Source organism: Gymnodraco acuticeps, unplaced genomic scaffold, assembly GCF_902827175.1.
Source record: "Gymnodraco acuticeps unplaced genomic scaffold, fGymAcu1.1, whole genome shotgun sequence".
Taxonomy (NCBI): Eukaryota; Metazoa; Chordata; class Actinopteri; order Perciformes; family Bathydraconidae; genus Gymnodraco; species Gymnodraco acuticeps.
The window spans coordinates 1,362,065-1,650,422 of NW_022990016.1; the positions used below are offsets into that span (position 1 = coordinate 1,362,065).

A 288,358-nucleotide genomic window follows, 5' to 3' on the forward strand; every position below is an offset into this window, starting at 1 on the left:
GAAGTTGGCCTGAAGAGGAGTTAGACGTACAGTATGGGGACGTAGAGGTGCTACGTTTGTGCGAAGTGCTGAAAGTGGACAGAAGAGAAACTGTTCAGGGCTTTCGCGAATACAAGGAAACCAGGGCATCCCGTACACCTGCTGCCATGGAGCCTCTACTGAAAGCAGTCCGAACCATCGCTGTCTCCACTAGTGAGTGTGAGCGGGCATTCAGCTGCATGAACGATATCCTTACTGCAAAAAGGAATGCTCTCTCTGTCAGCCGACTGTCCAGCCTGGTTTTCATTACATGTAATGGACCATCACTAGGACAGTTCAATCCGGAACAGTATGTGAGGTCCTGCCTGGCAAAGGGAAGGAGAAGTGCTGATGAAAGAGCCTGTCCAGCTCCAGCCCCTGATACTGATGTCCCCAAGGCCTTCTGGAGCCTTTTCTGACAATGTGAAGTATATTGCAAAGCAGCTCACCCAGTGAGAAGACTTTTGGCATAATGTGCCGATTTGTACAGATCCTGGAGATAGAAGGACTTCAGACCAACCAGGGAGTTATCTGATCAGCTTGGTGTTCAATGTAACTCTTTACCATGGCTCAGACTTTGTTACTTGCAGTTACAGTTTCTCATTTTAGATTGTGCAAATTTTGCATTTGTTTTTACTTTTTACATGTTCTTTGTTCATGCTCTTTATCATTTTTCTGAGTTGGAAAGTTAGATTGCATCATAGTTTACTTTATACATATTTGTATTCTTCAGTGGTGAAGTATATTGCAAAGCAGCTCAGCCATGTGAGAAGACTTTTGGCACTTTTTCGTTTTTCGTTTTCTGAGTTGGAAAGTTAGATTGCATTCAAAATGTACAGAAATACTTAATTTTGTTAAAGCTTTTTATAAAAAATGCTTCTGACCAGAGCTTTGTTTCCTTGTCATTAATGTTGAACACCACCAGAGGGGCTCTCACCTGAAAGGTCTCTGCTTCATGTGTCTTCAGCAGAAGATCTAGACTTTGATTGCTATATTTTCAGTTAATATTGACCTTACTGAGCTTTAGCCATATCCGCTGCCTATCATAAAAAATGTTAAGTACAGTGAACCTTTCTAAAATATACAGTAGTAAAGAGACAAACCCACCAGCATTATAGTAGCCAAATTATTGTTTGTGGGCTGTATATATAAAATTGACTTGAAAAAGTTGCTGATTTTAGAGTACTGGCACCTTTTTCATTCCAATTCAAGCACTGCCAATCCGTGGAGCTCCTCACACACACACACACACACACGCACACACACACTCACACACACACTCTCAGCGGCGAAACTGTGACACGCTGGGGGGGGGGGGGGGGGGGGGTGCCAGTGGAGCACCACTACAGTCTATGGTGGAGCCTCGCAGCGGCGAAACTGTGGCGCGCTTACACTGTAGGTGCGCCACGTTTGTATGCCGTTATATTTGTGCCTCTATCCTGAGCACGCAATGAAACATGTTGAGCATAGAAAATGCTTTTGAGCGCGCACTTGAACAAACAGTTTTGAGCACAGAGAAATATATTTTCTCTCATAAAACTCCTGCTCCATGCGCAAGCAGACCGCTGCACGCGCTCTCTCTCCCTTGCTCGCTCGACCTCTCCAGCCTGTGCGCGCTCAGCTTTGCCTGCACTCGCTCAAGTTGTCACAGCGTTACAAATGTGCCACAAAACCAACCAATCGGAGAACTCGAGAAGGTAAATTCTGATTGGCTGGTCCAGCGCCATGTAGAGAGAAGAGTTGCTACAGCGGAAGTCCAAAATGCAAAATCACGTGGTTCAGAGAGACTCAGAAAGTTCCCGGAAGTTCGTGGCGGGCCATTTGAATCACGATTTGAATGCATGAATAACAGGATAGAAATGCAATTTTTGGTAATTAGTGGTCAATAAAGGTTTTGATTTGCAATATGTATACAACATATCGATATGTGTATGTAGTTACAATGTGTTTTGTTTTTTTAAAGTAAAATGTGCTAATATTTGAGGATTAAGATAAAATAAGAAGTACTTTATTGATACCAATTGGGGAAATGTTTACGCTGCAGCAGCAAAAGACAAGGAGGCATTAGACAGTTAAAAGACTAGAATTAAACAATCGAAAATGTAAACATCTTAAATAGAAATAACATAGCATTACAACGTAGAAAGTAGAAAATATACAGTGTGAACAGCTATCTTACCTGTTAACATACATGTTAGGCTAACCTTCTTGGTTAGTGCCTGTTGTTTATTGCTTTGAATTCTTTAAAACAAATATTATCTTCTTAAACTTGTATGGTAGTCAGGAGCATCACTTCCTAATGTTTATTGATATATTTAGAGGGAGGGAAGGAAGGTTTCAAAATTCTGATTAGATACATTTCTACCATTTCTTTAATTCATGATGGTTTCAGTAATCCTATGGTAATTGAGGACACAAGTAATCTAAAGTACTAATGTAATCTTTATGACTTTCAGAAAGGACAGGAGACCCACAGGTGCCTATATCAATGATTGTCAACTGACAGCACAATGAGTCAAAGGACTAGCAGCAGCATGATGATGATGATGTTAAATGTGTTGTTTTAGGAACATCCATTGTAAATAAATGGAATTCAATAAACATTGAATAGCATATCATGCCGTTTGTCTGTGCCTTTTCCTCCGTGTTGTCCGGCATATAGTCTCCCCCATGGTTTGCTGTGCTGCCTGGGCCAAGCGCTCAGAGAAAGGAGTACACATGCAAAGTTTCCCCACTGACACAGAGAGGAGGAAAGAATGGCTGGCTCAAGTCAGCAGGAGCAATTTAACTATCACAAAAGACAACAACAGCAACAACATATGTGAGGTAATCACATTTTTCACAAAACGAAGACCACACCATTGGAAGCTTAATGTCTGTTTAATCAAAAATAAGGAACAGGGAGAGGCTTGCTAAACTCTGGGAGTTGAGACTCAGGTGCAGGGGGAGGGTCTCATTGCAGGTCTTCAGGCTCCATTGAATCCCCGTGGGGTTCTTGTGCTGAAAGAGGGAGACAGGAGAAAGGGTAAGATACATCTAGCAACCCAGAGGATGGAAAATTGCTGACCATTTGAAACTTACCTTGTGTTTTCACTCTCACTTAAGTCCCTCTCCCTTTGCCATCAATCCAAAATCAGCTGAGCTGCAACATAATACAGACAGGTAATAATCAACAGAATCACAAGGACATTATGGCTCTGCTAAAAACACTCACCCATAAGTTACGTTTTAGTTTACTGTTTAGAAGTCTCAAATATGCACTCTACATCCATATCAATAGCGATGTATCACACAAATAGCTCTCTTCCTTATTATTGTGTAACGTTCGTTAACTCAATCAATCAATCAATCAATGTTTATTTATATAGCCCAATATCACAAATGTTACATTTGTCTCAGTGGACTTTACAGTTTGTACAAAATATCAGTATGACAATACGACACCCTCTGTCCTTAGACCCTCACATCGTACAAGGAAAAACTTCCGAAGAAAACCCACAGTTTAAAGGGAAAAATGGGAGAAACCTCAGGGAGAGCAACAGAGGAGGGATCCCTCTCCCAGGACGGACAGACGTGCAATAGATGCCGTGTGTAAATTGAAAAGGTAATACATTTGCAACATAGGTAGTCCAAATGTTTGGAAATGCATGTGTGTATAATAGGAAGATGAATCCACGAGGATATCCATCCAGGACCTATGATCCAGGACCACAGCCACGACTCAAGATCCAGGACAGAGGAGCGCAGGATCATCCATGACTCCGGATCCCGGCGTATACAGACACCAAAAAGAAAGACATTTGGGGAAGCTGGGTTAATCGGAACATGAGAGTACACAGGTATAGACAGAGAGAAGGAAGAAGTAAGATGTCCCCCGACAAACTAAGCCTATATCAGCAAAACTAGGGGCTGAATCTAATCAGCCCTAACTATAAGCTTTATCAAAAAGGAAGGTCTTAAGCGCACTCTTAAAAACGGATAGGGTGTCTGCCGCCCGAACACAAACTGGAAGCTGATTCCACAAATGTGGAGCTTGATAAGAAAAGGCTCTGGCTCCCATTGTACTTTTAGAGACTCTAGGAACAACCAACAACCCTGCATTCTTGGAACGCAATGCCCTAGTAGGACAGTAGGGTATAATGAGTTCTTTAAGGTAAGATGGCGCCTGCCCATTAAGGGCTTTGTAGGCGAGAAGAAGAATTTTAAATTCTATCCTGTGTTCTATAGGGAGCCAGTGTAAGGCAGCCAGAACAGGAGTAATGTGGTCCCTTTTCCTAACTCTGGTTAGTACACGAGCTGCAGCATTTTGAATCAGCTGAAGCGACTTCACTGACTTCTTGGTACACCCTGATAATAAAGAGTTACAATAATCCAGCCTTGAAGTAACAAATGCATGGACTAGTTTCTCTGCATCGTTTTGAGGCAAGATATGCCTGATTTTTGCAATGTTACGTAGATGGAAGTAGGCGGTCCTTGAAATTGATTTTATGTGGGCGTTAAAGGATAAATCCTGATCAAATATAACACCAAGATTCCTTACAGTCTCACTGGAGGCCAAATGAATGCCATCCATGGTTAATATATCCTTAGATAATTTGTTTCATAGATTCTTCGGGCCAAGTACAATAACTTCAGTTTTGGTCGTGTTTAACATCAAAAAGTTTAAGGTCATCCACGTTTTTAAGTCCTTAAGGCAGTCTTGAATTTTATTTAGATGATTAATTTCATCAGGCTTGATTGATAAATATAGTTGAGTATCATCCGCATAACAATGAAAATGTACAGAATGATTCCTTATAATATTGCCTAACGGAAGCATATATAATGTGAACAAAATAGGTCCGAGCACTGAGCCCTGTGGCACTCCATGGCTAACTTTGGTTTGCGTGGAAGATTCATCATTGACACGTACAAACTGAGAGCGTTCAGATAGATAGGACCTAAACCAGTCTAAAGCAGTTCCCTGTATGCCAACTAAGTGCTCTAGTCTTTGCAATAGGATATCATGGTCGATAGTATCAAATGCAGCACTGAGATCGAGCAAAACAAGAATAGAGACACGTCCCTTGTCAGAGGCTATTAGAATGTCATTTGTGACTTTAACCAGAGCTGTCTCTGTGCTATGTTGTGTTCTAAAGCCAGACTGAAAATCTTCAAATAAATCATTGTTTTTTAAGTAATCACACAGCTGTTTTGCGACCGCTTTCTCAAGAATTTTTGAGAGGAACGGAAGATTGGAAATAGGTCTATAATTGGCTAAAACCTCTGGATCGAGGTTGTGCTTTTTAAGAAGCGGTTTTATCACTGCTACTTTGAATGATTGTGGAACATAGCCTGATAATAAAGACATATTCATAATATTTAATAAATAAGTGCTAATTATTGGAAAAACTTCCTTCAACAGCTTAGTTGGAATTGGGTCTAACATACACGTTGATGGTTAACTATATTATACTAGCTTGAACTCCAAAATGGATATGCTCATTTCACCACCTCCACCCACTACAATCACACGCCCCAATGTTATATTTAACTAATATGTAACTCCCTCCACCCCGGATAAAAGCACGTTAATAAGCCCCTTTTCTCTAATTTCACAACGTTGGAAGAAATAACATTAAGAGAACGGATTAATAGGCTGTTCATGGTTAACGTGTGTTGCTAACTTTATCCGGTATCCTAGCCTCATCTGTCCGGTTGAAAATTAACGCAAGCTCTATGCCCATTGTAGAACAGGAAACAGAAGTTGGTCCAGGTTCTGGTCAACCCAACATTGTGATAGAGAGAGAAACATGTTTTGTCATTCTGCCACCTCTAATGCTTACAGCAAGTAATCAATACCTCAGAAGGGTTCATGTAGCTACATGTAGGCTACGGTTTGTTAGCGGTTTGCTTAAACTACCCCTATAGCTATGTTGCCGGTGTTACCGTTTAACTGGTTACACCGGGGAACTCGTTACGTTACGTTAACGGTAGGAATGGGGCGTGTACTTTGAGGAGCCATTGTCGAATAACCAGGAAATACACATTTCGATCGCTTCTTTTGTTGTTTACATTTATCTTTTGGTATATTTGGCTCCATAGGAACACTTTGATGCACATTCAGTACCAGTGTGTGAGGTTGTGGTTGCGATGCCGATATCCGGACGCGTACAGCGAGGACTACAAAATGACAATGAGGTGACTGGGGATGTCTGTTCAAAACATTGCCAACGTGAATAAATCATTTCAAATATGTATTTGTCTCCGACTTTCATTTGTACATCGTTGTTAATGTGATGTTTAGTAGCTTTGATAGCTGTCCATACCTCCAGACAGCCTAAAAGTAAGACACAAGTTGTTTACTCACAGCCCGAATGCAGCATCGAGATCCGTGGCCAGCTGTGATCCTCTCCGATTAACTTGTGACAGGACTTCTTTAGCTATTCTCCAGCGAGCAAGGTTTTGATTAAATACCTCCATTCCTCTCATCACAACAAGACTCTACACTGTGCAGAAAAAAAACAACATAAATGAAAATAACCTTGCTGGATAGCTTGACATCAAGCATGCTCATTTCTGACGTGGAGCTAATCTGAAGTAAACATTGAATACTGCTTTCTATTCCTCCATCTTGTGACTGTGTAACTCCCTCTCTTGGATATCAGCATGTGAAGGACACTGTTTAGGAACTAGTTGATGCTCTGTATGTGATGACTACTTCCATTCTGGAGAGGATCACAGACACATGGATCCTGAGGTTGAAGCTCAAACTGGTGAAAAGTGATATTTTTCCAACAATTTCCAATAAATGTTATTCTGAAACATAACTATCACTGTTGTCTTTCCTTCTATAACACTGATGTAGGCCAAGAAAAACGTTGCATTGCATAATATCTAAACTTACATTTGGCACTTTAAATGTAGACAAAAATATGTGAAGCTTGCGCTTAGCCCACCAAAAAGTGCATAGTTGCAACTTAGGCAGTTAAGCATTTTATATCAGTGGGTCCTAATGGTGCAAGACGGGGAAGGCAGACATAATTGCTTAAACATATAGGCTTAACCCTTTAATTGGCAGACCAAGAAAAAATCTATGGAAAAAGTATTTGTTTGCATTTTTTTATCAAATGGGACACAAACTACTTTTTTTTTTACTGTCTACACAGTTTTGTTTTTATGAGCCTCAACCAACTGGTCGAAAAGTGCATTTTCAACAATCATCATCTACAGTATTTGTATGCATCAAACTCAAATACATGTTTTTCTTTTATGGAAAATGAGCAATATACCAGATATATTCATACAAGATAATAAAGGATAATTGTCAACAATTTTCTTTTTTTCAAGCCATCAGCATAAATATCGTGGATCATAAAATCCATCAGTTGTTTAACAACTCCTGAATCCATCCCCTCTTGGTTAGCCCTACAGCTATTCTCTCTCTCACACACACACACACACACACACACACACACACACACACACACACACACACACACACACACACACACACACACACACACACACACACACACACACACACACACACACACACACACACACACACCCCCACACACACACACACACACACACACACACACACACACACACACACACACACACACACACAGCCGATCTTTATCTATGTCTATCTCTACAGTATCTCTGTCTATATCTCTATAATCACAAACCAAGAAAGTGTGACACTTCCGCCGGTTTATATAATGTACAATGTAGGATAGATGTACAATGTACAATGTAGGATAGAAATAAATATAAATATATATATAGCATGTATATATATATATATATATATAAAATAACAATTTCATTATATGGATTCAACTTGTGCCCCCCTGCTGGACTTGTCTGTGGTTTAGCCGTTACTGTGACATCAGTATCAGCCATGGAAGATAGTTTGTTTGTTTCATTCTAAGCTATCCAGCAAGGTTATTTTCATTTATGTTGTTTTTTTTCTGCACAGTGTAGAGTCTTGTTGTGATGAGAGGGATGGAGGTATTTAATAAAAACCTTGCTCGCTGGAGAATAGCTAAAGAAGTCCTGTCACAAGTTAATCGGAGAGGATCACAGCTGGCCACGGATCTCGATGCTGCATTCGGGCTGTGAGTAAACAACTTGTGTCTTACTTTTAGGCTGTCTGGAGGTATGGACAGCTATCAAAGCTACTAAACATCACATTAACAACAATGTACAAATGAAAGTCGGAGACAAATACATATTTGAAATGATTTATTCACGTTGGCAATGTTTTGAACAGACATCCCCAGTCATTGTCATTTTGTAGTCCTCGCTGTACGCGTCCGGATATCGGCATCGCAACCACAACCTCACACACTGGTACTGAATGTGCATCAAAGTGTTCCTATGGAGCCAAATATACCAAAAGATAAATGTAAACAACAAAAGAAGCGATCGAAATGTGTATTTCGTGGTTATTCGACAATGGCTCCTCAAAGTGCACGCCCCATTCCTACCGTTAATGTAACGTAACGAGTTCCCCGGTGTAACCAGTTAAACGGTAACACCGGCTAGCAAACTCAGGCATTGCAAACAATAACGTGATATCAGAAAACTAGAAATGTATAACTCACCTGACACTGTGGCGTGCTATTCTCTTCATTCGAGTCTGTCATGTCCTGTAAATGTCAACGATAGATGTGTAATAAGAATGTCAACAGCCTGATGGCAACCGAAAATCCCTCTCTCATCTCAGATAGAAGATATGATTGGAGACTACCAGCCAATCAGAATTGACCTTCTCGAGTTCTCCGATTGGTTGGTTTTGTGGCACATTTGTAACGCTGTGACAACTTGAGCGAGCGCAGGCAAAGCTGAGCGCAGGCAAAGCTGAGCGCAGGCAAAGCTGAGCGCAGGCAAAGCTGAGCGCAGGCAAAGCTGAGCGCGCACAGGCTGGAGAGGTCGAGCGAGCGGGGGAGAGAGAGCGCGTGCAGCGGTCTGCTTGCGCACGGAGCAGGAGTTTTATGAGAGAACATATATTTCTCTGTGCTCAAAAATGTTCAAGTGCGCGCTCAATAGCATTTTCTATGCTCAACATGTTTCATTGCGTGCTCAGGATAGAGGCACAAATATAACGCCATACATTTGGGGGGGGTGCAGGTGCTAGTGTAGCCTCGCAGATGGGGGTGCTGCAGCCCCCTCAGCACTCCCCCCTTCCCGTGTCCATTCGCGATGTCTCGCTGTCTCGCAGATCCCACGCAGTGAGAAGGAAATGAACCCAGCTCACACTGTCGGCTCCTCACAGCAGCGAGCCGCACAACGTCCCGCCAACACGGCACCCAGACCCCACGCAGCATTCTCATCTGTTTGTCATGACTGGTGTCATTTTTCTGGTTGCTAACAAACGCCATTGTAATACATAATCACTGATGTTCCGCTGTAACGGTGGTGGACTCATCAGAACAGAGTGGGCGAGCTGACCAATCAGAGCAGTGGGCTCATAGGGGGGGGGGCAGGAGCTCCAACAAGGCGTTTAGGACAGAGAGTGAATACACATACTATACAGAGATGCTGTATGAGAAACCAATGTCACTTTGGAACATTGAACAATGTAAATCTATTCTAGTATACCTCAACAATGGAATTATGATCAGTAGAAATGGCCATGTCATGGGACCTTTAAGGTTTAAAAAATGAAGGACACCGTTGCATAAACGTCTACATTTGTCCAGAAATCCACATCGACGAGCCATGACATGTTTCCTCCATATGATGAATATGTACTTGTACACATTGTTACTGTAGAGAACCAACATGTACAGACTGTATGCAAATATCCATTACTATGCTGGTGACATGTTTGTTTATTTGACCGTGCCAACACAAACACAAGCCCTCTCTCACAGCATTATTCAGCTTTGAACATCATGGATGAAACCACAGATTTTATTTACATTTATTTATTTATTCTCATACATGTTAAGGATGTGTTGTAGACGACTCATTTATGTGGACATTCAGCAACGTGCCTGTCTCTTCCTCTTAGATAAAACATATATTTATTTCAAACACTTTTATGCCTTTGGCTCTGGGAATACATTTGTTTATGTTATGATGCTGGATCACAAAAAGTAAATCTCTTACGGTTCCCTGCACAATAAGGCTCCCTGGTATCAGAGACTGCTCATATAAGGTGCACACATATCAGAAGAGCAACACCTCCTCTCTAAAGAAGAGCTTCAATCAGGAGAGAATTATTCCTGAGTGAAAGAAAATGTATGCACGAGGAAGAGGAGGAGAAATGTGAACAGACTGTGGTGATTAGTGCCCTTTGTGAGATCATATATTATTAATATGGTGAAGTAGAGTAGAAAACCTCCTATGGGGTCTGGGGGTGAGATGAAGATAACGATGAAGAGTGGATGTGATGAGGACTTCTGATGAGCTCAGATACTGGATGTGATGATTGGAGGTGAACGGGCTGGAGGAAGTCCCATCTGAAGGCAGCAAGAGATTTAAAGTTTCACAGCAGTGACGTGATTGGCTGATGGAGATCATGGCTACATCTAATTGCTTAACTACATGAGTTGAAGCCCTTAATCAGCTGATTAAAGATTAGCTTCCTGGTGAACATTTATGAGCCTCATTGTATTGAAGTGTGTGAAAATCTGTCCTCTCTTCAGGAAATGGAAAGACTTAAGGTGCCATTTTGGTCGTTTTCAGGATAAAAAAAAAATATAGATGTATACAATTCTATTCGGCATATGTTATCAGTCTATCCTGAAATTACCTGTTAATACTTCAGGACACTTAAAACACAACAGATTGAGATTTATTTGATTTCAATAAGCTTTTTCCTGTTTTTATAAAGTCAAAATACAAATAAAATGTACTAATATGTTGCTTAAATAATCTTTGACAAAAGCACCATGTAGGCTTCTCCTGACAAACATTTAGCAAATACTACATTACACAACAACAACAAAAAAATTCATTTTGTATTTTTTAAATAAAACTTTGCATTGTGCTGTGTTCTTTTAGATACTGTATGTATTCAGTAAGAGGGACTAGAATTTAAATAAACTAGAAGTATGGCCTACCTGTATGCATCTTATTGGATATTAGTGAGATTGTCATAAGTAGTGCATTCATTATTGAAATTAGCAAAACAAATGTGTTTAGTTAGGTTGACATTGGTCTTTGAACAGTAACATCGGATCAGAGGCAAATGGAAGTTTTTTTGACAATTTGATTAAATTCCCTGACTTCATTTTCAAGATATTGCATTTCACAACATGTTTTGCCTTCGGTCAAGGCTTCAAGACGTCAGTTTTGTAGTTTAGGAGGTCATTGTGAGGTTGACCTCTGAACACCTAAATCTCATCAGCTTTCTGGCAATTGTGCCAAGATTGAAGACATTTCTAAGATATGAAGAACGTTACGGCCTGACAACACAACACTTCCCCCATCGGTGAAGCTGGCCTTTGTGTGGAGGCTGACAGTAACCGGCTCTGAGAGGTTTGTCCTGAAGCTCTGCAGACAGACTCAGCATGAGATCACCCAGAAGCCCCCTCTCTTCCTGGCAGTGCCTTCAGAGAGAGACAAACATCCACAGAGTAATGGATCGTCAAAAAAAAAAGAAGAAACCTGACAAGTTGAAAAATAACATCGGCCCTTTGGCTGAATGTTGGGACAATCTATCTGGATTGAAGGTGTGAAAACTGTCTGGTACACACTTGTCTTTTCATCCACTTCTGTCCACGTCTTCCCTTCTTTCACCTTGAAAATGTTGCACATTATTCCAGGCAGCTCAAGGCAGTAATCTCACGCTGAGCGCCTGATGGTTGTGACATCAACACTGTTAAATATAAATATATCATAGTAAAAGTCATTATGGAGATGAGGGACTGCGGCCGGTCCAGATGTGTCGTCTCATTGTAAATGACGCATTAGGTCTCTTATACATACTTATATCACTCTATAAAAAACTAACGGGCCTGAGACGTGTGAAGGCGGCTCTCTGACGTCTTTTGGGGGCAGGAAGGTGTACGGAGGCAATATGGGAAAAACAAACATGTCCGCCTTCCTGAGTATTTCTAGTCCAGATGCAGTCCTCATCCACAGCTCAGTCTGAGACAGAAGGACGAGGGACAGGTGGCGTAATCTCCTGCTGATCCGGTAAGACTAAACAGAAGATGATATTTGATGATATTTGACTCATGGATTTTTCTTCCTCATGGAGAAGAGTTTTAAATGCTGCGGTGGCCTGCAGAGAATTACATTCCTGCCCCACATTCTGCTGATGTTCTCTATGCACCTGTATTCACACATATTTCTCCCGCAGCCTGTAGAACAAATTTCTTTTTTACAGGTCCTTTTGTGTTCTTTCTTGAAAGTTCCTGAAAGCATGCGGGCCGTGTTGGTGTTCGTGCTGCTCCATTATCTCCTCCTCTCAGTCCTGCCTGCTTCAGGTATGTGAGCGACTCACACACCATTACACATGAATGGACTTGACTCTGTGATATTCAGGAAATCTGAAATGATGGACCAGGTGTGCTCACGTATGATTTCTGCGTCTGTCCTCTTTGACAGCTGCAGAGGAGGGAGAGTCAGCCAGCAGCCGGGGGGAGAGGGGGAGGAGGAGTCTCCCCTACTGGGGGATGTGGTCCTCAGACTTCATCGGCTGGCTGGAGGAGCTCCGGGCGCAGGGGGATCACCGGGGGGTCCAGGACCGGGCTCACACCTTCTGGGCTCACTTCCCCATCGCAACCCAGCTGGGGTACGACAGTCCAGAGTCTGACCTCGAGGAGTGAGTGAGAGGAGGGAGAGGAGTGAGAGGAGGGAGATTTAAGGGTGTGAGGGCAGGCAGAGGTCATTTCTCACTCTGGGAGAGAGACATTTAAAACTAAGAGAAGTTTGGAGATGTATGATATTTGAACCTTTGGTTTTTATTAAAAATGCTTTTAAAAAATGACAATTTCTCATTTCTTTCACATTTCTTCGATTACAGGCTATTTGCTTTATTTCCCACTAACGTTATGAAATATTAACTTATTTGAAGAAGAATTCCCTTCTGTCACAAACTGTGCTTGGCTTTATTTAAAAAAATGGAAATTACCATAAAAAACACAATTGTTCTCATGCAGTCTGGGTTATGAATGAGCAATCATTTCTTTTGTATCACAGAGAAATACATGAACAGTATGCAACTCTTTGACATGTTAGGTCTATTTTTATGCTTGAACTTATTTAGGATTTGGGGGGAGTGTGACTTTTAAAAACTACCATCAGCAATAATCTATGTTTACAGTTTTTCTCGATTGCTAACACACATTTTTTTTAAATTGCTCAGTTTCTCAGAACACTAAACACAATTCACAAAACCACTCACCCAAAGTACAAAACTCCTCATTTCTCCTGCTAAGTGAAGAACTGCCCTCAAAACTACATAAACACTTACCAAATGCAAACTTTAGCACCAAATATAACACACTTCATTCATAACACTAGATGGTCTGACCACCCAGCTACACACTGCTGAGCATACTCTAAAGCACTTTCATCTGTTATGGGCTGTGCTCTGTACAGAGAGGGTTCTGCAGAGAAAGATTGCTTGAGTTTACAGAAATACAGTAAATGAAGAAATACAAATGAGTTGATGAAATAAATCACATTTTATTCAAAACTAACATTGTGCAACATGCATCTCAGCACATAGCTGCTATGCTTCGGATCTCTCTAAGTGTGATGCATTGTTTGCCAAAACCCAGTTTGTAACTGCTGCTTCCTGTCTCATTGGAAATCCTTAGCCTTCCACCTCTTTGTTTCTCAGTCCTTCAGATAAACAACAAAGGTATAGTGGACTGTCAGTGTGTGTGTTGCATAAAAGTAACTTTACCATAGTAGGCTACATTGTGCAGGATGTTTGTACAGTTATAGTCTGCAACATGCCAACAATTCAATTACAGTAATTAAGTAAATACGTTTCACACAACAGATATAAGCACTGATATATCATGAATTATGCAGAGCTGAAACTAACTATCCTGTTTTCAAGTCTAAGTGTCCGGATTACAGAGGCGACAGTACATCGGCTTAGATTAGGCTGAACCCTCCGTCCAGCCTCTCTCATCGACACACCATGGTTGATAACATTTCATTTCATTAGAGAGTATTCTTCTTTGTCCACGTCCTCTCCCTCCAGCTCTACCTCTACCTCTCATTCTTCCTCCTCTCACTCTCACCCAGCTCTTCCTCTTGCTCCTCTCACTCTCACCCCACCTCTTCCTCTTGCTCTTCCTTCCATGTTGGCTTCCATTGTTGCTGTAAGAAACTTCTCACCTGTGGTCTTTGTATAGTGCTAACATCCTGATTGATGAGCCAACAATGATGCTATCAGGTGTTTGGTCAGGTGGAACGTGTTTCTTGATCATTGGTCCATGTGTGAGGCATTTTGAATATCAGTGTTTTAAACCTGCTAATACGTGACTTTATGTCAGATTCCTGTGTCTTACGTGGAGAAACGTGTGCAGTGGTTTGCAGAAAGTGCCATGTTGATTTGCAAATTGTGTGAAAAGCTGAAAACGTGTTTAGAGTTTTGGAGATTTGAGCCGATGTTTTGCTCTTTGAGTGTCAGTTAAAATAATTGTGTTTTATGTAGAATTGTTGTGTTAGCAATCGAGAAAAACTGTAATCATTTCCCCCCTTTGTATATAACTACATATAAAGGTGATGGACCAGTGTTTTATTGAGCTGTTAAAGTGTCCCAGGGCCTCAGGACATCCATGTTGAATGCACAAATAAATAAAAGTCTGCACATCTTTCAGGTCGGAAGAAGCTTTCATTATAGTCTGAATTTGACTGTGTTTTGAGACAGCAAAATAAATCCGACAACACTCAAGTCAAGTAAGAGGATAAAGATGGAGGGTGCGACAAGAGAAATCACTTTGGAGGGAGGTTGAATATATATATATATTGTATATTATGGTGTTTAAATCCTTAGTCCTGGCAAACCAAACAAACACAAGCACATAGGTTGACTTATTCTACCTATCTGTGTCAACAAACTATAACTCAGGATGTTCTTTTCATAGTTCTGCTTGCAAAAGAAAAAGCGATTAATCTAATGATTAAAAGCAAAAGGTAAATCCTCTCTATGGCTTGTCTGAAAGCGGAGGCCTGCCTTTCTCTGAGCTTTCCAGAACATCGGCCATGAATCAAGGTTGTTCAGTTCGAAGCACTTGAGAATCATCTGACCTCTTTTCCCTTCAATGGCCAATGTGCATGTGTGTGTGAGAAATGCAGGCGTCACAACTTTCAGGCCTGAACGATGCAATGACCAAACAAGATGCAATGAGCAAACAAGTGTTCCGAAAGTCTTCTTCGTCACACTGTGCTGTAGATGTGTCCGTCTGCCTCTCACCTCTCTTTAATGTCCCTCACTTCACCTTCTCTCCAAATCCAATATGAAAGCAATGGAATCGTCAGCCAGGGTTTCCTGCATTCCTGCTGAGCCTGTGAGAGAGGCTGTTTGTGGATCCAAACCAAACACTTTCCCTATCCAACACACACACACACACACACACACACACACACACACACACACACACACACACACACACACACACACACACACACACTGTAATACAATCCGGAGCCCAGATGAGAGAGAATTTCTGAATGAACGCTCTATAAAGTAAAGGTTTGTCCCTCAATATGGAAGGCTGATTAGTGAATGAAGGGCTGCTTTGAAAGGCTGATAAACACAGTGACAGCAGCCATTCAAGTGAGATTATAACTTTTAATTAATAATATTAAAACAAACACCTTGAATTCATAAGAAATAAAACACACTCTGCTCTATGTGATGCAGTTTTGCAGCCATACTTGGTCCATTAGCTTAAGGTGGCTAATGTTAGCATTCTGTGCAATAGGCTAGCTAACTAAACTGCTACAAACTAAAGATGGATACTTTGCATGTTAAGAGAGCTATTTTTGTGGCATAGAAAGCAAGACAAAGAAAAAGGAAGGAATATGAGGAGGAGGAATATGAAGATGATTAAGAAGGATGACAAGAAGACTCGATGAATACTGTCAAATAATCCAAAACGTTTTTGACTTCAGTGTACAACGAACAGTTTTCATTCAATTGAAACACCAACATCTAAGAGTGATCACATACCGAGGTAAGACAAAGTGCACAGTGTAAATAGAAAGGAAACGACGGGAACGTGGATCACTTCCTGACATAAAGTCTCATTGATGACCTGAGGAGGGAAGTTAAACCGGAGCCGCGGACTGAAACAATTACATTCCTGCTGCCTTCGTGTACCTGCACCATCATTGTTAAACTCACTGCAGCAGTTACCTTATAAAAGCCTATAATGAGACCCCCGCTGAGGACACTCTCCTTCCTAAGAACTATAGGCAGAATAATGTATGTTTTACAAAAGAGGAAATAGAATCAGATATTTCCCTGTTGGCCACTAAGTGTTATTTATTGAAATGAATATAAAGAAGCTTGTCTTCAGATGTCTAGGTGATTTTAAGGTGAAATTATAAAATGGCTGTAATAAATACTGCAGAGACAGTTTGTGAAATTGATGAACAGTTGGGTTACGAGAAATTCACCTCAGACAGTGTATTAATTGTTATCCTGAGTGAAAAGAGTATTGTTTTTGAACCCATTATACAGCAGGAGGCTTTTTCAGAAATGACAAATCCTGACTATCTCCTCATAAAGAAACCCTGCTTTATACGCCACATTCAGGAATAGGAATCTGCTCTTTCTTCCTCCTCACAGCTGCTCCTGGACTGTATATTTGGAGATGGGAAAGTACCTGGGATTCACTTGACATTTTCCCTTTTGAAAGCGGAAAATCCTCTGCAGACTTGTTCCTGACCGTAGGCGAGGAGCTAAACGGCATTCCTGCCCCAGATGCCGTTTCCATCGGGAGAGTCTGGGAGTCGGCCAACTCTCCCCTCGGGTTGTGCAGCAGCTCTTCTGCACAGTTGTTGCTTTTAATCTGCAAAGACTGGAGTACAACATGGCATCCCAGCGGCTGTGTGTGAGATTGATGGGGCTGGCTGTCCTGCTGACACTCTTTGCACTCAGAGGTGAGCTCAACCTTCTGCTTTTATTCTGCTTTGCATTTAAAATGTCACTTTTTATTTTATCATACGAGGCCAGATGTTGAAGGCCACCCTCTGGACTTGTGCTGTTGTTGTAGATCTCCAAGCATTAGCAATTAAGAACACCTCAAACTGCATGACGAGTGTGTGGTTTTGTAAGTGGGAGCATGTCAGAGGTTAGAAACATGACAAGGGAAATGCAGCCACACACACTTCAGGCGACAGCATGGACTCATTGATATACAAAAGAGCAGGAATGAAAGGCCTCTCCATTGTATCCAATTGACTTCCCTTCAGTATGATTAACATCCCTGATGCTTGCCTTTCAATGCATCACATGTATTTGAATGCTAATCTTTAATATAGAGAATCCATTTTAATAACTTGTCTATTTTATTCATTCGAATTTGGTCGGACACTAAACCTTCAAACACTTGACAAGACACAGGAAATCCATCACCACGAACATACTTTTATAACTACATATTTATAAGAGCTCAAATACAATCTTCAGTACCAGGAGGGTAAGACAAAGACATCTACAAAATACAAGTATACCATTATTGTTCAAATGCTGTTATGCAAATCACACACAATATAAATGGGAAAAGACATTAAATAACAAAGAAAACCCCTTTACGATGTGTGTCGTTATAAAGGCATTTGAGCTGTCACTCACAAACAGGTTGGGTTATGACAATGAAGAAAAATGTCTTGTTTTATTGTGTTCAACATCAGTTCTAATGTCCCATAATTCATCCGGAGGAGGGACATTAATGTCTTTACAAAAATGCACATCAATCCATCAAATAAATATGTGTCGAGACAAACCACTCAAATAAAAAAAAAAGAGTAAAAGTCACGATCACTGAATCAGTCGGACACGATTCTTTAAATCTGGAACCACCAACATTGGCATCCCTGGAGTCAATGCATGCAACAGTGATAAGCAGATTGATGCTGTCGGGGGATTTATTACTTTATAAGGATGGCTGTTGGAGGAATGTAAAAGCTCATTTGCAACACAACAAACACACCTATATCCTTCCACTCTTTCCAACGCAGTTCAGAAGTTTGTAGCTTAAGCCTCGACAAAGTTCACCTAAAGATAGGGATTGGATTTCTGTGCATATTCTCAGGGTCCTAGTCTATTGTTTAGGCTTAGATACAAACTCAGCTTCATGTTTTACTGCAACCTTTCTGAACAAGAGATTCATGAAACCCTCCAGGACTGAAGTAAACGTGCCCTAGATTTGGCGAGGGATTTGAGCTGCGAGAAAACGGTCAATGGCAGAACAGGGTTATCTGTCAGCTGGGTAGAAGTACAACTCATTACTGCACACTTAAAGAACATGTATAAATATATGTGTGAAAAATCGTTCCTCACAGTATAGCTCCGCTGGGAGAGGAGAGCAGCAGGAAGGAGGTCACTGTAAATATACATCGATGTGTGTTGGTCCGCTGAACTATTCACATTTGCATTTATTATGAAGACAGAGAATGTAATCGTCCATGAAACTGGTTTAGTTACCTGAAACGAGGGAATTGTGAAGTGTGAAAACTACTGAGGCACATTAAACAAGCTGCCGCAGTGCAAGCAGATCAATGTGAAAAAACATGTATATATTTTAGTGTTAAAGATTGTCGTTCAAAATATATTTCACCTATTTTCGCTTGTCCATGTAGCTTCTCTTTTATAAATACCATCGGGTCTGCACGGTTTTATTTGCTTTTGTGTGTAAAGAATATTGTTCGTTGGATAACATGGGACTTAAGATTTAATTGCCAAAATGTTGCTGTAGCCATTGTGCATTTGACAACAGCCTTTGAATCGTTGAATCTTAAACCAAAACAATAGATATCAATAGAAGAATAGATATTGTCTTCTTAGGTTTTGGATATTGTTATATGGCAAGAGTTCTTTCTTCCTGGTATTGAAGGCTGCATTACAGTCATATTATGTAATTTCCTGAACTTAGAAAACATTTTAAAGATTTTTTATTTTTGCACTTTGTCATTATATCCATTATACATATGTTTAAACTGAGATCATCCTATAAAATATAGCTTATAGCATTATTTTTGTTTAAGCACCTATGGTCAACCAACTCTACAATATCGTTGCAATATTGTGACATTTGATTTTCTCCATATCCCCCAGCGCTACATATAAAAAGGAAATAAACTACATTTACCCTCGCAATAAACCTTGAGACTGTATAGAAATAAAAGAAGACAGAAAGTTGTTTCAAGTGTGTTACATATGATTTAAAAGCCTATTTATTACCTGTGAAGAAGTATGGTGTTTCAAACTGCAGCTCTTTGTCCCCTCTCCTCTCAGACGTTTCCAGTGACAGCAGCTTGCACAGGATCTTAAGGAAACGAGAATGTAACAATTGACTTAACATAAAAACTCAAACAAAGATCGGAAATCCCCATTGGTGTGTAACTAAGTACATTTACCATACTGTACTTAAGTAGAATTTCCGCTACAATTCAGATATAAATGGTGTACTTTCACTCCACTACATTTAAATTTGACCTTTAGTTACTAGGCAGATTTGGATGAATGAAATGAAATATAATCAACACTTAAATAAGACTTTATTGATTGACACCTGAAGTAAATTCACAAGCTACTCTGCAGCATACAAAAAGTAAACACATTAAAGCATCAATAATTGTGAAATCGTTCTGTGTTCATAATGAGTAATTTTACTTTTGGTACTATAAGTATATTTTCTTTCTCATACTTTTCAAATGTTACTTGAGAAACACACGTGCAGAGTTATGTCTGTGTTATAAGAGTTATCCTATTCTGTGGTACTTCTACTTTCATTTAAATACAATAGGCTATACGAGTACTTCTTCTATATTGTCATATATTCATTGTCCTTAGTTTTTTAGGTTATTTTGTATATTACAATTTAAATTTGGTGTACTTGTCTTTATTATTTTTAGTAACGCTAAATAGCTTCCTTTAAATACTTTTTTTTTTTTTTTTAATTTACTATCGTTATATTTTTTGACCTACTCTTACAACTTACTTTCTTAGGTTGTTCATGTTTTTCATGAGTGAACATTTTCAGTAAGAATAATGGACGAAAGGAGTGCAAATACAAATACAATTGATTGAAATGTGAACCAAAAGTTAATCAAATGTTTTAAATAAAAAGCACATATGGACAGAAGGTGTAAACCTATTAAATGTATAAGTAAACACATTTAGTCAAATAAAGTAACAGACTAGGCCTGTGCAGTTGGTATCAGCTTTGCCCAGCATGGGCTCCTCCATTAGGCCTGGTCCTCCTCGCAGAGGAAAGACCCTCAGTCCTCTCCAAACCAACAGACTGGACGTCCATCACACGGAGGTTTCTCCCTGAAGTCTCTGCAGCTCTCTGGACACCATGCTGTCTCAATCTGTCCACACTGAATATGAGAGGGGGAAAATGAAAATAATAAATGCTTTAGACAATAAGAAACATAAAGTTGACTGTTGAGTTGCTCAGTTTTTTTATATTGTCAATACTATTACTGTATAACTAATATCTCAGGTTAAGAGGCACATTCAAATAAAGATTGGTCTTTAAATACATTTTGTCTTTTGAATTGTTTGTCTAAAGTCAAGGATCTAGAACTGGTACTTAGTTTTAATGATACAGCCTCACAGGTAAGAGCACTAACTAGCTACCATCACATGTACCTTAGCTTGACTTAAATGTATTAAACGTATAGTTAAGTGATATCAAAATATAAATAACTAATGTCATGCAAACATATTAATATTTGCTTGATTCCAGTGTTGAATTTAGCACAATTGCATACAAACGTTAAAGGGTTTTAAGATTCTGAAGTATTATGCTAAAAACTCAATAACTTAGATTATTATTTATAGTTTTGCTGAATAGTTTCATGTCCGCTTACCTTAGAAACGTAAAATGCGACGGCAGCGTGCAGATGGGGAGCATGTTAGCTTAGCTTGGTAGATTCAGCTAGCTCTGGAACTTCTAGCTCGGTGGCAGCAGGTCCCGCCTCGGCTCCGCCTCGGCTCCGCCTCTTTGCCCTTATTTGGAGCAGGCTGGAGAAGGCGGGAGTTGAACTCTGACGTCACTGTTGAGCCGTTAGTGGCCGACTCCGCCTACTAAGGGCTTCACGGCAACTCTGCATAATTCTATGGGTGACGTCACGGACCCTACGTCCATTTATACAGTCTATCTATGTTCTTGACATGAGAGCCGTTTCCCAGCGGAGTGAAGAAAATAAATGAAACTCACGAGAGTCACTCCTCAGTTTATACGTGTTTTGTTTCAATTCATGTATAATTTAGTTACAAATATGTGATATATCTGAACAACAAAGTGGTCAAAAATCATTTTATTCATTTGTTGGAAACATTTTCATGATCGCTTTTTTCGTTTTACATTTTCATTTATTGTCATTTCCATTCAGTCATTAAGTGCTATTAAAATGTTAATTTGCTACATATCCACACAAACAAACAAAGTGTGCAATCCAATTAATGTTAATCTAACTGGGTTTTGATAGATAACATATCTCTTTTTCTTCTCTCAATTATTTTTTTTTCTATTGTGCACTCTAATCAATATTAATCAAACTATTGTTCGTTTTAAGAATGGCGTTTATCTTTTTTGAGAATGAGTTATTATTTGATTTGATTTATTGGGGTCTACAACAGATGATACAAATGTTTGTATCAGTAAATGTGTGGCGGGGGTGTTTGTGAAAACAACGGGGACAGAGCTGCTGTCAGACGAACAGCTATGCGGCGTCATCACAAACGGACGTCGCTTCACGTGACGCTCCGGAGGAAAGGACGTCCCATTGCTCTTAAAACTAATTTCCCTGCTTCTCGTGGTTTCCTTGCGTCCCTCCATGCTTCCCTGGTGGGAGGGACTAGTCACAGGGAAACGACGCAAGTGAGGGACGCAAGGACTTCATTTAACCGACCTGAGACGGAGCTGCAGCTCCGCCGATTTCTCCTCCGAGACTGTGTGAGTCGGTGTGTGAGCACACACACAAACTCCCAGTCAGGCTGCGGGTGCGTGTGTGGTCGGGCTGGGTTTCGCTGTGTCTCGCTGTCTCGCAGACGGCCACTGGGCTCACAGGGAGGGAGGGGAGGGGAGGGAGGGAGGGGGGGGGGGGACCTCAACAATGGAATTATGATCAGAAGAAATGGCCATTACATGGGACCTTTAAAGGTAGGGTAGGTAAGAATGGAGAAATCAGCTCGAGTAAGCTCGACCTAAGCTCGAGTAAGGCTGACAGGCAGGTAGGCCGTCCAATTATCTGCCAAGGGCCGAGGCAGATAATTGGACTTGCTTTTTACAGCGCCACGGCTTCCACAGATGAAATATTTGTATATGTATTGTCAAAGCATTTCATGTATTCATTGCTATCGGGATGTTAAGAGCATTCCATGGAATATAACAAAAAGTGTTTCTGAAGTGAATTACCTGCCCCACCTTTAAAGCACTGCATGGACGAAACACTGCAAATAAAATAAAAAAACCCGCTGCCAATAGATGAGAGTAACACATGCGTCACTTCCGGGCAAAAAGTACGGCTCCGCCACTTTTTGGGGAAAACAAAGCTGTCATTTGAATGGCAGTCAATGCAAATTCTGAAGTTTTTGCCAATCCGATCAGAAATGTAAGAAAACCGTGGATTTTTAGATCTTCAAAGAGCCCGATTACAATGGCCAGACAGGCAAACAATTACATTAAATCATTGGAAATCGACGATCGGGCTCGATATGGTTAAATATAGCAGTAGGCGATCGATGTCCATAGATGAGAGTAACATCTATGTCACTTTACGGCCCCGCCCACTTTTGGGGAAAACCAACGCTGTCATTTGAATGGCGATCAAGCCTGAAGCCACAGAGCTCTTCTTTTACTGTCCTTTTTTCTTAGAGGAAGTACAGAAAAACGTAACTCTGGATTTGTTTTAGAGGAGACCTATCATGCAAAATGCACTTTTTGATGTCTTTTATACATAAAGATGTGTCCCCGGTGTGTCGGGGAACTCACACAGCGTCAGAAAATAAAACCCTCTCTCTTTTCCTCCGTACCCAAATCTCTAAAAACGGGGCTACAACAGAGCTGATCCAGATTTGCGTCCGATATGACGTAATATCGGAAATGTAGGCTGGGTTTACACCCACGGCCCTATCAGAAACAATGCCTAACTGTTTTGGACGTAATATGGTCGGTGCATGTTTACATTAGCATCGCTAACACTCCGAGCTAACCTGTACTGCACAGAGCATGTGTGTGAAGAAGTTTAACCTGAGAGAGAAAGCCTTTGAGCTCCATACTGTTTCAGAAATAATCCTTGATATGGTGTTTCATCACTGCAGTATTTAGTTTAGACAGTAGCATCTCCCGCATGAGCTCAGCCCTCTCCTTTTTTTTTTTTTTTAAAGCTTTATACCCAAAATCAGCACTTTTGAAACAGGAAGTGAAATGGAAGGATATGAGGCATGGCTAGAATGGGTGATCTGTTTTGGTATTTTGAGCAAAACACTTCATAGACATGTTTTTTAAAAACATCCCGAAATACATTTGTGAATCCTTGTGTGCATTTATTAATATTGAGACTGATCTGACTCCATACATCCTAGGCTATGCTCACTTTCGAACTGTAAATCCACAATGCACCCTCAAATCATTGTAATTTATTTACACACAATGGCAGAGAGTGTAGTCAAGTGCTTTGAAACACAGCCCGGCGTCAACATATGATACACAATCCAAATATTATGTTTTAGAACATAAACTCAAGGTTTAGTATCCAGAATACCGGAAATCTATTTTTGTTTTCGTGGGGGAGGACCCCCACCCGTTAAAAATGTCCCCCCCACATTCAGGATGCTTCCTACGCCCATGCTGAAACCCCTTTGTATCGTTTTATATTGAAATAAAAAGCCCCCAAAATCATTTGTTTTGTCAGCTTCTAATTTTAACCAATGGGGTCCAACAAGAGAAACTAAATCTTTTCTGACACTTCATATTGATTTATGTGCCCTTATTACTAGTTTAAATACGTGGGGTTGTCATGTTGTCTGTGCACAAAAACAGGATTTATCAATCTAGATTTGTTGACACTTTTGGGATTGTTTGCTCAGATGAACATTCAATAAAAACTACAGATTGTTTTTTTCTGTGTGAACTCTCAGGGGAGTTTTAAACCTGGATTAAAAGATGGGCTGTGCAATAAACACAAACACAGAAAGAAAAACAAACAGTTAAAAAGTTCTCCGAAGATTTCTTAGATATGTGGAGGACAGAAAACATGAAGGTGGTGTAAACAGTAGTGTGAAGGATAATCTCTTCAAAAGGCGGTCATCCTCACAACGCTGCTGTATAACTGCATGAATGAATACAAATGTGGAACTGAATACTGAATTCCCTCTCACACACAAACGTGTTCCTCCCTTCAGAGCCGGTTTCCTTTCAGGTCAGTGGCCGTCTTCTAGGAGTCATCAGGGACAGCTAGGAATGGAGAGAGCAGAAGAGGAAAAGACGGAGGAAGAGTGCACAAAATTACCCTTTACAGCCACCGTTTTCTGACAGTTGACAGCATTTCCATTTCAGCCAGCGTAGCAGTAATTCTCTCAACACCCCATTCACTATGCCGTGTACGAGTGTGCCATTTGCCGTTGCTCATTAAAAGGCCAAAGCTGTGAAAGCGGTGGCCTTTTCAAAGTTTGCCTTTCATGCATATCTATTGGCAACAGTTGTGGCTGCTGACAGTCAGCGGATCCCTATCAGCTGCCTGCGTGTCCATTAGCTCCACATTTGTCGAGGCTGAGCATGCTAATGATTTACATCCATGTTGTTTTCCTGCTCCACAGAGGCTGGAGACCGACCTCTCCTACTGGATGGACCAGAGTCGCTCCAGAGACCAGGATCGGCAGCACCATTACGATGAGAACGCTCCCATCGGACCCGGGACCACAGCTCCTACAGACACGGAGCCGATGTCAACTACGACTACTATTAACTGTGGCATGAAGCTGTCGATAACCAAGTTCTCCACAGCTGCTTTTGACAGTATAACCGATTATATTCTACCCACATACTTTTATAGAGCAATGTTCAAAGACAGCAATAACTCAATTTGGGGCGGGGCGAAATGAATAATATCATATAGCCTACCTATATTTTGACCTTGATATCGATAGTGTTTTTGTAGGGCTTTCACAGATAATTTACACGATGATAATTCTGACAAGTAATCATGAGTAATGGTGACATAATGGTAAAGGCGAATACATAAACAGCAATCAGAAACATTGAGAAAAGGACACCACTTTACTTTAATGCCGCCTTAAAAGCCAGGGAAAACATATGATATTATGATGTCCAAAATCTCAGACAAAATCCAATCTCATGTTATCGATTTATCGCCCAGCCCTATTTATGAGGCAGTTGATTTTTATGAAATACTTTTTAAAATCTGATATCTAGCTCTTTTTATCTCTACATTATTGTAAATAAAGACATGACTGTCGCAAAAGTCCTGCTTTTTCACACACACACACACACACACACACACACACACACACACACACACACACACACACACACACACACACACACACACACACACACACACACACACACACACACACACACACACCACACACACACACACACCACACACACACACACACACACACACACACACACACACACACACACACACACACACACACACACACACACACACACACACACAATGATGTGATACACAAAATATTGGAAATATTTTATTAAAATAGCATCTTCATCGGATATTGATAAAGCACACCCTGACATGAGTTTTCACAAAGTACAGCACGATGATGTTCTGACAAACACGTAAAGATGCTGATTCTTCGCCCTGCAGAGCTCTGAACAGCCGACACGCCACTGATGAGAGGTCACAAGCTTCCAGTGGAAAAGCAGTCAGGTAGTTCACCTCTGCAGACAAAACGCCATAAAACAGATAAAATAAATGAAGCATGATTCTCACATCTGCATTTTTAAATAGCAAAAAAGCAAAAAAATTCACAAAAACAAGGGAGGCTGGGTTCAGATTTCTTCAAACTTGTCCTTTCAACACTTGAGCTCCTGTGTGGAGAGCTCTTTCCCCCACAGTGCAGCTCCATCGCAACACTTTGAAAGAGAGAACCGTCTCTACTTCTCAAAAAAAAAAGAGACACAACATGTGTGCTTTTCTCAACAGTGTGTTTCAGAGAGTCGCTCTTCGAGGGTCCTCTGAGGAGTTTTTAACATACTTCTGTGTGTGTGTGTGTGTGTGTGTGGGGGGGGGGGGGAACTCTTCCTCAGTTGTGTCGGGGTCTTCCTTTCTTCATGCGGGCGGCTTTAGGTTTGGGGATGTACTGGTTGTTGGCCTGGTGCTCCAGCTCCCGGCTGAAGTACTGGATGGTTTTGTTCAAGCCTTCCTCCAGAGGTACCTGTTGACACGAGACACACACACAGACAACTTAACCAGTGTGCTTCCCTTTAAAGGTCTCCTATCATGCTATTTTTAGGCATATATTATGGGTCTCAGATATATAAATATTAGGGATGTAACGATATATCGAATGTCGCGGTAAAGAAATGTCTCAATACCGTCGTGAGACTGACAAAATATACCGCGATTTTTTTTTTTCTTTTAATAATTTTTTGTATTCAACCAGATGGTCCCATTGAGATCATCAATCTCTTTTTCAAGGGAGACCTGTCCAGCATGGCAGCAAGTAGGTTACAACATGAACATAAAACAACAGATAACAATAAAGGACATTGTATTTACAGGGCTACATGTACATACCTAGAGACATTGACAAGTACCAACAGTATATTTATTTTATATGTCAATTGTTTTCCACTTTCACTTTGTAAAACCTTTTATCTACTTCAGCCCTGATCATAACTGACATGACATTTTCATCCAATTTCACTTTGTGAGTCATTTTTGTTGAGCAAATTTAAAATGAACAGGTAGATGGAAACATAACTACCATCAAATAATAGGACAGATATTGGTTGTCAAGGTAGTGTGTGTGTGTGTGTGTGTGTGTGTGTGTGTGTGGTGTGTGTGTGTGTGTGTGTGTGTGTGTGTGTGTGTGTGTGTGTCATGCGGCACACTTACCACCGGCTCCCAGCCGAGCATCATGTTGGCTTTTCGGATGTCAGGTCTTCTCCTCTGGGGGTCGTCCTGAGCCTCCGGAAGGAACTGGATCTGACTTCTGCTCACTGTGTGTGTGTGTGTGTGTGTGTGTGTGTGTGTGTGTGTGTGTGTGTGTGTGTGTGTGTGTGTGTGTGTGTGTGTGTGTGTGTGTGTGTGTGTGTGTGTGTGTGTGTGTGTGTGTGTGTGTGTGTGTGTGTGTGTGTGTCAGTATGCAGAGAGAAGGAAATTGTGTTATTATTTTTCTAACTCTTTTAATACTGCTGATGATCACATAACAGTTTTGAAAGAGAGGGATGAGTCAAGGCTTTTTGTTATGCTCCTGTGTGGAGCTCCATGCGTAGGTGCAGTGCTGCAGGGAGACCAGGCTCCTCAAAATCTAACTAATCAATCGGCTATGGAAAGCCCACTTGAGGTCACTACAGCGTGCTTTCCTGTTCCTGATGTCGGCAAGTTTGTTCAAATAGAAAAACATTATCCAGAGCAAAAACTTCAACAATCTTCTCTTTTTTATTGCCTCCAAGTAATCTAAGCTTCTTCCAGTAAAATATTTGTCTTTGCAGGCATTGTTGCTTTTTATCAAAGTGGATAATAGAATATGATTTATTGTTGTATCGAGTGTAACAACTGCAAGAGATGACTTGCTACTGTGCTCACGTATACAGTATGTATTATACTGCCCAGATTCTATTTAGATATGTATGTTTTTCTTATTCCTGGAACTCACTGCTGTACTTTTATTTTCTATTCTGCAAAGTGTATTGTACGATTCATTGCCAACTCCTACGCCGAAGCCATTGTGCATATGACAATAAGGCTTTTGAACCTCAATAGAAAACGCGTGCTATGCTTTAACAATAAGGGGCGTAAATGGAATGAATGAGTAAGACAGACAATAGGAAACATAAAGTTGGGGAAGGAAATTCAGGGATGAGAAAGGTTTGACAGTAAAGGGACTGAGATAGAAAAGGTTAGAAGCTTCCAGAGATACACATACAAGACATATACTTGGATCGATCGGATGCCTTACTGACAAGACTTTTTATGAGACGAGCGAACTCCAATATGGTATGTTCCTCTGGGTTGCCCTGTAAAAAAACATTTCATAAACGTCCATCATTCAGTGTCAACAGAGACGGGCTTTAAATGTCTGCTTATGCTGCGTTTCCTTCTATTTGAGGGACTCCGCAGGGTAAGGTGAACTCACCAGATTGACGGGGCTGCTGATGTTGCTGTTCATCAACAGAACCAGGCCATTCACCAGATCACTGGAGGGAAACACACACATTAAAAAAGGTACCCTAATATGCAAAATCCACTTTTTCATGTCTTTTCTACATCAACATGTGTCCCCTCTGCGTTAAGAGATTCTGAAAGTTTCAGGCAAAAATATTTGCTCACTTTTTGTCCTGATCCATTTCTATAAAAACCTGTCTGAAAATGAGCTGATCAGATTTTGGCCACTTTATGATTTTTTTGGCTTGTGTAACCATTAGCCAATCAACAACCAAGGTAACCCCCCCCCTCCAACTTATCATGTGAATCTCCTCCTAGAACTTTTGAAACCAGGCTGAAACAGAGGGGTTTATGGGATGCCACAATGATCTGTTTGGTATATGAGAAACAGTATGATAGGAGACCTTTAAGATCAACTCCTCCAGGATGTGGCATTAGCATCAGCTCGTCACACAGATATTTGAGTTTGAGAACATGATGTACTTTGTTCGTGTAATATATTACATTCCATATAATTTCTCTGCTGACCTCGACTCATGATTAATTTAATGTTGGGTTGTTATTCAACTGAAGCAAATAATTCCAAGGCCAGGTGAGAAGAGTCAGCCTGAGCTCTCGTCCATCCATCCTTTTATACCTCAGTGCCAATATAAAAAGTGATGGACCTGATGTTCTGCGGCCGATGTTAAGCCATATTCTTTCTTGTTTGCTTCAGCGCATCATGCCCAAAAAGGTTTTATTTGTATTTTGTATCATGTATAGAATGATATTCAGTGAAGCATGACACTGATATATAATATAAACCAGATGTATTATTGAGTTGAAAATTGACTGATGATACATATACCATGTAATTATAACCTCCCCTGACACACTGCAAGATATCCACATCAGTAAGCTCTACTTTGTCCCAAATGTCAAATTTGCATGCATGCATGTTACACTATATACTGAGAAAGGTCGTTGTCCATCTCTTTTACATCAATGAGGGCTAGAATATTCATAACACATGCAGTTAGTTCACAGCCTCTAATATGAACTAACAGTGGATTCAACATAGTTTATTACATTACATGTCACTTGTTAGACACTTTTATCCAAAGCGACTTACACACAGTCAGTACTGTGGGCAATCCCCACAAGAGCAATTTGGGGTGAAGTGTCTTAGGGACACAACGACATGCTGACTGCAGTGGGACTCGAACTTGCTATCCTCTGATTCGAAGATCAGTGCAGTGGTTCTCAAATGGGGGTACGCGGACCCCTAGGGGTACGTGGTAGTACTGCAGGGGGTACGTGAGATTTATTTTATGTTAATGAAAAAAAAAAACATAAATGCATTTAAACGAACTACTAATAGTAGATGAACTACTTTATTCAAAAGTTTACAGTAACTCTGGATAATAAAAGGGGAAAAATAAACGGGGTGCTCTCTTTTCCTCTCCCTCTCCTGACAGCCCGTTAGTCTCGTGCAGCTCGCTGAACCTGTAATAAGTGACCCGACAGTAAAGAATAAATATATAACTAGTTTAGCTAGTTCCAGAGTAGATAAACTAGCTAAGTGTGTTAGGTCCAACTCTTAGTGTATTTAATTTTGCTCCACTCAACAGTCCGCGGCGGAGCTGTGATCATGCAGAGCTGCGTGTTCTCCGTCAGCAGCAGCTGATCTCTGATCTCTCTCTCGCGTCCGGTTAGACTTCACTCGTGTTTCTGTCCAAATCTATCAGATCTAGCTAGTTCTAGCTAATGATATGACTGCCTGCTTATCAAAGGACACCTAAACAATAAGCGTTGCTTAGCAACGGCGTGTGGCCGCAAAGTATAGCGCAGCATTATGCATATGTTTATATGAGGGGTCAAAATCCCATGCTCATAAAATGCTCATATATTTGTTTCTCTTCATTCCCCACGCTCCAAAATAAATAAATAAATGAATAGATATACCAATTTTAGGAAAAGTAACGAAGTTTGAGCAGTGTGGGTTTTATATGAACAGAGTTACACATATTTCTAAACGTGAAGTGTAATAACTGCAGTGGCCTCCCTGTCAGAATGACACAGATCCTCAGTGAAGCTCAAGCCCACATTTCTCACTAAATTGTAAGTACAACTTATTAAAAAGATCAGTTCAATGCAACTAATGTCGTCTCAGTGTTATTGCATGATGTTAAAATTGGTTTGCCATGAATTTAGTGATGGATTGTAAACATTTGAAATGTAGCATTTAAGTGTTTCTCAGTTACTGTTGTTGTTTTAATAAATCAGACACTGATGGTGCAGCGCTGTAATGTACCTCTTTATAGGCTTTTTGTCCCTAACAAATTGTTTCTGCGTTGATCAGGGGGTACTTGCCTGCATTTAAAAAAAAAAAGGAACATGTACATTATTGAAAAAAGTTTGAGAACCACTGCACTAACTGACTGAGCCACAGCCTTTATATATATATATATATATATATATATATATATATATATATATATATATATATTAAAAAAAAACTACTTCAAAAAAGGGATTCATGGCAGGTATTTTGTATTTGGCTGTATATTCATCTCTATAAGCATAACACTACTTAGAATAAACATATTATTTTAACGGTACAAAGGGAATAGGTACAATATATCGATTTTCCTAATTATTGTTCTGATTGTTGTACATAATGAGATTTGTTCAGATGATATTTCATGATCTGAATATCTACGTAGGAGAGAATATTAGGGTTGTTAAAGTTGCCATGAGAAGTTTTCTTGTAAACACAAAATGTTTCGTATACATTCGACGTTCGTCACTACAACGGCGTGTGTGTATCCTTGAGGTTCAATAACATTCATTCCCTCGTAAAGCGTTTGCAAAGTCGATGTTATCCAACATTCTCAGCGATAAATGTTTCCATCTTTATTTGCTCGTTAAATGACCTTTATGCCTTGGCACATTACAGTTTGTCATAACCACAAACAAATGTCCATCAGCATTTGCTTCAGTGTGTTCATGATAATGGGACGTATGGAAAAGAAAATATTCATATGGTGAAAATATCTGAAAAAGCCTGAGAGAAAATGGTGAGGTGTGTAAAACACATCCACGCATCCTTGTAGTAGACAATGTCTGAATGAGCCATTCCTCCCCAACATACTTCTGTTTTCAATCTTTTTGATCAACCATACTGTAGTTCACAATGTTCGCTGTACAGGCGACATGTATTTATTCATTCTAGTCCAGCCAATAACTTTTGAATAACAAGAATCCTGAAGGACAGCTTTCAAAAGTTACTGCTCTCCGAAAAATGAATTGTGGTATTATGGCTCTGTCCTTCTCAGCATTATTCACAGAAGGAAGAATTTATCAGCATAAAGAAGTGTGATCTAAAAAGGAAAAATATGTTACGCAGTCAATAACTAGGTTTTAAGAAGGTTTTATTATGGCCACTACATAGAGTCCATTATTCACACGGTAAAAATCTTTTGAGAAGAGATGCTGTGATGCATTTATAATACACCCACAGACGGTTCTTGTACGCTTTTACAGCTGAGCAACAAAAAAGAATACATAGCGAAAGGATTGTGTGAGAAAATGGCAGTTTTTCCTTTGGTTAATCTGGCCTTCTGAACATTTAGCTTTGCATAACAGAACCGGGAGGCAGTTAATGGTGGCCTTGAAATGTGATCCTTTGACGTTAAGTTGCATATGCAAAGTAACAAAACTCCTCTGCAGTCTGTCTAGAAACCAGCTGCTTTCTGAATTGAACGAACAACATGCAAGTCACAAAGACCATCATTTGTGACACAGGAGATAGTCAGACCCCTGCAGGCTGTAGTATACACGAGAAACTGACCAAAGATAACTGCAGAACTGTGACTGTAGAAAAGCATCCCGGATCAAAACGTGTGTTTCCATCCATCAATAGCCGCTTCATCATAAAAGCAATGACATTGTCGGTCAACTACAGAGAAAGTCAATTATTACCGGCTGTATTATTCTCTTTTAAAGAGGACATATTATGCTGATGTCAGGTTTCAAATTAGCATTTTTTTCCTCTACTCTGTGACATGTTCAAAAAGCTCTTTATTTTATTTTTCTCATACTGCCTGTTTTCACCCTCTGTCTGAAACCACAGCCCAGTCTGCTCCGATTGGTTAGCTGGCCAGCTCTGTTGTGATTGGTCAACCGCTTAAAGATGTCCCGCCCCTTAGCATATCACTTAAGGAACTTTCACACCGGATGCGATGCAATTTTTTTGCACTTCGCAAATACATGTAAAGTCAATGCAAAGAGGTGGATAGAGTCAAATACTTGTAAACAAATGTTTGTTTACAGTATAAATGTATACAATAGAACAGATTATGCATCCAACAAACCCTATGCTGTGTAACAAACACAGCATTAAATCTCCACTCGGTCACTAAACATTAGAGTCTGAATCCCTCATAAATTACAATTTCAACTTTTCTATTTTCTTTTCTTAAACCTGTATCAAGCTGTCCATTAAAATGATACCAATCTGATATTTGCTTCCTTCCATTAATATACAAAGTCGTTAGCTGTCAGACCTCCAAGTAAAAATGTCAACTCCTAATTTAATGAAAGGTTTACAGTAATTTGTGATCACTATCATTTGAATACTGTCTGAGCATTACAGTAAGTGGACATTAGTCACAAGTAAATCATTGTTTTTAATCAACTAGCAAATTAAAAAGGAAGAAGAATTATTTATGTATCTTTCTTCAGCGCTACACCTCTCTCCCTCGTCTCCCTTCCATTATGTGTGGCAGACAGATCAATTACATTTTCTCATGCAAATATGACTTCATCAATGTTTCATACCACCCGCTGCATAATGTCCATGAGCCTGTATTCTGAGGGCTGGTGACTTTAAGACCCTGCGGCATTCATATTTTATTTTGACCAAGTTCACATCATTTATTGTGGATTGTTCTGATTAAATTATTGATGGCTTGGAAAGTTGATCAACTTAATAATTGACTCTTTTTTTTTTAATGATGGTGGTTAATATATGTTATTGTTTGATTGAATTTAAAATGTGTGTCTGCATCTCCAAAGAAATACGTGTATTCGACCTTTGATAGCAACTAACTGATAAAGTGACCACATTCTCATTCGTAGTTTGGGCCCTAAAATGTGACATTAAGGACATTTTAACTGCTGTTCTTGTTGTATTTTTTACATTTATTAAAATGTTTCACCTGAGAGACTCAGATTTAGCATGTAACAATAGTAACCTTATTACCAATCAAATCTGCAAACGACTAGCTGTGTACTAACTTTGAAAATGGGGATGAAACATCTTATTTTTGGCTGTTGATCAGTGAAGATGTAATGTCATTGTTTTATTTAATTACAACCAAAGTCCATGAGTGAGTAAATACTGTTTATTAACTTTGCATGTAGTCTGTTTAACAGCAAAGTGCAACAGGTGGTTCTACAGGTTTAAGTGCATGTAAATGGTCTGCAAAGGCTAACATCCTAAAGAATGTAAACAGTAGAGGCACTAAATACAAATATGAACCTGAAAATGAACATAATACGCGGAGGAATTACGAGAAGAAGTTTGGGTCCAACTTTGTAATGTGATTAATTTGCGTAAAAAGGTTTCCAGATTAATCGTGTTAACATTGAGAGCCCTAGTTTTTCTTTCTTTGATTTTAATTCCTAGTCTGTTTAGGAATTAGTGTTTTATAATGTGTTTAGTTGATACTCTGTGTGAATTAAATGTGTGAAAACACGTTGTAACTGTTTGAAAGGTGCCATATTAAAAAGGTTAATTAATATGGTATTATTAAAATTATTATTATTTAAATTATTAAACCTGAATAGTTGTTGCATTAGTAATTAAGTCTTTTGAGCTCGCTTTACCTGCAGACCTTGGCATTTTGATGTTTACACAAAGTGAAAGTCATACAGAGCGGAGGCTGAATGCTCTAGAGAGATAGGAGAGCTTCAAAGGCTCCATGTCTTTAATCTCGCATCTTCAAAATGGCTAAATTAATGTCACTATCACCTGCACACAAACCCATAGATGCTCCTTGAACCTGCCACCAACACATATTGCTTACGGGCAGAGAGACGTGCACATGTTAGTATTTAATTATAAACTTCAAATTAAAATCACTCTTCCACCTGATTTCACATTCACAAGGCCACATGAGCATCAGCATACACACCTTTGATATGGTGTATTCAGTAGAAGACTTTAATTAATAATACTATAGTAACAACATACACTAAATAGACAGTTGTATGAAGGCATGGTCAATCAACATGATTTGTTATTAATTATATCTTGAATGTGTAATTATATTGTTTCCTAATTGGTGGGTAGATACTGTAACAAGGGATTCTCGTGACTAATAAGACAAATAAAATGGAATATGATCTTACCTTACATACTGAAAGGCTCTTGTTTGGGAACCTGAACCATACACCTAGAACAACAACAACAAAACTGATTACAATTTCTGCATACACAAACACTTGTTTTTCCCATGGTGAAATAAAATGGATATTGAGCAACCAGTCTCGTTCATTTTACTGTAATTTAAGATGTACGTTGAAATGAATCGTAACCTGTTGTGTTTGAGAGACACAAATGTTTATAGTGTTTGTTGATTTTGATGTGTCTCCCTGACTGCAGATGGACATGTATTTGATCCTTGTTCAATAAAGACATATTATTACCACATACTGGAGCATTTGTCACCATGTGGTAAACAATACATTTCTGCCAAACACACTTGAATAATAAACCAAATGCAAGGTTGTTTTTTTTGTCAGAAGCAAGTCTACTTTAGTCATGATCATTTTTTTTATTACAGACAAATAAACTATTGCTATACTGAGTTTTTCTCTAAATAAAAACATGGACATTTATTCTTTACTATTTCCCGTTTTAAAGTCTTAGGTTTGATTTGTTTGCATCAAAATTATATATTTAAAGTGTTTCATATAACTAACTAAAACAGACCTACAGTGTGCGGCTCTTCAGTTGAAATCATGTTTAATTAAAGAAGCTGCCACATGTTTCCATTGGCATGCATATCATTTAGGATGCATACACCCGTAATTGAGCGTCAACCCATTAAGGCTAACTGTGTGCACATCTTCATTAAAAAAAGCCTAGTAGGCTTGCTTCAGGCGTGTATTAAATGAGTAAAACGGAGCGTACAGTGAGCGGCTCTCCCTGCAGAGCCTGCAGGATGAAGTTGCTGACCACTCGTCCATCATTCATGTGCATCCGGGAGCCAAACGTGTTGAAGATCCTCGCCACCCTCACCTCCACGCCCTCCTGTGAGCGGAGAAACAACAAAGAAGCATCACATCAGTAAATTATTCATCTTTTTTACAACAGCTCCAGGGGACGGTGAAGTTAAAAGCATTTATGGAAAAAATATAGATGTAATCATTGCCAAAAGTAGTTTTTATCTACTGAAATATCTCAATCATACCAATCAATCAAATTGTATTGATAAAGCCAAATATCACAAATCACACATTTGTCAAAGGGGGCTTTACAGTTTGTACAGAATATGAATACTATCCTCTTCCCTTAGACCCTCACATCAAACAAGAAAAAACAGCCAAAGAAATCCCAGTTAATGTGGAAACAATTGAAGAAACCTCAGGGAGAGCAACAGAGGAGGGATCCCTCTCCCAGGACGGACAGACGTGCAGTAGGTGTCGTGTGTATACATTCAAAATAACTTACATTTACACATAGGCAGTTCAAATAATAGATAATGTGTCTATATACTGTGTGAAAAGAGCTTATCATTGCATTACGTGGACTTTCTAGCAGTCCCTTAAAGGTCCCATGTCATGCTTTTCCGGTTATCACCCGTCCCCTTGTGTGTTATGTAGCTTTTTATGCATGTAAACGGTCTGCAGAGTCACAAACCCTCAAAGTACACCCTGTAGCGAGTAAAACTCAACACAGAAAATACCTGTCTATGCTGCCCCAGAACGCCTCGTTGGAGATTTCTCTTCTTCCTGGGCCTATTGATGTCACTAAGTCCAAATGGACCAATCCGCACACACACTCACTCACTCAGCCTGAGCTCCGCAGGGCTCAGACCCCACGCAGCAACCAGGAAACAACACCAGTAATCCACTGGCTGACCAATCAGAGCACAGTGGGCTCATAGGGAGGGGTCAGGAGCTCCAACAAGGCGTGTAGGACAGAGACACATACTATACAGAGATGCTGTATGAGAAAACCAATGTGATTTTGGAACATTGAACAATGTAAATCTATTCTAGTAGACCTCAACAATGGAATTATGATCAGTAGAAATGGCCATGACATGGGACCTTTAAACAGCATTATAAATCACATTTAATCAACCACATTTTTCCTTTAGGGTTATGAAATAGAGCTTTGAATATCTAAAAGTGACGTTTGGAACGGCACTAGTCACATGCTCTCTTCCCTATTAGCCAAGTGTTTAATACAGTGCAAGTAGGGCTGCTCGATTATGGCAAAAATCATAATCTCGACTATTTTGGTCAATAATTGATATCACGATTATTAAAAACGATTATCCATTTACTTTGAAAACATCCATTTATTGAAAAAAAATATGTGAACAGTATGTTTTTAACAGTTGATTACTCTGAACTTTAAATATAATAAAAATAAAAATAAATAATCGTTTTATTTCGATTATGTTGTTTTCATAATCGTTGCAAGCCAAAATCGTAATTGCGATTAAAATACGATAAATTGAGCGGCCCTAAGTGCAAGTTTTAAGAATATTTCTTCATGGAAAGCAGATTCTCAGTCCCAGTTTAGTATGACACGACGTTCTCCTTACACACTCTCCAGCAATGAATAAATGAGGCCACTTCTACTTAAAGTGATCCCACAGATTTACAAAGCCCTACTTTATTAAAACAAAAAAAATCTACGGCCTTCATAAGTCCCCCCTCATGCATCAATATGTGCTTCTTCAGATGTGATGTGAATACATTTAAGCTCACATAAGATGAATAAAAACATGGACATTATGTAGATGGGTCTGGGGGAAATGTGGAACATGAAATGTGATTATAAGAACCTGCAAATATATTCAGCCGGTGAAGAACAAGGACACAATGGGGACAACTTGGAGAGGAGGTCTTAGAAAGTGTTTGTAAATGGAAAAGATGGAGTGTTTGCACTCACAGTATACACACACCTACATGCTTTGTTTCTGTCTTAAAATGTCTCCTATCATGCAAAATGCACTTTCTGAAGTCTTGTATACATAAATATGTGTCCCCGGTGTGTCAGGGAACACACCAAGTGTCAGAAAATAAAACCCTCTCTCTTTTCCTCCGTACCCACATCTCTAAAAACGGGGGTACAATGGAGCTGATCCAGATTTGCGTCCGATATGACGTACTATCAGAAATGTGGGCTGGCTTCAAACCCACGGCCCTATCAGAAACAATGCGCAACGTTTTGGACGTAATTTGGTCTTTGTTTACATTAGCAAGCATCGCTAATACTCAGAGCTAACCTGTACTGGAGAGAGTATGTGTAAAAAAAAAATCAGGAAATAAATAAAAAGGAACTCGCCTTGTGGTAATCCCGCAAGAGAAAAAACATTTGAGCTCCATACTGTTTCAGAAATAATCCTTAATGTGGATTTGAACATGATATGGCGTTAATCACGGCAGCATTTAGCTGAGAATCGGTAGAATTCTGAGCAGGCATTAGCTCCATCCCCTTTTTTTTTTTAAAAAGCTAAAGGACCCAAAATCAGCGTTTCTCTAACAGACCTGAAACAGAGGGATATGAGGGATGTCTAAAATGGGTGATCTGTTTGGTTTTTTGAGCAAAACACATCATAGACATGTTTTTTATATTTTTGTATATCTGAGACCCATAATATGTGCCTAAAAATAGCATGACCTTTAAACATTACTGTCTATGCACCTTAAGCACGATATTGATGAATTATAATAATAATAATTAGCTTCAATTGTGTATTATTGGCATTTTCCAGAAACTATAATCCAACAAGTCGTTTTTTCCCCCAGAAATAAAGCCCGTCCATCTGTGCATGCATATAATGATCTGTGATTGATCAAATCAAGTTTTATTTATATAGCACATTTATTAAAAAAATTTGGTCGAGCCAAAGTGCTGTACATATAATAAAAATAGCCTACAGTAGAGACGCTTTACAGCTAATACAACAGCACAGATTGTTCAAAACGACACCCTCTATCCTTACAGGCAACCACTTTGCCTTAGGGTCATTACATTCTCCACCTATGTGCATATACACATAAATTACTGCCAATCAAACAGTTTTCACACTCGAGGGCTGAAATGTAGCAATACGATCAAGTGTTTGTCAGGGTGTGTGTGTGTGTGTGTGTGTGTGTGTGTGTGTGTGTGTGTGTGTGCGTGTGTGTGTGTGTGTGTGCATTTGGTGATGTATTTGTCGCTGCATCAATTGAAAATGGGTTGCTCTTATGTTTGCAATTATATTGGCTTAAAGGTAGTGTAGGTAATTCACTTCAGAAACACTTTTTGTTATATTCCATGGAATGCTCTCAACATCCCGATAGCAATGAATATATTAAATGCTTTGACAATAAATACATTAAAAAATGTCATCTGTGGAAGCCGTAGCACTGTAAAAAGCACAACCAATCATCTGAGCCGGCCCGGCTAAAATAACTGGATGACCTACCTGCCTGTCAGCCTTCCATCTGTGCACAAACTAATCTAGTGCCCTCATTGGTCATGTGCGCGTTCGTGTGTGTTGGAGGAGGGGCTCTGTAAGGAAGTCTGAAGGAGGAGGCAGATTTTTCCGGCTGCGTACTTTCAAATTCTAGCGCACTCGAAATGGTTTCTCCATTCTTACCTACCCTACCTTTAAGAAATAAATAATGTAGACAAAATATGAAATATGATTAAAGTGAAGAAACTCTGAAAACTCACAATAAAAGCAAATTTGGCTCAATATTTTATAAAATGCTCTAAAACAACACCCCTAATGCTTTAGGCTGCCTAAAACGAGATTTAACGAAGCATCATGCATTTGTTTATTCCATTAAAAATAAAAACTGAGGCACAGGAGCTCTTAAAAATAACATGTGAGATTAATTCAATTATTTAACACCTTTGCAGAGCAGGTTGCATAGGCTGTGTTCACCTGCTGCTGACTGTAGTTATGATAGACAGGTGGAAATGCTTCTGGGACTGACTTGGCATCAGCGATCGAACGAGAAAACATGTGCAGGCTGCTCATGTCCCCGAGCCTCAGAGGGCTTGTTGGAGATGCTGAGATTTAATGTTTAATGACATGGAAACATCTGCACCTATCTTTGCCTATCATATATTTAATTAGGAAGAGGATGCCATGATCACTTGGCAAAACATAAATAAAGAAGCATACATTGTGTTTAATGACACATTTTAGTTAAACTGGCTGAAAAGGAGTTGGGATTAAATGTACGCAAACTGCTGCTCTTCGCTACCTGGTGACCGCCAACACTGTATTTAAGGAGACTTTATTAGGGTTTTCCCTCGCTTGTAGTGTTGTATAGGTTTGTGTGCATGTAAATGGTCTGAAAAGCCTCCATTGGACTCCTTTGTTTACTTCCTGAACATAGTGACATCCCTTTGTAACACTTGTGCTCCTATTCGCTAGCGCTCCAACATATTGTACATGATAGGCTAAGGGGCGTGACATCTCTAAGCGGTTGACCAATCACAACAGAGCCGGCCAGCTGACCAATCAGAGCAGACTGGGCTCTGGTTTCAGACAGAGGGTGAAAAGAGGTGCTGCAGCACAGGCAGTATGAGAAAAATAAAGAGCTTGACATGTCAAAGGCACAAAATACAAATAGGAATCTGAAAATGGGCTCTCCTCTTTAAGGTTAGTTTTTTATTATAAATCAGCAACAAAAACGTGTTATTCCTTTCGTTCCTAAAATAAAGTTTGTATTGAGGAGTATCAATAAAAGTGCCAAAAACCTAGAGATGCTCATCTTTTCATATTATGCTATTTTTTATTTACTTTGATTACATTAAGCTGTGCTTCAAATGTCACTGAATAGTTTGCCTATAATCAAATGTTGTTGAATAAATCAAATAAGTTGGAGATTAGAAGTCCACGGATGTCTTCCATCTTCATAATGTTTGCCTTCTGTGTGGGGAGAAGGAAATAAATGCTTTTCCCGCTGGTTAACCGACACTCATCAGTTTTCAAATGTTAATGAATTTCGATGACATGACTGGGCAAAAGATGTACTGAGTGATATCTTCGTCCCCGTGCTCAAACGACAGACACCTGGATATTTAAAGCCGTCTGTTAGCGAGAATTCTCCCAGAAAGTGTAAAAAAAATAATGAGCAGCTGAGGAGCAGGAGACGAGGCAGATAAATAAATATCACCTGCCTGGAGGCAACGAAAGAGAAGCCAATCATATCTGATCATCAAAGGCTGCCGTCAATCAAGTCACGGCGGGGGAAAATGATCATCCAGTCAGGATATTTAAGGAAACATTCATGAAAACACAGACCTCTATAATAACCCAATGATTGATTGTCATGTCTTTACTGAGACTTAACCATGTCAAAAAATCTATTCATATAATAGGCTTCATGATAAACAACTTATTTGTATGTCATTAATTACATTGTACAAAACAAATCACAATTTCCTCAATTGATTTTATGCCAATGGAACAAAGAATACACTCATCGTCGCACTTTACATATTAGATTAGAAGTAATTATACTCCTCACCAGAAAGCTGTGACATTTTCTATTTATATCCATTAAATCTGAGAAAACAACCACAATGGATTTATTATTTTACCGTTTTGAGTATTGCATTCCAGCCATCTTTGAGTGTGCCGTTGAACCAAAGCATTTTACTGATGAAAGTCACAGAGAGACAATTGAGAGTGTCAATCAAAGAAAAATGATAACCTGATTTCCCTTCAAATGAACACCGTGCGGTATTGATACCTGTTTCATGTAGGCGTAACACATGGTCTCTGCCACGCGCTTCCCCTCATCGTAGCACGCACGAGGACCGATTGGATTCACGTGGCCCCAGTACTCCTCGTTCTGTGGATGAACCTCTGGATCTGTGAAATACGGTTTAAAAACATGTTTAGACAAATGTAGAAGCTAAGGGATCTTGAATGAAGTGGCTGTGATGGCATTTTTTTAGCATCAATAGCACAATTTAGCATCAATCTTTTCAGTGAAAATGTGATCTTTGGCAAACAAACATTTATGACACTGACACGTTTTGTTATCCGCATGTTAACACTACTTTTAAAATTGGTTGAAGCGCAAATGCAATCGCCAGATGTAAAACACATTAGGCTATAAAACGGAATCAACGTTGCTGCACTTTACCACCACTAAGCTAACAGCGGGTAATGTTCTATATCAGGGTCACACGTTTTGATCATTCAAAAAAATACAATTTATTTGAAAGTTCAAGTTTTTAATCCTGAACTTTGAAAATACAATAGGCGCTTTCACACCGCAGTACTTTTCCCACAAAGGTTCATGAGAACTTAGTTCATGAGAACTCTTTAGTTCTCATGAACTAAGTACAGATCGCGTTCACACCGGAATAAGTCCCTGGGGGAGGATTAAGCAAATGAAGCCGCTGACCTCACTTCTTCTTCTGCTTTGGGTTTACTGGCAGGCCGCAAACCACTTCACGGCGTATACTGCCACCCGAAGTCCCCGGCCGGAAGTCCCCGGAGTTCGGGACTGGCTTCAGTAGAAGCTGCTGGGACTCCCAGCAGCTTCTACTGAAGCCTTCCGAGTAAATCGCCAGAACGCCGACACCTCCTCATCTCCACCGCTCCCATATTTTCTTTTGTGTTGCCATAAGTGAGTCTCTCTCCGTTGGTGCGCTGGGCTAATGCTAATAATGCTAATGCGGGCAAATAAAATGGCGGCTTCACAACAATTTTTCAGAGTTTTACGGGGCATGGTTTGCAATTTGCCCAGCCAATCAGAAGAAAAAAAAGGGGTGAAAAGGTTCGCAAAAGTTCTAGATCTTTTTGATGAGAACGCAAAATCCCAGGAACTATCGGAACTATTCCTGGGAAAAGTACTCCGGTGCGAAAGCGCCTAAAGTAATTAGAAAGCGGCAGCAGAATATTTAAAGATGAGTGGGGGGGGGGGGGGGGGGGGGCTCTTCCTTACCTCCATAGACCTCCGAAGTAGAAGCCAGCAGAAGTCTGGCCCCCACACGCTTGGCTAAACCTGAAAGGCAAACAACAAAACTCTCAGCTCAACGAGAGATAAAAAGAGACCGATTGATTTCCTGCCTTTTAATTATGTGAAGATATAATTAAAGAGCAGGACATCAATCAGTGTGCTCCGGTCTCTTTCTTCCCCTTAAAACACAGTGGGAACAGTCTTCTAGTATAAAAGCTCTACATTGATATTCATACAGGGCTTTGACAATACTTCACAGGAGAAGTTCTGAAATGTTTCTCAAAAGGTTGTGAGTGAGAGGAGAGGTCATATCCTCATCAATCTAAAAATGTATATAATATTAAAATGGGAACCTGTTTTTGAAATGTTAAATAACAACACACAAGGTTTTGACTCACAGTGTTTTGCTGGATTCAAAAATCATTTGGCATGGATAAAAGTGAAACGTTTAATGAGGGAGGGTAATGTTCGGTTAAGTATTGTGGTAATAATATATATAATATAAACACATTTGTATCTGCCGGATCTGGACTGAGGTTATGTTTAAATTAATGCTGTCAAAATTATCGCGTTAACGGCGGTAATTAATTTTTTGAATTAATTGCGTTAAAATATTTAACGCATTTAACGCATGTGCAGAATGGCCCGCCCCATACGTGCCACCAGTGGCAGCGTCAGGGTATGGCTGGGGTAGGCTACACCCATACCAAGAAATAGCTCAGCCCCACCATGAAAAATGATGTTAAAGTAAGCAAAATAAAGTCCGCCAACTCGCGGAGTAAATTGCACAGACGGCAGTTAGTAAGATTGATTTCAGTAGCCACTTGTCTGGAAATAACGAAGACCAGAAACGGTTTTGAAAACTTTTGTCACGTAGTGATCGTCTTCTCAATAGAACATCTTTGATAATGTCTTCTGGCCAATCAGAATCAAGATAACGGCGTGGTGTTGTTGCAGGAAGTCCCGACGGAGAATACTTTTGCTGTAGTACAGGGGTGCACATAACTGGTACACGGGTTATGTGGGTAATAATCTGAAATGCGTACCGTCACTTGTGTCACAAAGCGCATTTGCGTACCGACGTACTTGTGAAGCTTTTCCAGAAGGCGGTTAGATCACCGGACGACAGAGTCGGTCTCCGTGTGCACAGACAGGGCTGCTGTTAACGTCGGTCTGTACAACGGAATTGTGCCAAAACTACGCCAACCGGCTGCGGAGGGAGACTCCCCCCCCCCTTCACTGGAGAACTGCGCTAACAGCTGATCACAACGTTCACACTGTGGTCACGAAGTACTCCACTAGCAGGGTCGGCGTCATGGGGGGTCATTCGCGGGCCATGCCCCCCCAAATGAGTCACTGTGCCCGCCCCAACGCAAGCCTTGCCACTTTGCCGTTTTTTTTTTTTTTTTAATCATATAAGTGAAAACGTTTCCACTAAAGGTTTTTTGTGAGAAATACATCAGAAATAAATAATACAAAAATAAAACACAGCCTGAGGTGTGCTCACTGCTGCTCTCTGATTGGTGTGTTGCTTGACCAATGGCCCCCGACCTTTGTTTTGTTATCATTACGTGGCTGTGTGTTTTAGATGAAAGCCGGTGGCAATCTGTTCATCTGTTACACTGATTATACAGTAAAGCCATCGAAAATAATATGATACACAGTACAGTACAAGTAGCCTACTTCTGGGTCTCTGTGCTTCATTCAAGCTCGGCTCTGTGTGTGTGTGGCACGAGCGCATTTTGTGAGTGCGCGAGCGGTAACGCGGAATGTTGTTGTTAGCATCTGGTTAGCTAGCTATGCTAACGGATATAAAGAGCTGTTTCTACACCAAGGTGGAAGAGAGTCCTCTCCTGTCAGACTGAGAGGATCGTATAACCTGAGCTCAGTGAGGTAAGGACTCTCTCAGTGTTTAGATAGTTCACTTTAGTGTAAGTTATCTCAGTGGGTCTCAAACGGTTTGGTCACCATTTATGTAAACAAGTATTTGCGAGGAACACCTTTATATGATCATTATAGTTATTAAAGAATAAGAGAATAAATGAAACACGGGTATGTAATACTATAGGACAGTAACACAAGAATACAGTTTAAAAGGGGAGTGATTAGTAAAATATCCATAAAGAAAAAGTAAATCTGTGTACAGTTCTGTTTCATATGGATGCTGAGAGATAGGCTATCCATAGATCTCTTCATTTTGCTCTCAAAGTGCACCAGATTGATGCTTTTAACTTCAATATTTTAAAAATAATCTTCCCGGGGGAGCATGCCCCACCTAAAACATGTTCACATGGATAGGATACTAAATACATTTGCACATATGGTGGCCTATGTCCATATGTTTCTGTTTTGGTGGTCGTGCCACAACCGTGCATGTATGCAGAAGTCATAGGTGCGCTATAAATAGCATACACCCTGCAATGTGTGTGAAAGACAATAGACTTTACAGCATGTTTTTTTAAATTGAAGTTGCGTTGGTGTTTGTGTGTTGGTTGTTGACGGCAGTGTGTGCCCCCCCGTGGTAAATGATTGCCCCCCCCCATTCGATTTGTTCTAGCCCGCCCCCCGTCGACTTTCCTGAAGTACTCCCCCGTTGATAGAAATCAACACGTAATTAATTAAGACCCCACGATTTGATGATTGATAGGTGTGTGGGCTGTCTTTCATTTTGACACACAGAAAAATGTTAAAATAAACATACGTTATGTATGTATGTTAAATGGATATATCTGCCTTCTTTCATTTATCTTTCCATTCCCACAACAATATACATAAAGAAATGGCATATGTTGGACATAGTTCGAATGGTGATTAATCATGATTAATTAATTTTTAAGCTGGGATTAATCTGATTAAAAATTGTAATCGTTTGACAGCCCTAGTTTAAATATTTTGTGGAATATTAACTATACTTTGTTGCAATATATAAAAGATCAACATACCGCATAGCTCTTCGAAAATTCAAACAAGAAACACATGTTTATTAAATGTGGACAGATTCAAATTAGAAAATGTCACCATGAAGCCTTATTTTTGAGTCCATTATATAAAAAGGGACAAAGCGTTAAGTGCTCTTAATGTACTCACCAAGCATGTTCAGAGTGCCAATGGTGTTGGTCTTGAGTGTCTTAATGGGATTGTACATGTAGTTGGGAGGAGAGGCGGGAGACGCCAGGTGATAGATCTGGTCCACTGCAAAGACAAGAGTTAAAACAATAACATATTTTTCAGCAAAAAATAAAAGACAGTAGGGCTGCTCAATTAATCGTATTTTAATCGCGATTACGATTATGGCTTGTAACGATTACGAAAACAACGTAATCGAAATAAAACGATTATTTTTTTATTATTTGGTTTTTCAGTTGAATTATACTTAAAGTTCAAGGTAATCAACTGTTAAAAACATACTGTTCACGTTTTTTTTCTCCAATAAATGGATGTTTTCAAAGTCAATGAATAATCGCATTTAATAATCGCAATTACAATTATTGACCCAAATAATCGAGATTATGATTTTTGCCATAATCGAGCAGCCCTAAAAGACAGTGCCGAAGATTTTTTCCATTCATCAATTCTGCAGCTCATTTGGAACCTTGACCTTGAAACTTCTACTGAAAGCTAGGCATATCAATCAATCAATCAATGTTTATTTATATAGCCCAATATCACAAATGTTACATTTGTCTCAGTGGACTTTACAGTTTGTACAAAATATCAGTATGACAATACGACACCCTCTGTCCTTAGACCCTCACATCGTACAAGGAAAAACTTCCGGAGAAAACCCACAGTTTAAAGGGAAACATGGGAGAAACCTCAGGGAGAGCAACAGAGGAGGGATCCCTCTCCCAGGACGGACAGACGTGCAATAGATGCCGTGTGTAAATTGAAGAGATAATACATTTGCAACATAGGTAGGCATAATAAAGACTGCATTAACAGCTGTTAGTTGCTTTCAATGTCTACAACAGAGAGCCAAATTATATCAGTTATATATTTCTATGTAGCTCAGAGCGCAGTAATTACAGGCTTTTATCTTGCAAAGAAAGAGATGTGACACGTGACCGACTCATTTGCTACATGATACTTAAAGAGGCCCATTTTGTGCTTTTCGGGTTTCGCTTTCTTATAGTGCGTCATCTATAGTGTGTAATACAGGTTTTTGTGCATGTAAACCCAGATCACTATTTAACACTTATTTTGGTTAGCGCTACAACACATTGTACATGATTGGCTAAGGGCCAGGACTTGTCTAAGCGGTTAACTCTTCACAACAGAGCCGGCCAGCTAACCAATCAGAGCAGACTGGGCTCTGGTTTCAGACAGAGGGTGAAAAAAGGTGCTGCAGCACAGGCAGTATGAGAAAAATAAAGAGCTTTTGGAATATTAAAGCCATAAAATATTATTATGAACCTGAAAATGTTACATGCAATTGGCTTAGGCCTAACAATAGCCCGGGCACATTGTGCTCTGCAATAAAGTCTAATTGCAGAGCACAGGTTTATGATGCAGTTGTGTTTACTAGTTTTATTAAATATTGTCTTCTGGTGCCTGCGTAACCTTAAACATAATCTTCAGCGGCTCTGTGGGAGTCATTACACTGAGGTGAAACGAAGTATTTCATAACAACAGTTACTTTGTTTGATGTAAACCAGATACTTCTGTGCTGTATCAATGTATCGTCAGTGTGGGAAATAAACTTTACTCAAGTTAACTCAAACTCTGTACTGTATTGAAGTACAGTTTTGAGGTACTTGTAGGTTATTGAGTTTTATCTTTTTTTACTGATTTGTACTTCTACGTCACTGCAATTCAGAGGTAAATATTGTACTTTTACTTCAGCACATTTATTTGACACTTTATAATCAAACCATATATATTATTCTGAAATGGGTCAATCTGCATAATGAGTATGTTTTCATGCTAAAATGTGTACTTGAGGAACATTCAGATTGCAGGACTTTGACTTGTAACTGAGTATACCTAAACTTTGGTATTTCTACTACTAATTAAGTACAAGATCTGAATACTTCTTCCTTGACTTGATGCAGCACTGGTACTGTTCATGCATTATATTACTCAGATGGATCATTCAGTGTCTTCCTGCCAAGGCCTTGAGCTGAATCAGGCAGAAACATTAAGTATACTGCTGCGTACAAAATTAAATCATCTTATCACGGCAGCAGATATTCATACACCTTAGCAGTTATAGGTATGTTGGGAAATTACTGTACTCTGTTATCATGTGTTACTCTGATATTAGAAAAGGCCCTACGTAGCTGTGTACATGACAGGATGTATGATTACCTAGAAGAGCATCAGGACTGTTTTAGACATACGACAGCTATGTGATTAACATGATGATTGAGCCTCTATGGAGATAGACATATGATTGTCATGTTTATTGCTTATGTGGGTCTTAGCTAATCTTAACAAAGCATAGAATACTGCTTTGAACCGGTATTCACGTATCTTGTGACTGAATAACACCCTCTCTTGTATATCAGCATCTGAAGGACACTGAAGGACACTGTTCTGGGAACTAGTTGTCCCAAATGCTCTGTATGTGATGACTACTTCCATTCTTGCAAGGATAATAAATACATGTATCCTGATATTGAAGCTCAAGCCGTGAGTGATATTTTTCCAACAGTATGTTATGTGATCCATCAACCCTCAGCTTTCTATTTTTCTTTGCCATGCCTGCCTTTGCTAAACAAAAGTGCCGTTATCAATTTCTTTCATTGTTGCTTCAGCATTTCAAAAAGCCCACCCCCCACCATCTCAAATCCACCGTCGTCTCTGAGCCTAGCAGAGCTCAACAGGTTGCATTTGGCACTGGTCCAAGTAAACAAACAGACGAACGAAAACATCACAGGCATCGATTCTGTTGGCTAACAATTGTGAGCCCCCACAGAAAATCGTACTGTGAGGTGACAATCGGGGGAGAAAAAGCTGTTGGAGATAAATTGAGAAAATAAACAGTTTCAAAACTCTCTTCTCTTTATTTCCAACTTTCTTAGTATCCTTACTTCCTTCTATAGGTTTTTTAAAATTTTTAGATTATATACAACAATACAAAGTGGGTGGTTTTGCATCGCATGGGGTATAAGTGCCATCTCATCTAACAAAATGTAGTAGCAGACCTTTAAATTACAGATTAATTTTAAATACAGGATAGAGTAGAGTTCACCGATAAAGCAGAAAAGTATCCACCACTTTCAGTCTCACTTCTGCTAGTGACTGAACCAGGTTATATTTGTAGGATTTGAATGGCGTCGTAAGCATTAATAAAATACTTGAAGAGGACATTATGCCTATTTTCAGGATCATATTTGTATTTTGAGCATTTGCTGTGACATGTCTCCATGCTTTAATGTTCAAAAAGCTATTCAGCACCTCTTTTCACCCTCTGTCTGAAACCAGAGACCAGTCTGCTCTGATTGGTTAGCTGGCTGGCTCTGTTGTGATTGGTCAAATGCTTAGAGATGTCCAGCTCTTTAGCCTATCAAGTACAGTGTTACATAGTGAATTCATTATGTTTCAAAGGAAACAAAGGAGTCTAATGGAGGCTTCTTTTACTTTAGGATTTTAGCAAACCATTTACATGCAGAAAAACCTATATAACACACTACAGGAAAGGGAAAACCTCAGCACGCATAATAGGGCCTCTTTAAAATCAAATGCAGTTTGAACCAACAGCCTCACTGGAAGTCATTATAGCACTCTGTCAACAACACACTGAGATTAATTAATTTTCTCCCCGCAGTGACAGCGGACACCACTGTGCCTAAACGCTACTAACTGCTACCAAATAAGACTTTAGATATAGGATCTCCTGATGACTTTTCCGTCCTGAAACCACTGAGGTGAATTGAACACCTGAACACTGAACCGTAGTAAACATATAACAGACCAACTGTGCCTACATTTTTCATATGCTGCATAAATAATACAAAATTAATTTCTAAGGGAAAACCAAAATCCCAACCCACTCATGTTTCACTGCATTTCAATGACATTTCTGAGGTTTTCTTTATCATTTCTGAAACACTACACTATGGTCATACTCCATATTGAAACATATATGATACCTTGTACCAGTGGCGAGCCGTCAGGGCCCTCTAGGCCCTCTGTGAGGGCCTAAGATATTCTATAAAATAATATTTGAAAACATTAAAAAAAAACATTTTTTTTTTAAATATTATTTTTTATATTTTTTTGTTGTTACATTTTTCATTAGTTTTACCAAAATAACTTGATTTAATTGTATTTAAAATAATATTTCCAAAGAAATAAATCCTTAGAATCTGCCTGTTCAGTTTCTGTTGGAATGTGAAGGGTTAAATGCCGTCTCTGCGAGTTACTGTGAAGACGGGAGGGCTTGTTGGTCCCTCTCTACATTCACAGAGGGCCCGCTATAGTAACTCAACGATGTCAAATGACAGTACAATTGACCAATCATATCTTCCCTCTAAATGGGCGGGCTTTATTTTCGCGGACTTTATGACAAGTTCCGCCCGCTGTGAGGTCTATGCAAGAGGTGCAGTGACACGTCCTAAACCCGGAAGTAAGCTTCGCTCGGATTCCCTCGACAGAAAGCAGTGGGATTTCTCCATAGGATTTTGGAAAATAGCTCGAAATAAGGTCTGTGGAAAACGAACCTGTTAGATAAATGCACGTTGTGTTCATCCGGATAATATCCACATGTCTACCCTACTTTTACTATTTTTGAATCATAAATCTAATCGATAGATTTATGATCGATAGATTTATGATTAGCATAAGTTCGTTCATGATGGCTCACTTCAGTGATAGTGATGACATCGTTGCGAAATTATTAACCGAGTCATTTTCAAGATTGAGTTACAATGATAAACTGGAGTGGCAAAGGATCAGCTGCATGACCCCGCCATCAAGTGCTTCATCCAAAATGACAGGAGGATGGACTTTGTGTTTCAGTGATTTGATCATCAAAGGTAGGCCTAAGTCATTTTCAATGTGGGCCGCCGTGCCGACTTCATTCATTTGTAATTGTTACTTGGCTGTGGGTGCCCTGTCATGATAGGTGTTTATATAAATGGTGTTGTTTTGTGTGGTAGAGGGCCTAGGTATAAAAGTCACGGCTCGCCACTGCCTTGTACTGTGATCAGTAGTAAAGCTTCCCGGCTTCTCATAGTTTTAATATATTTACTTACTTCTGGACAACCAGGTCTTAAAGTATTAATAAACAATGTATCCCCTCCCACAGTTATTCTCCAACTCACCCTCAATATAGAGCGGCTCCACCACGTCGTGATTGATGAGCTCGAAGTTCTCATGGCCGATCCAGTGCTCCACGTTCCTCTTCCTTCCCGTGAAGAAGTTGTCCACCACCGTCACCTCGTGGCCATCCATCATCAGCTTGTCCGTCAGGTGGGAACCCACAAACCCTGCCCCACCTGTGATCTAGAGGAAGAAAACACATGTCAGTAAAGCAAGATACATATTTGTGTTTCATTGATCTTTTGTATGTACTCTATGAATGAAGTCTAAATCAACGGGCATTTTACACAGAAGACTTGTCTTAGAAATTAAAACAATATATTAATTGATAAAATTTACACTATTTGAAATGAAAATTGAGGAAATGTACAGTACACTACTTTTACCAATTAACCACAGTATGAACAGCTTTATACAAGATGTGCATACAAGAACTTAAAACACTGATAGCAGCCATGGTGCTAAATATTGTTTAAAAAGCCAATTCTCATCTAATTTGCACTTCCCCATGTTGTTTTTATCTAGCAGACCAATCAGATGCTGACGATAACTGCCGTAAAAATAAAAATAAAGTGTTGTTGGTTCAGTAATTCTAAACGTTGTGCCTTGGATGCAAGAGGCATTTGGTAACAAAAATAAATACATTTGAAACATCAGTGGAGCATTTTTTTTAAATTTGTTAAGTAATAAAAAACATGTTTGTGTGTTGTGTTAGACAGAAAGTCAGAAATCAACCTGACTAAACATTTTTTCAATGAACCCAAAAATGTCAAGTTCCTGACGGCGCTTCATGAAAAGTCAGGAGGATAGCGAAAGTCAACAGGATACATGGTGCTAAATATTTATTTTATTAAATGTGCCAACTGCTAGGACTGTCTTAGGGAAGATAGATTTTAGATGCGAAGCTCCTCTGTCTTGGAACAGTCTGCAAATTAAATGCAAACTGAGCAATCTGGTGCCACTAAATGTTTTTAAAGCTCGGTTGGATGCTACTCAATCGGATGCTGTTGGTACCGGTTCATGTGGATAGTTATTGTAAATTGTAATCCCTGTAATGATGCTGTATGATGTCCTTTTTGTTGTTCTGTTGTTTTATGTTTCATGTGGAACCTACTTGAGCAGGTCCCCCTTGAAAGAGAGATCAATGATCTCAAGGGATACACCTGGATAAATAAAGGTTTGAAATGAAATGAAATACATTTTCCTGGAACCATAAATATCCACAGGGCCACCGCCACAGAGCTAACAATAAGACCCATTTTGTGTTAAAGCAGAAATTCCCCGTTTAGATTTAATTTTGAGAAAGATAAGGATTAGAACTTCATTCTGTTTAAATCCTAAGCAGCTAGTGGCTCGAATTAGGGTTAAAACTTTGGTATAATAACGATTATTGTATAGGTCGTCTGAAATCGTGTTTATCCCATACCAGAATTCTCTTGCGATCCTTTTCTGACAGGAATTTCACAGGTGGGTATTTCTGAGAAAAACTAGAGGGAGAGAAGAAAAGGAAGAGAAGGTTAATGAGAGGGAAGCAAATCAGATCAATATCTACTGAATAAATGTAAAAAATTGTTCATGAAGAAATCAATAAATGGGTTTTTTATGTATTTTTCTGCCGCTCTGAAAACATGTAAGATACGTGAAATGCTTTTCTGAGAAACTATTCTTCTCTGGTTCCTCTCAATTTGAACTAAGCCTACTACTTGTCCTTTAAATCAATAAAATAGCCTGAGTATACTTATACCTCAACAGCAATGTGTCAAACATGTGTTAAGGAAGCACAATCTGTTCATTATCGGGAGCTGCAGCATAGCAGAATACCTCGAGGCTCGTTATTGAATAATCTTAGATCTACGTACAGTAACCCACCTGCAGCTCTCCACAGTGTCCTCTCAGGAGGATCACATAAAGGGTTTCATAATCCTGTGACATATTGCAGGTTTATAAAAAGCAGCACACCGTAGTGTTGTGAGTTTTCATAGTATGTTTAATACTTAAAAACGAAAGTTAGTTATAATCAAATATAATCAATTATATTCTTGTATAACCCACAATGAAAATGCTTCATATTTTAGGTTTTCTATAGTTACAGTATAAACAAAACAAAGTGGTATGTTTAGGTTGAGTTTTCTTCCTCTCCTCTGGCAGCAGTCCACAGGGAGGGGGGGGCTTCACACTAAGGGGAGAAACATTAGAGGCCAAAGAGAGTTCATGTCCTTTTTACCTCATATGAAAGGGTGTCTTATCCCATAACAGCTGTGGAACATGTCGGGACATGTTCAGCCTTGTACATTATAGGACATGCGCAGTTCTTCACAAATTACGTGTAGAGGAGGAGTTTGTTTTTTGGGTTTAGGATCCAGTTTTTTTTAGCATAAAGAGACTGGTTTTTTGAGAGAGCGCGAGAGAGGGGGGTTGACCCCTGGTAGACTCTCTCCGGGTAGGCTGTGTGCTTCAGAGCTGGGTTAATAGCTCTCGGTAAGGTCCTTCCAGACGGGGTAAATATCTCTCGAATGTATTGGTTGTTGGCTGAGTGGAATGATTTGATGAGAGATGTGTGTATGAACATTATAAATACCGCGACCTGTGGGGAAATCTTGTCCCCCGAATTTTGCGGACAGGTATGGGTTTTTGAGTGTTAATCCGCCATCTGTGTCGGAAAAAGTGTATGAACATTATAAATACCGCGACCTGTGGGGAAATCTTGTCCCCCGAATTTTGCGGACAGGTATGGGTTTTTGAGTGTTAATCCGCCGTCTGTGTCGGAAAAAACGGTATGAAACTGATGTGAATAAATGGGTGAATGGAAAGTTGAATGCGCTTTTTATTGTCACCGGTCTTTTTACGAGGAAATACCTCTAAATTCTATCGGGAGAATTTTAAAATGTCACAACTGAAATGGGCAGTTGAAATTAAAACATTTTGGTAATAAATGTAAGACTGTGAATTAAAGTTTCATTTGAACATGATCACAGCACGGTTTTTTTTGTTAGTATGATTATAATGTTGTGAGAGAGAAGGTAAAAACACTATTAGTTTGGACCTATTTTTCTTCAAATAAACTGAATCCCACCTGTTGGATTGGGATCCTTTAAAAGACACCTGTGCCCTCCTCTCCTGCGTCAAAGGTAAGATTGCACCCTGCCACACACACTTAGGTAGGAGCACACTCCATTTACTGATATCAAAATCCTTCGGGATCGCTTAAACAGATTAAAAAAGAGTTGTCTGAATTGAAACAGCAGTTAATTGAACCTGGTTCTTCGGGGGGTTAGGAAGAGGTGAGATCTTGCTGATGTTGGTGGATCTGAGCCAAGCAGCAAACTTACATAGACTCAATAACTTCGGAAAGGTTAATTAGGAGGTCAGAGTAATTTACCGGAATAAATTATCAGGACCTCTCAAAACTCTAAACAGTAGCAATCAGGGCAATACAAACAAGTGGCTTTGTTTATATTGGTCTCATTAGCATTCAAGGCGTAAACAGATATATGCATAACAAATCTATATTTCTGTAGCATCATTACGCTGTTGTCCCAAACCCATTTCAAGGTAGAATAATCCATAGATCTAACTTCCTGTTAGTGTGGTTTAAATTATACAGAGGAGGTATTCCTTTTTTCTCGAAGTCCACAAAAATGGATGGAAAAATCTGCAGTGGGTAACCTGTTGATAAACAAAACATAACAACATTCATTCTGAAAGAATCCTCTTTCCTTTCTTACTTGCAATTGAAAGCTATTCTCACATAGATAAAAGGGTACCTATATATTTTGCTATGAATATCTGAATAATAGCCTGAAGACACAGAAAAGATAGGAGCGAGTATCTCACTCCACCACTAGAGTATTCAGTACTCAGTATCACTGTTCAAAGGTGTTAGATTGAGGGTAATAGTGTTGAAAATACTGCACACAGCCTTCATCACCACCTCCAGACTTTAAAGACACCCTATTATGCTATTTAGGGGGTTTCCCTTTCCTGAAGTGTGTTTTAAATGTGTATGTGTGTGCATATAAATGGTCTGCAAAGGCTGCAACGCCTCCATTGGACTCCTTAGATTACTTACTGATAAGTTCTTTGTGCACCAGGAAAAGCACTATATAAATGTAATATGTATTATTATTATTATAGTGACATTTCCAGGCAGTTGACCAATCACAACAGAGCCGGCCAGCTAACCAATCAGAGCAGACTGGGCTCTGGTTTCAGACAGAGGGTGAAAAGAGGTGCTGCAGCACAGGCAGTGTGAGGTAAATAAAGAGCTTTTTGAACATTAGAGCATGGAGACATGTCACAGCAGAGACACTACATACTAATATGAACCTGAAAATGAGCAGAATATGTCCTCTTTAAAAGAAGACTTAAAATAAGAAGCAAATGCTGCCATGGGATGTAGTTAAGGGATACACTCTTAAAGATCATGAATATGGGTATGGGTGTAGGCAGAGATGGAGTACTCGAGTGCCGATTTTCGGGACTCGTGACTCGACTCGGACTCGCGCACTGATTGACGCGACTCGGACTTGGACTCGTGAATTCTCCCGCACGATGACTTGGACTCGTGATTTTTTCCCCCCACGATGACTCGGACTCGACTTGTACATTGACGCTCTGACTTGGACTCGAGCAAATTTTCTCTGGAGTCTGATGTCCTCTATACTGGCGTGTGCACCTGCGAGGCGAGTTCACGTACTGGGCCCTGCTATTCCAGTCTAAAGATGTCTAGAGACACACCCCGCATCGTGCTGTATGCTTTCACACATTCTGCTTCCACATTGGAAAAGAGCAGCGCAAAATGCTCATTATGTGGAAACAATATTGAAGAGAAGGCTCCGTAACACATTACTGAGTTCAGACATATAGGCTGTCTTGAACACTATCATCAGGTGATCTAATCAATAAATAAAGATTCAGCTGATAACACGAAAGCACATGGCTACTTAACATGCAGAATGACATCATTTTGCATGCTAAGTAGCCATGTGCTTTCTGGGGCTAAATCTTTATCAGTAAACCGATTTAACTGGTAAAAGTTCCTTCAAAATAAGAGTCCCGATCTTATTACTATCAAAATAAAAGTGCAAAACGAAAACTTTACCATAGGAAAAATATTGGCATACAAATATAATCACTTCTCTAAAAGGTAACTCATTTTAAATATAGTTTATTTATATATAATAATAATAATAATAATATTAGTAATAAGCTTTATATTTGTACACCTATTACAAGAATTGTAGCCAAACTCGCTTTACAATAGACAGATTAGTACAACATGACAGGATAAAAGCAATGTAGAGGAGCAGCTACATTTCAACACATATATCCACAAAGATTCAATATCAATCATCTGTACAATAGCATATAGCGTTAGCATGCCCTGCGACAAAACGTATAATTTCTATGAACCCTAAAGATAGAAAGGCAAAGTACTTTAACTTAGATAAATAGCTTGAAGACTTTCTGAAGCTCATACGAATGGGAGAAGCTGCATCTTTACTGTCACATCTGGGTAGAGGGGTGGGAAACATTAATGGGACCCTAGAAGGTAATTTGTGAATTTACAACAACATGCCTCTTCTCTTTGTAATAAACGAAAATGTCCTAATTGGAGTTGGAGCAAAGCATGTGCTAAGATAAGATGCTATGGTTCCTATAGCCGCTTTCACACCGCAGGACTTGCCGTACTTTAGTGCCACGGCACTGAATCCGCCAGGGGGCTAGTGCCAATCGCATTCACACCGCAGTACTTTCCCTGAGGCAAGATTACGCTGACGTCACTTCGTCTTCTTCTTCTCTGGGTTTACTGGCAGGCCGCAAAACCACTTCACGGCGAGTACAAAAAAAACGAGAGAAGAAGAACTACACGGGGGGGAGGGGGTATAAAGCCCACCCGCTGTATGAGGCGTATGTTTACTGGTCTTTCGATCGTTACCACTCTTATTATTGTGGTCTTTAATTTTTTTATAGTCCTGCCTGAGTTTCTTTATTTTTACCCGGCATCCGTGTGCACTGTGCACGATTCCCAGCTCAAGTAGCTTTTGCAAACATCGCTGGAGTTGGGAACTGCTTTCTGTAGAAGCTGCTGCATCCCGTCCTCAGAGTAAATTGCCAGAAGCGCCGACACTTCCTCATCATTCCACCGCTCCGGTGTTGTAGTACGTTTGGTCATAACTGCTTTAAAGTACAAAAAAACTACTCGCTCAGGTGTGGATGTGGTTTTGTAGCGAGGAAAAAAATGGCTGCCTAACAAAAAAAATCTGAGTCTAACGGGGCGTGGTTTGCAATTCGCCCAGCCAATAGAAATAGAATAGAAATTGGCACTCTTTTATCACCAGGTTCGTACCACCTCTCTAGCAGGGACTGAAAATGGCCAAAAAGAGTTCCCGGCACTAAGTAGTCCCGGCGGTGTGAACGCGACATTATTGGTACTAACGGAACTAAAGAACCAAAGTACCAGGGAAAGTCCTGCGGTGTGAATGCGGCTAATGGTAACACCACGCTGTAACCCTTGGCGTCACTCCTTGTGTGTCTTGTCTGTGCGATAGCTATGTCCATGTATAATAATGCCGTCGGTTTTGTTCCATTGGTTTGTCTTGGAAAATAAATAATAACCATTAGAAGCTGCAATGCAACGGTCCGTACAGTGTCGGTGTTATTCATAGAAAGCCTGCTAGCCTGAAGTCACATATTTCTAATCTTGCTTTCTAATCTATTTTTGTATTGCCTGGTGAGGAAAGCTATGCAAATCAGCACAGCTTGCTTCTCTTTCATGCTCTGTAAACTGCTGTAACTTATTGATAATGGACGTTTAGAGGCTCATTTCATGTCCTTTAGATGGTGCAGTCACACTGGGAGGTCTAGTTTAGCTTTGAATGAATATTAAATGGTTTTGGGGAGAACAATTTAAAGTAATAATTAAAATATGCATATAACATTGGGTCCTAATTCTAGTCATTAGGGCCGACCATTTGAGTTGGTACTACAATATAGAAAACATGCGAGTATTTCAGGCTTCATAAGTCTTATATATTTTTCTCATTACCTTTGAGCAGGTGTTTGTGTTTGCACATGTGTGTATCAAAGAGGGAAACTCACCTTTGTTCCAGATCACGAATCTTCTCTCTGAGAGGAGCCACAGCCTAAAGAGAGTGGAGAAGAGAGAAACATGAGGTCAGGCAGGAGTCGATGCTTCGTTAAGATGTAATTGATCCTACGGTGTGTCTTAAAGGTCAAACTACAACATCAGCATGTAAGCAGTAAGGTTGTGGGAGGCGTGTGGCGCAGTGGAATAGTGCGCTGGTGTTTTCGGATCAGGGGGTCACAGGTTCAAACCCCACTGCAGTCAGTATGTCATTGTGTCCCTGGGCAAGGCACTTCACCCCAAATTGCTCCTGTGGGGATTGTCCACAGTATTGAGTAACAAGTAATGTAATGTTGTGTTCATGACATCTTCATCTATGGGTGGGCGAAAAACAACATCTTAAAATGTGTAATCACAATTATGATCTAAATTGCAATCTTGTCTCAATTTTGAAATGCCCTTTAGACTAAAGCCAGACTTGAAAAAACTTCCTCCATTTGGACCATTCACTAATTTGCATTCAATATACTTGTAGCAGCCCTGAAAGTCCGAAAGCGGTGATGTATGTAGTTCATTTTATAAGGGTTTTGATTGTTCCTACTTTAGTTTTGGTCTTTGTTTATAATATTATTATTTTGTGATCAATTATGGAGTAGGTTAGTGTAGGGTGTGACCCCAACTCTGATGAAAGTTGGATTCTTCAAATCATATGTATGTGCTCGTTATTATACAAGTTGACCATTATCATTTAATTAAGAAAGTGAAAATTTAGATCGCAGCATTCATTTTTGAAAGCATGTCAGAAAAAAGGCAACAAGGTTCAATCCTAAGCCTCTCAGCGACTTTTAGTTTGTTTCCTGAAGTGGTTGCAATACCTAACAAGTTTCATAATAGACATCTCATTGCACAACAAAGATTACAAATACAATTGGCTTGGGAAATATCTGCACAGCCAAACCATGATACACCATGCAGTGTGAATTAATTTTTCCAATTAGAATAGTAGTCTAGTTGCCTACAACACTTTATGTGTATGTTAACATTACATTGATCCACTAGTCAATGAGGTTATGTGAAGTTAAATACAGCGTGATAAGTAGATTAGGAGGGCCTTCAAGATTAATTACAAATACAATAAATGGCACACATGGTGATGATCATAACCTCCACCTAGAGAGTTTTGGGTTGGATTGTTTGTCTGTCAGCAGGATAACGAAAACACTACTGGCCTAATTGTCATAAACGTTGGAAAAGTGGCTCAAGGAAGAACACAATACACAAATTAAACACAGAGTGGATTCGAGTACCACTTGTGTTTTGGTGATTGTTGACCTAGAGACTCATCAACACCTCAGGAAACACTCAGGAACCACCTGAGAAAATCTCATTTGGAGACTAGCAGCAGATCATGCAGCACTTGAATGCTTAAATGTACACAAAAATATATACTTTTATTTGTACCTTTTTTAATCATTTCATGGCCATACCAGTTAGCAATTAAAATGTCACACATCATTTAAATACAATTTATAACTGAGGTGTTTTACTTAAAAAGGTGATACAAAATATGCCCTTTGTTTTGTGTTTTTTAAACATAGGACTAATAATTTAGCCATTGTTTAAAGTTTGTCCATGTATTAAACACATCTGTTATAATGTATTAAAGTTTCTCATTTAAAGGACACCTATCATGCTATATTTGAACAATATATTGTAGGGCCATACCCAAATAAATATAGTTTTTTTTTCAAAATACCAAAAATCCTGCATTTTAGCCATGCCTCATTTCGCTCTATTTGCTCTTTCCAGCGCTGTTTTTACAGGGTGCTGATTCTGTGAGCTGCAGCTGACCACGCCCCCCTGCAGGAGTATGGCGTTATATTTGTGCCTCTATCCTGAGCACGCAATGAAACATGTTGAGCATAGAAAATGCTATTGAGCGCGCACTTGAACAGTTTTGAGCACAGATAAATATATTTTCTCTCATAAAACTCCTGCTCCGTGCGCAAGCAGACCGCTGCACGCGCTCTCTCTCCCCCGCTCGCTCGACCTCTCCAGCCTGTGCGCGCTCAGCTTTGCCTGCGCTCGCTCAAGTTGTCACAGCGTTACAAATGTGCCACAAAACCAACCAATCGGAGAACTCGAGAAGGTCAATTCTGATTGGCTGGTCGTCTCCAATCATATCTTCTATCTGAGATGAGAGAGGGATTTTCGGTTGCCATCAGGCTGTTGACGTTCTTATTACACATCTATCGTTGACATTTACAGGACATGACAGACTCGAATGAAGAGAATAGCACGCCACAGTGTCAGGTGAGTTATACATTTCTAGTTTTCTGATATCACGTTATTGTTTGCAATGCCTGAGTTTGCTAGCCGGCAACATAGCTATAGGGGTAGTTTAAGCAAACCGCTAACAAACCGTAGCCTACATGTAGCTACATGAACCCTTCTGAGGTATTGATTACTTGCTGTAAGCATTAGAGGTGGCAGAATGACAAAACATGTTTCTCTCTCTATCACAGTGTTGGGTTGACCAGAACCTGTACCAACTTCTGTTTCCTGTTCTACAATGGGCATATGCTTGCGTTAATTTTCAACCGGACAGATGAGGCTAGGATACCGGCTAAAGTTAGCAACAACACACGTTAACCATGAACAGCCTATTATTCCGTTCTCTTAATGTTATTTCTTCCAACGTTGTGGAATTAGAGAAAAGGGGCTTATTAACGTGCTTTTATCCGGGGTGGAGGGAGTTACATATTAGTTAAATATAACATTGGGGCGTGTGATTGTAGTGGGTGGAGAAATGAGGATATCCATTTTGGAGTTCCAGCTAGTATAATATAGTTAACGTGACACAATAATAAGGAAGAGAGCTATTTGTGTGATACATCGCTATTGATATGGATGTAGAGTGCATATTTGAGACTTCTAAACAGTAAACAAAAACATAACTTATGGGTGAGTGTTTTTAGCAGAGCCATAATGTCCTTGTGATTCTGTTGATTATTACCTGTCTGTATTATGTTGCAGCTCAGCTGATTTTGGATTGATGGCAAAGGGAGAGGGACTTAAGTGAGAGTGAAAACACATGGTAAGTTTCAAATAGGTCAGCAATTTCCCATCCTATAGGTTGCTAGATGTATCTAACCCTTTCTCCTGTCTCCCTCTCTCAGCACAAGAACCCCAGGGGGATTCAATGGAGCCTGAAGACCTGCACTGAGACCCTCACCCTGCACCTGAGTCTCACCTCCCAGAGTTTTGCAAGCCTCTCCCTGTTCCTTATTTTGATTAAACAGACATTAAGCTTCCCAATGGTGTGGTCTTCGTTTTGTGAAAAATGTGATTACCTCACATATGTTGTTGCTGTTGTTGTCTTTTGTGATAGTTAAATTGCTCCTGCTGACTTGAGCCAGCCATTCTTTCCTCCTCTCTGTGTCAGTGGGGAAACTTTGCATGTGTACTCCTTTCTCTGAGCGCTTGGAGCATCCCTAGGCAGCACAGCAAACCATGGGTGAGACGATATGCCGGACAACACGGAGGAAAAGGCACAGACAAACTGCATGATATGCTATTCAATGTTTATTGAATTCCATTTATTTACAATGGATGTTCCAAAAACAACACATTTAACATCATCATCATGCTGCTGCTGCTAGTCCTTTGACTCATTGTGCTGTCAGTTGACAATCATTGATATAGGCACCTGTGGGTCTCCTGTCCTTTCTGAAAGTCATAAAGATTACATTAGTACTTTAGATTACTTGTGTCCTCAATTACCATAGGATTACTGAAACCACCATGAATTAAGGAAATGGTAGAAATGTATCTAATCAGAATTTTGAAACCTTCCTTCCCACCCTCTAAATATATCAATAAACATTAGGATGTGATGCTCCTGACTACCATACAGGTTTAAGAAGATAATATTTGTTTTAAAGAATTCAAAGCAATAAACAACAGGCTCTTTAACCAAGGCAACGTTAGCCTAACATGTATGTTAACAGGTAAGATAGCTGTTCACACTATGTATATTTTCTACGTTGTAATGCTATGTTATTTCTATTTAAGATGTTCACATTTTCGATTGTTTAATTATAGTCTCTTAACTGTCTAATGTACAATGCCTCCTTGTCTTTTGCTGCTGCAGCGTAAACATTTCCCCAATTGGTATCAATAAAGTAGGCTACTTCTTATTTTATCTTAATCCTCAAATATTAGCACATTTAAAAAAAAAACACACATTGATGTAACTACATACACATATCGATATGTTGTATAAATATTGCAAATCAAAACCTTTATTGACCACTAATTACCAAAAATTGCATTTATAGCCTGTTATTAATGCATTCAAATCGTGATTCAAATGGCCCGCCACGAACTTCCGGGAACTTTCTGAGTCTCTCTGAACCACGTGACGATCAAGCATTTTGGACTTCCGCTGAAGCAACTCTTCTCTCTACATGGCGCTGGACCAGCCAATCAGAATTGACCTTCTCGAGTTCTCCGATTGGTTGGTTTTGTGGCACATTTGTAACGCTGTGACAACTTGAGCGCGCGCAGGCAAAGCTGAGCGCGCGCAGGCAAAGCTGAGCGAGCCCAGGCAAAGCTGAGCGCGCGCAGGCAAAGCTGAGCGCGCGCAGGCAAAGCTGAGCGCGCGCAGGCTGGAGAGGTCGAGCGAGCGGGGGAGAGAGAGCGTGTGCAGCGGTCTGCTTGCGCACGGAGCATGAGTTTTACGAGAGAAAATATATTTCTCTGTGCTCAAAAATGTTCAAGTGCGCGCTCAATCGCATTTTCTATGCTCAACATGTTTCATTGCGTGCTCAGGATAGAGGCACAAATATAACGCCATACAGGAGAGGGGAGCGTGCTCTGAGATCAGCTGCTAGACTGCAGAGGGGAGAAGAGGGGGAGAAAAAGAGATCTCCGTCCACCGTGTTTTATTCTTATAGAAGTAAGAAGAGAAGTAATGGGGCAGAAACCCTCCTTTTTACGCAGCGGTCCAGACATAGACATCAAACGGCGACACATATTCAGTTGGCAGTTACTTTGGCATTAGGGCAGGGATATCTAGATACTTTCCAAGGTTTGACATCATGAAGTGTGCTACTTTTAAAGCAAGCAAAGATGTTTTCAAATCTGTAATCAAAAAGCTCCTCAAAAACACTATCGAAGCAGTTCCTGCCGTTGCTACGTTAGTTCAAACAGTAACAACGGACTATTTTTCTTAGCGGATGCATGTCAATTTAAATCAATACATAAAACTATTTTTTAAATCAATAAAATCATTTTCTAAATCCATAAAAGCATTTCAATTAATATTGGGAGTCATGTCGTTACTTTGTCGAGAATGTGGCCGTGTAATAAGCGGGATAATGTGCACATTGCATAATGTGCCTTCATGCCGATCTAGATCCCTCCGCTTCGTGTCGGGCTCCTGATCAGCCTGTCGGTGTTCTTTTCCCCATAATGACCGCGTCGCTGCACATTATCCCTTACATACGATTATATAGAGTCATTATTCATTTGTTTTAAAGCAGGAGGCGCAAACGCTTGCCTCGGGGAGGGAGAAAAAGAGCCACAGCGGCGAATAAACAGAAGAGCAACCATGGCAACCATGGCAACGATGCAAGGGAAGTCTTCTTCGCTGCTTTTGTGGCAGACTACAGCGCCACTTACAGGCCTGGCATATGTACTACAGCGTCTCCAGAGCTTTCGAGCAGCAATGGCCGGCCGTGGCCCAACCTCTCATTCCCCTGATAGGTTGAGAATTTACCAATAGCCGTAGCACCACCGTCCTGACGTCAGGACAGTGTTCAAATCTAGATCAGTTTTTATCAGATCCGTTGCAGCCCCTTTTTTAGAGATTTGGGTATGGAGGAAAAGAGAGAGGGTTGTGTTTTCTGACACTTGGTGAGTTCCCTGACACACCGGGGACCAGCGACGTGCAGTCAGGGGAGGCAGGGGAGGCAGGGGAGGCAGAGCCTCACCTGTCATACTCTAATGTAACGGAAAAACAACTAAAGAAAAACTAAATAGTAATAATAATAAAATGTCTCCACTGATCTGTGTTGTAACTTGTAAATGTGATTTATGTATGATTCCAATCGCTTTTTATAGTCAAAATCAGCAAATTTGCAGAGCTCCTCCGCTACAACTACGGGTAGCGATGAGAAGTGAGGCAGGGACGAGCTCTGCCTCACGTAAGCCCACAGTAACTGGCTGGAGCGCGGGCACTAATTTAACGCGGGCACTTATTTTGTGAGCGCGCTCAAGCCAGTTACTGTGTGGTGAGGTGAGGCACAGATGAGATCTGCCTCACCTCAGAATGCGTCACCCCACAGAAACTGGCTGGAAAGCGGGCCCTAAGCGCATGCCTGCACCATCTCACTGTATGTCACCAATGTAATGTTTGTAGATCCCTTTATTACATTTATCCTCGCCATCCATAGTCTCTAAATAACTTATTTCACGTATATATGATATTTAGGCTCGCTGGTCTCATCATACAACGGCAATGAAAAAAGCACCAGGAGAGGCAGCCATAACCTCTGCCGCACTGAAGGGGGCGCAAGTGAGCCCACAGGTTCTTGTTGCTACTGTTATTCTACGCAGGGACGGGGTAGACCATGGCGGTAGACGCGACGCAAACAACAAACTAGACTTTTGAAACTAGAGGAAGATAAGGAGGACTTTTACAAAAAAGTAATAGAGATTGTTGTCCAGAAGGAAAGCATGGACTTCATCTTCAAGTCAAGGTAAGACCCCAATTGTAATGAAAATGGGATCATACTAAGAAAGAACAATCCAATATTTAGATTTTGGGTATCCTTTTGTTGAACGGTCTGTTTAAAATGAATCGAAGCATCAGACTAAAAAAGCTTTTGAAAATAACCGAATATGTCGATTATGGTCAAAATATGATATTTGTAAATCTGACTCTGAAAGAGTCAGTGCCTCACCAGCCATGAACCTCACCGCACGTCACTGCCGGGGACACATATTCATGTATAAAAGACGTACAAAAGTGCATTTTGCATGATAGGTCCCCTTTAAAGTGGACCTATCATGCTATATTTGAACAATATATTGTAGGGCCATACCTATATAAAACATGTTTTTTTTCAAAATACCAAACAAATCATTTAGCTCCATTTGCTCTTTCCAGCCCTGTTTTTGCAGGGGCTGATTCTGTGACGTAGCTTTAGTGCAATTGAGCTGCAGCTGACCACGCCCCCCTGCAGGAGAGGGGAGCATGCTCTGATCAGCTGCTGGGCTCTCAGAAGAGGGGGAGAAAAATAGATCTCTGTCCTCCGTGTTTTATTCGTATATGATTATATAGAGTCGTTATTCATTTGTTTTAAAGACCTTTGACCGGCACTTTTCTAATTTTGTCCGGAAGATTTAAACTTTAACGGACATGTTGACCAGCGAAAATAAATCTAACTGAAACTCTGTACTCATATTCATGTATAAAAGACGTACAAAAGTGCATTTTGCATGATAGTGTTAACATGTAATCTCTTTGCGCCTATACTACTGGCCTTACGGTAGTCTAGGTTGCCATCTTGAGACTGTGAAACGCATGCGCAGTTAGTCTGTGTCGACCTGGAGCATGAGGTCCTCTGTTCGCTAATGGCTCTGTATTGGTGTTATGCACGTTGATTGAATAAACCAAGTTAACAGAAGATAAACGTTGTGTTTATTTGTAGTAGACTAACATTGGTAGCAGAGGATGGTTAGCAGAAGATGGCTACTGCTAACTACAAAGTTCCACCGAAGTTCGACGAATCCCGACCATACGAGTGTTGGAAAAATGAAAATCGCCATTTGGAAGCTGGTTACTGAACTTGATAAGAAGAAACAAGCCCTCGCCGTTGTCCTGGGGCTGGAAGGAAGGGCAAGGGACATCGCCATGGAAATACCCGCTGTGGATTTGAACAACAACAATGGTATGGACACACTGCTAGCAAAACTAGATGGCATGTTTCTCAAAGAAGAGAGAGACCGCGCATACGATGCTTACTCTTTTTTTGACTGTATCAAAAAGGAGAGCTCCGTGTCCATGGCGGACTATGTGATTGACTTTGAACAGCGATACAACCGAATGAAAAAGTACGACATGACTCTTCCTGACGCCGTGCTAATTTTTAAACTTTTGGACACGGCTTGTCTAGACGAGAAAAATAGACAAATGGCGCTGACTGCGTGTACAGATGTAACGTTTGCTGCAATGAAGTCCGCGCTGAAGAGGATCTTTGGGGGGAGAGTGCAAGGCGGCACATCAAACGGAATACAAGTTAACGATGAAGCGTTATTCACAGAGCAACGCTCACAAGGAAGATTCAGACGTCCAACAACGCAGCAGTTTGGACAAGTTGGACAACAAAGGCAACCGTCACAAGGTACCACTATGAGTGCTAGAGTAGGAGAGCACATTTCAGCCTTGCATGCCTCTAGAAAAGCATTTACTGAAGCAGAGTGCTCAGAAAGGATAAGACGAGCACTACGTAAGCAGCTCAGACCCACAAATGAGAAATATGAGATGGGTGACAAGGTGTATTACAAACGAGCTGAATGCACTGAGTGGAAAGGACCAGGGATAGTTATTGGTCAGGATGGGGCTGTTGTTTTTGTGAGGCATGGTGGTTGCCTAGTGAGAGTGCATCACTCTAGGCTTTCCAAGGTGAACACAAAGGTTAATGAAGAGCAAATGGTACAAAATGATGCTGACACAGAAGCAGGAAGTGAGCAAGGTATAAACAATGCAACTGGTAGTTTAGACAGTGAGCAAAATACAGAGAATGAACAACAGTTCGGTGACAGGGAAGCCAATACAAGTGAAGCGATCGATCCTCCAAACACTTTGAGTAGCGTAACACAAACTGAAATGGCGCATAGGCCTAATGCCCATAATAATCCTGCCCCTTCTGCAGGTGTGAGTTTAAAAACAGGACAGACTGTAACATATATGAACAGAGGTGACAATACTCTACTTAAAGCAAGAGTCTTAGGGAGATCAGGCAAGGCTACGGGGAAATATAAAACCTGGTATAACATGCAAAATCTAGAGAATGATGGTAGTGATGGGCAAAAGGAATCAATTGATATCTCACAGGTTGATAATCTCAACATTGAAACAGAAGACAGAGAAGCTGATGTACTTGTAACCAAAGACATCTCATTTGATGCAGCTAAGCAGGAAGAAATAAAGAACTGGCACAATAATAATGTATTTGAGGAAGTTGAAGATGCAGGGCAGAAATGCATTTCCACCAGATGGGTTTGTAGTCTTAAGGACACTCCCAAGGGTATAGTGCCTAAAGCCCGACAGGTTGCCAGAGGTTTTGAAGAGCTGAATATTCAAGAGTTACCGAAATATTCCCCCACATGTGCCACAGATTCACTTAGACTTATGTTATCAGTGATATGTCAAAACCAGTGGGAAGTCCATTCTATGGACATCAAATCTGCATTCTTGCAGGGTATGGAGCTATCTAGGGATATTTATATCCGCCCCCCTCTAGAGGCAGGATGTCAACATGTTGTATGGAAACTAAAGAAATGTGTATATGGTCTTGCAGATGCATCACTATATTGGTACAACAAAGTGAAGGAAATCATGCTGAGTACTGGTGGTAGAGTGTCACAGGTGGATCCGGCAGTCTTTTACTGGTTGGATGAGCAATGTAAGGTCACTGGGGTGCTTGCGTGTCATGTAGATGATTTTCTTTGGGCAGGCTCATCAAACTTTTCATCCAATGTGATCCCTCAACTGCAGTCTGCATTCAAGGTTGGGCGTGAGGAGCATGAAAAGTTCTCCTATGTAGGAATGGATTTGGTAACTGTTAACGGTGAAGTTCAGGTACATCAACAACGTTATATCGAGAACCTGGAGCCTATTTCCATACAAGCAAGTCGGGCCACACAGAGAAATGAACCCCTCAACGAAACTGAGAGAGAGCAGTTACGATCAAAAATAGGACAGATCCTATGGGTTGCTAAACAGACAAGACCTGATGTAATGTTTGATTCATGTTGTTTGGCTTCTAATATAAAAGGGGCAACAGTACAGTCTGTTCATGATGCTAATAAGATAATCCGTAAGCTAAAGTCTGAAAAGGTGACACTCGGATTTCAACATCTGGGAAACAGTGATGCTTTGAACTTGATAGTTTTCAGTGATGCTTCATTTGGAAACCTCCCAGACGGAGGTACACAGGGAGGTACTTTTATAACACTTATGGGAGAAAGAGGGAAGTTTTCCCCCCTCTGTTGGCATTCAAAGAAAATCAGACGAGTGGTTCGCAGTACCCTTGCAGGGGAAACTCTTGCCATGTCAGATGGGGTAGACAATGCAATTTTTCTAGCCACACTATTTTCTGAGCTCATTACTGGAAATGCTGGACTGAATGCACCCCCTGTACTCTGTGTGACTGATAACCACTCTCTGGTCGATGCGCTCAAGTCCACAAAACAAGTCACAGAGAAGAGACTCAGGTTGAAAATCAGTAGCATTAAGGAGCTCATACAGAGCAAGAGGATCAAGCAGGTGCGTTGGTCAGACACAAAATCTCAGTTCGCTGACTGTCTCACAAAAAAAGGAGCTTCGGCTCTTGTGCTCTTAAAAGCACTCAGTGAAGGACAATGGGATCTGGGTTAAAGTGTCTGTTGAAATGGAACATTGAAAACACCTTTGTTTATGTATTTGTTTCTTAAATGTTTCCCTAATTTATGTTGACTACTCAGGGAATTTAAACATTTTTGTTTTAAGTCACTGTATGATTGTTTTATGATTCATGCAATGTAAAGTTGTTTTTGTTTTGTTTATTTCTTTAAAAAGATAGAATGAGATTGTTAACATGTAATCTCTTTGCGCCTATACTACTGGCCTTACGGTAGTCTAGGTTGCCATCTTGAGACTGTGAAACGCATGCGCAGTTAGTCTGTGTCGACCTGGAGCATGAGGTCCTCTGTTCGCTAATGGCTCTGTATTGGTGTTATGCACGTTGATTGAATAAACCAAGTTAACAGAAGATAAACGTTGTGTTTATTTGTAGTAGACTAACAGATAGGTCCCCTTTAATAAATTGGGACACTTTGATGTTCAGCCCTAAGGGAAAAGTGTGTAAAACAACACATTTTGCTATCAGTCACGTGATAAGTGTATAATTGGATTCGTGTTAGCAATGCAAAAAAGAAATCGAACATCCCAGGCTTACAGTAAATGACTAAGCTAAGGCTGCACTGTATTGGTCAGGGTCAAACTAATAAATCAATGTTAGGCTAAAGCATGTAGCGGTTGCAAATGAACACATATCAAAATAATGCCTTCAATGTTTTATACACGTACATGTGGAATAATACATACATGAGTTAGTATGTGCGATAATGTTCAATAGATATTATTGAACCTGTAAAAGACGTGTCAGACTCACTTCATCAATCCTCTGCTCAATCTTCATTTCTCCGTGTTCTTGTATTGATCTAGGATCAGAGAGAGTTAAAGACAAGGAAAGGATAAGAGAAGGCAACTTCACAAAGCCAGGGAAAACAGGGATATTGACTTATTGAGCACACATAACACACAAACCCACACATTAACAGTGGATATATACACGACTAAAATCCCACATTAATCACAATATCTCTACGTGTATCTTCAGAATCAGAATTCCTTTATTCGTCCCACAGAGGGGAAATGTACATTTGTTCCAGCAGAAAAAGAGCCAAAGACAGCTTAATGTTTAACAAGAAGTATGCATACAAAACTGAAAACATATTAAAGATCAAAAATGTTTTTAGAAAAATAAAAACACATTTTGCAAATTATATTTAAAAAATCGAATTAAATCAAATGGACATTATTCATTCAAATAAAAAATAAATAAAAAAACACTGAAGATAGAGCAAATATCTTTAGAATAATAACTTTTGACGCTATACATTCATTTCAAAATACAACAGATGAATTACTTTAATTATTTGGTTTTAACGTGCCCCTCCTTTTGAGAGGGAAATAACATTTGTCTTGTGAATATTTTTGAATAAATCAATACCTCTTTAATCCACCAATCCTGCTAATATATTTAGCATCGCAACTACATCGCTATAACTGAAAGGGATCCGTTTTGTACCAAGTAATACATATTCAAATAATAAATATGTATGCAGCAGTATGATTTAGCTCTGTACGGTCCACAGTAAGTATCAGGTCTAAAAAATATGATGCATTTGATAACTGAGTGTAAAACTACATTTTAATAGTTCATATTTGATGACGTTAACCCTTCGGAGACAGTCAATAAAACAGTTCAAACTGCACCCAGCAGCACAATGGCTCATGCTGATAATCATCACACTCATCATGACTAGTGATTAACCTCATTCAACTTCCTGCTCCTCCCAAAAAATATCTCTTCATACGAGTGAACGGCATAAGATGATTGCGGCAATCATCACGAAGCCAGAGAAAATAGCTATTGACTTGAAGCACGTCGTTAGTGAGCAACACATGACGCAAGACCTCCAATCCAACCATTGACATACAGTACGATTTACATACGAGTAAAATCCTCCATTAAAAGTCAGTTGTTGTCATAATATCAAAAAGTATATATTGATATTGTCAATGTTCTATTCGTGGATAACTGACCAGGAAATAGATCAGAAAATTCAACCCCAGTTAAATCGCGATAATGATTAATTGTATACAAATATAATACTGCCATAAAGCAATGCAGCGCTTTGGTTTGCAACACTCCCAATAATGGTCTAATATAACCAGATTGATATCTGAAGTGATAGCTGTCCAGTTAAATAACTTGTACTGTGGTGGCTATCCCAGTACATTCAGTTGTAATAGGTTTTTTTTGCAGTTTAACAAAAACTATGAGCTTCACTGCTTTATGGCACCAGATATGTCAGCACTATTAGCATTACTCAGATGTATTACCACAATTAATTTGAGCCAGTCTTGCAAACAGTAATTTGACTGTGATTTAAGTATTCAGACAGTTGCCATGAATTGTAATTATGTGTACTGATAAATGTGCTGGCATTTATATTTTATAGATCAGTATTAAAATGGTTAGTGTGATAGATGTAAGTAATGTGTTTAGAGTTTGTTGATGGTTAAATGTGTACAGTACATGTCGAGATCCTATAAGTGGACATAAGCTATTAGCTAAATTAGCATATGTTCTCCATCTAACTGAATATATGAAGATATACACATAGAAATATAAAGCTAGAAGTAATACAGGATATTACATATATGTCATCCCATTGTAAATGGATGTGTTGGAATTGTGCGTCATGTGTTGCTAAAAGAGTGCTTCAAGGAAATCGTATTTCTATGGATTAGAAAAGATTGCTGCCATTATCTTATCACACCTTTCTTTTTCTTCAAGAGGTAAAATGACTCCTGCTGATCAAATGTGTTTTAAAACCAAGACTTCAGCTACCCTGCAGTAGGTACATATTTCACATTGAAGTAGTTAGACATTCATTACTGTACCTCATGTTGGTATATGTTCCCCAGACAGCTGAAAGAGAGAAAAAGAAAACCAAATGAATCATGAATAAAGTACATGTAAAGTGCCGTGTCACATTAGTCTGTAGATAAGAGAAAAGGTGCCAAAGAGACACAAGCGAGCAGGAAAAGCTCCCATGGTTATCTTCTTTTTCTCAGCATGTGTATTGTCTGATGGGAGGATGTCCATTATTGATCTGTAAATAATCAAAACTGATCCGTGAAAAAATCGGACTATTAGTGAATGCATTAGTATTGAATTCCAACCGGGAAATATCTTGTCTTTCAGATCTTGGTATTTATTATTATTTTATTTAATCTTCACACTTAATATAGGCGCTGACCCCCTAAGAAGGCTGTGTCAGGCCATAATAGGCCGATTTTGAGTAGACTATATTACAACAATGTGTATTTCTATTTCAGATGTGCGGTGTGTTTATAACATGAAGGTATTTAAAGGAGTGTAATCATCTGATAGCAGCAGTGAGCTCTGCTAAATCAGGAACAACACAGTGATCTACGTTACCAAACTTCACACTCTGCCCAAAATAGAGTGAGTGAAGACGCTGTAAACGTTCAAATATTCTTAATGTTATCCTGTTTATACTTTGTTATTGTCATGTATTTGCATAAAAACCGACAATTCAAAAAGAACGGGTATTTAAATCTTTTTTTTTTTGGAATATTTGATTTAATAGTGATTATAATATTTTAAACTGTGCTTAAAAGGTCATAGTTCCCTACTTAATATCTATTTTATATTGCCTCAAACATCTCCTTAGCAGAAACATAAAACACAATAGTGTCATGTGATTATACACTAATTAAAACATAGTTCTGAATATTTTATTACCTGTCAGCCAATAAATTCCCCTAAATTGTACATATAAATTACAATAACGTTTTAAAAATGGTGTGTCTCCTACTTTGTCATAGTCTTACAAGCTAGTTGGTTGTGATAAGGTTTAATTAGAGATAACTGTTAACAACAGGGAAATGGCACAATAATACAGGATTAACAGAGATGCCCATTACATCTTAGTTTGAATATTGGTCTTAAAAGTCCCCTATTATACTGTTTTTCCTCAATATATTATAGGTCTCAGATATATACAAAACATGTCTCTGAAGTGTTTGGCTCCAAACACTTCAGCCCTGTTTCAAAAGTGCTGATTCTCTGTCTGTTACTTTAGATGAAAATAAGGAGCCCCTCCCCACGCCTATTTGGTTAAAAAGAACACAATGGTGCTCTAGGAGGAGATTCAGGTGATAAGGGGGGGGTTACCTTGGTTGGTGATTGGCTAATGGCGACACAAGCCAAAAAATCTTTATGACATCATAAAGTGATCAAAATCTGATCAACTCATTGTAAAACAGGATTTTATATAAATTAGGGATGCTCCGATCGATCGGCCCCAAAATTGGCGATCGGAGCATCCCTAATATAAATGGATCAGGACAAAAAGTGAGCAAATCTTTTTTCCTGAAACTTTCAGAATCTCTTTACACAGAGGGAACACATGTTTGTATAAAAGACGTAAAAAAGTGGATTTTGCACAATAGGTGACCTTTAAGCTTTATATATATATATATATATATATATATATATGGTCTTAACAAGTTAGACATAGAGATTGAGAGGTGATAAAGACAGTAATTCCTGTATTACTGTTCACACAGCGGTGCATGGCAAGTGATCTGATTTAGGAGCACAGACGAATCAAGCCAAAATCTGATTTCTGTGTCAAATGAGCAGAAAATCTAATTTCCTTTTGTATGAACTTTTGTAATTTGAACATAGCCTTATGATAGGATCAGTTTTGACAGTATTGGATCTGTCTCAAGTCTATTTTCATTTGCTTCTAAGTGCCTGGACTTGGACTTGTCGAGATCTTGGCAAAGACGTTGTTGACTGCAGCGACGCTCAAACAACTTATCTTGATTTCTTGTTGTCAGCCACATTGTGACCCTTCAATGTCAGTTCATCCGTACAACGTGTTACAAGATAAAATAATCAGCAAATATGAAAACCAAATGAAACAGATGAGCTCAGATTCTTTATAAATATCTGCCATTACAGTGGCTATATTTAATAAAACAAGTTGTTTCATAAATATAAATCAACATGTATGGAAAAAACATTGCCATTACGCCTTTTGAAAAAAGAGAATACCATTGAGGTTCAATAGACACATTGTTCAAAATACATCACCAAATTATAGGGCGTTTTCAAGTCAATCAAAAATAGAAAAGGTTGACTGGGAAGTACTGAAATGATGTTGCATCACAAGAATTGCAACAACAATTTACTTCTTGTAAATACCAATGAAACTGCAATGAACAACTTTTTTCATATCGATTAATCTGTAAATTATTTTTAAACTAATCGTCTGGGACATTTTTAGATGGATTTAACTCGGTGCGAATTGTGCAACAAAACTTCCAAGAGCCAACATTGACCTCATATTAAAGAAGCTGAAACCACTGAATACTAGAACAGTAGTTACTTCCCATAGATGTACATTTAGTTGAAAAGCTTAATTCCCCTTCCATTTCTAACATAACACTGTCCTTCTCTCCGTATACAATTGGATCTGAGATGTTACATTTAAGGGGAAACACTCATAAACAAACATTTGTGTAACATTTGTGTAATGTGTGATAGTCTGGAGACTTGGCCCCGACATAATATATTCTCAAAGTGTTCAGGAGATGAATTCCCAGTTATGATGACAGACAGACATCCCTGTATTCCAGCTGCTTTTTCCTGTATGAGGTCACTGAGTCTGGAGGCTTAGCCAACTAACAATGTGTTGTGTCAGTTGAAATTCCTTAAAGTTTTCAGGTGACATAAAGACACAGGAATGATGACAGTTTAACAGGTGAGAGACATTCCTGTCAAACAGCTGTTGTGTTCTGTATGTTGAGCTTGAACCCTTTAACATTTCTCCAGGAGGCTGGCTCACCAAACAATGTGTTGTTTTGTGTCAGCTTAAATTCCTCAAAGTTTTCAGGTGACATAAAATCACAGGAACTATGACAGTTTAACAATTTAGAGACATTCAGAGTACTTACAGGCAATGTAGGCGATCAAAGCGAGGGCAAAAAGCAGCTTCATCATTCGTCTGTTTAATCCTGATATCAGCCAGATGATCCGCTTCATCATCCGCTCAATGCAACAAGCACCAGGAACACAATCAAGTCCAGCTAAAGCATTTTGACTCACACTTCTTCATGTCATTAGTGCTGTTCGGGGTGTGTTTGGTTTGCTAAGGAGATTGTCAACGAGTTGGAGATCCTAATTAATATAAAAAGAATTGGGCAATGTGAGATTGGCAGCAGGACAGGAAAGCTAGCTGCTGCTGCTACGTCAACACCAGGCAGGAGCAGTTTACGTGGCTAGCTGTTGAACACAGGTAGCAAACAGAACCAGGTGGCAAAGCTACACTGTCAACACTCACAACTACTAGTACACTTGTTTATCAGCGACATGTCCCCCCCGATTAACCACACACAACACATCATATCTTACGTAAACTATACCTTAAAGACACGTCTACCTCAATAACAATAACACAGTAAAGATAAACGGTTAGCCGTTAGCACCCCTTTAGCAATTAACTACGGATAGCTAGCAGGCTACTTAACTGACAGCGTTTTTTACTCCCGTTCATAGCTGCCGCTTGGAAAAACAAAAGACGCGAATCCTGCCTCACATTTGTTTTCAGGTGAGTGCCTTGAAAATAAAATAGGTTCTCATTTTAAGTGCGCAGACATTTCCTCATGAAGGAGTTTTGCTCCTCTCTGTTGGGCCGAGGAGGGATAGCAGATGAGCGATTACTCACTGCTCGATTTAGCAGCCTGCCTTTTCCTGCAGAGACTGCGTGACGCTCCTTTGACTTGCCTCCAATAATAAAAGGCATTTAGTTGTGTTTTATGAGCGATCTAACAACTTTTTATTTTACAGATAACATAAATAGTATGCTATGGACCAAATCTTCATCATCCTTTATGGGATCATGACTTTCGAGTTGCCAAAACATTTAATTTAGCAATGATACAATGGCTCATTCATTCAATCACACGAAACTTTCCACAGGGCAGTAAAGTCACCTTGTTGAACACCTTGTTGATTTTCCCACTTGAACCACTGCAGCCTGTTTGGTGCTGTAAGCTCTCAGTGTTGTTGGCTCATAGGGTAATATGTATTTTAATTTGCTCATGTGAACTGTATGGCATTACACAGCAGGTATTATTTTTTAAAAAGACTTCACCTCAACAACACAAGTTTTTCTGTTCATGTTTCCCCCCTACAGGTTACAAAATTGTTCATGAACAGCAAGTCCTGCATATCATATTTGTGTTGTATGTGTTATGTCAAGTTTTGGATCAAGTTTATGAAATATATATTTCCAACTGGAATATCCTCCCAACTCAGATATGGGATTGTCCCAATCTCAATAGCTTTAAAACCAGTTAAGCCCCAAAGACCCCTTCAGCGGGTCTTTTTTTAAAGGAAGCAAACACAGACATCACAACACGTAGCATTACGGAGGAAAAACGGGACATCGTCTCACTTTAGCTGTTATTCTGATCAAAAGTCGTGTTCAATGGCATTAAAACGAGAAAAAACGCGGCTGAAGGTTAATCCATAGGTTAATTGAATGTGTCTGTCACTTTGAAAAAAAATATTTATAATCCATAATTCCATTTTTATGTAAAAATCGGAGTGTAAAAGTTAGCTGCTAATGGTAGGCACAGGGGCGCCGTAAGGGGGTGAAAAGTTAGGACGATTCTAAGGGCCCGTGACTGACAGGGGTCCCACATATTTTTAGAACATTAAGAAAAAAAATGTAAGTAACCTTTCATCAATCATCAATAATTAACATTAAAATAACGTCATATTGATGATGTACTCACTAAACTTACGATTCATTTAACTTATTTTCTTCCAAAAGTTAATTATCCAAAGCATCGAACACCCCCCTCTATTTACATGTAATGGTTTGGTCCTGCCTCCAAACGCTGTGCAGGGCCCTTTCTAGCAGAGTGAGAGCATGTGAGCAGGGATGCTAGTACTTACGTGTGTACGATGTCTCAACGACTAACAAAGTCAGGCTTTCAAGAAAGAAAAGAAAGGAGAGAAAGACAAGAGAGAGGGACTAAAGGGCGACAGTATGTCACCCAGTCTTTCAAAAGAAAAGGTGGGTGTGGTCCATGAGTGGTGGAAATTAGTCTGTTAGCTAAGCTTAGCTTAGTCCATTGTAAATAATAATTGTAATGTTTTGCTGACATTAAGTACTGTTAATATCTTCCCAGAAAATTCAGAGGTTTTTCATTTCACTCCTCTTTTAGCTGACATTTAATAAATGTAGGTACATTTTTAGCAGCTATTCATATAAATCAGTTGTCCCTCCCCCTGGTGCCAGGACCAACAGATCCATCTTTAGGCTCCTCAGCCCTGACCCCCCATAAGGCTTTGCAGTCTTGCCATGCTGTCCATTGAAAGCCAGTTGGCTAGAAAGCTGGACTTCAAGGACTTGAGCAGTGACTTTGCCTGTAAGAAGGCTAGGCGCTGGGCTCTTGGTGAGTAAGGCTGAGCAAGGGCTCGTAATAACTGTTAAAGGGCAAGGCTATGGTAACGATATTGGATCACTACACACAAGATGCATGATGAGAAAAAAACTGAGAACAGGCTCTGATTTAGCGCCACCATCAGGCCTTTTCATTTCCATTTCCGTTTTGTTGTCCGTTTACACTTTAATACCCGCTTATTTTGTAGTTGGTATATTTAATTAAAAAATCTGCTGCTTATGTTATTTTTTTTGTTATAGCATTTTATAAATTATAATATTGGTGTTAATGTTCACTTTATTTTAATTTAAGAGGTCATGTATATTTAAGTTATAGTTATTTTGATTTTTTAATGTTCCATTCAAAAATGTTATTAAAAAGGCATGTACAGCATAAAAGATTACTATTGAGGTATATTGTCAGGAATGTTAGTGTTATATCAAATAGTGAATTCTACTGCAGCAGAATGTTGCACGTCTGCACAGTGTTATATGTTCACCGCTCAGTGTCAGTAAATATTGTGTAGTTATTGGACTACAAGATAGATGCAAGCCTGTACAGGTAGAGTTATTTAAAGCATAAATGAGTGGGTTGGGTTCTGTAGGTGTGGTTACAGCATTGTGCTTGGTTGGCGTGGCCTGTGCCTGGTGGTGGGGCCCAATGTGATATATTTTCATGGGGCCCAAAATCCCTGGCGGCGCCCCTGGGTAGGCACCAGAGTTATCGCAGCTTCCAGTTTTGGCTATGCGTCACTCTCACTCCTTATTTGATAATAGAGAGGCGAAGTCCCGCATCTACTTCCGACCTTATTTCGGAAAAAGTATGTATTGAAGTCAATGGGGAGAGAACACTTATCTTTCGATCCCATTTGAATTGTGCCACAAATTACACATAATGTTTGTCAATCTTAAAAAATAATTTCCATGTAAAAAAAGTCACAGTTTGTTGTAAAACTGTTGAAATATAAGACTATGAAAAATACGCAACTAGAAAGACTACAAATCCCAGAATCCCGGTCCCGCATGCTGGCTCTTACGGAACCGACTAACTCCCCTTTTGTGTATGTACAGCTCTCAACATGCTCAGACTTGTAGTGATTTTCACCTTGTTTAATATGTTTTGCCTCATTCTGAAAGAAAGAAGTGAAATGTGCTAACATGACGGCCGTCTTGGTGCGGGACGGGACATGTAGTTCATTGAGCGGTTTCACACAAAAAAAAGTGTTACTTCACAGTTTTACGACACTTTTTTTTTTTTTTTTGACTTGCAAAATTATCTTTTAAATTGACAAACATCATATGTGTAATTCATGGCACAATTCAAACAGGATCGAAAGATAATCTTTCTCTCTCCATTGACTTCAATACATACTTTTTCCGAAATAAGGTCCCATGGAGGTCCCCCGGAAAGGGAGGGACTTCGCCTCTCTATGTGTGTGTGTATGTGGGAGTTCCCCTCGATTCCATTGGCTATGACGGTTAGAAAGAGTTGTCAATCATCAAAATCGACCAAGGGTCTTTCTCACTTCGGTTAAATTGAATCCTTGCGTCCCTCACTTGCGTCGTTTCCCTGTGACTAGTCCCTCCCACCAGGGAAGCATGGAGAGATGCAAGGAAACCACGAGAAGCAGGGAAATTAGTTTTAAGAGCAATGGGATGTCCTTTCCTCACGTGAAGCGACGTCCGTTTGTGATGACGCTGCACAGCTGTTCGTCTGACAGCAGCTCTGTCCCTGTTATTTCCACACACACCCCCGCCTCTGTTAGTACACATTTACTGACACAAACATTTGTATCATCTGTTGTAGACCCAAATAAATAAAATAAAATAAGAACTCATTTTCAAAAAAGATAAACGCCATTCTTAAAATGTATAAACGAACAATAGTTTAATTAATATTTATTCGAGTGCACAATAGAAATAAAATAATTGAGAGAAGAAAAAGAGATATGTTATCTATATGTTATCTATCAAAACCCAGTTAGATTAACATTCATTGGATTACACACTTTGTTTGTTTGTTTTGATATGTAGCACATTAACATTGTAATAGCACTTAATGACTGACTGAATGGAAATGACAATAAATGAACATTTAAAACGAAAAAAGCGATCATGAAAATGTTTCCAAAAAATGAATAAAATGATTTGTGACCACTCTGTTGTTCAGATATATCACATATTTGTAACTAAATGATACATGAATTGAAACAAAACACGGTATAAACTGAGGAGTGACTCCCGTGAGGTTCATGTGTTTTCTTCACTCCGCTGGGAAACTGCTCTCATGTCAAGAAGCATCAGATCAGTGCATGCACTGCATCGTCCAATCAGTGAGCGATACACAGTAAGGGGGCAGGGCGAGTGTCTGAGGATTTCATCGAAGGATGGTCTGGTGGTTCCTCGATTATAGAGAGGCGAAGTCCCTCCCCTTCCGGGAGCCTCCATGGGACCCCGGAAGCAGAAAATTATACATTGAAGTCAATGGAGAGAGAAAGGTTATCTTTTGATCCCGTTTGAATTGTGCCACGAATGACACATATGATGTTTGTCAATTTAAAAGAACATTTTGCAAGTCAAAAAAATTAAAATGTGTCGTAAAACTGTGAAGTTACACATTTTTTTTTGTGAAACCGCTCAGTGAACTACAGGTCTCTGGTCTCGCACAATACGTGTCACCATCACAAAGACGGCCGTCACGTTAGCAAATTTCACCTGTTTCTTTCAGAATGAGGCAAAAAGTATAAAACGAGGTGAACATCACTACAAGTCTGGGCATGTTGAGAGCTGTACATACACAAAAGGGGAGTTAGTCGGTTCTGTAAGAGCCAGCATGCGGGACCGGCTTTACAAGGTTTCGGTGAGTAATATGAGTGCAATGTGTAACGTTAATGTCAGCTAACATTAGCTAACAAGGTACACTAACGTGTTTTGTTTTAGTAACTAGTTTTCTCCTTATGAACTTCGTGGTCTCTGTGTATGCTGTGGATAACATTAGTGTTCACAAGAACAAGGTACACTCCCGTATTTTGTTTTAGTTGCTCTTCAGATTGAAGCGGCCAGTTTTATATTGACTATACTGTATGTGTGATCTCCTTTTTCTCGTTGTGTCATTTGACTTTATTTGCTGTGTGTAGATTCCAGGATTTTGGTTATCTAGGCACAGCTGTGTGTGACTCCCTCTGGTACACTGGTATGTGTTTTCCTAATGTAGAGAGCATTGATTAATTAATAAACTACACACTGAGTCTAGATCCTGACCAAATCCTTTTTTATTGTTGATCAAATGTTTTTCAAAAATGTATTCATACACAAAAATACAATGTACAATCACAACCAATACAACACAAATGACAACAAATACAGAAAAAACAAACAATAACAACAATCAGACAAGAGGACAAAACTATGGAAAAATAAACCCTCCCACCCCCAGATCCGGACCATCCTTGTATTATTGCTCATTCAATCTATTATAGCATGCTAACAAATGGTACTTACTTTATTTGTACAGATCTGCATGGGAGACGATGGCGCGATGCAGAGCGCTGTCTGTGATTGTGCACAGGGGATGTACAAATGCAGCCACACTGCAGCATTGGCAATATTTGCCATGTGGCAGATCAGCTCCACAGATGTTGAGTGCCAGTGGAGGAAGCCTGGCACTTAAAAAGTAGTCCAGCCGGTGTCTCAACTTTACCAACAGCGAGAGGAGACATACAACCCACTGGCCAGAGACATCGCCAACTGTCAACTGGGGGGTTGTAAACGAGGCCGAAGGGGTGAAGGCTTTTGTGCAGGCCTATCGGGTGACAGTGTTCGAGTCTGGTCTCTTTGTGAGTGAGTCGGGTGTTTTGGGAGCATCACCCGATGGACTTGTGCAGCCATCTGCCCTGCTGGAGGTGAAGTGTCCACACAGCCAGAGGAACATGACCATCGCGGAGGCAGTCCAGTTACCATCCTTCTGTCTTCGTGAGGAGGGTGGGTCATATATTCTCAAGGAGAATCACCCATACTGGCACCCGTCCAAGGGCAGCTGCATATCACAGACCGGAGTCTCTGCTACTTTGTTGTGTAGACCACGAAGGAGGCGATCATCATCCCCATCCCCAAAGACCCTGCATGGCATGGAAATCTCCTCCTCCTGGAAAAATTCTACACCCAGCATATGCTCCCTGTGTTGGCCAGTAGAGAGGAGGACATTTAAATAAACATACTCTTAACACCCTCGGACTCTGCGTTGTGTTTCGTATGTGTGATGGGGTGTTATGCAGGGGGGAGGAAAACAGGACACAGCAGATTGGGATTGTGGTGGAGATGCTGAGCAGTTATTTAATTGTTGCATGTAATTATTATTATACTGCGTGCTTCTTAGTTATTCCATCTTTTGCTGTAACATGGATCTGTATGTAACTCTATATTTACTTGTTATCTACCACACTTCCTTCTACATCATACACCATCATTATACATGATGGCGTATATAGGATATATATATTTGTATACATATCTGTAAATTGTATAATTTTATTTAAACGTCTTTTTGATCTCTCTGTCTATAAACACAAACTGAGTAAGATTGACAATAAAGTTGACTTTGAAAAATATATATATTCTTTATGAAAATAGTTGACTGTTGTCAAATGAATCCAAATTAAACGTTGGACTGAACTACAGCGCCTTAAAATCTCTACGGACTGTTTTTCAGTGGGATGGCAAGTTCCTATCTTTAAACATTTATTAGTTTTTTCTCAGAACAGATTTGATTTTCTGAAGTTAATTTAACTTTGCCAACTGTGAAGGAAACTTCTGTGTTGCAATGTTGAGGTGGAATGAAGGAGTCTGGATCGTCTTTAGCCACAGCACTGAGAGTTTATTTAAGAGTACATTTAATACAGCCGGGGAGATTACTTCGTTTCACACATCTCTGTGCAGCCACCAAGCCATCTCTGACCACAAAGAAGACACAGCACGCAGCAACATGAGAAGAGGCGGAGCTATCAGAAACCCGCGTTTTACCTAATCAATAGCAGATGTGAGACAATAATCTGTTTGTCTCGCAAAATGCATGGAGGCAGGGACCCTTCCCCCACAGGAAAGAGGGAGAAGCTTTTGACCTGTGACCTCAACTTACAGAGAGGAGCTTTGACTTTAATACAAAGATGTTTGCAATATCACAGATTCTAAGAAAAGATAAGAAACTCTATAATCAAGATCAGATTAAAATATTCTCTTACAGTTTCACTCTTTTTATCAATCTATTGATAACCAATTAACATTAGTCTAAGAATATTTCAGTCAATACTTAAATCAATAAACGTCTTCAGAGTTGGGTGCGCTCAGATCAATTACATCAAAAGTAAACAAGATTGAAAACACTTCAATCACCATGATTGAACACAGTCAATCATAATAAAAATCATCTCTCTTCAGTGCTTGGCATCTTTTGTCAAAAAGCACAATAATAAACACATGGAATACAACAATATTATAGCAAAAATATATGTTTAAAAAATAAGATCTTTTATCATTTATCACTCAGTTAATCTCATTCATCAAACACAAATTCTAAATCAGCTTACATCTCAAATATTTACTTCAAGGCAATTACTTATTAAAACACAATTAGAATTTAGGATTATAAGAAATCCAATTGAGGTATTAAATCAGAATCATGAGAGATCCAGCTAAGGTTCCTAGTTAAGGTATAAATTCACAGTGATGAATCGATCAATCTGTAATCTGTAAAGTTACAGTGTCCTCAATCTTTAACATTACTTTACGTTTACTTCATTACGCTTTATTCAAGAGTAAGGCATGATAACATAATTACATTACTTCAACTATCAATCATTATGTCATTTCAAAATCTGAAGGGAAAACTAAACAATTCTCAAAATGTTTAACAATCTGAAAAGGAAGAATCAGACATTTTATTGAATAACAACCTGAAAAGGAAAAAATCAAAACATCCGTTCTTTATTCAGAGCATCAACTGTAATCAATTTCAATCGCTGAATTGGGAGCCTTGTAATCTGGTTTCCTCGTTGTACATTTTACCTGGTAATGATTAAGGATAGTAACATTGTCTGTTATAATATTAGAAATATCTTATTGTTCAATACCTTATAAATCTGAAAATATCAATTAATTAATTTGTTTAGTGTGAAAGTGTAATCTGATCTGACAAAATATATTTATCACCACTATTTAACACATATCTGTTCATTGGGAATACAAAAACAATCATTAATTGTACATCTGTAAACATCTGGTCATTCAATTCAAATGTTATCTTTGTACCAGAGCTAGAAGAACATGTCCTCCTGACTCGTTCTCCTCCTCTCTTTATGACACAGAATGTCTGGTGTGTAAAGGCATCCTGATACTGTAGATTAGCACTGAGGTGCTGATTGGCTCAAAACTCTTCTTCATCAGAGCGCCATAACTCACCTCCCCAATTGCTCTGCTTTTGTGGCTCAATTCAGTGAGCACTTTATGATCTCCCAGTGAAACAGAGGCTCATCTGCCTGTATTCCTTCTGCTATCTGCTTGAGAGCAGAGCCTATTCCAAGTGGCACATCCAGATGCCTCTGAAACCATCGCTCGTCCTGTAGAGTTGTCTGCCTGAGCCCACCGAGCAGAAAGATGAAGAAGCATCCCATCTCATCAGAAAGTTGAAGATTAGAATCCTCTCATCTCGAACGACCTCGTGCCTCCTTGCCTGTGGATAGGTTGCTCTCTGCAGCCGCAGAGTGTGATTCTCTCTCTGACCCTTGGCCTTCAGAGCTGTTTAACACTTGATAGGGATGTTTTCCTGAGTGCAGACAACTCAAAGTAATGGATTAGCACATTATCATTCAATTACAAAAATAGGATAGGCCCCTCAGAATGATTTGGGAGCCTTCCTGACACATGCACATTATAAATGTAAGGTTTGTGTTAGTCATTTAACATGCAAGAATCATATACTCATCAGTCCAAAGCAGAGAAATGTTATTTTAAGTTAAATGTGAGCTAGTCCCTGTGGATATAACCCTTTCTCAATGATTCTAAATGTTATATTAATTCACCATTTACCGTTTGATAAAAGATTAGTTTATCAGAAGTACATTTCCTCTTCCATAAAACATAGGTTTGAGAAATGAATGTTCCAATATGAAATCAATTACTCAATATAATTTGACTCTTCCCTCCCTTTTCTTACATATTGTCACATATGAAATAATAACTTAGGAGTCTATTTAAGCATGGTATTGTCTATATAAGCTATTAATCGAGAAAACTCAGAGTCAGTATGCAACTCGCAAATATCTCTCCTCCTTCCTATCCCTCTCTTCCACATCTCCCTCTCATCTCCCTCTTTACTCACTTCCCCATCTCTTTCTCTCTTACTTCTGTTAGATATGAAGTAAAACATACAAGTCCATGTAAGCATCTGAGTTACCACTGAAGGCATAGCATAAATGATAGTGGGTGTCTGAGGGTGTCATTACTGAGAAATGTCAAAGAAATTCAAAACCTTACATTTGAAAACAGGTTTGCAGTCCTCCACTTAAGGTGACGTTATCATTGGAAACAATAAAAACGAACTATTTTGATGTAGAATCTATAAATTGAATATTTAGAGCAGAACAGAATGGTTGTATTGTAGCCTGAGTTCCGTGCAGCCTCTAGTTTCACCAGGTGGAAACATGGTCCATATAATGTGAATACATGCAGAAGTAGACAGTAAGAGGCCCCTGACATTAGGCCTATTTTTTTTAAATAGTAGGGGCTTTTAACAGCTTGCCAACTTACAGGCATCCTCTGCATAGCAGTATGAATAGCCTTAAAAAAACAACCCACTCTGCGGTAGGGTTGGGAACCGAAACTCGGTTCCAGATGAGAACCGATAAGAAAATGCCGGGTACCGGGTACCCATACAAAATACACAATTTCGGTTCTGCTTAACGGTTCCTAAACGCGGTAGACCCTGTATTCCAGCGGGTCCGTCTGCACCGCGGTGCTGCGGTGACCCGGTGGAATACAGGGCGGACCTGGAGAATCACAGAACGGCCGGTCGTCAGCGGGCCGTTGACGGCCGGCTCCGTACGCTGACGTCCGGCACCGCCCTTCATTTTTTTAAACGGCATCATATAAATTGCGCTGACAGGCGACAGAGGTCCACAGTTGCCCCGCAGCGATGCTCCCCCGCCCTCCCGTAGACATTTCACGAGCTCAGTCACTTCATAACACCAAAGATAGGTCGCGGTAAACACTCTGAAGTGAGGCTCCACTACACTAAAAAAGAAAAAGAAAAGGCAAAGTGTAATGCCTGTTAATAGCTTGCCACAGGCATAGCTCAGTTAAAATAAAGCACAGCTATTGTGCAATACATTTGTATTGCATGTATATTTTTCAGTAACAATTTCAGTTAAAGCTTTTAAGAATAAATATATTTTTGTTATCTAAACGTTTGACCTCTTTATTTTACAATTTTGGAATCGAAACGGGGAATCGATAAGAACCGGAATCGATAAGCAGAACCGGAATCGAAATCGGAATCGATAAATTTCAAACGATACCCATCCCTACTCTGCGGTAACGAGAGTCATATTTCTGAACCAAATGCCCTAAGCTAAGCCGTTAGTCCCATCTGACTGACCCAAGGGTTGGTGCTGGTGTGACCGGGAGGCTTCCAGGTGTTCAAAGCAGATGTCAAGCTTTCAGTTCATGGCTTGGTGGGGGGAGTGGCCCACGTGAGACAGTATTGTTCAGTTTGAGGAGCGTCATTGTCTCTGGGAGCAGGGAATGGTGTCCATTCTCGGACCAGACCATTAATGTCATTTCATGTAGAGCAGCCATAGCATCTCTGTGACTGCACTCAGCCGGACTGTAGCAGGGCAGAACTGGGTGACTCTTAGTGAAGCTGTCCAAAGCCATTAGACAAAATGGAACCACGTGCTAGCTAAAGGGACACAGGGTCATCAATGTCTCTCTTTACCATTTGCCTAATCATAAACAAATTAGTGGGAAAAATGTGGAACACTAATCCATCATGTGGAATGTTGAGGTAATTTAAATAAGTACTTATGGGTCGAAATCAAATTAACATTAACTTTGGAACTAAAGTCAGTTCAAATTGGACATGCACGGATCAGGATCTAATCAATACACCATTTTCCCAGCTCTGTGATGAAAATGATAACAAGCAGGGATGCAAACGTGTCCCCTGTCGGTGAAATTCGCCGTTTTGAATCCAAAATAGGTCGTCTTTATGATTCATGTAGATCTGCAATAAAAATATTATTGGGGTATGGGCAGGGTTGCTAACTTTGGGTACCTGGAGTGAGATTTTGATATCATGGGTTTAATTACACACATGCGCACGAAATGCCTGCTATCGTGTCAGTAGCGGGACCTTAGCATATATTTAGGATATATATATATAATATATATACAAATACACAATATTGGACACAGACTATAAAAGGGCACACAGTTTCATTCACTAATGAAAGTCAAACACATGTTTGTTTCCACTGTTTTATTGTGTGCCTGTCGCGATAAGCAATTAATTGACCTATCGGCTCTCAAGTATTTGTGTTGGGTAATCTATGGTAGGGCTAACCCATACAGTGGTGGGGCTCAAATCAGTATTTGAAATGTAATTACATACACACTATATCGCCCCCTTGACAGTGAAACGCCACGCGTGAGGTTTAGATTATTTTCCTGTCTCAATCAAAATTGAACTGTATGAAATAAAAAGGCACATTTTTCTTGTAGTAAATAAAAAGGGCGACCTGGAGCCAATCCCGCTATTTCCCCACAAGTGAAAAAGTTTACATGCTGAAAACCCAACCCCTGCAGGCAGGGCCGGCCCTAGACATTTTGCTGCCCTAGGCGAGATTATGATTTGGTGCCCCCCCTCTCCAAGCAATACAAAATAGAATATATAAAGAATAAATGAAAAATCTCTACAAAAGACCAATACACTACAAAAACAGAAACGTATTGACATAGGTAATATACATAAAGGTTTCAAATGTATTCATTGTATTAACATGTTTTAATTGGGGGGTGGATGTCACATCCTCTAGGGGTATGCCCCCCCGGAAAGATTTTTTTTTTTTTAACATTTTAAAGTAAAATGCTTCAATCTGGTGCACTTTGAGCACACAATTACTAGAGACCTGATAGGAGGTACAATTCTAAAACACCCATATGAAAAAGATCGGTTTACATTTTAATAACCAAATAAGTATGTGAACATAACCAATAACCCACAGACAATAACAAATAAATGTAACATATTTATTTATTTTATCCTTATTATTAATATTGTAGTTATTAAATGAAAATCACTCATCAAACAAAAGTAGCTTCTCTTAAAACTTTAAGAAAAGAAAGTGCAAACGTGGACACAAATATAGCCAACGGAGCTCTTACAACTGAGGTTATTGCAAATAAATTAAGATAATGAACAACATTACACACGCTATAAATCAAATGAAACAGGCAATCAGAACAACAAGTCTCTGCTATGTTATTGTGTCCTTTAATTAGTCCACATCCTTAAAGTCGGACACGTCTGGACTTCCTTGCTGCAAATTCATTTATTGTATCGTCAAATGATATTTGCCCCGAAACCTCGCGATTGATGCTTATTAAAGCTAATCCATTGAGGCGTTCTTGAGCCATTGACGACCTCAGGTATGTTTTAATGAGCTTCAATTTGGAGAAGCTCCTCTCCCCAGCAGCAACTGTCACTGGAATAGTGACAGCGATCCTCAGGGCCACCCACATATTTGGATACACTTCGTTCATTTTCTTCTCCTGTAGGAAAGTCAGAAGTTCCAGGGTGTAGGAATACTAAGTTACAGTAAAAGTACTGAAGTAAAAGTATAAAAGTATTGTCATCAAAATATAGTGAAAATAGCGACAGTAAAAGTAGTCACTGTGCAGATTGGTTTATTTCAGAATACCATATATGATATGTTTTATAATGATTGATCATTAAAGTGTTCTCAAAGCTGGTAAAGGTGCAGCTAGTTTGAATGACTTTGTATACTGCAGGGTAGCTGGTGGATTTACTCCAGGTGGAACTAAAGTCTGATTCAACACTTGATTATATTTCACATCATTCATCCAGATCTGAAAGTAACTAAAAGGTATTAAATACATGTAGTGGAGTAGAAATACACCATGTACCACTGAACTGTAGTGGAGTAGAAGAATAAAGTAGCAAAACATTTAAATACTCAAATAAAGTACCAGTGTCTCAAAATTGTGCCCAAGTATAGTACTTGTTGAGTTTATGAACTTAGTTACACCAGTGGCTATGCGGATAGAAAGACTAAGCCATGCACAGAGGCATGAAAATACATTTTGAAAATGCTCGACAGTACTGGCAAAATTATAAACTGACTGCTGCAATTAGATCTTCCTTTGTGCTGAGGCCATAAAACCCCCAATGGGTCGCGCCGTGCCGTGGTCTGCTTCAGATTATCTTTTCCTTCCAGAGGTCACGCCTGTCTCTGACCCCGTGTCTTGCGTTTTTTTCTTCTGCAGCACCAAGCAGAGCAGAGAAAGGGGGAGATTTTGACTAGAAATAATTTGAAACAATTTAATAAAGAATGTTAAACTATATTTAAAAACTGTAATTGAACTTCAACTTATATCAATTATCTTATTCCAGTGGCCAGTTGGAACAGACAATCAAAAAAAGTTGTCATTTTGCAGCAACAGTGCAAAAGGTTCCAATCACAATAATGTCTGAGTCTATTCTGCTTATCTGCTTTGTTTCGGAATGTGTTCAATACATTACGTTTTTTTTTTCTTTTTATTCATCATTACCATACAATACATAGATTTAAGAATAAATGAAACAAATAATACAACATTGACCTAGTTGAGCAGACAGATTTTTTTCTTCTCAACCCTGATTTCCTCAGGCCGGTAGTTATGAGCAGTGATGCCTCTGAGGGTCTCGGTTGTAAGACAGATGCAGGATATAAAAAACACTCTTTTGCTATTTATTTTCCTTTTTCAGCACCTTTATATTACAATGTATAATTTTGCTTTACATTATTTATTTATTTTTCCTCAAGTCATTTACTTTTGGTGAGATAACTAAAGTTTAGTTCATTTTACCCTGGCTATGGACTGATTCGTTGTTAGTTGTTACAAAACATACACAAGACGGCGGGTAGACAAACCAATATAGAAACAATTAGACAAACAAACATGTACTCGCAACAAACACCAGCGCCCTGGCCAAAATTCATCCAGTTTAATTTAATCCGAATTACGGAAACCTCAACGGGAGCACTGAAATATCTGTTTAATATGGGCTCTTCTCAGCCATATTTACTAGTAATCTGTTGAAGAGCAATAAACTACTTTATTCTCAATCAAAACCACTATGCAAATGTAGTGGTAAAACCGCTCTACCGACCGAGAGCAGAGATTTTTAATTAATTCAGTACTATTTTTTTTTTCAAACAACAGCCAAATTCAATAATCCATTGGTTTATTAAACACAGTGTGATGTAATATTCTGGTATCACCCTTCCCATCAATACATTTTATTTAGTTCTAAAACTTATATTGGTGTGATTAGCAAAATACCACCCTGTGCTCTATTTCCCTCGTGTGCCGTTCACCACAGGGGGGAGGGGAATTCGCCCTCCCTCGTGCAGCTTGAGCAGAAACCCGAGGCGGATTGATCTGACTAGTTAAACTAGTTAAAGTTGAAATCTCCAGAATTCGGCGATTCGTTTAAATTACAAATCCTCACATTGCTTTTGAACAGAAGTTCCACCTTACTGATGCTCTCCTTAAGGTCTCTCCGAATATTTGCCGTGTGTAATCTGTAAAAGTTGATATTCCGAGGTTATTTATTAGCCCCAACTATTCTTATTGTTCTTTACATGAGCTGTGCTTGCTCCTGTAGGCACTTGCCCCAGTAGCAATCACAGGGAAAATCGGCCAGGACAGAATCCCCATTCGACACCGATTTCCCAGGTTATCATAAAAAAATTCCACAGATGTAAAAAGAGAGACCCAAAAAAAAATTGTATCTGCTGTGTTTCACAGGTAATTTATGATACCGTCAATCACAGAGTCTGGTAAGGCAATGTCCAAATATAGATTTGAAATTACACTTACCAGCTCTGAAAATCTGTTGGTATCCTGTCGTGATGCCAATGTGTGAAGGAAACTTCTGTGTTGCAATGTTGAGGTGGAATGAAGGAGTCTGGATCGTCTTTAGCCACAGCACTGAGAGTTTATTTAAGAGTACATTTAATACAGCCGGGGAGATTACTTCGTTTCACACATCTCTGTGCAGCCACCAAGCCATCTCTGACCACAAAGAAGACACAGCACGCAGCAACATGAGAAGAGGCGGAGCTATCAGAAACCCGCGTTTTACCTAATCAATAGCAGATGTGAGACAATAATCTGTTTGTCTCGCAAAATGCATGGAGGCAGGGACCCTTCCCCCACAGGAAAGAGGGAGAAGCTTTTGACCTGTGACCTCAACTTACAGAGAGGAGCTTTGACTTTAATACAAAGATGTTTGCAATATCACAGATTCTAAGAAAAGATAAGAAACTCTATAATCAAGATCAGATTAAAATATTCTCTTACACCAACCATGTAAGGTCATTATTAAAAGGTACAATCAATTTGTTTAGGGTTGACTAAAATAATGAAAAACATTCATTTGGATAATTTACTGACAGAATAAGAAACTCAATGATGCTCTACTCACCTGTTCCCTTTTTATAAAGTGAAACAGTTGAAACGATAGATTTTAGTAAACTTAAAAACAACCTTCTCCAAAAGCTATCAAGGAATATACTGAATACTTGTTTTAGAACTTTATTACATATTTTTATATAAATAGTTTGAATGATCCATAATTGACAGAAGCTTGTGTTTACACTGACCTGTTACTCATATAATGTCTTTGTAACTTCAGTAAACCACTACCTCACTAATTTATTTCATTCATCACGGTTCAGTAAACTAAGTGATACATGAACCAGTTTAATCATTATAATAACGTAGGATTGCAACTCTTTGAAACTGTAGGTGGCTCTTAAAAGAGCCGTTGTGTTTGGGTGTGCTGGTCTCAGGTCAGTCTAAGCCCTCTCTCCGCGGATGCGGCGGGCCAGCTGGATGTCCTTGGGCATGATGGTGACCCTCTTTGCTTGGTTCATCTTACTGGGGGGCAGCTACATGGATGTCAGTGCAGTCCACAATCATTGTGCAGTTGAAGGCAGAATGAATGTATTATTGACTCCGAATTAAGCACAACTTCATGTCATACAATACATCGACTTTATTTGTAATTGTGTAAAAAAATTTGAGCATTGATTAGCAAGCAGGACCTGCAGGAACAGAGAATGGTGATGGATGGAGCTGGGAAGAGGAGATGGGTCTGGCTGCAGACCGCAGCAAGGAGGCGGATCGTATAGGGGCGGATCGCATAGGGGCGGATCGTATAGGGGCGTTTCCTAACTTTTTTTATCCAATAGAATAATGACACTCAGCAGAAATACATACTGTAGGTGGCAGTAATGCAATTTAAGGGATTCCAGCTGCTTTTATAAATCCTCGCAGAATAAGTCATTCGTTCTTTCACGATGGCCGAACAACAAGTTGAAACAGCGGTAATAGTATTTTCCAGAGATGCATGTTTATATTTATTGTAATGTCATTTTTCTTAACACACAATTGTCTCGTTATCAAATTACAACATCGACTGTCCAACCTCGTTAAGCGTTAATAAAGTAAATAATAGTTGTATGTGGTAAAAATGTTTGTGGTATTAAATGCTAACTTAGCATGATGGTATAAACACGTTGGCCTATAGTCCCGTTTGCAACCAGGCCTACTCTACTGTTGTAATAACGTTAAATTTAGATAGGTCAATAGATTATCAGGCTCGGTAACAATACTGATTTGTGTTACCAAAGCTGATCATCTAATTGACCTAAGGTTAGCGTATATGCTGTGATGCTAACCAGCACTTAGCATGATGCTAGTGTACTGTTGTGTACTGTTGTATTATCTTGAAAATATAAGTAGGCCTGCCCTACATACTGTAACTTAATCAAATAATATGGTATGGATTCGGATAGACAACATGGCTAGCTTGGTTGGTTGAATTGAGTAATAAGATGTGCGGTACTGATTAAGGTTGTAACTGTAACAGTTTGTAACTACTAGTTGTAATGAACCAGACGAGAGACGGACGCATCCTTTCAGTAAATGTCGGCTGCTAATCAATATGTAAAAATAACACTTCGGATGTGTCTTCTATAATTATGTAACATTAGTTATGGCATCATCAAAAATGTGGTAAAGTAATATGATTAGAGAAGAGTCACTGGTCATCTAACACATGCTTAATAGCTCACCTAACACTATTAAAGACAGGTTAAAGAATGTAACATAATAAAAACTTCCTAATATCGATAAGCAAAAACACTAGTTATATTATACAAATTATGTGACCCCTTGAGCTGCATAAACTAATAAGCAATCCAATTAAAATATAAATATCAAAGCTCATTCAAAAACTCGGAAGGCTACAGGGGACATGGGCGCAGAGGACAACTCTCTGGGATGTACTCGGAAGATGAGCTGGCAGGATTCTGCAGCATTGACTGTTTCTATGATGCTGGAGGCACCTTCCAAGAATAAAATGTTTGTTTAATAAAGACTTTCCTCTTTGTATGTACTATATATTGTAATGGAAACTTCTGTGTCGCTATGCAGTGGGAGTCACCGACTCAGGAAGGAGACACGGGAAGAGCAGTAGCTTTGATGTCAAACACATGATGGTTTATTTGGAGTTAACGGCCGGAGGATTCACATCACAAGTCCAAGAGTCAGAGGTTCTGACTTCACGGTAGAGTTGCCACGTCAATTCTGGAGAGCCTCTCTCTTGCCAGCCCATCTAACTGGTTTCGCAGAGAGTAAACAACATATTTTGAGGAGATAGCCTAAACAGTGTGGGAACACAGAGCTACTTGCCTCGGACACCTATGACCTCGAAGATTTTACCTTGGAGTCCACAAATACAGAGAAGGAAGTGTCCCAGTGTACCCACAACACAGACCATCTGTATCCCAGTATTGACCGGTCACAGAATGGGAACAATAACATTATTGGCTAAGCCGCCTGTGTCCTTAAAGAAGGTAAACAGACATCAAGGTTTGTCCTGTATGTTACTAATTGGCGTCTTATGATAATTATTTCCACAACAGTCCTCTCTTTTTATCATTTATGATAACCTAAAAACATTAGTCTAATAATAATTTGGTCAATAATTAACTCAATAGGCGTCTCCAGATTCGAGTGTGGTCTCACCTTACATTAATTACATCACAAAGTAGAATAAGATTGAAACATTCAATCACAATGATTGATACAGCCAATCATAATAGAAAAAATCATCTCTCATCAGTGTTTGATCATCTTTTGTCAAAAGCATAATAATGAACACACATAAAACACAGGTGCACAATGGCTAAATATTTGTTTTTAAACTAATATATTTGATCATTTACCATTAGTTAATTTCATTCATCAAACTATCAAATCAAAACCAGCTTGCCGCTTTAAAGATTTACTTCAAGGCAATCACTAGTCACAAGCATGTTAAAACTCAGGATCGTAAGAGATCCAGCTACAAATGTACAGTTAGAGTATAGAATTCACACTGGTGATTTGATCAATCTGTAATCTGCAAAAGTGCAGTGTCCTCAATTTTAGGATTACTTTTACGTTTACTTAAATACGCTTTAGTCAAGAGTAAGGCACTTAGTGAAATCAATACATTCATTTTAGTCAAGTACATTGTTCAAAATCTGAAAAGGAAAAGTTAGGCAAATATTCAAAGACTTTTGTAAAAACCTGGAAAGGAAGGATTAAACATTTTTAAACCTTGAATTATTACATTTGTAAATGCTACCACTGATCTGTACCAAATTAAGTCTATCAAGTATTCCTATTAGCCATACTTACCTGAGCTACTTATGGTACTTGGAAAGGATTCTTCTGTGTTTATCTAATGTTGAGAATATCAATTTCTTTAAATTATACTTCTCTAATTTGAGGATCAAATATGCTACATAATTGTTATATGAAATATTATAAATATTTGTTTTGGGCCAAAACTGAAATTAATCCAGTACTTGAAACATCATTGTAGGTCTTTCTATGCATGGATAATACATTAAAGAGTAGTGTTGTTAAGCCTGATTGCTGGATTCAAATCCACTAGAGTGCATGTACCTATCCAGAGGGGAGCCAGAACTTGATAGAGCTTGTCGCCGCACAACCAAACGTAATCTTGTGGCGAGCTAAACCCCACATCACTGGGCCAGGCCAGTTGTATTGCTCACGGTTGCGTTGTCCCAGGCGAGCCGTCATCACGAGGTGGGAATGCTCCATGGGGTGTGTGTGTGTATTCCTTCGGTCGATTTTGTGACACGGACAGTCAGACTCCGCACACCGGTAACACAAACGAGGAACCAGAGGGCATATGGAACCGCTCAGCTGGCACTCGCTCGTGATACCTTGTGTGTAGTGTGTTTTGGTGTATGTAGTGCAAGTGTGGTGCAAGTTGGTGATTAGGACACATCACTTGTTGTCATCTACTTTTGTTGGTGATTAGGACACATCACTTGTTGTCATCTACTTCTGTTGGTGACTAGGACCTTGCAGTGGCTGGCGTGGACCCACGTAGCTCTCTCTCTCTGACCCTTGGCCTTCAGAGCTGTCCTACTGTAGTTATTGGGTTAACACTTGATAGGGATGTTTTCCTGAGTGCAGACAACTCAAGGTAATGGATTAGCACATTATCATTTAAATACAAAAATAGGATAGGCCCCTCAGAATTATTTGGGAGCCTTCCTGAGACATGCACATGCATAAATGTAAGGTTTGTGTTAGTCATTTAACATGCAAGAATCATAAACTCATCAGTCCAAAGTCGAGAAATGTTATTGTAATTTAAAAGTGAGCTAGTCCCTGTGGATATAACCCCTTCTCAATGATTCTAAATGTTATATTAATTCACCATTTACCGTTTGATAAAAGATTAGTTTATCAGAAATATTTTCCTCTTCCATAAAACATAGGTTTGAGAAATAAATGTTCCAATATAAAATCAATTACTCAATATAATTGACTCTTCCCTCCCTTTTCTTACATATGTCACATATGAAATAATAACTTAGGAGTCTATTTAAGCATGGTGTAATCTATTACTCGAGAAGACTCAGTATCACCTGTGTGCAGCTTACAAAAAAACAAACAATTGTGAGAAACATATATTATGCAGAAAATGCATACCTTTGTTGAAAAACAAAGCATATCTGATTTGGGAGGAAAAGCTTCTTCCCCCTAACATCTGAGTCACTACTGAAGGCATAGCATAAATGATAGTGAGTGTCTGAGGGTGTTTTTACTGAGAAATGTCAAACACATTCAAAGCCTTACATTTGAAAACTGGTTTGCATTCCTTCTCTTAAAATGACGTTATCATTGGAAACAATAAAAGCTAATTGTTTTGATGTAGAATCTATCAATTGAATCGTTAGAGCAGAACAGAATGGTCGTATTGTAGCCTGAGTACCGTGCAGCCTTTAGTTTCACCAGGTGGAAACATTGTCCATATAATGTGAATACATGTAGAACTAGACATTCAGAGGCCCCTGACATTTAGGCCTATTTTTAAAAATAGTAGGGGCTTTTAACAGCTTGCCAACCTACAGGCATCCTCTGCATAGCAGTATGAATAGCCTTAAAAAAACAACCCACTCTGCGGTAACGAGAGTCATATTTCTGAACCAAATGCCCTAAGTTAAGCCGTTAGTCCCATCTGACTGACCCAAGGGTTGGTGCTGGTGTGACCGGGAGGCTTCCAGGTGTTCTTTCAGTTCATGGCTTGGTGGGGGGAGTGGCCCACGTGAGACAGTATTGTTCAGTTTGAGGAGCGGCATTGTCTCTGGAAGCAGGTAATGGTGTCCATTCTCAGACCAGACCATTAATGTCATTTCATGTAGAGCAGCCATAGCATCTCTGTGACTGCACTCAGAACTGTGTCAGAACTGGGTGATTCTTAGTGAAGCCGTCCAAGGCCATAGACAGAATGGAACCACGTACCAACAAAAGGGACACAAGGTCATCAATGTCTCTCTTTACTATTGGCCTAATTGCACAACAAATTAGTGGGAAAAATGTGGAGCACTAATCCATCATCATGTGAAATGTTGAGTTAATCTAAATAATTACTTATGGGTTGAAATCAAATTAACATTATAACTAAAGTCATAATTGGACTTTGCACGGATCCGAATCTAAGCAATACACCATTTCCCCAGCTCTGTAATGAAAAGGATAACAAGATTAGGTACATTACAGGAGTGTTCCACACCCAAACATGCACACTTATCTTATTCTAGTAGAGATTAGAGGACAAGGTCTAATGTTGTGAACAAAATGATCAAGTCAAAGTTATTTTGTTTATTGTTATGTACCTAATTTAATTTAATAATTAATCTTGAATTACTAATAACTTTAAAGAAGGCAACAATTTACAATTTGGATGAAGTGATTACTCATCCAAAGTGTGTGTGTGTGTGTGCTTGTCTGCCCAAGGTTTCAAACATTTGGGACAGCACAGCAGTGAGAATGTTATGAGAACCAATCTGTTGTTTATATTAAACTCGAAGGAAGCTAGACTGGAACATTTTAAATAAATCAAAACACTTGCACATTAATTAAATACATTTCACATTTAGCTCGAGCTGGGTTCAATACTTTTCTTTATGGTATTTAAAATTGGGCTCGAGTAGAACCCCTGGATTTGGCTTGCAACACAAAGTGATACTGATCTCTGTAGGACTTGGAAGTGTTATGATTCAAAGTGCCTGTGAAAGAGAGGCCCTTGGAAAACAACACCTATTTTGTAACTGTAATTACTTATTTTAAAGAAATTGCAACATTATACTTTTAAAGAATTGCTCAATTAATTTAACACATTTATTATGCACACAATAAAAACTTCAACAAATATATTGATCCTGGCTTAACCAGCGACCTTTACTCTGTTGTTCATAAGCTCGGTTTCAGAAAACTTGTCAGTAGTTTAACAACTATTTTAATGTTAGTAATGTCTATAGAGACCAATTGGTTGATACTAGAAATATTTTCAAGCAGTTTAATAAATAATGTTAAACTATTTTTAAAACTGTAATTGAACTTCAACTTATATTAATTACCTGATTCCAGTGGCCAGTTGGAACAGAGTAATTAACACAGTTTCCATTTTGCAGCAACAGCGCAAAAGGTTTCAACAACAATTAGTATTATGTCTGAGTCTTGTTCTGCTTATCTGCTTTGTTTCGGAATGTGTTCAATACATTACGTTTTTATTCATTATTACTATACAATACATAGATTAAGAATAAATGAAACAAATAATACAACATTGACCTAAAACCAGATTTTGCAACTCTGATCTCCTCAGGCAAGTCTCTGAGGGTCTCGGGGCGCAGGATGGGCATAGGGTTTATACAAGGTCACAAAGATATCTTAACATACCAGCAATACCATTTAAGAATGGATTCTTAAAGCAATATAATCTTATTTTCTTCTTACACCTACAGCGCTCACCCTGAACAGTGTGCTTCTTGTTTACATGTTCCCCTGCACTCAGAGGCAGGACATAAAAACACTTTTTATTTTTCTCAGGTCATTTACTTTTGGTGAGATAACTACAGTTTAGTTCATTTTACCCTGTCTATGGACTGATTCATTATTGTTACAAAACATACACAAGACGGCGGGACAAACCAATATAGACCCCCATACAAACAATCAGACAAACAAAACATGAACTCCTAATAAACACCAGCGCGACAGCAAAGCTCATCCAGCTCAATTTAGTCCGGATTTTAGAGATCTTAGAGGGGGGGGGAATTCTCTCCAGTGCGGCGTCTTCTCACGCCTCACCCTTGTATACAAGTTATTTATCGGTGCCTGAAAGCCGTCCAAGAGTGATAACTAGCTTATCCTCTTGCGACAACCACTAGGCTATTTGTTTCTAGTGGCGCTGTGCCCCCCCGATCGGAGCCCACAGACTTTTCCCTGCCCTTTCTCTCCAAACAACAGCTCAGTTGACTGTAGTCCGTACGACCAGCCTATATCTACTCGCCATCGAGTTCACCTCAAGGTGAAACACAGTTTGCCTATGCTTGCTTGCCACTACACACCTCTGATCAATTAGCCTATAATTTTATGTATGCACTCCTGACCGCCACCTGCTCCAGAGAGCCGTGGCGCATCGGGTGATGCACGCACCTCGTGCTGGCCCGTCTAACCATGAGAAAAGCGGTCCTAAACAACGAGTGCTTTTAGACCGTCCCGTTTGAAGGACGGTGGTGCCGTGAGTTAAAACCTATAGGCAATAAGCTGTGACTTTCTCCCTCTCAGCCTGCACTGCTCCAGCCCCACACACACACGGTGAGGTTTCTTTTACACACACACACACAAGCCTGCAGCTGGAGCCGTGTTGTTACAGAGAGGTGATAGCAGCAAATATCTTTGGCTGCTTATTTTCAACTGCTGTGCTTAGCCACTAAGACCCTCAAAATCCGGCGATTTGTCCAATACAAATCTTTTACATTGCTTTCAATTCACACAGAAGCTCCACCTCACTGATGCTCTTTCCTTAAGGTATCTCTAAACATGAGCTGTGTATGCCTGTATGGCACTTCCGTCCCGAGCAGCATACACAGAGGAAATAAGCCAGGACTGAGTCCCCAGACACTGATTCCCTGGGTTTATCATCCCCAAATGTTCATTAACCAAAAGGAAACGCAGCCGATCAGTTTCACAGGTAATTTTAGGATACCGTCAATCACAGATTCTGATAAGGCAATGTCCAAAGTAGATTTGAAAATCACACTTACCACAATCTGTAGATTTATTGGCACCCTGCCGACAACGCCAATTTGTAATGGAAACTTCTGTGTCGCTATGCAGTGGGAGTCACCGACTCAGGAAGGAGACACGGGAAGAGCAGTAGCTTTGATGTCAAACACATGATGGTTTATTTGGAGTTAACGGCCGGAGGATTCACATCACAAGTCCAAGAGTCAGAGGTTCTGACTTCACGGTAGAGTTGCCACGTCAATTCTGGAGAGCCTCTCTCTTGCCAGCCCATCTAACTGGTTTCGCAGAGAGTAAACAACATATTTTGAGGAGATAGCCTAAACAGTGTGGGAACACAGAGCTACTTGCCTCGGACACCTATGACCTCGAAGATTTTACCTTGGAGTCCACAAATACAGAGAAGGAAGTGTCCCAGTGTACCCACAACACAGACCATCTGTATCCCAGTATTGACCGGTCACAGAATGGGAACAATAACATTATTGGCTAAGCCGCCTGTGTCCTTAAAGAAGGTAAACAGACATCAAGGTTTGTCCTGTATGTTACTAATTGGCGTCTTATGATAATTATTTCCACAACATATATAATTTTTATTAATCTTACCACCAGACACAACATGAACAAATGAATGATACACATCAGGACAGTAACTTAAACTTCAGTATTTTAGGTGTACAGAAACCTCTACTCATGTTGTTAAATGATATACAGCAATATCTTCCATAAAACGTAGTTGATTGATTTGAATAATAATTACTACCACTGCACAAACAGTGAAAAATGATATGCCTACAATTTATGAATTTGTCTTCTCTGTGGGTTGTATACTCTTCATTCTTTATGCAAATTAATTATAATTATTATTTTTCAAAGTTCGTTTATGATTCATTCAAAGCATTAAAATAAATGAGAAACAGAGAGCGTCATATACCTTTAAGAAATACGTGGGGGCGGGGTTCATAACCCTTTAGGAAACGCCCCTATAAGATCCGCCCCTATACGATCCGCCTCCTTGCTGCGGTCTGCAGCCAGACTCTATTGGGGAAGAGAGAAGAATAAAGAAAACAGATCAACTTTATTATCGGATATTAAAAATTCAATTTCAAAACAAGTTGCCGCTCCTACAGTTTTCTAGTATGTAAAGATGATTTCACATGACCTATGCAAAATATCACACTCAATACATGTGTGTCTCTGGGGGGTGCATTGTGCCTTTGATGTATATAAATAATATACCATAACCAAATACTATTACGTACAGTGGAAATCAGGTTGCCAGAGCAGGTCAGTGTGCATGTTCCTCAACGTCTCAGCAGTTACAGGTGAGGTAAAGACAATAAAAGAGAAAAAGGTCAGTAACAACACTTAGTTTAAAGTAACAACACTTTGAAACACTTTGAATAATTATCTCTTCTAACTATTTTCTCTCAGTAAGCACACAACGACTGTCTTTCCAACAAACAGATTGACTCACCCTCACTGTCATCACAATGAAACACGTCCAGAAGAATGTCATGCAAAGCTCCCTGCCTGCCTTCGACTCTCCCTGAACTGCTTCCTTAGCACCCGGTGGAGGGCGCAGTAGGCTACTCTTCAAATGTTTCACGAAATACTTACCATCATGACTACTCTTACTGTTTAACATTTTGGTTTACTTCATGTAATAAAATAATAACTTCATGGTAAGGCTACTAAAAATGACAAGGCTAAGTAATGTAATGCTAACTAACGTGTTCGCTACTCGTCGCTACTAGCTAGGTAGCTAACTTGACTATGTTCCATGCACAACATGTATATTACCTATGATATTACCTGATATGTCTAATCTAGCGACTCCTGGTCCTTTCATCAGACGGGAAGCGATAGAACGAGCAAGTGGTATGATCACTTTTGTGATTACAACCTGGTACAAACCACACAGGCATCTTGTAAAAGTGAACCAACCACTTGGAGCATTATCGCCGGTGACATCACTTACGCGACCCAGAATGGGATTTGGGATTTGTAGTCTTTGTAGTCGCGTATTTTTCATAGTCTTATATTTCAACAGTTTTACGACAAAATGTGACTTTTTTGACATGGAAATGATTGTTTAAGATTGACAAACATCATATGTGTAGTTCGTGGCACAATTCAAACGGGATCAAAAGATACGTTTTCTCTCTCCATTGAATTCAATGTATAATTTTTCGCTTCCGGGGTCCCATGGACCGGAAGTAGATGGGCGTGACTTCGCCTCTCTATAGCTCCTCCATTATCGCTCCTCGCTCCTCGATCCTCGGTCCTCTGGCAAAAATAAGGCCACTGGGACGCTACTCAAGATGGCGTAGACAAATCAACTTCCGGTGAGACCGAGACCGAGGAGCGAGGAAATGAAAAATAAGAGAAGTGAGAAGGGCCGCAAGGGGGGCCAGAGATATGGAAAATCCACCCAAATGACCCCAGAAGTGTTTTGTTTTTTGCTAAACCTCTCTAAAAAGGTCAAATTTCACTTGTTTTGCATCAATCTTGATACAGGGTATTTATTATATGTTGTAGTTTGGATTCCTAAAGCTTTTAGTCTACCATCCCATCATTCAAGGGTGGTTTTCACTATAAGTAATTTATTTTTTTGGACGGACACAATAATTTACATTTGTTTTACTGTGTTCAATCTGAATTTACTTTAAAATAAAAACATCTATATTGATTCTGACACTTCTACACTCACGTAACCTTGCTTCGAGAAAAAAGATTATTAATGTAACCCTTTTAGAAGGGAAGATTATGGTCATTTGTTCTGGGAATGTCATTTTCTAGCCTGAGACCTGAAAAACAGGCTCGGGGCTTAAGGTCAACTCAAAGAATGGTTGAGAAACAAACAGACGTGCAATGACTGCTAAATGCAGTTTATTACAGGGGTATCTCCTCTCGCACTTTATGTAGCTCTTGTATCTTCTCTTGCACTTTAATAATAATAATAATAATTCATTTATTTTATATAGGCGCCTTTCAAGGCTCTTAAGGTCGCCGTACAAACACATAAAAAACAAGATACACAATACATAACACCAGCATAAGAGACATAAACAAGACAATGCAGTATATAAATCAATCAAATAACCAAATAAATAAAAACAGAGGATGTGTGATGGATAATGATCAGGGTGGATATGCGAGTGTGAAGAGATATGTTTTGAGGCGTGATTTGAAAATGGGGAGAGAGTCAGTGTTGCGGATGTCAGGTGGGAGGGAGTTCCAGAGGCGGGGTGCAGAGCGGCTGAAGGCTCTAGACCCCATGGTGGTTAAACGGAAGGGGGGTGCAGTGAGGCTGAGGGAAGCAGAAGACCTGAGAGTGCGGATGGGTGTGTTGATGTGCAGGAGGTCGGAGAGGTACAGAGGAGTGAGGTTATGGATGGCCTTAAAGGCGAGGAGCAGAATCTTAAAAACGATACGGGATTTGACGGGGAGCCAGTGAAGCTGCTGAAGAACAGGAGAGATGTGGTTAATGGAGGGGGTTCTGGTGATGATGCGGGCGGCAGAGTTCTGGACCAGTTGAAGTCTGTGGATGGACTTTATATGTCGTAGCTGCTATACTGCCATGGTAAATACTTGTGTATGCTGCTCTTGCTCTTTTTGCACATGTATTTATTTGTTGCTATGTTTATAAATGTCATGTTCTTATATGTTGTATGTGAGGGACTATGGATGGAAATTAGCTCAAAGCTCAAATCCGGCATATTTACACTTGAAGCATTATTTGTCTTAAGTGTTCATTAATGTGCATTGTCCCTATTCAAATAAACAATTCAATGAAATTAATTATCTCAGGTGCTGCATTAATGCTTCTCCACGGTTTAATTATGGACTGGTCTATATAATCTCTTAAATATGAAATACATATGCAAAGACAGACAACAGACTGTGTAAATGTTCTACCAGTGATATTCCCAATTGACTATTGATGCATTAGTGGTGACTTGAGCAACACAAACAAATGCATATCCCTGCGATTTCCTGTGTGTGAGATTGACATGACGTACAAACATTGCTCACGTTGTGCCTCTTCACCCATACATCTTAGTTCTTACTCTTTTCCTTCACTGATGGTATCGATGTAATTTGGTTGTGTGTGTAGACGGTGGAAGCAGGAAGAGGCATGTGCCTTGATCCCTGCCGAGTCGATGCACAACTGTTGATTGGTGTCAGTGCCAGAAACACTTTTTAGGAGCAATGCGCTCATGGTATCGATGTAATTTGGTTGTGTGTGTAGACGGTGGAAGCAGGGAGAGGCATACATGTGCCTTGATCCCTGCCGAGTCGACGCACAACTGTTGATTGGTGTCAGTGCCAGAAACACTTTTTAGGAGCAATGCGCTCATGGTATAGATGTGGCGCATACATCTTAGTTCCTACTCTTTTCCCTCACCCTATCCTAAGGGAGTGCATTTACGTAGACGTTGTGCCTCTCCACCTCTGTTCCTTACTTCTTACTTGCTACCCCTTTCCCTCAACCTATCCTAAGGGAGTCCATGTACGTAGACACGTTAGTTTAGCTGCTATCGGCTTAGACTGTCGGGCGACACCTTACTTCTTCCTTCCGTCTATCTGTACCTCTCATGTTCCGAATAACCCAGCTTCCCCCAAATGTATTTTTGGTGTCTATATCTACGCCGGGTTCCTGAGTCGTGGCTGATCCTGTTGCTGCGGTCCTGTGTCCTGGATCCTGCATCCTGAGTCCTGGATCCTGAGTCCTGGATCCTGAGTCCTGGATCTGAGTCCTGGATCCTGAGTCCTGGATCCTGAGTCCTGGATCCTGAGTCCTGGATCTGAGTCCTGGATCCTGAGTCCTGGATCTGAGTCCTGGATCCTGAATCCTGGATCTGAGTCCTGGACTTCGAATCGTGGCTGAACCTGTCACTGTGGTCCTGCCTGACTCTCATACTTCCCTGATGGCTCCCACAGGATTGTTGACATCCTCGTGGATTCATCTTCTTATTATAGACACATGCATTTCCAAAAATGTGGTCTACCTATGCTGTAAATTATCTCTTCGATTTACACACGGCATCTATTGCACGTCTGCCCGTCCTGGGAGAGGGATCCCTCCTCTGTTGCTCTCCCTGAGGTTTCTCCCATTTTCCCTTTAAACTGTGGGTTTTCTCTGGAAGTTTTTCCTTGTACGATGTAAGGGTCTAAGGGCAGAGGGTGTCGTATTGTCATACTGATATTCTGTACACACTGTGAAGTCCACTGAGACAAATGTAACATTTGTGATATTGGGCTATATAAATAAACATTGATTGATTGATTGCTTTAATCTACAAAACTGAACATCCCTGTATATGTTTGCACATTCCTGTTCCTTTTGAAATTAAAATATTTTCAATGTATTTTCCTCTCTTGGATATTATTGTTGAATGTATATGCACCATTACACCAAAGCATATTCCTGTATGTGAAAACCTACTTTTCAATAAACCAGACTCTCCTCATTTTATCTTTACAGCCAATAAATCAAGAGAGAGAGGCATCGATTCACATCTTCCTGCAAGCTGAGTCAAGTTAACAGTATATTAATAATCTGCAGGCAGTGCACAGAGGCGTCACGCATCAGCAGGACATTTAAAAAAGTATGGTCTGAAGAAAGTAAAAGCAGAACAACACATTTCCCCGCTGTCTTTGTACTCTGAAACTTGGCAGAATGCGCTGATAGGAGCACTCAGCTGGGGATAATTATGTTGTTCAGATCTTGAATGGCGCAGCTCATTTTCTCCTGACATGCAGTTGCCAATTTGAAATCACTCGGACGGTAGAAACGAGCTGACTGTGTTGACATATGACACGTTCACAAATTGAAATTCTGAGTAGGAATGAATTGAATCACAGCAAGATTTTTTTTTAAGCATTTTTAAGTAGAACCTTTACAGCATGTCTAGAAAGACTATTTATTTCACATCAGGAGGTTGTAGTCCCTGGAGCTTACTGAAATACACAGAATTATTTTATAATTCAGTCAGGTAATGGTAATTCCCTATGTATTGCTCATATCAAAAGCAGGCCTTTATCAGTAAAAACTGCTATTTGATATTAGAGGAAGAGAAACACATTTTCAGTTTAATTTACAAAGACATAACGACGAAGAGTTTCTATGCTCTGTGTTTGTTTTTTTCACGTTTTGATGTGATTTGGCTTATACTATCCCTCAGAGATAACTTATAGAACAACCCATCTGTCAGGGGAGGAGTTTGGTAATTGACCATCTGACAGCTGTTAATAGTGGGGATAGGCAAGAAAACATCCACCATATGTACTCTGCAGCATCATCAAAAGCAAAAACGTTGGGAACTGACACTGGCAACTGAGCACCATCGCTGCAGGGGATAATGCAGAGGGAAAGCAGAGTTATAATCACATGAACATCTACCACTTATTAAGAGTCGTATCTCAGAGGTTTTTACTACTTATGTTCGACAATGACTTTTCAGTCTGTGGGTCAGTCCACCGCTTTGTTCCAGATGGAAATATCTAAAGATCTGCTAAGTATATATTATCTTAAAGGGGCCCTATTCTTTTTTGGGTGTAGTTTGTTCTAGAGGTTATTGTGCATGTAAATGATCTGCAATGCTAATATTCTCCATAGGACTCCTTTGTTTACTTCTGGAACATAATGACATCACTCAGTAACACTCGCAATTCTATTGTCTGGCGCTCCAACAAATTGTACGTGAAAGGCTTAGTGGCGGGACATCTCTAAGCGGTTGACCAATCACAACAGAGCCGGCCAGCTAACCAATCAGAGCAGACTGGGCTCTGGTTTCAGACAGAGGGTGAAAAGAGGTGCTGCAGCACAGGCAGTATGAGAAAAATAAAGACCTTTTTGAACATTAAAGCTTGGAGACATGTCACAGTAGAGGCACAACATACAAATATGAACCTGAAAATGAGCATAATATGTCCTCTTAAAACTAGATAATATAAGCAAATTGCATGTTTGAGGTATGTAGAATTAAAACGACTCAACAGATAGTTAAAAACAGCAGCAGGCATACTGTACAGGCAGCAGTTGTTTTGTGAGGCATTCACAGATGGCTTACAGGACAACAGAAATTACCGGCTTGAGGTGGAATGTCGTAGCACTTGCCAACATCCCATTTTGTTCCATTTACAAATAACCATTACATGCCAAATAGATATCCAAAAATATTACTTTCCCCCACTGTGAAAAGTCCAAATACTCAGACCCTTATTACATTACATGTTACTTGTTAGATGCTTTTATACAAAAGGCATTCTTACATTAAAGGTAGACTACTCTGTCCTTTCACTTCCTTCTTTCTTTTTTGTTCCTCCTAAATACTGCATGTGTATTAGGAGGATCAGGGGATGATGGATGTGATGTGGTACACCTGCTCTTATCCACTTCTCCTCCGGTACTCAACATCTCCGGATAAACTCAATAACTCAAGATGGGAAAAAGTAAGAAAAGGGCATCAACATTACAGGAGCAGACATTACATTACATGTCACTTGTTAGATGCTTTTATCCAAAGCGACATACATACTCAATACTGTGGGCAATCCCCACAGGAGCAATTTGGGATGAAGTGTCTTGCCCAGGGACACAACGACAAGCTGACTGCAGTGGGGTTTGAACCTGTGCTCCCCTGATCCGAAGACCAAGGCATTAGTCCACTGTGCCACACACCTCCACTTATCTACTGCTCACCTATGCTTCATCACATAGACATGGGAAATTAAAAGGTACTTCACGAAATTGGGTTAGAATGTTTGTATTTCAACTAGTGCTGTCAAAATTATCGCGTTAACGGCGGTAATTAATTTTTTGAATTAATTGCGTTAAAATATTTAACGCATGTGCAGAATGGCCCGCCCCATACGTGCCACCAGTGGCAGCGCCAGGGTATGGCTGGGGTAGGCTACACCCATACCAAGAAATGGCTTAGCCCCACCATGAAAAATGATGTTAAAGTAAACCAAATAAAGTCTGCCAACTCGCGCGGAGTAAATTGCACAGACAGCAGTTAGTAAGATTGATTTCAGTAGCCACGGTTTTGAAAACTTTTGTCACGTAGTGATCGTCTTCTCAATAGAACATCTTTGATAACGGCGTGGTGTTGTTGCAGGAAGTCCCGACGGAGAATACTTTTGCTGTAGTACAGGGGTGCACATAACTGGTACGCAGGTTATGTGCGTAATCTGAAATGCGTACCGTCACTTGTGTCACAAAGCGCATTTGCGTACCGACGTACTTGTGAAGCTTTTCCAGAAGGCGGTTAGATCACCGGACGACAGAGTCGGTCTCCGTGTGCACAGACAGGGCTGCTGTTAACGTCGGTCTGTACAACGGAATTGTGCCAAAACTACGCCAACCGGCTGCGGAGGGAGACTCCCCCCCCCCCTTCACTGGAGAACTGCGCTAAAACAGCTGATCACAACGTTCACACTCTGTGGTCACGAAGTACTCCACTAGCCCCCCCCCGTCGACTTTCCTGAAGTACTCCCCCGTTGATAGAAATCAACACGTAATGAATTAAGACCCCACGGTTTGATGATTGATAGGTGCAGTGGCGGCGGGTCATTAGGGGCAGGTGGGGCACAGCCCCACCTAGTGTCAGAAGAAAGTATTACAAATAATGATTACAAAAAAATACTAAAAAATAAATAAAAAAACATATAAAATATATTTTAAGGTCATGTTTAATAATCTGATTCGTCTGTACATTTCTGTTTTAGTCTGTGTTCTTCTAATTAGTGTCTAGAGTGCCGTTTTGAGCTGTTTAGAGCCATGTGGGACAAAACCCGATCCTGCCCCTCCCTCTCACAGTCTAAGTGAACGGTGATTGTAAAAACTACACTGCGCATGCTCAGAGTATTTTTCTATTTAATGTGTGTGGCAAAAAAATAATGACCGTAGGGGCATAGTGCTCCCATCCCCACCATACATCATCTCACATAATTCAGAATTGATTGGCTGTAAGTACTCACCTGTGCAGTGCTGCGAAACGTCACGTGTAGTTTGAAGAGGAGACGAGAGAGCAGCATATAGCTAACATCACCAGCGATTAAAAGAAGTAAAAAACTGAAAGAAAATGAATGAAGTTGACCATTTACTGGAGCACACATTTGAGACACTTAGTCTCGGAGAGAAACTGGAGGTAAAGCGCCTCGGTGCCCACCATCCACCGGATTTCCAAATGGTCCAGACTACGGGCAAAGTTAAACGTGGGTTTAACGCTGAGTGGTTTGCTAAAAAGAAATGGCTAACGGCGAGCATCCAGAAGAATTCCCTCTTTTGCTTTCCTTGCCTGCTTTTTGGTGAAGATCAAGGTACTTGGTCGAGGACAGGTTACAAGGACTTAAAGCATCTTTCGGAGAGGACAATGAAGCATTAGAGCAGCAACAGTCATTTGGAAAATGCCGTAAAATTGGGATTACTTGGAAGGGTGAATGTTGCAGCTCAGATTGACAGCGCCTACAGACGCGGCATTGATTCTCATAATAGGAAGGTGGAAGAAAACAGGTACGTGCTTGGTCGGATCATCACCTGTATTAAACTGTGTGGGAAATGTGAGACAGCACTGCGGGGCCACAACGAGTCGGCGGACTCTCTGAATTCAGGGATATTCAGGTCAATTTTCGAGACAATGTGTGAGGGCGATTCCAGGCTTCAACGGCACTACGAAGCTCAGCTTGTTTTCAAAGGGACATCAAGCACCATACAGAATGAACTCTTGGACTGCATGTATGATGTGTACAGGGAGGAAATAGCCAAGCAAGTGGACAACACATCATTTGTTGCCGTTCAGGCCGACGAGACAACCGATGTCTCCTGTAAATCGCAAATGGTGATTGTGCTGCGATACATTATGCCTGACCTCACAGTTACAGAGCGTTTTTTGGAGTTTGTGGAAGTAAAGGACAAAACTGGTGTAGGTCTCTCTAACAGCATCAAGGCTGTTCTGGAACCCCTGAAGCTGAAAGAATAGCTAATCGCTCAGACCTATGACGGGGCGGCCGTCATGAGCGGTAACGTGCGCGGGGTACAGACGGTGATGAAGGAGACGTACCCAAACGCTCAGTTTGTTCACTGCTACGCCCACCAACTGAACCTGACCCTGCAGCAACTGTGTTCAGCAAGGATGAGCATCCTGAAGGTGTTTTTTGCAGATCTAACTGCTTTTTCCACTTTTTTCTCCGGTGCTCCAAAACGTGTTGCAGCTCTTGCAGAGGCAACACAGAGACGCATCCCACGGCCACCGGCTGTGAGATGGAACTGTAAAAGCAGAACTGTGAACGCGGTTTGGGAGACCCGAGATGCACTACTTCAGTGTATGAAGCATATACGCGCACAACCAGGATGGGATGCGGTCACCATAAGTGAGGCATACGGCCTGTCAAAGAAACGGCGGGACCGAAGCATTTATGCAGCTCCTGGAGTTTTTTTTCGTTGCTTATGCCAGAAGTGGATGTTCTATACAACACTCTGCAAAAACGAAGCATCGATGCACCTGGGATCAACAGCGCGCTCTGCCGTTTCAAGGAAAATGTTCAGAAAATGAGGCAGAAAACTGATGCATTGGCCGCCACTGCTCATATATGCATTGGCCGCTCAGCACAGCGCCGGTGATGAAGGAGGCTTGTGACACAGTCATCTCACAGGTGGAACAGAGGTTCTCACAGTGACCATTTGATCGCTGCAAAGCTTGTTGACAGCTCATTCTTCCCACAGCATGTCCTGTCATTTCCTACACCTGAGCTTGACTGCGCCGTGAAACTGTGGCCTGCGTTGGGAAACAAGGAGAAGTTGAAGTCTGAGCTGACCACGCTCTACCGCAGGGGTGCCCAACCTTTTATGAACCAAGAGCTACTTTTAAAGTTGCCAGTCTGCCGAGATCTACCAGACCAAATAGAGAGGCGTAGCCATTACTGACAGCCTACTATCAGGTAAATACACACTTCTACTTGTATAAAACTGACCTTCGTACGATTAATACTTCATAAAATAATGCCTTTATCTTACCTCTTTCTAATCTACACACATACAAGTATTTAACTGAAGTTACACAACAGTGTTGTTGATACAGAGTTGGTGTTTATTCACACGTCACGTGGGTAATGTTTTCAAGAAACATTGAACAGTGCTGCCACATGCTGCCACATGCCACAGGAAAAAAAGAAAATACTCTGAACCCTTTATTAGGCATTATATAAAAATAGTGTTGCTACAAAAGTATAAATTAGGCTTACTAATAAGACAACTCAGATCTGAAGCTACACAGGAATCTGCTGCCAAAGTGCAATAAAAACAATTTTTTTGTTGCATTTTAGTAGATTACATTACATTACATTACATTGCATTTAGCTGACGCTTTTGTCCAAAGCGACTTACAATAAGTACATTCGACCAGGAAGACACAACCTTGAAGAAAACAGAATCATATAAGTATATCAGGTTTCATAGAGCCAAACATTTCAAGTGCTACTCAACTGGCTTTAGGTAATCCAGTCCTTTATTAGTATAAAAGTGCTTCGTTAATCGTTCTAACGCTCGAAGTGGAGTCGAAAGAGATGAGTTTTCAGTTTGCGCCGGAAGATGTGCAAGCTATCTGCCGTCCTGATGTCAATGGGGAGCTCATTCCACCATCTTGGAGCCAGGATAGCAAACCCACGTGTTTTCGCCGATGGGAACTTGGGGTCCCCCTCGCAGCGAGGGCGCAACGAGTCGTTTGGCTGATGCAGAGCGTAGTGCACGCGCTGGGGTGTACGGTTTAACCATGTCCTGGATGTAGGAAGGGCCAGATCCATTCGCAGCACGGTAAGCAAGTACCAGTGTCTTGAAGTGGATTCTAGCAGTTACCGGAAGCCAGTGAAGGGAGCGGAGGAGCGGAGTGGTGTGGGAGAATTTAGGAAGGTTGAAAACCAGACGAGCCGCTGCATTCTGGATGAGCTGCAGAGGTCGGATGGCACATGCAGGTAGACCAGCCAGGAGGGAGTTGCAGTAGTCTAGGCGTGAGATGACGAGAGCCTGGACCAGAACCTGAGTCGCTTTCTGAGTCAGCTGGGGACGTATCTTCCTGATGTTGTAAAGCATGTATCTGCAGCAGCGGGTTGTAGCAGCGATGTTTGCAGTGAAGGACAGGTTGTTATCTAGGGTCACACCCAGATTCCTTGCAGTCTGAGTCGGGGAAACAACTGAGGTGCCGATGTTGATTGTCAGGTCAAGAGTTGGACAATCTTTTCCCGGGAGGAAGAGCAGCTCAGTCTTGTCAAGGTTGAGCTTGAGGTGGTGAGCAGACATCCACTGAGAGATGTCAGCTAGACAAGCAGAGATGCGTGCGACGACCTGGGTCTCTGAGCGGGGAAAGGACAGAATTAATTGGGTGTCGTCAGCGTAGCAGTGGTAAGAAAAACCATGCGGGCTAATGACTGATCCGAGCGAGTTTGTGTACAAGGAGAAGAGGAGGGGACCAAGAACAGAGCCCTGAGGGACCCCCGTAGTTAATTGACAAGGGTCGGACTCAGACCCTCTCCAAGTCACCCTGTAGGTACGGTCTTTCAGGTATGAGGTGAGGAGGGAAAGTGCAGAGCCTGAAACTCCAAGTTTTTGGAGAGTGCGAAGATTATAAAAATAAATGCCTTTAAAATAGGATGCAAGCAACACTAGTTTCTTAACCTGAATTGATAATAGACTATAATCAATTTAAGTTTGCATTCTTATACCATTTTGTACAATAATTATAATGAAGAGTTCAAACAAACTAAAACTTACAGCTGATTAATAACGGTATCTAACTTGAGTTTTTATTATATCAAAAACCTGTTGAAATGTTACTGTTATTTTTACTGTCCCCCAAAAAGCGCATCGGCAGCCTCCAGGAATGCTTCTTTCACAACTTCGCAGTCTTTGAAAGATAAGATGCTCTGGTAGCAGCCTTGCTCTTGTTGTTGGGCCTGGTGAAAATGGACTGCTGTGCATTTAGCTGTGCTCTCAGGCCCCTCCCCTTTTGGGAGCGTAGGGCAGAATTAGGAGGGAATTCCGTCTCGTAGCGTTTGTGCACTGTTTTGAAATGCCGCTCCTAAATTACCCTTCTTCGATAAAGCTACGCTCGCATTGCAGATGAGACAGATGGACTTTGAATTGGAATAGATACAAAAATAATCATCCTCCCACTCGGAGTGAAAATTATATATGTTTTGCTTCTGCCATAATTGCGGTCTTGTTTGTGTGCGGACTGTCACTCCTGTTGATACGGACAACGTTAGCGAATTAGTGCACTGCCCACTAGCCACGCCCCGACACATGTGGTCAGGGCGGCCAATCACAAAGCTTTGATGCGTTCAAGTGCATTATTCTGGCACAGGAAGATTATGTTATAGGACATTAACGATAAAACAGAATATTGTTGTTCTATTTTTAGACACATCTCGCGATCGACTGGGAATCTCCCCGCGATCGACCGGTCGATCGCGATCGACTGGTTGGGCACCCCTGCTCTACCGCCACAGTGAGCTTCACACTGGAAACACTGCCCTGTCTCTGTTGAAATCCATTCACGAGAACAACTTGGAGGAAACGTTTGCTGAGACTGTTATTTTGGTCAAAATAATAGTGACAACTCCGATGACGACATCCGAGTCAGAAAGGAACTTTTCCACCCTCAAAAGGATAAAGACTTTCACTCGCAACACCATGGGACAGCCGCGACTTAACGCATTGGCCATGCATTCAATTGAAAGCCAGTTGATCCAGCAACTACAGGACTTCATCCCCAAAGTGATAGACACATTCTGTCAGAGGAAGGACCGCCGTGCCGCTTTTCTTTTCAAGTGAGCCTTCAGCTTTGGTAAGTTCATTTATGTCATATATTTTGTTGATCTTCTGTATTTTGCCTCTGCTGGATCGATTGATATTGTGACCTCGATGATGAGTGTCTGTGTTTTCCTTATATTTAAAGTCTATGGTGTTTTAATGCTAAAGCATTACGGTTGTTGTTATTGTTAAGAATTACTTTGTGATGGTGACCTTTACTCCATGTATGAAGGTGCATTACTATGACATCCCCACGCTGTGTACGTAAATGTATGCGCTCACAGTGTTGCTCCTGTGGTCTTCAGTATGTCATTTGACACTCCCCCTCTCTCTCTCCTCCCCCCCCTCTCTCTGTCCCCCCTCTCTCTCTCTCCTCCCTCTCTCTGTCCCCCCCCCCTCTCTCTCTCTCTCTCTCTCCCCCGACCTCTTTCTGCCCCCCCAGTTTTGTACACCTAGAAACGCCACTGGATAGGTGTGTGGGTTGTCTTTCATTTTGACACGCAGAAAAATGTTATAATAAACATAGATACTGTAGGCTATGTTAAATGGATATATCCGCCTTCTTTCATTTATCTTTCCATTCCCACAACAATATACATAAATAAATGGCATATTTTGGACATAGTTCGAATGGTGATTAATCATGATGAATTAATTTTTAAGCTGTGATTAATCTGATTAAAAAATGTAATCGTTTGACAGCCCTAATTTCAACACAAAAAGTGAAAACTCTTAATCACATTAACAGTAAAAATCTTGAAATTGTAGCTCTGACAACTACAGTAAGTGTGCCTTTACTGTTGTATGAAGACAAGCTTGTCATCCTGTAAATGTTTCTAAAAGCCCCGGGCTCAGTCGATGTTCTAATACTAACATTATTATTTTGTGCGAAGCTTGCAGTTCATGCAACATTATTAAAATCGTCATTAAACTGGGGAAAAAAATGTAAAATAAATGAGAATCGTATCTGTGTTGTTAATCTGTAATATTAGAGTGTTACGTTGATTTGTTTGTCCTTCTCGGACCATGCACTACGCATTTCAGTGGTTTTGTGTTAGAAAAGAAAACAACCAATCAGATCTTGTTCTGGGTCTCTGGGTAGAATATCCTTCAATCAAGGTAGTAGGCTTGTTTGAGACACATTGCAGGCTCGCCTCGAAAGTAGACGAGAGTAGCCGATCGCAGCCGGGGGAGGTGTCAAAAAGCTCGTCTTAAGTCGGACAGCTCGGAGTCGGAGTCGGCTTGACTGGCTGGGTTTGCAATGGTGGAAATTGCGTTGGTGTTTTTCGTTGCAGATGAAGTGGATGCAATAGAAATCCCACATGTATTGTATGGAGAATGGTATGATGAACACCGTCTGCGGAGGTAATTACGTATCTTTTTATTTTTTTATTTGATAGGGACAGAGCATGTTAATGAACATCAGTATAAAATACAAGAATTATAAATGTGTTTGAGCAAACGTGCTAATTTACATCCGTAGTAGGCTACCTAGGCAGGTAACAAAAACAGATACACAATACAATACACAAGTAAAAAGACAAAATATATTGTTGCATCAGTCTAGATTAAAAAGTATGATCGATTATCCGGACTGATTACTTTACTCTACAGATCACAAATTGTGCAAAATTATGACACTATTAGTCTTTTTTAGTCCAATGGGATAAGATAACAGCTACTTTACTAAAGATATAGAAAGCAAGCAAGATAGTAGTACAAAGATACAATAAATAAACAAGAATACAACTGAAATCAAGTGAAGATAATATAGGCCTACAGCAGCAGCAGCAGTTATATATATATAAAGAATGTTGAATAGGTCTAATGATTTATGGTCATCATTTGCTCCTGTGTCTGCCTTCCTTAGATCCGTTCCAAAGGTCCAACAATTTGTGAAAGAAGTGGTCCCACAGTACAGTCCTTCAGACTTCAAAAGTCATTTCCGATTGTCCAGGGGACATGTGGAAGTATGTGTGTGTATATATATATATATATATATATATATATATATATATATAAATAACATCAAATATGTATTATCTGGACTGGTGATATTAAAAGCCATTTATTCCTTTCTACCAAACAGGATGTGATGACGACTATTGGCCCGTTCTACTGGAACAGACAGCACAGTAAAGTGCCGCTTCAAAACAGTGTTCTTGCCTGTCTGTGGACTCTATCAAACCAGGAGTCCTATAGGGGGGTTGCTGATCGTTTCAATATCACCAAATCCACTGTCTGCCTGCATCTCCATGAATTCTGTAGTCTTGTCACCACATATTTGTCTCACCACATTTCCTGGCCCACAGGGCAAGCCCTACATAATTCTGAGTTAGGATTTCGTGCAGCAGGATTTCCCAACACTGTCTGTGCGGTAGATGGATGCCACATTCCTATTGTGAAACCACACTGTGAGAACCCAGTAGCATACATCAACAGAAAACAGTTTTATTCTGTTGTGCTTACTGGGTTCTGTGACAGTAAACGGAGATTCTGTCATGTTAATGTGGGCCACCCTGGTAGCTGGCATGATGCACGGGCATTCCGGTTGTCTGCTGTTGGAAGGCTGCTTGATGAAGATCCCCAGTCCCTGGTGCCTGAGGGAATGCACATCATTGAGGACTCTGCCTACCCACTATTGCCTCAGCTTATGAGGCCATACAGGGACAATGGCCATTTAACTGCTCGGCAGCGTTGTTTCAATCAAAAATTAAATGTTGCACGCGTGGTCATTGAGCATACCTTTGGCCTACTGAAAACGAAGTTCAGGAGGCTCAAATGTTTGTACATGAAAAACATTGCAAACATTAGCACAGCAGTCACTGCCTGTTGCATACTTCACAACATGTGCTTGGAGGAAGGGGAAGCAATTGAAGTTGATGAGCAGGTTGAAGCAGCAGATAACAGGGCACCGCATCCCCAGAACCAAGATGCAGTGTTGCACAGAAATCAGATTTGTGACCTTTTTTAAAGAGCTCACACACACACACACACCCCCCCCCCCCCCCCCCCCCCCACACACAAATAACCACTGTCATATTCTTTGTGGAAGACATTTATTTTTTATTTCCTTTCCTTTTATGCCCACAGTATTGAGTATGTAAGTCGCTTTGGATTAAAGCGCCTAACAAGTAACATGTAATGTCATCCAAAATGATTGGGCAAGTAAAAAATAAATGTATATATATGAAAACTAGATATGGTCATTTTCTGCACATGTCAATAGCAGTTGACTATCTTCTTTGAAAATGAAATAACTATATATACATATGTACACATGTACTTGGCAAATAAATAATAATTGCATATAAACATTGTGAACACTTAGTGTATACAAATACAAATATTACAAGGCAATTGCCAGGGATGAAATAATAACTCAACTGCATAACGAGGAAAATAAATAACTAATCTAAACAATATTACTTCCATAAACAAACTGAGGTGGTGTTCTTTATAAACAAATTAATTCAGGGAATACCCAGTGTGGGGGAAATTATGGCATATTGGGCTTGTCTTGCAAAAGCTCAATGATGCGCTCTTGTTGGCTCCCAATGGACTTTAACTGGGAAACAACTTCTCCCATCGCAGTCAACATTTTAGCTTCAAACCTCCTCCTATTTCTCTCCTTCAGCCTTCTCCGGCGCTCCTGTTCTGGCCGCACCAGTGTCTCCAGTGCACTGGTCCTCCTCTCCGAGTGGGCCTCATACAGGTCGTAGAAGGAGGGATGGGAGACTCGAGACCGGATTGATCTCGGCTGAGTGGTGGGCAGGGTCATGGAGGGACCAGGCTGGGCCTCAGAGGCACACGGCAGTGTGGTGGATGGTTGTGAGGCAGTGGGTAATAGAGGGGTGGAAACAAGAGTGCCTGGAGGTGCGCTCCCAACACCGCACCTCCCAAACAGGTTGTCCATTATCTGTGGAATTGCAGAATTGTTAAAATGGAAATGTTGCTTTTACCAACTAGATGTGCAAGAACAAACTTCTTACCCCATAATATTCCCACGTTATGTTCCCCTCTCCTGTTGAGGTACAACGGTCCTTGGCCCTTTTGTAGGTGGTCAAAAGGTTGTTGAGTTTTTTCCGGATTTTGTCTGAGGAGAAACTGTATCCCTCCTTGCTGAACTGCCGTTGTAGAATTTTGTAAAAACCGGGTTTGGAGTGATAGTACACCTGTTGGTGTGTTTTTGTCAGGTCCAAAAGCAGCAGTATGGTGTTGTGTGTGAAATCTGTTAAGACACAAGTGTTTGTAACTCAAACAAATAGCATTTGCTGTTTAGATCCTCATTTTAGTTACTGTACCTTGTGTTGCCTCAAGGTGTTCTGACCGGCTGGAGGGGGATGCCAGGTGAGGAGTGCCAGCTTGGGATCTAGCAGGCCTTACAGGAGCAGGCCTTTCATCAGGAGCAGGCCTTTCGTCAGGAGCAGGTCTTTCATCAGGAGCAGGCCTTTCGTCAGGAGCAGGTCTTTCATCAGGAGCAGGCCTTTCGTCAGGAGCAGGTCTTTCATCAGGAGCAGGCCTTTTGTCAGGAGCAGGTCTTTCATCAGGAGCAGGCCTTTCAGGAGCAGGCCTAGCATCTGAAGACAAATCTAAAGGGACTGTGATTGAGAGAAAATATTTGTTTACAATAAACATGAATATGTCATTTGTTTGATTTGCATTAAAAGACAATACCATTTTTGATTTAAATGATAGATTACCTTGTGCATTTGTTGCAGCCCTTGCTTGCTGCATAAGTGCAGCTGCTAAACTGTTATCTGAAAAATAATTTACATCATTTAAAATCATATCCAGATTGTTGGAATGCAATTTAGTTGTTTACTCACCATTTTGTAGTCTTTGGGAAATGTCTTGTGAGACTCTTACAGTGATGTCTCCCTGTTCGTCACACAGTGTAAGCACCACAAATTCCATTTTACCTACTGTAGACAAAGGTGATCTCCATTGCTTTATATAGGTTTGTTAATTCAGTCATGATGATGAACCACACCAGTGACTGGGTTCCATAATTAGAAATGCTCCTCCCTCTTAATGTTTGCAAAACTGATAGGTGGACAGGCTACAAATGATCAGTCCCTTCAGATCCGCACACATGAAGCTTAATGAGCATGAAATGAACAGACCTGCTGCTGTGTTAATTCTTTAGCTGCCACTTTAAGCTTTATGATGTGTACAACATGGATGTAATTTGATTTAATCTTGCCATTTTAAATTATGTATTCAATAAATAAGGTTAAACCAAATCATTACATTACAATATATTTTATTTTAATGATTTGGTTTAAGCAGTATGAACAGTGTGTATGAATATGCTAAGATATATAAAGTATGAAAACGGTAAGCAGTATAGTATAAAATATATAGATATTAATTTCAGGATGATAAACATTGTGGAACAATGATGAAAAATGGGAATGGATGTGGCGACGTAAAACTGACACAAAACAACAACAAACCTTTGCCAGCCAATTGGAGAGTTTCATCAGCAGCACGTGGTAAAAACCACCAATGAGCGCTCAGCTCGAGATACCAGCGAGCCGTTTCCCATCAAGCATTTCGCTTCCGCAGCCCGTGGAGAGCAACTGCGCCAACTCGCCTCGCCTCGCTCTCAAGGCTGCGGGCGTCTTTGTCCCGCGAAATTTCAACATCTCATGTAGGCGAGCCTCCAGAGCAAGTCGGACAAAATGACTAACCATCATGCAACGCACTAGCAAGACGTTGATCGCAACTGCGCAGGTCTGCGCAGGTCTTGCTTGTCTCAAACAAGCCTACTCTATATCCTTGATAGAATGCCCTGGCCGTTGCACTGAATGAGAGCGTACGTTTGGACTGACAGTTTGATCAACCAATCATATATTGATTTGTAGCCAATGGGCGTATTCTTTCAGAGTTTCCCTCGGTTCCAGGGTACTGCTAGTTAACTGGCTCGAGACAGAGGAGGCTTGTTTGAGACAAGCGAGACCTGCGCAGACCTGCGCAATTTCGATCAACGTCTTGCTCGTGCGTTGCATGATGGTTAGTCATTTTGTCCGACTTGCTCTGGAGGCTCGCCTACATGAGACGTTGAAATCTCGCGGAACAAAGACGCCCGCAGCCTTGAGAGCGAGGCGCGGCGAGGCGGCGCAGTTCCTCTCCACGGGCTGCGGAAGCGAAATGCTTGATGGGAAACGACTCGCTGGTATCTCGAGCTGAGCGCTCATTGGTGGTTTTTTTCCACGTGCTGGTGATGAAACTCTCCAATTGGCTGGGCAACATGTTGTTGTTGTTTTGTGTCAGTTTTAAGTCGCCACTTCCATTCACATTTTTCATCATTGTTCCACAATATTTATCATCATTAAATTAATATCCATATATTTTATACTATACTTGCACTGCTTACCGTTTTCATACTTTATATATCTTAGCATATTCATACACACTGTTCATACTGCTCTCAGGCTGCTGTGTATATATAGTGTATTCATACCCCTCACTGTTTATTCATCATTCAATTCATTCTATATTTCATTCTGTAGATTGTGTACATTACTTTTCACTTTACTGCTTGTTGCACCTGGTTAGAAGCTAAACTGCATTTCGTTGTCTCAGTACCTGTAATATGTGCAATAACAATAAAGTTGAATCTAATCTGGAGCAGGAACACATGTATTTACTTAGTATATATCTGACATTAACGATTAAACACATGTGTGCATTCTTTATAAATGCAAACCGAGTCAAGCCGACTCCGGAGGTGGCGGTATGCACCTTAAAGTTGTTTGCAATCCGCCAAAAAACCGAGAGAAGAAGAAGAAGACGAAGCCGACTCCGAGCATGGACTCCGAGCTGTCCGACTTCAGGCGAGCTTTTTGAGACCTCCCCCGGCTGCGATCGGTTATTCTCGTCTACTTACGTCTAGATGCGACGAAGCAATTCATGCCGTTTTATTGTTTTTAACGTTGAAATCAGTGCTTGAATTGGAATGAAAAAGGTGCCAGTACTCTAAAATCAGCAACTTTTTCAAGTCAATTTTATATATACAGCCCACAAACAAGAATTTGGCTACTATAATGCTGGTGGGTTTGTCTCTTTACTACTGTATATTTTAGAAAGGTTCACTGTACTTAACATTTGTTATGATAGGCAGCGGATATGGCTAAAGCTCAGTAAGGTCAATATTAACTGAAAATATAGCAATCAAAGTCTAGATCTTCTGCTGAAGACACATGAAGCAGAGACCTTTCAGGTGAGAGCCCCTCTGGTGGTGTTCAACATTAATGACAAGGAAACAAAGCTCTGGTCAGAAGCATTTTTTATAAAAAGCTTTAACAAAATTAAGTATTTCTGTACATTTTGAATGCAATCTAACTTTCCAACTCAGAAAACGAAAAACGAAAAAGTGCCAAAAGTCTTCTCACATGGCTGAGCTGCTTTGCAATATACTTCACCACTGAAGAATACAAATATGTATAAAGTAAACTATGATGCAATCTAACTTTCCAACTCAGAAAAATGATAAAGAGCATGAACAAAGAACATGTAAAAACAAATGCAGAATTTGCACAATCTAAAATGAGAAACTGCAACTGCAAGTAACAAAGTCTGAGCCATGGTAAAGAGTTACATTGAACACCAAGCTGATCAGATAACTCCCTGGTTGGTCTGAAGTCCTTCTATCTCCAGGATCTGTACAAATCGGCACATTATGCCAAAAGTCTTCTCACTGGGTGAGCTGCTTTGCAATATACTTCACATTGTTAGAAAAGGCTCCAGAAGGCCTTGGGGACATCAGTATCAGGGGCTGGAGCTGGACAGGCTCTTTCATCAGCACTTCTCCTTCCCTTTGCCAGCCAGGACCTCACATACTGTTCCGGATTGAACTGTCCTAGTGATGGTCCATTACATTTAATGAAAACCAGGCTGGACAGTCGGCTGACAGAGAGAGCATTCCTTTTTTCAGTAAGGATATCGTTCATGCAGCTGAATGCCCGCTCACACTCACTAGTGGAGACAGCGATGGTTCGGACTGCTTTCAGTAGAGGCTCCATGGCAGCAGGTGTACGGGATGCCCTGGTTTCCTTGTATTCGCGAAAGCCCTGAACAGTCTCTCTTCTGTCCACTTTCAGCACTTCGCACAAACGTAGCACCTCTACGTCCCCATACTGTACGTCTAACTCCTCTTCAGGCCAACTTTCAGGATGGATAACTTTCATGTCCTGGATTAGCTGATTGTTCCGGGCCTCCCGGCCATGTAATGGGATTTCTCTTGTGCTGACATGAGAGGAGGTTGTGGAAGTCATTCTGTGTCTCAGATTCTCTACCATACTGCGGAAAAACTGACCTGCATGAATCTGTACAAGCCTGCCATTCTCACGCAGGGCAACACCCTTGAAGGACTTCTCAGCTAGAGCTGTATGAACTGTAGTCATGTGTGGGCCAGGCATGGTGACCATGGATTCAAAAACTCGTATTTCTCGAGTTAAGAGCCTATCTGCTGTAGGCAGTGTCATCTCTCTTTTTTGGAGTTGCCGAGAGAGGTCGCTGAGCTCTGTGAGCGCATCGTATATCAGTCCCAGATTGCTGACAAACGTTGCAGATGTGAGCACATCATCCAGGCCCTTGTACTTTGCTCTGTCTCTGGAATCCCTGCTCGTGTCGTTTGCAGCATTTGTGAAGTGATCATGAAGCACTCGGTAGTTTTCCCAGACTGCTCTGACGCTCCTTTCACTTGAAGCCACCCAGCGGATGGACAAAAACACGCCCTATCACCAGGAGACGCTGTCCGACTGCTTGCGCACACTGCGCTAACTGCCTCTGATTTTTGGGGGAGGCATGGAACAAGGAATAGAGTTTGTCAAAAAAGATCTGGAAATGATTGAGCCCTGAGACCTCCTTGACCACATCCCCAACTGCCAGCTCTAGACGATGATTGGAGCAGTGCCACACAAACAGGCTTGGGAATTTACTACACAACTGGGTAGCAACGCCTGTTCTCTTCCCTAGCATGACTGAAGCCCCATCACATGCAAAAGAAACGAAACACTGACCTAAAAAGTCCTCGTTAAAATCTCTTCCAAGACACTCCATTAACGCCTTTGTGATGTCATCAGCCGTTGTTCCATCCAACTCGATCAGCTCCCAAAAAAACGTTTCGAGCTCAGCATCAGCTAATGCTGAGCGTAGACACACAACAAGCACCGTTTTACCACTAATAGTGGTAGATTCATCGACCAAAACACAGAGTTTTCTTTGGTTTTCTGTAATGTCTTTTGCCATTTTTTTCTTCAGCTCATGAGCTATGTGGTCGATGATTTCGCCACAGGTTTTATTGGAGTGCAAAACCCTGCCCACGTTCAGCCCATTCAGTTTCTGTACATTCAAATCAATTGGCATGTCTGTGAATGGCCGGCTATGTTTGCCAATTTTATATGCCGTTCTAAAAACTCTGATAGTGGTGTCTAATTCAGATTTATGCATAGACTGCACTTGATGTTGAATAGTTTCACGTGAAGCAGATGAAGGATGTCAGCAGCTTTTACATGGGCTTGTGATTCTTTATGTTCTTTGATTTTTTTTCTCAGGCTAGCTTGTTGTTTTCCCTTGTCAACACCGAAATGAGACACTGCACACTCACCCCATTCAGTTGACAGTTTCAGTCCTTGTCCAGTGTGTATTCCCAAAGATTTGACATCTCTGCATATCCGACATCCTAGCTTCTTATCTTTAAGAAGGAGCCATGCATTGGTCTTGCAAAAATATTGCACCTGGTCCGTTGTCCAGCAGTCAGGTGCATCGCTTTGCCCGGTGTTGGTGGTGGCAGTTGAGCCAGCAGCAGCTAACGTTAGAGGCTCTGGAGGAGGCGGCGGAGCTAGTGCTAATGCTAATGCACTAGAACTTGGAGCAGGAGGATCAACCAAAGAAAGCTCCCCTTCAGACACAATTTCCAACACAGGCACAGCATTCTCTGTATTTTAAGTTTCTTCCGGCGACAACCGCTGTCTTTTTGCACTTTTATTAATCCACGCTAACATTTTAGAAATGCTAATTTGTGACGTGACTTGCTTTCCTTCTCTCGGGGGCGTGCCTGCTCTGTTCTATCACTCTACATAGCCACCCACTGGGTGGGAGTTGCACTGCATAAACACAACACACGTGCATCTAGGTATGTAAATTGTAAAGCATTAAAACATGGTTTTACTAACAGTTTTCAGTATGTTGTTACTTCAGCATTATTATTATTATTATTATTATTTTGAAACGTGTATTACTATTAAATCACGGTCAAATAGGTTAATTTTGACATAGTCGTTTCCACCACAGTATTTACATGGAGAAGATAAGCCCCGCCCCCTCTCCAGCACGTTCTGTTTGAATGACAGGAGTAAACAGCTGACAGCTGCTGTGAAACTCCAGCGGTTAGAGCGATGAGAATGTCCGTTCGGCACCTCATGACGCATCTACTGAGTACCGGGCGGCTGTATATATATATATGGATGTATAATAAGAACGGCGGGAGAGTGTTGAGTACTGGCACGGACCCGGTGCATGAGTACCGGAGTACCGCCAGCATGCCGGTACTGAGCAAGAAGTGCCGGTACTCCATGGGTCAGAACCAGAAGTGCCGGTACTGCGTACCGGTGAGTACCGGCCCAATTCCAGCACTGGTTGAAATGACAGGCGTGTGTGTGTCTACAGAAGGTCCAGTTGTGACACAGTTCGCCACTGGGTTACATTAGCAAAGTCAAGACTCATATACTATTTATATATAGTAAGATGTGTCGTAGGTCACATTAGGAAGCCTAGTTTTGTAAATAATTCAAAATAACTGAATTTGAGACAGGAAATAAGGAAGTAGGCATGATTGTCAGGTTGTTGTTTTCAGAAAGTCTGACAAGTTATCCTGGAGAAAAAAACATGAAAAAATGATAACAAAAAGTTATATAACAAACATTTTTACAGGCGTCAGATGTGTTTTTACTTATTTACTGTTGAAAGTAGACTCACATTATTACAGCTCATTTGGGCTTTGGTTTTCATGGTGCAGTATACTCTCACCATCACAGGTAAACAAATAAAACAAACAAAGAGTAACTCAGACAGGATTTTTACACCGAGAGGTAAAGGCAGAGGGAATAGTAAATACTGTCGGTATTAAAAGAAAAAAGAGATAGAATGAGAAACGCAATCAATAAACAGCTGGCCAAACAAATATATTCACACTTCTAAAGGTAATTATAATTGTGAGCAGTTGAGAGTCCTTCTTGTGAGGATTGATGGAGATTGACTTTTATTCATAAGGTTTTCTACCCCCTTACACTGCATCCTTCTGGGCCCTTATCCAACACGCTCACATCATTATTTTGGAGGTGCCAGCTGTTTGAACTGAGTGTGTAAAATCACGTTTTTCTGCAATACCATGTTGAACAACTAAAGCTCACTTCACTTTTTACATTTGTGAAATATACAATCTTAATTTTGGAGGGTAGGATTTATTTTATTTTTATTTTGGCTTTAATTAAAGATGGCCTATTGGCTTTTTTGTGTAAACATGTCAGAGTAGAGGCACTTAATATGACGCTGTGAATTAACATAATATAGCCCCTTTGAATTAGGTATCAACCTCAATGTATTTGAGTCAAAATACTAGTGACATTTCAACACAATTTTGACTTGTGAGTTGTTAGTGTAATTAAAAGCATTTTAGTTGCTGTTATAGATATAGGATCTGAAGCATACCTTAATTCCACCTGTGCTTTTCCTGTTGAGACAACTTAAAACTGTCAGTGGAATAAATAAAAATCTGCCTTTTTTGGGCAAAGATTACATTTTTGATATTCTGAGTTGCAGTTTCTTCTTGAAAATAAAAATTCTAAGAGTTAAAACGTGAATCCATCTTGAATAATGCTCTTCTTCAGCTTCCAAAGCTCTGCTCGGATTATGTATAGTTAGAAAAGGTATTCACATTAAAGCCAATCCTCAATAACTGACAGTTATTACAATTTCTGTAAATAGTTTTTTATTGTGGGGGTGAATAAAAAATGCAACCAATGTTCAAACCACATGAGTGAGGAACAGTAATTGCGAGCTGGTTGTTGGATGGCTCCTCCAGCAGCAGATCTGTAAGGTAATAGCAGCACTCATGTCAAATAACGATCCCACTGTCAGAAAAGCTCTGCAGGAAAAATGCAAGTAAATAAATTAAAGGATCTTCTCCTTCTCGCTGTCAGATTCAAGTTCAAGTTGCTTTATGGCACAGTCATACTGGCATATACAGTATTTCCAAAGCATTGTACAAATACTCACAACAAGAACAGACATGTATGCCTTTGAATGTACTGTTGTGTGTGTATACATTTTGAGTATATCGTTGTGAATACTTATATTTTGAACCTTGTACCTTCATTGACAGAAGAAATCTATTTTGTAGGACGCCCTACAGTGTATAAAAAAAGAAAAGAAAAGAGAATTCTATATTATTGTCCAGGATATAGCCAATAGTATACATATTATACATGAACAAATTATGGAAAATAGTTGTGAGGTCTATAGTGTAAATTGACAATATTATGTCAGTCTGATTTCCCACGATGTGTCTGGCAGAGACAAACTGTCATGCTTTGCTTTCTTTTATTTCCCCAGATAAGATTTATTATTTACTGATCTAATAAATTGTGGATGCCTATAAACAAAACAAATGCAGGGGCAGGCTAAAAGTGTTGTGCACTGTGTAAGGATGTGCACTGCTCTGTTTCTAACAGAGGTGACAGAAGTACTCATATTGTGTACTGTGGTGGAAATTCTTGATATTAACTAGTCAAAGAGATCTCTTTCTGGTTCTTTAATCTTTTGCAAAAGAGGCAAACAACATGAAGAGCAATGTCTCCACATTTTTTACAGTGAATACATGCTTAGTCATGAGATATCTGACCCATAACCCTATCAGAGTACAATAGACCCATGACCAGATCACTGATCCCCCACTGTGTGGTCACATGGCACCTTGTGACTGATCAAGTCAAAGTCAAATTCAACTTTATTGTCAATCTGCCCTGGCCTCAAACCACCACAGCCTGACAACGGCACAGCGAACAAAGAAGAGGATTACACCTGTTTCCTTGATATTTGTCTCTGGGGAATGGGCTGGTAGGCTTACATGGACTGGTTGCTATAATATAGCTTTTGATCTTGGCGTCGGGGGTCTTAATAGCACCATAGAGTCCCCTATCGGTTGGGGCCCTTGGGGGAACTGTTGGACCACCGCCGGGCACAGCCAAATCCAGCCTCTCCTCCTGGCTGGAGAAGAAGGTCGCACAGCCACGGATACAGCTTCACTTGTGGAGCTAGATGGCAATGGTGGTGGTGAGGCAGGTGAGCTATCGTTAGCTTTCGGTTCCCGTTGCACTTCAACATTGCTAACGTTAGCATTAGCTGTCTAATTTCGTCAGTTTAGCTGTTACATCTCCTTGTTCTCTCTTGTCATTCTCTTTTGAGCGCCGCTCTTGTGCTTTGGTTTGCTGTACATTATAAATGCAAGCTATTACATTTTTTATAATGCTGCCGAACTTGCTGCTGCTAGCTACAGTACAGTACAGGTTGATTAAACAGTTAGCTCGTCACGCAAGGTATCACATGATACACCGGCTGCACCGGTCGACAGATACGCCACTGGGCCCAAAACAATATTTGCACCGGGGCCAATCACAACCTTCTTACGCCACTGGCTCACTCATACCCCTCTTTTGCAGCCCTGTTGCAAACAGGCTGATTCTGCTGCTAGCCACGCCCCTTTGTAGCATCATGCAGCTTTCCCCTGCTACCGGGAGAGCTCAGCTAAACGCTGCAGTGATTAAATGCCATGTAATGCTCCTAACCACTAACCAAGCTTTATTTCTGAAACAGTATGGAGCTCAATCAATCAATCAATGTTTATTTATATAGCCCAATATCACAAATGTTACATTTGTCTCAGTGGACTTCACAGTTTGTACAGAATATCAGTATGACAATACGACACCCTCTGTCCTTAGACCCTTACATCGTAAGGAAAAACTTCAGGAGAAAACCCACAGTTTAAAGGGGAAAATGGGAGAAACCTCATGGAGAGAAACAGAGGAGGGATCCCTCTCCCAGGACGGACAGACGTGCAATAGATGCCGTGTGTAAATAGCTCAAACCTTTCTGTCTTGCAACCCAGTCTCACGGCATTTCGTGTTATAGTCACGACATTTAATATATTGATTCGTGTTCACCAACATGATTTTCCCCTTTTTTTCGTGTCACACAGAACGATTTTAAAAGCAATGTATTTCTATTGGTAGTAGGCTATGTTTCGTGCCTGCACCACGTCTTTTTGTCCAGTCGGGTCTTGGAAGACCGGAAGCTGTGTGGTTCATAAAAACATGTTCTTAATCAATATGGATTGTTTAGCCGCAATGCACGTTTGGATATGGTGTTTATGCGATATGAAATCCGAAACACATTTAAAAAAAAGAAAATAATACTTTATTCCAAGTGTGCTTGCTTTTCTCTTTGGAAGTCATCACATAATAGCATTGTAATACACGGTTCGGCTGCATTAAACATCTGCCGTAGTTCTTTATTTATAGAGCCCTGATTAGGAGACTTCTAGACAAACTGGAAGAAACTGAATACGTGACGTGGATCATAAATATATCAGCAATTAAACAACATCTTAAATTTCTCTTCACACAATACGTCTCCTTGCCGATCTAGATCCCTCCGCTTCGTGTCGGGCTCCTGATCAGCCTGTCGGTGTTCTTTTCCCCATAATGACCGCGTCGCTGCACATTATCCCTTACATACGATTATATAGAGTCATTATTCATTTGTTTTAAAGCAGGAGGCGCAAACGCTTGCCTCGGGGAGGGAGAAAAAGAGCCACAGCGGAGAATAAACAGAAGAGCAACCATGCAAGGGAAGTCTTCTTCGCTGCTTTTGTGGCAGACTACAGCGCCACTTACAGGCCTGGCATATGTACTACAGCGTCTCCAGCGCTTTCGAGCAGCAATGGCCGGCCGTGGCCCAACCTCTCATTCCCCTGATAGGTGGATAATTGACCAATAGCCGTAGCGCCATCGTCCTGACGTCAGGACAGTGTTCAAATCTGGATCAGTGTCATGGTTTTGGATTTTTGTTTCATTTTCCACCTTTTTGTTTTGACATGTTTTCATCCTTGTGTCTGTCTGATCTATACTTCCTGTATTTGACTTCCTGTCGTTAGTTTCCCTCCTGTGTCTGATTGTGCCTCATTGTGTTCACCTGTTGCCTTTGTGTTTCTGCCTCCCCTGCCAGCGGTGTCTTGTCCTATGATTACCCTTCTGTGTATTTAGTCTTGTCTTCCCCTGTGCTCCAAATCTGTTCGTCGTCATTTCATGTCCCTGTCACCTATGCTTGTCCGTGTCTCCTGCCTGTTCCCGTCGTAAGTTTGTTCCTGTCTGTCGTGCTCCCCGGTTTTGTTTCTGGTAATTAGTTTCTTGTTTTTTCCTGCCTTCGGCTTTTGTTAATAAATGGGTGTGTCTAAGGTCCAGTTGTGATAGCCACGGTTCGCCACTGTTGTATACTGTGCTCCTTCTCTGGATATGGCCGTTTCCAATTTAAAATCAGATTTTATCACGCTGCAGCATGCACTTCTTGATTCCAAACTGCTTTTGAACAGTAAGAAAACCAAAGCAATGCTTTTTGCTCCCAAGTCAGCATCCTCTTGCTTCTCCATTGACACCCTTGATGGCATCTCTGTTGAGTTTGTCGATACCTATATCTGGGCTTTTGGTTGGACAGTAATCTGAACTTCAAACACCATGATTGAAGTTCTATCAAAGAAATTGAAATTCACTCTTGGCTTCCTTTACAGACTTAAATGTTGTTTTTCAACTTCATCCCGTAAAAGGTTGGTCTCTGGCTTATTCCTGTCCCAGCTGGACTACGGTGATACCATTTATAGATTTGCCTGTCCCACTGTTTTGGCCAAACTTGACCCACTCTACCATGCTGCACTGCGTTATATCAAATGCACCCTATAGGACTCATCATTGCAAACTGTATAGCCTAACTGGATGGTCCGCACTTAGTATGCGTAGGATGCAGCATTGGTTTTTATTAATGTATAAAGCCATTTTAGGTAAGCTTCCACTGTACTGTGCCAGATTTGCTCCAGTTTGTGACTCTTACAACCTCAGATCCAGTGCCTGGATACGGTTCCAGGTACCTGCTGTGCGGACTGAGGCTGGGAAAAGGAGTCTTTTTTATTATGGTCCTTGGTCTTGGAATGACCTTCAATCACGCCTCAAACTGACGGCACTTGTCTCAATAGCATGTTTTAAATTGAAGTTGTCTGAAGTCCTTACCACCAGCTGCTCTTGCAGTAATAAGTAGTGCACCTTTCTTACTGTCCTAGTGTGCACAATGTAGTGACTGCTTTTTCGTCTTTTGTTTCTTAGTTATATTCTCTGTATTTTATACGTTTGTGTTATGTGTAACGTTGCTGCCTTCTTGGCCAGGTCAGCATTGCAAATGAGATTTTGTCTCAATGCTTTTATCTGGTTAAATAAAGGTTAAAATAAAATAAATAAATAAAAGACGTACAAAAGTGCATTTTGCATGATAGGTCCCCTTTAAGTTTTGACTATATTTCACAACATGACTCCAGAAGACACACACACACACACACACACACACACACACCGTGTTGGCCCCTGTCATAGCCATGTCCCGTGACCTACAGTATAGGAGCCATGTCCCGTGACGTAGGAGCCTCCTTTATATGATGCTGGGCGACTGAGCAAAGCGCACTTTACGCAACACTCATCCTGCCGGAGTCTTCACTGTGATTACAATGCATCAAATAGTGGTGACTTGGAGGGAACAGACTGCCCCAATTTAGGAAAAAACTGCTAGAATAAGATTGAGTCTTTTCATTTACTTTGAAGAATAGAGATGAATATCTTTGGCAAATGATTAAGGAGTCCGAAAAGGCTGAACGCTGACTGAAATGAGCTGAATACGGAGAAAGGGACGCGCGAAGCTTCACGGTAACAGGTGGACCTTTATTTTTTCATCTCTTTTTAGCCTTTGTGTCAGTTTTTTAACATCATTTTAGCAGCTGCATGCTCTCAGCAGCTGTAGAGGAATGTGAAAACATGAAGTGCTCAGGTGTTCATGTCCCGGAGGAAACACAGCAGAGAGAAAGACTTAAGAAGGAAGCTCTTAAACTTTAAACAAAGTCACCAACCCTCCTCCAAAACTGCCTCAGAGTGAGGACAAGCTCCGATGCATGGACAGCAGGATGTTTTCTGGTCAGGATGCTCTGAATTACAGCTTTAACCAGAGCGGTGACATGGAGCTGGTGGACGAGCACGATGAAGCCAGAGGGAGGCTGTCTCCCGCCGGCTTCGTCGTGCTCTCCGTGGTGCTGGGCTTCATCATGACTTTTGGCATCCTCAACAACTTCGTCGTGCTGCTTTTGTTTTGCAAATTCAAGAAACTGCGGACGCCGGTGAACATGCTGCTGCTGAACATCAGCATCAGTGACATGCTGGTGTGTTTGTTCGGCACCACCCTCAGCTTCGCCTCCAGTATCCGGGGCAGGTGGCTGCTGGGGCGGAGCGGCTGCAGCTGGTACGGCTTCATCAACTCCTGCTTTGGTGAGTGCCATTTATTGATGCTCCCTGCTGATCCTTGAGTAAAAACACAGCTAACTGGTGTGTTTGGTAAACTGATTGTGGTTTGAGTTAAAGTTAACCTTTCGACATATCAATCAGAATCAGAATACCTGTATTAGTCCCACAGAGGGGAGATTTACATTGTTACAGCAGAAAAGAGCCAAAAACAGCTTAATGTTAAGACGCATGCATAAAAACATATCCAAATAGTTTGAGTGTACATGTATGGGAGTCTTACAGTATGCGCAATGCTTACTTAAAAACACGTTTCTATCAGTATGTCATTGACAGTTTTTTTTTTCTATCTTGAATAATACTGAAGATCCTAAAAATATTTTTGTTTTCATATTCTATGATATAGTTTATCATTTTATAAAGAGGACTTTAATATATAACTGCATGCTTATACATGTTTGTTTACATCTGTTAAGTGGCCAAAAACAAGCCAGGTTACTCATACAAAGTCGATCACAATAGCAATGTTTTGTGATGCCTCATTTTTTGTATACTTAAATGACACTAAAAATCACAAATACAACATTGGTTCTTATATCATAGGCTGTGACTGAGGGCTTGAATAAATCTAGACAGGTTTTTATGGTTTAATATGTTACGCATGCCTTCATACAGTAGCAAAAAATTAAACAAATTGTTTCTGTAAAAATTAAAAGAACACTATATATTGTGATATAGTAGTCCACTTTTTAGGAAGACAATTATGAAAAGTAGAAATGACTGCTGCTAGTTTGCTTTTAATGAAACATTAACGGAAACTGGATATATCTTTTGACATTTAAAGGTATAGCTCAGTGTAAATAGGCAAATCCATTCCCTGGATACATCACCATATCACTTGTCCGTTGCTTATAATCCCTCTCACAGTAGTTCAGTGATAGAGGTCTAAAGGGGATTGGATGTGTTGATGTTCTCAGTAGAGCAGATCCTCTCTTTGCTGCACCATCTGTCTAATGACTTCACTGAGGGGACTCAAATGAAGCTGTAAATGCTTATTTGCGGAAATAATTGGCTTTTTTGCTGGAGGGGTAGAAAAGGGAGCGAGGGCAAGTTTGGTGTCAAGGTATACGTGTGTGGACCTTTGTGTGAGAATTAAAAAATGATGCTGAATGTTCATAATGAGCGGTAGTCAGTGCTCTCTAGGGACAAAATATGTGGTGACATTGTTGCTGTTTTGCCATCAAAACCTAGTCTGGCACTGCAATCTCTTGTTCCTAACGCCTATATACACCACTATGCATCTAAGTGTGATCATGAAATACATGTATGACTTCTCACAAGCCTCTTTTTAAAATAAACATTGTTTGCTTTATAGCTGAAAAGATCTTGGCAAAATGTCAACGTTGTGTGAGTTAACCTAATTGTGATGCTTTGTTGGGGTTGGTGATTACCACTCTTATTGTAATTAGAGAGGTGTACCTGAAATACGTTTCCCAAACGTGATGAGAAAGCCAAAGATCTAAAATCTAAATATTTTCTTATTGTCAACAAATTCCGGAGAATGTATTTACTAATTTATTTCCTGATATACACAAATACCATAGACCTCCAATGTTGTCCAAAAACGATTGAAAACAAAGTCCTGTTGTGAAAGATTCAGGTTTTCAGAAGAAACAAATTAGAAAGGAAGTTGGCAATTGTACTGATGCGTGATGCATGTTTGAGGTGGATTAGTGCTGGCCTGGGCTTCAGGATAAAAGCTCTTACTGGCTTTTCAACATTAAGCATTTAAATGCTTTTTTACAACCATAATTCACCGTTACAAATGGACTCCACGTTGTTTAATCTCATGCAGTCAATTGAGCAATTAACTATTCAGGCAAACACTGAATACTCCACTTGACTTGCACGCTTGTTGTTCTGAAGAAACTATTCATTCCCAGGCTTGCTGTAAATACATAAATACATCACTCCAATCATTGAGCCCAATTACAGGGCTGGAAAATCAACTTGACTCCTCTCGTTACACCGAACACTGCAGGTATCTCTCCTGTCGACCTCCTAAAGGGTTACTCCTTGTTTGTCTCTTGGGAACTAATCTCCACTCATCCATTTTGAATACATATTGTGCTTGGCAGAATTCTCATCTCATCAATCTCGCAGCATCGTTCACAATAAGTACTCCTATACTTGAATGAAGCGTAAACATTATGTACACATTGAACAGCATCCAGCACATTAACATAGTCAAGAACATCTCTCAGTGTTGTTGAAAGATCATTCATACACCATCTGTTTCACATGTCTATTGATGCATGGCCACGCTTTAACAAGTCGAGGGCTTTGGTGAGACCACAAACACTCTTCTTACGGAAATGCCGGATTTAAATTATTCATTTAATCTATAGATCTCCCTGCCACAATCTCCACCATCAGATGAGATAGCAGAGGAGCTGCTCCTCGAAGTCACTGCAGGAGCACTAACTCCCACTTTATGTGTAATCGTGTCAGAACACACTTTGTTGCTCTGCTCAAGGCAAGTTAAAAGCAAGTGTTACGTCCCCACTAAGGTCTAGGGGACCTGGAGACAATAACATACAACCAATAATTAATGAGGGAGTCAGCGTAACAGTTTACAAAAGGTTTATTTTCTTAACCCAGAACCGAACAGACATGTAACTGAAACCTTAGTTGGTGAGGAGGAGGAGGAGTCAAAGGATTGCGCCAAACAAAAGAAACAAGCATAACAAAACCAGGCCTATCTCTACATCTATCCTTTGAAACCAAAACTCAAACAAAAACCCTCACTAACTAAACTACAAAGACTTTGACAAAACAATATACAGGGGTGGCAACAATCCGCTAACCTAGTGTGCCTAAACATTAGTTAGCTACGTGGTGAGAAATCTACAGGGTAGCCCAGACTTACCTAACTCCTCCACCTCTCAACACACTTTCAATAAGGTCAGACAATACAAAGAAATTTAGTGGCTAAACACTGCAGGCTCCTTCATCAGCAACAGGCCCAGAGTGAGAGAGCGAGAAGACTTCCTGGGTGCCTCCTTTATGGTCGGCCCTGGCTGCTGATAGGCCAGCTGAGGGTGAGAGGATCCAATCAGCCATCAGACTCAGGTGCACAGGCAGATACCGATCAGCTGCTGATTAGCTGTGCAGAAGACAGGGAGAAGAGAGAAACACAGGAGGGAAGGAAAACCACACCAGTACAGCCTGCCTGGCACGTAACACAAGTTAAAAAATAAACGCTTTTTGAAAGTGACATTCATATTGCAGAGAGCACTGAAGACGTACAGTAAATCCCCCCCGAGTCTTCTAAAGGTATTTTTACCCATGAAACAGGCATGATGCAGGATGACTCATACTACTGTAGATACTCTTATTCCATCAATTTAGAAAAGTTATTTAAAGATGAACAAGACTTTCATGAACTATAAACACACCATGAAAGTCATAATACAAAAACACGCAAACCAGATAATCCTACTGACCTGTCAATCAAAAGATAGGCACGGCCTAAAAGAAACACTGATTTATCGTGGAAAAAAACAACTGTTTTGAAGAAGATTTTAAAGTAGCATTCAGGACTATAACCTTACTAATATGGTTTACTGACTGAGGTAATGAATCATGGGAGAATAAGGAACATTTTCATAGACTTCTATACATCAGTTGCCTCCTGCTGGACATTAGAAGGAATGCAGCTTTAGGGCACTTCAGCAAAAGCTTTTTTTCAGGAACAGAGGTAAACCCCTTGAACTCTCCTCAGTTTTTACTCTCAGTTTTGTTTAAAAAAAAGTAATGTGGCATTGCCCACTAAGGCTTTGTTCAAATACAACCAATGGATGTTCTCAATCAGATCATAGCATTTAAAAAAACACTTCATACATTAGAGACATATTTCTCAACAGATGTTGTTTAGAATCCAGACAGAGGAATCATTTCTAACGACCTATAGCCAGATTGAACATAACAAATAAAAATAGCAGTTGCTCCAAATGGCTGTGTGAATGTTTGCCTTTTTCTCTGTATGAATGTGTGTGAATGGTTGAAGGCTAGCTTGAATATGGAAGACCTTTCAGGGGTTGTAAAGAATGGAACAGCACTATATCAAATGCAGTCCATTTACCATTTAAAATGCATTGGTGTATGGGAGAATGAGTGGGAAATACTGGCAGGTGTTTGTATGGGAGTCAGACCACCTGCACAGCCTGACCCTGGCACCATTATCTTTGAAAAACACGTTATGTGCAGGAACATGTTTCAAAGTATTCTGTGAGCAGAAATAGGATTAGGGAGTGAGCAAATTGATAAACTAGACAGTTATTTAATTGTGCGAGATAGAGCTAGATAATCAAAATGATTTCATGGTATGTCAAATCCTATGATTATTATTTTTAATGAGACAACGTTTTTTTAGTATGGGTGTTAACATTCAGGTAAATGTGTTACCAATTCGTGTTATTTGTTGTGCATGACCGGAACGGAAGCCAATAGCGTAACAGGTTAAAGGTCATGATGGGTATAAATAAAGCCACGCCTCCAATGGGAGAGCCCGTTGAATGAAATGGCACTGTCTCTGATGTTTCGTTATTCCTCCGCTTATTTGGATGCTAAACAGAAATTAAGTTATGCTTACTCTGCTAACAGGTTATGGGCCCAGAGACACCCAAATAAGTATTTCCGGCGTTTGTCCACCGATGGAAAGTCGCAACGTAGCACGTGTGGTGGATTAGCAAGCTAAGCTAACGCCATGAGCAGGTTGGGCACAGGATCCAGTAGCCGCTGGTCTCGGCTAGTGTTTGACGGGGATGAAAAGAACTATGAACTGTGGGAGACGAAATTCTTGGGCCATCTTCGCTTACAGGGACTGAAGAATACTATTTTAAGGAGTCCTACGGACATAATTGAGGAAGATGAAGAGGCGGACGATGAAGGGAAAAATGAAGAGGCTTATGCAGAGCTTATCCCATTTCTTGATGACAAAAGTTTGTCCCTTGTGATGAGGGAGGCGGCGGATAATGGTCGGCAGGCATTGAAGATTTTAAGAGACTATTATGCTGGCACAGGTAAACCACGTATTATCAGCCTATATACTGAATTGACATCACTCCTAAAGTCAAGCAGTGAAAGTGTGACGGAGTATATAATACGTGCAGAGACCGCCATCACCGCAAGTAAGTTTGGGTTCACTGATGATATAGGCGCCCAATCCAGAGCCTCTGGCTAAACCCGCCCAAAGGGAGGCTCGTCCTCTCTAGCCCCATTTCAGTCCCAAAGCCAGGGCTATTATCTGTATTTTAACAGACTTATCTTTTAAATTGAGGTGTATTTATTGTTCTCTTCAAAGTTTATTTTTCTCTGAAATTTTAGGGAGGATGGTTCTTCCTTTCCTCAATGGACGAGCCTCCACTGAGTAAAGTAGAGTTATTAACTAGGTAGCAGTGTTATTTAACATTATTCTGATAAGTATTGTCAAGTTCTCTGGGTTTTTGGCATTTATTTGAGTGTTTGCCCACATTTGAGAGGCTTGAGGGACAACTGGAATCCTTTTTCCTTTTCTTTATTTAAACTTTTCAAGGACATATTAGGATTCTTTCAGGTCGAAAACCTTTAAAAAATACCAAAGGACAAAATAAATCAATTACAGCATTTTGCTTTGCAATTTAATATATTATAACCTAAATTAATCAGTAACCAAGTATTTTACTCAAACTCAATGTATTTAATATATAGTTAAATAAGTACTTTAATTGACCTGGTTCCCCCCAATTTGCCATATGTGACCCGCTCTATCGAAATCAGTCGAAAGTCGCAACGGCTCATTTCAAAATAAACGTGGATTTGCGTAAAAAACTAGTTCTCATTCATAACACTCCGTTCGATGTCTCACTATGGGATGCGCCTCATCGCGGAGCAAACAGAAGCATCAATCTCATTACGCCAATCCTGATTGGCTGGTGATCTTGACGTCAGCGTCAGGGAATTCACCCCCTATAAGTAGCTTGCGCCACGACGCATGCGTCATTCAAACACCTCTTCTCGCTTCAGAGCACATCTCTATAGTAGCCGGACAAGCTTAACGGTCCACAGACTGAACCCAAATATAAACATTTCGGTCGACGGGCGCTCGCCGGCTACTCCTTCTGTTTCGCAAGAAGACGGTAATACTAACGCCAGTTAGTATTAAAATCGACCTCGCCGTTTCTTTCCCCGGAAAGTAAGGTAAGGTTTTGATTTTTTCTCAAGCTAGCTACGCACCTGTTGCTAGCTAGCTTCCCCTTTCTACCGACACCACGGTAGCAAGGACGCTTTTCTTTTTCTCTCTCACGGAGGAGAAAAAGATTAGAAGTATATTGACACACCAGTCAATATTCTTTGAGAACAAAGGACCCACACCGTCCCTTTTTCTCCGGATTAAGGACGGGTTGGTAACACTTTTTCTCTCAACGACGTACCTGTTACGAGCGGGTCCTCTCCACGCCACGAGGCGAACAAGATGGACGCCTCTCCCCCTCACACCAGAGGAGTCAGGGACTCGGAGGCTCGGTCATGCGGCTGCGGGTTGAAGATAGCAGGCACAGACTCACACCAGGTCTGCTCGTCCTGCCTCGGGCTGGAACACGCCCAGGAGGCTATCGACAACCCCGGCTCGTGCGGGCATTGTGCCCGCTTCACCCGAAAGAGCCTCCACCGACGGCTAGCACACCAAGCTAGCTTATTGGAACAGGACTCCCTCATGTCCACTGATTCGCCGTTTGGCAATCAAGACACGGGGGCGTCCGCCGCAGAGACTGAGCCCCTCACTGTGTCGGTCTGGGGCTCACTAACAGCGGCAGCTGCGGAACCGGGATCCCACGCCGTGTCAGGCGGGGACCCGGTGGCGGCAAGAGACGTGGGAACGGAGCCCCACGCCTCACCAGGCGGGAGCTCCCGGCGAGACCTCACCATGGTCTCGCCCGCAGAGGCTCGGCCTAATCCGCATATGGAACTGCTGGTGGCAGCCCACCTCCTACCGAGGATGGGCCCGTCACCAAGCAGGAACCCCACACTGCCAGCGAAGCTGGACCGTTTCCAGTCGACCATGACTGAACGGTCCTACAGAGCCGCAGCGTTGTCCGCCAGGGCTCTGAACGTTTCCTCACTGCTAACCGCATACCAAGCGGAGCTCTGTGAGGATATGTTGAGTAATCCTGGACCGGCCATTCTGGATGAGTTGGCCGCGGTCACAGACATTTGTCTCCGTGTCCAACGCTGCGCCGTCCAGGCCACGGGCAAAACAATGGGGATCATGGTGGTGCAGGAAAGAGCTAGATGGCTCAACCTCACCAACCTCCCAGACCGGGAAAAGGAGGATGTGCTTGACATGCCCATCGTTCCCGAGGGGATTTTCGGCTCCGCTCTTGCCTCCATGCAGAGAAGATGCGAGTCGAAAAAGAAGGAGGACGAGGCCCTCCACCTCTGCCTCCCTCGAAGGGCCCAGCCGCTGCCTTCGCAGCGGCAGCCCTTCGTCCAAGCTGCTCCGAACCCTGCTCGGTTCAAAATACCGAAAACGCAGAGGTCGCAGTCCGCCCCGAGTCCCCAGCCCAGGCAGGGGACGAGGGCGAGCTGGCCTAGAAAATCTCCGGTTCCGGCTGCAGCCCAGGCGCAGCCAACCGAGAATTTCGGCCAGCAGTCGAGGAAGAAGAAGCGAGCGGCGTGACAGCCCCTCCTTCTCCCCTCTGTGACAGAGCTGGAAGTCTACGGTTCCCCAGCTCTAAATGTGTTCCCGCCGCCTCGAGAGATGCCTCAACACCATCCTCAAGTCCGCGTAAACACATGTCACACACTTATTGATTTTTCTGTCATAAAACATTTTCCGCTGACGCATCCAGGCTTCAAACCAAGGGCGCAGCTCGAAAAAATGAAAAGAAAAACAATAAAAACAATAAACAGTCTGTCAACTGTTCCCCTTCTGAGAGCAGCTACGGCCTCTCTCAAAGGGCGGACAATTGACGGGTCTGTGAAGGCACCACCGTCACGCGCATGCGCAGTGCCGGCTGGGGCTGTAAAGGCACCACCGTCACGCGCATGCGCAGTGCCGGCTGGGGTCGTGAAGGCACCACCGTCACATACATGCGCAGTGCCGGCTGGAGCTGTAAAGGCAACACCGTCACGCGCATGCACAGTGCCGGCTGGGGTCGTGAAGGCACCACCGTCACGCGCATGCACAGTGCCGGCTGGAGCTGTAAGGGCACCACCGCCACGTGCATGCGCAGTGCCGGCTGGAGCTGTGAAGGCACCACCGTCACGCGCATGCGCAGTGCCGGCTGGAGCCGTAAGGGCACCACCGCCACGCGCATGCGCTGTGTCGGTGGGGATTGTCGAAATGGGGCACCACAGTGCTCAGACACTGGAGGGCCCCATAACACAACAAATAGAGACTCAGAGGGGAAGAGACGTGACATCTCAGCTGGCTCTAAGGAGCATACAGCGGGAGATGCTCACGACATCTGCTTGGGTTTCTCAAGACAGTTACACGGAGCTACAGACTCCAAGTCACCGTCACCCCCCCTCGCTTCTCGGGCATTCTGCATTTGCAGGCCCGAGGAGAGTCAGCCCATATTCTGGAGAGAGAGATTCTCTCACTCCTAGAAAAGAGGGCTATATCTATTGTACCCACCGAGCAGAGTCAGGGCGGCTTCTATTCCAAGTACTTCCTCGTTCCCAAACGGGGAGGGAACGGAATTCGGCCAATACTTGATTTGAGGGCTCTGAACAAATATCTAAAAAGATATAAGTTCAGAATGCTCACTCACACATCTCTGCTGCGGCTCGTGCGACAAGACGACTGGTTTACATCAGTCGACCTGAAAGATGCGTATTTTCACATCCCAGTATATTACCCACAGAGGAAATATCTGAGATTCGCATTTCAGGGGATCTGTTATGAATACAGAGTACTCCCCTTCGGTCTGTCTCTCAGTCCAAGGGTGTTTGTACGATGTACGGAAGCCGCGATAGCCCCGTTAAGACAACAGGGTATTCGCCTGGCGACCTACCTGGACGACTGGCTGCTTCTCGCACAGTCGGAGCAGGAGGCTGTTACGCAGACAAATGTCCTCGTAAAGCACCTGCTCAACCTGGGTTTCATAATAAACACAGAGAAGAGCATGTTGTGCCCCGCGCAGACTATACTCTTCCTGGGTTTACACCTGAACTCGGTGCCCTTTTCAGCTCGCTTGTCAGCGGAAAGAGTGAAAGCTTTCAGAGCTTGTCTCGCTCTTTTCCAGCTGCGCAAACATGTTCTCTTCAGATCATGCCTGCGATTGCTGGGGCTCATGGCGTCAGCCATCCTGGTCGTACGACTGGGACGCTTACACATGAGGGAGTTTCAGCGCTGGGTGGCCGCCCTAAAACTAAACCCATAACAGTAACCATAACTGCGGAGAGTTATGGTTACTGTGAAATGCGTAATGGCACTGCGCCACTGGCTGCACCCGACTTTTCTAGTACAAGGTGTGCCTATGGGTGCTTTCCTTTCACGGAAAGTGGTCACCACGGACGCATGTCTGACAGGTTGGGGAGGTATTTATGAAGGTCGCCCGGTGAGGGGTCTCTGGAGCAGAGACCTCCAGCGGGCACACACAAATTACCTGGAGCTTTTAGCGGTGTTTCTCACCCTAAAACGCTTTCTGCCTTTCCTCAGGGGACATCACGTCCTCGTGAGGACAGACAATACGACCACAATATCGTATATTAACCGCCAAGGGGGTTTGCGTTCTCTCCAGTTACACACACTGGCGCGCAAACTTATCCTATGGAGCGGGAGACGTCTCCTCTCTCTGAGAGCGACGCACGTACCGGGAGTGATGAACCTCGGGGCAGATCTACTGTCCAGAGGTATACCACTTTATGCAGACTGGACTCTACATCCAAGGATTGTGAGCCAGCTGTGGGTGCGTTACGGCAGAGCCGCGGTGGATCTGTTCGCATCGAAAGACAACGCTCAGTGTCAGCTGTTCTTTTCGATGCGCGATCTAAATGCACCGTTAGGCGTGGATGCACTCGCGCACAATTGGCCCCCGGGCAGTGGCGGCGCCAGAGATTTTCTCTAGGGGGTGCTGTGGGGTAGCTTGACGTTTCATAGAGGGTGCTCAACATTAAGGGTTTCCCATTAATGCACCAGCGCTACAGTTGAATTTTCTACTGCAACACTCCCCACACGCACACACAGTGCACCCGCGACTGTTACAATGAAGGCTCGATAATCAGCTCACGGCATATAGGTGTAATCAGGGGTAAAGTGCTATTTTTACAAGTGGGGAGTGGACCTCCCCTCCTATAGGAGGGTCCTCACCTCCTCTAGTGGGGTCCGGGGGCATGCTCCCCCGGGAAGATTTTTTTTTAAATATTGAAGTTAAAAGCATCAATCTGGTGCACTTGGAGAGCAACATTAAGAGATCTGTGGATACATCTCTCAACACCAATGAAACAGAACTATAAACAGATTTTCTATTTCTTTATAGATATTTTACAAATCACTCCCCTTTTAAAACAAACCGTTTGAGACCCACTGAGATAACTAGACTAAAGTGAACTATCTAAACACTGAGAGAGTCCTTTACTTCACCTGAGCTGAGGCTATCTGAGACTCTCAGTCTGACATATAAATAAATTATCATTACACCTGGGTAAAACAGAGTCCATTCTCTTCGGTTCGGAACATAATCTCAGCAAATCCGACGACTTCTCAGTTGCAGTGGGTGACATTATTGTCACAAGTAAGAAGGAAATTACATACCTAGGATCTATTCTTGAGGCAAACCTCTCCTGTGACAAAATGGCATCCAATGTAATAAAAAAAGTCAATCAAAGAACTAGATTCCTATACCGGATCTCCTCTCTGGTAAACAAAAACACCCTGAAAACTCTGGCAGGAGCACTCATTCAAGGGTACTATGACTATGCTTGCACGTCATGGTACCATAGCACCTCCAAGGCGCTAAAAATAAATCTTCAAACATCGCAAAATAAACTGGTCAGACTACTGCTTGACCTTTCATCTAGAACCCACCTCACCTCTGCCCACTTTGACAACCTAGGATGGCTTAGAGTAGACGACAGAGTACAGCTACTTGCAATGGGCCTGGTCTACAAGATCCACTACACCTCTATGGTACCCATGTACATGTCAAAATTCTTCCCAAAGGTCAAGGAATACCATGATCATAACACCAGAGGGAGCTCCACAAATCATGTGAAACCCAGATTTGGCACAAAAAAGGGGGAATACACGTTTCGCAATTATGCCACATCAAGGTGGAACGCTCTTCCCATAACTGTAAAGGAAAGTAAAACTATACTTACCTTCAAAACCTCTCTTAAAGAGCACCTTCGGGGGAGAGCATTGCAAAACTGGCCCCGGTAATGGTACAAATCTCAACCTGTCGTTCAATGGACAGCTTCCCCCCCATCTATGTATATACTCACATTTTAGACTCTGTTACTAACTGTATATCTGTAGACTTGGTATGTCTTAAATGTCCGGTTAGGATGTATTAGAACGAAATCTAAAATGAAAATTGTAAATAAGCAATCTGTATGTAAAAAACCACCTGTATGTAAATTGTAAATAAGCCATCTGTATGTCAAATATGTCTTATATGTCTTAAATGATATGATGAATTGGAAATGGGGGACCCTGATGTAAACAAGACGAAAGTCTTTCTCTGGTCTGCATCCCCTTAACAATTGTATGTTTTGAGCTGTACTGTACTGTACCCAATATACAAGCTGTTAATAAACTTTTCAATCAATCAATCAAACAGGAGAGAGTTCTCCCTCCACCTTGTTGTTGAAAAAGCTCCTTATATCCGTTAGCTTGGCTAGTTAGCACCAGATGCTAACCACAACGATCTCCGGTAGATAGTAGATACCCACCGGTGCGCGAGCTCTCTCTCTCGCTCGCTCACTCGCGCACGCACACAAAATGGCTTGTGCCACACACACACACACACACACACACACACACACACACACACACACACACACACACACACACACACACACACACACACACACACACACACACACACACACACACACACACACACACACACACACACACACACACACACACACACACACACACACACACGCAGAGCTTGAATGAAACACAGAGACCAAGAAGTAAGCTACTGTACTCACAAAGCATATTATGTGCAGAATCCCTCTTGCTTTCAGGTGGTTTCGATTGAGTGTCCACACGTGGATGTTTAAGGACTAAAAAACGATCAATTTTTCACTTTGCTGTTAGCAAATAATGTGGGGCTCCAGCTAACAGGAAGTCACTCAAGTGTCACAAAGTATTTTAGCCTATGGATAGGTCAAAAATCTAATGGGTGCTGGCCATTGGCCTAATCATATCACCTGTGTTGACTTTATGTTTTTGGTCAAACATTTGTTTGTTTCACATTTGCATTGATGTAATCAATAATCTTTCTAATTTAATTTAATAAAAATAATAATAATAATTTATTTTTTTTAAGAAAAAAATATATATATATTTATTGGGGGTGCTTAGGGGGTGCTTTGGCAATCCTGGGGGGTGCTTCAGCACCCCCTGGCGCCGCCCCTGCCCCCGGGCTTTCTGTACGCGTTCCCACCCCTGGCTCTGATACCCCCAACTCTGGCCAGAGTGAGAGAGCAACGCCACACACTTATCCTGATAGCTCCGCACTGGCTAGCTATGTACTGGCTAGCGGAGATATATCAGCTGCTGTGCGGGCAGCCAAGGCAGCTCCCACTACGCAGGGACATACTGTCCCAAGCGGGGGGGGGGGGGGGCGATCTTTCACCCACACCCAGAGCGCTTGGCTCTATGGGCCTGGCCCGTGAGTGGTACAATCTAAATACAGTGTGACATGACGCTGACCCTGGCAGCTGCCAAGCGAGCCAGTGGCACTCATGCACTATCTGTACAGTTTTCATGCACTCAGTTTGCCCCAAGGCAAACAGAGTGTGGTTGAAGCCTAACCCTGCCTTTATCTTAAGGCGGTCGGTTCGGGTACCACATTTGACATTGAGGCATCCTCCCCGCCACTGTATTCCTCCGGGGAACAGCGGCCGGATTTGCCGTGTCCAGCCCGTGCTTCACGCACGTACAGGGACAGATCAAGGGTGCTTTGTCATAATGACCAACCCCTTGTGTCCTGGGCTAACCCTTACAAGGGCAAGCCTGTTACTAAGCAACGGCTCTCCCACTGGTCTGTGGAAGCAATTGCTTTGGGGCTCATACGAGTCAGAGTTCGCAGGCACCCTCGGTTCCGCGAGCTCTTTCGACTCAGGGTCTGGCTACATTCTGGACTCTGTCCAGGATGTCTCCCATCAAAGACATTGGTGCAGCGGCGAGCTGGTCCTCGCCGCTCACTTTTGTCTGCCTCCTAACAGGCTGGACGTTCTGCTCCCAGTGTGACTCAAGCAGTGCTGGGCACCTGGTTGAGTCAGAGCTCTACCTGTTAAGTTCTGGTTGGTTTGGTGATTTTCGAGATAAGCTCGTCTGGCAATACGGGAGCTACAATTTCCCATAGTGAGACATCGAACGGAGTGTTATGAATAAGAACTATAGGTTACTTACGTAACCCCAGTTCTCAGAGTAACATGAAGTGAGATGTCTCACCAGACGGCCCTCCTTGCTATGGTGAAGCGAGAAGAGGTGCTTATTTTGAATGGCGCGTGCGTCGTGGCGCAAGCTACTTATAGGGGGTGATTTCCCTGACGCTGACGTCAAGATCACCAGCCAATCAGGATTGGCGTAATGAGATTGATGCTTCTGTTTGCTCCGCGATGAGGCGCATCCCATAGTGAGACATCTCACTTCATGTTACTCTGAGAACTGGGGTTACGTAAGTAACCTATAGTTTTGTTTGATTTTAAATAAACAAAGTCTTGGCTTTCAGAATATGACATTTTTATTTCCAAAATCACACGATAAATACATGTTTGAAGCTTGTAAAGGGAAGATGACAGCTATCCCTCGCCTCGTTTATATCGATCAGATCCAGCTCTCCTGATCGGCCTTTATAGAGAGCACCGATCAAACTATTAAGAGTGAATATCGGCCGATAGTGACCGGCGGCCGATCAATCAGCGGCTTTTATGTTGAAAAAAAAAAAAAAAAAAAAAAAATCTCAAAATAATATTTTATTAGTGATTCTCAAAATTACGGGCCAAATATTATTGCTGGCGGGCCAACAATGGCCTGCGGGCCGCCTGTTGCCGACCCATGATTTAAACCATTCGCCATCCACATCACGCAAATTGACCGGACAATACGTTTTGCGGAATTTAAGACTAAGCTCCGCAGCTATGAGGACACTGAGCAAATGCGCACACCGCCACCAGAGGACAACGTCATGAGGGCGCGGGAGCAGTTGAGACCGAGACGACCCTCTGTTCCAAGAGCATGGGATAAAGGAACCAAGTGTGCGGACATTGTTTGTTACAGGTGCGGCCTGAGTGGACACAAGGCCGGAACGTGCCAACGTAAGCTGTGGTGCAGTCATTGTAAAAGCAACACGCATCGGGATGCGGCCTGCAGGCGGAAGCAGCGACGGGAGGACGACGCGCGGAAAGCTTCGGATGAAACGACTGGCGAGGAGTATGCTTTCCGAGTCAACGACGTGGACAACAAGGTCCAGCCAGGGCACAGCATCACCGAGAGAGGACTGATGGTGGACACAGGGGCGACTTCACATATCGTCACGGATGTAACAAAGTTCAAGAGGTTTGATGATGACTTCCAGGCTGAATCCCACTGTGTGGAATTAGCTGATGGTACCAGGTGCAATGGTGTAGCAGAAGGAAGAGGGGACGCTGTTGTTATTAGGTTGGATAGCATGGGGAAAAGACACAAAACAACCCTGAATAAGGCGTTGTACATCCCATCGTACCCCCCAAGACATTTTTTCTGTGAGAGCAGCTACTACCAAAGGAGCAACGGTAACCTTCGAGCAGGGCAAAGACGTCCTGCAACACAAAGACGGTACACATTTTCCCATTTATGAATTGAACAGACTTTATTTCTTGAACACAGTAAATGATGAATGTGATGACCAATGCAACAGGTGTTATGATTTACAGACATGGCATGAGATCCTAGGACACTGTAATTATGATGATATTCAGAAGTTACAGAATGTTGTTAAAGGCATGTCAGTTAAGGGTAAGGTAAACAAACCTCCACATTGTGATGTATGCACTAAAGGGAAGTTTACCCAAACCAGGAACAGGGAGCCTGATGTAAGAGCCAGAGAAGCTCTAGAGTTGGTGCACACAGATATAGCAGGACCAATAGATCCGTAATCCAGAGAAGGCTTTAAGTATGCTTTAACATTCACAGATGATTACTCCAGTGCAGTGTTTGTGTATTTCCTTAAAAACAAAAGTGACACAGTGCAAGCAACAGAGAGATTTCTGGCCGATACTGCCCCATACGGGAAAGTAAAATGTATCCGGTCAGACAATGGCACAGAGTTCACAGGGAAACATTACCAAGCATTGCTATGCAGTAATAAGATTAGACATGAAAAGTCAGCACCGTACTCCCCACATCAAAATGGCACTGCTGAGAGGAATTGGCGCACACTTTTTGACATGGCCAGGTGCATGCTTATAGAAAATGAGATGCCAAAAAGTATGTGGACCTATGCAGTACAGACAGCAGCCGTAGTAAGGAATAGATGCTTTAACAACCGCACAAAACAGACACCTTACTTTATGCTGACAGGTAGACGGCCTAACCTGTCCAGAATGCACAAGTTTGGGTCAGTGTGCTATGCCTATAAGCAAGACAAAAAGAAACTGGTGTGAGGAGGGAATTTTTGTTGGATATGACAAAAATAGTCCAGCCTTCATGGTCTATTTCCCTCACAGTGGAAAAGTGCAAAAATCTAGACTTGTGAAGTTTGTGACCAAGACCAATTCAGAAAGAGAAACACAAACAGAAACTGTCTCTGATGATGACTTTGAGGTACAGAACAAATCTGGCAAAATCAAGTGTGATACTAACGTTAGTCCAGTATCTATACCTGTGGTAACAGAGACAGAAGACGACAAGAGTGAGCTTAGGCGTTATCCTTCAAGAGTGAGGAAGAAGCCAGCTTACTTATGTGCCAGTGTATGTGGTAAGGAAAGTGAGGATCAGCTACTGACAAATATTGACTATTGTTACAGATTAATGTGCAATATCCCTTTAACATTTAGGGAAGCTGTAACTTCATCTGAGTCAAAACAATGGGTTATTGCAATGGATGAGGAAATGCAATCACTAAAAGAAAATGATACATTTATCCTGACCAACTTACCTCAGAGTGAGAGAGCAGTGGGGGGTAAATGGGTGTATGATATCAAAACCAATGTTGATGGGTCCGAAAGATACAAGGCACGATATGTAGCCAAGGGATACAGTCAGAAGAGGGGCGAAAACTATGAGACATTTTCACCTACCGCTAACCTCACCAGTATCAGAGTGTTAATGCAAAAAGCAGCACAGGAAAATCTGATTTTACACCAAATGGATGTTAAAACTGCTTACCTACATGCACCAATAGACTGAGATATACATGGAACAGCCAGAAGGTTTTGAGGTCAAATCCAGTAAAGGTGAAAAGTTGGTGTACAAGCTAGAAAAGTCACTATATGGGCTTAAACAGTCAGGCAGAAATTGGAACAAAATGCTGCATGAGTATCTGAGTGAAAAAGAGTTCCTACAGAACCCGGCTGACCATTGTGTTTACACAAAAGAAACTGAAAACTGGAAAGTGATAATGATAATATGGGTTGATGACATAATCATTGCAGCTAGTGATAACAATGCATTGAAAGTTGTTAAGGAGATGCTCACAGCTAAATTCAGGATGACAGACTTGGGGAAACTAAAACATTTCCTGGGCATTGATTTTGATCAAACTGATTCATGTGTAAAGATGTCACAGAAGAAATATGTGAACAAAATACTTGAAAGGTTTAACATGCAGGATTGTAAACCGAGAGCGACACCTTGTGAGCAAAAACTGAACTACTTAGATGATGCTGTACCGATGAAGGATGTTAGAATGTACAGAGAGGCAGTAGGTAGCCTGACCTGGCTGTGTGCACGAGGCCTGATTTGAGTTTTGTTGTCAGTAAACTGTCCCAGTATTTTTCTGAGCCGACAGAAGAGCAATGGACTACTGTAAAACATGTACTGAGATATTTGAAAGGTACAATCGACAGGGAACTGTGTTATTGTGTTAGCCTTAATGAGAGCGGGCCACTGGTTTCCTGGAAAACAAAAAAGCAGCCAACTGTCGCGTTATCAACTTGTGAAGCTGAGTATATGGCTTTAGCAGCTACTATGCAGGAGTGTATGTACTTAATACAACTACTAGAAGGCATTGACAAATGTGAATATACACTACCTACGATTTACGAAGACAACCAGGGCACAATAGCGTTGGCAAAGAATCCTGTTAACAGACAGAGATGCAAGCATATTGACATTAAGTATCATTTTCTGAGGTCTACTGTGGAAGGGGGGAAAAACAAATCTGATTTATTGTCCAACAGACCAGATGGTGGCAGATGTTATGACAAAACCTGCACCAAAGTTTAAGTTGATTAAGTTTGCAAAGTTTATGTTTGGAGAGTAACAATTTCTGTAAGGTAGAGAACCTTATACTGTTTTTATTTGTTAAAAAAACAAAACACAAATGTGATATCAAGTGGGGGTGTTAACATTCAGGTAAATGTGTTACCAATTTGTGTTATTTGTTGTGCATGACCGGAAGCCAATAGCGTAACAGGTTAAAGGTCATGATGGGTATAAATAAAGCCACGCCTCCAATGGGAGAGCCCGTTGAATGAAATGTCACTGTCTCTGATGTTTCGTTATTCCTCCACTTATTTGGATGCTAAACAGCAATGAAGTTATGCTTACTCTGCTAACAATGGGAATGACAGTCCTATAAGGGTAGCACGATCGTTTTCTCACTATGGTTTTTCAGATTTTCTCCATCCTTCAAATGTTGATATGATTACTACTGCAATGTCTCTTTTGCACCAAGACAAGCACTGTTTTCACCAGAGGAATATAATTAGGAGTTCAAGTAACCAAGGACCCTGATGAACCTTTCTTTAACAAAACAAAAATAATAAATCCAAGGCTGTCATCTCTTCCAGTAGTAACACAACATGTTATGTCATTGACCTCGAACATTCAAAGTGCATTCAGATAGCATTGGCCTTTATACTCAAGGGTTATTTGTTCTGCCGCTCCTACGCTTAAAGGATAAGTCTGGCTTTAATCCTTGGTTTTCATATTGTTAACAAATCCCTTGAAAAGACAGTAAGCAACATGCATTAGTCTGATATTTTATAATACTTCCTGACTCTGTTTGCAGCCCCTTACGGCCAGCTGCGGACGTTAGTCAATACAAATTATTTACACACGGCATCTATTGCACGTCTGTCCGTCCTGGGAGAGGGATCCCTCCTCTGTTGCTCTCCCTGAGGTTTCTCCCATTTTTCCCTTTAAACTGTGGGTTTTCTCCGGAAGTTTTTCCTTGTACGATGTGAGGGTCTAAGGACAGAGGGTGTCGTATTGTCATACTGATATTCTGTACACACTGTGAAGACCACTGAGACAAATGTAACATTTGTGATATTGGGCTATATAAATAAACATTGATTGATTGAAAAACAGATCACAAATACAAGGCTTTTATTTTATGAAAAGATTAGGTCATTTCCTGAAACTGCTGGGCAATGTAAAGACATCAAGAAAAGGATTAATGGAATAAGCCTGACCACATCAGACAAACAATACAGTTTAAAGTGACATTTAAAAAAATCTGTATATATTTTGTGTGCTACTGCTCTTCCCTACTGTACACAGACTGTGTGCATATTGTTCAAGAGGACATTTAATGCTCACTTTTGGATATGTATTTGTATTTAGTGTCTCTACTGTGACATATTTAATGCTTTAATTTTCCAAAAAGTATTTATTTGTCTCATACTGCCTGTGCTGCAGCACCTCTTTCACCCTCTGTCTGAAACCAGCTTGGTTAGCTGGCTTAGAGATGTCCCGCCAATGTGTTCAAGCTCTAGCCAATTCAGTGCTTCTCAAAGTGTGGTCCGCGGACCACTGGTGGTCCGCGGACCACTGGTGGTCCGTGAGTATATTGGTAAAATGTCCCATTTGAAATTAATTAATTAATTTAAGTTTTCCGCACTCTCGCGGGAATATCTCCGCAATGGAGCGAGCTTAAGTTTCACTTTCGATTGCATAATATAGCCCAGCGCAACACCTTCATCACACATGTGGCCACTTGTTTGTACCATTTTCAGGCAATTTGTAAAAAACAATGTGTTTTTGGATATTTGTGGAGTTAGGTGGTCCGCGAGTATTTTTTATTGGTTAAGTTGTCCTTGGTATGAAAAAGTTTGAGAAACACTGATGCATGGGTGTCACATAGTGATGTCACTAGTCCAATGGAGGCGCTTTGGGGGGGGGGAAGCTATATTGTTATATAAACCTATAGAGAGGCGAAGTCATGCCCATCTACTTCCGGTCCATGGGACCTTATTTCGGAAAAATTATGTATTGAAGTCAATGGGGAGAGAAAAGTTATCTTTCGATCCCGTTTGAATTGTGCCACGAATTACACATATGATGTTTGTCAATCTTAAAAAAACATTTCAATGTCAAAAAAGTCACAGTTTGTCGTAAAACTGTTGAAATATAAGACTATGAAAAATATGCAACTAGAAAGACTACAAATCCCAGAATCCCGGTCCTGCATGCTGGCTCTTACGGAACCGACTAACTCCCATTTTGTGTATGTACAGCTCTCAACGTGCCCAAACTTGGAGTGATTTTCACCTCTTTTAATACTTTCCGCCTCATTCTGAAAGAAATAAGTGAAATTTGCTAACATGACGGCCGTCTTGGTGTGTGGTGCGAGACGGGAAATGTAGTTCATTGAGCAGTTTCACACAAAAAAAGTGTTACTTCACAGTTTTACGACATTTCTTTTTTTTTGACTTGCAAAACTATCTTTTAAATTGACAAACATCACATGTGTAATTCATGGCACAATTCAAACGGGATCGAAAGATAATCTTTCTCTCTCCATTGACTTCAATACATACTTTACCGGAAAGGGAGGGACTTCGCCTCTCTATATAACAATCCAGAGGAAAAAAGCTCAATAGGGCCTCTTTAAATTTATGAATTTAGACAGATTAACAAACAATCCAATTCCTTTACCTACATTGGAATATGAGCAGCATGACCACATCAGCGTGATTACACAAAGTGCTGCCCTCTGACTCAAAAAGTATTTTTCACTCAGGCTGATCACACAGGAGACGTCGGTTCAGTGATGAAAGAGATGGAAAGGTTAGCCTGAGATTACAGAGCGACTGAGAGTAGGCCTACAAGACCTCATCCATTACATCTGGGTTTTTCTGATGAAAGACCAAGGAAGATCACAGTTACCAAGTCGTAATTCTGATGTGGAAGAAATTATATTTAAAGATTGAAAACTCTTAATTAGTATGATGCAAAACAGCCGATATTAGGTCATTAAACATCTCTTTCTCCTTGCCGTTTGATGTGTTAATATACTGTAGTTTTATACTGCAAGCTATAAACATTGCAACCACCACCATCCACAAACAAAATAAAATCCATCCCACAATCTAAGCTTTACAGTACTGCGGTGCACTGAGCTATAACATGTCAAACTACTTCCCTCTTTTGATAGAGAATGTAAACAAACAGTTGGTTGTTAAAGCTGCTTGAAGAGAGGGCAGGCTTTTGGGGAAGTGCAGGAATGAAAAAAATATGCATTTCTTTGATTTCATGCACACATACACCGTTATTGTTGAGTAAAATAAATTCCACCAGAGATACACAAGCTGTCGTGTTAGTGTTCTGCATGTATAGTGCAGTATGGTGACATTTATTCTGTATAGAAGTCTCTGCAAAGGTGATTCTTACTCAGGCGTCACATTGCCTCTCCGACACCCTTTGATGTCACATACATGTTCTGGCAGTAACAATGTGAAATGTAGGATGTCTGGCGGCTCACTTCAATAAGGTTTGAACGGCAGGTGGTCTGATGTGTGGAGTTTGCATGCTCGCTGAATGCATTTCCAAGGTATTTCTGTGATTTTCCAGTAATCACATTGGAACGCGTTGGAATGGGCACAAAGGTTTGAATGTATTCATTCAGTCTATCTTGTGCAGTAGTGGAAAAAGTACTCAGATGTTTTACTGAAGAAAAAGTAGCAATACATAATGGAGTTGGAAGAAGTACTCAGTTTCTTTTAAAGAGATACTATGGTCTTAAGAAAACATGCAAAACAATTTTACTTAAGAATAGTTACAGAAATAAATCGGCCAAAATGTGCACAATGGCTCCTTTCACCCATACACACAATACTATATTTTGATCTAATTTTATATGATCCTGTTGTTATCACTAACAAATACATGTCAGGGTATTTTAATGTTGTAGTTGTTCAACGTGAAGCCTATCCTAGATGCTTTTTAAAACACGTGGACTTGTATATTGGTAGCACAGTACTGAATCTACTGAATAGAACAATATTTGCTCGGAAATTAAGTGGAGTAGAAGTATATGGAGCATAAAATGGAAAATACTCAAGTAATACATATGTCAAAAATAGAACTTAAATATGGTACTTGAGTAAATGTACTTTGTTACTTTTCACCACTACTTAATTGTAAAAATACTCGTAAACTTGTAAAAAGCTAAATTCCTAGAGTATTGGCATCAAAATATACCCAAGTACCAAAAGTAAAAGTACATGTTATGGCCCATTTTATATGGGCCATAACATGTACTTTTCTATACTTCTGCTGGTTTTAGGTATAATTATTATTAGTCTAAGTTTTAGGTATTAGTTTATTTAAATGTTGTGTTAGCTAATAATCTATAAAGAAACTAAAGCTTTAAAATAAATGTAGTTAATTAAGAAGTACATAATTGGCTTCTAAAATGTAGTGGAATGAAACTGCAAAATAGCATTAAATGGAAATACAAGTATCTCAACATTGTACAACACTTGATTAGACATACTTCATGATATTCTACTACTGATCTTAAGTTTGTCCTTTAAAGTCTACAGACCTGCCAAGCAATACACTGTAGGGCTCCATATTCTTCTCAAGACATACCAGAGGTCATGCCCTCCAACTCCCCATTCCTTGAATGCCAGATGGTGATACGATGTAATTGAACTGTGAGCTACAGGTGCGTGAGACTCCTCTGGACGTCCAATATAAGAGAGGGGGGGGGGGTTACTAGTCTCTGCTTGTTTTATGATCATGATGCCATGACACAGCAAGATGAAAAGAATGAGAAAGGTCAAGAGCTCCAGAGAGGAGAAACAGATTGGTAACAGCCGTGTCGGGTTAATGTTGAAAAGATCAAGACCTTTCCGGGAGCATAAATCCTCTTTAATTTGAATGTAGCTGCTTTAAATAATATTTGTATTATGTTCTGAGTGGTATATAATGCACAACAAATCCCACAGTATCATAAGGCGACGGCTGCTCCATGACAATGTGTGGAAAGCAGTGACATGAAGTCTGACCCACCAGATGTAGATTGTGAGAGGCAAGAGATTTGCTCTTAAACCACCCGTTCAAGTATTATACAACCGGTGGTGTCATGAATGTATTTATTCACATACCTGCAGATGTATTACATAGTTTTACTGGAGGATTGCACTAAAGGACACAACAGAGAACCCAGACCGCGTAGCACTTGCATATAGAGTGGTGAAGGAAGGAAGGAAGGAAGTGCTAAAACCTGGTTTCCTTGTCTCCATTTTTTTTAATGTGTTTGTGGTTAGAAGCCTGAAATAGGGTCTATGGTTAAAACAAGCTTACAAGATTTGTAGATTTTGTTCCACAACATAAAATACATTAGTAAATACCCCGCTGGCGAATGTCAGAAGCTTCTGACTGTCATAAAAACGGCGACTAAAGTGACTAAATCAGACCACATAATGTCATCATGCCGAACATTAGCCGCCTTTAGCTTAGCGGTGGTGATGCGCAGCCATGTGACTGTGATGTCATTTTTTTATAGCCTAACGTCAGCTTTTTACTTCTGCCGAGTGCATTTACGCTTAAACAATCACAAAGTGATGTTAACATGTGGAGATTATCCTGCTTCAATATAATCAAAATAGGAGTTGGCCACAAAGCTTATTTTCTGCAATATTCCCACATCCAATGATTTTTGTCGAGGGAACCGTTTGAATGCTAACTTCTTGGTTGTCCTACACCACTCTAAAGCATGACAAAGACATGGCAACATCCAAGGACGTCATGGTTACTACTTTGTTGATTAGGAGATCACAGCAGGTTTAAGTAAGTCCCTAAATCTACCACTAAATACTGCTCACTGATGTTCATGTTCAAAGTGCATCATGCGGACACGTAAGGTTTATTTCTGATATCATGCACAACAGAAAACACTGAACGGACACAGGATAAGCAGCCATGTGCAAAAAAAAAGTTAAAAGCAAGTTTATCTCCGGCTTAAGCCATTGCCGGGAACATCAGGTGGCATTATCCTCTCTTTTTTTCTATCTGCATGTGACTGTTTTGCAAACAATTTTTTGCTGAATCTTCCGTTAAGAACCCAAGACAATTGAGATTTTTTGAAAGATATACATGCTGAATAGTTTTTTCTCCCTACCGGAATGATAAGAAGTGAAGTCAGACATTTCTCCAGCCCTGTGGAGAATAAAATAGATCTGGCTTTGACTAAAAAGCCTAAGAAGTGGTAAGCAGCCCCTGATAAAGAAAGCAGAATAAATATGTTAAACAATTCATGTGTTTCAAGGTAGAGGTAGAGACTTTCAAGGACATTCACATATTCAAAACACAGCAACACTGAAGGAAGTGCTGAACCAAATTAGTTACTCAGTGACTCATTATTAAGTGGAGTGGCAGTAAAGGCCTCAGTATCCCTCAAATTAAGTTGGCGTGAGGAGAGTGGATGAGTTCATTATTGAGTCACCCGGTGTGATAATCCTATCATCCAATGCCCTGCTCAGACCTCGCATTATCCTGAGTCTTTGTGATCTGATGGACAGCTCTAGTTGTAAGTGCATGCAAGACATATACAGCAAGATCCTTTTAATCAGACCTCATTTAGTGGAGGTCTGTAAATGGCCCGGGTGTTTTAGCACCGTGTATGCTAATATGGCCACAATTAAGGTAAGCCTACCCAGCTAGCAGGGAACGTTCTCACAACTTTGGCTAACATTACCTACAGGTTCTAATAATGTTTTAAAGAAATGTTTTAATCTGATGTTCAAAGAACATTTTTAGGATGTTTATTATTTCAAATAATGTTCCTATAAGGTTTAAGGTTATCTAAGACATAACGTTTTAACTGCAACATTCAGAGGATGCTTTGAGGATGTTATTAAGGCCTGAGATGACAGAAAGTTTTTTTATAAAATGTTCCTTTTATGTGATCGAATGTTTTGCCTGCAACATTCTAAGGATGTGTTTTGGACGTTGTTGGGTAACACATTAAAGATGTTCTTTATAAAACGTGCCCTCAATGTTACATGATAACAAAAGAAGAACATTTTCAAAGCAACATTCGGATGATGTTTTCAGGATGTTATTCTTTTTTTGTAAAACGTTCCTGTGATGGCAAATATTAACACGGTCATGGTCAACGTCAGATTTATTTCTAGAGCACTTTAAAAAACAAACTGGTTGCATTTGTTTGAAAAGGATGTTTTAAAAAATCTGATGTCACCACATTTTCCTTTTGAAAAAAACAAACATGTAATTCATGATAAGCTGTAAGCAGATATTGCATGTTTGTTTGTTCATTGTTCTAGGAATGTTTTCAGCCGGACGTTTTAGTTTGGTTCCCAGAATGTTCTTCTGAAAGGTAGGATAACGTTCTCTAAAAACATTCTTAACATTTTTGGTGATAACTTTCTTAAGATGTATGAGCGCATTGAGACAATGAGTAGGACGTATACAAACGAATTTGCATGCCAATATTCACTCACATGCACTTATAATCACACTAAGGTATGTAGGCCCACAGTATTCATAATATCATATGTGTAAAATATCAGAAAATAATCACACTTTTGTCTGACTATAAAGCTTGTCTCGTATGTAGGTTCTAACTGTTAGATAAGCTATCTGGCCGTGTGTGGTTTGTGAGGGTTGCGTATAAACAGTGTTCGCTGTTTATGCATATTGGATAAAAATCGTTATTGCACCCTTTAGACTTGAGACCGACAGACATAGAAGAACTAAGGTTACCTATTGTAACCCCAGCTTCTATGAGTAAATGGCGCAGCCCTCTAAGGCTATCGCTATTGGGTAATCCCCCTGCGCCCCTGCGCAGCACTGAAAACTTGTAGTCCACGCCCACCCGCAAGGTGGGCCCCACCCTCGGGCTCCCTTCCGGTATAAATAGGAAGGAGGCCCGACAATCTGCTCCCATACAAAATAACTTTTCTTCAGCTATTCGTAGAGCCAGTGGGGCCCAGCGCTTAGAGGGCTACGCCAATACTCATAGAAGCTGGAGTTACAGTAGGTAACCTCAGTTCTATTTCGTATATGGCTTCACCCTCTAAGGCTATCGCTATTGGGTTAAGGGCGAAGCATGATGTAATCTGCGCCCCACTGGGTCCGCCCGGCACTAGAAGCACAGACACACCTGCTCAATAATGCGTAATGGCGCATCACCGTCCCTGGAACATAGCAAAACATGCCTATCTTCCCGACGGGGTGAAGGCTGGGAACAATACATACCAGCCGCTGTGAGAAAGTAGAGACGAAGGCCCCACCTTGCCCAGCGATCATAGAGGGGGTGACACAGCTCTCTGCGTGTCAGACAGGTAGAGCGCGCAGCTGGATCCCTGACGTCACTCACTCTGACCAGGCACTCCGTACAAAGTGTGTCAGAGGAAAAAGGAACATCCCTCCTATAAGAGGGAAAAAGGGCCGCTCTCCACGTGCCGAGAGGCAGGAGAGAGGCGCACAGCTGGATCCCTGACATCACTCACTCTGACAGGACACTCAGTACAGGGTGTTTCAGAGAGGAATGGGAGACATCCCTCAAATAAAACTGAATAAATGAACAGGGGGAAGACCAAGATGCAGCAGTGCAAATATCTTCCACTGACATTCCTCCGTGCAAAGCCGTGGAGGAGGACATTCCTCTGGTGGAGTGCGCATTGATGTTCTCCGGGGGCTCCACCCCAGAGGAGACATATGCCTGTGACACAGCCTCACACAGCCAGTGTGACAGCCGTTGTGCAGACAGAGGTTGCCCGATCGAGCGCTCTCTAAAATGCACAAACAGGCGCTGAGAACGGCCCCAGGCCGCCGTGCGCACCACATAGCAAGACAGCACGCGCACAGGACAGAGGAAATGAGACGCGGCTTCTTCCTCCGACCTGTAAGGAGGGGGGAATAAGCCAGCCAGGGTGATCACTCTTGACCTAAAAGAGTTGTGATGACCTTAGGCATGAAGCCGGGTTAGGGCGTAAAACAGCTGAACTGCCATCTCCTTGGATCCGGAGGCATGACGGAGCCACAGAGAGAGCAGACAAATCACTAACCCTTTTCTCTGATAGAGCCAAAAGCAGTACTACTTTGGCTGATAACAGTTTAAGGGGAACCTGATCAGGTTCAAATGGGGCTTTGCCTCAAATCCCACTGAGGCGCCAGTGTGCGTGACACAGGTCTGAGTCTCCATACTCCTCGCATACAACGGCTGCTGCGTTCTGCGAGCCCCTCTGTTAATTTCGCCGGGAATATACATTCCTCTGATGGAGAGCAACGTGTGTGCACGCCCAGAACAGCAGCCGCCTGGCTGCGTTCAGAAGCTGCGCAGATCGTACTCCTCCCTGGCGATTGATGTTGCTTCCATAGCCGTGGCCTGTTGTCTGTGCAAATCAACACATGTTTGATTGTACAGCAACGGGGCGACTCCCCCGTTCTTTTCCGAGATTTAGAAAAATAGCGGGGGTAAAAACCGCGCAAGACACTGTTCCTGGGATGACAGGAGTGTTTCTTGTATCCCATGGAACTGCGGGTGGAGAGGCTTCTCTGAGATATGCTGTAATGGTCGTCATGGTGACGAGCCACGCCCTCGCCGCTCGCGCTTCTTGAGGCGAAAGGGCTGCGAGGGAATCTCCACACACTGCATTTCACTCTGGCTCTCATCATGAGGCGTGTACACGCCCAGGGGATGAGTAGTGGTGTGTGCAGTGCTGTCCACACGAGGCGTTATAACGGTGCTCGTGGATTTATTATGACCGTGTGGAGGAGGCATCTGGGATAGAGGAATGCCGCGAGCTCTGCAGTTTATAAACCAATAGGTTAAAACAGCAGGCTTCTGCAGCGAATGAACCACCTCTGGAGACTCCACCTGTGGGGGAGACCCAGGGGGATCCACACGTGACCAGCTGACGCCAACGCCGAGCAGCTGCGTCACGGAGAGGGCTGTGCGGGTTTGTGACACGCCAGAGGAGAGCTGTCAGTTTCTCCACTCACTGCCGCGAGAGCCGCGCTCTCATACTGGCTGAGTTTAATTCCACTATCAGATAAACGATTGTCTGAGAGGGAAGAGGACAGCTTTTCTTCCAATTCATTATGAAACCCAGGCTTTGACAGATGCGATACGAATGTAACGTCTGTAAAGCGACTTCCTCCCTGGAGCGAGCCAGCAAATAGCAGGTCGTCCAGAGGAAAACACACTCTCATCCCTCCTCTGTGTAGTGGCTCCAGCCTTCTATTCACGAAAAATGCGAGGAGCCAGGAAATATCCAAACGCTATTTCCTGTGTTTCGGGATGATGGGTACGTGGAAGTATGCATTCCTGCGCTGCCCGTGAGGCAACCCAAGGTGTGCTTGGACCGAAAGGGCTGCGCGGGGGCCTCCACACGCTGCGTCTCACTCCGGCTCTCATCATGAGGCGCGTACACGCTCAGGGGATGGATGGAGGTGTGTGCAGTGCTGCCCACACTAGGCGTTATAACGGCGCTCATGGGTTTATTATGACCGTGTGTAGGAGGCGTATCTCGGACAGAGGAATGCCGCGAGCTCTGCACGTTATTAACCGCGGTTAAAACCGGCAGGCTTCTGCCACGAGCCCTGCTGTCTACTTAATCAACAGATTAGTGGCAGCCGGCTTAATTAGCGAGCTCTGCAGTTAATTAACAGATAGGTTAAAACCAGCAGGCTTCTGCAGCGAGCGCTGACGCCGTGGCGCTGCGGGCGCTGCCACTGGGGGCACTCAGCCTGTAATGGCCGTCATGGTGACGAGCCACGCCATTGCCCTCGCCGCCGCTGCCCGTGAGGCGAAAGGGCTGCGAGGAAGCCTCCACACGCTGCGTTTCACTCCGGCTGTCATCATGAGGCGTGTACACGCTCAGGGGATGAGTGGAGGTGTGCGCAGTGCTGTCCACATGAGGCGTTATAACGGCGCTCATGGGTTATTATGACCGTGTGTAGGAGGCGTATCTCGGACAGAGGAATGCCGCGAGCTCTGCAGGTTATTAACCGATTGGTTAAAACCAGCAGGCTTCTGCAGGGAGCCCTGCTGTCTACTTAATCAACAGATTAGTGGCAGCTGGCTTAATTACCGGCTCTGCTTCCTCGGAGGCTCTCGCGGAGCAGACCAGGAGCGGGGGAGCCTCACTCCCCTTTGACTCGCTGCCGGGAGACCCTGTCTCTGGGGTGGTGGGGGAGCGGAGACGTGGGACGGAGCCCCTGCAGCCGCCGAAGGGCGAGTCTGATGCCGAGGCGGTTGCTGTGGGCGGCTCTCCGCTTGCGGCCTCCTGTGGCCGGCGTGGACGCAGCGGCTGCTGCGGGCGTTGGTGCCGCTGTGGGCGCTCAGCAGGCTGGAGCCAGCTGTACATGCTGGCGAATGCCGTCCGCCTGTTCCGCGGCCGTCTTCATGGACTCCACCATGGCGTGGAACTGGGGTCCGAATAGCCCGTCCGGGCTGATTGGAGCGTCCAGTAGCACTTTTCTGGCCGTCTCCGTAACAGACGCCTGCTTCCGCCAGAGGTGGCGCTGGATCTCTGTCACCCACGCGGAAATCCTCGCCTGGGAGACAGCAACGGACGCGTACAGAATGAGCGCCGTGCTGGCCGCCTTGCTGATTTCCTCTGCCTCGGTGGTGGACCGCTCTACCAGTGTCACCACCGAGTTGGAGAGCAGCGCGATGTTATTCGCTGCCCACATGAGGTACAATCACGGACGCAGTTGTTGCTCATGATGATTCTCAATTGCTGTGCTTCAGTAACTGTGCTGGTTGCTGAAGAAAACAGGGAGCAGATTGCCGGGCCTCCTTCCTATTTATACCGGAAGGAGACCCGAGGGTGGGGCCCACCTTGCGGATGGGCGTGGATTACAAGTTTTCAGTGCTGCGCGGGGGCGCAGGGGGATTACCCAATAGCGATAGCCTTAGAGGGCGAAGCCATATACGAAATAGAACGGACCGACTGTCACTGCCCGTCCCTGAAACCCCTGTTAGTGTTTGTATGTGTTTGATTCTATTGTGTGTCTCTCTCTCTCCCCCCTGCCTGCTGGTCTGTTCTACACGGCTGGGAGCAATCTCCAATTAACCACACCCGCAACCTGCTCATCAGACACACTATGAAAGCCTGCAGCCGGCACTCATTCCCTGCATGCCGGATTGTTGCCGTGAACGGTTTGTTGCGTGCCGCTCTAGCTTTTTGCCAGCAGATTCTTTGACAACTTTGCCTGATTTTGCCTCACACTAATTTGTATGTCTCTCCCAGGAGGAATCCAAGGCCTTCCACACTCCCAAGACCAGCCAGGCCTCTCTACCCACCCTGGAACACCTGTTTCCCACTGCCGCCATAACCAACCTCCACTCCCAGCTCCCCTTTTCTAATAAACAAATGTTACTTTCACCAGCTGATTCCGAGTCTGATTCTGGGTCCCCTCCAGTACATCTGACACCGACAGTGACTTGTACTAGCTGCTGGTCGCATTAAAAAAAAAGAAAAGAAAATACTTCTGATAAATCGGAATGATAAAGCACGTTATCCTACTCTAAAATAATAACATTCTGGCAACATAAAAAAATCTAACTTGCAGCTGAAAACGTTTTAAGAATAGTAGGGCAAAATGTTCTAACAATGTTATCAACAACATTTAAATAGGTTATTACCAAGCATTTTAAGAATGTTTTTAGAGAAAGTTATCCTACCTTTCAGAAGAACATTCTGGGAACCAAAATAAAACGTCCATCTGAAAACGTTTTAAGAACAGTAGGGCATAATGTTCTAACAATGTTATCAAAAACATCTTAAGGTTATCACCAAACATTTTAAGAATGTTTTTAGAGAACGTTATCCTACCTTTCAGAAGAGCATTCCGAGAACCAAAAGAAAACTTCCCGCTGAAAAAATTCCTAGAACAGTGAATGGTAACATTTTCAGAATGTTTTTAGAACCAAACATTTCTATGGGTCGTCTGCTTTCATCAACTGCAGAGGCGGAAATACGCTCTAATTGAAAGCTTTGTCCCCAAAATGAGTGGCTCTGTTATGCAAGGGTTACCAGACATCCTGATGCATCTGGTCCTCCTAACCCTGTAGTCTGTTACATGGGTTTTTGTGCAGGTTAATGGTCTGCAAAAGCTAAGATCCCATAGTTCCCTCCAAAAGGGAGCTTCAGTTCAGACTTTTATCCAACAACCATTGGATGGATAACAAAACAGTGTTATTTAGACATTCATGGTCGCCATAGGATGAACCCCAATGACGTTGGTGATCCGTGACTTAACCTGTGGTGCCACGAAGGTTTTAATATCCACAGAAAGATCTCAACATCCACATCGTTTTGTACGGCTCTTCATGAATGCTAGTTTTATTTTGGAGATCTTTGGACTTTTCTTCTAGCGCCACAATAAGGTTTTGATGTGGGTTCTTTTGTGAAATATCCCAACAACCATCACAGTATCTGTCACGGTGTGTGTGAAGCAGGTAGGACCCAAATGCAGAATAAAGTGACAATTCCTTTATTTCAAGGCTAGGTGATAACAACGACAAAACAGAACACTCACCGACGAACAAGTCATGACAAAAGACGAACCGACAAAGACAGACAGAAAAACCAGAACTTAAATACACACAAGACTAATCACAGAAACAAGACACAGGTGAGGAGGGAGGAGAAAACACAGGGACACCAGGTGAACACAATCGGGTAATCAGACACACCAGGGAAACTAACGACCGGGAACCACAGACAGATTTAAACAAGACACAACGCAGACAGAAACAGGCAAGACAGGAAGTGAAGACCTTTCAACATAAAACATGAAACAAGACAAGACACCATAAAGACAGATCGTGACAGTACCCCCCCCCCCCCTCAAGGGACGGATCCCAGACGTCCCAAAAAACCCCCACAAAAGTCCAAAACCTCAAGCAGGGTGGGTGGAGGGGGTCCGGAGGAGAGACGTATCACTAGGCCACCAGGGTGGGTGGAGGGGGTCAGGAGGACGGGACTGAGCTGACCGCCTAGAGGCACAGCAGAGGACCAGGAAGGGATCTCGGGCGGACGGCCCGGGGGCAAGGCAGAGTCTAAGGTGGGGGACTCGGGCGGCCGAGCATGAGGGCGAAGGCAGCGGCAGGAAGAGTCAGGGGGCCGGGCTCGAGGACGAGGGCAGCGGCAGGAAGAGTCAAGGGGGCCGGGATCGCGGGCGAAGACCACGGCTCACAGAGGGCCGGGATCGAGGGCGAAGACCGCGGCTCTCAGGGGGCCGGGCTCGAGGTCGAAGACCACGGCTCACAGAGGGCCGGGATCGAGGGCGAAGACCGCGGCTCTCAGGGGGCCGGGCTCGAGGGCGAAGACCAGAGAGCTCCGGAGGCCGGGCAGGAAGGCGCTGACGGGCCAGCGCCGGAGGCCGGGCAGGACCCGGTATCGGCCGGACAGGAACCGGAGCTGGTGGGACAGGCCTCGGCAGGATCCCCCACGGAAGAGGACCAGGACACGGGATTGGCAGGACCCCCGGCGAGACAGAGGATGGCGGAGCCTCCAACGGAACAGGACAAGGGGTTGGTAGGACCCCCGGCAGGAGAGTAGTCGGCGGGGCCTCCAATGGCACAGGACAAAGGGTTGGCAGGACCCCCGGCAGGAGAGTAGTCGGCGGGGCCTCCAACGGCACAGGACAAAGGGTTGGCAGGACCCCCGGCAGGAGAGTAGACGGCGGGACCTCCAACGAGACAGGACAAAGGGTTGGCAGGACCCCCGGCAGGAGAGTAGATGGCGGGACCTCCAACGGGACAGGACAAAGGGTTGGCAGGACCCCCGGCAGGAGAGTAGTCGGCGGGACCTCCAACGAGACAGGACAAGGAGCTGGCAGGACCCCCGGCAGGAGAGTAGACGGCGGGACCTCCAACGGGACAGACATACGATTGGTAGGACCCCCGGCAGAGGAGTAGTCGACGGGGCCTCCAACGGGACAGGACATGGAGTTGGCAGGACCCCCAGCGGAACCTCCAACGGACCAGGACATTGGGTAGGGACTTGAGACGAGACTCGAGAGGGGAACCAAGGGGGAACTCGAGAGGGGACTAGAGGAGAGAGGAGAGACTAGAGGAGGGACTAAAGGAGGAACTAGAGAAGGGAACTCGAGAGGGGACTCGCGAGGGGAACTAGAGAGGGGACTAAAGGAGGGACTAGAGAGGGGACTAAAGGAGGGACTAAAGGAGGGAACTCGAAAGGGAACTGGAGAGGGAACTCGAGAAGGGACTCGAGAGGGGACTCGAGAGGGGACTGGAGAGGGAACTGGAGAGGGGACCGGAGAGGGGACTCGAGAGGGGACCCGAGAGGGAACTCGAGAGGGGACCCGAGAGGAGACTCGAGAGGGAACCAGAGAGGGGACCCGAGAGGGAACCCGAGAGGGGACCCGAGAGGGAACTCGAGAGGGGACCCGAGAGGGAACTCGAGAGGGGACCCGAGAGGGAACTCGAGAGGGGACCCGAGAGGGAACTCGAGAGGGGACCCGAGAGGGAACTCGAGAGGGGACCCGAGAGGGAACTCGAGAGGGGACCCGGGTAGGAACTTGAGAGGGGACCCGGGTAGGAACTTGAGGGGACTCGGGTAGGAACTTGAGAGGGGACTTGAGAGGGGACTTGTGTCAGTCGGTACGCCGACAGGACACAGGGAGCTGGCGTCGTCAGGGGAGCCAGCAGGAGACGAGGTGCTGGAGTCGGCCGGTACGCCGACAAGACTCGGGGAGCTGGTGTTGGCTGGAGAGCCAACAGGAGACGAGGTGCTGGAGTCGGCCGGTACGCCGACAAGACTCGGGGAGCTGGTGTTGTCTGGGGAGCCAGCAGGAGACGAGGTGCTGGAGTCGGCCGGTACGCCGACAAGACTCGGGGAGCTGGCGTCGGCTGGGGAGCCAGCAGGAGACGAGGTGCTGGAGTCGGGACCATGACTGCTGGAGCCGGTACTTGAGCCGGAACCATGGCTGGAACTGGGGCCGGAACCATGGCTGCTGGGCCCGGTACTTGAGCCAGAATCATGGCTGGAACTGGGGCCGGAACCATGGCTGTAAGGTCCGGAGCTGAAGCCTGGATCATGGCTGTGTGGGCCGGTTTTGGAACCGGAAACATGGCTGCTGGGGCCGGCACTGGAGCCGGAACCATGGCTGCTGGGCAAGGAACCGGAACACGGATCCATGGCTGTGTGGGGTGGTACTGGAGCACGGTACCATGGCTATGTGGGATGGTACTGGAGCACGGAACCATGGCTGCTGGGTCCTGTACTGGAGCCGGAACCATGGCTGCTGGGGCTCGGGCTGCTAGCCTGGCCTTGCAACGACTCCTCTTAGCAGCCTCCTGAATACTCCGTGGACCTCCATAAGCCTGACGAGTTCCGGAATACGACTCCTGGACAGGAGCAGTAACTGGGGCAGAAGCACGGGTTGACTTCAGGCGGAACCCACCAAGGCGTATGGTGCCAGGTTGGGAATTGGGAGACAGGGAGCTAGCATGCCTGGAATCACATGCTTGAAGGAAGTCCAAAATCCAGTCAGGTAAAAACTCAACAAAACATGGTTTCTCTGCTGCCAACCGGAGCGCCTCTACCAGAGCGGCCCTCTTCTGCCGAACACTGGACGCTCCCTTCCACCAATCGAAGCAGCAAGCCAGATAGAAGGTTAAATGCTGTAATTCAACCTCCCATGGATCATCTGCTGGGTCCATGTTGTGGTCGGTTCGTTCTGTCACGGTGTGTGAAGCAGGTAGGACCCAAATGCAGATTAAAGTGAAAGTTCCTTTATTTCAAGGCTAGGTGATAACAACGACAAAACAGAACACTCACCGATGAACAAGTCATGACAAAAGACGAACCGACAAAGACAGACAGAAAAACCAGAACTTAAATACACACAAGACTAATCACAGAAACAAGACACAGGTGAGGAGGGAGGAGAAAACACAGGGACACCAGGTGAACACAATCGGGTAAATTAGACACACCAGGGAAACTAACGACCGGGAACCACAGACAGATTTAAACAAGACACAACGCAGACAGAAACAGGCAAGACAGGAAGTGAAGACCTTTCAACATAAAACATGAAACAAGACAAGACAAAACACCATAAAGACAGATCGTGACAGTATCAAATCAAATCAAATCAAAATGTATTATAGCCCCAAATCACAAGAAATGCCTCAAAGGGCTGTACAAAGCAAAAACAAAATACAAACGTCATAGCATAAAAATTATAAAAACATTATACATCAACATAAGTATTGCCATGTGATAAAATCATGTGACTAGAGTGATGATATTGATGAACCGAAACTAGGTGATGACAATTATTTTACAAGGAAGACAGATGCGAAGAGATGGGTTTTGAGTTTGCTTTCAAAGGAGTCAAGGGAAATAGCTTCGCGGATCTGATATGGAAGACGATTCCAACGGAGAGGTGCTCGGAATGAAAATGCTCTGCCACCTACGGATGATTTTTTAATTCTGTGGATGGAAAGGAGACTGGCATTATGTGATCGTGGGAGCCTGGTAGATATGTGCGGGGTAATTAATGATGACAGATACAGACGTACTAGTCCATGTAAGATTTTTAAGGTTAATAGTCAAATCTTGAAGTCAGATCTTATGTGAATCGGGAGCCAATGCAATTAAATGAGAACAGGGGTGATATGATGAAATGTTCCGGTTCTGGTTAATATTCTGGCGGCTGTGTTTTGAAAGTACTGTCCTGCAGAGGCCCACTCTCACTTCACTGCTTCTCTGTTTGTTTCCAGGTATTGTGTCGCTCATCTCTCTGGTGATCCTATCCTACGACCGCTACAGCACTCTGACTGTTTACAACAAGCGTGGGCCAGACTACCGAAAGCCCCTGCTGGCCGTTGCGGGCGCCTGGCTGTACTCCTTGTTCTGGACGGTGCCCCCTCTGCTGGGATGGAGCAGCTACGGCATCGAGGGGGCGGGAACCAGCTGCTCCGTGTCCTGGACGGTCAAAACGACCCAGTCGCACGCTTACATCATCTGCCTGTTCACTTTCTGCCTGGGCCTACCCATCCTGGTGATGCTCTACTGCTACAGCAGGCTGTTATGGGCAGTCAAACAGGTAGGGACTAGGGAGACATACAAGTCTGACTGTTTATGTTATTTTTCTGTCTGATGGCAAAACACATATTGCTCGAACCGATCCTCCGCGAACAAAATATAACTTGCACAAACTCTAGGCTTCAAAGAGGATTAAGAATATGTTTGAGTTTATTTATACACAAGAACAGCAGGTGGTTACAGTTGCCTCACTTCATTTAAAAAATGTATTTAGAACTCCAACAGCGTCCAGAGAGTTTCACAACATCAATAGAAAACCTTTCAAATGTGAGGTGCACAAAATGCGTTCTCAAATAGCAGCCTCATAAAAAAGGGATGCATTTTGGTGCCTAAGGGGGTGGAAGGGAAGTGGAGGAAGAAGAAGCAACCATACTTCTTTTGATCGAATATTAATACACTATCTTCAGTATATTTCATACAGTCTTCACCCTCTAAAAGACTTATAAGACTCTTTGTATGGGATCACGGTGTGCACATTTCAGACATGTTTCTGGTATTTTCTAGCACCAAGAAATATAGAGAAAACGGCCGGGAACACTGCCAAAGGGAGCCGCTCCCCCCTCTTGGGTTGGCATGTGATTCTCTCGTGATGAATCCCAAAATAGAAGCAATACCCCCAGCGTTGATGGGATTTGTTCCTCAATTTTAGTTTGACTGCATAACAATAACACAACTAATAGATTTATATCAGCGTATGTTTTGCTGGAGGTTTGTCAGACTTTTCCCATGCACCTCACACAAAGTAAGTGAAACTGTGCTATAAATGATAAATCCCTACTCTGCTTCTACACCACTTTCTATCTTTCAAGTACATTAAATGAAAGTATTAGCATGCATTGATTTTAAAAAAAGCTGCCCTGAACACAACAACACACAGATTGTATTTTCATTTATCATGGTCAGGCACATTTTGAGTATCTATTGCAGTGACTGGTGCATTGGGTTTTGGGGAAAGACTTTACCTGCGGTTAAGCAAATAATTTGGTCTCCCAGGGATAGAGACGGTTTATTCCTGAGAGCTGAAGGGGTCTGCAGCGCAGGGGATTATCCCAGAATGATGCTGTTAACAGCTGCAGGGACAAAGCTTAATACCACTCACACATCTTCTCACTAACAAAGACAATAACAACCTCTGACTCCTAAGAGGGAGGAGGAGTCGCTGCTGTCGAGCTGCACAGGTCTAATGTTCTCTCTTTTCAAAATTAAATCACACTCTTTGCTCAACCTTCTTTTCAAAGTGCCCTTCACCTGTGATTAACACTGTGGAATTGGTTTCAGCTCAGTGTCATTATCTTTTCTTCAGGCGCTATTCGAACCACTTGTGCTGTCCTAAAAATGGTTCGCCATGGTCATTTAGCATACTTACCTTCCTTATTAGGAATAACATAATTAAAGCTAAAGATTTCACGTCATGCTGACTCACAGTGTAATTGATGTTGTGCAATTAGCAGCGCAGTTTAAAACCTCCAGTAGTCTACGTGTGAACAAATGACTAAACCTAAATGGCAGCCATATTTTAAGACAAGAATCAGCCAAGGGAAACTGGATGTTCTCTCAACAGAAAGGTCACACACTGACAGTGTTTTGGTGCTTGTGAAACAACCTGTTGACTTAGAAAATGTATTATTTTTCTTAAGACTTTAAGAAGCAGCTCTGTCTCTGCAGCATTCAAATTAAACAAACCCACAAAGCATCAACACAGAAAGCAGATTCTTTATAGAATAATGCAAATATGAAATTACATAACCAGGTAATAATTCATGCGCAAAACACCGTATATCTTGACTCATTCCTCACATAGCAGACATATACTGTACATTCCTGTATATATAGGGTGTATTAAAGGGATTGTGTTGTGAGGTCTAGCCTTGGCTGCTAAAGCTGGCCTGTATTGTGTCTTTATTGTTGTGTGTTTATAAGGAAGGCCTACCTGTTCTAGTAAAGAGATTTAGATCTTTGTGAGAGGATAAATGCAAAACATTTTCCATTCATTTTGTTCCTACAAAGAGATCAATTCCTTTGAGCAATATCAATATAAGTGTTGGTTGGCAAAATCCTCAGCCCTTTTTTCTAAGCACCAATCACAGCCTGAAAAAAACAGCCATGTTAAGGATTTGTTATGAAATGGTTGTACAGTTTGATTTGGCTGAAAAGGCTTTGCTCTTTGAGGGAGCGCTCTGGAAATATCAGAGCAGCAACAATTCGGCGGGGAAAACAAACCCGTATGCAAAAAAACAGGCACGGACAATATATCTGAACAACAGCATGAGAAGTTCAGCACATGGAGTAAAGCAAAGGTCATGCTGGTTGAGGGAAATGCAGCATCAGACCGTATTGGTGGTGTGAAAGTGATAAGTGGATATAAGGGAAGCTGAGTGTATGAAAATGATTGGGTGTCATTCGCCAGCTCGTATCCGAGTAGCTGGTCAAAGAGTCGCTGATTGTGAAGTATGAATGAAAGCTAACAGCAATCTGCTTATCCGGGCTCAGCATTTCAAAACTGAACTGATCATAAAAGTATTGTTAACTTCCGGCTTTGGGAGTAACGGATAACATGTAAGAAAACAGGAAAAAGGTAACTGTTTTAGAGTTACTGTCAAGGTAGGGTATGTGCAATTTGACGGACACTATGCATAGGTGCAATAGGGAAAGTGCAATATTTGATTTGTGTATGAATACAAATGGGAAAAGTGCAATATTTGATTTATGTATGTGCAATAGGGAAAGTTCTGTACCTGTATGTTTCTTGTTTGTTTCTTTTCCATGTGATATGTGATCCTGTTCTGTATCTATGACTGATTGTCCTAAATGTTTTATGTTTATTATCTCGATGCCCGAGACAAATTTCTCCTATGGGAGACAATAAAGCTCTATCTAAAATCTAAGGTAAGGTTGGACCCAAACGCAGTAAGAGAGGGAGGCAGGAATAGATAACCAAAATCAAGCTTTTAATTAAGAAAAAGCTGATGACAAAAAAATAAGGGGAACCAGGCAAAACAGCTGAATACAAAAATAATAATTGAATACAGACCGGGTGTGGGAATCAGGGGAATAAGCATGAGCCGGAACAATAGGAATCAGGCAGGTACGAAAAACACTTCACATCAGGAACAAAGCAGACGGACTGACTGTAAACACAAGGGGGGGGAAGGCTTATATGCAAGACTAATCACAAAGAAAAGACACAGCTGGGGAGGGGAGGCAAAACACAGATGAACCAGGTCAACCAATCAGGTCATCAAACACAGACAGGAAGTAAAAACAGACATGACACAAGGGGTAAACCCTTTTAAAATAAAAAAAGACAGAAATCACAAAGACTAAGTCCACGAGTGTTACATAGAAAAGGATATAATGAGATTTGAGGTCAATTCTAAAATTGGGGATTACAACTAATAATGAGCATATTGCGTTTGATTCAGATTCTATTCCTTCTTTGAATGTAATCTACATACATATAACTGAATTTGCTTTATGGTTTTCACTTTCTTTGGTTCATTTCCTTTTTAATTCAGTAGGTGAACCTATATGTTCATAACATAGTGTGAGAGACCTTGACTGTATGGAGCATTCTCTGTCAGCTCAGTTTTTATGTATGCTTTTTTAAACTGAAGTATGTGCTCACGTGTGGGTGTATAGGCTGCCTGAATATGCTTAATGAAAGGCAGGTTTTCTTATTGATAACATCTCTGACTCTTTTCTATGGTAACATTGCTTTGTTATCTTATATAATTCACTTAGGAACAAAGATGGAGTGGTAGATTGAGAGCTTTGCCTTCTGGATCTGCTCTCTCTTCATCGCGAGCCAGAAGGCAAAGCTCTCAATCTACCCGTCTATCCTCTTCCATACTCTCACCAATGGTCCTGAAGGAAGGGTCATGACTGAAAGAATGAGATTAGAAGCAGCCAAAATGGGTTGGAAAATGTATGGATATAATATACTGAAGTAAAAAACATTTAATGCATATTTTATTTCTATTGTATTGGCATTTGATATTGAGGGAATCCAAAAGTAACAGGACATAATCAGGTTACATTACTCCTTATATTTTGATACTCACATTACTGATTACTTTTCTTACAGGTAACTAGAAATTGTAACAGAGTAAAGTTACTCTTCCAACCCCGGTTATGTTAGGATACCGCGCAGCCACTTAGGGTTTAAAACAAATCTATTTTAAAGTGTGTTATGTCATCCAAAAGTGAAGTCTATGAGCTGAGTGACAGCCGGCGGAGGCCAGCGGGAGATGCGCATTGGACCACACAACGCATAACTAAACCCAGAAGCTAGAATTAATCACTTGGGGAGCAATTTTTATTAAAGTGCATATAGACATCCATCTGGAAACCTTGACGGCAAAAAGCCTCTTGGGGCAGGAGATATTATTTTTTGGGTTTAAATGTAGCCAGCGAATATCCAAACCATCTTCCTTTACTGTGTGCTGCTCATTGGTGACAGTGAGTGGGCATGCTTCTGCCAAATCAACAACACAGATACAACATTCAGTATACTTTGTTTTGTCCATTCTCTCATCATAATGACATGTTAATAATAATATAATAACACATATTTGATTGACGTAAGGTGTGTTAAATCATTGTCGGGGATAACGGAGGACCTTCTTAACTTATTATGATTGACCTGGCAATTTTTGTATTTAATTTGTTGACTACACTCTCTGTTGGCTGAGATATCCAACATGTTATCTTTCGCCATTACACGGCTTTGTGGAATACTCGATTTTAATTGGTCAATTTGGACATTACAAAGACTATTAATAATTACTGTCGTTGCTAAGGAGAAGAGACCATTTCAATTCAACGTCAGCTGTGAAACAAACATTAGTTTTCTCCGTCAGAAAACACCAAGAAATGTGTGATGTGAAGTTTATGTGTTTCCTATTGTGTGTGTAATGCTTTTCAATGGGTTTCTGGCAAGGTTATAGTTTTTTGGCCGTTTTTTTATTGAATTAGGCAGGTTTTAAATTGTGATTCGGATGGAAAATATTAATCTGATCCGTCAACACAGTTAGCAGCCCAAGTAGCGATATCAGACGCAACAAATAGAGCTGGGATTGAGAGATTAAATGATGTCCGGATATTTTACAATGAGCCAGTTTACAAGCCTATAACAAGCTTAATTGTCTGTCAGACGATAAGCAATGGGTTGTTAGATTACATTTTGGCCAATGCGTTCCTCCTCTTTTGCTCTCCACACAAACTGCTTACAGCTAACGCCTGCTTAAATGTGATTGGTCGTTATTCCTTGGACTACATTGCCTCCTTATTATCCGCATGAATGCAGAATCTGCTTATAAAGATTAAAAGGGCTAACTTTCGAGTCAACAACCAGTTCATAAGATACGTCCATGGAACTGATACAGTGCCCCATTTATTTGCAAATGCATGCAGCAAAAGGCTCCTTGCACTTCCCTGTGATGATGAATGACAGCACAATTATTGCACTCAACCCAATCGTGCATGTTACAAGGGGGGGGGAACAGTGAATTATATGTTCAACTTCCTTTTTCAAACACAAGTGAACTGGACTTCCCCTGCATGAGTAATTACCTCATGTTATTAAAGTAATCACATACATTAGCAGAGCTGAGCTGAGTTCCAGATGTCCTGCTAAATCCCCTGGTGGTCGTTAAAACTGGGGATCATTTGCATCAAGTGTGTGAGAGTCTCAAATGAGGTTGTAAAAAGGTACTGGGCTCAGCTGACTGAGGGTATCATGAAGTGACGCTGCTTTCCAACTCTTTCATCCAAACAGCAGAAGGGTGAAGAAAGGGAGAATAAAGAGAGCCTTCTGTGTGTGAGGAGATCCACAGAATGGTGTCAAGATAACTTTAATTGGATTAGGGTTAAGATGCAGTTAGATTAATCCTCTTGAAAAATACATTTCAAGAGACAAAAGTAGATTAAATGTGTACACTGATATAAAGGGAGATATAATGCACACTGGGTGTCTAAATTGGCTTTAGTCAGTTGATTAATCGCACAATTGTAATGGAATTTGCACCATTGAAGTACAATATCAACGTAGGCGAGTCCTGCTTTATTACATAATGCTCGACTTCTCTTCCATAGTGCCCCTGTGTCAACATCCTATTTCAAAACCTGTATTGTTTTGAAGCGTGTTTCTACATTAACATCAATCAAGACAAAAATACTTAAGCATATACTGCAACTAATGGGAACTTAAACATACAATTCATAAATATTTTCAGGTTCATATTTGTGTTTTGTTTCTCTACTGTGACATGTTTACATGTTTTATTCTTCTCATACTGCCTATGCTGCAGCACCTCTTTTCACCCTCTGTCTGAAACCAGAGCCCAGAAAACCTAGAAAAAACATGGGCCCCTTCAAAAGTAACACACTCCAACAGTTTTAGTGACTTCCTATAGCATTACACCTGTGAAAAGGGATCCACACTCTGGCTCCATATCGATGTCCCTCTTTACAATGTTCAATCATGATTGGTGATCTTCAAAAAAACCAAGACAAAACACAAGCACTCAGATGAAGTGTGTACTTTTTTTTATTGAGCAGAAACAAAAGTGTTTTCAGCAGGAAGCAATCAGTGCAGTGTCTGCTAAAAATGTATTTTGTTGTCACGACGTGCACTCGAGCCACTTTTCACAAGACCTTGTATTGATCTTGAAGAAGGCTTAAGGGTATAGTGTAATTTGAATTAAAGAGAAACTCACGTGGAGCCAGAGTGTGCAAAGCCTTTTTTTTCTACAATACAAATAATCACTTTCTTACAGTTGCATTCTAGATCAGTGCAACGCAAGGACCAATTAATATTCTCATTAAGAATTCCTTTGCTGAAGCTCAGATGATGAAATTAATTACAAATTGTTCACATCTTTCTTTCTCTGGAGAATTCATAACAGCTTGTGCATTAAGGGAATCTTGGATGTCAGCACACTAATTGAAAGTTTATGAAAGAAAAGTTGTGTAAGCCTCCCACTGCAGTGAAATGAAAGAAAATGACTAGCTACCAAGAAAGTGATACTTAAATTGCAGCTGTCACCCTCTGACAGAAAGTACTTTTAAGTCAAAGGAGCACTTCAGGAATAAAGAAAAGAGCCATTTAAAAGACTAAATCTTCACTTTGTGTCCTGATTCTTTCTCACAGGTGGGTAAGATTAGAAAGACGGCAGCGCGGAGGAGAGAGTACCACATCCTGTTTATGGTTCTGACCACAGCGGCCTGCTACATGCTGTGCTGGATGCCGTACGGCGTGGTGGCCATGATGGCAACATTCGGCCCCCCAAACATCATCAGTCCTGTGGCCAGCGTGGTGCCCTCGCTGCTGGCCAAGAGCAGCACCGTCATCAACCCTCTCATCTACATTCTCATGAACAAACAGGTGAGGCAGCACCGTTCAACATGTCCAACAGCTTTATTTACACAGTAAACAAAGACAAATTACAACAGCTGAAATCATACAAATGGTCTATTTAAATACCAATTCAAGTGTAAGAAGAGAATTCACTCACAAATCAAAGTCAAGAAGAACACCCCAAGGCTGTTTGAGAGTGAGGCATTCACTCTCATTATGTGCAGTCATGGATGCTGCTTTATTGAGCGAGGAGAACTGCAGCAACCTGCAGGAGTTAGATGTACAAATCAATGTGGAACAATCCTTTAGAGGCAGTGTGGTGCACAAATTCCCACAATTCTGAGTAAAAACATCTAATGAAAAATAGGCCTCAAGAGAAAAAAGTGGATAGAAAGAGGCTGCGAGGGCAACGTAATAAACAGCGACTGCAAATAGGTTCTCTCATCCCTCATGTTACAGCATACTGCCCGGTATTTAATTCTGGCAATCAAATTGCTAATCAAATTCCACCTCAATCATCACAGAGAGGAGCATTCGCACCTGCTATTACTCTCATTGCACCCAGCAAAGACATCATTAAAGATGGGATTTGGCACAATATTCAGAAGGGAAGATGAAGTTGCCAAAACGCATTGCACTGAATCTAATGCTCCCTGGGAATTACCAATAGCTGCACCGCAGCTTAATGGGATTTCCCTGTCCACAAGCATGCACTAATATCCGCAAAACACCACTTAAAAAAGAATCTTATAGCATAATCGCCTCTCACAGCATTAATGACAATGGTGCCTGCACGGTACAGCACGGACAGTTTGAGACTCTTAGCCCTGATCCTGATTTGCATGCTCTGTGCATTGAAAAGTAATCCAAGTTACTGGAAATATACATGTACAATATGTTCAGGGTGTTTGCACCTTCAGTGTGTTACAATCACAAGCAATTAAACATTTGATCATTTATCTGGACAAAGGAACATAAGACCCACAGCTCAGCTGGAAACCTGCATGATTCAAAATGAATGATAAATCTCCTTAAGCTTCACAATGATCTGTTAAGACTGTTTTTTTAAATCTCCGTTATAGTCCTCTAATAGTTTCATACTTTACCAGGTTCCTTGTTTCAATACTCTTCCTATGACCTGCCAGACAAACCACCTGAAACTGGGGCTGGGTATCAAACCTTCTCCACCGTTTGCATTTCAAAATGGTCCACAACAACCGAGTATTAAAACTGTCGAGTAGGGCTGGGCGATATAATCAAATACTTATCGTGAGACCGACTGTTTTTACACAATTTGCACTGCTTTCTGGCAATATTAGATTTACAGAATTTTGCATCAATGTGATGAAATATCTTTGTTATGTATGTAATTCACTGAATTAGTCATTCCCATCTGGTTATTTTGTCTACCCCATCTGCTGCTGGCTGTGGTAAACCTAGCTAAATGTAATGCTGTATAATGAAACCTCCTTTATTCATGAAGGTAATAATCTAATATTAGAGGATTTGATCCAATTGCATGGTCATTTTGGAGGCTGTAGTTTAGTTGGTGATGTCTAATTGTAGTACATTAGAGAGACATCTCAGTTTTTCATAATTAGTCCATTTATTTTATTGAATTTCTATTTGTTTTAGCAGTGTTTACCATATGATTTAGCAACCGGGTGTAGTTTCCAATCAGAATTTCCAGAACATTTACTTTATAATGATACGCAGTATATCAAATTTGCAATACAAAATACCATAATAGAGGTTTACTTAAATGGATATTGCCCACCCTGACTGTCAAGTATCAAAATTGGTGCCAAATACTTGTTCAGGTACTTTTTTCCTTTTGATCAGGTGCTTCCCCAGTTATAAAAATGTTTTTGTAGAAAAAATGAGAAATGCATTGTTTTGGTATCAGCAAAGTATTTGTTTTTTGCAAAACGGATACAGTTCAGGTGATACCCAGCCCTACTCTACATCAATGTTAAGCCCCAGTATCATCTACACACTAGTATTACTACTTCTACTGTTATTCTAAAGCCATCTAATTCAACATACATCAGGATATTCAAAAGCAACATTTCCGAGACACGTTTTCACATCTTATATCAATCCACAACCAATGGCACAAGAACATTTTGTAGAATAACAACACAAATCTCAGTTATAGGCAAGATTTTTCTGACTGTCTGCAGCAGAATCACAACCAATCGTCCTCTCCACACTAAACTACAACCTCTAGATCGCAGATGTGGCACTGATTGACTGTAAACGTAAAAAAAGCATCCTAGCGTGAGACAATGCAAACCTGCTCCCATAACCGGTTCAAATTCCTCCTTTATAATGGTCTCCGCTTTGAGCTGCCTACGGTACAACCCAGTATTAAAAGGATTCAGGAAATATGAGACATTAATAGTCGTAGGAAATGAGCTTCTGGCTGTTACATGACAAAGAAATAACCCTGCACATACGCAGACTACATGTACAGCAGTGGTGAGCTCCAGGGAGGGTTTCACGCAAAGGGGAAATTACATTCAATAACGAGTGAACCATCTGACCGTCGAAGAACAGGGGCGGGAGATCGCTGAAGCGTGGTGGAGAAAACCGCTGACTTCAGCAATATCTACTGTGTCACACCTCTCACTGCAATTCAACTCACCGTTCCTGCAGTCCCGGTATGAAGCTAGACTGTGTGTACCTGAACAGACACAAGGCAGCCCGAGGAGAGTGTTCAGGCGACCGCGAGGCACAGGGTTTCCGCTGTTCGGCTCTTTTTGGCCACATTTACTTTAAAAAAAAAAAAAGTTACTATAACTGAACCCACAAAGGACAACCAGGACGTTCCTCCCTGTGGGGTTTTAAAGTGAGAGACAGGCTTCTTGACACTGAATGATTATCCACTCTGAAGTGTGAACAAGGAGGTTGGCATGCACAGGAGAGTAATTAAGCAGTGAGTGTGAAAGAAGCCCCTTCCTGACAGCACTGATGAACTTATTTCACAACGAGATGTCAGGGGAATGTCAAAGAGGTGATGAAATGTACGGCGGTGACACCATGTCTCCATGTTTGCAGACACGTCTTTAACACATATCTCCTGTTGCCGCGTGTGTTTGTGTCTGTTGGATTTATGACATTCAGCGTGGATGACTTCTTTATTTATTCACAACCCTTTGGACCAGTAAAAAAGAAAGGAACAAAAATCACAGATATCCACTGTTTTGAACAGTGGCATTTCCTTTAAGTGGAGACCCACGCATACTATTGAAAAACACAGAGTTTACACCATTGAAACACACCCAGTTATTGAAAATTCACTTCTTCTATCTAAAAACTGATCTGTTGCTACCCTAGTCAGCTCCACCGCTAACATGGCTCAGCTAAAGCAGAGAGAACGTCTTTTCCAGATCCTTCCTGGAGACTCTTTCAGGCAGTCTCTGGTCTAGTAAACCAATTTATTGAAGACAAGTTCCTTCAGAAGCCTCCATGTTGATCCCTCCCTGGAGCGCTATGGCTTATGTTCTTCAAGGGTCTAATTTGAAACTTGTAAGCGCCAGCCTCCGTGTCTCCAGTGGCTTTATTGCACCTCTCCCTTAGTCAGCCAGAAAAGGCCGGAGTGTGTGTTTGTTTGGCTCAGAGGGTCAGGTTTCATTTCTCAGATGTCACAGTTGACGGTGCTGAAGCCCGGCAGAGAGACCCGCCCCTTCCTCCTGAGGTCCCGCTCGGGCCCCGTGTTGATGCGCTGGATCAGGCTCTTCTCGTACAGCAGGGGGTGGTAGGCTCCCAGCGTACAGGCGGCGTCATAGTAACGCTCGTGGTAGTGGCACAGGTCCGTCTGCCTCATGGAGGGAATGTACTCGTACACGTGCACCTGCTCGCACAGCGCCATCATCACGAGGATGCCTGCAATGGAGAGAGAGAGAGAGAGAGAGAGAGAGAGAGAGAGAGAGAAGAGAGAGAGAGAGAGAGAGAGAGAGAGAAAGAGAGAAGGTCAGGTATTCATGTTGAAAATAATAATAAAGCTTAAGATTGGAAAAAAGCTTTAACATAAATAAATCAATACGTTGTTAGATGTTGAAAGCTAAATTATAGGCTGCCATTTTATTCTTTCTTCTCTAAAATTGCATCTATTATCATAAGAGGTTAAGCAGAGAGCAGTATGCTTCTTCATGGGTTTATTTGTTTACATGCACACAGTGTTACATTCACACATGAAAGCCTCCCAGTACAATCCATATGATCTGCAGAGCAGCTAAAGGTTTGACATTCAGGGAAAATAAATTGTGTTTACTTTCTTGCTGAGAGTGAGATAATAGGATTTCCTCCTGCAATATGATGTTAAAGGCAACAGCTGGTTAGCGTAACTTGGCATAAAGACTGAAAGCAGATGGGAACCGTTAGCCTGGCTGTCAAAAGGTACACACATCCACCTGCCAGCACCTCACAAGCTCACACATTTTGTTTTTATCCTGACACAAAAGAAAACCACAGGCAACGTAAGGATAGGGATTGGACTTTTTTCAGAACAGTGACGTTCATTAATAACAAGGATGACAACTCTTCCTCCCCGTTTCCAGACTTTATACTAAAATAAGATAATTGGTTGACGCCTCTATTGTTGTTTTCACTGGACAGATATGAAATTATTGTCAATGTTCTCATTTCACTCGCTCACTTATCTATGAGAAAAGACAAAAACAGGTGATTTTTTTGTGGTGATGAGTGGCTTGTTTTCAAGATATCAACCCAGATCGTACATTTTCTCTTGACACCACTCGGGTTTCTATTGACATGGAGTCCTGCTGTCGCTGTCTTTTTGTCATCACTTCGCCATGAACTCAACACCTCCTGCCTTCAGTTTCAAATGTTGTCCTAACTGGCCTTTCCAATGTACCCATATGTCCAGTTTACAGTTCATGTAGCTGCCCTCCCAGTACAGATATAGCCTAGCATGAAAGTGCATCAATACTAAAATGCACATGTGATTAAAAGGAGTGCAAAAAATGTATTCGCCTCCCTCAGCATCTGCTAGGTGTTTTCCTTTGAGATAAGCCTTCTTCATAAAGTCTCACACGGTGTTTCACCGGGCAGTGCAAATGTGCAAATGTGATTATACTGTAAGTGCAAATGTGGAGTTGGGCTGTGCATGCATGCTCAGCAAAACCTTCCTTAAGATAAAGATACAAATAGAACTGAATGCATAATGAATTAAGCGTTCGCCTGCCTCAGCATGGTAGTTTCATACAATGTGGCACGCTGCCAACACACAGAGCAGTCAGCTCACATATTCTTTTTTGTTATCCTTTGTTGTTTTTCACACCAACTTGCTTTTGACCACTGCTGCTGATCTCTGTTTATCACTTCCCTCTCTGATGATTGGTATTCTGCTCGCAACTCTCCTCCTTCTCCATTATTGCTCTTCAGCATGATCACAATCACAACAAATCACTACGAGTGGGAGCCTCCCTACAGAATCTATAAGCATCTTGTGGACAAATAGCCGTTTCTCTCCAGCCTGTTTGAAAGCAAGATGGCCCTGTGTTGTTTTCCCTCCTATTTTCTCACAATAAATCAACATGCTGATCGATGTCAATAAATTCACAGAAGACGCAGTTTTTCCAGTAAATCTAATAAGCCTTTGAAACGCAGCCCTAAACAGTTTTCAGTAAAATTACACGAGTACATTTCGCTCATAAATGGACCATTTGAATGTCTTTTCACTTTACCTTGATTTACGCAATTGCACCTGCAGCTAAGCCATCAGAATCAGGACAAAAGTGGCAAAGTAACGGCCATCGCATTTCAAAATGCACCCACGATGACTCACCCCCTAGCAGTACTCAGAAAACACAGAACTGACATACCTTTCAAACTGTGTAGAATGAAGGTCAAAGTAACAAGAACACCTCTGACACCAAGTCTGCGTCATCCTCTCAAGTGGCTTTACTTATTGACAGTGGGGACATGAGTGCACTGAGGCATGATTTCTTCCCAATCGAACTCCAGTCTCTCAAAGCATGAAACAAACCAAGGTCAACCTAGGGCTGCTCAATTAATCGTATTTTAATCGCAATTACGATTTTGGCTTGCAACGATTATGAAAACAACATCATCGAAATAAAACGATTATTTATTTATTTATTCTTTGGTTTTTTTTCAGTTGAATTATATTTAAAGTTCAGGGTAATCAACTGTTAAAAACATACTGTTCACATTTTTTCAATAAATGGATGTTTTCAAAGTAAATGGATAATCGTTTTTAACAATCGTGATATCAATTATTGACCCAAATAATCGAGATTATGATTTTTGCCATAATCGAGCAGCCCTAAGTCTACCCGTAGTTAATGATAGCAGAGAACACTGATGTTGTGCTGGTGAGTTGTGTTCACATTCTCCCGTCTTTCCATCTCAGTTCTACAGGTGTTTCCTGTCTCTGTTTCACTGCAATCGCCAGCCTGCGGATCAGGGCAACACGTCGATGCCCTCGAAGACCACGGTGATGCAGCTGAACCGCAGAGTGTACAGCAACACGGTAGCCTGCACCCCCGAGGTCACAAAGGGACCAGACAGCAGACAGACTTGATGAAACAGAAAGGACTAAGCTTGATAAGCCACACTTGAGACGTGAACTGCCAGGGAATGTGAACTGAAGCATGATGCATCGAGAAAGTAAATGTACTTTATGTGTGAGTTTGTGTTTGTCCTTGAGTTTTGTAAAAAACACAAAAAGTATTAAATATACTGAAGACATGTTTGACAAACACTATATGGCCAAAGCTATGTGACCACTTCAACTTCAACACCTTAAAGAGATTGGTGAACATCTCATTCCTACTGTAAACCTTGATGACTATCTTGCATGGTGTTTGCTGACTTTACTCACAGTCTGTGGGCTTAATGTATCCCAACAAGTGTTTGCAAGGTTATAAATCAGGGCACTCTGCAACAAACTCTGAAAAACGAAGTCTTTATTGTTCTTGCTTTGTTGAAACAGGCCCGAATTAAAAAAAAGTATTGTGCATGACTGGATTTGGATTTTCCATACACATTTGTGGGCGTCTACTTCAGGCCATATAGATTATTATTAACGCAAGAGCACATTGAGGATCAAATCATTTTAGAATAATAGTCTCACAATGAAGTCAACCAAAAAACGTAACCATTTCAAATAATAAATAAAAATAACTTCCAAAATATACGTTATGTTTTATTTTCTTCTCCCCTCAGCCAGAACAAAAACCTAGTGCCTATTCTCTGTTACTGTGCAGTCTGTTAGTCATTGTGCTGACTAGAGTTGTGCTTCTTCAATGTCTTAAATGGATTGATGTACTCATTATCAAACATCTTTTCTTCCTCTTCACTCCAGTTTGTCTCTCGCAGAAAGATCTTACATTTAAATGTCAACCTGTATATACTAAAACGTATGATTTTAATCTGCATGGTAGGCATCCATTTTTATTTCTGCTATACTGTAGGGATTCCTCTTTTGCTGTAGTGGTTTTGTGTCGTGGCATGATTTTGTTGCATGTTACTTCCATGTAATTCTAAATTGATAACACATAGTGCAAACTGTTATTTCCACCTGTATTATGACACATGACTGACAGCTTAGGTCACACCTGTAGTCTCACTCACTGAGTAAAAGGTTTGACAGAGGAGGTTTCAATCATTGAGCTTTTGTACTTTAATGTTCAAAAAGCTCTTCATTTTTCTCATTGTGCTGCATCATCTCTTTTCACCCTCTGTCAGAAACCAGAGCCCAGTCTGCTCCGATTGGTTAGCTGGCTGGCTCTGTTCTGATTGGTCAACCGCTTAGTGATTTCCCGCCCCTTAGCCTATCACGTAAAATGGGTTGGAGCCAATAGCCGATAGAAGCGCAAGTGTTACACACCACAGTACTTTTCCCACTTTAGTTCCGATATAGTTCCGAAATGTTGCGTTCACACCAACAAGAATCCGGGACTAAAATTAGTTCACAAGAACCTTTTCACCCCATTTTCAGTCCCTGCTAGAGAGCAGGGACTTTCGTGGGAGAAAAAGGTTCCTATGTCTGATTGGCTGGGCGGATTGCAAACCACGCCCCGTAAAACTCCCAAAAGGTTTTGTGAAGCCGCCATTTTATTATCCTCGCATTAGCATTATTAGCATTAGCATTAGCCCGGCGCACAAACGCAGAGAGACTAACTTATGGCAACACAAAATAAAACATGGGAGCGGTGGAGATGAGGAGGTGTCGGCGTTCTGGCGATTTACTCGGAAGGCTTCAGTAGAAGCTGCTGGGAGTCCCAGCAGCTTCTACTGAAGCCAGTCCCCAACTCCGGGGACTTCCGGTGGCAGTATACACCGTGAAGTTGTTTGCGACCTGCCAGTAAATCCAAAGCAGAAGAAGAAGAATAAGTGACGTCAGCGGCTTCATTTGCCTAATCCTCCCCCAGGGATTTATTCCGGTGTGAATGCGATCTGTACTTAGTTCATGAGAACAAGAGTTCTCATGAACTAAGTTCTGATGAACCTTTGTGGGAAAAGTACTGCGGTGTGAAAGCGCCTTATGTAAGGGAGGTAAATAAAGGAGTCCAATGGAGGCGTGGCGGGGCGGGCCGGGGGGGGGGGGGGCTTTGCTAACCATTTATATGCACTTAAACCTACTGCACACACTATAGGAAAGGGAAAACCCTAAAAAACATAATAGGGCCTCTTTAAAGGAAGGGAAGCAAAAGGATCTGGATATAGTTGCCAAATGGCTCCTATTTCACCTGCTTTTAGTATCCCACATCAGGAGGGGCCAGGCTGAGATACACTGCGATAACTTAGAGTCAAGGTTTCCAAAAGAACGCCATTAGCTGTGATGTAATGCATGTTGACGTTTTTATTGCAGGATCCAACGTCAGGGAAGTAGGATACACAAACTGATGTTAGTGAATGGCCCGAGTGAAACGGATACCAGGCACATTTGATACAGAAAATGTGATTTAAGCCCATCTAGAAGCTAATATAAATTGTTTGGATGGTAACCCTCAGGGAATGTAAGGGACATAAAGTCATTTTATCGTTTAATTATCATAATAAATATTGCTGTCGAAGAAAACCATTGTGCTGCTGTACTTTCAAAAAAATATGCTGGAGTTTCTTGTGAAAATGGTAGGAAAACATAAAAAAAAAAAAAACGTTTAGCGAAATGCAATTTGACATGTGATGCTCTGATGTGCAACAATGCTGTCAATGGACTCTCTGAGTATTAACAGCTTCAACGTGCCACCGCTCTCTGTCTTCTCTGTGATGCTCATAACAAACTGTTTACATGGTTAAAACCCTGACAACAATTCATTCATAACATACCAGTGTTTATAAAATTGTGTACAACTTTGACTTTGTCTGGTTTTCATGGTGAAAAGTCTGCATTATTCACTTATTATAGATTATACGCAAGATTTATTTTTTATAAGAAAAAAGAAGCATATTGACATTGAAAGCAAATCTGTATAAATGTATTAAAAACCTACATTTTAATGTGACACGACAGTCGGGAAAATGTGTTTTGGTAGATTTATGTTGAAAGAAGACAAATGCCATCATGGCTTCTGACAGATTCCAGTGTCTCTCCTTCCTCCATAAAGGTTACCATAATGACTGTATTACTTCGAAAAGACAAAACGATTACAAATCAATCTCCGATTCCCCATTTTCACTATACTTTGCTGTAACGTCTCAGAAAAATAAATCTAGCTTTGAATAATGAATGCACTTAGTTTGAGCCACTTTGTACAATGCTTCTGCCAAATGAGTGTTAAGAGTGTTTGGAATAAAGACTTCATTTGTGACTCAGTGATTGGCGACGTAGAAACCAGAGTAATTACTATTGAGAGGATGTTTCTAGACAAAGACGGACTCAAATAGTAATGAGGGATTTTGTTTGTGTTTTATGTTTGTGATTATACTGTTTAGTAGAAAACAGTATAATCTGTGCATCTTTACATATAAAAAACAAACGAAGAAACTAAAAGATTCTAGCAAGGAACATTTAGCATTTCATTTTCATTAATAAAAGATGCAAGGATTTAAATTTCACCTGGATTTTTCAATTTTAAGACCTGCTGCCTCTCACTCAAACCATCTAATATTGACTTCCTGCAATCTTTTACTTCAATCAGGAAAACAAAACAGCGGCTAACAGAAGCTCTGCCACTCATAAAACGGCACAACTGTGTTTGTTGATTCAGTCTCAACAGATCAAAGTGTGACCCATGTCTCCTCTGTGGTTAAACTGTGTGAAATCAGTTTGTGTTGTCAATTGTTGTTTGATAGTTCTGTGTATTCTGTTTTGAGGCGTTATCACTTATGCAATGCCTGAAAGACTCATGAGCTGTAGATTCTGATAACCTAATGGTGTGTTGTCAATAATAAATACATTTTTGTGAGGAAGTCAATTTTAAACATGTTTTTCCTGTCCAATATCAAATATGAGCCTTAAGCAAGGATAACATTGAAGGTGAGTATCAGAAAAAGTAATGTCATTCATATAAAATCCGGCTTTTTCAAAGATACTGTTATTCATATTTTTAAGGTAACATATCAAAGGACAATGTCAAAGGGAAACCTATAGAGTGCAATCAACTAATCTTGAGCTTACCCCAACTTTACCAAGCTTTTGAGAGCTTTGGCTATAGTTTCTGTGGATAATTAACATATGTAAAATAGGATCATCCATCTTGAAGCTTGAGAATATGGGCCAAGTCACAAAGTAGATATACTAAATCATTGAAATTCGAAAGATTCACAGAAGACCCAAAATACAACCCAAACAAATAACTGATCCCGATTATTCCGTCAGTCTAAACATTAAATAGGTAGGATACAGTAGATAGACACATATAGAACGTTTGAATTACAATTTATATTCATTTCAGGGAAGAGATATATTTAAGATGCTGCCTCAAAGTGGTTTTGAAACAGACACAAACAATTACATTTTGCTACCAGACTCATTCCATAACTGTAGGCCTCTGCAAACCACACTAAAGCAGGACCATTAAAGTGAATGTTTTTTACCCTTGTTTAAGTGCGTTGGAACAAGGTCAGAAAGTCATTGAGAAAAAACAACATATTTCACTTTTAAAAAACTTCCAAAAGAAGCAAGTGTATTTGGTAATCCTCAGCTCTAAAAAAGAACGTCAGTCGGTGCGTTTACTTTGAAGAATGTTATCATACATAAAACTTTCTTCTATCAAAGCTACTTGAAGAAAAAGCTTGAAGTTTGCTTTTTTTTAAAACAGTAAATCTATATTACCCTTAGAAACTTTGAAAAACATGTTCAACATTCTTTTGATTTCTAAAAGGAAGATAAAAGAAGAATTGTATGCATTTTAAAAAATGTATCCACTCCCACTAGTTTCTTATCTAGGTTACTTTGCTGATCCATGTGAGATAAGAACAAAATTATATCAGAAAAATAATACTCTGAAGAATGTGAGAGTAAAACACAAAATCATTGATATGTACTATGAAGAGGAGGGGCCCAAATATGGTTCCCTGGGGTACACCATATCTTTGGTTTTACTTTGAGATACAATGTAATGTTGCTTTTTCCCTAACATAAAGCTTCTGAACCATCTGACTTGGTTTCAGCTCATCGTTCAGCTATCATTCATTCTTTACGCTTTTATAGTGTGTCTTTCGTCTGCAGCAGGCAGCTCTCAACGATGCTCTAAGCAGCAACTGTACACAAAGCAGCAGACACAGGTATTGACGTGCTGGTGAATGATGCGGCGCATTTAGTAGCGAGAGAGCAAGAAACTTCCAAGGTAAAGGAAAGAGAATTGTACACATTCACCACACAGCACCAAATGGATGATAATGTATTTACGATTACTTTACAGGGTATATGCAGGAATCCTGAAGTCAAATGTAAGACCTTTTAAGACCTTTTTTAAGACCCTTTCCATACATTTTAAGACCTCATCGCCACTTGGAGTTTTAACCGGTTACCTTGGCGACACACTTTACCTCACATTGACCATATACAGTATTGATTGTCCTTCCTCCTTGTCTTCCAACCATTTGGACGCAAACGTGCATTTCCCCATAACGATGTTGTTTAACAACCGGCGTAAACGGACCTCGCACCCTCACTGCTTGATAGCGCGCGAGTCGCGATGTCCTGTTCAGATGACGTCAAACCCAACGGGATGCCATAAATAAACTACACAGAATCACACTACACACCTACGCAATGATTACATTCAGGCAGACTGTAGAATACAACCTCTTTGGACAATTTATATACTTATTGAAAACAAGCTACAAAATGTAATACCTTGGAAAATGCAGTTTAATACTTTTTAATAGCCTTAATTTTCGCTAAATTTATTGATCAACTTTTAATACTTTTTAAGACCCCGCGGACCCCCTGCTTTACTACTAGTAAGATAAAAGAAGTAACTGTGTGCAACAATGTCATAATAAAAAAAAGTAATTATGTCAGTGATGTGTTACCAATGTGTTTCTGTTTACCCAAAGAAAAAATAATACTATCTGAGCATATGCAAGCGTGCTGACATGATAAACTACGAAACTGGAAACATGATCATTGTGAGCATCCAGCTATAATGATATGAGTGTTTGCAACAGTGTTTGTTTTATGTCTGAAAGCTATCTAAATCACAGAGGTTCTTCGTCAAAAAACAATCAGATCTAGTGTTCATGTATCTTGCTACTATATCAAATCAATTTGATATATACTTCCAAGGCAATGACAAATCATTCGTGACAAGCTCATTCAACATGTATCTGAAATCGTCACTCGATACTGCAGATCACGCACAAGAATAATGGTGTGTCGCTCTTTGGGTAAACAAATGCCTTGTATATATGCCGTCGTCTATAGACTGTATAGGGCTATGTGAGGGAGAAAGCATATTAAATGTCGGAAATGATAGTTGAAGAGACATGAACTGGAAAATTACATGCTGGAGAGTTTCTAAGATGAGCTCACAGTGGTCGCATCTCTGCAGCCCCCTGCTCGGATGTGCCACTTTGTAGTGCGCTGCATAGCCACGCTGCATACTGAAGATAAAACATGTCATAATTTATTAGCATGTGTGTGCGTGTGTCTGTTTGCATCTATATCTGTTCTTAGCGCAGGCAAAGAAATAGGACATTGGATGATAAGTGTACAGAGGCAACGACAGGAGAAAACATGTACACAACTTGCATACTGCCCGTGTGCATGCTTGGACGTATGTGCACTCACCTATGAAGCCGGACGAGGGAGGGTTGGGCTGGATGTTCTCCTGAGTGTTGCCCTGAACCACATCCCACAGCTGCCACACGTAGCTGGGGTGCAGGATGTAGAAGGGCTGGTCGGGGTGGAGCTTACGGCGCTCTGTGTACGGACCGAACAGGTTGTAGTCCGGACTGGCATACCACTGAAGAAGAAAAATGAGAGAGGGACAGACACCTCAGTTTAGACCATGGGGCAGTTAAATATTTCGATAAAAACATTCTACTGTTTATTGATTTCTGAGTTACATTTCAACCGAGGCAAAATGATAATATAATATATATATACTTTATTAAAGGGGCCCTTTTATGCTTTTAGAGTTTTACCATTTGCTGTAGTGCACTATAGGTTTTTGTGCATGTAAATGGTTTGCAAAGGCTAAAATCACAAAGTTCCCTCCAGAAGGAACATATTGTCCCGAGGCTAAGGGGCGGGGCATCTCTAAGCGGTTGACCAATCACAACAGAACCAGCCTGCTATCAAAGCAGACTGGGCTCTGGTTTCAGACAGAGGGTGAAAAGAGGTGCTGCAGCACAGGCAGTGTGAGAAAACTAAAGAGCTTTTTGAACATTAAAGCATGGAGACATGTTGAGACCTTTTCCACAGAGGGTCTAAAGACAGAAGATGTTTTATGCTGTACAGTCTGTGAAGGCACCGAGACAAACGTGTTATTTGTGGTATTGGGCTATATAAAGAAAATGTGATTGTCAGCACACCCATATCACCACATCACATATCATATCACCTCCAACCAATTGTACCAATTGTACCAATTGGTACAAAGTCCTTGATCAGACATGTCATTAGCTTTGATATATTAATATCTTGATTAAAACTAAATTATGACGAGTGGGTTAACTCACTGCATGCTAAACAACAATTATAGGCAACGTGATCTTCTCTCTCCTTTGCTCTGTGTGTGTCTGCTAACACAGAAAACAAGTTATTTATTATTGTCTGCATTTTTAGCATCACCACTTTAGAAATGTTATAGGAAACACTGAGTAACACACCAAGCTGGCAAGCCAAATTACACTTAAGACATATACAACTGCAACGAAAGTAACAAACACAATGCAATATCCTTTTCAATTTCAAAGAACACAAATTGGGTTATTTACAGGTGTTGTTTTGTGTGGAAGAGGGTCGCTGTCATTGATGCGTTTTGCACCCCGGGCCGTTGTTTTTGATATTCCGCTGAAGTATACGCTGTGACGTAATAACTCTTATTTATTTTTGAAGGAAGGGGTGGGGGTCAGAGGGCCTAGGTATAAAAGTCACGGCTCGCCACTGAACCTGTGTGAATCTGTGCTGTCCTGTTTTTCATCCTTAACCTGTTGCTGTTTGAACTACTGAATTTCCCCATGGGGATTAATAAAGATCCATCTTAATCTTAATCTTAACTCAAAGTGGGCCGGGTTAAAGTCTTGGACTGATATTTTCAAATGTATAACATTTTATATTTTCTAATGAAGGAGCAGCAGTAGGAAAAATAAAGATGTTTTTTTATCTTGAAGAAATCTTATTCCCAGCAGAACTTATTTTTTTAAGACATATTAAGAGGTGGTGTTTAAGATATGTTTTAGTAGGTGGAAATATGTGTTCTAAGGTATATGGAAGATGGCAGAGATGTTAATCAAAGTAAATGATAATTAGTTAGACATCCTTCCTTTGCTTTTCCTTGCAGTGACACAGAAGGTTAAGGCCACTGCACTTACTTTTATCATTTCAATGAGTTAACTTCAAAGAAAAGATAAAATAATCTGAATCTTTATAAATGTTTTTTTGTGCTGTGTTTCTCAAGTGGGCTGATGCTTCTTTTCAGCAGTAAACATGAAGTATGTATTCAGTTCAGTACAATGATTATAACTGTATGATATTTTGATGGAAATAAGGTCTACTGTGATGGATTCAAGGAAAGTGTATGTTAAGCGAATAAAATAAAAAATAGTTCTCAATAAAAATCAATCGTCAGGGCTATAAATATATAAATGTCCATTGCAATTACATAAAAAAAGGGATGGTATGGATTATTTGTAAATCATGGTGAATTCTTTATTATGGGGTTATGGTAAATATCCTCATGATTGATTTAATATAGTGGAAAAGTAGATCATCACATAATCTTGCTGTTCTTATATTTTTTACGTTTCATTTTGCTGGAAGGTCTGGGATTTTGCTGGGAGGTTACTTCAAAAGAAGTATGTCCTGTTTCTGATGCGATCAAAATGTATGCTGGCTAACCAAGTGCTTAATGGATCCAGTATGTTTGAGTGTCCTTTTAAAGTCTAAACCAACATTTGGTTAAAAACCGGGACAATATCGTGAACTGCGTTTTGGCCCCAGAAAATAATAATAATAATAATAATATTGGGAGGGATGAAACCCTCTTTAATGGTCACACATGCAGAGCACACGGCACACACAGTGACATGTGTTCTCTGCTTTTAACCCATCCTAGTACCAGGAGTCTAGTACTAGGAGCAGTGGGCAGCTAATGCACAGCGCCCGGGGAGCAATAAAGCAGTGTGTAAATAATATATTGCGTGAAATTCAAGATACATTTAAATTCATAAATAATATATTGCGTGAAATTCAAGATATATTTAAATTAATTAATTAAATTAATTTGAACATAATTTCATTTTCCTTTCAGTGTAATCACAAATGTTACTCTGTGAAGATAAGCACACTTTACATCCTACAATTTAATTTGAATACAACAAAGAACAAAGCCAATTACTTTACATCATCTAGCCACAAAATCACATACAAACGTGATGCTGAAGAATATTAAGAAGTAGTGTATTTCTAAACTGGAATATGTGAGAGAAACAAGTCCAAGAGATGGAGCGGTCAATAGGCACCACAGCTTTAAATACATTTGTTCACCAAACTAATTAAAAAAAGGTCACACTTGTCACATTGTATCTGTCAACTCCAATCGCCGTCCTTTCAAACATCTCTGCTGCTTTGTCCTTTACCTCCCTGTGACCCTGCTGGCTTTATTCAGCATCCCCATGTCTTTTGTTGAGTAGTGGGACATGTGCTGTATGTACACAATGATGGGAGGAACACGTGTTGCTGCCATTATTTTCACACTAACTGATCTTCCCTTATTGCGGTTTCAGTGATTGGCTTCGCAGCAAAAGCTTCCCCTCTAGCAGCGATGCCTTGTGTGATCTTCCTGCAGAATATTAATGGATGAGATAACACACATTTACCAGTGCTCCTGCAGAGAAGTAAAAGGTTAAAACCTACAAGCTCATCGCGGTTCATTAAGGAGGACAAGTTGTTCTATTATTGGCTTGTAAAAACTGTAAATGGCAAAAGAAACATTAGTAGGAACGGACAAGGACATTCTCTAATATTCCATAGTAATTTGCTTAACAATGGGAATTTAGAGAGAAGGCTACGCTAAAAATGCTAATCAATTTCAATTTACAAAGCATGTTTTTTAAATATAACCTATTGATTGTGGCAGCACACCATTCCCCGAATAATCATTAAAATGTAGCATGAAGAGGGAAAGAAAGGGCGAGGAGGAATAATGTGTCTTTTGAAACCTGTGATAACATGAATGAGGCATCTCAAAAGGCAGGTGAAGGTCAGATGAAGGTTGCAGAGACAGATGAGAGAGAGAGAGGGGGGGAGGGTCAGCTGCAGGTTTTATTAGCACCGCTGTAAGGTTTCAAGAGGATGATATGACTGTTGTGTTCCCTCTGGGGAAGAGAGCAACTATGCATGGTCCTTTCTACACGTACGGCTATTGTTAACATAATTACCTTGGTGTCGCCTTAACATGTCTTCCGTTGTATCTGCCCTACTGTCTTTAATGTTGTCAGGCAGATTAATTCTGCTCATTTTCAGGTCTGAATATGTATTTATTGCCTCTACTCTGAGATGTCTCCATGCTTTAATGTTAAAAAAGCTCTTTATTTTTCTCAGACTACCTCTTTTCACCCTCTGTCTGAAACCAGAGCCCAGTCTGCTCTGATTGGTTAGCTGGCCGGCTCTGTCGTGATTGGTCAACCGCTTGTCTTGGGGGGGAACTTTGGGATTTTAGCCTTTGCTGACCATTAACATTCACAAAAACCTAAATCAAATGCTGTACCCGCTTGTAAAGCCCCCTCAGACAAATGTGTGATATTTCAAATGTATTGAAATTGATTGATTGATTTATCGATTGAAAGAGGCTCCTTTGGGATGAAGAGACATACCTGGTATAAATTGACGGTGTAAGGTGCAGGATCCCAGGCTACCAGAGTCACATTCTTGTAAATGGAGCTCGAGTTGAAACGATGCCTGGGATTGGCCAAAATCTGTAGAGGGAAATATCCATTGTTGTAAAATAAAAAGACGCAGGTAACAAGCAACATTTATTGGAAATATGCTTGTTAACAGCATTTGATTAGCTTAGTTTAACATAATGACCTGGAACAAGTTGAAAGAGCTAGCTTGGCTCTGTCAAAAGATAACACAAGCAGCCTCTAAACCTCCCCGTTAGTTTAATCTGTACACAACTAAACGGTAAAAACATACATTGTCGGCATCTGATGTTTTCTGTCTAGACATCGTCGCCAGGCTTTTTAAATGTCAAGTTTGCCAAGTCGGCTCTTTTCCTGTTTCCAGAGGGAAACAAGGAAGTGTCCAACTATGATAAACATTTCCGTCGACACCTTTCAAACGACAAATAGTCATTTCTCCCATAGTAAATATAAAAGTATGGATTTAAGCAGCTTTAACAGAACTAATTTAACAACATAGTGACAGTTTACCTTTAGGCTGACAGACTGTCGCAGGAGAACATTTACTTTGGAGAGTCGTGACTTAAGGACCTCAAAACAATGTCTCCGAGATGAGCTGAAACTTTATATTTGAAGTATGTTCATTTAATGCTGATTTTATGTCTTGTTTGAATTGTACTTCAAGAACCATGAAGTTTAAAACAAATATAAACTCTCCTCAAATACAAATATCCAAATAAAACTGTAATAATTGTGTAATTAAAAGCAGCATTCAAATCATATTCAGAAATGTTGTTTGAGAAATGCAAAACGACAGAATGGCAAAAAGACATAAATAAATAAAAATATGCTGAAAAACGTCAGCATAAAAATCCATAAAACATTTATCACATCTTTAACATGACTCTTACAGTTGTACATCCATTAATAAATCATCCTTTGCGCCACACAAAGCCAGGCTCTCTCCCCACCTGTGAGTTGATGATGCGGATGGTGGTTTTGTTCCCCACGTCTCGCTCGTATCCCTCTGTCGGCGCAGCATTGAACCGTAACACTGCGTCATGATTATCTGAAACACAGAACAGACCACAGACCATGAAGCAGGTGATGGACTGACCTTGGCGTGTAGCTCGTAAATACGCACATGAACACTTAAGCTGGGTGCTATTTATATGTTATCATGATGCAAAAATTATCCTTTTACCATTCCATTACTGCTCTAATCCTGCCAAATGTGTTTATTGAGGTTTGACACACCTGCAGTAAATCCAAAATGCAAACAAGGACAAATAAAGGTGGGAACAAAAAGATACCTCAACATGAATTGAAAAGTCGTTCTGAATCAGCATGAGTTTGTCAAGGTCTTAATGTAGTCACCGCTGCTGCTTTGTCTTATATTGTAAAGACAACTTGTGAAAGGAAATTATACAGATAGGGATCCTACACCTTTTGCATTTCATTTTTTAGACCAAACTCAACATCTGAGTATTAATAGCTAGACTGTAATATAAATAAATGGTTTTAAGTCAAACTGTCAACATGTAAGTTACATTTGGACCATAAATGATTTAACTTTGACAAATAGTTGGCAGAAGATTAAGGCCAGTTAGATCATACAGTACAAATCAATTAACAATGTAGTCGTTAGTGTGAGAATAGTAATGTTTTTTGTGTTAGTGTGATTTTGACTTGTTATGTTTCTGTATAGTACATGAACCCTGTCCAATTGTAGATGTATTCATAATTTATATTGTAAATACTTTATGTTTAATGTCTCGGTATTCTCAAGTTTGTTATTGCTTATCAGGGTGTCCCATTTCACATGTAACCATCATGTCTCATCAGAATAACCATGTAACCATGTAGGTTTGCACGTACAAGGCATTTGCTCTGGTGTATATGGTGCATAAATAAACACAGTAAAAGATCAAATGTAAGAAAAGGACCAAAATTAGAACTATTACAAAAACTATTTTAAAAATGATTAGTATTACGAGAAATATTTACATCAAATATAAATGTAAAAAATGTATAAGTACAGTGTAATATGACAAAACCTGAGATGTAAAGTCGAGGGCTATGCAGATAATAGGAGAGGTAGCTTTATTCACAAATGTGTATAGTATAGAAGAGTCCTGTGTGGGATTCACAATATTAAAATGAACAGGATTTTGTTCACATGATAAATAATAATATAATGCATGATGTGAAAGGTGTGGGTAAGAGTCAGGCTTTTAACTGAACAGTACTGGTATTGTTAGTTCATCTTGTGAATATATAAATAAATGGTTCAATGGACAACATTTCATGCATATCACAGGACATGTGTGAATGTACAAATCAGAATAGGAGAAATAGTGAAACACCAATATTTTCCATACGCGGTTATCTTTTTTCCATTCACTCCTTATTATTCCCATACTCATTTCCTCCTCTGGATGCTGTGTAGGAAGCCTTGTACAGGAAATGCGTTTTAAGCCACACTGAGGCTCACTGAAACTACATCAACATGAAAAGTAATTTACACATGCTTTCACGTGCACACGAATGCTTTCACGTGCACACATAGATGTTTGTGGTCAGATCAATGCTTTTTGCAATTAGGTTCAAGGTTCAAGGCTTTTATTAGTCATACGAACATAGCTACAATGTAGCTATGACGATGGCAATCTTAGGTCACAGGCTCCTCCAACAGTGCAACAGAATACAACTGAAAAAAATAGTGCAAGTAAATACAAAAAGAGAAATAGTAAAATTGTGAAATAGTGCAATAAGAGTCTATATACAAGTGATTGGAATATGATATATTCGATAAATAATGTGTAAGTTGCAGCCAGATGAATGTTATGGATGTTGTTTCAAAAGTTCAGGTGTTTAGCAGTCTTATGTCCTGAGATTAGATCTCTGAGGTGCGACATGCAGTGAAGTGAATTACAACCACTTTGACTGGATTTATGTCCGGCTCACAGATGTAACCAAAGTGCTCTCTAGTGGTTGGCTCCTGTAACTGATGAGCCACTACTAATATGAAAAAAAACATTAAAGATCACGCCTAATTCTGCCCACATGTGTGTTCATAATGTCCTTCACACTTCAGCATCATGAAAAACACTGTGTGATGGATGGTTGGAGAGATCATTATAAACTTGTGACGTCTGTTGATCGATCCATCAGAGCCACAGTCTTGGACCGACACCAGAATGGATGATCCGCCAGATTTCTATCTAATGCTCCTTCATCACCGTGACTCGACTGGAACAACACTGATTGGCATTCACAACAACAACAACAACAACAACAACAACAATAAGACCTACTTCAAAACGCTGGAACCGTGATCACTAGCTTGACATTGAATTTTCCCTCACACTCCAATACAATCCTGTAAACACGTCAGCTCCCCACAGGGCGTCACACCGATGGATTTTCACGGTTTTCTTTAAGCACGGGTCATTTGTTGTTAAATAATCTGAGATAAGGTTTACTGACTCACATTACAACTGTTTCACACAATCTAAAGATTAAAGCTAACTTTGTGTATAAGAACAAACAAGTGAATTTATTATCTAAAGTTTTATGTATCCGTTTATCATTTCTATTTCTTTTTGCCAAATTTCTTTTTTTGTTGTTGAAATATTTATATTTTTTTTATATTGTAGATTACATTATAGACATTATATATTTATTTGAACAATTATGATTATTTTAATTGTATTATCGTCATTGTTTAAAAGAAAATATTTTAGTTTGTGTTGTCCTGGGCTTTTCTTCTTTTTTAAAAACGTTTTGATGCAGTACTTTGAAGGATCACTATAGAGTGTGTGACTCTGGAGACTAAATGTTCTCTCTGACCGCTTAAAGGGAGTAGGAAGTAATGCTTTTTGAATGACCACTGTTGCAGGTGACAGAGTGCGGTTCAATCAAACGATAATTTGTTTCTTAGTACTTCCAAAAAAATACAAAAAGTATACCCAAAAATCAAGAGGTAAGAAAGTAAAAAATACCAATTATTTAAATATCTAAAGAATTATTGAGTTCAAAATGAGCTTCTACCATTTATTGTTTCAAAGCTTTGAATTCATTCTTGATTTCTCATGATTTTCATTAGAAATATTGTGATATCTGTAGAATAGAACAGTGTGGGCCCCATTTTTGGCTGACCTTTGACCTGTTGAGGAGTCTCAAATCAATGACAAGCAAACTTTTGCTTTCTTCAACTGAGTGCGAGAAACACAAGGCAGGGGATTGGTTAGTCTACTGGTCAGGTTTAAAGAAGACATATTCTGCAAACTTTCAGGTTCATATTTGTATGTAGTGTCTCTCCTGTGACATGTCTCCATGTTTTAATGTTCAAAAGGCTCTTTATTTTTCTCACACTGCCTGTGCTGCAGCACCTCTTTTCACCCTCTGTCTGAAACCAGAGCCCAGTCTGCTCTGATTGGTTAGCTGGCCGGCTCTGTTGTGATTGGTCAACATCTTAGAGATGTCAGGTCCCTTCGCCTATCACGTACAATGTGTTGTAGCGCTAACCCATAGAAGCACGAATGTTGCATAGTGATGTCATTATGTTACAGAAGTAAACAAAGGAGTCCAATGGAGGCATTCATTGAATTGTAGCCTTTGCAGACCATGTAAATGCACACAAATCTATATAACACACTAGAAGGAAGTGAAACCCCCCCCAAAAAAGCATAATAGTACGCCTTTAAAGTACGTTTGGTGCTTTGTTTCATCAGCAACTGCCATAAAGTATACATATTGTGACACATAAAGTGAAGTAGTATTACAACACCATTCCTCATACTCTGTCATGACAAGATTGATTAATTTAAAGCTAAAGAGTTCATTCGTCAGTGTCTACGAGAGTAACGCCCACGGCTCCTCAGGTGACGCTTGTCGCTTGATATGTTATATTCCTCTGTTCTCATGATGAATGAGTTTTACAGTTTAAGATCAACTTTATTCTGGCTCCTTCAGACTTGTTAAATGTGACGTGTGGCTTCGTAAACTCAAAAATAGTTATGTTGATTGTAAAATATTCTGTACAGCTGACACTGCAACTGACCGTGTACATGTGGCTGCTTCAAAGCTAGGTGTCTTTTTATGTTTTAAAGTTTGGATACCAACTTCTAAGCCTGACAAATAAAACCCAGGAGAGGCGGTAACACGTCCTAACAAAACCACAGAAGAGGTCAATACATTCCAAAGCAATATATACTGCATGACCCAATGCTGTGAAATGGTAGGAGTTTTAAGCATGTTGTGAAAATAGGAATAGATGGTAATATTGAGGCAACACAACTACTTTGTTGGGTTAGGGAAAATATCCTGGTTCAGGATTAGATTCAATAAAAAGTATGTTACATGATGTGGTAACATTACTTATGTGACAAAGTCTAGACGTGGTTATGGTTATGAGGTAACAGGATTGCGAACTTAGTAATAAGTAGTAGTGTAGATTAGGGCTGAACGATTAATCGATTTTAAATCGAAATCGCGATTTTAAATGGTGCGATTATGAAATTGCAAAGTCTGCGATTTTTTTTTACTTTTTTTTTTTTAACAATTTTTAAGCAAGTCATCCACACCAATCAGAAGTGCTGTGCTCCACATGAACCAGCCATTGTTAATCAATCAGAAGTGGCCCATGATAGAAGGTGATAGACAGATTGATCCAATCACCTGCCAAGTATTTTTGAAAGTGCATTTCATTGAATAATGCTGTAAACTACGGCCCAGGGGCCAAATGCGGCCCGCAGACCATTTTGAATCGGCCCTCAGCTATTTAAAAAAGTATAATGGGTGGTGCAGTGGGTTGTACGTTGGTGTTGGGGTCAGGGGGCCACAGGTTCAAAGCCCACTGCAGTCAGCATGTCGTTGTGTCCCTGGGCAAGACACTTCACCCCAAATTGCTCCTGTGGGGATTGTCCACAGTATTGAGTATGTAAGTCGCTTTGGATAAAAGCGTCTAACAAGTGACATTTAATATAATGGAATAATGGAATATGGCCGACAAATGAAACTTGTGCTTATCTTATATTGTACTTCTTAACTATAAATGCAAACATATATTACACAGTAGTATTCACGTGTTAAATTCAGTTAATTCAAGTTGGAAACATTTTCCAACATATCCTAGTTGATAAGAAAAAAGCCCAATGACTTATTTACATAACAAGCTTGAAATACACCCTTCCTATTTCTCCTTATTATAATCAATCTGAGGCTTCTGTTTTAAGGGATGAGCTGCCAACACTCACAAGCACAATTTAACTACATTTGATTGATTTTGCTAACTTATAACTGAACTTATGAAGCAATATACCCCTTCGTATATTCTTCTGTATGTGGCCCTCTGTGAAAACAGTTTGGAAACCCCCGCTGTAAATGGTTTGTAATTTCCCTCCCACATTATACAGGGGATGCAGTCTGTTCAGGCCGCCACATGATGGCAGTCACACATCACACACATGACAGTAAACCTGAGAATGAAAGCTCTCACAGGATGAACCCTGTGCTGCAGCCACTGAGAAACCTGAGCATCTAAATGTCAGCCAACCTGCATGTGGGACAGGAAACAGCTATGTGGTCACAGTCCTCTTTCGCTATGTGTCACAATCAAAAGCTGCATCTTGTAAGTCTTGATGCAATGCAGGCTTTTTGGAGAAAGACAGCAAAGTAAGAAGCTAGAGTGGGAACCGATGCGGTTTGATTTTCTGTGATAGCTGAGCCTGAGAATAAATGTAACAAAGTCAAGCTTTTTCCAACACTGTTCAATAATAAATCAGCTCCAACATTTATCTCATTCCTCAAGTCATTAAGTCCCCTTGTCAAGAAAAATCTCTTTTCTTAAGAACTAAGTAGCATGATGATGACACACTGATCCAATACCCTGACACCAAGATGTATGAGTTTCCCCCCTCAGAGACTGAACACTCATAAATTACAATTTGTTGTTTGACGACTTTCCTATATTCTCATAATGACTTTTTGATGGCAAATGTGATGTTTAGAATTGCTTTTTCACAAGGTGTGAACGCTCAAAACGAGGCATGTGTGGTGCTGAAGAGACACATTCACTCGCGTTGGTTATGAGCATGTGCAAACGGGTCACATTATTGGACAGAAGCCAAAAACAAACATGGGGGATGATGATGCATCGACAGAGATCTACAAACACCTGCCGAGTTTAAGTCCGAGGCCTGGTAGCCCAAAACTGAAGCCTGCCTTTCTTTTCTTTGCTTCTAAAAATAAGAAATAGCACTCAGTGAAATGTGTTTCATCCTCCAGCACTAAAACAGAAAACATATCCATCAATAATCCAAAACAACAACAACGCGGTCTGGGAGTTTTACTTAAACGCAAAACTGTATTTCTGTAACTGCGCAGGAAACCTGTTTGCACCAATAAATAATCTGACTTTAGGAAGACTTTTTATTTTCTTGCAGCGAGTTGAGGCGTCACTTTTGAAAGACTGCAGTGCTGATGTTTCCTCTGACACAGCACCACGAGTTAATCCCACTGTGACCACGGGGTCAGAGGCCGATGTAGCTCTGCATCTCATTTTCACTGATAGTTGTTTCCTCTGCTTCCCTTTCTGGGACAACCTTATCTGGGGCAGCTAGCGTCTTCAGAACAGTGTCAGTATGAAGATATTTCTTGTAAATATATAAATAAAATGCATAAAGCTATTAATATTAAAGATTGTTCTTGCTTTAAGCAGCTGAATCCTCAAGGAAATGCACGGAAGCTATATGTGATGTGAAGCAGCCTGATTGGTTACCAGAGGGGGTTCTGTTTTTTTCTACTGAGCCATCTGTCATTGAGTTCTCACTCTCCCCACTTACCGAAAAGCTGCCAAAGTCTCCATACCAAGACCACACACATTCAAACAACGACATATACCCTACTAGGCACATGCTCAAGCCTGATCAGCTTGACGAGTTAATCAGCAAAGGCCACATGGAAAATGTGAGCAAATGCAAATGATGGATATTTGTTTGAATTCAAATTGGGAACTGGGAAGTGATACTTAGGTAGGATCAGATGACATTTAGCCATGTGCACACATGCGTCAAAGGTACATAACAGAGATAAGAGATACTGTTTCAACATGAAACTGCAGTTGAATTGTTCAAATATTATGTTGTAAATGTTTCCTGTTTGAGATAATGTTGAGCAATAACGGGAAACAATTTTGAAATAAAAAGTGATATGTTTCCACTCAACACTTAGTCATTGACACACACACACACACACACACACACCCTTTCGCAGGTGAGAGTCAGTGCTTGTGTCTGTGCTCTATACAAGAGTGTCTTAATCACTAGTGTTATAAACGACTACCTGGTTCGTTTAAGCTGGATTTATTGACAAGTCACAGCGAACATTTTAACATGGAACAAAAGTAATCTTGTTACACCTGTGACTTTGAAGAAAGAGCTATAATACATTGTATACATGCATTACAATGCATCTTTAATGTAAAGCTGATGCTTTTAAAAACTCAAAATCTTTATGTATTTATTTATTTGTACTTTCCGTTTTCTTTTAGTTCTTTTTCTTGTTTGTTGGTTGTGATTTACCTATACTCTATGTAACTATACGAGTTTGTATTCTGTGGTAAGTTCATCTGTTAATGAAATAAGCCTAAGTATTAAAAAAACACTTACTAAAATAGATTAAAACATTTCATAGTTAAGTTAGAAATGACACCTCCTGACCCTTTGAAAGTAAGGATGATTTGAATACTAATCAACTATGTGCAATATGTGCTATATATATATGCCGTTTTGAATGATTTGAATCTAGAAATGTAAACCTGCCTTACAAAAACAGATCAACTCCTGTAGAGCTCAGTCACCTTTAATCCAAAAATGTTGTCTCTCTACTCACCGATCTCTCTGCCCAGTCCTGAGCGCAGGATGGCCCCGGCAGAGGTGACCACGGCGCAGGTCTTGAAGGCGCTCTGGTGCAGTTTCTCCAGAGGGAGTGAGGGCACGAGGCGCGCCCAGCCGAGGGAGGAGAAGGGCTGCTCCGACCCGTCCACCGTCCGGAGCCGGGCCTGCGCCTTCATCTGGCACAGCAGCTCTTTGGCGCTCTGGGCGGCCCTGCGGTGCCCCGTGTAGGAGACGTGGTGCTTGTTGGCGCTGACGTAGTCCTTCATGGCGCGCTGCAGCCGCGGGCTCAGCATGCCGGCGGACGCTCGACCCCTCCACAGCCGCTGCACCAAAGAGACCGACTTTGAGAAGTAAAACTCCTCCAGATCTGAGGAGTCACCGCCCGGCCTCCTTCTGTTTCCTTCAACTTCATTATCCATCTCTTCTTCTTCTTCCTCCTCCTCCTCACCACCACCTTGGTAGCGCCTGTTCTGGTACTCTGTGTGGGCGATTCTCTCCCGACTCTGGATTGAAGGGTCCGAGTGAGAACCCACGTTTTCTGTGCCGAAGGAGGACCAGGCAGCCAGGCTCCGAGGGTCCAGGTAGTCCTGGTAGGGGGCGCTGTCGGGGCTGCGGCTCACTTCCAGGCTGGGTTCGGGGGTCGGGAAGCTGGCAGAGGGGTCGGGGTCCGGCTCACCTCGGGGGGAGGTCGTCGTTAAGGTGGAAGCCAGTTCGTGTCTGTTTGGTCGCTGTTGATTGGAGGCCTGTATGGAGGCCAGGCGACGCGTGTCAGGGTGCTGTGAGAGTAAAGAGCCAGCAGAGGTCAGCGGCTCATTCACACGAGCATCCAGGAAGTAGGAGAGGAGGCCGAGGAAGAGGAGCACCCAGGCCAGCATCCCCACCAGCACCAGCCTCCGCCACTGCCTCATACTGGACTTCATCACCTCTCACTCACATAGATCTGGCCCACCAACAACACAGCCCCACAGCCAGGACTCTACTACAGGTCAGCTGGAGGGCCTGAGGAAGGAGAGAGATCAGGGTGAAACTGCTGAGAGGAGAGAGGGAGAACCAACACGAGTAAAGCAGAAGTTAAGACACTCACCTCAACGGTTGCTTCTATTACTTCATGACCATGTGGCATCCAGGATTCAACAATAATCTGAGGAGAGGAGAGGTACACGTTAGTGGAGTCAAGTACATCATCTTTAATGGTGATGTAATGTGAGTGAAATACACATTGTGAAAGGATGCGATATTGCACTCAGGGATGTTCTTTAGTAAGTTGAAGGAGTAACTGTTAAAGATTGCACTTTCAGATTGTAAGACTGAGCTTTAAATGTCCCTTTTTAAAATGATTGGAAAGCAATTCTAGTTATAAACATTGTGAAAATATAAAAACGCTTAATCCACGGAGGATATGCACACAGCCTGAATTCAGAAGCTGTATAGGGCTGCTTTTTAAATTATTAACGACTATCGTGATCATGATACAGAATTAGTATAACTTGTCTGTACTAAAAAGGTACTACAACATTTCGCAGGCTTCTCTCGATGCAGTAACAAGCTATTTCAAGTATTAAAGCAGTACTGATAATAATAGCAGAAAGGCAGGACTAAGTACACATCCATTTCTGTTTATTATCCCCAGTAATATCATTTTTGCAGTAATGAATAAAGTACTTCCGGATTTTGCAACTCGACAGTCAAGAGAGCACATGAAAACATGAGGCTGTGTGCATGAAAAACTCAATCAGTGCTCACAGTGACGCCACAGGAAACAGCTCCTGCAGAGCAGCACTTGTTAGGAGTCATTTCATTAAGATCCATTTATTAGCTGGAATCCAATTCTCATTGAATCCAAAGCAATTACAACAAGAACTAAACATGGCTGACATCAGTCTACTCAGACATCAGAGATTCCAAAGAATATTAAAGGTTTAAAGAAATGAACAATTTCTAGTTTCCTCAAAGGAAATCGTTAGGTGTAAAGGTCAATACAAACTTTATCTCTAACGTGACGCAGACTCGGGAAGTGAATCGTTTTCCATAAATGGTGATTATCAAACTAACTTCAGTCTGAAAGGTCCTCAGCTCTTGATTAGGACTAATTGGACGGTTCGACTCTACTTTTCCCAGGGGGCAAAAACTCAGTGCTGAAACAATTAGTGGATTCATCTGTAACATTTATCTTTAACACCCCTCCAATTTAGTATTTACAGGCACTTTAAACCTTTTAAACCGTTATATTACACTAGAATTCAGCTATAGGTGCATTGACGTTTGTGTTTACTTCTGAACAGTTTCGTATAAACTATTCTAATCTCTCATCGTCACCGTTTTTTGTTTCTAGATATAGCTTTATCCTCATCAATGTAATCATGTGATGGACTTTACTGTACAATTATGATTCTTTGCTCATTTTCCTAGAACTTTAAACAAGCCTTTTATTATATTTCATTACTAAGTCAACATGAGCGGAGAAGAGGGATGCAACCAACAATTATCTCCACCGTATCTCATCTCTTGTCCACGGCTAATCTCCGATAATGCTTCACCCATCTGCCTAATATGGTGTGTGATCATTGAGGGCTGTTTGCTCTACGAGCTGTCAGGCTCACAGTGACTCACACTTTCTCTAAACACGTTTTAGTTCCCGTTGTATACCCTCTGACTGTCGACCGTCCCCAAGTGAGCAACAACAGTGGCTTCAGTTTGGTCCTTTTTGGGCGGTGTGTGTGTGCGGCTCAGCTAACAGAGCTGGACACACACACACTGCTCTCCTCCACTGCAATACAATGTTTACAGCTACATAGATTTTTGGTTGGTTTACATTCAATTCCAGGAACATTGTTTATTAAGATCTGCATCCTGTGAATTTGAATCATTGATTTATTCATTTTAGTTTTAAAATAAAACAGTGAATTTCACAATTTCCAAGTGGCCAAGGTGACGCCATTAAAACACTTAAATTGTCCAATAAATAGTCCAAAACCCACAAATTATAGTCACATAAAACAGAAATATTGTACTTGTATACTTTGGGGATAATAACAACCTCTGTTCCTCTCCACTGACAGGCACTATGATGACGACATTACTTCACAAACCCACTCATTGACATTTCACATGCGTATCACCACATTACCTTTGCTTATTTTATTGCTGTACACAGAAACACAATCATTAAAAGACCGCAATCATATTCAGCCCGACCTACTCTAATACTCTGGTGTAACGCGTGAGCTTCGCTGATTGCTTACAGTGTGAAATACACAGCAGTGAAGGTGAATAAATGAAGCGTTAAATCTCCTCACATCAGAGGAACTACAATCCTCTCAGCCACGCGTAATTATGAGTTTTGGTCTCTTAATGTGGGAGCATTTCTCCTGAGAGTGGCAGTGTGGAAGTAAAAAAAAGAAGGCTCCTGAGTGTTAAGCCTGCACTCGTCCTAATTACAGCTTCCTGTCTCTGAAGCTGCCACGTCCTGCAGAGCCTGAAGCCCCCCCCCCATATACACAGAAATACAGGACTTTATGCCCCGCAGCCACACAGGAGGCCAAAGCTCATCCAGTGACCCCGGTGAAGAAGAGGGGAAACAGCAGGGAGAAACTGGGCCAGAGGGAGAGGAGAAAGTATGGGAGAAAGAAAATAAGAGCTGATGCAATCTCTCAGACAAACACACATCTGCACAAACACACACAGCAATATGATAACGTGTTCTGCCTGAGGCTTTGAAGCCATTGGCAGGTGGGGTAGGTGTCGGGCAGTAATCCCCTGTGTAGCAGTTTCAACATGTCTACTCAGAGAAAAATATGGCATTTAACACCTGGAAATAACAACAGCAGGCCTGACCTACAAAAACATAAAGAAAAACAAGCTGGAGAACACACAGCTGCCCAATGACAATGCTGTCAACAAACAAATGGCATCTACATGCACCACTGCCCAACAGAGGCAGACTGAGGAAGTGTGTGTGTGTGTGTGTATGTGTGTGTGTGTGTGTGTGTGTGTGTGTGTGTGTGTGTGTGTGTGTGTGTGTGTGTGTGTGTGTGTGTGTGTGTCAGCTTTTCGTGAATGCATGTGTGCGCGCAGCCTCACCTGGCAGCAATCAGGGTGTGTGCTTCAGTAAATGCAGTGAAACAACATAAATGCGTGGCACAGATGGAGAGGCGGGGGTGGAGGACAGAGCTAGTTTTGTGAGGACTTCACAAAGAAACAGTACAAAACGGGAAACATGGAAACGAGCCACTGCCAGACAGCAAAGGACGACTAAACGACTTAGTGGGAGTTAGCAGGAGACGGGGAAGAACAAAGGAGCCCGAACAAATAAAAAGTATAGATCATGCAGAGAGCAAAATTGAGATCCACTGCGGATACACGATGTAGGGGGAGAAAGAGGAAGCTTTTGTAAGAGGGAAGAGGAGATTGCAGGCCATTTGCCCTAAAGAGGATAATTATGTGGTTTACGACCTGGAGGAAAAAGTAGGAAAAGTGAGCGAATGAGCAGTGAACCGAGGAAACATGAAGGGTCAGAGCTGAATATGCAGGTTTTTTTCCAATAAAGCGGTGATTCGTCTATTAAATAAAAAGCATTAGGCTACATTTCTATCACAACTGTCAGAGTCGAAGGTTACCATTTCAAATATAGCCTACTACTTTGTCTAAAAAACTGTGACGATAATCAAGTTTGCAACAATGTGACCAATAATAGGAGCTAATTCCTAACACTTTAAAAGCTGTTACAAGATAATGAGAATTCAATTTGGCGTAATTGCTTCGAAAAATAACTGCAAGAAGTAATCGTTCACGATAATACCAGTTAAAAAAGTATTCCATTTTATCTGGAATATATGACAATAAGTGTTCAACGGTTTAGACTTGTTCTTATTGATTGATTTCTTGCATGAAAATAATGTCATAAAAAGGAAAAAAGGAACATCACCTTTTTCTAAAGCTCAAAACAACACATTAAAAATGACTAGTTTCATTCGTACGAGAAAATAATATTCAGTTTTCTATCACAAAGAAAAATAACACCATTTTTGCATACAATGTTAAGAGGTTAGATCCTGGAGCTGGTTAGCTTAGCTTAGTTGAGCTTAGCATAAAGACTGGGAACAAGGAGAGACAGCTAGCTCTGTAAAAAGGTTAAAAATATATAAATCTGCCTTCCAGCAAATCAAATAGTTTCATTTATCAAGACATAAATCTCATACATGTACAAAAGCCATAGTGTGTAACCACCATGTTTAACGGGGGGGGGGGGGGGGGTTGTGCAAAAATATGAGTCTGCTCTGGTTGCCATGCAACCCAACAGTGATGACAGGACTCCAGGAAGTCACCGCTTCGGGCCAAGAAATAGCCCAGCACACAACCAACAGTTTAAATCCAATACATTCTCAGAAATATCCACACCCGTGACCTACTATACCTTTTATTAGGTGCCATCTGCCAATAAGAAAACCAAAGTGGCTGCTGATTCAAAAGCAACCTGCCAGCACGGACTTTCCATTCACAGAGCAGGGCTGTAGAACATATACAGTGTTTGTACAGCTGGTGAAGGGGAGGTTTCTCTGGAGCGCGACCTTCCATAACGTCCTCTGTTGACGTGTTTGATGTGTGCCTTGAGATGAATGCTGTCCTGCAGGCCTTTGTCAACCTCCATGACAAACCTAACAGTGATCTCTTCTCAACAGACAGCCGGATAAAAACAGGACATAAATGGTGCCACAAAGGCAGAACCCAAATATCCGGCCTGCAGACTTGTGGACTACATGGACGCGTGCCCGGAGAGTCAATGAGTGGCCATGGGCCGTCCTAATCCACACATCATCAAGTTTGCAAGGGGCCTCAGGCGGACTTTCTGCAGACTTTCACAGTCTGACTGGGGAGAGCACTACACACTTTGCTTGGAGCATTACCCATAGTTCATGTCAAAAGTGATTTGAAAGATAGGAATATTAATAATAATAATAATGAAGCATTTGGTGCTTTTTTATGTATACAGTGTATTGAGAAAAGCTTTGCACATAGATAATATGTGTAGGCTGAATAATAAGCCTTTAACTTTCAAATTAGCAATGGGTTGTTTCAATGCTCCTACAATAAATAAAGCTCTGCAGTTCAGTTGTATTACAAAATAGTGTAAAACCTAAAATTCTATATACTGTAATGCAGCATCTCTTACTCACATAACGAAAGCCGTCCAAACAGCGAGATGATCAGCTGAAAAAATTCCCCAGTGAGCGGAGCCCCTGGCACGAAGGAGAGGTTCTTTCCACTGGATGACCGGACGACTCTGCACTTTACACAAAGACAGCCGTGACATTGCTAATAAAAGAGGGAAGTTCTGATCAAGAAGAGTCACCCAACTGTATGCATTCTGAGTAAGGAGGAAGCTGGGGGGGTTTATTGGGGGGGTCTGGGGGGGTCCGAAAACCAGGCAGTATCTGGTGTGAGGGGTAGGGTTAGGGTTAGGGATAGGGTTAGGGTAATGTTGTGAATCGAGTGGCCCATGGTGGTGGTGGGGTTATGGTATGGACAGGCGTATGTAATGGACGACGAACACAGGCCACTCGATTCACAACATAACCCTAACGCTACCCCTAATCCTACCCCTCACACCAGATACTGCCTGGTTTTCGGACCCCCCCAATAAAGCAAAAATGCACGTTTCAGAGTGGCCTTTTATTGTGGCCATTCTAAGGCACACCTGTGCAATAATCATGCTGTCTAATCAGCATCTTGATATGCCACACCTGTGAGGTGGGATGGATTATCTCGGCAAAGGAGAAGTGCTCACTATCACAGATTTTTTCAGATTTGTGAACAATATTTGAGAGAAATGGTTATTTTGTGTATATAGAAAATGTTTTAGATCTTTGAGTTCATCTCATGAGAAATGGGAGCAAAAACAAAAGTGTTGCGTTTATATTTTTGTTCAGTGTAGTAACCTTTCCCTCTCGTTTCAGAGCCCTTCCTGCCCTTGTGTGTTTTCCCTCCAGTGTGATTGTCAGCCCCTTCCTTAATTGTTTCCACCTGTGTCCCCTTACCTAGTGTGTATATATAGTCTGCGTCTCCCTTTGTCCTGTGGCAGTTCGTCTTGTCTCACCAAGTCTGCCAGTCATTCCTTGACCTTGCTAAGTATATTTTTGATAGAGTCCTGTTGTTTCATTCTTGATAGTCCATGTAGATGTTTTGTGTATTGTGTTTGGATCTTATAGTTTCTCAGTTTTGATCCTCCTAGTGAGCGTTTTGTGTTTTTGCCTTTTATTAAATACCTTGTTAATCCTGACTTGTTTCTGGTGTCGTGCGTTTGGGTCCTGAGCCTTGTGACATTCATAACAGTATGTGCCTAACATGTCTGTTAGTGTGTCTGGGCCTAGTATTAAGTCAAGTTTATTTATATAGCACATTTAAAACAACCCCAGTTTACCAAAGTGCTTTCCAGTTTTCAAATATGTATATATGCATTGTTATTGAACTGGTGTACTGAATATGTATTTTACTGCTGCTCCCCCTCCCATCTAAATGCACATAAGCATACACCTAGATTTCCTGTATATAAATGTTGCTCATATACAAACACCCAGGGGACCAAAATAAATATAAGCTTTTGTGTTTCATTGTGTTTGAACATATGTCCAAGTGCATAAAAATAGGTGTATAATTTATACATGTCATATATTTGTTTTTATACATTCTGCATTCAGAAGTTTGTCAAAAATAAACAAGCCTAACCTGTTCTCAGCTCTGCAAGAGAACAAGCTGTCCTCTTCTCTTCTGCACACTGCATGGCAATGGGATGCAAGCGTGCACATTCTCTAAAATAAAACACTGACAAAAAAGGGCTTGTACCTCATAAAATATTGAACCCACAAGAGTGGAGTTGTCCTACATCTTAGGAAAATAAAGCCGTTTTACTATCATATTCAACTCGCTGCAATTTAAGCACTGTTCATCACTTTGAGGGTAAAAAGAGGCAACAGCACGAGGTCCGCTAAGAATTTGTGGACAAACAGACATCAGCGTGAGCCGAGGGGTCAAAAGATGTTTTAAATTCCTGAATTAATTTGTGAACTCGTCTGATATTCAGACCAGGGGGGTATAATACGAAGCTGGTTCAACCTAACCTGGATATGTTTGAGTTAGCCGGTTGGCCTAATCCAAAACATACGCGCTCTCGCTAAACTGTACTACGACGCTGGTTATCAAGTAGATCGCTCAAGCCAGCCGTGTCCTATCTAGTTAGGTGCACGTTCACATGAAAGGGGTGGTATCTGGAGCATTCGACCAATCACAAACATGGAGAAGCGTACTGACAGCGCAGCGTCATACTTCCTGAATGAAAAGTCAACGATTAGACATATGAAGAAGTTAAACTTTAAACATCCATGACTCAAACAATGTGTTTGAATGCGTACATTAACAGGTTTATGATATCACTGCCCCGTCTAAGACACGATCTGACTTTAAATTACATTTGACTCGAGTGTTTCCTCAACTTAATGTGTTGCTTAAAATAATACTTCTGCATACAGTATGTGACACTGTGAGTGTTGCACGGCCAGATACGGCTCAATAAGCTGACTCAGATAAGGAAATATATGATACATTATGAAGTGATATGCCGCGGACTGTACTTAATGTTACTCTGATCCGGTTACTTATGTTGTGGCAGATATTTAAGTAAGCTTTCTTAATGCTAATGTTATAATAGTCAGATTGCTCTGAAGATGGAGGTGATATTCTATTCATTTTCACGTTCACACAGTCGGTGATTTTTGCTGGCCGTCTTTCCTGCGACGGCAGCTTTTCTGTATTTCCTTTCTCCTGTAATATGACTTGATCGCTTTAAACTCCGCACACTGAGCTCTGATTGGTCAGCAGGCAGTGCTTTCACGGAGTTGATCTCTTAGCCTGCAACCTAACCTGGTCCCGACCAGGTTAGCCGCTAAGCATAAGTTACCATGGAGATCTAGCCTGCTAAAAAGAGAACCAGCTTCGTAGGACCGGAAAGCCGGAGTTTTTCCTGAATTTAGCCGGCTAAGCGAAAATCCTGCTTCGTAGTATACCCCCCAGGTCTCTCAGGACGATGTGAACAGAACATGAATAAATGCAAATGCAGTGTGAACTCCATGTAGGAAAAGTGAGAAAAACACATTTTCGCAGTAAGGTATTACAGGATGGAGCCACTTTTAGAAAAACGGGCTGTAGTTCAAAATAGCAATGGGTGCTGTGTGTGTGTGTGTGTGTGTGTGTGTGTGTGTGTGTGTGTGTGTGTGTGTGTGTGTGTGTGTGTGTGTGTGTGTGTGTGTGTGTGTGTGTGTGTGTGAGCACTTTCACTACTGGGGCCCAGAATTATTTATTAATTACATTTTTTTGGGTTAACACTACAAAATCATACTCTAGATAAGAGCTCAAGGCTGCGTTCAGACCGGTGTTACGGATTAACTGGTTCCCTCGTTAACTGGTTTCCCGATCAACTGGTTTCCCGATCAACTGGGGTGATTTTCGATCGCTTCTTCTGTCGTTTACATACATCTTTTGGTATATTTGGCTCGGTAGGAAGACTTTGATGCACATTCAGTACCAGTGTGTGAGGTTGTGGTTACGATGGAGATATCCGGACGCGAACAGCGGGGACTACAAAAAGAAAAACGAGTTGACTGGGGATGTCTGTTCAAAACATTGCGAGCTCCAATAAATCATTTAAACCAGCTATTGTTGCCAGACTTATTACTGAATATCGTTCTTAATGTGCTACTAAGTCCATCTGAGACTTGTGTACACCTTCAGACAGCCTCCAAGTGAAGCACACGTTGTTTACTCAGAGTTTGAAAGCAGTGTGGAGAAGTCTTCAGAGGCCTGTACTACGAAGCTGGTTCAACCTAACCTGGATACATTTGAGTTAGCCGGTTGGCCTAATCCAAAACAAAAGCGCTCTCGCTAAACTGTACTACGACGCTGGTTATCAAATGGATCGCTCAAGCCAGCCGTGCCCTATCTAGTTAGTTGCGCGTTCACATGAAAGGGGTGGTATTTGGAGCATTCGACCAATCAGAAACATGGAGAAGCGTACTGACAGCGCAGCGTCATACTTCCTGAATGAAAAGTCAACGATTAGACATATGAAGAAGTTAAACTTTAAACATCCATGACTCAAACACTTTATCCAGGATAAAAGCCACATAGCTGCACCTGCAAGGTGAATACAGCTGGCAAAAGAAAAAGTGTTTGAATGGTACATTAACAGGTTTATGATGGGGTCATGAAAGGAGCGTCCACGTCGCGGCCCTGGGAGTATTGACGAGATCGACAAGATCAAATAGATCGACTAGATACTGCTAATCCTATCACCACTACAAGCAACAGTTACAAGCTACAAAACAGCCACAAGCTACGCTACAAGCCACAAGCTACGCTAGCCGCAAGCTAGTCTGCACAAGCTACGCTACAAGCTACGCTGAAAGCTGTAAGTAAGCCACAGAACACCAAGAGAAAACATCATGCCTGGAGATAGACACAAAGGACGATGCCGTGAACGAGGGACCCCCTCAAGACCGGCATTGACAGTCATATCTGTGAACATTGAAGGGTTCTCCTCTGCAAAACAAACCATCTTAGCCGACCTATGCAGCAAGCAACACTGTGACGTCCTCTGCTTGCAAGAGACGCACAGAGGGAGTGAAAACAATCGCCCCACCATACCAGGAATGGTCCTGGCCATTGAGCGACCTCACCGGCAGTACGGCAGTGCTATTTTTGTAAAAACAGGCTCAGCTATAGAAGATACAGATATGTCAGATGGCCATAATATCGAAGTCCTATCTGTTGAGCTAAGCAGTGTTGTAGTAACATCTGTATTTTGTATTTCCCCAGCCAATCCCCAAAATACACGGCAAACCACAGATCGTTATCGGTGACTTCAACAGCCACAGTACCCAGTGGGGCTACCCTGAAATGAACAAGGATAGAGAAGCAGTAGAGGACTGGATGGATACTAACCAACTAAGTCTGATCCATGACCCCAAGCTACCACACTCGTTTTTCAGTGCTCGCTGGAAACGTGGCTACAACCCAGATCTCACCATGGTCACAAGTAACATCGCTGGACTGTGTAAAAAGACGGTGCTGGACCCTATTCCATCAAGCCAACACCGCCCCATTGGGATCCTAATCAATGCGGCTGTAGTCCCAACCATCGTGCCCTTTAAAAAGGCGCTTCAATTACAAGAAAGCAGACTGGAAAGGTTTCACCAACAAGCTGGAAGAAAAGATCACAAACATAATACCAGTTAGCAAGAACTACGACCAATTTGCTAACCTGGTGCTGAAAACTGCTCGGAAACATATCCCACGAGGATGTAGAGTTGAATATATACCGGGACTTTCAAAGGACTGTGCAGGACTCTATGACAACTACGTCAGCATGTTTGAAGCAGATCCCTTCTCAGATGAAACAACTACCCAAGGCGAGAAGGTGATGGAAAGCATTGCCCAAGAGCGAAGCAAGACCTGGAATGCTCTTATAGAGTCCACAGACATGTCAAAAAACAGCAAGAAAGCATGGACACTTATTCACAAGCTACGAGGTGACCCTAAAGCAGCTCCTCAGCACCCAAAAGTCACAGCCAACCAAGTTGCCAACCATCTGCTCGAAAATGGAAAGAGTAGAAAGAGAGGGAAAAAGACCAAGCTGAACCGCAAGAAATACACAGAGGACCCTGCTTTTACAAGACAGCTCACTATGGAAGAGCTGGAAGGGGGAATCTCTATCCTCAAACCAGGAAAGGCAATTGGACTGGATAATATCGCAACGGAACAGATCAAGCACTTCACAAGGCAAAGACGTGGCTCCTACAGCTCTACAATGAGTGCTTAACAACACAGAAGCTTCCTAACATCTGGAAGAAAGCCCACATTATAGCACTGCTGAAACCTGGGAAAGAACCATCCGCTCCCAAGAACTTCAGAACAATCTCACTTTTGAGCCACACCTACAAACTCTTTGAACGTCTGATCCTCAACAGAATTGGTGCCTTTGTTGACGAACACCTCATCCCTGAACAAGTAGGTTTTCGCCCTGGCAAGTCGACAACTAGCCAAGTACTCAACCTCACCCAGTACATCGAAGACGGATATGAGGAAGGGATGGTAACTGGTGCGGTGTTTGTCGACCTCTCAGCTGCCTATGACACAGTCAACCATAGACGTCTCCTCAGTAAGATCCTGGAGACCACAAGATACACCCGCCTGACAGAGCTGATTGAAAGCATGCTTGAAAATAGGCACTTCTTCGTTGAGCTAGGAGGAAAGAAAAGCAGGTGGCGAAGACTCAGGAATGGCCTCCCACAGGGAAGTGTGCTCGCACCACTTCTCTTTAACATCTACACCAACGACCAACCAAAAAGTGTAGACACCCGCCGCTTCATCTATGCAGACGATCTTGGCATAGGTGCACAAGCCACTGATTTCAAAACTGTGGAAGACAGACTCTCTAACGCTCTGGCAGAGCTAACACCTTACTATGAAGAGAACCACCTACGTGCAAACCCATCTAAGACACAGGTGTGTGCCTTCCACCTGAGAAACCGTGAAGCCAAGCGCCAACTGAAGGTCAGCTGGTCAGGAACCTCCCTTGAACACTGTGAGCACCCAGTCTACCTAGGGGTAACCCTGGACAGATGCCTCTCTTTTAAGACCCACACTGAGAAGACCAAGTGCAAAGTGAGTGCGAGGAATAACATTATCCGCAAGCTCACCGGCACGACCTGGGGTGCAAACCCACCGACTCTGAAGTCAACCGCACTAGCCCTCTGCTACTCAGCTGCCGAGTATGCCTGCCCAGTATGGGAACGAGCTGCCCATGCCAAGAAGCTGGATCCCACCCTCAATGCTAGCTGCCGCATTATCACAGGCTGCCTGAAATCAACACCTACAGACCGTCTGTACATCCTGGCAGGCATAGCCCCACCAGAGATACGACGAAATGCAGCAAGCAAGAAAGAGCGCCAACAACAGTCTACTGACCAAAGACATCCTCTCTTTGGCCATGTGCCAGCCAAAAGCCGCCTTAAATCCAGGAAAAGTTTCCTGAAGAGCGTCCCACCCCTCGGAACACCGAGCATAAGCAGTGAAAGAGTCACTCGGTGGGAAGAAAGACTTGACAACCTCCCATCAGCAACAACAATGGAGCTAAAGGCGAGCGAGGCACTGCCCCCTGGAGCAGACACCAACTACGCAGTGTGGAAATGCCTAAACAGAATAAGATCTGGTGTTGGACGTGCAAAAGCCACTCTCGCCAAATGGGGATACCTAAATGACGGGGACGTTGTTTGTGACTGCAGCATTGAACCACAAACTATGCAACATCTCCTGATATGTCCCCTGCTGGAGCAACCCTGCACAACATCGGACTTGGCAGAGTTTAATGAGAAGGGACAGCAATGTGTTCAGCTGTGGCTGAACCACATCTAACCAAGCCCTGTAACTGACTGCCTTGTGGACACGATAAGAAGAAGAAGGTTTATGATATCACTGCCCCGTCTAAAACACGAGTGGATCTGACTTTAATTACATTTGTCTCGACTCTCGAGTGTTTCGTCAACTTAATGTGTTGCTTAAAATAATACTTCTGCATACAGTATGTGACACTGTGAGTGTTGCACGGCCAGATACGGCTCAGCTGACTCAGATAAGGAAATATATGATACATTATGATGTGATATGCCGCGAACTGTAGCCTACTTAATGTTACTCTGATCCGGTTACTTATGTTGTGGTGGCAGATATTTAATTAAGCTTTCTTAACGCTAATGTTATAATAGTCAGATTGCTCTGAAGATGGGAGGTGATATTCTATTAATGTTCACGTTCACACAGTCAGTGATTTTTGCCGGCCGTCTTTCCTGCAACGGCAGTTTTTCTGTATTTCCTTTCTCCTGTAATATGACTTGATCGCTTTAAACTCTGCACACTGAGCTCTGATTGGTCAGCAGGCAGTGCTTTCACTGAGTTGAGCTCTTAGCCTGCAACCTAACCTGGGGGGTATACTACGAAGCAGGATTTTCGTTTAGCAAGATAACTTCTGGGATTTCCGGTACTACGAAGCTGGTTCACTTTTTAGCGGGCTAGATCTCCATGGTGACTTATCCTGGAACCTAGTCTGTGCTCCGAAGCAGGATATGTTCCAGGATAAGAGATCAACTCAGCGAAAGCACCACGCCTGCTGACCAATCAGAGCTCAGTGTGCGGAGGAAATACAGTTTAAACTGCGGTTGCAGGAAAGACGGCCGGCCAAAATCACCGACTGTGTGAACGTGAAAATGAATAGAATATCACCTCCCATCTTCAGAGCAATCTGACTATTATAACTATCATTATACTATTATGTTAAGAAAGCTTAATTAAATATCTGCCACAACATAAGTAACCAGATCAAAGTAACATTACGTAGCCTACAGTCCGCGGCACAGTGAGTGCAGACCATAGACTGTATATAAGGTGCAGACGTCGATGTCTCCCATTATCATTCATATCACATCATAATGTATCATATATTTTCTTATCCGAGTCAGCCGAGCCGTATCTGGCTGTGCAACACTCACAGTGTCACATACTGTATGCAGAAGTATTATTTTAAGCAACACATTAAGTTGACGAAACACTCGAGTCAAATGTAATTAAAGTCAGATCGTGTTTTAGACGGGGCAGTGATATCATAAACCTGTTAATGTACGCATTCAAACACTTGTTCTTTTACCAGCTGTATTCACCTTGCAGGTGCAGCTCTGTGGCTTTTATCCTGGATAAAGTGTTTGAGTTATGGATGTTTAAAGTTTAACTTCTTCATATTTGACTAATATTATAGTTGACTTTTCATTCAGGAAGTATGACGCTGCGCTGTCAGTGCGCTTCTCCATGTTTGTGATTAGTCGAATGCTCCAGATACCACACCTTTTATGTGAACGCACACCTAACTAGATAGGACACGGCTGGCTTGAGCGAACGAGTTGATAGCCAGCGTTGTAGGCAGTGTTGTGCTAGTTACTGAAAACCAGTAACTAGTTACCATTACTAGTTACTTCATTTCAAAAGTAACGCAGATACTTTACTGGTTACTTACACCAAAAAGTAATGCGTTACTGTGAAAAGTAACATTTTAGTTACTTACAAAAAGGTCTCCCATTAATGCCCTTATAGCCTTCATTTCAGTACTGTTATTGCATTGGAGAATAATACAATCTGTTGATCAACTTGACATGCCTTATATGCAATCTGGATTGCATCGATATTAGCTGGCTTTCCATTTTTGTATATTCTTTCTCCAGGTAGTTGGAAAAAGTGTTCCGTCCCATATTCCCTGTGCCGCCCGGACATGCTATCATGCTAACTAGCTCCCTGAAAGCGGGTGACTCCACTGTAGCAATAGCCTGCATGTGTTCTACAACATACCGTGCAATGTCTTTATCGACTTTTCCCTGGCTAGCAGTCCCTTGGTTAAAATCCAGCCGCTGTTGCTTAGGTGGAGGTGGAGTGGCGTCGGCTGAGTCTCTGTGGTCTTAGCTACTAGCTTCGTCCCAGCATGTTGTTTTTGCAGATGTTTTAAGATATTTGAATTACTGGTTTGGGCAGTAGATAGGATCTTTGACCCGCCAAGACACAACTTACATTTAACTAAAACGTTATTTTCTTTGTGCTCGACAAAAGTGAAATAGTGAGAATATCTCCAGGTGGAGAAACTAGACTTGAGCTCCGCCACCGCCATGATAGTCTTGTTAGTAAACAACACAAACACGCTTACAGCTAGGGTGGCCATTTCCATAACACCAAAAAGGAGGACACTTTGGGATTATCTTTTAGTTTTTATCCTGGCTTCACTGAATCCTTCACACTCAAAACACAATGAGACTGTGTACTAACCACAAGTTGAATGTCTATTTTCGATACTTTTGCCCTTTCCTGGCTGCTTCCAAGAGTTTTTTGTTTGTAAGGAGTCTCTGGTACATGTCTGTGCACTCAAATGTGAAGTTGACACAAATGTGCAGCTTTGCCTTGACACTGTCCACATCCAGACGATTTCTCTCATTTCTCCATGCTGAGGTCATCATTGAGAACACACGTTATGTATGGGCTGGAGAAGATGTAGGCACTGAATCCTCAGATTCACAAGTGGGACTTCTGCTTTGGAAAACAGTTTGAGATACCGCTCCTCACTGTCAGGGCCGTATCCAGGATTTCCTAAATACCGAGGTCCAAATATGTTAGGGGGGTTCAGGGGATACCCCCCGAGATTTTTGGGATTTTCATGATCTAGTTAGGTGCTTTTTAAGTCCTGTGGGGGGTCGCACATTGGATAATATATTGATTTCAAACCATGTCAGTGGGCTGACAATGTCAGCATAAATTATTTTTGAAAGTGTAATGCATAAGAATCAGTTGATTGTTACTATTAATGATCTGGACATGCAGAAGAGGCTAAAATGTCAACATTCATTTTACATGTCTCTCTCCTTTCCATAACCTGCAGCCTCTCTTCCATCTTCTTGAGTCTCTCTGTCTTCTTCCTGTTCATTACTCTCTCTGTCCTCTACCCTTTCTCTTTGTTCAATCTCTCCCTCGTTGTTCACCTTTTGCTCCTCCTCACTTGTCGCTCCTGCCAGTGAATTAAAAGCAATTCAGCAGTTTAGTTCATTTCACTTGTTTGTTTGCATTATTTTTTTACTTTAAATCAGTTGTGTTTGATTCTCAAAAGAGAACAAAGATGTAAGCAAATTGTGTTTTATACAATTGTATGTTATTATGACATCACAACTGCAATAGATGTATGTTGTTTTACAATTATGCCTATTGTCTATATTGTAAATGAAGACTATTGTTCTAGATAGATGGATAGATGGAGTTATTAAGCCTACATTATTTTGTGTGACTCCAGTTCCTCCCTGACTTCCATCACTTTCTCTCTCTCTGCCTGTCCTGTCTCTTCCTTACCAAAGCTGTGCTTCAACTGACGTAGTCTTTTCATTATTTGAGTCAGTGTAAAAAGAAAACACAATGTTATATCTCCAATGTTTTACTCAAATTGAAATGAAAGAAAAGCATTACGTTTGTTAAAAGGTAATCCTTCTGACATTGGATGAATGTAATTAACTGTAGCTCTCTAGCTAGTTTATTCACGCAATTTAAACCAAAGTATAGCCTAAAGCTGCAAAATAAGTTAGTGTGCATGTTGTCGGACGTCCACTGACTAATGTACAGCGTTCACACAGGATCTGCTGGTCATATGATGTCCTGATGAACAGGAACACAAGCAGCCCACTGGACTCAGATCTCTAGATACCTCATCACTCCTCCGCTGATCCAGTACAAGTCCGAGCTGCGGTGGTTTGTTGATACATGTCGTCTTCTTCTGTTTGCTTTAATCGAGGCTACGTAGTTATGCAGCGCCCCCATCGTCAGTAAATGGAAGTACTACAAATAACACCGTTTAACTTTAGTGCAATTATTTCACAAGTTTAGTTATATACACAGCTCGAAAAAAAATCTCGGTGACCTCAATGGTGGATACGGCCATGCTTTCGACCATTCAGGATTAAATTAAGTCTTTCGTTTCGGCATTTCTGCGGTTTAACCCTACCGCTAACTAGGTGGAGTTGGCTCATGAGCTAGTTGGCTAGCGCTAACATCACTCTGTGCCACAGTGCCCTGGCGTGAATGTGACGTCAAGAAGCACATGGCTAATTGTTTACATGTATTAACCAATGAAATACAAGATATTTATTTGACATCGCATTCAGCCAATAATTTGTAAGACCACAAGTCTTACGGGGGTATACTGTATACTTACACATAACTTATTTTTTGTATAATTGTCTAATTTGTATACCCTAAAAGTATAAAATAGGGATGACCTCAAAAGGAGGATAAATGAGTGTCCGGCTCAAGGCTGCGCCGGCAGACGGGCACAGACATTGAAAACCGGACTGTCCGACCTAAAACCGGACAGATCGCCACCAGTGCTTGAATTGGAATGAAAAAGGTGCCAGTACTCTAAAATCAGCAACTTTTTCAAGTCAATTTTATATATACAGCCCACAAACAAGAATTTGGCTACTATAATGCTGGTGGGTTTGTCTCTTTACTACTGTATATTTTAGAAAGGTTCACTGTACTTAACATTTTTTATGATAGGCAGCGGATATGGCTAAAGCTCAGTAAGGTCAATATTAACTGAAAATATAGCAATCAAAGTCTAGATCTTCTGCTGAAGACACATGAAGCAGAGACCTTTCAGGTGAGAGCCCCTCTGGTGGTGTTCAACATTAATGACAAGGAAACAAAGCTCTGGTCAGAAGCATTTTTTATAAAAAGCTTTAACAAAATTAAGTATTTCTGTACATTTTGAATGCAATCTAACTTTCCAACTCAGAAAACGAAAAAGTGCCAAAAGTCTTCTCACATGGCTGAGCTGCTTTGCAATATACTTCACCACTGAAGAATACAAATATGTATAAAGTAAACTATGATGCAATCTAACTTTCCAACTCAGAAAAATGATAAAGAGCATGAACAAAGAACATGTAAAAACAAATGCAACATTTGCACAATCTAAAATGAGAAACTGTAACTGCAAGTAACAAAGTCTGAGCCATGGTAAAGAGTTACATTGAACACCAAGCTGATCAGATAACTCCCTGGTTGGTCTGAAGTCCTTCTATCTCCAGGATCTGTACAAATCGGCACATTATGCCAAAAGTCTTCTCACTGGGTGAGCTGCTTTGCAATATACTTCACATTGTTAGAAAAGGCTCCAGAAGGCCTTGGGGACATCAGTATCAGGGGCTGGAGCTGGACAGGCTCTTTCATCAGCACTTCTCCTTCCCTTTGCCAGCCAGGACCTCACATACTGTTCCGGATTGAACTGTCCTAGTGATGGTCCATTACATTTAATGAAAACCAGGCTGGACAGTCGGCTGACAGAGAGAGCATTCCTTTTTGCAGTAAGGATATCGTTCATGCAGCTGAATGCCCGCTCACACTCACTAGTGGAGACAGCGATGGTTCGGACTGCTTTCAGTAGAGGCTCCATGGCAAGCAGGTGTACGGGATGCCCTGGTTTCCTTGTATTCGCCAAAGCCCTGAACAGTCTCTCTTCTGTCCACTTTCAGCACTTCGCACAAACGTAGCACCTCTACGTCCCCATACTGTACGTCTAACTCCTCTTCAGGCCAACTTCCAGGATGGATAACTTTCATGTCCTGGATTAGCTGATTGTCCCGGGCCTCCCGGCCATGTAATGGGATTTCTCTTGTGCTGACATGAGAGGAGGTTGTGGAAGTAATTCTGTGTCTCAGATTCTCTACCATACTGCGGAAAAACTGACCTGCATGAATCTGTACAAGCCTGCCATTCTCACGCAGGGCAACACCCTTGAAGGACTTCTCAGCTAGAGCTGTATGAACTGTAGTCATGTGTGGGCCAGGCATGGTGACCATGGATTCAAAAACTCGTATTTCTCGAGTTAAGAGCCTATCTGCTGTAGGCAGTGTCATCTCTCTTTTTTGGAGTTGCCGAGAGAGGTCGCTGAGCTCTGTGAGCGCATCGTACATCAGTCCCAGATTGCTGACAAACGTTGCAGATGTGAGCACATCATCCAGGCCCTTGTACTTTGCTCTGTCTCTGGAATCTCTGCTCGTGTCGTTTGCAGCATTTGTGAAGTGATCATGAAGCACTCGGTAGTTTTCCCAGACTGCTCTGACGCTCCTTTCACTTGAAGCCACCCAGCGGATGGACAAAACACGCCCTATCACCAGGAGACGCTGTCCGACTGCTTGCGCACACTGCGCTAACTGCCTCTGATTTTTGGGGGAGGCATGGAACAAGGAATAGAGTTTGTCAAAAAAGATCTGGAAATGATTGAGCCCTGAGACCTCCTTGACCACATCCCCAACTGCCAGCTCTAGACGATGATTGGAGCAGTGCCACACAAACAGGCTTGAGAATTTACTACACAACTGGGTCGCAACGCCTGTTCTCTTCCCTAGCATGACTGAAGCCCCATCACATGCAAAAGAAACGAAACACTGACCTAAAAAGTCCTCGTTAAAATCTCTTCCAAGACACTCCATTAACGCTTTTGTGATGTCATCAGCCGTTGTTCCATCCAACTCGATCAGCTCCCAAAAAAACGTTTCGGGCTCAGCATCAGCTAATGCTGAGCGTAGACACACAACAAGCACCGTTTTACCACTAATAGTGGTAGATTCATCGACCAAAACACAGAGTTTTCTTTGGTTTTCTGTAATGTCTTTTGCCATTTTTTTCTTCAGCTCATGAGCTATGTGGTCGATGATTTCGCCACAGGTTTTATTGGAGTGCAAAACCCTGCCCACGTTCAGCCCATTCAGTTTCTGTACATTCAAATCAATTGGCATGTCTGTGAATGGCCGGCTATGTTTGCCAATTTTATATGCCGTTCGAAAAACTCTGATAGTGGTGTCTAATTCAGATTTATGCATAGACTGCACTTGATGTTGAATAGTTTCACGTGAAGCAGATGTAAGGATGTCAGCAGCTTTTACATGGGCTTGTGATTCTTTATGTTCTTTGATTTTTTTTCTCAGGCTAGCTTGTTGTTTGCCCTTGTCAACACCGAAATGAGACACTGCACACTCACCCCATTCAGTTGACAGTTTCAGTCCTTGTCCAGTGTGTATTCCCAAAGATTTGACATCTCTGCATATCCGACATCCTAGCTTCTTATCTTTAAGAAGGAGCCATGCATTGGTCTTGCAAAAATATTGCACCTGGTCCGTTGTACAGCAGTCAGGTGCATCGCTTTGCCCGGTGTTGGTGGTGGCAGTTGCGCCAGCAGCAGCTAACATTAGAGGCTCTGGAGGAGGCGGCGGAGCTAGTGCTAATGCTAATGCACTAGAACTTGGAGCAGGAGGATCAACCAAAGAAAGCTCCCCATCAGACACAATTTCCAACACAGGCACAGCATTCTCTGTATTTGAAGTTTCTTCCGGCGACAACCGCTGTCTTTTTGCACTTTTATTAATCCACCTAACATTTTAGAAATGCTAATTTGTGACGTGACTTGCTTTCCTTCTCTCGGGGGCGTGCCTGCTCTGTTCTATCACTCTACATAGCCACCCACTGGGTGTGAGTTGCACTGCATAAACACAACACACGTGCATCTAGGTATGTCAATTGTAAAGCATTAAAACATGGTTTTACTAACAGTTTTCAGTATGTTGTTACTTCGGCATTATTATTATTATTATTTTGAAACGTGTATTACTATTAAATCACGGTCAAATGGGTTAATTTTGACATAGTCGTTTCCACCACAGTATTTACATGGAGAAGATAAGCCCCGCCCCCTCTCCAGCACGTTCTGTTTGAATGACAGGAGTAAACAGCTGACAGCCGCTGTGAAACTCCAGCGGTTCGGCACCTCATGACGCATCTACTGAGTACCGGGCGGCTGTATATATATATATGGATGTATAATAAGAACGGCGGGAGAGTGTTGAGTACTGGCACGGTGCATGAGTACCGGAGTACCGCCAGCATGCCGGTACTGAGCAAGAAGTGCCGGTACTCCATGGGTCAGAACCAGAAGTGCCGGTACTGCGTACCGGTGAGTACCGGCCCAATTCCAGCACTGATGGCCACCCTACTTACAGCCCGTCTCCGCATGTGACACAGGAAGTATCTAAGTACATTTACTCAGGTACTGTACTTAAGTACAGTTCTCATCTCTGTTCGCCTGGCTGTTGACTATATCTAAAAACTAACGCAGTAACGGAGTAACGCACCATGTAGTAACGGTAACAGAGTTACTGAATTTAAAAAGTAATGCGTTAGAGTACTAGTTACTGCCAAAAATAACGGTGTTACAGTAACGCCGTTCCTTTGTAACGCGTTAGTCCCAACACTGGTTGTAGGACAGTTTAGCGAGAGCGGCTTTGTTTTGGATTAAGTCAACCAGATAACTCAAAACATATCCAGGATAGGTTGAACTAGATTCGTAGTATACCCCCCAGGTTAGCCGCACAGCATAAGTTACCATGGAGATCTAGCCTGCTAAAAAGAGAACCAGCTTCGTAGGACCGGAAAGCCCGAGTTTTCCCTGAAGTTAGCCGGCTAAGCGAAAATCCTGCTTCGTAGTATACCCCCCAGCTGTGAACTGTAACTGTCATCCTCTCAGGTAAACATCTGCCCAGGGGAAAATGGGACCCGCCCAGGTTAAACTGTGTTACGACTTCTGTGGCTATCTACCGGCGATCATGTTTAATATGAAAGACTACACACACATGTATCCCTTATATAAACAGTATTCTGCAGCACTCATCCAGATAAGATGTGACTGTTCACTCGTTTTGCAAAGATAGCAGCAGAAATGTCATTGCTGCATGTGCAGGTACTTAGCCTTTAAAATGCTGATGGGTCATTAATGTTGGTCTCGGCAAACAATATTAGGAATCCTCTATTCAAACATAATATTCAGTGTGCATCGACATCCCCAGTTGATTGGGAAACCAGTTAACGAAGGAACCAGTTAATCCGGAACACCGGCAGTAACAAGCATCCTCTCATACATCTGAAATGAGCCAGAGCAGCAGGATGTCAAACAAGCAGCAAGCTTATGAGTCAAGCCTATACTGAAGGGCCAAAAACAGCATTACCTCAAATGGCCACTTGAGGCTGGCTCCAAAAGGGAGTCAATGTTCATAGACACACAACCGCCTGAAACACCTCCATTGGACTCCTTTGTTTCCGACAGTGACATGGTGACTTTACTATGCAGGACTCGCGTTTTATAGCGCTCCAACTAAATGTAAGTGACAGGCTAAGGGGCGGGACATCTTTAAGTGGTTGACCAATCACAACAGAGCCGGCCAGCAAACCAATCAGAGCAGACTGGGCTCTGGTTTCAGACAGTGGCCCCGTCTCAGGTCGGTTAAATGAAATCCTTGCTTCCCTCACTTGCGTCGTTTCCCTGTGACTAGTCCCTCCCACCAGGGAAGCATGGAGGGACGCAAGGAAACCACGAGAAGCAGGGAAATGAGTTTTAAGAGTCATTTCCTCCGGAGCGTCACGTGAAGCGACGTCCGTTTGTGATGACGCCGCACAGCTGTTCGTCTGACAGCAGCTCTGTCCCCGTTGTTTTCACAAACAGCCCCGCCACACATTTACTGACACAAACATTTGTATCATCTGTTGTAGACCCCAATAAATAAAATCAAATAAGAACTCATTCTCAAAAAAGATAAACGCCATTCTTAAAATGTATAAACGAACAATAGTTTGATTAATATTGATTAGAGTGCACAATAGAAATAAAATAATTGAGAGAAGAAAAAGAGATATGTTATCTATCAAAACCCAGTTAGATTAACATTCATTGGATTGCACACTTTGTTTGTTTGTGTGGATATGTAGCAAATTAACATTTCAATAGCACTTAATGACTGAATGGAAATGACAATAAATGAAAATGTAAAACGAAAAAAGCGATCATGAAAATGTTTCCAACAAATGAATAAAATGATTTGACCACTTTGTTGTTCAGATATATCACATATGTGTAACTAAATGATACATGAATTGAAACAAAACACGGTATAAACTGAGGAGTGACTCCCGTGAGGTTCATGTATTTTCTTCACTCCGCTGGGAAACGGCTCTCATGTCAAGAAACATCAGATCAGTGCATGTACTGCATCGTCCAATCAGTGAGCGATACACAGTAAGGGGGCGGGGCGAGTATCTGAGGATTTCATCGGAGGATGGTCTGGTGGTTCCTCGGTTATCGCTCCTCCATTATCGCTCCTCGCTCCTCCGGCAGAAATAAGAGCCATGGGACGGTACTCAAGATGGCGCAGACAAATCAACTTCCGATGAGACCGAGGACCGAGGAGCGAGGAAATGAAAATAGTCGACCTGAGACAGGGCCAGAGGGTGAAAAGAGGCACTGCAGCACAGGAAGCATGAGAAAAAAAAAGACCATTGTGAACATTTAAGCATGAAAACATGTCACAATAGAGGCCCAAAATAAAAAAAATATGAACCTGAAAATTGGAATAATATGGCCCCTTTAAAAATCCCAAATTGACAGCAGAAAGAAACATATTTACAGCCTGAAAGACACTGTTTTTGTCTCTATAACTAATCTTTCCATTCAGAATAACAGCAAAGGGGGTGACTTTGTTATGTTAGTTCCCATTTAAATGAAATTAAAGCTTAAAGTTATGCATTATAAAAGGCAACGGCCAAGAAGTACAACCTGACTGAACTGGATGTTATTCAGAAAAGTGCTGCATTTGAAATTGAAGTAATGAGAACACACACACCTGATGGATGACTTTGCAACAATCATGTAGTATTTCTTCTACCTCACGATCATTTGACACAAATAATAACAAAGTTGTTTATTTTCAAAAGCTGGGCTTCTTTTTCAGGGAGACAGTTTGTTTCAAGTATACCAAACTTTGACTCTGGAGCTGAAGAAGTGAAGACACGACAGTTTAGACATTCTGTTCAAATCCTGCAGAGTTTACATAATCCAGTTAATAAAAATGACTTTTTAAAATTCCACTTCCACAAATTATATATACTTAAACTTCACTCATCAATCCTACAGGGAGTCTTTTGAGCTATTATATGCACAGAATACATATATGAATTAATTCCCAAGATGAAAAGGTGTAAGCTTCTGAAGCAGCGAACAAGTGTTTAATCTCACCTTTGCAGCTGCTATGTACGAGACAGAGAACACACCAATGTGAATTAACCATCTGATCAACACTCTGCTTACACAGAGCAAAGCACTATCATACAGACTCATCTCCGCTGCATCAGATAAAAGAAAGGTTTGTCTGCAATTTAATTCTACAAATGGAAATTGTTAAAGTTATGCAGAAGCACTTATACGGGTATACATTTTGTACTATTTAAATCTATACATATTGGATATACAGGGCCCCGTGATGTTATAAGGTTACACTGAAATATGTTGGTGCACTAGTCAATCCTAAAATGAAATCCCAGGTCAAATTCAAAGGGTCTTAAACATATGTCTCTTCAGTGATGTAATGTTTTTGTAAATGTCTGCTATCCTTGCATCTTATCTTAATAGTTGCCTTGGTGTATGTTGCAAATAGAGGTGCTTACCAAAAATCATGAAGAAAATGTGAACAGACTTGGAGAGTTACAGAAAACTTGATCAGGGCTGATTCATTTTAAGTGACGTGGCTATTGCTCCAGTGCTAGCCGTTGGTACGCTGTGAAACACGCTTTTTTTGTTCGTAGCAGAAGAAATAGGATTTTTAAATTAATAAAATATTTGTTCAAGTCAAGTCTTTGGTTTATTTAGTCTATGGCTGTGTATAAACGGGAATATGTGCTTAGCCCGACGCTAAGCACATATTCCCGTGATCCTGGTCACCCTGTTGGTTGTTTTTTTTTCATTAATGACCACCTCGCTGCACATTATCCCTTACCCCATCCTATCCTCTCATTCTATGACTACTGCACTGTGATAATATGAACCTTCTCAGCCAATGTAAGGCCACCCCTTCTCTTGTCATGTAAAGATTAAAATATGTGTGGTTCAGATCAGAGAAGAAAAAATTAGACACTGCACAGTGCAGACACGAGTAAAGACAGATTAAAACCAGGACATCAGAAGCCAATTGAAGTCCTAAACTGAAGGGAGAAAATCGAGTTACAGAGAAAAGCGTATGTACAGTATAAATGCTCTCTCTTTCCTCACTTAATGAACCCCCTGCTACAGGTCCACCGCGCTTTAGCCTCAGGAGGCAATGAGGTTATTACCGACTAGGACATCAGACTTCTCCCTGTGTAATTATACTGCCAGCGTCCGAGCTCTCCGCTGCACTTCATCACATCTTAAAACCCTAAAGTGCAGCTGTTAAGAATAGCCTGTAGACTGAACGGCTACCTAAGCCTATATAAATGAGCAACTGAAGACAGGACGCTGCCAAAGCTAAAGAACTGTCTTGTTGTGGAAAACAATCAGGTGTAACTGTTATATCCAACGTCCCCTGGGTTTCACTTGTTTCTGTGTTTGCCATAGTTTCAGGAGAGGAGAGCCAGACACGGCTGATGATATATTGTATCTTTGTTTATAGAACATTTGCTTTCCCTGATGGATGGAATAATTATTACTTTTCACTTCCAAAGGAAAAAGCTCATACTTCAGGGGTAAAACTCTGCCTATATATCATGCTAGCCCTCATCCTGCCTCTGCCTTAGCATGAGGACATAATGAAAGGCTTCCTCCTCCCTTCACTTCCACTGCTCACCTTCTCTCCTTCCCCCACATATGCCTTATTATGTGACCTACATTTACTGTGGTGCTGTGCATGCAGATGTTAAGTGCACACATCGCTCCACTGACTGTATACGTCTATGTGTGTTTGCTCCAATGTCTGTCATTTTAGCTTTACCCACGCAAGAACAGAATGAACGCGCATGTGTGTCGTTTCTGTACTGTGGCTCTGCCTGCCAGTCTTTGTGTGGAAATGTGACTACCAGCAGTAGATCAAGCGGCTCCTCACCACTGGCACCTAGCATGTGGAGCTGAGAACACACTGCAGGCCATGCAGCTCATTCCAGCCATCCGACCGCCTGCCAATCACAAACACCAGAGCATGATATCGCATGGCTGCTGCGCACACGCATACAGATGCACAGCTCAGAACAGACCAACCTTGAAAACCTGAAGTACAAACCTGAGCGACAAATAAACTGATTTCAGACCAGCCTTGGAAACCTGAAGTGCAGCACAAACCTGAGCTACAAATACACTAAAGCACAAGGTACATTTCCCTTCTACTCATAAGTAAAGAGGCTTAAAGGAGAAACAGAGCATGCCACTTATGTTTAAAAAGGAACAGAAAGGAAATCCAGGCATGCCTATTTTGCCTGACTACAAATCAACTTGCCAGGACTTGCAATGCAGGTCAACATGAATGTTTCCCTCCACCAGTATGCTGGCACTGCTTTCAACAATGAACCTTGGTTAGCCCTCTCTGCTTGTTGACTATAGAAAAGGTAAACTGTGGCATTTTAACATGATGTATTAGATCAAATTACATTTAATTTAGCTTACGCTGTGATCCAAAATAAGTGCAGTCAATCATGAGGACAGAAACTCAGAACAGCAAGAAACCTGCAAGTAAATTAGTTTCAAATAGGCCAAAGCATGTCAAGTAGAACATTTTATTTGTGTTAGATTTTAATGGCCAAGTTGTTAGGGGGGGAAGATGTTTGAATACTTTCCAGTCAATTGATACTACTGATAACTAAACTGAGGTTTGAGCCACAAAGAAGCACTGTGTGACACATCGGTCGGCATTATCTACCATTAGAATAAACACATTAATGCTAAAGAAATTAACAACAAATGATCAGCAACATTTTAGCTTTTTATATTATTACTATTTATATCTGACTTTCGTGATAATCCTGAACCCATAATGTGCACTGAGCAGGAAAGAAATATAAATCCAGCCGACCTGATGCAACATAATCATTCCTTTGAAGTTGTGTTTGTGTCCACCAGGAACAAAGTCAAAAATACTCTTTCTTTTGGCTCTGATTTTACCAACTCCAGAGGGAAATATCTGACTCTGCTTAACGCTATGTTCACCAGCCACTCACTAACTTGTTCTATTCTAAAAAGGTAGGAAACAGTGGGTTTAACACAGCATTTTTACTGAAAAGAAGCAACCTGATAGAAACAAGGATGATGATAGGGGCAAGAGAGAATCAAAGCTGCAGCGTTTTGGGCCGTAAAAGCCAAACAATGGGTGGAAGGCAGTAAAACACTAAAAGGGAAACTGCTGATAATCCTGTGTGGGCTCATCAGTATAACGGATCCCTATTAAATTACACATAGGAATTTGACCCATTGTTAAAAAGCTTGAAGTGTCTGTCCCTTGAAGCAAGGATTCCTCTGGTTAGATGTATCTGATGTCAGGTTTGTGGCAACTTCAAGAGAATCCCCCTGGTTCACCTTTCAACTGTCCAACACCAGATTTCCAGCAACATGTGTCAATAACCTTGCAGCAAAGAACTCAACAATATATATGTTTTATAAGCTCCCCTTCATGTGATACTCACATAAAAAAGAGCAGATCATGGTCTTGATTTTCTGAAATGATCAAAAGAAAAACAAGACCTTTGATCCTGTCTCTCTCTGGGTGGTATCGCAGAATCATGAGGGGATGGCTTCATGCTGTTGTAATACCGGGTCCAGCCAGGTCAGAGCAGAAAGTACGAACTCCATTAAAGACTGATCCCGCTGAGGCAGATTAGGTCTATCCTGTCCTGTCCCCAGCTATCCTCCTTCAACCGCTGCACCGATTATATCAGCGTCTATTTCTGCAAAGGTGTGCTTAGACACTCATTAATCTTCCTCTAAAATAAGCGGCTACACACAAAAAGGGCTAAGAGGAGCGGGGAGGAAGTCTCTCTCACACCGGTCACACTCAATCTGCAGTAGAAAACTCACACCTGATCCACAATGCAGACAGGAAACGACGGGGTATATATGTGCTGCAACTATGTACACACAATGAGCCTTGATATCTATAATACTGAAATGACACCTGGACACATTAAAATACATCTGGACAAGGTCTCTGCACCACCAATTAACCCCTCTCCTTCTACCAGAGCAGCATGTGAAGTGTTCATGCGCCTTGTAATTACCAGAGCAGAGGACGTGTTTCATTTAAAAACCAGCACTTCCGAAACAGCCCTTGAGAAAAGACAAGCATCTGACTCATTCACAGTGACAAGAGAAAGTCGTCGGCGATCTAACATCCCCTGGCTGTCTGTTACCTAAACAGCAGGCTTAAAAGGGTTGAATCTAACAACACTGTACTTGAAAAACACTTCACGACTCACAGTCATGCATTAACCTCCACTTTAAGAAGAAAGGACATCCGCCAGAAAACTTGGAGCGAGGATGAGTTGAACCATCCAAGCACATCCTATTCTGATAAATCACAGAGCAGCGGTTCTTGATGACAGGCTTTCACGGTGCATAGAGCCCTCTCCAATACAGCCTGCCAACAGCAAGGTCCTATGAAGGAAATGCAGCTCTACACCTCATATTATGGCCTATAAATACAGCTGGGAGTCACCAACAGCGAGCGGGCGTTTGATGTGAGAAAGAAGCGAAAGTCCACTTAAAGCTCATTTCACTTTCTGTTCTTCTTCTAGTGGAGGCTGAACGGTCATAACAATGCCTGTACCATCAGACTGAATGAACATTTGTGTCTGAACTTGTTACGGGTTCATTGGTGTACAAATGTAGGGCTGAAACTAACAATTTATTTTCATTATCAAGCAATATAGCTAACGTTTTCTAGATTAATCATTTAAATATTGGAAATATCCATCCCTGTTTCTCAAAGTCAAAGAGGATGTCTTTAAAGTTTAAATGAATGGTTTGGTCAGAGCAAAACCCAAAGATATTCAGTTTAATATGATGAAAAGCAGAAGAAAATCTTTATTTGAGAGGCTGGTCACCGCATATTTCTGCCATTCTTGCATGAAAAATTACTTAAACGATGAATTTATTCAACAAAATACCTTACTCATTACGAAATAATCGTTGCAGCAATGTTTAAAATGACAATGGCTTCTCATGAGCGTCGGAAAGTTGCGGTTACTTTTAAGAACTCAGAACAACAGTTCCCTGGTCCAGACACAAAATAAGGGCCGATCAGATTAACAGGTTAAACAATGCTGACATTTTTTTAAAAACAAGCTGACGGGATTTGTCCATATCAGAGCTTCACACACTGGCTGCTGCATTTGTAAAGCAAATCATGTTTGACTGGCCAGACAACAACCCCACTAATCTCGAGCTCTGCAGCCATTTCCAGGCATCTTAACCTCCCTATAATCTGCCTGAACTCGGGACACATACTTCTAAACACAGACTAAGATTAGCAGCCTATCAGAGAATTATAGCGCAACTATGAAAGCGACACCAAAATATAAGCTGCTCATGTCGCTGCTAAAGAAGACTCAGAATAAGGGAATAAGAGCACCATACATCAAACGCAGATGGCCTTAACTACTTCTCTCAGGAAGTTTACAATCGCGTGGAGACCGCTAATAGCCCTGGACGTCCGTGTGTTTCTCACGCAGCGCCGTGTCCTCTCACTCGGCCAGGAGTGAGGGGCACAGCTGGTCCTGATGACTGCAGCACCCCTGCCTTTGAAGGCTGGGCTCAGATAACTGCTGCTCTGGTCCGTTAGCACCCATCTGAAATTACACCTCCACCTTCCCAGAGTGCCCTGCCCAAGCAATCCCCTCACTGCTATGTACTTTATCTCCACATACGCAGACCCCGAACAATTTAAATTTGAAACTCGAGCTTTCACCCACAGTCTTCAAGATATAGTGTTGACCTAAACGTTTTATGAGCAGCTGTGATATTAATCAATGAAGTTTAATTGATATAGTTAGATGAGAAAACCAACCATTTATTATATGTTAAGCATCTCCGAACCACATATTTGGTGGTGACGAAGAACAGGGCGAAAAGATCCGTTACATTGATCCAGCGACCAGAAACAAAATATTAATGTTGCTCTGAATGTGTAAACAATGCTTTTTGCTAACAAGGTCAACATAACAGCTTAAAAAACAGATTGTGTGTCAATAATGTGTTCAAACTTTTCTCCAAGTTTCCATAATTTGGTTTAATTAAGACACATAAAACTTTCCAAACTTTCTTCTGACAAGGGATTTTATCCAATGGTTAAAGGATTTTTGCGATGATGAAAAAGATGTTTGACTCTGCCGCTGATGAGATGATTCGTTACACATCTGTCTTTCAGAGACAGAAAGTCTGCATCCCTTCCGAGTGCGCATGGTAAATAAATGTGTCCTTGAAGCATAACTCCTGTTTTTTCCGTCTGGCAATCTGTTTTCTATTTTTCCCATCGATGCTATAAGGTCAGTCAGTCACACACTGAACCACTCAACACTGAAACATTGTGAGAAAATACTTCCATTTTAAACTTTCAATGTTTTTTTCTTTGTTAAGTATACATGTAACTTATGTGAACACAATTATAAAGTTAAAACACCTCACTGAGATTTATATTATGCTTCACCTGATTAAAAATGTATTCTCCCTGCACACACGTTTACATAAATAGCTCCCCTTTCAGACTTTCTGCGGTGCGATGCTAATCAGAGCAGTCAATCTCTGACTAACTAGTTACCTCCGTTACTGGGTCATCACTGACAGCAATTATGCATTTCATCAATTGGTATTTTTAGAACAGCAGCACTTCCTCTGCCACTTTGTAGCTTGATCAAAATCACCTCCCAAAAGGTATTTTCAAGCCACTAATTGTTGGGTTAACAACGAAGAGTCTTGCAGTGTTTTCATACTGCTCATCATTGCTGTTATTTTTCCTTGTTTACGCCTCTCAGCTGGCAGCATCTGTACCGCTGTGTACATCAATATTACAAGGTTACGGGGGGGGTATGGATTAACTGAGAATCGATCATAAACTAAGACTGCATAACATATATATTTTAATTGTTATTGCCAGAACAATAAGCACATTGCTGGGATTTTCTTCATTTAAAGTAAGGAGAATATCAGGAGAAAACTGCACGTCGAAATGTTACCATCTATTTGTTGTTATTTGTGTTCAGTCAATTTATAATTATAAAGAAATCTTTTACTTTCATTGTTTTATTCAACAAGAAATATGTTGTATTTAAGCAGTACACTGAATGCAGCACAGGGTACATTTGGTTTTGAATCAAGATTGTTATCGTTATTCAATAATCTAACGCATATTTTTCTTATATCGTGCAGTCCTCCCATTAACATACTCCATCTCCTCTCAGTGCAGTCTAGGGTATGTTCTTTTGTACATTATGTTTAATGTATGTGCACGTTTCTTCAGGGGAAATGGATGTTTCCTTCCATCATGTCATTTTTATTGTAGTGGGAGTGGCTATTTTTCATTGGTTAAGCAGTGGAGCCTGGTTGGTGTTCACGTGGATATGTCTGGTGATGAACACCTTGTAGGTTGGAATAAATTAGCTTTTAACTTGCAAGGTGCGAACAACATTTCATTTTTGTTTTTCTGGACAATACTGAAAACTCAAGCTGCCGACGACACTGCCAGCAACTCTAAGTGTCCAGAATGTATGGATTTGGTAGACCAATGTGACAAAATAGTGTCTGTGTGGGAAACGGCTGCATGGTCTGATGTTTCGCCATTGTATTATAAAAGTGGCATATTGTGAGTGCACACAAAGAAAGCAGCTCACACACCTGAACTCTGTCGGCACACAGAGGGACGCCGCCTTGTTAGAGACAATAAATATCCAGCTGCAGAGACAAGGAGGTGCGAGCCAGTGTGTTACACATAGTTTTCTATAAAAACAATGAGGCAGATGTTCTGAGAGACTTCACACATTTATAGTGGATATGTGCTTTTATCAGGTTTTTATTAGAACATACATAATGCATCGTAATGGTGGGTAGCAACATTTAGAGTTCTGTTACGGTGAAAAAGAAAATTGTCCTGACAGAGAAAAGATAAATAATTTAGCTTTGGTTTTATATAATGCGTGTCCTTTCCGCCGTACCCCGGTGGTTAAAAACACAGAGCACTAAATTCTGTCTTCGTCACATCCTCTCAAAAGCTTTGAAACGCTGAGTGAACATAATTATTCAGCAGCTGCACACACAAACAAAATGACACTTTCCTGACGCAATGTCACTATAACCTGTGGAGAGGTTTGCTGTTTTTTCCTGAAGACATTTCAAAAGACAGGCTGGTGCCTTTGAGTTCAATGGACTGAAGTGAAGTGTGAAGTTATGTGTTCTTATTGTAATGAGTTTGAGTACCCTCGACCTCTGCTGCTGTTTTTGAAGGTGATGTGCTCATGAGGTTTGTTGACATTCAGATAAGTCTCCACAGTTCAGAGTGATAAAACTCAACTTCCCTGTTGCTGATATCTGACAACTCACACTACAGAAAGCAACACATTCAAAACCCCCCACTTGTATCGACACGTCTATGTTTTCTTCCGCGTACTTTTTACTGTAGAACATGTTTAATTGAAAGAAATTGATCCCAAATCTAAAATGTTATCTGCTTTGTTATTCTAATGAAATTGCTTCAAACAAAAGCCTGCAAAAAGTGGTGCAGCTGTGAAATAAAGTAGTCCTAAAATTAACTTTGAGCACCAGTCCATCAATCATGACAAAAAGAGTAGCACATGCATGCATGCAAACCCCCTTATCAAATATCAATGTAACAGTAGAGGAATCAGTGGGATGAATAGGAAACATTCTGGTGCCTTCATGGTATTAATATGCCTTCCACATGCCTTCCCCTGGAGCTCTTTCCTTGGCCTGGGTTTCCTGTTTTGTATGGAGTAGGCTAGTTGTCACACCATGTGCATGAAGCTGTTTAACAAAACTAAGTGTCAAGGGAACAAACCTCTGCATCTTCTCCTCAAGTTAGAACAGCGTGCAGGCCTGCCTTCACTGAGCTGTGAATGAACTCTCCACTGTGGACAAACCACCATTTATATAGGGGAAAAGGGACCATCAAGATTAGCGTCATTATCTGCTGATCCCCATTCAACTCAACTGGATGTGTGCATAATGCTCCTAATGTTTATTAAACCTACGGTTAGTGTGGAGAGCCGCGACATGGGAAAACAGTGTGATGATCATCGCGATCCGGGTAAAGTAACGCAGACAAAGGATTTTCTACCACATGTTTAATATGTAGGTTAGATCAAAGATAAACACCGAATATTGAAACCCCATTTTAGGCAAACATCGTGCATGCACATCACCCCCCTGTGCCCGCACAAAGCGCTGAAGCGGCCAATGCAGATCTGTGTTGAAATGCTGCAGAAAAGCGAACAAAGCCTTACCTTAAAAGCTGAGTGTCTCCCCGCTGGATGCTGTCCCGCGGCTCATGGTGCTCCTCCGTCCACTTTGTTGCTCACACGGCTCGTGCTTTCTGTTCGCTTGTGCTCTCCGTCCACGGAGGAGATAAACACTACTACGCCGAGCGGAGGACTGTGTTGTCTGTCACTCTGTTGCTGGCCTTTTTCTCGCATCCACATCCACTCAGTTCGAGGGGCGGAGCCAGAGTGATTGTGTGGCTCTAGGTGGCCTGGAAGTGAAGGAAAGGAGGAAAGGAAGAGAGGAGAAAGTGGAAAGGAAGGTGGGGAAGGAGGAGAAGGAGGCTGTATTGATGTTGAATGTGATACCTTCCTGGCAGCAGGCAGGGAAGACAAAGAGGAAGGAGGAGATTTTTCAAGGTTGGAAGAAGTATTCAGATGCTTTACTGTCAAAATACTTCATTACAATTAAAAGTCCTGCATTCAGAATGATAAGTAAAAGTAGGAAAGTCTTATCAGCTAAATGTACTAAGTAAAAGTACTCATTGTGCAGAAGAATTTCCTTTATGTGTTGTGTGTAATGATTATATTTACAGTTAAAGTATATGTTACAGGTCTAGATAATAGTGTTGCATCAAGTAGCATTTTACTGCTGTAAACAAACAAAGTTCGGATTTACTTTAGTAAAATATTTAAATAATTTGATTATTTTGTGACTTAAAGAGTTAGACCATTTTTAAATATGCATTTTGTTAAAAGTAGCTAAAGCTGTTGTAAATGTAGTGGAGTCAAATACATAATTTCCCTTTGAAATGTAATGGAGTAGAAGTATGAAGTAGCATACAATGGAAATACTCAAGGAAAGCACAGGTACCTCAAAATTCTACATATGTATTCATAGTTTCATTACAAAAAATACCTCTCTCTTAAAAAGAAGCAACTAACTGTATTCAACTAAATTAAGGGAAACAAATGAGTCAATGTATCTTTGTTTCTTATTTATTTAAAGTTTCAAAATCAGTTATTTCCATCATTTTAGCTTGAATTTTTAAGAGTTAGCTACTGGAGAAAAACAAGCATATCGTTCAGGAGAACACTTTTGCCTTTTTCTTTGGTACATCAATCATCATGACCTTCGAGCCCCAGGTTAGAAAACAGTAATGTATCAGTGTAGTGCATCAGTCAAAGGAAAGGTTTGCACATTTTCACAGCTGTTTTAAACTCGTCAAAGTCTACCTTTAACTGATCCAGAGTGCTTTGTTGCAGAGCGAGTAACATAATAATGAATCTGCACATTTTAAAGCGTCACTCAAACAACACACCCACTGTCAAATTCCCAACACGCATATAATGTTACCCACTGTATATTGGAAGTGGGATGTGTCGTGGATATTTTAAACTCATCAATACTGTAAAGATGTACAATGAGAGTAATCAATAATAAACTGGTGAAAGCAAACAGCATTGTCTTGTTGGTTATTTATTTGAAGCTTCAAAGGCACAGGTCTCACAGAGTATAGGATAGTCTGCAGGAGTGTGCGCAATAGTCACAGAATAGCAAAGCTTATATACAAGATAGGGCGGGCAGACAGAGTCTTGTGTAGCTAGGCGGAATGCCTGAGAAATCTGCTTTCACACGGATGTCTCATGTCGCTATTAGACACCTGTGTCCTTGAGCTGCAGAAAGTATAACGGTTATCAGAATATGGAAGTATGGAATATGGAATTTGTAAAACCTGTTTAGTTTGTTTGTGGAGTTATGGCAGGAAATTAGATCCATATAATTTCCTGCCATAACTCCACAAACTAAACAGGTTTTACAAATGCCTCATGATTCACTAACAAACACAATGTGGTTTGCAAATACAAAACACCATCTACAAACTAATGCATTTAGTTTTGCAAAGAAAAAACGTATCCATCAAATAAACACATACCATTTTTCTAATAAATCATTTTTCAGAGACAAATTCAGCATAGGTTTTACAAGTACAAAACTTATTTTTATCACCGCGGAATATATATATATATATATATATATATATATATATACACACACATATATATACATACATATATATATATATATACATACATATATACATATATATACACACATATATATACATATATACACTAGTGCTGTAGCCGTCGACGCGTCGACTTCAAAATATCGTCGACGACATATTTCCGCGTCGACTCGCCACCATAGACTGTATATATGGTCGCCACACACACGTGGGTCACCCAAAGCAACAAGCAGTTCGCAATCGCACTTCTAACACAATGGAGACTGAAACGGCTACCACCTCCTCCTCACAGGATTGCGCACGAAGCCCTCAAACGAAAACATCTCGCCCTAGGTCTTCAAAAGCATGGGAATATTTTAAAGTTAGTCCAAAACGCAAAGATATTTATATATTTATATCTCACTGAGACTGCTGCTTGACCAGAAGCAGCAGCTAGCTGTGGTGGCAACCATTAGCAGCTAGCATTTGCTCTCCGATTTTTACATAAAAATGGAATTATGGATTATAAATTCAATATTTTTTTTATACATAGACGTTAAAAACCTATGGATTAACCGATTCAGCCGCGTTTTTTCTCATTTTAATGCCATTGAACACGTATTTTGATCAGATTGACAGCAACGGCGGTGAGACGATCTCCCTAGAAGCTCTGTACGTGTTGTGATGACTGTATTTGCTTCCCCTGTCGCGAGTCCGGATCACTCAGTGATGATACTATGTACCTACATAATCTGTGGAGTCTCAGTTTTAATCGGATATCTTGTATGTGCAGCTACGATAAGTAATAAGGGTACTTTTATCTTGAGTTCTGTGCCAATGTCCGTTAGCATTTTTCGCTCAGGGGTCATTTAGATAGCATTTTAGTTTGCTTCTTATGAGACTTGTGTTTTGTTTTGTGTTGGTAAACATGGTTTGTATCGTCAGTTAGCTGAGATTATTTCCGTTAATCTGGTATAACACATTAATAGGTTCTTAAATATTAAGATCCCCTGAGACACAGTATCGTGAAACATTTTTTTTTTACATTACGTTTTTTTTACATTACGTTTTTTATGAATTGAACAACAGAAAAATAATCGTTCGATTAGTCGACTAATCGATCAAATAATCGCCCGATTAATCGTTTTCAAAATAATCGTTTCCCCCCAGCATTAATATACACACAGATATATATACATACACACACATATATATATACACATATATATATATACACACACACACACACATATATATATATATATACACACATATATATATACACACATCTATATGTATATATATGACTCCTCGGTCCTCCGGTAGTGACCCGGAAATGAATTTCAGCGCGCCATTTTGAAGGACGTCTCATTTCTCTAAATGCACACAGAGGACCGAGGATCGAGCATCGAGGAGGCTCTCTGAGCTCTAACTGAGGATACACTGATGAGAGGCTTCTCAATTATTAAATTTCCCCTTCTCGACTCCCCTCCTCGAGACTTAGTCCCGCCCACAGGAGATGCGAGCGGAGGACCGAGGAGGGGAAGCAGCAGACGTTTAAAGAAATGAGAACTCCTCTCCTCTGAGCGGTCATATTAAAGCGACGTCCGTTCATTATTACGTGGCAACAGCTGCATCAGCTGTCGAGTGTTTTGTCATAGCGCTGTATTTTATAATTTCTGTTAGATCAGCTGAACATTGTTCCCCCACATATTTACTTTGAATTCATTGAGAGTGCGGTATAATGAGACAATAACAGGCTACAGATGCGGACACACACACACACACACACACACACACACACACACACACATATAAATATATACAATTTAAAGTATGAGAGCACTCTCATAATAACGAGGATTTCATCGGAGGATGGTCTGGTGGTTCCTCGGTTATCGCTCCTCCATTATCGCTCCTCGGTCCTCCGGCAGACATAAGAGCCATGGGACGGTACTCAAGATGGCGCAGACAAATCAACTTCCGGTGAGACCGAGGAGCGAGGAAATGAAAATAGTCGACCTGAGACGGGGCCAAAGTCCTCAAACACTGCAGAGCCCATACCGTGTTCCTGCTATAGTGTTTACTTCTTGTCTGTCTTCTTCTGTTCATTTATCTGACGTCCAGCAGCACTCCATACCCTCTTGTACTTTCTCTTTCCTGATCCTCCTTAGCAACGGAATTGACCAATCAGAATCGAATATTCAACTAAGCCTTGTAATAAAAGTTGTTAGTAGCCTTAAGTGCCTACACAGTTGCTGCACTAAACTACATTTTAGCATTTAAAATACCTAGCCATTATGTTGCGGTTATTTTGGTGAAAGTAACTCAAAAGTAATATAAAAGTAGTGTAGCTCATTACATTTCAGAGACAGTAATATTGTAATGTAACTTATTACTTAAAAAAGACAGTAATAAGTAATATGTTACATTTTGGAAGTAACTTGCCCAACACTGCAGCAGAGAACAATGGGAATCTAATCTGAGCTAACTTCAGTGTGATGATCAAACATATGATGATTTCATATTTTTTTTAAAGTCACTTAAAGCAGGTATAGTTTTGCCAAGAATAAACTAAATAAATAATAAGTATTTATTTTATTGTTTTCTGCTGGTAGTTGTGGGATAATTGTGAGAGAGATTTTGGGTTCAAATCTCATATTTTGGGGCTGTAACCTTCCGTTTGAGCCTTTGTAAGTGTGTGTGGGGAAGAGATAGTATTTTGTAGTTTGTGTTATTGTGCTATGCAAGGATCAACCGTAATGTGGGTTGTGCGCTTGTGTGCTGCTCTTAATTACTTCATCAGTAAATGTCAAACGTTAAAATGGCTCCGCCATCTAGATTTATTTATTTGTTTGTGCTCCATCAGATGCAGGCGCTGCTGCTGCAATTACTGCTGCACAGCCGAATGTGCCAATGAATAATAAATCAAAACACAAAGAGATCTAACCAGCTGTCTCTGAACCATTCGACCAATTGAAAAGTAAACATGCGTGGTGTTCACAGTAAAACATCCTCTTTAACCACTGAAACTCTTAAGGACGTTCATGGCCTTAGAGAACAGAGGAGGGACACTTACAGAGGTAGGAAACTTTCAGAATGTTCCCTTCAAACAACCACACACACGTAACCAGATACCAGTGGCGAACCGTCAGGGCCTTCAAGGTATTCAGAGAATACCCTGGAACACTCAGATAAAAAAATAAAAAAATCGATTTAATTAAATAAATAAAATGTATATAAAATGAATAAATGAGAATCGTATCCGTGTTGTTTATCTGTAATATTACAGTGTTACGTTGATTTGTTTGTCCTTCTCGGACCATGCACTACGCATTTCAGTGGTTTTGTGTTAGAAAAGAAAGCAACCAATCAGATCTTGTTCTGGGTCTCTGGGTAGAACATCCTTCAACAAGGTATTCTACATCCTTGATAGAATGCCCTGGCCGTTGCACTGAATGAGAGCGTACGTTTGAACTGACAGTTTGATCAACCAATCATATATTGATTTGTAGCCAATGGGCGTATTCTTTCAGAGTTCCCCTCGGTTCCAGGGTATTCTAGAAGGCCCGCTAGTTAACTGGCTCGAGACAGAGGATAGATGAATGCGACGAAGCAATTCATGCCGTTTTATTGTTGTTAACGTTGAAATGACAAGTGCAACAGGTGAAGATGAAGGTGTTGCGGAATAGTTGTGAGTACCCTTTTCAAGACGACAATTCAGTGAAAAGACAGACATTATAATGCCGCGGAGGGGGGGGGGTGTGTGTCTACAGAAGGTCCAGTTGTGATAGCCACGGTTCGCCACTGCCAGATACACATGCATATGTATCAGAGAGTTAGCGCGGATACTCAAACGGTTCCATACAATCAGAGGCTCCCTTGCACACATGCTGTTCTCTTCAAAGTGGAGCTCAATAGCGGGGCGTTCAGAGGCAGATGAGTCACACAAACTCACTGGTGTGCTCGGAGACTGTGACTGAAAAATGGAGAGTGTGAGTGAGCTGTGGGAATTGTGTTTCTTGCCCTGAGCAATATGTTAAGACCTGTGTACTGAAATGTCTCCTGCAGTCCTCCCAGCCGCTTGGAGCGGGTCAGCAGCTCTTTGTTGAACACCTGACTCAGGTGCTTATCGTCTTTCTCCAGGTGTGTGTCTGTCAGCCACACTTCATAATACAGCTGCCTTTGTAGTGGACGAGCAAGAAAAGGAATCTCACAATGAGGGAAAGAGGTGTGTAACTGTGTGTGTAAGTTTGTGCTTGTGTGTTTTGACAGAAAAGGAGAGTCAGCGTTGCTTGATGGGAAATGTGAAGTCTACCCACTTGTTTTTTTAATTCTTATTTATGAAGCAGACGGACAGAGCTGTGATGTGTGGAAAAGGCTCCATGAGTCTGACAGTTCTTTTAAATATCCTACTATTGCAAGACAGCCCAACTGCAAGCGTTCTCATATTCTCCTTGAAAACAGAAAAGGCCATTAGATTCGTTTTTTAAATAAATAACTGGGCTCACTTGAGCATTCGAAGCTAGCAATCGTGCAAACTCTTTGATTAAGTCTTGAGAGGCAAGAGATATAACGGCAGCCGTGCATGCAAGTCACATTCATTCAACATCAGGGCCTTCACCAATCGGCTGGAAAGAGATCACATGAGAAGAGATTCAGATGTAGAAAACACACATGTAGAATTCATCCAGAAATGAGTTTAAATGATACGGCTCAGAGAAACCAACTAAATACCATAAGCGTTGCAACATTTTCAAATTATTATAAATTAGAGCACATTATTGATTGTATAAATACATTAATCGTGAGACCTTTAGCAAAGCCGGAGAGAGTATATGTGTTAAATACAACCCGGTATCACGGCAAGACGTGAACATGTGACGATTTACCATGCTGGGAGACGTGAACATGTCACGATTTCGTCCCCTTCAAACGTGACAGCTACACGGTATTGTTAACCCATGTTAACCAGTGGAGAAATAACCGGAAATACCAAGCAAATGCTACCCCGACGTAATGATTTATTTTTTAATAGTCACACTCGATTACGGCCATTTTCTTGTTGCCCCAGCTGGTCGACACCTCTTTTAGCAGAAACAAAGGCTACATTAATGTATTAAATCGATGTTAATCCATGCGTGTGGATGTGGAATTAACGGACGTGACGTTGTGCGATTGAGTTGCCAAGCAACAGCTTCGGTTCATGTTAATTTACAAACTATTCAACTACAACCGTAGTTATATTTAAAAACATGTTAGAAGGCCTCACGAAATACTTTAATGCACATTAAAATGTAAATGTGAAGGAATGTGTGTATAACAAAATACATCGGTCATTAAACGAAACCGGGAACAGACGTACGCAAGATCCTCAGCTCGATGATTGGATGGTTATCCGCAATGCATGCTGGGATTTGGTGTTTATGTGATGTGAAATCTGAAAACGTTTTTTAAAAATACAATAATACTTTATTCCGAGTGTGCTTGCTTTTCTCTTTGAAAGTCATCACATAACGGCATTGTAATACACGGTTCAGCTGCATTAAATATTACATATCTGCCGTAATTCTCTATTTATAGAGCCCTGCTGAGAAGACTTCTAGACAAACAGGAGAACTGCCGCCAAAACTGAAGATGTGACGTGGATCATAAATATATCAGCAATTAAACAACATCTTACATTTATTTTCACACAATGCGTCTCCTTGCAGTATCAACACTAATTCGGCTGACTTTTATATTTGATCCAATTGGTAGATAGGCTGTATTTACACCATAACGGTGCACAGCTGATATAAAGGGACACCTAGTGGTTAAAGCATGTTATTGAATTTTATTATTTTATTATTAGATATTAATAGGATCTCTATAAAGTATATTCATTACTCGTTATTCTCTACTAATAGTTCATTAAAGACTGTATATAATGACTAGTTTGAACATCCCTTTCAAGATTTCAAGATTTTATAAGCTAAGGTTTATTGACATATAAGTGCTTAAACATAGTTAACATTGCAGGAAAGCAATATATTAGACGTTAAGTACTTTGCCAGGCTTAATATTTATCTGTAGATACAAATGTCACTGTGTGTGCTGTGTGCTCTGCATGTGTGACCATTAAAGAATCAGAATCAGAATACCTTGATTAGTTCCACAGAGGGGAAATGTGCAGCGTTACAGCAGGAAAGAGCCACAGACAGCTTAGTGTTGCATATCTTACATGCGTTAAAAAAGTACTAAGTTAGAATAAAATAAACAATATGCTAAAAAAGTACTAAGTTATAATATAATAAACAATATGCTAAAAAATATATAAAAAGTTACATAATTTTCAAAAATACAGATCAAAAACAAAACGGCATATATATTGATTTAGTGGCCAGGTATAAATTACACAGTTATTAATGGCATATATATATTGCACATATTGCACAAAGTTGGTTTGTATTTAGCAGCAAGGGGTGTTATAGTCTGTGTTGTGGTGTGTGTAGGAGGGTCTACTAGGGGCAGTGCTGGTTGTAAAGTCTGACCGCTGCAGGAAGGAAGGACCTGCGGTTTCAAGAGGGTTTCATCCCTCCATATTCTTCTTAAAGCTTTTTTCTTATTCAAAAGAAGACCTTAACCTAAAGTACTCTTTAATGTTTAAATTAAGCCTTATTAGTTTGTCTGTTTTGCACATCCTCCTATTAATATCTAATAATAAAATAATACAATTCAATAACGTGCTTTGACCACCAGGTGTCCCTTTCTATCAGCTCTGCACGGTTATGGTTTAAATACAGCCTATCTACCAATTGGATCAAATATAAAAGTCAGCCGAAATAGTGTTGATACTGCAAGGAGACGTATTGTGTGAAAAGAAATGTAAGATGTTGTTTAATTGCTGATATATTTATGATCCACGTCACATCTTCAGTTTTGGCGGCAGTTCTCCTGTTTGTCCAGAAGTCTTCTCAGCAGGGCTCTATAAATAGAGAATTACGGCAGATATGTCATACTTAATGCAGCCGAAACCGTGTATTACAATGTCGTTATGTGATGACTTTCAAAGAGAAAAGCAAGCACACTCGGAATAAAGTATTATTGTATTTTTAAAAAACGTTTTCAGATTTCACATCACATAAACACCAAATCCCAGCATGCATTGCGGATAACCATCCAATCATCGAGCTGAGGATCTTGCCTACGTCTGTTTCCGGTTTCATTTATGACCGATGTATTTTGTTATACACACATTCCTTCACATTTACATTTTAATGTGCATTAAAGTATTTCGTGAGGCCTTCTAACATGTTTTTAAATATAACTACGGTTGTAGTTGAATAGTTTGTAAATTAACATGAACCGAAGCTGTTGCTTGGCAACTCAATCGCACAACGTCACGTCCGTTAATTTCACATCCACACGCATGGATTAACATCGATTTAATACATTAATGTAGCCTTTGTTTCTGCTAAAAGAGGTGACCAGCTGGGGCAACAAGAAAATGGCCGTAATCGAGTGTGACTATTAAAAAATAAATCATTACGTCGGGGGAGCATTTGCTTGGTATTTCCGGTTATTTCTCCACTGGTTAACATGGGTTAACAATACCGTGTAGCTGTCACGTTTGAAGGGGACGAAATCGTGACATGTTCACGTCTCCCAGCATGGTAAATCGTCACATGTTCACGTCTTGCCGTGATACCGGGTTGGTTAAATATCAGTGCAATAAAGTGTATATTTATTTTAGCCTTGCTGCAATGTTGTATCCCTTGAAAAGACCATGATCCATGACGATGAAAGGGACCAATTAACACTTTGCCAATTCCCCTTGTGACTTTCATGCTTTCCTTTCAAGAGTTGCATGAAAAGGGTTTACAGAATTGTCAGTAGGTAGACTATATTTATGTTGCATAGTTGGAGGAGCCTGGGACTTGAGATATCATTTCCAAAACTACGCTGTAGCTATTGTTGTATTGTACTTTGATGATAATACAAATGCTGTAAGGAGATAACTTTAATATGTGTCTTTTAAAAGGGCCCTATTATGCTCTTCCGGGTTTTCCCTTTCCTGTAGTGTGTGATATAGATTTTGGTGCATGTAAATGGTCTGCAAAGGCTAAAATCCCAAAGTTTTTTTTGGTTTCTCTCCCACAAACCCTCCATTGGACTACTTTGTTTACTTCTGTAACATAGTGGCATCACTATGAAACACCAGTGCTTCTATTAGCTAGCGCTCCAACACTTTGTACGTGATAGGCCAAGGGGGCGGGACATCTCTTAGCGGTTGACAAATCACAACAAAGCCGGCCAGCTAACCAATCAGAGCAGACTGGGCTCTGGTTTCAGACAGAGGGTGAAAAAGAGGTGCTGCAGCACAGGCAGTGTGAGGAAAATAGAGACCTTTTTGAACATCAAAGCAGGTAAACATGTAGAGGCGCAAAATACAAAAACTGAAAATGAGCAGAATGAGCCCCTGTTTTCCTTTTCCTTAAGTAACACATTGACTTCATGCAACATCACTAAAGATAAACAGGAGTGTTCTTAAATAGCTGAACTCTTCCTTTGAAGGTCACCACTTTCATTTCGTCAAGCTGTAATTTGATTGAAAAGGTGCATAACGCCAGCCCTGAGATCCCTTAGCTGTTATCTCTGTAATCTTCGTGTCTGCGCTTTAGTCACAACACGGCCACCAGCACTTCCTTATCATCACCACTACCTGCATAATCATCGTTGGAACTCATAACTGTGATTGAGATGAATCAGAGCAGTAAAAGCTCTCTGCGAAAACCATATCTGAACATCTGGCCGTCTCTCTGATCTCTCGTACTTTGCTGTTCCCCTCAACTAATTGTGGTCATTAGAAACCTGCGAGACCGTGGCGGTTTCCATGGCGATACGCTGATGTGCTCCAGTCTTAGATATCCCGGTCATTTCATGCCATCTGTTTCCCCTGATCGCCACATCTCAACTGATTTAGGAATTATGCGAGTCAACACTTCACGTAAAGCCTTAATGGGGCTAATTCAAAATGAACGCGGTGTTTGATGAAGGGCCGACCAAATGAAGGATGAGGCTTCTGGGAACATTTATCTTTATATTTATGTTCATCCTCACACCGCTGAGAGATGTGTAAACAGTACGTCAAATGAAAGCCAGAGGATTACTGAGGCCCATAAAGGTGACCAGTGGTGGACAGTTAGTGAGTACATTTACAAGTACTGTAGTAAAGTCATTATTTAAGTACTAAAACTCAGCATTTCCTATTATTTTATACTTCAACTCCATTACAATTCAGAGCAAACATTGTACTTTTTACACCTTTCAATGTATTTATGTTGAGGATTCAGATTCAATCTAAATATTATTAAATATATAATAATGTATTACAGGTTAAAATAATAATAAACATAATAATAATGATATTAATAATAATATTAATAATAAAACATTATTCTCCACATTTAGTTTCAACATTCAAGTGTCGAACAAAAAAATCATTTAAATCCAATTATACATTTATTTTATTCTGAATTGGGCCGTTGTGCAGTATTAGTTTATAGTTTTAGTATATTTCTTTTGTATTTCATTTTAACATTTTAAATGCAGGACTAAATCATTTGTTACAGTTTTTCTACACTGTGAAAAACATATACATTATTTATCACACAATCAAAAATATTTGATTTCAATTTATTTTGTCTTTTTTATGTTTTTTTTCGAGAGGGGTATTTTATTTCCTGTTAATTTGAGTGGTTATAATTGTCTGATTTGATGTCATTTCATTAATGTAACTTGGTTTGACTTAACAAAGAGTTATAAACCAGTGGCCTTTCAAATTCATATCTTCGTGCATGCACCTGTTTAAGTTCTTCCTCACCTGCAACAAAATGCTGATATAATGGAAGGGGGATGTGCCTCTATTTTAGACTCCTTTAATTGTTTTAACATTATTGAGAGTATCCTTTCACTACAACACAAAACGTAATTTGAGCAACACACTTTTCAACTTCCTCACAAAACAAAAAAATCACAAAACGAGAGAAAAAACTTAATTTCTGGAGGACTTGGATTAAAAAATGATGTAACAGAAGGAGACACCAGTCAAGTGAGTCCACAGGAACCACTTAAATCTACCCAAACCCCAGAAAAACACCCGGGAGGAGAAGTTGAAAGTAAAGCCTGGAGCTGAAGACTCCATGGGAAGCCCAACACCACCACAAGATGACAGATACCACACTGATTTCATCCCAAAAAGTGAAGACTAAATATAAGTGATTTACTATGGACGAGTATATAAACCTCAAAACACACACGCATGTATTAACTCTTCATCTGCTGCTCATATATTTGTGGACACTTTCCCACCTTGGACAGTACCAAAACCACAGACTGGAGCATTGCATCACACTGTGAAGGTGTTTAAAAATGCACAAGACTAGCATGAAATGTCACCCCTTGAACACATTACTGAGATAATGCCCCTGCAACTTATCAAATAGACAAGAAGAGACAGATCTGAAAAAAAGGCATTCTTACATTAAAGGTAGACTACTCTGTCCTTTCACTTCCTTCTTTCTTCTTTGGTCCTCCTAAATATTGCATGTGCATTAGGAGGATCAGGGGATGATGGATGTGATGTGGTACACCTGCTCTTATCCACTTCTCCTCCGGGGCTCAACATCTCCGGATAAACTCAATAACCCAAGACAGGAAAAAGTAAGAAAAGGGCATCATCATTACAGGAGCAGACCCCCCCCTCATGCTCTCTAGATGCAACAAAGGCCAATGAGTCATTATCTCACTTTCAGACCCTCTGCTGTACATTTCCTGACAATAACCTGCCTTATTATGTAAGAAAAGCCCTTCTCTTCAGTGTTAGACCAATCATGTTTTATAAAGCCACCTACTTCAGTCAACAGCTGGACACCTGAAGCAATTCAATCACTCAGGTATAGTATTTACGATTCTTTATCAAATCCCTTTTTATTACTGGAGCAGCTTTGTGTTTTATAGCCTGTGTGGCTGTGACTCAAAAAAGACAATAAAATGCTTGAATGTAATTTGAATGTAAATGCACAATGTTTCAACAGTAAATCTCAGCGGTATGGAAAACCTGTTGTAATTTAATTTACCGTGAGATCTTGTACTTGAGTAAAAGTAGAAGTACCAGAGTGTAGGAATACTCTGTAACAAGTGAAAGTACTGCATTCAAAATGTTACTCAAGTAAAAGTAGAAGCATCAAAATATGAGTTAATACAATATAACTTGAGTAAATGTACTTTACACCTCTGTGAGAAAATCAGTGATTCTTCAGATTTCAGGCGACGTAACTCGTGAATATTTGACATTAAAGCCTCATAAAAACGATTAGAGAAGACTTGAATTAGTGATGATGATTCATTGTCTGACAATCAACCAATTCATTCACCTAATCACAGTTTCAGCTAGAGGTAATGCATTATTTACTTTAGTCATTTTGGTGTGTGTTTTGATATTCTTACTAAAAGACACTGATATTGTACTTTAAATTATTATATACGTTGGCTCAGTTTAGAGTGGGAAAGGAAAATATTTCTATAGGAGTTATTTTTTGTTCTCCTTTCTGTCTTCCATTCACATTAAATAAGCTGCCTTTGGATTTAGGGAATATGATATTGCATGTATCTTTGTGTGTTTCACTTCTACTGCATGTAAAGCAAATAGTTTTGTGTTTAAGCAAAGTACATGTATGGATAAACCAAGTCACTAAATAAAAACTACAAAAAATAATATTTTCTGCACAAGTTTGGACAGTTAAAATAAGATTTGAGTGCACTGGTGTTATGGAAACTGTATTTCCAACAGATCTAGATGCAGATTCGTATGAGAGTTGATTCCGCAGGCTGTTTAGACCCTGCACTGTCACATGCAGCTATATTTATTTTTCACAGCAGGGCTGAGCCCCATGAGGTTTCCCTGAGATTTATTCACACTGTACCTGTCACTTCATGGGAGATGGCAGCCTCGTTCCCACAACCTCACCATACGGAGGCGGCTCACCTTTTGTGTCTCTCTTCCCTGTCTCTTCCGCTCGGTGTCTCACGGGCTTCAGGCTTGTTTCCGTTTGTATTCTCTCCTTACTGTATTTCCTTTAAAACATTCACAAGTTTTGATTTAGCAATTAGTTTCCTGTCTAAACGTCTGACAGTGTCAGGTCACAATCATCACCACGCCGAGGAGATCTCAGTCTGATGACACATTTTGTTCTAATTCCTCAGAAACCATAGTGTCATCCCGTCACAAATCTACCAAGTCTGTGAATTAAATACTACATTTTTAACAGAAGCTTAGTGTGGGGGAAACTTCTGTAGCAATGGAGAGTCAGGACTCAGAGAGACACGAGGAGAGCTGGAGCTTTGATGGCAACCACTGACGGTTTATTTGGAGTTACGGCCGGAGAATTGACGAGACAGGTGGTGTGTCACGAGTTGACACAGCAGTTGCCAAACCAATTCTGAAGAACTCTTTCTGTAGCTCGAGGTTTTATCTAGTTCAGAGTGTAATAATCAACATTCTTCATCAGTGAGACTAAACAATTATGGACCCTGAATCTAACAAGAGCTCTCGTCCATAGAAAAGAATGTGCGCCAGGGAACCTTCGTCCCTGAACAGTAAACTACCTCATGGCGGCTTGTGCTCTGTCATAGACTGGCAACAACAATGCGCCCAAGCTGCTCCTCCTTACAAGAGATAGCAGCAATACCCAAGGCCGTAGACCTATGCCGTGGGAAAGGAGACAGTGAGAGGAGAAAATTATGAACTGTGTCAAAGGTTGAATACCTAAGCAAATTATTCCCTAACACTTAGCATGATGACTCCATCTTCGACAGTCTGTTCTCCATCTCTCTCTTTTTTTTCTTGCTATGCCTGTTATCTCACTGATGAAAGCTTGATGTAATACCTTTCATGATTATGTGTTGTTAATAAGATAAGCCTCCTTGAGCTGTTGGGAACTCTAATACAAACCTCTCTAAACACACAAGATTGTTGATAAACGATGGATGAGGTGTCATGTGGTTTAGGCCCTGAATATTCATTTCAATAAAACCAACCACTAATGTGTGTTCGTAATTACAACAGCTTGTTTTCTGCTTGTGCATATCCTGAGTACACTGAAACGTGGACTTTAACTACATTTATGATGCAAACAAATGTCACCTAAATAATATTGAAAAATAATAGTAGGTTGAACCTAATAATTCAACTTAATAGTATTGCTTACAACTAACCTAATGCAGTGATGTAAAATCTACGGACATAATACATTTAATTAAAGTCAACGTCTCTTTTTCCAGAGTACTGTTCCGTTTCACACTCTCTCTTCCCCCGGTCTCCTTTTGTCTAACTGGAAAAGACGAGTTTGAGGGTGGTCTCTGTGAAAGCGACACATCCCCAGGCTGTCACGGCTCTATGTCTGGTCCTCCGTTATCTCGCTGCAGCCGCCATGCTTAGAACTAGGTTGTTTCCATGGCAACCAAATATTTGACGGACAGGACTGTGTATGATGGTCCGCCATGAGAGCCTTTCACCCTTTGATGTCGTCCAGACAGGACAGCACGTCTGTATATCTACATAATTATGTGTCCACATGCATCAATGTGCACACTGGACATGCACTGCCATGCTTTCATTGTCAGGCTGTAAGGAAACACTTGCATTCACACTGAGCTCGTCCAATTTTAGGTACAAACGCCTCCTACAGTACATCATATTCTCTCCACACTCCCACAGTACAGTACATACAGAGACACAAAGGACTTTAGGTCTGTGACGTGGGGAATTTGGCTCGTATCATATGCGACAGCACACAGAAAATAAACAAACACTTGCAGACGTTTGCAGATTCAAACATGGCAACCTGTTATGTTATGGAGGCTCTTCTTGCAGTATAGGCCTATGTATGTAGTGTGTGACGTTACCACTCAGACAGAAGTTAGATCTCCTCTAGCTTACAGTTACAGTATGTTGATTTACTGATTTTCTATATTTCAAAAATGACCATATCATTCTACGTCTATTTAATTCCAATCTTTACCAATGATACATTTACATATATATTACATACGATAACTCAGTGGGAGAAAAACTCCCTCTGGAGCGAACTTTTGGATTTCAGGCATTGCTGACCATTTACATACACATTACTGGAAAGGGAAAACCTTAAAAAAACAAAAGTAAAGGGTCCCTTTAAGTGATATTAAAATGCAAGATGTTTACTTGGAGTACTCTAATATTGCAATAAAGTAAAAATGTTTATAAATCAATCCAGAATACTTCCTTCAAAGCAAATATAGTTTTCCCATCTGTTTAGTCATAATATGAGATGAGTGCTTTAGAAAGGTTTACTCATTTTCAGCATCAACACAGAGATATCTCAAAGTCTGTCATTTCTGATTTCCTCACAAGTTTTAAAACCTACTACTAAAATAGACCATGTCGATGTTTTTCTCATGCTAAAAAGGGACGTGAAATAACCGCAAACCCTCTCTCTCTCTCTCTCTTCCCGAATCCTCTTACAATCACTTTGTTCCACCATATTTTCCTGTTACTTTCAAAAAGGATGTATCAAAGTATTTGGCAGTGAGAGGCACCAAAGTCCTCTTTAAAGGATTACTGTGTGAGTAGAATGAGATTGTGTGCTTCTTTCCCTACAGTACATCGTCACAGCTGCACAGTGCATGGAAACCATATTATTATTGTTTTTGTCCACTCTGGTTTTAAAGAGAAACACAATGTACTACAGCAGGGGTGTCAAACTCAATTTCATCGCGGGCCACATTAGCATTATGGTTGCACTCAAAGGGCCGGTTGTAACTATATAAATATACATATATAAAATAATATAAAATAATGTATTATATTACATTATTGCCTCTGAATTGGATTATTATTGGATAGGGTAATAACTTTGTCATTAACTACGTATGAAAGCCGAAGTCTAGGGAAAATAATTACAAGTCTCTTCAGTGTGCATGTCACAAAATGAGATGCATTGCGGGACATGTAGTTTATGGACAACGTGCTTCTGTAAAGTGGCATGTGATGTAACCGTATAATAAACATATTATAATCTTTGCAAACTCTTGCGGGCCACATAAAATGAAGTTGCGGGCCGGATTTGGCCCCCGGGCCTTGAGTTTGACACACCTGTACTACAGTCAATGTATCACAATATAAAAGTAATGTGACCTGATTACGTTCCGTTACTTTTGGATTACCTCAATATCAAATGCAATCCAATAAATAGAAAATAAATAGAAAATAGATGGCTTTAAGTGTGTTATGTAAGACAACAGAACAATGTAACCCTTAGAAAAGAAGAAACCAAGATATTAAGTATGACAAATGTGTCATCTTAAATGATAGGCACAAAGAATAGTATACAAATTCTGATTAGTTTAATAAATTAAAGAGGCCCTATTATGCTTTTTGGGGGGGGGGGGGTTCCCTTTCCTGCTGTGTGTTACATAGGTTTTGGTGCATGTTAATGCTCTGCAACGGCTTCAATCCCAAAGTTCCCTCCAGAGGGGGTATCACTATTTTAAAGTGATTTTAAAATTAGCAATTTAGGGCCTGTGAAATTAAAATAAAACACAGTATTTTTGTTTAATAAATCAGGTGTCCACCTATAGTACAAAGAAAAATGATATATAAAACAAATAATAGTAGTATCCTAAATTAAAACCAAAAAAGGAAATTCATGAAGTAAGTCCACCTAAAATAAATAGATTTTTATTTTAAATGTATTCTAACAATTTAATCCTGTAGGGGATTCAGTTACATTATTTTCTGTATTCTGATAACATACTGTAGGGTACAAAAAGTAATCCATTACTCCCGACACAGGAGTACACAGCAATATCAACTTCATCAGAAAATACTGCAGCTGAACCAACTGTGATTTTAAAGTGCTAGAGCGTATGTCGGTTGGACTCTCAGCATGTCTGTGAATCAACACCTGCCTGCAGGTCACAGACACCATATGCCTTGGTTAGCAATTCACAAGGAGAGCAGGACCCCAACACACACACACACACACACACACACACACACACACACACACACACACACACACTGTTTTTGTGGATGCTGGTGTGAGTGTTTGTATAGTTTATGTTGCATACATGTAGTGGATGCAAAACAGGCTGCATCTCAGTGCAAAAATAAATACAACTGCGCTCTCAGCCACTCTGGGAATGAATTATGTATTTTTCGCCAAACTGACTACCAACCACATGCAGCCGTCTGCTGCTTTACCTGTTGTGCTTTTCTTACTAAGAAGCTCTTGCTGTGAAATTATGCAGAAGGCTGAGGCTGATTCATTCAGTCCTCCACTCCATCCATCTTAATAGCGTTTCACCATATTTGTTTTGTCATGCAAATCCTCATCAGCGGAAACTTCTTGATGGATTTGACAGGCTCTTTGTGGCTGAGGTTTACAGCACAGAGACACATTATTACTAGCTGTATCAAAATAAGGGAGAACGGGAGGATGTGCATAATGGAATAGAATATTTGACCGAGGTGAGGGAAATGTATGCTGAAGAAATTACATATTCTCCATCTTAAATGTCTCTATTTTGTTGGTCTAGGTCCATCACGTGTGTGTGTGTGTGTGTGTGTGTGTGTGTGTGTGTGTGTGTGTGTGTGTGTGTGTGTGTGTGTGTGTGTGTGTGTGTGTGTGTGTGTGTGTGTGTGTGTGTGTGTGTGTGTGTGTGTGTGTGTGTGTGTGTGTGTGTGTGTGTGTGTGTGTGTGTGTGTGTGTGTGTGTGTGTGTGTGTGTGTGTGTGTGTGTGTGTGTGTGTGCGTGCGTGCATACTGACCACCAAAGCCACCATTGTTGCCGTCTGTGGTTTTGAACAGCGCTGTGTACTTTCACTTGGGCTTTGCAATCTCTTTTAACGGCTGTTCCCCTTTCCTCAAAATTGGCCAGACTCCCCATCAGATATAATGAGGGAACATGGGAGCCAAACTAGAGGTTTGGAAATGGTAATGAGTTAGACTCCCCGCTACTAAGAGAGACAGAAGGACTGATTTAGCACAGCAGAATTAGAGATCGGAAGACAGTAATAGGACATGTTTAGATGGCAGCCGTATATTTAGCTGTGGTGCACAAGAGGAACAAAATGGAGTGAGTTAAGATTTGTTTAGCCCTCGACATGTACAACGTGTATTTATAGAGTGAAGTGCTCTCAGACTACGTTCGTCATTACAGAAAATTACAACTTTGCGAGATTACTCTGCAGAAAAACGGACGTTCCAACAATAAGCCCCACATTTAGGATGGTTAATTGTTCCTATGGAGTTTCGGTGGCACTTAAAAAGGGATTTGTGGGAACGAAGCATAAAAGATTTTTGTATATTCTTGCATCAATACTGTGTCAAATTACTATGGTAGATGTCAATTAATCTAACACAGAATTAAGACTGTTCACCGCTAGTAAAACTAACTGCTATAAGGGGGTTTTAGGAACTCAGAAAGAGAAAGTGTTCCTGCATTGTATTTGTAATACTTTGTATAACTTGCAGGTTACAACACTGAAAAAACTGAACTGTTGACTTCTATTAAATGTATTATGTCAACAGATTTCACATAACTGTATTAGGTTATGTGAACGCAATAATATTATGTTCAAATAAAAAAGACTATTGCTTTCAACACACCTAATACAGTTATGTGAATTTTGTTGACATAATACATTTAATTAAAGTCAACGTTTCATTTTTTTAGGTGAAGAGCAGGAGCTCGATGTCAATCACTCCAACACAGAGTTAAGGGTGATCATCACTAGTTAATCTAATGAAACAAAAAACAAATAAATAAGGATATAATTCAAATTTCCAGATCGGTAAGAAATCCTGGATTTTAATCTTTTGCAACAAACAAACTGTCCTATTAACGTTGCTGTCCTTCGTAAGTTAAAAGATCATGATTAATGTACTATATTTTCTTTAGTTTGCAGAGGCAGTGTCTACATGTGTATAAAAACATATCCACTTGATTGCGTGTTCATTTACAGATGTCTGAATTAAACTTACAGAAGAGTATTGCCTTTGTACTTTGTGCATTCTGAAATTGTCACCACAGGAGAATAATGAACAGCAACATAATGTACAATACCTCTCTTGAAATGTCTTGCGTGTTCTCTCATCATTGTCACAACTGACACCCCGACCACATGCTCATGACACAAAGCCTCACAAGATGCCTTCAGGCTCTTGAGGATGTACAGTTTTCTCCAGCTAATTGTGTCTCCCGCTGTCTCTGTAATTAGCAGAGTGTGTGCGACAGATTGCATCCCAGTGTCTGCTTCCCTCTTACAGATTCATTGTTAATGCATGGAAAATGCATGATGTGCATATGACTGTCTCGAGCGGAAATACCACCAACATGCTCTGACCTCGCAGACAGCATGTGTTTTGTGTTAAATCAAGCATAACTTTTAAAGCGTTACCTATACTCCTACTATGACAATATACTTGAAATAGTTATATACAGTTCAGTCAGACAACTCACGTGTTTCTTTAACACATTTATTAGAAGCAGCATATAGTTGAGTTTGGCGTCTAAAAAATAACCTACAGTAAAGACACTTTACAGCAAATACAACAGCACAGTTTGTGTAAAATATCAGTATTAGAAAACGACACCCTCTGTCCTTAGACCCTCACATCGTACAAGGAAAAACTTCCGGAGAAAAACCCACAGTTTAAAGGGGAACCTTTAACGTGGGAGAAACCTCAGGGAGAGCAACAGAGGAGGGATCCCTCTCCCAGGACGGTCAGACGTGCAATAGATGCCGTGTGTAAATCGAAGAGATAATACATTTTACAGGGCATTTTTTTAGGGCGTTGGAAGGAACACTTTGAGGAACTCCTGAACCCGACAACTCCGCCCTCTATGTTAGAGGCAGAGCTGGAGTATGACGGGGGATCAACACCAATCTCCCGGGGGGAGGTCACTGAGGTCGTCAAACAACTCCACAGTGGCAAAGCCCCGGGGGTGGATGAGATCCGCCCGGAAATGCTGAAGGCTCTGGGTGTTGAGGGACTGTCATGGTTGACACGTCTCATCAACGTTGCGTGGAAGTCGGAAACGGTACCGAAGGAGTGGCAGACCGGGGTGGTGGTTCCCCTTTTTAAAAAGGGGGATCAGAGGGTGTGTGCCAATTACAGAGGCATCACACTACTCAGCCTCCCCGGGAAAGTTTACTCTAAGGTACTCGAAAGGAGGGTCAGGCCGATTGTCGAACCTCAGATTGAGGAGGAACAATGCGGATTCCGTCCTGGTCGTGGAACGACGGATCAGCTTTTTACTCTCGCAAGGATCCTGGAGGGGGCCTGGGAGTACGCTTATCCGGTCTACATGTGTTTTGTAGACTTGGAGAAGGCGTATGACCGAGTTCCCAGGGAGTTACTGTGGGAGGTGCTGCGGGAGTATGGGGTGAGGGGGTCTCTACTCAGGGCCATCCAATCTCTGTACTCCCAAAGCGAGAGCTGTGTCCGGGTCCTCGGCAGTAAGTCGGACCCATTTCCGGTGAGGGTTGGCCTCCGCCAGGGCTGCGCTTTGTCACCAATCCTGTTTGTAATATACATGGATCGGATTTCGAGGCGTAGTCATGGGGGAGGGGGTCTGCAGTTCGGTGGGCTAAGGATTGCACCACTGCTTTTTGCAGATGATGTGGTTCTAATGGCTTCATCGGTCTGTGACCTTCAGCACTCACTGGATCGGTTCGCAACCGAGTGTGAAGCGGCTGGGATGAGGATCAGCACCTCCAAATCTGAGGCCATGGTTCTCAGCAGGAAACCGATGGACTGTCCACTCCAAGTAGGGAATGAGTCCTTACCCCAAGTGAAGGAGTTCAAGTATCTCGGGGTCTTGTTCTCGAGTGAGGGAACAATGGAGCGTGAGATGGGCCGGAGAATCGGAGCAGCGGGAGCGGTACTGCAGTCGCTTTAACCGCACCGTTGTGACGAAAAGGGAGCTGAGCCAGAAGGCAAAGCTCTCTGTCTTCCGGGCCATTTTCGTTCCTACCCTCACCTATGGTCATGAAGGATGGGTCATGACCGAAAGAACGAGATCGCGGATACAAGCGGCCGAGATGGGTTTTCTCCGCAGGGTGGCTGGTGTCTCCCTTAGGGATAAGGTGAGAAGTTCGGTCATCAGGGAGGGACTCGGAGTTGAGCCGCTCCTCCTTCGCGTCGAAAGGAGCCAGTTGAGGTGGTTCGGGCACCTAGTTAGGATGCCACCTGGGCGCCTCCCTAGGGAGGTGTTCCAGGCACGTCCAGCTGGGAAGAGACCAAGGGGTAGACCTAGGACCAGGTGGAGGGATTATATCTCTTCGCTGGCCTGGGAGCGCCTTGGGATCCCCCAGTCAGAGCTGGTTGATGTCGCCAGGGAAAAGAAAGTTTGGGGCTCTCTGCTGGAACTGCTACCCCCGCGACCCGACCACGGATAAGCGGGAGAAGATGGATGGATGGAATACATTTTACAGCGTAGGTAGACCAAATGTTTGGAAATGCATGTGTCTGTAATAAGAAGATGAATCCACAAGGATGTCAACAATCCTGTGGGAGCCATCAGGGAAGCAGCATGACGAGACCCAGGCAGGACCGCAGAAACAGGCCCAGCCACGACCCGAAGTCCACGACTTAATCCAGAACTCAGGATAGGGGATCCAGGGCACAGGACCACAGCAAACATGACAAGCCTCGACTCCGGATCCCAGCGTAGATATAGACGCAAAACAAGAACATTTGGGGGAGGCTGGGTTAATTGGAACATGAGAATACACAGACACAGACAGACAGAAGGAAGAACAAGCACTCCCTTAGGATAGGTTGAGGGAAAAGGGAAGCAAGTAAGAGAGTAAGAAACAGAGGTGGAGAGGCACACGCAGGGAACAAGGTCCCCACTGGAGCCTTAGTTGGAATTGATGAGAGGTAGGGAGGTACGCTGTGTCTACGGTCATAACACTCCCCGACCTGAATAAGCCACTCTGCAAACCTGTTTCCCTCTAATAAAACCTCGAAAGGTCAGAGAGCGAAAAGGTTTTTGGATAAAGAGAGGATAGAAAGAATAGATTACAGGAGTAGAGAGTATGAGAAGTAGAGTGAGAAAAGATTTAGAAGAATGAGTAGTAGTAATAACCTTAGTTTTAAATATAAGACCCAAGTTTTTAGGATTTAAGTGAAAGAGCAAGAACCAAAGTGTAGGTGAAGAGGCACAGCATATCTACGTTAATGCACTCTCATTAGGTTATTTGATCAGCTATAAGTTTTATCAAAAAGGAAGGTCGTAAGCGTACTCTTAAAACGGATAGGCTGTCGGCCGCCCGAACACAAACTGGAAGCTGATTCCACAAAAGTGGAGCTTGATAAGAAAAGGCCAGAGAGAAGAAGTGAGTTTTAAGTGTTGATTTAAAAACCCCTAGGGTCTGGGCCGACCTCACATGGAGGGGCAGAGTGTTCCAGAGCCTTGGGCCCGCTGCTGCGAATGCTCGATGCCCTCGGGTTTTGAGCCTGGTCTTGGGCACTACCAGCAGCAGCTGGTCAGCCGACCTTAAAGCTCTGGCTTGGGTGTAGCGATGGAGGAGTTTGGCTATATAGGCAGGAGCCAGCCCATTTAGGGCTTTGAAAACAAATAAAAGGAGTTTAAAATCAATTCTGAACCGATTTGGAAGCCAGTGTAGTGAGGCCAGAATTGGGGTGATGTGGTCACGCTTTTTATGGCCAATGAGAAGACGTGCAGCTGCATTCTGCACTAGCTGCAGGCGTCTAATTGATGCCTGGTCCATACCCACATACAGAGCGTTGCAGTAATCCAGTCTCGAGGTAACAAAGGCGTTAATAACCCTTTCTAGGTCTTTAAAAGATAAAAACGACTTGGTCTTAGCCAATAGTCGTATTTTGAAAAAGCAGGTCTTGACTACGGTGCTGACCTGCTTATCAAATTTAAAAGCGCTATTGAAGGTCACTCCAAGGTTCATGACAGAGGGGAGGATGTTTTTATTGAGGGAGCCCAGAATATCAACCGGGGAGGCTGGAGGTTGGGGTCCAAAAAAGATGGTCGGTCTTGCTCTCGTTGAGGTTGAGGAAGTTTTGGCTCAGCCAGGATTTGATCTCTGTTAAGCAGTCCATCAACTGCTGTAGTGAGTTGACATTTTGATTGAGTGGCAGATAGATCTGTCCAGGGTTTCCGCTAGGATTTTTTCTCGCCGGTCAAATGTCCGGGCAGAATTTATTTTACCGGACAAATTTGAAACTTACCGGTCATATTTCAATAATAATAGTAAGAGTTGTGTAGCAGAGTTTCCGTTAGCAGGTCATTACCGGACTATGAGCAGATATGCTTCAGTTTAAAACTCAGTTCACGGGGCTCATTTTTATATTGCTTCAGTCTATAATCGTAACAGATCGAAAAATTCAGATCCATTTTTCAATAAATGATTCCACCAACAACAAACAACATAATTATTACATTCAAACAAACTACTTGTAGTAGATAACGTACATTATTCAAAAGTTTACATTAACTTTGAATAATAACACGGGAGAAACGGATCATCTCTTTTCCCCTCTCCCTCCCTCTCTCCTGACAGCCCGTCAGTTTCTCATGCAGCTAAACAGAGGGCGGGGCTTCAGGTGATTATGCAGAGCTGCTTGTCTCGGTCTGACTCAGCAGCTGATCTGATCTCTCTCTCGCGTGTCCGGTTATACTTCACTCGCGTTTATGTCCATATCGATCAGATCCAGCTCTCCTGATCGTTCTTTATAGAGAGCACCGATCAAACTATTAAGAGTGAATATCGGCCGATAATGACCGGTGGCCGATCTATCGGAGCCTTCCTAATTATTACCAGACATTTTGACCGGCAGGTTTTGAATTTACCGGTTTTTAATAAATTTTACCAGCTAAAAACCGGTAATTACCGGCTAACGGAAACCCTGATCTGTACATCATCAGCGTAACAATGGAATGGGATATTATGTTTTGTGAGAATTTAACCTCAGTATGTACAGTAGAAAAAGGATGGGGCCCGGGATCGAGCCTTGGGGTAAGAGGGGCTTTAGCAGAGGAGAAGGTACCTAGCTGCACTGAGAAGCTACGGTCTGTCAGGTAGGACCTGAACCATGCAAGGGCATAGCCTGTGATGCCTGCGGACATGAGGAGGCTGATAACCGCATCCTACTGCACCTAAGAGATGCTGTGAAGGAAGGGTATAGCAAGGTGTCAATATGCACAGTTGACACGGATGTAGTAGTACTGGCAGTCACAGCAGCCCAATCCCTCAACATCACTGCTGTGGGTTGCCTTTGGAGCTGGGAAGAGTTTTCGGCATTTAGCAGCTCATGAGATGGTGAGATCACTAGGTCCAGATCGTGCATAGCCTTACCAATGTTCCATGCATTTACTGGATGTGACACTGTGTCATATTTTGGTGGCAGGGGCAAGAAGACGGCGTGGGATACATGGATGACGTTTGATGATGTGGAAGAGGGGTGAAGCACCCTCCCTACAGGCAGATCACGCAGACTGGGTGGGGCCTAACCTCGTGGAGGGGGCCTCACCCCGCGGAGCGAGCCTCATCCGAAGCGCAAATGCGGCGCACCTTTATGCGCTTATGTGGCGCAATTACTGTAAGCGCGCCACTGTTTCCCCCCCCCCCCCCCCCCACACACACACAGAGGGCCTCATCACATAACTTTATAACTTTGCGTGGGCCCACAAGTTGGCCAGGGTGGGCCCACGCCCCCTGGGTGGAAGAGTAAGGCCACAGGTGGATGGTACATTTACTGGACCACATTACCAGAAGCGACCCAGGCCTGTCGTGAACTCCTACGCTGTGGATGAAAAAAGGGGTGCAATGGACAATTGTCTAATGTCTAACTAATCTCCTAAATACATTTTCTTTTAACCTATTCAAATATTTCACATGACACCAAGCTATGGAATTTAAAAAGGAAAACTCTACAACCTAATACTATGCTCTTCATATGGTAATGTACCTCACTATTTCTGTCTGATACTACTACTCCTGACTAAAATCATGTCACCTTTGTGAAATTACATTTTCACCTCCCCTGCAGGACCCCCTGGATTTTCTCATTTTCTCTCTCAGGGTTGCTTTCAGGCTTTGCCTCGACACACACAGTGCGCCGTGGAAAACTGACATTTTGAAATAGATTCCTAACAATCAGAGTTACAGTGAAGCTACAGTTTGCTCTGGGTTATTTATTTTCCATAGCATCCCTGTGACCCCCTGCTCCAGGCGGTCCAGAGGCGGACATTAGAGGCCTGCTATGAGAAGCTCATTCTGCGCATCTATCCAAGTGTGACGACCGGTTGTGGAGGGAGTGAGGACACATGGGTCATCACTGATCTATTCAGGGCCTTCAGTCGGAGTGTTTCCCTGGCATGATGCCCCTGAAAGGTCACCAGTCTATGAGATAACATTTATACAACCATCTCATGCTTGGCTGGAGTACTTTGGATGTGAGACGAAGGCAGTAACAGAGCAGCATACATGGTGAAGAGGAGTAAAACAGAAGGAGATGTGGGGCGTTTTATTCCCCCGATAAACTGTTTGTGGTTAATTTTAGAGGTGATTGCATGGATTACTCTGGGCCCAGGAGTTCAAAACTTTTAATCCCTATCTGATCAGATCAGATTTGGATTTTGGGGAGTTCGAAACCAAAAAACAGGATTAGGATCACTTTGATATCCGATCAGATCAGGAAATCCAATCCAAGCTTTAATCTGTATCAAATCTTCAAAATGGGTAGTTCAAACCAACAACACAGGATTGGGATCAGTTTGATCCCAAAAAACTGGATTATCCTGATCCCACCAGAGGGGTGGATTTCCAGTGGATTACCAGAGCAAAATGTACTGTACCATTTATTTAAAAATATGTTTCAATATAAATAAGATGGCAAAGTTTGTTAACTGAAATAATACACCATTTTTAGCCTTCATGGGAAATACATTTTATTTTTCATTTTTTGTTCACGTTCGTGGTGGCCTATTTTGTTTTCAACCAAATGTTGATGACATAAATGTTTATGCTCATAAAAGTATCACAACAAAGATTGTCAATCACAAATGTAATTTAGATTAAATTAAAAAAGTCCATCATCTGTCATCACCTTTCAAAAGTAATTGCGGACAATAGAAGTCTCTGCAATGTGGTCTCTTGTCTTCCTTGTATTATTTTTCATATCCACTAGATGGCGATCGGTAGGATTAAAGCACTGATATTCAGGATCTAGTCATCTTGAAAAGTCGTAATCTGGATCAGGGTGATCCTATCCTGAATTGCTTTGAACTCTAGGGACAACATTTGGCCGACTTGTCTGATCCTGGATCACAAAAAATGGGATTTCAAAATCTGATCGGATCTGATTGAGATTAAACGTTTTGAACTCCTGGGCCCAGGAGATAAATCTTGTGTTCGGTGCAGATTAGGACTAATTTGAGATTCACCTTTTAATACAATATATTCACCCCTAGAGTTTAGATATACGTCCACAGAGAATACAAACAAAGGGGTTATGATTACAAAAAGAAATGCAGTATTGTAATGATGATGATGATGATAATGAGTTTTCTTTTATTGTAGCACTCTGGATACAAAGAGAGTAGTTCAAAGCACTTTATAAGAAATAAACTATATGAACAGGAACAGTTGGAGCTGCTCTGAATGTGGAAGAGGACATTTGATAGGAGATCACCTAAAGGTCAATTCTATAAGCAATTATGAAGTAAAGCTAAAACCAAAGTAATACAACTGTCACGATTCTCATGTCTTGTCTAGATCTGTCTTTGGTTTTCTGTCTGCGTTGTGTTTTGTCTGGTTTAGATCTGTCTGTGGTTCCCTGTCAGTTTCCCTGGTGTGTCTAATTTACCCGATTGTGTTCACCTGGTGTCCCTGTGTTTTCTCCTCCCTCCTCACCTGTGTCTTGTTTGTGTGATTAGTCTTGTGTGTATTTAAGTTCTGGTTTTTCTGTCTGTCTTTGTCGGTTCGTCTTTTGTTGGTGACTGAGTTCACCGGTGAGTGTTCTGTTTTGTCTGTGTTAGTTTCATTATCCTTGAAATAAAGGTTTATCAGAGTTATCTGCATTTGGGTCCTGCTTCCTTCACTCAACCGTGACAACAACATCTCTTTGTAGTGTTAGATTTTTGTCAGGTGTGGATTGTATTATTTAGATGTTTATGAAAAGGGCGGGGGGACATGCATAATAAAAATGTAGGCTTGTTGGGATCTACAAATACATTTCAAGCTTTTCAGTATTTAATGTAAGACTGTTTAAGGGGCCCTGTTTTGCTTTTCCCTTTCCTAGTGTGTTATATAGGTGTTTGTGTCCTCCATTGGACTTCTTTGTTTACTTCCAGAACATACTGACATCACTATGTAACACTTGCACCTCTTTTGGCTGGCACTGCAACACATTGTACATGATAGGCTAAGGGGCGGGACATCTCTAAGCGGTTGATCAATCACAACAGAGCCAGCCAGCTAACCAATCAGAGCAGACTGGGCTCTGGTTTCAGACAGAGGGTGAAAAGAGGTGCTGCAGCACAGGCAGTATGAGAAAAATAAAGAGCTTTTTTAAGCATGGAGACATGTCACAGTAGAGATACAAAATACAGTTATGAACCTGAAAATGGGCAAAGGGCTCCTTTAAAATGTTATTTATTGAATGTTGATTGATCATTTGCTAATGTTATTATAGTTTTCTTAAAATAGTTTTCTACATGTGTTTTACATTTTTGTTTTACTTTTATGTCTGCACCACGACACTAAGACAAATTCCTCGTAAGTGTCAACCTACCTGGTAATAAACCTGTATCTGATTCGGATTTTGATCGTAGTACACAGAAATGTATAAATAAGGTTCAAGGTTCTTTATTGTCAAACTAACATAGCTACAGAGTAATTATGTCATTGAAAATCTTAGGTCACAGGCTTCTCCAACAATGCAACACAACAATACAGATAAGTAGACAATATTAAAGCAATATTAAAGTATATTATATTAAAAGTAATACAAAAGAAAAATAGTTCTAAAAAAAAAGTGAGAAAAAAAAGTGGAATAGTGGAATAGAGAGGCGAAGTCCCACCCATCTACTTCCGACCCATGGGACCTTATTTCGGGGAAATTATGCATTGAAGTCAATGGGGAGAGAAAGATTATCTTTCGATCCAGTTTGAATTGTGCCACGAATTACACATATAATGTTTGTCAATCTTAAAAAATAATTTCCATGTCAAAAAAGTCACAGTTTGTCGTAAAACTGTTGAAATATAAGAAAAAGACTAGAAAGACTACAAATCCCAGAATCCCGGTCCCGCATGCTGGCTCTTACGGAACCGACTAACTCCCCTTGTGTGTATGCACAGCTCTCAACACGCCCAGACTTGTAGTGATTTTCACCTCTTTTAATACTTTTCACCTCATTCTGAAAGAAAGAAGTGAAATGTGCCAACGTGACGGCCGTCTTGGTGTGTGGTGCGAGATGGGAGTTGTAGTTCATTGAGCGGTTTAGTGAAGTGTTACTTCACAGTTTTACGACACATTTCTTTTCTTTTTTACTTGCAAAATTAACTTTTAAATTAACAAACATCATATGTGTAATTCATGGCACAATTCAAACGGAATCGAAAGATAATCTTTCTCTACCCATTGACTTCAATACATACTTTTTCCGAAATAAGGTCCCATGGAGCTCCCCCGGAAAGGGAGGGACTTCGCCTCTCTATAGTGCAATACGAGTCTATATACAAGTTATTGGAATGATATATTAGATAAATAGATACATAATGACTAAGTAGCAGATGAATGTTATGGATGTTGTTTCAACAGTTCAGTTGTTTAACAGTCTTATTGCCTGTGGGATGAAGCTGTCTCTGAATCTGGTGGTTTTAGTCAGGATGCTGCGGTAACGCCTGCCAGACGGCAGCAGACAGAACAGTTTGTGGCTGGGTAGATGGGGGTCTTTTATAATCCGGAGGGATTTCTTCCTGAGCCGCTGGGAGTAAAGGTCCTCCATGGATGGCAGCTCCGTCCTGGTGATGTTCTGTGCAGTTTTCACCACCCTCTGTAAAGCTTTACGATTAACTGCGGTGCAGCTGCCGTACCAGGCTGTGATGCAGCCAGTCAGGATACTCTCTATGGTGCACCTGTAGAAGTTGCAGAGTATCCTGGAGTCCATGTTGAACCTCCTCAGCCTGCGGAGGAAGAAGAGCCGCTGTCGAGCTTTCTTGGTGATGGTGGTGGTGTGAAGAGTGACCAGGTCCTCAGTGATGTGGACCCCGAGGAACCTGAAGCTGCTGATTCTCTCCACCGTAGTCCCATTGATGGTGATGGGGGCGTGTCCCTCTCTCTGCTGCTTCCTGTAATCCACAATCAGCTCCTTTGTTTTGCTGACGTTGAGATGGAGGTTGTTATCCTGGCACCAAGATGTCAGGTTTTCGACCTCCTCTCTGTACGCCGTCTCGTCGCCGTCTGTGATCTGGCCGATGACGGTCGTGTCGTCAGCAAACTTCACGATGGTGTTGGAGCTGTGTGTGGCCATGCAGTCATGAGTGAACAGGGAGTAGAGGAGAGGGCTGAGCACGAAGCCTTGAGGGGCTCCGGTGTTGAGGATCAGGGTGGAGGATGTGATGTTTCCCACCCGCACTGCCTGGGGTCTGCCCGTCAGGAAGTTCAGGATCCAGTCACAGAGAGCGCTGTTGAGCCTGAGGTCTCTGAGCTTGATGGCCAGCTTGTGTGTTCCTCTGGTCCAGGTGTGAGAGGGCAGTGTGGATGGTGAGGGCTATGGCGCCGTCTGTGGACCTGTTTGCTCTGTAGGCAAACTGCAGAGGGTCCAGAGAGTCAGGGAGGGAGGAGGTGATGAATGATTTGACTAACCGCTCAAAGCACTTCATAATGATGGAGGTGAGTGCTACTGGGCGGTAGTCGTTGAGGCTGGTGATTATTGTTTTTTTTGGGGACAGGAGCGATGGTGGAGTGTTTGAAGCATATGGGGACTACAGACTGCAGCAGGGACCTGTTGAAGATGTCTGTGAACACCTCTGCCAGCTAAACTGCACACACCCTGAGAACACGGCCAGGGATGCCATCAGGTCCAGGAGCCTTGTGTGGGTTAACACTTTTAAAGGATTTGCACACATCTGCCCTTTTTAAAACAAAAGGGCAGTGTCTCTCTGTAGAAACCGTTTGTGAAAAGCATTAGACAAAGTCAGCTTTGTGGGACTGAACTAAAAGAGTTGTTTTTAGGAGGCACTTACTAATATTTGGACAGATCCCCGCCAGAACTGACACTATCAACACCATTCTTTGCCATGTGTGGCTTCTGTGGTTTGTACGTCTGAATTCCCGATGGTCAACTTCTAAAAGATAGTTTTTTTACTCAGAAATAAAAGCCTTGATGTTGGCCCACTATTACTCAGGAGCTCACTGTCAAGGTTTGAGTCTGGATTAAAGACAAACGCAGTCACAGAGATTACTCCGTCAGGACTAAGCCACTTTGATGGAGGAGAATCTGACGTGAATTGCACACTTCATATTAATTAGGGTTGTCAGCTGCCAGTTGGTCAGCCATTATAATTCATGCCCTGCTGTCAAACACTGTTCAAACAACAAACTTATTTTAAAATTTTACTGGAGATCCCAGAGATACCAAATATGTCGGGCTGATTCTAGGGGAAATATGTGCAAAACGATCCATTCAAATATTTCTCCTTTGATGGGATGATGCACCCAGAACAACATAGAGACTTGGCCATTCATATTTCTCAGTGTTAACATCTTACACATAGTTAATTGAAAGATATACAGCATTAGATACCTCAAACAGTGTGGAAAAGGTTGTTTAAGAGTCTTAAAGCTCTTCTTATTGTATGTTGTGCCTCTACTGTGACATGTTTACATGCTTTAATGTTCAAAAAGGCCTTTATTTTGCTCATACTGCCTGCCCCAAAATGCATAATAAGGTCACTTTAAGGGGAAGCAAAAAGAGGGAAATGTGTGTAACGTGGTTAAAGACATTAAGAGCGCTAGAGGTATTAACAGAAGTGGTTTTATGTGCATCTCTGAAAGACTGCAGCAGGAAGCCACTTACTCATGAAGGCATTTAAAGTTAACACAAACAAGATGGCTGGATTAAGGTGCACTCAAGTGTCTTTTAGTCATTTTAAAACAAGTTGTATCTGTGACATTATTACATTCGAGCAAAGAGCAAAACTGTGTAGAACAATCTGTGACCAGCGTGTGTTAGGATCGCTCCAATGAGTCCTTGTTTCACTGCGGTATCACTTCAACTTCAGAGAAACTAAAAGTTGTTGTACGTCTTAGAATATTCACTGGTTAAGGCTTTGCTAAATAAGTTTCACTTCATTTTCTCCTGTTTAAAAAAGGCTTGTGGTTTGTGAGATGAGATGGGTGATTTGTTGGGTCATATTTCCTACAAACGTCAGGGAGGTTTTTAAGTGGAAAACCGCAACTGCTGTTGACTTCAAGTGACGACTGCTCAGTTTTCTGGAAGTAAAACCAGATGAACGACCTCAAACTATTTTAGGTTGCTTACTAATTTGATAAGCTTCTGGTTGTTACTCCTTAACAGCTCAAAACAGAAGATACTTACTAGATTGCACTACGAGTTCTTTTTGGGTTTTCCTGGCCGGCTCTAGTGTGATTGGTCAACCACTCAGAGATGTCCTGCCCATCAGCCTATCACGTACAATGTATTGGAGCATGATGTCAAGATGTTGTGCACCGACAGAAATGTTATGTCGTCATGTTTCATGTTTTGTTTAACCATTTTCTGTTTTGTCTCCCACTTCCTACCCTGGTGTGTGTCTCCCGCCCTCATCAACGTCCTGATTGTTCCCACCTGTGTCTTGTTATCCTGTGTTTAAATTCCCCCGTCTCCCATGTGTCCTTTGTCAGTTCGTCTCCTCTTTATTCAAGCCTACTTTATGCTTCTGAAAGTTATTGAAAGTTTAATTCCTCACATTGTGAGCGATTTTTTTGTTGTATCTTTTTTGTCACCTCGTACGAGTGTTTTTCTTTTGTATATCTTTTGTGGAAGAAATAAAGTATATTTATTATACTTTACCTCTGGCTCCCGGGTCGTGCATTTGAGTCCTTACCTTTGAGTATCCAAGTTCGTGACACAAGAACACAGGGGTTTTAGCCTGTGCAGAGCATTTAAATAAACAAAAACCTTATAACACACTACAGGAAAGGGAAAACCCCAAAAAGCATAATAGGGCCTCTTTAAGATTCGAAATGTTAAGTTTAGGAATTGGGATTTGTGTTTTCCTTGGGTTAATATATGCAAATGAACCGCCCAAGATGGATACTCAGCTGCTCTTGTGTCCATGTTCTTTAACCCCTATAAAAACACACAAACAACCGGAAACTATTTGATAGGTTTTTGTTTTTTATACAGCCATTTTTAACTTCTCCTTAACCTTTTCTTTTCTAGACTGAAGAAACGTACTGGCTTGAACTACATAAATGCTCCTCAGTTTTTCCTTAGGTTAATATATGAAACTGACACACTCAAGACCTGGATACTCTTTGTGTTTGAGTTCTTTAACCTTGATAAACACTGCGAGTCTCCGTGGGGATTCGGAGACTGAAGCTGCTGAGATGAGTTCAGTCACATGAAAGTGCAGCTGGATGAAATGAACATCCCCTCAAGGCCTAGCTGCTGCTTCTGATACTCCTCCAGACGAACCGCAGGGAGAAGGCTGAGTAAGCATTTCAGCTCCGGGGAAAACATGACCCTAAAGTCCGCCTCATCTGCAGCAGTGACCCCCCCCCCCCCCCCCCCCCAATCCCAACCACCAGTCACTGCAGCCTGCATGTGCTTTAAATGCCCATTTAGTCACTCTCTTCCTCCCCCTATACACTTCCCCTCTTTGCGAGCACTTTTTACAGTCCATTTACAAGATAATCCACCTTGAGCATATCTCGAATCATATCCCTGCGGTATCATGTTCTCCTTCTGAGAGTTGAAGAATGTTTTCACAACAGAAGATATGACACTTCCTGCTCAGATAGGACACCGATCAGCAGAAAGTTTGCACAGCTCATCAGAAAAACTGCTGTAGTGTGTGTGTGTGTGTGTGTGTGTGTGTGTGTGTGTGTGTGTGTGTGTGTGTGTGTGTGTGTGTGTGTGTGTGTGTGTGTGTGTGTGTGTGTGTGTGTGTGTGTGTGTGTGTGTGTGTGTGTGTGTGTGTGTGTGTGTGTGTGTGTGTGTGTGTGTTTTTTACTGTGGGAAAATATGGACCCAAGATTATTTTTTTCAGGATATTTATGAAAATGATGAATGTATTTCATCACTTCATGACTAAGTGTCAAGTGGAAACATATCTTGTTACAACGAGTCACTTTTTATTTCAAGAAATGTTCCCGTTATTGCTCAACATTATCTCAAACAGGAAAGATTTACAACATCCATTTCACACTATAATATTTGTTGCATCTTTTTTATAAAACAACAGACCAACTTATTCTTTCTAAAGACAAGAGAACTTTCTTCATAAAAGCGAAACAAAAATGAATGTTGATCTTGTGGTACAGTTACATTTTGTTATGGTGGCGAGGGACATAACTGATGCCATTTCAACTGCAGTTTCATGTCTGAACAGTAACTCTTATTTCTGTTATGTGCCTTTGACACATGTGTGAGTGCACATGGCTAAATGTCATCTGTTCCTACCTAAGTATCACATTCCTCTTTCTCTCTGTTTTCTGTTTGAAATATCTGTGAAGACACTTCCTGAGTGACTTCCTGTCTGAATGGAGAACCAATGACAGGGGTTATAAGCAGGGCTGCACATAACTGGTGCGCAGGTGCGCATGCGCACCTCCGCCAAAAAAAGAGCACCGTGTCATTTGAAAAAAGGCGCATTTTTGCGTACCAACATTGAGAGAGAGAGAGGGAGAGAGAGAAGAGAGAGAAGAGAGAAAAGAGAAGAGAGAGAGAGAGAAATATATTTGCGAGTTGCATATGAACCTATGATATGAACTCAGGGCCGGCCCGTAGCGCTGGCGTAATAGATCTTCGCCTCGGGCGCCAGATCTGGGGAGGTGCTGCGCTGGCAGCTCTGGGAGGGAAAAAAACATTTTTGACCCTTGGGGCTCATCCTAATTTTCGGCCTTGATGTAACAATATTCACAATTAAGTAAATGTAACACCCTTTTCACCCCGGTTACACGTTGCATTTGCCCTGTACGATGGGCGCTGTAAGTGATGAAAATGGGGGATGTTGGCTTATCTGGCACCCGCAGCTCACAGCCAAAGTGCGAGTGAGCGTGGGAGAGAGGGAGGGTGCACCGTAGGGGTGGGCGATACCACCAAATCTGGATTCGATCCGAAACCAAGTATTTAGGGCCAGTATCGCCGATACCGATATCGATACCGATACTTTTTTTAATGAAAAGCGTCTTATGTACTTTCATATAGGGGAGAGCTGCATGACATGATTTTTGAGCTGAAATCATCATAAATAGACTAAATCTGAATTCATTTTCATGAATAAAGACAGGACAGTTTTTATAGACAAATACACGTTTTACTTTTGCAAATTTAAAGTGCAAACATGAAAAATAACAATACAAAGTGGCCAAAGTAGCGAACTGTCTTCTTGCACACATCGCAGTTCGCTAAGTTTTAATTGCCAGTTGTGAAATTGCTCCACACAACGCTGCTCTTTCTCTCAGCCATCATGCGCGTGTGTGTGCTGGCTGCTGCTGACTGCCCTGCTGGCTGCTGTCAGTCAGCTTGATAATCGGCGTTCAGGCAGGGAGCCTCGAGGAGAAGAGGACAGCAGTGGAGAGAGAAGAAAAGAGCATACTTGTGTTCGTCTGCACATAGTTTTTTGAAGAAATTGACGAGTAGAGGAGACGAGAAAAAAAGTATAACAGTATCGATCCTATTGGCTCTAGTATCGATATTTTGAAACGTAACGTAATATCGGAAGTATCGATATTTTGGGATCGATCCGCCCACCCCTAGTGCACCGGTTCCGGCGCTGTTGTTATTAGCATCTGGTGCTAGCTGCTCTAACGAATATAAGAAGAAGATGTTTCTACAATGATGTGGAGGGAGAGTCCTCTCCAGTCAGACTGAGAGGCTGATACTACAGCTCAGTGAGGTAAAGGAGTGTTTAGATAGTTCACTTTAGTCTAAGTTCAAACGGTTTGGTCACAATTTATGTAAACACATATTTCCAAGGCACTCCTTTATAATTATTGGGATAAACAGGTTTGAAATCATTCCAATGTATACTATATGACAGTAAACAAAAATATCCTTTAAAACTGGAGAGATAACAAAATATGCATAAATAAATAAATAAATGTTAAGGTAAAATAAGATATGAATGAACAACATAAATAAAATAAGTTACATTAAATTGTTATTGGCTATGGTAGGTTATTGGTTATGTTCACATACTTATTTGATTACATCCACTTTTCTAAGATGACAACAGAGACTTTCGACCCAAAACCAGCTGTTGACTTGTGGATGCAAGCAGCTAATCAGACTCAACCAGAGAGAAAGAAGTAGGCCTACATCATCAGCTACCAAGAGAGGAAGACAGTGAGGAGAATAGTCAGGAGGGTAGTGATGACAGCTTGTAGGATTACTGGTCGTGCTAATGTTGTCTTGTGTTCACCTCTGCATGTGTGTTCTGTGTTCACCTCTGCATGTGTGTTCAGTGTTCACCTCTGCATGTGTGTTCTGTGTTCACCTCTGCATGTGTGTTCAGTGTTCACCTCTGCATGTGTGTTCAGTGTTCACCTTTGCATGTGTGTTCAGTGTTCACCTCTGCATGTGTGTTCTGTGTTCACCTCTGCATGTGTGTTCTGTGTTCACCTCTGCATGTGTGTTCAGTGCCGTGTGTCTGGCAAAGAAAGTCAAGACCCCCTCAAAAGTTACAGTTTATTTCATTTTAAGGATGAGCACCAAGCAACATCTCCAGGTGCTCCTTTGAGAACCAGGGCAAAAAAGTTATGTGCACCCCTGGTTATAAGTCTGCCCTAAAGGCCGGGGGCAGGGGGTGTGACGTACGGGTGAGTAAATGATCAGAGGGTGATGGACAAAGATCTGAATGTGTGGTGGAGGAACGGGGGAGGAGAAGAGTCACAAGGAGATGTGGAGCAGAGAGAGGGGAGTCAAGAGAGGAGTGACAAAAGAGTGAATGTTGGGGTGGCACAGTTAGGAGAGGGTGTGTGTGTGTGTGTGTGTGTGTGTGTGTGTGTGTGTGTGTGTGTGTGTGTGTGTGTGTGTTGTGATTTTTGGGGTTTTCCCTTTCCTGTTGTGATAGACAAAATCATGTAAACTTGTCACAGTAGAGACAACAAAATTACATTTCTATTTCAAGAAATGTTATAGTAGTTAGTACCAAAAAGTGAGGCATGGTGGGTAAAAACAAAAAAAATCAAATATTGTACCAGGTGTAGAGACTATTAGTCAATTGATAGAATACTAATATACCATTTTGCGATCTGAATAATCATTTAGATTAAATATGTAGACAACCTACTTGAAAAGAAACACCCCTCCATATACTGTGATTTGTGCACAGTGTTGTGTCTCATCAAATGTGTTAGTTATGTTTATGTATGTTGTCTGTCATTTCCTGTTTTATTTTGTACTTACCTCTTGTCTTTCATTTCAGGCCCTGTTTCTTCCCCCCTTTGTGTGTTTTCCCACCATCATCAGTGTCTGCCCCGCCCCTGATTGTTTCCAACTGTTCCCACTCACCTCATGTTTAAATAGTCCTGTCTCTCCCCTGTCCCGTGCAGTTAGTCTTGTTTGTTTCCCTGAATGGTCGTGCCAAGCCTCAGCTCAGAAAGGATTGCTTCCTCTCATGTCAGGTTATGATATTGTGTTGATTTTTGTAGGCTTAAGTTTTTTCTTAAGTTCTCCTTTTTGTTATGCTTAGTTCTTTCCTCTGTGTGAGCGCTTTTTGTTTATTCCAGTACCTACTCTGTTAAGAGGGATTACCTGATTATTGGAATTAAAATACATTTTGTTGCATTCAAGACTTTGAATCTGGGTCGTGCATTTGGGTTCATCAGTTTGTGTCGAGGTCCTGACACACAGTCCTTACAGAGTTACTATAGCTTTAAACTCTGAGTCTTGTTCACTATTTTCAGTCATGTTATAGACTTAAAGATCGATTGAATAATAAAAGAAAATGGACGGATTAATCAATAATAAAAAGCAACCATTTCAGCTCTGTCGGCTTTACAAGGGAGCATTAGTGTCGGGGAAACGGCCACATGTATCCAGAAACGTCTTAGCATCAAAGTGTTTCTAAAGCACAAACAGCGCTGAATACGCTGATGAGAACTAATAAGAAAACAGACACACTGTGGAACGAGCTCATGGTGAAAATGTGGAGGAAAAGTGGGACAACATGTGGAGTCAGTGACACAGAATGATAGATGTAGCGAGATGGATATGACAGATGGAGAGAGGAGAAAAAGGAGAATGTTTGATAACTTGTACCCATCCTCCATGAAAGGAAGACAAATGGCTTCCATTTACAGAGGGAGCAATACTTCCCTCTTCTTCCTGTGAGCGTCCTCCCTGTGGGTCTGAACCTCTGCGGCCATCTCTTCTGTCCTCCAATGATTCCTGCCTGTCCCCATCAATCCTCTTTCTTTTTCTCCTTCCAATGTCTTAAAGGGCAATACCATACAAAAAAACATTATGTTATATACTCCACATTACTGCTACCAAGGGATTTCCAAAATAGACCAAGTATCTTCTAGTCAAATTACTGTATGCATGTTATGAAAAACGTTTTACAGAGGTTTGAATAAAGCTTGAGACATGTCAAACACAGTGACTCTATCCTTGTTGTTGTTTTTAAAGAGGCAGTATGTTCATGTTCAGGTTTCAAACTGATTCATAATTGTATTTTTTGCCTCTACTTGACATTTTTACATGCTTTGATGTACAGAAAGTGCTTTGATGGTCAACCGCTTAGAGATGTCCTGCCTATCAGCCTATCACATACAATGTGTAGGAGCGCTAGCCAATAGAAGTGTGAATGTTACATAGTGATGTCATGATGTTGCAGAAGTAAACAAAGGAGTCCAATGGAGGGGAGTGTGTGGGAAGGAAATTCCCTCTGGTGGGAACTCTGAAACGTAAGCGTTTGTAGACCATTAACATTCACACAAAACAATATAACACACTACAGGAAAAGGGAAAACCTATACAAAGCAGAATAGGGCCTCTTTAAGGTAGGCCATGATTGTTTGTTTTTGAAACAGCAAGGAAAGACTCTCTATACAAATCTTTTCTCAAGTGCTATTTAATCAAATATAATAAGTTGATGTAAATTAGAAAATCTTAGGGGCAGGCATACACTTCTGAAAATATGCTTAAAGGAATAAACTGCACCTAGACGAGAATTATATTTGCACAAAATCCCCCTAAACCTCTGTCTTTACACTTCGGTTTTTGTAGGGATTAAATAAATGAGATGTAACGTGTTGTAGCAGGCTGGGAAATGGAAATTAGAAACGTTTGTTGTTGTATTCACTGAAATACTCTTACAAATCCACATTAAATCATTCACTCTTACAAAAGCAAATCCAGTGAAAAGCAAATCCAGTGATGACGGTTGCAGCAGTACTACAATAAGTCAATCAATTATTGAATACAAATAAATAATTGGTAGGACTGGGTGCCTGCTGCTTTTGCTGCTAGCTACTTTCATTGTTAAGTCATGGGCTTTCAGGTTGGATAATTACAAAACAAATACTCACTCTTTCTGGCTTCTCCGATTTTTACTCATTCAAGTATTAGCTATTGAGCTCTTGGTGCTGGGAGGCAGATTATTTTTAACTTGCCAGAAAAATAGTTTCCCCCTGTTCCTGTATTATTGCTAAGCTGAGCTAATTAGCTGCTGGCAACAGCTTCATGTTAAATAGACAACATGAACATTTTGTAAACCTTCTCCCACCCTGGACACAAACTGTTCACCCCCCTCCCCTCTGGCAGGAGGCTGCGCTCCATCAGGACCAAAACCTCTCGCCACCTGAACAGTTTCTTCCCCTCCGCTACCGGCTTCTTAAACAAGGCCCGGCCCCCCCACTGACACTTTACCTCTGCCACATCATAGACTATATGCATCACATTAATGCACACTATGTCATACTCCTTTCTGCACATATTCTGATTTCACATTTCATAGTTCATATGCAAAAACTCATTAGCATTCTATTTCCATGTAAATTACTGCTTTATTTCATTCTTATTTTATTGCTATTTAACTGTATTTTATTACGGTGTAAAATATTTTGTGTTTCATATTAGATTTCTTGTTTTTTATATTTTATGTATGCACCATGATATCAAGTAAATGTCCTAGTATGTGCGACCCTACGTGAGTACCTGGCAATAAACCTGTTATATTTCACACAGGCTCCGCCCTCTACTGGACTCTATGGGTACTACTCTCTATCATGCTGTGCGTGCTTTCACCAACTGAGTTTACGTAAACGTAGCCGGCCAATCGGGGCGAGCCTACCTGAATGCGCGCGCAGGCCCACATTATATAAAGGCGGCTACACCCGCCGCCCACTATCCTTTTTCTCTTCAGACGAGCTGACAACCGAAGAGTTGAACGAACGAAGATTAGAAGGAAAAATGGACTCACCATTACTGGAAGCTCGGCCATGCACCTGCCCTGGTTTGATCGCGGGCGCCGGTCTCCACCATCTCTGCTTAGAGTGTTTGGGGGACCAGGATATGGCCAAGGCGGTGCCATTCACGTCGCCATTCCAGCGGGCCGGATGGCTCCGTTTGCCGTTGTCAGGCACTTCCGGGTCCGGTCCATGGAGGTCCACCGCCCTAGGTGATGACCATGGCGGCGGAGCGCAGCTTCTCCCAGCGGGCAGCAGGCTGGGCAGGGAGCTGAAAACAGCTCTGCCACGCTACCGCGTGACAAGGCGACTGCAAATAAACACGGGTGTGTTGGGCATCTCGCTCATTGCTGGAGATGCCCCCACCTCACCAGATCAGAGCGATTATTTGTAGCTTGATCGTGGCCGCCGCCGTTGTCTGCCGTGTGATATCCCGGTGAGGGATCACGCCGCATGGCACTTTCCAAAAGGACCGTGTTGTTGATCTCCCGGGCCGGGAGCCCCCGTGTTTACGGAAGGGCTCTTTGGATCGATCTCCTTGGTTACGTGGGTGAGGAGCATAGACTGTATATATAAAGGTGAGGAGTAGTCGCAGCGTGGCTGCTTCTTGCTCATCCCCAGAGGAAATAACCAACACTGTCCCACACTCCCCGCCCCCTCTGTAAACTCCAGTATAGGAGCCAGCAGGTGGGCGCGTGCACTTGAGTGGAATAAACCGAAGTGCTGTAAAAACACTGCGGGTTCAAGAGAGAGTGATGTGTGTGAGAGAAACGCATTCAGTGAAAACGATTGCATTTATCCCAGAGTAAGAGTCATCGCTCTCCACATTTCCACTTTTCACCATAATGTCCGTTTCAAAGAGACGGCATTAGGACAGATCCGCGGCCCCACGGGAACGTGCCGCGGTGCGTTCAAGGACCTCAGTAGAAAATCGGCCCTTTTCTGTGTCAGCCCCCATGCCAAAACTCCCTTCTTATGGAAAGGTTTGGCAGCGGAGTAGGCCACCAGAGAATACTACAGCTTCTTAGCTTTGGCTCCACAGCTGCTGGCATGTCCCCTGAACACAGTTTTGTGGGGAATGGAAGCCCCACAAAAGCTGTGTACTGACAGAGTAGAGGGGCAGGACACTGAGACTGGGTTACTCACTCCAGCTTTGCAGCGTCCCTCCTCCATTCAGGGGCAATCGAGAGTCAAATCTATCATCCTGGGAGGCAGTGCTGGAATTGGGCCGGTACTCACCGGTACGCAGTACCGGCACTTCTGGTTCTGACCCATGGAGTACCGGCACTTCTTGCTCAGTACCGGCATGCTGGCGGTACTCCGGTACTCATGCACCGTGCCAGTACTCAACACTCTCCCGCCGTTCTTATTATACATCCATATATATATATACAGCCGCCCGGTACTCAGTAGATGCGTCATGAGGTGCCGAACGGACATTCTCATGGCTCTAACCGCTGGAGTTTCACAGCGGCTGTCAGCTGTTTACTCCTGTCATTCAAACAGAACGTGCTGGAGAGGGGGCGGGGCTTATCTTCTCCATGTAAATACTGTGGTGGAAACGACTATGTCAAAATTAACCTATTTGACCGTGATTTAATAGTAATACACGTTTCAAAATAATAATAATAATAATGCCGAAGTAACAACATACTGAAAACTGTTAGTAAAACCATGTTTTAATGCTTTACAATTTACATACCTAGATGCACGTGTGTTGTGTTTATGCAGTGCAACTCCCACCCAGTGGGTGGCTATGTAGAGTGATAGAACAGAGCAGGCACGCCCCCGAGAGAAGGAAAGCAAGTCACGTCACAAATTAGCATTTCTAAAATGTTAGCGTGGATTAATAAAAGTGCAAAAAGACAACGGTTGTCGCCGGAAGAAACTTCAAATACAGAGAATGCTGTGCCTGTGTTGGAAATTGTGTCTGATGGGGAGCTTTCTTTGGTTGATCCTCCTGCTCCAAGTTCTAGTGCATTAGCATTAGCACTAGCTCCGCCGCCTCCTCCAGAGCCTCTAACCTTAGCTGCTGCTGACGCAACTGCCACCACCAACACCAGGCAAAGCGATGCACCTGACTGCTGGACAACGGACCAGGTGCAATATTTTTGCAAGACCAATGCATGGCTCCTTCTTAAAGATAAGAAGCTAGGATGTCGGATATGCAGAGATGTCAAATCTTTGGGAATACACACTGGACAAGGACTGCAACTGTCAACTGAATGTGGTGAGTGTGCAGTGTCTCATTTCGGTGTTGACAAGGGCAAACAACAAGCTAGCCTGAGAAAAAAAATCAAAGAACATAAAGAATCACAAGCCCATGTAAAAGCTGCTGACATCCTTACATCTGCTTCACGTGAAACTATTCAACATCAAGTGCAGTCTATGCATAAATCTGAATTAGACACCACTATCAGAGTTTTTCGAACGGCATATAAAATTGACAAACATAGCCGGCCATTCACAGACATGCCAATTGATTTGAATGTACAGAAACTGAATGGGCTGAACGTGGGCAGGGTTTTGCACTCCAATAAAACCTGTGGCGAAATCATCGACCACATAGCTCATGAGCTGAAGAAAAAAAATGGCAAAAGACATTACAGAAAAGCAAAGAAAACTCTGTGTTTTGGTCGATGAATCTACCACTATTAGTGGTAAAAACGGTGCTTGTTGTGTGTCTACGCTCAGCATTAGCTGATGCTGAGCCCGAAACGTTTTTTTGGGAGCTGATCGAGTTGGATGGAACAACGGCTGATGACATCACAAAGGCGTTAATGGAGTGTCTTGGAAGAGATTTTAACGAGGACTTTTTAGGTCAGTGTTTCGTTTCTTTTGCATGTGATGGGGCTTCAGTCATGCTAGGGAAGAGAACAGGCGTTGCTACCCAGTTGTGTAGTAAATTCCCAAGCCTGTTTGTGTGGCACTGCTCCAATCATCGTCTAGAGCTGGCAGTTGGGGATGTGGTCAAGGAGGGTCTCAGGGCTCAATCATTTCCAGATCTTTTTTGACAAACTCTATTCCTTGTTCCATGCCTCCCCCAAAAATCAGAGACAGTTAGCGCAGTGTGCGCAAGCAGTCGGACAGCGTCTCCTGGTGATAGGGCGTGTTTTGTCCATCCGCTGGGTGGCTTCAAGTGAAAGGAGCGTCAGAGCAGTCTGGGAAAACTACCGAGTGCTTCATGATCACTTCACAAATGCTGCAAACGACACGAGCAGGGATTCCAGAGACAGAGCAAAGTACAAGGGCCTGGATGATGTGCTCACATCTGCAACGTTTGTCAGCAATCTGGGACTGATGTACGATGCGCTCACAGAGCTCAGCGACCTCTCTCGGCAACTCCAAAAAAGAGAGATGACACTGCCTACAGCAGATAGGCTCTTAACTCCATGGTCACCATGTCTGGCCCACACATGACTACAGTTCATACAGCTCTAGCTGAGAAGTCCTTCAAGGGTGTTGCCCTGCGTGAGAATGGCAGGCTTGTACAGATTCATGCAGGTCAGTTTTTCCGCAGTATGGTAGAGAATCTGAGACACAGAATGACTTCCACAACCTCCTCTCATGTCAGCACAAGAGAAATCCCATTACATGGCCGGGAGGCCCGGGACAATCAGCTAATCCAGGACATGAAAGTTATCCATCCTGGAAGTTGGCCTGAAGAGGAGTTAGACGTACAGTATGGGGACGTAGAGGTGCTACGTTTGTGCGAAGTGCTGAAAGTGGACAGAAGAGAGACTGTTCAGGGCTTTCGCGAATACAAGGAAACCAGGGCATCCCGTACACCTGCTGCCATGGAGCCTCTACTGAAAGCAGTCCGAACCATCGCTGTCTCCACTAGTGAGTGTGAGCGGGCATTCAGCTGCATGAACGATATCCTTACTGCAAAAAGGAATGCTCTCTCTGTCAGCCGACTGTCCAGCCTGGTTTTCATTAAATGTAATGGACCATCACTAGGACAGTTCAATCCGGAACAGTATGTGAGGTCCTGGCTGGCAAAGGGAAGGAGAAGTGCTGATGAAAGAGCCTGTCCAGCTCCAGCCCCTGATACTGATGTCCCCAAGGCCTTCTGGAGCCTTTTCTAACAATGTGAAGTATATTGCAAAGCAGCTCACCCAGTGAGAAGACTTTTGGCATAATGTGCCGATTTGTACAGATCCTGGAGATAGAAGGACTTCAGACCAACCAGGGAGTTATCTGATCAGCTTGGTGTTCAATGTAACTCTTTAACATGGCTCAGACTTTGTTACTTGCAGTTACAGTTTCTCATTTTAGATTGTGCAAATTTTGCATTTGTTTTTACATGTTCTTTGTTCATGCTCTTTATCATTTTTCTGAGTTGGAAAGTTAGATTGCATCATAGTTTACTTTATACATATTTGTATTCTTCAGTGGTGAAGTATATTGCAAAGCAGCTCAGCCATGTGAGAAGACTTTTGGCACTTTTTCGTTTTTCGTTTTCTGAGTTGGAAAATTAGATTGCATTCAAAATGTACAGAAAAAGCTTTTTATAAAAAATGCTTCTGACCAGAGCTTTGTTTCCTTGTCATTAATGTTGAACACCACCAGAGGGGCTCTCACCTGAAAGGTCTCTGCTTCATGTGTCTTCAGCAGAAGATCTAGACTTTGATTGCTATATTTTCAGTTAATATTGACCTTACTGAGCTTTAGCCATATCCGCTGCCTATCATAAAAAATGTTAAGTACAGTGAACCTTTCTAAAATATACAGTAGTAAAGAGACAAACCCACCAGCATTATAGTAGCCAAATTCTTGTTTGTGGGCTGTATATATAAAATTGACTTGAAAAAGTTGCTGATTTTAGAGTACTGGCACCTTTTTAATTCCAATTCAAGCACTGCTGGGAGGAGATAGGTTTCCTTTCAACAGGAAGTCGAAAAGAGGCCCTGTTGCATGAACGGTGGGTTACGTATTGTAACCCTTGTTCTAGAGTGATGTGTGTGTGAGTGAAAAATGCATTTAGTAAAAACTATGGCATTTATCCCAGAGTAAGAGTCATCTCTCTCCACAATTACACATTTTCCCATAATGTCTCGTTGAGATCGGCAAGGCCGTTTTCATACGATGTTAATTGGACACCCATTATGAAGCGCGGCCTATGGGCGCGGCCCCCGTGAGAGTGGCCGCGGTGCGTTCAGGGACCTCCGCAGAAGAACAGTGGGTTACGTAGTGTAACTCTAGTTCTAGAGTGATATGTGTGTGTAAAATGCATTCAGTAAAAACGAGTGCATTTATCCCAGAGTAAGAGTGATTGATTGATTGAAAAGTTTATTAACAGCTTGTATATTGGGTACAGTACAGTACAGCTCAAAACATACAATTGTTAAGGGGATGCAGACCAGAGAAAGACTTTCGTCTTGTTTACATCAGGGTCCCCCATTTCCAATTCATCATATCATTTAAGACATATTTGACATACAGATGGCTTATTTACAATTTACATACAGGTGGTTTTTTACAAACAGATTGCTTATTTACAATTTTCATTTTAGATTTCGTTCTAATACATCCTAACCGGACATTTAAGACATACCAAGTCTACAGATATACAGTTAGTAACAGAGTCTAAAATGCGAGTATATACATAGATAGTCATCTCTCTCCACATTTCCCCATAATGTCCGTTTCAAAGAGACGGCATTATGACGACCCCCCCCCCATGGAAACTGAACAATCTGGTGCCACTAAATGTTTTTAAAGCTCGGTTGGATGCTACTCAATCGGAAGCTATTGGTACCTGTTTATGTGGATAATTATGTAAATGATGCTGTATGATGTCCTTTTGTTGTTCTATTTATGTTTCATGTGGAACTACTTGAGCAGGTCTCCCTTGAAAAAGAGATCAATGATCTCAATGGGATTTATCTGTATAAATAAAGGTTTGAAATGAAATGAAATTGCACATCCCCTAACACAATGTTACGGGGAATGGAAAATCAGTGGTGTATTAACAGTAGTGCTGTAGCAACGCGTCGACTTCAAAATATCGTCGACGACATATTTCCGCGTCGACGCGTCGCTACACACACGTGGGTCACCCAAAGCAACAAGCAGTTCGCAATCGCACTTCAAACACAATGGAGACTGAAACGGCTACCACCTCCTCCTCACAGGATTGCGCACGAAGCCCCCAAACGAAAACATCTCGCCCTAGGTCTTCAAAAGCATGGGAATATTTTAAAGTTAGTCCAAAACGCAAAGATATTTATATATTTATATCTCACTGAGACTGCTGCATAGCCTAGCTAGCAGAAGCAGCAGCTAGCTGTGGTGGCTACCATTAGCAGCTAGCATTTGCTCTCCGATTTGTACATAAAATGGAATTATGGATTATAAATTCAATAATTTTTTTATACATAGACGTTAAAAACCTATGGAGTAACCGATTCAGCCGCGTTTTGTCTCATTTTAATGCCATTGAACACGTCTTTTGATCAGATTGACAGCTACGGTGGTGAGACAATCTCCCTAGAAGCTCTGTGAAGGTACGTTTTGTGATGACTGTATTTGCTTCCCCTGTCGCGAGTCCGGATCACTCAGTGATGATACTATATACCTACATAATCTGTGGAGTCTCAGCTTTAATCGGATATATTGTATGTGCAGCTACGATACGTAATAAGGGTACTTTTATCTTGAGTTCTGTGCCAATGTCCGTTAGCATTTTTCGCTCAGGGGTCATTTAGATGCTTCTTATGAGACTTGTGTTTTGTTTTGGTAAACATGGTTTGTATCGTCAGTTAGCTGAGATTATTTCCGTTAATCTGGTATAACACATTAATAGGTTCTTAAATATTAAGATCCCCTGAGACACAGTATCGTGAAATGTTTTTTTTTTACATTACGTTTTTTTTACATTACGTTTTTTATGAATTGAACAACAGAAAAATAATCGTTAGATTAGTCGACTAATCGATCAAATAATCGCCCGATTAATCGTTTTCAAAATAATCGTTTCCCCCCAGCACTAATTAACAGGGCGGACGGACAGGACACTGAGACTGGGTTATTCACTCCAGTTTTGCAGCATCCCTCCTCCGTTCAGAGGCATGAGAGAGGCAAATCTGTCATCCCAGGAGGATATAGGTTTCCTCTCGGCATGTGCACTCTCAAGTCAGAGAGAAGGGGCACTATTCCCTGTACTTCCTGGTTCCCAAGAAGACAGGAGAATTCAGGCCCATTCTGGATCTTCAAAACCAGCACATTGCATGCAAGAAGTTCCATATGTTAACTATGAAACAGTTACTGGGACTGGTGCAGCCAGGCGATTGGTTCACAACCATCGACCTGAAGAACGCTTACTTTCATGGCGAAATTGCTCCAAAACACAGAAAGTATTTGCGTTTTGCCTTCCAGGGGGTAGCCTACGAGTACAACAGACTGACGTTCGGCTACTCCCTATCCCCACGCACGCTACGGCGCTGCAACCGCTGCGGGACCATGACATGAGGGTGTTCTTTTATCTGGGCGACCTCATAGTCATGGCCAGGTCCAGGGAATGGGCAATGTTTCACAGCCCAATTGATCCTACACCTAACCAAGTTGGGTTGAAAAAGAGTTGCGGTCAATTGGAAGAAGAGCTCCCCCATACCTCACCAGCAGGTAGAATATCTGGGGGTGATGCTCGATGTAGGCAGACTACGTGCCACCCTGACAGAAAGCAGACAGGCATCTCTGCTGTAAAGGAATATTTTAGTCTTGTTAAAGTATATAGAGTTTAGTGACTTGTCCTCGGGAATCTGTTTAATGGTTAAAGTGTATTCCTGCCTGTAATGTGATCCATAGCTTCTCAGGAAGACACAGGTCAAGAGGTCATCTGATATCTTGTGGGGGGAGAAGCTTGGCTCATGTGGGTTTGCAATACAACAAGTCTTTGTCTCGACATCTGGCATGCATTAAAGGAAAACCCGCGTGTTTTAGGGCCCTCCTCTTCTTCATGTATAGATGTGTGCTTGGCGCTTTTGTCTTCAGAGTTGGCTGGTATCTTACAGGAGAACTGTATTATACTGTGATTCTCTCCGGCCGTCTGTCTCTCAATAAATATCAGTGTATTGACAGGCGAATCCAGTTTCCCTCATTTGATGATTGGCTCAACATTGCTGCAAAGAAGTTTTTACTTCACACCTGCTGCGGGCAGTCTGTGTCAGGGGGCGACGGTGACAGCTTTGATCATCATGCAGACTTTGGGTCTCATGACGGCTGCTCACTCCGTAGTGCCACTCGGACTTCTGCATGCACGTCGCATACAGAGGTGGTTTACCGGCCTTCGTTTAGATCTCAAGACACAAACGACGTCTGGTGATCATTCCCCCCTCAGTAGAGAGCAACCTCCGATTCTGGGGGTCCCCAGAGAATCTGCGGAGGGGAGCTCCACTGGGGCAAGTGACCTCCTATATCACAGTCTTTACAGACGCTTCAGTGACAGGATTGGGGGGGACGTGCCTAGAGAGAGCTGTAGGTGGTTGCTGGCCTCTGACAGAGGCTCGGCACAGCAACCTCCTGGAGCTGCAAGCAGTGATGTTGGTCCTACAGCACTTCAAACCCTTAATACAGGGCAAACATGTGCTAGTGAGGAGTGACAACCGCACCACAGTGGCGTACATCAACAGGCAAGGCGGAGTCCGCTCAATAGCCTTGTTGACCGCGGCAGAGAACCTGTGGTTGTGGGTTTCACAGATTGTGTTGTCTCTAAGGGCCCTGCACATCCCGGGACGAGAGAACGGGGGGGGGGCCGACCTCATGTCAAGAGGCGGACCCCTGCCAGACGAGTGGAGGCTTCACCCGGAGGTGGTGAAGCAGTTCTGGACTCAGTTCTGGAGAGCAGAGGTGGACCTGTTCGCCAATCAGCGCAACAGCCACTGTGCCCTGTGGTTCTCCCTGGCCCGGTGGGACAATCCGCCCTTGGGGGTGGACGCATTTGCACACGAGCCATGGCCAAGGAAGCTGCTTTACGCCTTTCCACACCGCTGCACCTTATCCCCCCCCTTCTGGATAGGGTGAGGCGGGAGCAGCTGTCAGTCATCCTAATGGCCCCAGATCGCCGCCTGGCGCCGTGGTACGCGGGGTAACACAGATGATGGTGGGCCAGCCCTGGGCTATTCCTCAGGTCTGGGGAGCGCTGTCTCAGGAAGCAGGGGCAATAGGGGCGTTACCCACTCTGGGCCAACCTCTCCAGGCTTGGCTCCTGAGAGGGACAGGCTGAGACAGGTGGGGCTGTCTGACAACGTTATTCAGACTATCCAAGCAGCAGGAGCAGAATCCACCACAGCCTGTTGCAGGCCAAAGTGGGCGGGATTCCGGCGATGGTGTGAAGGAAGGAGTCTAGAGCCTCTGTCATGCACGCTGGGCTCTATTCTTACCTACTTACAGATACTGGTGGATAGGGGGCTTGCTCATTCCACAATTAAGGTGTATGCAGCAGCCATTCCGTCCTACCATGAGGGATTTGGAGGCAGGTCAGCCTTCAGTCAGCCGCTTATGTCGCGTTTTTTGCAGGGGGTCAGGAGGCAGCGCCCAGTAGTGCACGCCTCCGCCCCACAGTGGGACCTGCCGTTGGTGCTCGAGGCTCTGGTCACAGAACCATTTGAGCCCCTGGAGCTCTCCTCCCTGAAAGCACTGTCATGGAAGACAGCATTGCTACTTGCCTTGACTTCGGCAAAAAGAGTGTCCGAGCTGACCGCTCTGTCGGTGCACCCAAGTTTTCTTTTGACCCGGGGTGACCATAGTGGGGCGACACTCAGACCGAACCCCTCCTTTACTCCTAAGAGCCTAAGGAGTTCGTTCAGGTCAAGGGCTATTCAGTTAGGTGGCTTTAATCTTCCACCCCATATTGAGGCCAGGGAGGCTAAATTGCACCTCCTCTGCCCAGTGCGTGTGCTAGCATGTTATGTAGAGCGCACGGCTGTCATTAGACGCACTGAACAGCTGTTTGTGTGCTTTGGGGATGGTGTGGCTAGAAAAGCTCTCTCCAAGAAGCGCCTAACAGGATGGCTATGCGGGTGCATTACACATGGACGGGCGGGGAGAGCCCTCCCCACTGGGGTCCGTGCGCATTCTACACGGGCTGTGTCAAACAGCCTTATTCAGCAGCGTGAGTGTAGAAGATATATGCACGTCGGCGTCTTGGTCTACGCCAGGCTCCTTCATAAAATGTTATCTCCTGGACATGTCTGGCTCCTTCTCGTCGTCTGTGCTTGCCGAGGCAACGCATGACTGGTGAGAGGGGGGGTGGCTGTGGGTCAGCAGGTGTCTGACCCCCCCCCCCCTGGACATAAAGCACTTGTGTTTTCCCATGCTCCTGAGGGACTCGGGAGACATGGTGCACAATCAGCCCCATACAGGGCTGGAGGCAGGCTGGGAGAGCCTTCCTCACTATTGTCCATGCCCACTCTACACGGAGCGTGTGGGGGACGTGGTGCACTTATGTTTTCCCATGCTCCTGAGGGACCTGGGGAACATGGTGCGCGGTAGGCTCCAGACGGAGTCTCCGCACAGATCTTTTCCATGCACACTCTACACGAGGTAAGCGTGTGTGAGTGTGCCTTATCCAAATTGCGGCCCCAACTTCTCTACGGTTACAACCGGATGGGAGGAAGTGGGGATGCAATGGATGTTAGCCAAAAGCCGGTCAGGGACGGTGTGGTGGGTCGATGTTGTTGGATGATAGGGCGTGTATACATCGGGGCTCCGCCCACTGTACCCATAGAGTCCAGTAGAGGGCGGAGCCTGTGTGAAATATAACAGGGGGTTACGTTTTGTAACCCTAGTTATATAAGCACAGGCGGAGCCCTCTACCTGGGGGCCCTGTCTTTCCTAGTCCGCTCGCTGAAGAGTGTATAGGATAGTGGGCGGCGGGTGTAGCCGCCTTTATATACTGTGGGCCTGCCCGCGCATTCAGGTAGGCTCGCCCCGATTGGCCGGCTACGTTTACGTAAACTCAGTAGGTGAAAGCACGCACAGCATGATAGAGAGTAGTACCCATAGAGTCCAGTAGAGGGCTCCGCCTGTGCTTATATAACTAGGGTTACAATACGTAACCCCCTGTTTCTGATTCTGATATAGGCATAAGGCAAGACGGCAAATGAGCATATTTCCCAAAATGTGAGAATATTCTTTATTTTTAACCACGGTAGACCTGAGTAGAATTTGCACAGACTTCTAGTAATATAAAAAGTTAATACAGCTTTTGTACTTGTCTTTCTTGTTGTAAAAATAATCCATACAGGTAATTGCACAGCAGAGCAAACATAAACCAAAGCAAGCAAAAACCAACGCAAATATGGAGTCGTCAAGCCTTCCCTGTAAAACGGAAATAAATCAAATGTGTTTGAAATTAGGGGGACTAACCATAGAAGGCTGTTGTTGGTTATGTATGGGATAATCCATGAGACCCAATCAAATATAGAGTCTCTTCAATCAGGTGTATTTCCACAGGCGCTGAAAACTGCAATAATTAAACCGCTCCTAAAAAAGCAGACGCAACCATAATGAATAACTACAGGCCAATATCAAACCTTCGGTTTTTACGCAAATTGATTGAAAAAGCTGTTTTTCAACAGTTGAGTAATTTCATGTTTTTAACTGACGGTTTTGATGTGTTTCAGTCGGGCTTTCGACCTAACCACAGCACTGAGACTTCACTTGTTAAGGTCTTAAATGACATCCATTTGAACACTGACAGTGGCAGAATATCAGTGTTAGTATTATTAGTTCGCAGCGCTACCTTTGATACTGTTGACCACAACATATTGCTAGACCGTCTTGAAAACTGGGTGGGAGTTTCAGCAACAGCTCTAAACTGGTTTAGTTCCTACTTAAAGGACAGAACAAACTTTGTCTCAATAGGCAATTACAAATCAACCCTGATAAATATTTCATGCGTTGTTCCTCAAGGCTCCATCTTAGGACCTTTGCTTTTTAATATTGATATGCTACCTCTGGCTAAAATTATTAAAAAGAACGATCTAAGCTATCACATCTATGCAGACGACACCCAGATTTATTTTAAAATTACACCGGGAGACTACTCTCCGATTAGAACACTGAGCAAGTGCATTGAGCACATCACTGACTGGATGACTCAGACATTTCTCCAATTGAACAAACAAAAAACTGAGATCATTGTTTTTGGAGCAAAGAAGGACCGATTAAAAGTAATCGCAGAGCTTCAGTCGGCAGACTACAAAGTAACTCACAAAGCAAGAAATCTGGGTGTAGTGATGGACTCAGACCTGAATTTTAACAGTCACATTACAACAGTTATTAGATCTGCATACTACCACCTGAAGAATATATCAAGGATTAAAAAAATAAAAATAAATAATGTCACAACAGGACTTAGAATAGCTTGTCCATGCTTTTATCTTCAGCAGACTCGACTACTATAATGGTGTCTTCACAGGTCTCACAAATAAATCTATTAGAAAGCTGCAGCTAATTCAGAAAGCTGCTGCCCGAGTCCTCACAAACACTAAAAGAGTGGATCACATCAGTCCAGTACTGAAGTCTTTACACTGGCTTCCAGTCAAATAATTGATTTTAAAGTATTGTTGGTTTTTAAAGCACTAAATGGTTTAGGACCAACTTATATTAACGAGCTCCTGCAAAAATATGAACCATCCAGGAGTCTCAGTTCTGCTGGGACGGGTCTGCTCTCTCTGCTACAAGAGTCAGAACTAAACAAGGAGATGCAGCATTTAGTTTGTATGCCCCGACCATCTGGAACAAACTCCCTGAATCCTGCAGGTCAGCTGCAACTGTTGATATTTTTAAATCGAGACTAAAAACTTTTCTTTTTGACGCTGCATTTGGATGAGTTGTTCACATTTTAACTGCAGTATGGCTTTTTATCCATGTATTTTATACCTGTTGTGTTGATTTTATTATCTTTGCTTTTTAAATGCTTGTTTTTAAAATGCCTTTTTATAATGTGCTTCATCTGTATACTGTTCTTAAATGTCTTTTGTCTTCTTTTGTAAAGCACTTTGGGTTGCCCTGTGCGGAAAAGTGCTCTATAAATACTTGCCTTGCCTTTCCTTTCCACTCACTCATCACAGCTTTTCAGCAACCAACCCTACACTCTCTTCTTTTCTGCTCTAACCTGCACCTGCACAGCGAGACACAATGAAAGCTTTATTACCTGAATACCCACTGTACAGCATACCGCACTACCTCTCAGTATCACTTCATGATATGTATTCACACATTTATCTTGTTCTGTTGTTTGCTTAATGAGCTGGTCGCACTTGTGCAGCTTGTGTACCATACATAACTTCCTTTCTATGTGTGAAAAGCAGATACAGAGAGCGGCAGTGCAGAGGAATCATAAGTCTGAATGTGCAATCCGCAGGGGAGGCTCCAAATCTCCGAGAGATTCTTGAAGACGGTGCCAAATGCTCTGCTCAAGGGCTAGCTATCTATTCTCTACCCGTATGCTCGTATTTTGTGAGGGGGGGTTCAGGGTCTGCAAGAAAGCACCACCAGCTGAAAATAATATTGAATGCAGTGCCAGGGAGCACAAACCCCACATAAACAAAAATACTGAAAGTAGAAGTTTTTAGGTCGTATTGCAAA

The 288,358-nt window shown here is 41.6% G+C and overlaps 6 protein-coding genes and 1 long non-coding RNA gene across 14 annotated transcripts; 4 read left to right on the forward strand and 3 right to left on the reverse strand.

Moving 5' to 3' along the window:
- Positions 1-17,024: 17,024 nt before the first annotated feature.
- ecrg4a (ECRG4 augurin precursor a) lies at positions 17,025-25,596 on the forward strand. Its single transcript, XM_034213721.1, is given in 4 exon segments — positions 17,025-17,094; positions 24,572-24,588; positions 24,986-25,079; positions 25,082-25,596. Coding segments are annotated over 4 exon segments (234 nt in total). The 3' UTR covers positions 25,135-25,596.
- A 294-nt stretch (positions 25,597-25,890) lies between these two features.
- Positions 25,891-75,508, reverse strand: uxs1 (UDP-glucuronate decarboxylase 1). 5 transcript variants are annotated; one of them, XM_034213768.1, is made up of 16 exons: positions 75,491-75,508; positions 74,721-74,943; positions 71,631-71,658; positions 69,550-69,598; positions 58,120-58,163; positions 52,445-52,505; positions 51,021-51,201; positions 45,841-45,945; positions 42,739-42,798; positions 41,533-41,654; positions 35,729-35,848; positions 34,945-34,988; positions 28,520-28,580; positions 28,310-28,400; positions 27,277-27,380; positions 25,891-26,593 (listed from the first exon to the last, which is right to left on the reverse strand). In XM_034213768.1, exons 2-16 carry the CDS (start codon positions 74,809-74,811, stop codon positions 26,462-26,464), a joined length of 1,293 nt encoding a protein of 430 aa, XP_034069659.1. In that variant the 5' UTR covers positions 74,812-74,943; positions 75,491-75,508; the 3' UTR covers positions 25,891-26,461. The 5 variants fall into 5 exon arrangements, with proteins under 5 accessions (XP_034069659.1, XP_034069658.1, XP_034069657.1 ...); XM_034213767.1 differs by lacking the exon at positions 75,491-75,508 and adding an exon at positions 75,362-75,488; XM_034213766.1 differs by lacking the exon at positions 75,491-75,508 and adding an exon at positions 75,298-75,483.
- A 38,698-nt stretch (positions 75,509-114,206) lies between these two features.
- On the forward strand, positions 114,207-116,079 carry LOC117544548 (putative nuclease HARBI1). 2 transcript variants are annotated; one of them, XM_034213688.1, is made up of 3 exons: positions 114,207-114,362; positions 114,868-114,977; positions 115,087-116,079. In XM_034213688.1, exons 2-3 carry the CDS (start codon positions 114,960-114,962, stop codon positions 115,969-115,971), a joined length of 903 nt encoding a protein of 300 aa, XP_034069579.1. In that variant the 5' UTR covers positions 114,207-114,362; positions 114,868-114,959; the 3' UTR covers positions 115,972-116,079. The 2 variants fall into 2 exon arrangements, with proteins under 2 accessions (XP_034069579.1, XP_034069578.1); XM_034213687.1 differs by having other exon boundaries at positions 114,868-114,967.
- Positions 116,080-116,169: 90 nt separating this feature from the next.
- LOC117544546 lies at positions 116,170-118,496 on the reverse strand. Of its 2 annotated transcripts, XM_034213685.1 has the most exons (6): positions 118,457-118,496; positions 117,827-117,922; positions 117,701-117,757; positions 117,302-117,598; positions 116,990-117,228; positions 116,171-116,916 (listed from the first exon to the last, which is right to left on the reverse strand). In XM_034213685.1, the coding sequence occupies exons 2-6, from the start codon at positions 117,912-117,914 to the stop codon at positions 116,497-116,499; spliced, it is 1,101 nt and encodes a 366-aa protein (XP_034069576.1). In that variant the 5' UTR covers positions 117,915-117,922; positions 118,457-118,496; the 3' UTR covers positions 116,171-116,496. The 2 variants fall into 2 exon arrangements, with proteins under 2 accessions (XP_034069577.1, XP_034069576.1); XM_034213686.1 differs by lacking the exon at positions 118,457-118,496 and having other exon boundaries at positions 116,170-116,916; positions 117,827-118,317.
- An 11,309-nt stretch (positions 118,497-129,805) lies between these two features.
- Positions 129,806-180,871, forward strand: tmtops2b (teleost multiple tissue opsin 2b). Its single transcript, XM_034213826.1, has 4 exons — positions 129,806-130,639; positions 166,006-166,331; positions 173,481-173,714; positions 180,088-180,871. The coding sequence occupies exons 1-4, from the start codon at positions 130,270-130,272 to the stop codon at positions 180,256-180,258; spliced, it is 1,101 nt and encodes a 366-aa protein (XP_034069717.1). The 5' UTR covers positions 129,806-130,269; the 3' UTR covers positions 180,259-180,871.
- On the forward strand, positions 160,276-160,630 carry LOC117544623. Its single transcript, XR_004568710.1, has 2 exons — positions 160,276-160,404; positions 160,496-160,630. It is a non-coding gene; the product is annotated as an uncharacterized LOC117544623 (long non-coding RNA).
- st6gal2a (ST6 beta-galactosamide alpha-2,6-sialyltranferase 2a) lies at positions 173,729-234,289 on the reverse strand. 2 transcript variants are annotated; one of them, XM_034213824.1, is made up of 7 exons: positions 234,062-234,289; positions 201,183-201,239; positions 200,094-201,097; positions 192,170-192,267; positions 191,172-191,273; positions 186,922-187,096; positions 173,729-177,575 (listed from the first exon to the last, which is right to left on the reverse strand). In XM_034213824.1, exons 3-7 carry the CDS (start codon positions 201,016-201,018, stop codon positions 177,328-177,330), a joined length of 1,548 nt encoding a protein of 515 aa, XP_034069715.1. In that variant the 5' UTR covers positions 201,019-201,097; positions 201,183-201,239; positions 234,062-234,289; the 3' UTR covers positions 173,729-177,327. The 2 variants fall into 2 exon arrangements, with proteins under 2 accessions (XP_034069715.1, XP_034069716.1); XM_034213825.1 differs by lacking the exon at positions 173,729-177,575 and adding an exon at positions 186,634-186,734.
- Positions 234,290-288,358: the final 54,069 nt, after the last annotated feature.

What these genes read in the sequence shown, in the direction of transcription:
- tmtops2b (XM_034213826.1), top strand. Translation starts at nt 130,270, where the DNA reads ATGGACAGCAGGATGTTTTCTGGTCAGGATGCTCTGAATTACAGCTTT. An exon ending in TGTTATGGGCAGTCAAACAG is followed by an intron (nt 166,332 to 173,480) that starts GTAGGGACTAGG and finishes TCTTTCTCACAG; the next exon opens with GTGGGTAAGATTAGAAAGAC. An exon ending in ACATTCTCATGAACAAACAG is followed by an intron (nt 173,715 to 180,087) that starts GTGAGGCAGCAC and finishes TTTCCATCTCAG; the next exon opens with TTCTACAGGTGTTTCCTGTC.
- LOC117544546 (XM_034213686.1), bottom strand. Translation starts at nt 117,914, where the DNA reads ATGGAATTTGTGGTGCTTACACTGTGTGACGAACAGGGAGACATCACT. An exon ending in GGCTGCAACAAATGCACAAG is followed by an intron (nt 117,599 to 117,700) that starts GTAATCTATCAT and finishes TCTCAATCACAG; the next exon opens with TCCCTTTAGATTTGTCTTCA. An exon ending in TAACGTGGGAATATTATGGG is followed by an intron (nt 116,917 to 116,989) that starts GTAAGAAGTTTG and finishes GCAATTCCACAG; the next exon opens with ATAATGGACAACCTGTTTGG.
- uxs1 (XM_034213768.1), bottom strand. Translation starts at nt 74,811, where the DNA reads ATGATGAAGCGGATCATCTGGCTGATATCAGGATTAAACAGACGAATG. An exon ending in AGGATCGCAAGAGAATTCTG is followed by an intron (nt 51,202 to 52,444) that starts GTATGGGATAAA and finishes TTCTTCCTCTAG; the next exon opens with ATCACAGGTGGGGCAGGGTT. An exon ending in TGCAGGGAGAGCCGCTCACT is followed by an intron (nt 34,989 to 35,728) that starts GTACGCTCCGTT and finishes TTGTTGTTCTAG; the next exon opens with GTGTATGGTTCAGGTTCCCA.
- LOC117544548 (XM_034213687.1), top strand. Translation starts at nt 114,259, where the DNA reads ATGGTGGAAATTGCGTTGGTGTTTTTCGTTGCAGATGAAGTGGATGCA. An exon ending in GATGAACACCGTCTGCGGAG is followed by an intron (nt 114,363 to 114,867) that starts GTAATTACGTAT and finishes TGCCTTCCTTAG; the next exon opens with ATCCGTTCCAAAGGTCCAAC. An exon ending in TGTCCAGGGGACATGTGGAA is followed by an intron (nt 114,968 to 115,086) that starts GTATGTGTGTGT and finishes TCTACCAAACAG; the next exon opens with GATGTGATGACGACTATTGG.
- st6gal2a (XM_034213824.1), bottom strand. Translation starts at nt 201,018, where the DNA reads ATGAAGTCCAGTATGAGGCAGTGGCGGAGGCTGGTGCTGGTGGGGATG. An exon ending in ACACCGTCAATTTATACCAG is followed by an intron (nt 187,097 to 191,171) that starts GTATGTCTCTTC and finishes TTTCTTCTTCAG; the next exon opens with TGGTATGCCAGTCCGGACTA. An exon ending in TCCCTCGTCCGGCTTCATAG is followed by an intron (nt 177,576 to 186,921) that starts GTGAGTGCACAT and finishes TCTCCATTGCAG; the next exon opens with GCATCCTCGTGATGATGGCG.